Raw genomic sequence first — 288,358 nt, forward strand, 5'->3', positions numbered from 1 at the left:
GCGGAATTTTGAATATTTGTGATCTAACAGCATCTGGCATCTTAAGCAGTTACAGATGTTAGTGGACTGCAAGACAGATTAAACTGTATGGAGATGGGGGCCACGATTACACAGTTGCAACCTGTGGATCTTTAGCTCCGATATTAACTTGCAGTGATGAGCAGCAACTGAAAATTTTTGAACTCTTAGCACTGCAAGAGGTTCACAGGACAGTTCGAGTTAACGGTATCAAAAAATTTAGAGAAATTACGGAGTTCGACAGCCAGATATGAGACGATTAATAAAAAAGTAGGAAAATATCCGTGTGTGGAAGCTTTCTTAGAATCAAAGAAAACGTTTACAAATGGTGACTGACTCAGAGGAGGAGAGGAAGATTGTGAAAGTTGAGGGGTGGAAAGAGATGTAAAACTTTTGGAGTTAGAGGTTATGAAACTAGCTAGCTGCAGTAGTCTGTCTGCAATAATACCACTCCCAGAATTAATACTATTGTTTTTTTTTTTTCCTGCTTTCTTTTGCATACAATACAATGAAGTATCTAAATTCTTATCCAAACTGTAATTTTCAGAATTTTACTATATAATTATCTTATGGAGTAGTCACATAAAGTAAATAAAGTACGAGCCGCTGTGAAGGTGTTAAAATCTTCGCTCGGACGGGGACTTGAACCCTGGACTCTTAGGTTAAAAAGCCTGGTATTCTACTGACTGATCTGTCTGCACTCACACTCAAGGATTATGGTACAGCTGCACGGTGTGCGAGTGGTGATTGTTCAGCAGAAGCAAATGGTAAGAACACTGTGTAAAGTTCTCATCTAACATAAAGAAAGAATTGGAAATCTGTACAAATCCAAAAGAAAACTGGAAAGATATCTCATTGGGCACTCTTTCTACAGATAGCTAGGGACTTGGCTAAGTATGCAACCTTCACGGGAGCAAACTTCCAAAGTTGTCATGTCATTTGTCATCCTAAAAAGTAAGCTGTGGGGCGTAAAATTTGAATCTTGCCAGGGACACTCGCGACTGTAGCTGTGACGCTGCCTGCAAACGAGTGTCTAGATTCCACGATTGGAAAGGTAATTATTTTGGCAATGCACCCTTGCTTAAGCTAAGGCCATCAAGGACAGAGTTACACCTTTGGTGAAACTTTCCGAACGAATGTCTCAACTCTCCAATTATCTTTTGCAGATAAATTAAAGTGTATAAGAATTTTATGGAGTGCCTCCAGGTGCATGTTAGTATTCTGACTTACTGCTGCTCCGTAGCAGTAAACGTACATTTCTGATCTGCAGCATATTTATTTCTGAAATAGTTGCAAAACTCTTGAGACAGTTGGTACTGTGCGCACTATGTTGGAAAACATTGTAATATCAGAGAAGATCTCTCCTTTTTTTTTAAGTGTAAAGATTTCAGAGCTTTGTACTTGCTACAATTAACCATTGTATCTTTAACATTCCTGCATCTCCGTCTCTATGCCTGACTGACATGCCGAGTTCACAGTAATCTGTTATTACACTGGACCACTACTGCACTTCGAGCACCATAAACTGTAATAAATGGGACGATTGTCTGATGTGAAAACCTGCAAACAAACAGAAATACAAATATAGCACTCAATACTTCAACACATACAAGTTTGAAAAATACAACTCAGTTTCTCACCTGTGATTTGATGTTTCTCTCACATTTGTTAACTGCCCGTTTAAAAGCTTCCATTGACATCAAGTTAATGTGTGTGCTTAGGTAAATTGCATGAAACTCATCCACTTTCATTAGTTTTGTCGATTCAAAACTGTATTTACTAGTACTGTAGGTACTATCTATTAAAACTTTATTTGGCACAAAGCTCTTTGCCATTTCTTATTGAAATAGTGTCACGATCACAAGCATAAAACCACTGTTGCTTCAAATTTCACTCTCTTCTCCCTGGGCTTTGTACAAAATTAAAGAAGAGTCTTTACCCAGAAGCTTCCGCTGTGCCAAGTAATCACCCAGCCTGTACTCTTTTCTGATATTAGAAATACCTTATCCGACAGGTGCGCCCTTCTAAAGTATTCCTCACAAACTCTCTCTTGTATTCTCTTCAAAACTTTGACCTCTGTTACTCCTGCTGCTATTTGTCCAACAACTGTTGGACTATCACCACAGTTAACACGAGAGAGCCACAGAGAAGTTGTTACCTGTATGTGCCATGTAGACCTTCACACTCATTTTGCCTGAAGCCATGTATGTCAGTATCAAAGATGTACGACAGGTTTGGTCAACTTCGGTTGATAGGGCTTCCAATGTTTTGCCCAAACTGCTTGTCATGTGGGTTATCGAATGGTACCAAATGTAATATAAATGGGACTGTTAACCATCTTTTCACCACTTCTCTTCGCAAAGAAAACTTTCTCTTCACCTTCAATTTTTGGATTTCTTCTTAAGAAACTTTAAAAATAAAAACAACAAAGTTCAGTAACAAGTTTAAAATGCAGCGAGAATGTATTCTTTTTGAAAGAATATAATGGCATTTAGTTTCCTTAAGTTCCAGTGAATCAAACTCCAATTCTGTTATTTCCATATTCATTCCATGCTCACACTGCAGGTGACCTCTTAGCTCCTCCCCAGTAAGGCAGGTAAAAGTGCTACACTCTATCCAGGGCAGCTTAAAAATAGAGATCAGCTAATTAAATGGAGCCACCAATATAGAACACAAAATATACACACAGGATACTAAAAAGAAATATTATGAAATTAAAGCAAGAAATTTATCTTCAGTGAAAATAAAGTCTTTGCCCAACAATGCAAAGAAAAGTATAAAACTTTGAAAAACAAGTTTATAGAGTGACAGATCAAGTGATGAAAATCTGTCACTTGTAGCAAAGTGTGATAAGTGATTGCGTTATCAGTATGAGATCAATATTTTTCTTTGGTTAAATACAACAAGAAACAGTGATCAAAATTTGGACAATAAACATTTGTACAAACTAGAAAAATAACATTTGTACTTAAATATACAAGCTATCCAAAATTTCTATACACTCTTGATCTAGTAAGTGAATGATATATTTTTGTTTGTGAAATAAAGACTTGCACAAATGTAGGTTTACATTGAAAACTTTCGGGAATCACACTTCAGTCAGCGAGAATACGGTCATTTACAGATGACACATATGTGTTCGCACAAAATGGTTGATTCTGAATTACTTTTACACAGGTGGCAACCACATATTCCACACATTAATTTGGTTTTTTGTGATGTTATCTCTGGTTCTCGGGTTAGTTGTGTTGTTCAAGCATTTGTAGCTTCATCCTCAGGAGTAATTTTGATTATCTCCAGTTTCTTTCCAAGGATGTCTCCAACAGCATAAAAGAGTCCTTTGAATGCTTTCTACATACGGTTTCAAAAGTTCAAAGTCTAATTCGTGCAAACAAAATTTTCTGGGATTCGATTTCTCTCCATTCCACATAGGCACACTCATCTTGAACATTACATACAATTTTACTGCAGCTATATAAAATAGGCTGTAGAACACCGATAGTGGCTGTATCCTCATACATGTTGTGTAGAGTAAGTCCTATCCGTTTGGTCTATGGCATCCACTCCTGCCTCTGTGGAGTTACAATATAAATTTAATTGGTTCTTTTTTTTTTCCTGGTTCATCAACTTCTGGTCCATAATCACGATGCTGTGTAGACAGCATTAACAGATTTTTCTTCAGTTTTTCCTTTGTCATCTAAGGGACAGCTGTTATTGGAGGCTTTGTAGTCATTGGCTCTGTGAATGCAAACTTGGAGGAATACAGCTCTCTCCCTGCTGTTGTCTTTTTAAGTTCGTGTGGTATGTGTTTTCTGTGGTATTTGAGTTTCTCAGCTAAGGTAAGCTTGTAATCGGCATACAGTGTGTCTGCCAATACCACAGAAGTGTAGATAAAGTCAATTATGATGTTGGAGCCTCTATTCTTTATTGGCTCAATCTGTCTCTTTGCAGTCTCAAAGGGTGTTGTTCACAGACAGGTCTGCTGTCTTTTCATTTTTATTATGTATTGTTCAAACGCACAACTGAGAATTCTAACCCATATTCCATATTTCACAGACTTGTATTTGTGGAGAACTTTAAATGAACAACCACCTTTGAAAACATGCAGCATTTCATCGATTGTGTTGTATAGCACACTTCTGAAGTACCAGCACTTTGGGGATGTTCCATTCAGTTCTTCAAATAATTCGTGCAGTGGTGCAAATTTGTCACACATCTTTCTGCCCTGGTGCCGTTATCATCAAAACAAAGAATTTTTAATACAGTAGTTGATAAGCTCTCATCTTATACTAATAAATCTGACCACATATCAGGTAATGAAACATTGGTGTCCTGGTGAACTCCCATTAAAATTAAAGTTCCCATCAATGCTTATACTTCAGAATCACTAGCAACAAATAATTGACTTCATTTGTTTGGTTCACAATTGTCTTAACAATTTCGTGAGTGAAAAATTTCTTGACTGATTCAGATATATTGGTCACTTTACTGGCAGTGTGTGCAGGATGGTGGCAGAAACAGAAGTGTTTTTGTACAATATACAACACTGGTATTGTGAAAATGTGATGAAAAAGACAGCAACAAATAAGAAAACTGACACAAGAGTATACCAAACGTGTTTTCATTGTTTATAAACAAATATGCAGTTGCATTATGTAGTTCCTGATGAATATTGTAGTGTAAATTGCAGTTCAGTTGAAATAATAATGTACTTGCACAAACTAGTGGTGCCATTTTAGTACAATTTAAGCTACAAATATGCTGCTTTCACAACAGCTTCTGCAGTATACATTGTAAGTCAATAGGTGTTAAAAAGACTCGTCACTCTTGAGCAAGTATACCAAAAGCATTTTCCACCACAGGACAGTCCCTATTTATTCAAAGGAGTTTCCAAGGCCACTGACTTGGATGAAAGAGTCATCGGATAGATTCGTAATTTAAACCCTTCATCATCCATCAGCACACGAGCTTGGCATGTTCGTGGCCAACATTAGTTTGTAAGGGAGAATATATTTTCCTCATGTGAATTCACAGAAAAGTGCCGAGTTTTGAGAACTTGTGCTGTCACAGTGTCTGCCACAACTCCCCCTGTCATTAACTTTAGAGTTGTGATCGTGATCAATAACTGCAAGTGGAACAATTCAAAACAAGATTTTGTAACAAAACTAATTTGAGCCACTGTTTTTAGGACACTTTAGTCTAACATGCTTCCCATCTATGCTGCCAGTGCAGTTAGGAAATTGCCATCATTTCATCAGTCCCATCTCAGTTTTCTTCCAGATTACCTCTGCTGACTGAGGTAAATACAGTGGTTGTTGACACATGCATTTGTCTAAGCTAGAGACTGTTGTCCTTCCCTTTCAGAATTAAAAAGCAATAGTGTGGTGTGATCCTCCAGTGGCCAAATATCTGGAACAAAACATGATAGTAATAAATGCATCACGTGATATAAAATAATTTGTACGCGACTTGACCGACAGGTGAGGCTGTTCGAACAAAATGAAAGAATCTACGAGAGTCCTACAGCAAATACATAAAATTCATCAAGGGAAGCAAAGGTTGAGCCAAGAAGTATCAAAATAATCCTCGGGCAGGTCATTCGGAGTTTTTTCTTGACGCACTGTCGCCGTGTCGTACTTCATCAGATGCCGAAGAGTCAGACGATGTAGATTGAGAGCAATAAGCATAATTGAGTCCGTAATGTCGGTTCATCTGGTGGAAAAGCTAAAATGAAAAGAAATAAAAGCTGCAGTCACAAATTGTCAACATGCCAGAGACAATAAGAGGAGAGAGAACTTATTTTTGAGTTAAGCACATTCGTTCATAACATTCCCAGCTCGAATAAAAACTTAGTAAGAAATGCAGCCCGCACAGTATTTGGAGAGATAGCATTTGCAATATTAAACCGTGAAACACAGCCACATCTATTCTCTGCAGTCCTTGCATCACCGAGCTCAGTGGTGTCACAGTGCAGTCCTGATACCGTATCATGAAATGAAGTTGTCGTCGCAATTTTGTAACGAGGGGGCTCTTCCAGTGACTCTTCTAGTGCCAGATACGTACGAGAAGGCTATTAACGTCTGACCTGTAGGTCTCACTTGTTTGTGTACAGTGTTAATAGTATTTTTCAGTTTATATTTTATTTATATAGTTACATATTTTACGATTATTACTAATTTTGAAAATATAGGGTAAACGTTAAAAAAACTGACAAACTTCAGGGACGGTTTCCTGACTGGAAATGGAAGAAAAAAGATCCTACGAACATGTGTCCAGAAATGCATCGTTGCCACGGTAGATGCTGCTGACGAATGTTCCTCTGACCGTGTGCCCTGTGTTTCTAGTCTGTTGCAGGCTGTGTGATTAATTCAGGTACTGTAAGCAGCAGAATGGTCTGGTATTCTTGTCAGGAACACGTCGAGATGTTGTTTGTGTACGACTGAGCAGATGGAAATGATCGAGAGGCAGTACGGCTATACCAAAACAATTACCGACACAGACACTAACCGTATCACCCGACATTTAAGCCCTTTTTGGGAGTTTGTGTGATTGTGGTTCCTTTCAGACAGACAAACGTAAAGGGAGGTGGTGGATTGTGTGTACACCAGATTTGGAGGACCAGGTTCTACACGATATTGAGAGGTCCCTAGTACAAGCTCCAGGAAAGTGGCCTGCTAATATAGTGTAACAAAAAAGTACAGTTACATGTATCCTGCACCACAACCACTACCGTACATATCACCTGCAATACGAAGGTGGTCACTTTGACCATCTGTTGAGATGTGGATGTGATGCCGCTCCGTACTGTGTATCTAGACATTTTGTCGTCATTGCTCACCTGTTCGTAGACCTTTTTTCCTCCATTTCCAGTCAGGAAGCCATCCCTGCAGTTTGTTGCTTTTATTACAGATCACTTAGTATATAGTTACTGTAAACTAGTGTTTTTGAACCTGTGGGTTGAACCTCTCAGGAGGGCTGCTAAATCTTGCTCGGGGCGTTGCAGTCACAGGAGGAAGCTGTTGCAGCATGGCCAATAACAATGTTTCGTGATGATCTGCTATGGTAGAAATGTCACAGGGAAGTGACAAGGTTTGCTGAAAGCACCTTGCAGATTTGCTCATGTTCAGATCCGGTACTTATTTATAATAATGAATACGAATTTAATTTAAACCTGTTGAAGAGTTCAGATATGCAAAGACATGGAGAAATCAGAAGTGACACGATGTCTATTGTATTATCCCGACATCTGTGGGACTTAACTGTGGCAGCGAGTCTTAAATCCCTGCAGTCGCACTATCCTCTGTATCCTTGATGGCTCAGATGGATAGAGCATCTGCCATGTAAGCAGGAGGACCCGGGTTTGAGTCCCGGTCGGGGCACACATTTTCAACTGTCCCTGTTGGCTTATATCAACGCCTGTATGCAGCAAGAGGTATTCATTTCGTTGTAATTTCATTATAATGATCTGCACGGTCACCAATGGATACCATCTTCATACATATAGTGCTGGTACCGTGACAGCACACAGTGAGTGCCCAAATAGGGTGGGTGGCTGAAGGGTTGTCTGCACAGTTTCATCCCACAGCATAACAAAAGTTGCACATAGCTAGGTCCTTGTGGACAGGGGGAGGTCGGTGTAAGGGTGGGACAGGGGGATGCGGAGGTGTGCGACACGCGTGTGGGGAGATCCTCGGATGCGGCAGTAAGTGAATCCTCGATGAACTTGGCGAGGAGAAGGAGACACTCACCATACAGGAACTCAGTGAGTGAGTCGAGCGAATACCCAGCAGACCCAGGGAACGCCTTCTGACCAGAGGCCTCCATGGCACATTAGGCCGGCCTCGAGTGTGTGTTGCCATTGCTCGACGAGGCCGTTTGACTGGGGGTGGTACGAAACTTGGCGACGCCACAGAGTCGTGCGAAGAGTGCGTACTCAAATTGACGTCCCTAGTCGGTGGTGAGAGATAGCGTCAGCCGAAGCGAGCAACCCGTGTCGAGGCGAAGGAATGGCCGTGATATCAGTAAGGGGGACCACCTCTACCCAGCAGGTCACACTGTTGATGATATATCTGTAGCCCTCAGATGAAGGAAGGAGACCAACGACGTCGATACGGACATACCGGAGATGCCCCTTCGGGTTGTCAAGCTTGCCCAGAGGAGGTCGAGCGTGCCTGCCGACCTTGCTGTGCTGGCACAAGATGCACGCACGGCTCAGAGTGCGACAGTCTGACAGTCGTGCTTCACACCAGGCCAGATGAAGCGCTCTGCAACCAGCCACATCGTGGCTCACATCCCAGGGTGAGCTAAACCGTGCAAGGTGGTTAAGACTCTATGGCGAAGGTTGGCGGGGACTAGGGGGCAAAGTGTGCCTGTAGAGGTGTCACAGAGGACAGGGATCACCGAATCGGGTAGTGTACGGGACTGGACAGAGAGCGATGAGCCGTTATCTAATTTTATTCACTGTATATCATCGTCATCTGCTTGTAGTTGGGCGAGTTCCTCCAGGTTCAGCAGTGCGGTTAGCATGCAGATGTGGGAAAGGTAGTCTGCCACAACGTTCTCCGTGCCGCGGATATAGCACGTGTCGGAACAGTGCTGACAGATGTAGTCCGTATGGCAGAAACGCTTGGGCGGGAGGTCCTTAGCCAGATTACAAATAGTGTCCACGAGTGGCTTGTGATCAGTGTAGATCGTAAAGGGTCGCTCCTCGAGGTCACTACAAAAATGTTTAATCGCCTCGTACACAACGAGTAGCTCACGGTCAAATGCCGACTACTTGCACTGGTTCTTAGTCAGTTTGTTGGAAAAGTGGAGTAGACAGTATGCTAGTGTAAAATGGTGCCCACAGGTGAGCGACTGGCATCAAGTCGTGATCAAGATACGGGTGTCAGGGTCAGGGTGGGCGAGTGTGACGGCTTTGGTGAGAGCAGTTTTAAGGTTACCGAAAGCGTTGAACATCGATTGGGTCCACTCCAACTTCTGTTCACCCGTGGTGTTTTTGCCAGAGAGAGCATCGGTGAGGGCAGTTTGGATGGTGGCAGCTTGAGGAATATGGTGGTGATAAAAGTTTGCCATACACAAGAAACAATGGAGCTGAACATAATCCTCTAGGAGAGGAAGTTTAAGTACGATTTCAACACGAGAACTTGTGGGGCGGAGGCCGTCGGCAGAGACGGAATGGCCGAGGAAGGTAATGGATGTGGAACACAGCTGAGATTTATCACGGTTGATCACCACACCTTTGGCAGCGAGGGCCGAATGCACTGCATCGAGGTGAACTTGATGCTCCTCAGCGGAGGAAGAAAAGATATCACCTAAGTAAGCATAGGCAAAAGGCAGAGGGAGTAAAATGGAATCGGTGAACCGCTGCCATAACTGCGGAGCATTTTTCAATCCATGAGGCATGTAACAGTATTCAAATAGGCCAAAGGGTGTCATGATGGCCGTCTTCAGAATATCCGGTGGACGCATAGGAATCTGGTGATATGCACTGGAACAATCTAATACGAAGAAAAAGGTAAACCCATGAAGTAACTACGTGAAATCTTGGATATGTGGAATGGCATTGTTGCAGGCATTAAGGTACCTGTAGTCCCTGCACATGTGTAAGGTTCTGTCATTTTTCGGAACGAGTTGAATTGATGAAGATCAGTTGCTGTCGTAGGGGCGGAGGACGCCTGAAACCGACAGAGCCTCAAAGATCTGTGTGCAGAACTTTAGAAGTGTTATGACGCCTGGCCTTATAACGAACTGGTGGGCCATCGGTGGTGTGAATCTTATGGGAAGTGCCATTTCTCTCTCTCTCTCTCTCTCTCTCTCTCTCTCTCTCTCTCTCTTTTTTTCTTTCTTTCTTTCTTTCCTTGTCTGTACATCCCGCAGCAGCACAGGGTCAGCAATGTTATCGGCAGGATTGGCTTGAGGGGTGGCTGGATGCCCTTCCTGCCACCACCCACAAATGATCTCGATGATGATGATGATGATGATGATGAAATTATGAGGGCAACACAAACATTCAGTCATCTTGGGTCAGGTGAAAATCCCTGACCTCACCGGGAATCGAACCTGGAACCCCGTGCTCGGGAAGTGAGATCGAGACCACGAGCTTCAAACATGGCAAGTGCCATTACTGATGTCCGATAATTGCATAGGGAAGTCAGCATGAGGGATCAAGAAGATATCCACAGGCAACATCGGTTCACTGACCTCGATGAACCGGAACGACGTAGGTGGGGGCATCGGCTGCAGTTGGCGATGGAAGGCGCGATGCAGGAGTGAAGCGGTGTGAAGAATCAGGGAGGGGCATGCAGGTACGCCTCGGAAATTCGTCCGCGGCGATGCGGAAAAAACTGCATGCGGTGGAGTGCTCAATACTGGAGCAGGTTGGCGAGAAGCCTCTGTAGAGGCGTGTGCTGGGCCGTCTCGCTGCACAGCTGCAGATAGGTGACGTACGGTATGCCGTGCATGTGACTATTCAGCAGAGGCAGAGGTGATGTGGGTGCGTAAGTAGTTATTCTGGGTGCAGAGTTCATCGATCTGGGAGTGCACGTACAACAGATCAGAGAGCCGTGTGGTTATGCGCTCGGCCAGGGAAGCGCACGTGGAAAGCGTAGCCGAGGAGGCGGAGAGCAAAGTGGTACTACTCGGGTGTGCACGGAACTGAAGAGCCAGACGTGTGGCAGAACGTGGCGGTCTGCAGGTCTGGTCAAAGTTCGTAATGGTGCAGAAAATCCAACCCGATCACAGGTTCATCCACGTCGGCAGTGTGGAAGGTCCGAGGGAAGGTGTGAACCGGTGAGAGGTGAAGTGACATCTCGGTGGAGCCACGGACTGCAATGGGAGAACGGTTGATGGCGATCGAGGCAAGGGTAGAGGGGATAGTGCATTGACAGCACGCTTGGCAGGTACGACAGTAACGTCGGTGCCAGTGTCGACGAGAAAGCGGATGCCGGTCGAGATATCTGTAGCACAGAGGCGTCGCGTCGCTGAAGCGAGTGGTGCAGTTTCGGTGAGGGTACGAGGTGGAACATAGTGCCTAAACGTACCTGCCAGTCTCATTTGGGTATGTGCAGGGTGTGCGGTAGTTGTGGGCAGCATCCCCATAAGTGGGTATGCCGGTTGGTAGGCCGGTGCGGTGCAGGTGGGGGTTGCGGCAGGGCCGGTAGCAGATCGGGCTGCTGTTCAGGCAAGGTCAGCAGGTGTCGGGAGCCCGCTGGCAGTAAGGCCGTTAGGTGGCAGCTCCTGATGGGCAGCTGAAGCACCGAGGCGAGCAAGCAGGCCTCTGCCGACAGGGCACGGAACCGGAGTCACAGGTGTGCCAACTGAGGATGGTGGAGATGTCATACGTGACGGGTGGTGTCGGTGACAAATGATGGCATAAGCCTGATCTGCCGTGCGTAATCAAACCTCGAATGGGTCAGCTATGTGAGACACTAGATGAAGCTACAGATCTGAAGGCATTTTGACCATCCACAATGTCCAAAGGGTGGTGTGAGGCAATTTTTGGTCATCAATTAAAGCACATAGATGCTGCCAAAGTTTCGAAGGGGTGTGGTCATCGAGATGCTCCTCAGGATGAAGTGACGGATTGCATCTGCCGGAGGGCAGGAAAGGCGCTCGATAAGAAGTGCTGTGGCTGTCAAACATTTGTGCGAGGTGGGCAGTGAGAGGAGCAAGTCACTGATGAGGTCCGTAAGTGCATATGTGCATGGAGATGGCTCACCAGACAGACAAAATGGGCACCATCATCGGAAATGCCTCGGATGTCCAGATGGTCCACTAAGATGAACCAAGTTTTGGGCTTGTCTTTTTGCAATGCAGGTAGCTTAGGGAACCTGCCTGGTAACACACGTTGAGGCAGCACCGCCAGATGGAGATCGGTGCTGGCAGAGCAGGATGCCTCCGACGCCGAATGTGCGGTAGTGGTGAGCAGTGCGTCGCCCGAGGTCTATGAGGGGTGGTGACCGCAAGCAGCACACAAGACAGGGTGGGCGGACGAGGCAGCATGCATATAAGCCGGCAAAGTGTGTCCAATCAGGAAGCCTGACGAGGAGCGAAACGGCCAGTGCCGTAGCAACAGCGGGCAGATGGTGGTCATGTTGGAGCTGTGGGGTGGCGGACCTGGTAACTGGCATGGGTGGTATGGCCGGCGCCATTACGAAAGTGAGCAGAAGGCAGTCGTGGTGCAACCACAGTGTGACGGTCACGGAAACCGGCGCGGTCAAGGTGACCGGCATCGCAGAAATTGGCAGGCAAGGGGTTTCCGCGACACTATGTAAATAAGAATGTGCTAGCCCATGCATAGAAATGTTCGATTTACAGTCCTGGATATTTGTTGGCACGTCAAGTCATCCTGAAGGTAACGATGTACATGAAGGATAAACCACAATGTTTTTAACCGGAAGGTCCTCCAAGTTATGGTTAGGCGGGGGGCACTGTCCATATTGTGGTTGTTATTGTGCTGCCACGCCAGGCGGCGGCCATGTTGAGCTGGATAAGGTTAGGTGACCGTCGGCACGGGCGAGCATGAAAAACTGTTCACTTTTAACCAAGTTCGAAGGAGGTATACTTGTCCACTCATGGCCGCAAGTGGCATAGTTGAAAGGGGCCGTTACACTTGCACCGAAAGTCACAAGTAGATCCATTGTGGCTCAAGCTATGCAGTTCGGCACAAGATGTGAGCGAATGATGGAAACCAGGACAAATAATGCTGGATGAGACGTCGACGGTGTCGGGGTCTTCACTGTGGTGATTGTGGAAGATTAGTTGAGAGATAACACACTTAATATTGAATACACATTTATTAGTCACTCGAACATATAACAAAGAATGGCTGTTAAACATCTGTGCACCAAAAGATCACACAAGACTTGACTAGTCCAAAGAAGAAAAGTGTCAAAGATAGGGTACTCTGTGCCAGAGACGCCACAGAGCTCCCCACACCCTGTTAGTGTGGAGCACGGCGGAGATAAGGCTCACTGTTACCTAGTTTCAGCGATTTGCTGAATTTCAAATGCCCATTTTGATCTTCTGGCATGCATGGCATTATTCCACAATAAAGCACAGAACATGAGCTAATACGGTAATGGTATCCCAAGAAAATTTGTATCCAGAAAACTACACTGAAAAACTTTAGCAGAGTTTAACATATCTGTCTTCTGTGATACACAATCTTTTTCGATTGCAAGACATGTTTCAATACTCATCTGGTTCCTCTTCTAGACCTGACTTCAGCTCTTACTTTTTGTGGTTTACACCTTAAATTTACAGAATGCCTTTCTTCGGTAGATTATAGACTGTTTTATAGTTGTAATTCCCCATGATGCTTTATATTTACTCCTGGAGTGGAATATAAACTGCCAATTAAAAAGTTACTTGGTTTCATGAGTAACCTTATTAATTTTTGTACAATTTGAAAAATTCATGAAAAGCTTATTGTTGTTCTTAGTTCTCTTATATATAAACAACTGTTTCTTTTTCCTTTTGCAAGAAATTTCTATTCCTTCTTACTAGCTTTGTGCAGTCTCCTGCCCCCTTGCCCTCCCCTACACTGTGTGGATGTACAACTTGATTGCAAATGCAAAACAATAGTATTACAGTGTAAGAGTAAAGTCAACACGTAGCAAAATATTACAACACTTTGAGTTGTTGAGTCTAGTCTTGAAACAAATGTTGTGCCAAGGATGCTTTCTACATTTGCATTTCTTATCTGCCATAAGTAAAAGCCCTATGCAATGGCAGCTTGTGAGTATAGATTCTGGATGTTCACAGATTTTGGGATTCAGATAAATATATAAGTGTGAAGTTAATGGCATCTGTTGTGTATGCTCATCAACATATTTATACAGAGACAGTCGAAAAGTTTCTAACCCAAGATAGTTACCGTAATGTCTCACACAAACACCACCACCTACCTTTTGGTGACCCTTTGTGGATACAAAAGTCAAATTTCACTGCTCCAGCTTCATTAGTTTTGCTGCTAGGATGGGTTGTATACCGTAGTGTAAGCACCAATGGTGAATATCGAGAGAATTGAGAACCATGCTGTGATTGAAGATCTTCATTTGAAGGGAATGACGTCCAAGGAAATTGCAGAGGACATGCGAAATACACTTAAGGATAGTGCTCCGTGTTATCCAACAGTGAAAAACTGGGTGTCTGACTCAAAATGTGGAAGAATGAGTGTACGAGGTGTGCCAAGAAGCGGAAGGCCTGTCACCATTGCCACTGATGAAATGGCGACTGCAACTCGTGATACGATTTTGCAAGATTGTCAAACAACATTACAGCACATTGAAACCACATTTAGAATCTCCTATGGCGACGCTCACGACATTGTTCTGAATATTTTGGGAATGCGGAAAGTTTCACCTCGGTGGAGCCCGAAAGACTTGAATGCAGATCAGAGATGGGAGTGTGTGCAGTGTTGTGAAGTAATCATCCACCAGTTTGAAGCAGATGAAGACAAATTTCTTTCAAGGTATGTGACAATGGACAAAACATGGGTTCACCACATTGATGCTGACACAAAACAACAGTCACAGCAATGAAGACATCCTTCATTCCCCACACCAAAAAAATTCCGGGTGCAAAAATCAGCTGGTAAGGTGATGGCATCGGTCTTCTGGTATGCAGAGTGGGTAATTATGGTGGATTACTTGCAAAAGCACGTAACTATCAATGCATCATACTATTGCACCCTCCTGCACCATTTTGAGAGAAGAGCTAAAGAAAAAAACGTGTGGTTAATTGGCACACTGAGTTCTTTTGCATCAGGACAACGCACCGACGCACAAAGCTCTCGCGACACTGGAAACTCTGTGTGGCTGCAGGTTGACATTGTTACGCCATCCGCCATATTCTCCAGATTTCGCTCCATCACATGTTTTTCTTTCCCAAACCTAAACAAAAGACTTCAAAGGACGACAATTTGACAATGATGATGCAGTGATTGATGCTGTGAACGCCTGGTTGGACACTAAATTAAAGACCTTTTATTTGAATGGTTTGTTGACATTATCTGAGTGTGCCCGCAAGTGTATTAGTGTACATGGGTATTATATTGAAAATTAAATTGGTATTATGAAATTTCTGTCATTCTTTATTTGTTAGGCAAGAAATGTTTTGACCCTTCCTCATACAATCACAGCCACTAACAACAACAACAACAACAACAATAATAATAATTATGCATAACTTGTCTGAAAAAAATTGTATTTGTGAAATTTTGTTGTTTTGTGCATAATTAAATACAGTTTAGGGCAAGAATGAAATAATATTTAAGCCTTCTCTATTGTCTGTTCCGCATTTTTTGTAAGTGGAAGTTTTCGAGTTTTTTTTTTTTTTTCCAGACAAATGTGCAAGATCCCTAACACATGTATTAGTTAATGGAGTAACTTCCAGGCTGAAAATCAGACATTCTTACATTGCACCCAAACAACAACTTACATTTATTATACACTTGTTTGTCAAATGTTCACTTACAGATGTCCTTATTTGATTTTGTCAGTCACAAGATCTGGTCTGACGGCTCTAGTTCCTTTGCAGCTAACTTTTCATGGGTATTTTATTTTCTGCTAGCACTTAAAACAGATTCAAGAGTTCATGTTGCCCCTGCACATGAAAGGTGATTCCTGCACAGTAAGCAACCAACTGCAAATACAAACTGCTATTGGTGAAAATGATTAAAACCAAGCAGTACTGTCTACCAACATATGCACCTGATTAGAATGCAGATGAGGCACTGAGAACCATAAGGATCCAAAGCACACAGTCATTTACGAGAATATCAAAGAAACCAATGAGACAGCTTTTTGTGAATGTTCATATTTACATTGTGGGCCTACAGTACACATAAACCAGACCCACCACAAGATCAACAGATGTCAGAATCGTGAAAAAATACTACAGTCTCAGAATCGACGACGATGTGCTTTATGGTTCTCAGCGCCGATTCCGAATCCCACAAAATCCATCAATATAACTAGAACATACACTGACATCCTACCTAATTTTACTATCAAGTAAGTGAATTGGCGTTTCTAAGTAGTGTGCTACTCTCTAACTGGATTTATGCCAAGTGAAGGGGAATAAAAGTGTGCTGCAGTACGCTGCCATACGGTGGCATTGCTGTAAACTTTTAGGGCAAGAGCTAGCTGTGCACATTGCTAACAATGCAAGTTGTTTATCCAAACTGTATGTATTTGGCCCGTAAAGCAATTACGTCACGCCAGTTGCGCGTCCGCAAAAGCTCCTTATAATGTGCACAACTGAAGGTTTGCTCTCAACTCTGATGCCAAGTTGCACGTAGTTAAGAGGAGTAGCAATGTAGGACAGCGGAGTACATTTAGTGCCGTGTATTTCAGATTACCGCATCTACATTACATTTAACAGCATTCAAAGAAAAATAACCAATGAATCTGTAAGGTGTCAAAAGTTGGGGTGTTCACAAGCTCTTACACAACAGCCGCCAGTGGCCCTAAGTACAATAACTCTGTATGCTCCCTCCACGTGGGCACGCACACAATATTCCAAACAGAAATGCGATGAAATGTGTATGAACAGCGATACAGTTGCCTTGTATCAGCAAGGCAAACACCAAGTGCGAGCTTGGTACGTCATCATAGCTGCGCCTCGCAGTAACGCCTATCTTCTGGTGTGCTCTAGCGATTGCTCAGACAAACCTATTTCTAACAGGTCGTGGTAAAATACTGCGAATGGTGGTTTGAGGAGCTTTGCATTCGATGTAGATTTCCTTTTACGCAAGACGAATTACGTTAACTGTGAGGATGTGCAACGAATTTCTTAAATCGCAGAGTGTTTGACTCTCATTTGGAATGCTTTGAGGACCAGCCACTCAGAAAAATTTCGGGTCCAGTAGACCAGACGTTTATGTCATCATTTAAAGTTTTACTTGCACATTTATGTTTAATGTATCTTAAAGGGTAACACATGCAAAAAAGACTAATATTGTCTGTGAAAGGTTAGCTTTTCTTGTAGCTGTACTGTATTCATATTAATATAAATCATGAACTCCTATTTGTGTGTTCATGATATTTAATAGTAATGTTGCTATTGGCTGACTACATCAAGTGTGGTATCATCTGCTGTGATTTTATTGCGAGATAACGTGATGTGAGTAATGCTTAGCTGACAAAATCACATCGCAGTCTTCAAAGCATTAATTCCTATTGGAACATCCACCAACAAAAAATGGATTACAAAAGGAATAAGAAAATGTACTCAAACTTGCAAATTCCTAAACTCCATTAAAAAGGACAATAGTGATCCAGTGTTTTTGCACTACTACAAAAGGATCTACAGGAAGGTACTCAACACTGCAAAAAATTCAGCCAACAATAGGTTCATAAATTTAACCAATAATAAAAATAAAGCTACATGGGCTGTAGAAAAACAGGAACTGTGAAGCAGAGAGGTACAAACACACAAATCAAGAACAAGGAAAACTTAGAAAATAGCCCGAAAGAATTAGCAAATTATGTGATCACCTACTTTAGCAGCATTGCAACGAAGTTACAGAGAATGTTTCCAAAAAGTGCAAATCAACCAATACAGAAGCATATAGCAAACTCAATGGTATTGCTTCAAACTACTGAGCAGGAAGTATGTAATGTTGTAAGGCAATTAAAGAACAAAACTGTGGCAGGTTTAGATGAAATCTCAATGGGTGTACTGAAAAAAATGCATAAATAGTATCATAGCTCCATTAGCAGAAATCATAAATGAATCCTTCAAAACTGGTTGCTTCTCTATCTGAAGCATGTCGCAAGTTTTACCAGTTCACAAGAAAAGTAACATAGAAAACATTGAGAACTATAGACTAATAGCCCTACTGTCATGCTTTTCCAAAGTGATAGAAACAATAATGAAAAACAGGCTTATGAGCTACCTAAGTAAATTCAACCTCCTCTGCAATGACCAGCATGGTTTCAGGCCTGGTAGAGGTACAGAATCTGCAATATCACTATTTACAAAAACAGTTTTAGAAGCACTAGATGAGAACAGCTATGTAACTGGCCTTTTCCTAGACCTGCCTAAGGCATTTGATACAGTTGACCACCAGAAGCTGTTGCATAACTTAGAGGCACTAGGAGTAATGGGAGTGGTTCTCAAACGGTTTTGTTCATATCTAGAAAACAGAGTACAGTCAGTAGAGATCACACGTGTCTCTAGTGGATCATAGTACATTGAGAAACATGTATCTGATCCACAGTATATCAATATTGGGGTCCATCAAGGAAGTGTACTGGGTCCAATATTGTTTCTGGTGTATATAAATGGTTTGCCACGACGTATCAGCCATCGAGAGAAGATATTGTTTCCTGATGACAGCAACATAGTAATCACCAGTAAGACACCAGCACAAATGCTGGAAAATTCTACTGAAGTGCTGAGGGATGTTCACAAATGGTCTCAGGAAAACAAAGTAACTCGCAACCTAAAGAAAATAAATACAATATGCCTTAGAATGAACAGAAAACAGAGTCCCTTAAATTTAAAGCTAGATAACATCTCCATAGATGATGTACCTACAACAAAATTCTTAAATGAAGTGGAATGAACATGCTATGAAACTCTCGAAAAAGATATCCACAACATGTAATGCACTTAGAGTCCTTGTATGTGCATGCAGTAATGAATGTTTGAGAAGTGTATACTTTAGTTATGTTCATTCAGTAATCAGTTATGGTATTATTTTCTGGGGAACCAGTGCTCAGAATTTACAAAAAGTATTTAAAATGCAAAAGAGAGCAGTAAGAATTATAATGAAAAGCAGTAAGTGGGCCCACTGCAGAGAACTTTACAAAATATTAGAAATTCTAACAGTTCCTTGTGAATTTATGTTCCAAACCATAGTGTACATCAAGAAAAATATAGAAAATTATAGCACAAATAGCAGTTTTCATAACTATAGTACAAGAACAAGTCACTGTCTTCACCTAGACAGGAAGAATAAACATAAGACTCAAAATAGCTTCTTGTATGAAGGTGTAAAACTGTATAATAAACTGCCACAGAAAATAAATGAAACAGACAACATGTACCGCTTCAGGATGAATCTTAAATTATTTTTGCAGGAACATTGCTTTTAAACTATAAGTGAATTCCTTAGTACAAAATGTTTGTAAATAACTGTTTTTCACAATATTTAACCATATGTAACGTTTTGATAAGGAGCAAAAATGACTGTAAATAACATATATGTCACAATGGTTAACTACATGTAACAACAAGCTGTATCAATGTATGAATGTACACAAACTGACAACATCCATACATTTTAAAATGTCCACAGATGGCTAAATAAATAAATAAAATAAAGATTTCAGTGCTTTGGAAACTAAGTGCTGTGTTTGTGGAAAATGCTTATATACACTCCTGGAAATGGAAAAAAGAACACATTGACACCAGTGTGTCAGACCCACCATACTTGCTCCGGACACTGCGAGAGGGCTGTACAAGCAATGATCACACGCACGGCACAGCGGACACACCAGAAACAGCGGTGTTGGCCGTCGAATGGCGCTAGCTGCGCAGCATTTGTGCACCGCCGCTGTCAGTGTCAGCCAGTTTGCTGTGGCATACAGAGCTCCATCGCAGTCTTTAACACTGGTAGCATGCCGCGACAGCGTGGACGTGAACCGTATGTGCAGTTGACGGACTTTGAGCGAGGGCGTATAGTGGGCATGCGGGAGGCCGGGTGGACGTACCGCCGAATTGCTCAACACGTGGGGCGTTAGGTCTCCACAGTACATCGATGTTGTCGCCAGTGGTCGGCGGAAGGTGCACGTGCCCGTCGACCTGGGACCGGACCGCAGCGACGCACGGATGCACGCCAAGACCGTAGGATCCTACGCAGTGCCGTAGGGGACCGCACCGCCACTTCCCAGCAAATTAGGGACACTGTTGCTCCTGGGGTATCGGCGAGGACCATTCGCAACAGTCTCCATGAAGCTGGGCTACGGTCCCACACACCGTTAGGCCGTCTTCCGCTCATGCCCCAACATCGTGCAGCCCGCCTCCAGTGGTGTCGCGACAGGCGTGAATGGAGGGACGAATGGAGACGTGTCGTCTTCAGCGATGAGAGTCGCTTCTGCCTTGGTGCCAATGATGGTCGTATGCGTGTTTGGCGCCGTGCAGGTGAGCGCCACAATCAGGACTGCATACGACCGAGGCACACAGGGCCAACACCCGGCATCATGGTGTGGGGAGCGATCTCCTACACTGGCCGTACACCACTGGTGATCGTCGAGGGGACACTGAATAGTGCACGGTACATCCAAACCGTCATCGAACCCATCGTTCTACCATTCCTAGACCGGCAAGGGACCTTGCTGTTCCAACAGGACAATGCACGTCCGCATGTATCCCGTGCCACCCAACGTGCTCTAGAAGGTGTAAGTCAACTACCCTGGCCAGCAAGATCTCCGGATCTGTCCCCCATTGAGCATGTTTGGGACTGGATGAAGCGTCGTCTCACGCGGTCTGCACGTCCAGCACGAACGCTAGTCCAACTGAGGCACCAGGTGGAAATGGCATGGCAAGCCGTTCCACAGGACTACATTCAGCATCTCTACGATCGTCTCCATGGGAGAATAGCAGCCTGCATTGCTGCGAAAGGTGGATATACACTGTACTAGTGCCGACATTGTGCATGCTCTGTTACCTGTGTCTATGTGCCTGTGGTTCTGTCAGTGTGATCATGTGATGTATCTGACCCCAGGAATGTGTCAATAAAGTTTCCCCTTCCTGGGACAATGAATTCACGGTGTTCTTATTTCAATTTCCAGCAGTGTATATACTTTTGTAATATGGAAGTATGCTGCGTACACGTTGTGCATCGAAGATCTTTCCAGAACGCATTATTTTTTTTCTGAGGAAAGAATCACCAAAAAGTTGGTGGTGGTGTTTGTGCGAGACATTACGGTAACTATTTAGGGCTAGAAACTTTTTGACCACCCCTGGTATATAGCTCCCTCAATGCTACTTAACTTTCTAAAGAGATCTTGAACTTCACATCTAACTCTTCCACTCTCATTTTCTGAAATTGTCCTTAATGCAGAAAACTTGGCTTTCCAACCTGTAGCCTAAGTCTTACAAGCATCCTCACATGCACACCACTGTACTGTAGACTGTCACTTCAGTGTCATACTCACACAATCAAAAAATGTTTCCAGGACGATCCACCCACCCGTAGAATCAGCAGAGAAGTTGACTAAACCCTGAATTAACTCAAAAAACCGTATTATAACTGTGCACTATTGTGCAGCATGTAAGCCAGCTAGATTCAGCGAGTGAGCTGAACATCGAATGAAGAAAATTAGAGAGCTTGCGTCCTTGAGTCTTGCTTCCAAGTCTGAATATGCACCAGACACGTTGGCTGCCCTCTACAGATGTCAAATTTCAGTCCCTGTAATTCCAAAAATTTCAAAACTGCTTCAGAAAGCTTCTGTCCAGTGTGACCTGTATTTTTTTCGTAAAATACATGAATCTATCAACTTAGAGACCATCTTCATTTACATATATAATTATTATACTTAACTGGTCATTATGCGGGCATTATGAGGTGCTGGTGTTGACTCTACTATGACTAAAAAATATTTAGAAGAAATAACTTTCAAAATGAGATTTTCACTCTGCAGCGGAGTGTGCGCTGATATGAAACTTCCTGGCAGATTAAAACTGTGTGCCCGACCGAGACTCGAACTCGGGACCTTTGCCTTTCGCGGGCAAGTGCTCTACCAACTGAGCTACCGAAGCACGACTAACGCCCGGTACTCACAGCTTTACTTCTGCCAGTACCTCGTCTCCTACCTTCCAAACTTTACTGAAGCTCTCCGGCGAACCTTGCAGAACTAGCACTCCTGAAAGAAAGGATATTGCGGAGACATGGCTTAGCCACAGCCTGGGGGATGTTTCCAGAATGAGATTTTCACTCTGCAGCGGAGTGTGCGCTGATATGAAACTGAGTTCGAGTCTCGGTCGGGCACACAGTTTTAATCTGCCAGGAAGTTTTCAGAAATAACTTTATTATACTTTTTTTCGGTCACTGACCTCTTCACAAGACATATTAAATCTTCGTAAGTTGCTGGCGACGAGTTTGAAGTAACTCACTCACTGAATCTAGCTGGCTCACGAGCTGCACAAAAGTGCACAGCTGCAATACTGTTTTTTGAGTTAATTCAGGCTTTATACAAATTCTTTGCAGATTCTGTGGGCAGGAAGCATTTTTTTGATTGTGCAAATATGACACTGAAGTCACTGTCTACAAGACAATGGTATGCATGTGAGGATGCTTGTATGAGTTAGGCTGCACGTTGGAAAGCCAAATTTTCTGCATTAAGAACAATTTCAGAAAATGAGAGTGGTAGAGTTAGACGAGAAGCTGAAGATCTTCGTAGAAAGTTAAGTAGTATTGAGGGAGCTTTCGTGCAATCAGTGTTGGGGCAGTATTCTGCAACAGTTTGGCAAAGCAATGAAAAAAATGCGAGCTGAGGATGTAGACATTTCTGCTTCTGTTCAAGTGTATGGCACTCTCGGAATGTTTTTAGATGAGCTCAAGACGCCATTTTTAATTCACAAATCTTCAGCTATAAAGAAACTTGTGGAGATCAGGAATTTGGAATCAGTTCTACCTCCTTTAGCTGCTGAGAATCAAGAAAAGGAAATGGCAAAATAAACACAAGAAAAATTCTTTGATGAACATCTGACTCAGACTACAGACACAAATGTCCTGAAGAGGAAACAGAATCAGATTGTGCTGAGATCTGGGGAAGAATGAAAATACCATATAAACTCTTCAGTACGAGTTACAGAAGAGAGTCATTGTCTACATTGACTCTAACTTAAGATTTTCATTTCTATCGAATATCGTTGAAGTAGAAGCTCTTCAAATGTACAATGCGGCAGAGAAATCTAGACCCATCTGTAATTCTGACGTAGAGAACAACTTTGGTGAAGAGCGTGTAGGTTTTAAAACATATCTGTTGTCTGTGAAGAAAGAAGATAGTAACAAGTTCTCCTCTCTTCCATTTGTCTGTAGAGTGTTGGTTAAAAAAGAAAAAGTGCTGTCCATCCAGATGTGTACACATAACATTTACAACTGTGCTCCAGCAACAAACTGTTCCAGCTGAAATGCCTTTCCCTGTTTTAAAACAAATTAGGAACTACCTGCAGACTTCAGAATATAAAGAATTACTGATCAGTCTCGGAATACTAGTCATAGAATCAGACATGACTGTCAGACCGGTTTTTCAGAAACTGGTAAATGAATTCACAGATACAAAAGTGAGAAGGCAGTCATTTCTGTTAAGTTCGCTATATTTTAGAAAGGGTCATTTAAATGGTATTGTATCAGTAATTTGAGACAGTCTAAAGTTCACATTTAAGTGAAGTAATTTTTTATAGAGTATTAAACTGTAATGATTTTCTTTGTATTTTCACCATATATGTGTCCATGTCTAGTGTTTCTGTGGTAAATTTGCAGTAAAAGGGGCTATCGAACCGCAGTAATTATTTTATTCTTTTTGAATACTTAAATTGTGTATGTGTTTTGTGTTATATATAATTTAAATACTTCAGTAAAGTTTAGAATTGTAATTTGTAATTACAGAGCTTTACTGCTGGTAGTCCGTAAATGAATAGAAATGCTGAAGTTTAGGAAAGGGTGCATCACGTAAATACAGCCCTGATTATACCTCCGTGATAGTATGTCCTCAACTTTTGAAAGTTGGCACGCGTATGTAGAGGCACACGATTTGTCTGTTGTGTACATAAATATTGACATGGGCAAACGAGATAACCGTGAATTCAATAAATGTGATTCAGACATGAACAGTGTGAGTTGTGGAACATTCTATGTACTGTTATGGTATACAATGTTCTATATAATCATACAAAGACTACAATCTGGATGATATTGTCGCTGCTACTATCACAGTAGAAGAAGGTCTGCAGCAGTGTCCCATAGTTGTATTCTAAAAGGCTCTGAAGATTTCCAAACCTGATTTTTAAGCTTCATCACATGCTTTTTTTCCCTTTTTTAATGAATTACTATTGTCTTAATATACATTATTTTCACACTCCATAGCACTGGTGCTAGATATATTGCATTTATAAAACACGTAGCTCTCTCACAATTCTGCCATGATGAATTTCTTGAGTCAGCCTGGCAAAATGCTGCAATGCCTGCTACCAAGAGGCATGACCAATGTGAAGTGAGCTTTTAGGAGATAGATCGCACTTTTGTGTGAACTACCGAGGGCAAAAACCGGAGAATCGTTGCCATTTTGGTTGTAAATGGCATACAGTCTTCCATATAAGTACTGGCTACTAATTTTTGGGCAAATTGCTTTTAAACAAAATATTCAACACATTGTTTCAGCCTTCTGTACAAAGTGTGTATCAAGCATCAATTAACAGGTCAAAGTTTCGGACGCAATTCACTTACTTAAAAAAGAAAGTGTAGCATACACAAAGGCCAATTAGTCTTTTTCTTATTAAGATTTTTTTCCATTCACACCAGCACAAATTTTCAGTCTACGTGACTTGCGAATCATCCATCTACTGTCGAATGAACAAAATAAGTAGTTATTTTTGGAGATGACAGAAGTATTCCAGTGAATCCAAGCATATATACATCAGAATAAAAGGCATAAACAGGCCTTAAAAGGTACACTATGTCATCAAAAGTATCTGGACACCCCCAAAAACATACGTTTTCCATATTATGTGCATTGTGCTGCCACCTCCTGCCATGTACTTCATATCAGCGACCTCATCAGTCCGAAATCATGACAGAGCAGAATGGGGCACTCTGCGGAACTCACCGACATCGAACGTGGTCAGGTGATTGGGTGCCACCTGTGTCATATGTCTGTATCCAAGATTTCCGCACTCCTAAACATCCCTAGTTCCACTGTTCCCAATGTGATAGTGAAGTGGAAACTAAAAGGGACACGTACAGCACAAAAGCGTACAGGCCAACCTCGTCTGTTGACTGACAGAGACTGCTGACAGTTGAAGAGGGTCGTAATGTGTAATACGCAGACATCTATCCAGACCATCACACGGGAATTCCAAACTCCATCAGGATCCACTCCAAGTACTATGACAGTTAGGCGGGAGTTGAGAAAACTTGGATTTCATGGTCGAGCAGCTGCTCATAAGCCACACATCAAGCCGGTAAATCCCAAACGACACCTCACTTGGTGTAAGGAGCGTAAACATTGGACAATTGAACAGTGGAAAAACGTTGTGTGGAGTGACGAATCACGGTACACAATGTGGCGATCCGATGGCAGGGTGTGGGTATCGTGAATGCCCAGTGAATGTCATCTGCCAGGGTGTGTAGTGTCAACAGTAAAATTCGCAGGCTGTGGTGTTATGGTGTGGTCATGTTTCTCATGGAGGGGGCTTGCACACCTTGTTGTTTTGCATGGCACTATCACAACACAGCCCCACATTGATGTTTTAAGCACCTTCTGGCTTCCCACTATTGAAGAGCAATTCGGGGATGGCGATCGCATCTTTCAGCACCTGTTCATAATGCACGGCCTGTGGAGGAGTGGTTACATGACAGTAACATCCCTGTAATGGACTGGCCTGCACGGAGTCCTGACCCGAGTCCTAGAGAACACCTTTGGGATGTTTTGGAATGCCGACTTCATGCCAGGCCTCACCGACTGACATTGATTACTCTCCTCAGTGCATCACTCCATGAAGAGTGGGCTGCCACTCTCCAAGAAACCTCTTAGCTCCTCATTGAACGTTTGCCTATTAGAGTGGAAGCTGACATCAAGGCTAAGGGTGGGCCAACACCGTACTGAATTCCAGCATTACCGATGGAGGGCGCCACAAACTTGTAAGTCATTTTCAGCCAGGTGTCCGGATACTTTTGATCACACAGTGTATCATTGCCTGGTTTTCTTCAAATAGTCTTGCCCTCAATCTTAAAAAGAGAAAACGTATTCAGTTCTGCATATGTGTGGGTACAATGCCAGTAATAACTGCAACATATGGTGAGGAAATAAGAAATAGGGTGGAACTTCAAATTCTTAGATTGCCATAGCTATGTGAATTCAAATGGGTGAAGCCCATTTTGTAATTCCTAGAACAACTTAATTGAGCTGTATATGCACTTAGAGCTATTGCAGACCTTGGGGACAGGCAAATCAGAAAGTTCCAATATCTTCATTCATGTGGAATAATATTCTGGTAACTCACCATTAAGAAAGTCTTCATTGCTCCAAAAAATGTTGTAAGATTAATATGTGCTGCTCATCCATGATCATCATGTAGACATCTGATTAAGGAGCAGGGCATTTGGCAACTGCTTCACAGAACATTCATTCCCTCATGAAGTTTGTTGTAAATAATCCATCTTACTTCAAAAGGAAAAATGATGTACATAATTACAATGTTGTTGTGGTCTTAAGTCCAGAGACTGGTTTGATGCAGTGCTCCACTCACTCTATCCTGTGCAAGCTTCTTCATCTCGGAGTAATTACTGCAACCCACGTCCTTCTGAATCTGTTTAGTGAATCCACCTCTTGGTCTCCCTCTACGATTTTTACCCCTCACAATTCCCTCCAATACTAAATTGGTGATCCCTTGATGCCTCAGAATGTGTCCTACCAACCAATCCTTCCTCTGTTCAAGTTGTGCCACAGATTCCTCTTCTCCCCAATTCGGTTCATTACCTTCTCATGAGTTACATGATCTACGAACCTAATCTTCAGTATTCATCTGTAGCACCACATTTTGAAAGCTACTATTCTCTTCTTGTCTAAACTATTTATCATCCATGTTTCACTTCCATACATGGCTACACTCCATACAAATATTTTCAGAAAAGACTTTGTGACAATTAAATCTATACTCGATGTTAATGAGTTTCTCTTCTTCAGAAACGCTTGCCCTGCCTCGCCAGTCTACATTTTATATCATCTCTACTTCGACCATCATCAGTTATTTTGCTCCCCACATAGCAGATCTCATCTATTACTTTACATGTCTCATTTCCTGATCTAATACCTTCAGCCTCACCTGATTTAATTCGACTACATTCCATTACCCTCATTTTCCTTTTGTTGATGTTCATCTTATATCCTCCTTTCAAAAAATGGTTCAAATGGCTCTGAGAACTATGGGACGTAACATCTGCAGGCATCGGTCCCCTAGACTTAGAACTACTTAAACCTAACTAAGTGAAAGACATCACACACATCCATGCCCAAGGCAGGATTCGAACCTGCGACCGTAGCAGTCGCATGGTTCCAGACTGAAGTGCCTAGAAACACTCGGTCACAACAGCCAGCTTCCTCCTTTCAAGACATTGTCAGTTCTGAGCAACTGCTCTTCCAGGTCCTCTGCTGTCGCTGACAGAATTACAGAGTCATTGGCAAACCTCAAAGTTTTTATTTCGTCTCCCGGAATTTTAATTCCTACTCCAAATTTTTCTTTTGTTTCCTGATGCTCTTTACACTGATTGAATAACACTGGGGTTAGACTGCAACCCTGTCTCACTCCCTTCTCAACCACTGCTTCCCATTCATGTCCCTCGGCCCTTATAACTGCCATCTGGTTTCTGTACAAATTGTAAATAGCCTTTCGCTCCCAGTATTTAACCCCTGCCACCTTCATAGTTTGAAAGAGAGTATTCCAGTCAACATTCTCAAACGCTTTCTCTAAGTCTACAAATGCTAGAAGCCCCCGAGGTCCGCTTCTACCAGTTTTTCCATTCGTCTGTACAGAATTAGCGTTAGTATTTTGGAGCTGTGACTTATTAAACTGATAGTTTGGTAATTTTCACGTGTGTCAACACCTGCTTTCTTTGGGATTGGAATTATTATATTCTACTTGAAGACTGAGGGTATTTTGCCTATCTCATACATCTTGCTCACCAGTTGGTAGAGTTTTGTCTGGGCTGGCTCTCCCAAGGCTGTCTGTAGTTATAATGGAATTTTGTCTACTCCAGGGGCCTTGTTTCGACTTAGGTCTTTCAGTGCTCTGTCAAACCATTTCATCTTCATCTACATTCTCTTCCATTTCTATAATATTGTCCTCAAGAACATCGCCCTCGTATAGACCCTCTATATACGCCTTCCACCTTTCTGCTTTTCCTTCTTTGCTTAGAACAGGGTTTCCATCTGAGCTCTTGATAGTCATGCAAGTGGTTCACTTTCCTCCAAAGGTCTCTTTAATTTTCCTATAGACAGTGTCTATCTTACCCCTAGTGATATGCGCCTCTGCATCCTTACACCTGTTCTCTAGTCATCCCTGCTTAGCCATTTTGCACTTCCTGTCGATCTCATTTTTGAGACATTTGTATTCCTTTTTGCTTGCTTCATTTACTGCACTTTTATATTTTCTCCTTCCATCAATTAAATTCAATATTTCTTCTGTTACCCAAGGATTTCTATTAGCTCCTGTCTCTTTACCTACTTGATCCTCTGCTACCTTCACTATTTCAATTCTCAGAGCTACCCATTCTTTTTCTACTTTATTTCTTTCCCCATTCTTGTCAATCGTTCCCTAAAGCACTCCCTGAAGCTCTCTACAACCTCTGGTTCTTTCAGTTTATCCAGGTCCCATCTTCTTAAATTCCCACTTATAGTTCACAACCAATAAATTGTGGTCAGAGTCCACATCTGCCCTTGGAAATGTCTTACAATTTAAAACCTGGTTCCTAAATCTCTGTCTTACCATTATATAATCTATCTGAAACCTTCCAGTGTCTCCAGGCCTCTTCCAGGTATACAGACTTATTTCATGATTCTTGAACCAAGTGTTAGCTATGATTAAGTTATGCTCTGTGCAAAATTCCACCAGGCGGCTTCCTCTTTCATTTCTTACCCCCATTCCATATTCACCTACTACTTTTCCTTTTCCTACTATCGAATTCCAGTCCCTCATGACTATTAAATTTTCATCTCCCTTCACTATCTGAATAATTTCTTTTATTACATCATACATTACTTCAATGTCTTCATCATCTGTGGAGCTAGTTGGCATAAAACTTGTACTACTGTGGTAGATGTGAGGTTCATGTCTATCTTGGCTACAACAACGCATTCTCTATGCTGTTCGTAGTAGCTTACCTGTGCTTCTATATTTTTGTTCATTATTAAACCTACTCCTGCATTACCATTATTTGATTTTGTATTTATAACCCTGTACTCACCTGCCAAGAGTCTTGTTCCTCCTGCCACCGAACTTCACTAATTCCCACTATATCTAACTTTAACCTATAAATTTCCCTTTTTAAATTTTCTAACCTACCTGCCAGCTTAAGAGATCTGACATTCCATGTTCCGATCTGCAGAACGCCAGTTTTCTTTCTCCTGATAACGACGTGCTCCTGAGTAGTCCCCACCCGGAGATCTGAATGGGGGACTATTTTACCCAAGAGGACGCCATCATCATTTAACCATACAGTAAAGCTACATTCCCTCGGGAAAAATTACAGCCGTAGTTTCCCCTTGCTTTCAGCCGTTCGCAGTACCAGCACAGCAAGGTCGTTTTGGTTATTGTTACAAGGCCAGATCAGTCAATCATCTAGACTGTTGCCGCTGCAACTGCTGAAAAGGCTGTTGCCCCTCCTCGAGAACCATAGGTTTGTCTGGCCTGTCAACAGATACCCCTCCGTTGTGGTTGCACCTGCGGTACGACTATCTGTATCGCTGAGGCGCGCAAGCCTCCCCACCAACGGCAAGGCCCATGCTTCATGGAAGGGGATAATTACAACAGAAGGAATAATGACATTCATTAATTCACATTAAGATTGTCTTTAGCACAAAAAGGGGGCGCAAAATGCTGAAACTAAAAATTTTGATCACTTACCCAGTAATATAAAATGTCTGACACCAGAATAAAACTGGAGAAAAACTGCAGAAATTTATCTTTGACGACTCATATTCCGTATAAGAATGTAAAAAGCGGTGGGCAGTAATTACTCACATATGCGTACTTAATAATTATAAAAAGACGAAATCTTGTATTAAATGATCGATTGATTGATTGATTGATTGTTTATTGTTGTAGAGACCTCATAGATCATCTGAGGCATTACAAAAGTCAATATTACATAGTATAAATGTTACACAAATAATTACAAAAACAAGAAAAATATTACACAATATAAATATTACACAAATACTTCACACAAAAACAAAACAGAGAAACATGTAGGCATATTTACGAAATAATTTGCGATATGAATGTGAGAATACTCAATCCAAGTCATAGTTAAAGGCGCGCGTCACTTGATTAGCGTTCCAGTCCTCCAAAATCTGATTGAAAAGAAATTTGCGCCGTGTTGGATATTATATAACATACTGCACGGAAATCGAATATGAAAAGTACTCGGCGACTCGCCATAAATAGTTACATGCCAGAGTGTGATTTTTCGGTGTCATTAACAAATCAGAAATACGTATTATAAAACGATGATTTTATTTCACCTAGTATTCCGCAAAACTTCAAAATGCGAAATAAAAACAACTACCGCTTAATGCTGCTAAAGATCATAAAGATGGCTCCGTCCTCCGTGTGTACCCGACAGCTGGCCTGCCATCTGTTGGCTGCGACAAGCAACAGGGCCACAGCTGTATATCATGTGCTTCAATACTGTAAAGCGACTGTTGATTTCATTTCCTATCTTGGAGTTATATGGTACAGTTCTTGAAGAACAATCACGTTCTACTTCTGTTTATTGCTGCTTCGTTAATAATGTTGCCTTAGTGAGCATCGGTTTTTAACTGTTTATGAATAAACTGTTTCATACTCGTTTTCTGAGTTCATATTGAATGGTATATGTAGAGCCACACAGGGAATGCTTGGCCTTAGATTTGTCAGTAGTTTACGTAAATTATCTGCGCTAACCCAGTTTTGTCCCCCTGTCCTTGTCATCTTATATGTAACATAAACATTTTGTTGTTGAAACTGGTTTGATGCAGCTCTCCACACTTCTATATCCTGTGCAAGCTTCTTCATCTCCCAGTACGTATTGCAGCCTACATCCCTCAGAATCTGTTTAGTGTATTTATCTCTTGGTCTCCCTCTGCGATTTTTACCCTCCACGCTGCCCTCCAATACTAAATTGGTGATCCCTTGATGCCTCAGAACGTCCTACCAACCGATCCCTTCTTCTAGTCAAGTTGTGCCACAAACTCCTCTTCTCCCCGATCCTATTCAGTACCTCCTCATTAGTTATGTGATCTACCCACCTAATCTTCAGCATTCTTCTGTAGCACCACATTTTGAAACCTTCTATTCTCTTCTTGTCCAAACTATTTATCGTCTATGTTTCACTTCCATACATGGCTACACTCCATACAAATACTTTCAGAAACAACTTCCTGACACTTAAATCTATACTCGATGTTAACAAATTTCTCTTCATCAGAAACACTTTCCTTGCCATTGCCAGTCTACATTTGGTATCCTCTCTACTTTGACCATCATCAGTTATTTTGCTCCCCAAATAGCAAAACTCCTTTACTACTTTAAGTGTCTCATTTCCAATTTAATTCCCTCAGCATCACCCGACTTAATTCGACTACATTCCATTATCCTCATTTTGCTTTTGTTGATGTTCATCTCATATCCTCCCTTCAAGACACTGTCCATTCCATCCAGCTGCTCTTTCAGGTCCTTTGCTGTCTCTGACAGAATTACAATGTCATCGGTGAACCTCAATGTTTTTATTTCTTCTCCATGGATTTTAATACCTACTCTGAATTTTTCTTTTGTTTCCTTTACTGCTTGCTCAATATACAGATTGAACAACATCGGGAAGAGGCTACAACCCTGTCTCACTCCCTTCCCAACCACTGCTTCCCTTTCATGTCCCTCGACTCTTATAATTGTCATCTGCTTTCTGTACAAATTGTAAATAGCCTGTCGCTCCCTGTATTTTATCCCTGCCATCTACAGAATTTGAAAGAGAGTATTCCAGTCAACATTGTGAAAAGCTTTCTCTAAGTCTGCAAATGCTAGAAACGTAGGTTTGCCTTTTCTTAATCTAGCTTCTAAAATAAGTCGTAGGGTCAGTATTGCCTCACGAGTTCCCATATTCCTACAGAATCCAAACTGATCTTCCCCAAGGTCGGCTTCTACCAGTTTTTCCATTTGTCTGTAAAGAATTCGCGTTAGTATTTTGCAGCCGTGACTTATTAAACTGATAGTTCGGTAATTTTCACATCTGTCAACGCCTGCTTTCTTTGGGATTGGAATTATTATATTCTTCTTGAAGTCTAAGGGTGTTTCGCCTGTCTCATACATTTTGCTCACCAGATGGTATAGTTTTGTCAGGACTAGCTCTCCTGAGGCTATCAGTAGTTCTGATGGAATGTTGTCTACTCCTGGTGCCTTGTTTCGACTTATGTCTTTCAGTGCTCTATCAAACTCTTCACGCAGTATCATATCGCCCATTTCATCTTCATCTACATCCTCTTCCATTTCCATAATATTGTCCTCCAGTACATCGCCCTTGTATAGACCCTCTATATACTCCTTCCACCTTTCAGCTTTCCCTTCTTTGCTTAGAACTGGGTTCCCATCTGAGCTCTTGATATTCATAGAAGTCGTCTCTTTTCTCCAAAGGTCTCTTTAATTTTCCTGTAGGCAGTATCTGTCGTACCCCTAGTGAGATAAGCCTCTACATCCTTACATTTGTCCTCTAGCCATGCCTGCTTAGCCATTTTGCACTTCCTGTCGATCTCATTTTTGAGACGTTTGTATAAACATTATAAACAAATGTTTGTATAAACATTTTATTCTCGTTTTATTTGTGATGTCACTCGGCTGACGAGCGGCGGATTGTGTCGCTGACAGCCCTTCCCTGCTCATATGGGGCAGGGGAATGAAATCACAATAAAGAAAAACAAGAAAGAAAATTTAGCGTTTGATCTGTCAGTGTTTTACCTCAATTATCTGCTCTAACTGTGTTATGTCCCCCTTTTCTTATATCCTTATATGTAACATAAACATTGTATTCTCGTTTTATTTGTGATGTCACTCGGCTGAAGAGCGGCGGATTGTGTCGCTGACAGCCCTCCCCTGCCCGTATGGGGCAGGGGAACAAAATCACAATAAAGAAAAAAATAAATAAATAAAAAAAGCAGTAACAATCGATATGTGACCGGGACACACTCAATTACAACAACACATCCGCCAGCTGCTTACTGCGAAGAAATGCCGCCCATGTCGCTAGACATGTACACAACTCAACACCACGCTCCCCATAAACTCTTCCAACTATTGGTCTGCTTTCCACCGCCTTACTGGGAACCGCCCCACCTCCCAGTACCCTCCCCTCCTTGATGACCGTCCCTTTCCTGACAACCTCAGTATGGCCAACCACTTTGCCTCTCACTTAGCTGATGTTTTTTCCATCCAAGATGATCCCCAATTTGATTATTCCCTCTTCCCTGATGTCATCGTTTGTACGAACACCTCTGTTTCTCCCCTTGCTCCTAGCTTCCAGTACTTAACACTCCTATCACTACACAGGACATCAGCCTCACACTCTGCACTAAACGCAACACTGCTCCCAGCCACGACCGCGTTACCTACCGCCACCTCAAACACTGCCCTCCCTCCTTCCTTGCAGTCCTTGCCACCCTCTCTAACGTCATCCTTGCCACCAGCTTCTACCCCGACCTGTGGAAAACCTCCTGTATCCTGATGTTCTCCAAACCCAACAAACCTCCATCTGATGCCTCTTCCTATTGCCCTATATGTCTCACCTCGGTTTTCAGCAAGCTCTTGGAATCCATCCTTACCCGGTGCATCCATCACCACCTCCACCAAAACCACCTCCTCCCCAACACCCAGTGTGGCTTTCGACCTTCCTTTTCCACTGATGACCAACTTCTACGCCTCACTCATTTCCTCTCCTCCAGCTTAACTCCCATCGCTCCGCCCTTTTTGTCTCCCTCAACCTCGAAAAAGCCTAAGCCTACGACCATGTCTGGCATCCCGGACTCCTGTTTAAACTCCAGACCTAAGCCCTTCCTGTAAACTATGTCCATCTGATTGCCTCCTTCCTCTCCGGCCGCCCCTCCTACGTTACCTTCCATAACGCCGATTCTCGCCCCATCTACCCATCTGCACGTGTGTCCCAGGGCTCTGTCCTCTACCCTCTCCTCTATCTCCTGTGCACAGCAGATATGCCCCAACCTCCCCTCCAGTACACCTCCTGCAGTATGCCGATGACACCGCATTCCTTGCCCTCGCTCCTACCATCCAACAGTCCCAATGCCTTCTCCAGAATCACATTGACCTTTTTGAAGCATGGTGTGATTAGTGGCTCCTGAAAATCAATCCATCCTTCCCAGACCAATCATCGTAGGTCGTTCCACTCGCTCCTTCTGGCTCCTGGATTTCTCCCTTACCATCTGCGACCATCCTGTTCGCCTCTCTCCCACCCTGACCTACCTCGGCCTCACCATTGACCGTCACCTCACCTGGATCCCTCATCTCTGTTCCACCCAATCCAAAGCCCGCACCCGCCTCTGACTCCTCAAACTCCTCTCTGGCTGGACATCAGGGTTCAACCTCTCTACCATCCTCCTCACCTACAAATCCTTAACCCACCCCATCCTCTGTTATGCCAGTCACATCTGGATATCCACTGCCCCCAAATTCTATAAGTCCCTCCAGATCCTCGAGCGCCATGCACTCCGCCTCACCTTCCTTATATGCCTCCCGCCCCCCACGTGGATCCCCTATGACCTGATTCCTTTCTCCCATCTGCTCCTATTCCTCGAACATATCTGCGTACTCTACACCTCCCACCGCCTTGACCCCTCTCATCCCCTGGTTGATCCTCTACTCTCCAACCCCTGCCCTCTACCGCACCTTCACTGTTGTGTCCCCCCTACCCTGCATCTCTACACCCTTCATCTCCTTCCCCAAGGTGGTTTCCATCAACTCCCTCTTTCCCTCCATTTATCCCTCCTATCAACTCTGATCCTCATCTCCCCCTCCTTTCATCTGTTCTTTCCCCCAGATCCCTCTTCTCCCTATTCCATCCTGTTTTTTCCCCATCTACCCTCTCTCTGCCTCCCTTCTCCCCCCCCCCCCTCCTGAGCCCTTTTCCATTCCCTCCTCTGCCTTTCCCGACTCCCTCTCGTGTCTGCCCAGCCACCTCCTCTTATGGGTCCTCGTCCTCTGTCGGCTCCTTCCCCATCCCCCCCCCCCACTTTGTTTTTCCTCTCCTTCCCCCCTTTTCTTTCCCATTATTTTTCCAGGTTCCCCCCATCTGCCCTCGGCTGTGGTGTGCCATATTTGTGCCAACTTTTTAGTGCAGTGTTCAAGTGAGTGTTCAGTGTTTGGCGTCTTTCCGAAGTGTTGCGAACAGAAATCATGCTGTCGCTGGGTGTGATTTTTATATATCTTGCGAACAGAAACCATACTGTCGCTGTGTTTTTTAATTGTCTGTCTATTAAATTACCTGTTTGCTCCCAGTGTATTTTATCAGCATCACCAACCCTTTGGTTTAGCTCTTACGTTCCACAATTTTCCGCCATTTTACCATTTAAGTCACCAATTTAATCTCCTGCTTTTATTATTTATTATCTTCATTGTCTTAAAACAAATTCTGTAGGCTGACAAGCGGTGTACTAAGCTGCTACCAGCCTGCCCCCCTTTGGGGGGAATCGAAATTCAATAAAGGAAAAGAAAACAATCTATATAAATGTAGAGGGTTCGATTCCCCTCTTTGAAGGCACAAGATTCCAGAGCCTGGGCTACCCTCAGGGTACGATCTACGTCTTCAAAGCGCTAGTTGCTATTGCTGTTGCGTTTGCTGTCTGTATGTCTGTCTGTCTGACACTGCCGTCGCCTGTTGCTGTCTGTCCATCTGCCTGCCTGCCTGCCTGCCCACCTGCCCGCCTGCTCGCCACCATTCGGGACTCGCCGCCACCTGCTAGCCGTCCGTCGCAATCCATCGTCATCACCGCTGCCTGCTGTCTGTCCGTCCGTCGCCATCTGTCCACCACCGTCGCCATCCGTCAGCCATTGTCCATCGCCGCTGCCGCCTGCTGTCCGTTAGTTGCCGTTCGTCCACCATGAGCACTCCCGCCTCCACTGTCATCTGCACCTCCCCCTCCCCCTCTTCCACAGTCACTTCCTGGAGTGCAGCCCCTGTCCTCCCTCCTTACAACTCACCGCCCCTTCCCCACTTACTCATTCCCCTATCAACTCCCCTGCTGTGTACCCCCACCTCTACACCCTTCTTCCAGCCTCCACACCCTCAACAGCTCCAACTATTGTCCCCACCATCACATACGCCTCTGTTGCCGCCTCTGCTACCATCCCTCAGGTGGTCGGCTTCCCCTCTCTCACCCCCCCCCCCCCCCTATCACTTCATCATCTGCATCCCCCGAACACATCACATCATGCTCAGCCACCATCACTACCACTGAACCAGCTGCTTCTCCCAGCACCTCCACTACACCACCGGGATCTGCCACCCGCCACCTCCCTCTCCTCCCGTCCCTCTCCCCTCCTCCCAGACTCCAGTCTCCAAAAAAACCCAAAAGCGCGTCATTACTGACTCTGCTCCCACCACTTACCACAAAATGTCAACACCTCCTCCCCCTCCTCCCATCGTCTGCATGGACACCACCCCTTCTCCAGCCAGCCATACCCTAGCCCCCACCCTCCACACCTTTGTCCTCTTACATCCGGATCCTAAGTTCCTCGATGCCCGTACCCTCACTGTGGAGATATGAAAGTATTTACCTGGTGCTCCCATCTCCCAACTCATTCCCCGCAGGGACTCAGCCCTTATCAAGTCCCCCTCCCCATCCTTTCACATGGACCTCCTCCGCAAACTCCCACGTGTTATGTTTGGCCCCCATGCATCTCTGACACCCTTCCTCTCCTCTTTCTCTCCTCATCATCAGCCACAGCCCCCCCCCTCCCCCCAACTACACCACTGTGATCACCAAGCTCAGACCAGTGATCACGGAGGATGAGGTGTTGGTGGAACTAAACTCCCATCTGGACCTGGAAATCCGCTCTGCCCACCGTATCCACAATGCCTCTGATCCCACCTACCTCATGCGGGTCTTCTCGGAGTCCGCCCCCATCGACCATTTCCTCACCCAAGGTGCCCTGATTTACCACTGTCGGCACCCTGTTGAAACCTCCAAATCCCCTCCCCCCTCCCCAATCCTACCACTGCCAGTGATGCCTCATGTACAACAGTCACCTGACCCCCAACTGCACCCCCCCCCCCAACTGTCCTCATTGCAGGGCCTCCCACTTTCTTAAAAACTGCCCCAACCTCGCTGCTCCTCCTTCCTGTAACACCTGCAATGGCCCCCATCCCACCTACTCCCACAAGTGTAAAGCCAAACACCCTCCAGCCACCCCTGAGCTTACAGTCACTGTCCGTCCCGTTGACACCCCTCTCCACCCTAACAATTCCCTCTCTCCACCCCCACGGCTGAGGACATCATCTGGTTCCTTACCATTGTCCTCCAAAACATTCACCTTTTTCAGCACCCCCACACCTTCTAACAAATCTCCCTTGCCGCCCGCTCCGTTTCCCATCTGAACATCTTTGCCACTTACTCCCACAACCAAGTGCACTTCACCTTCACCTGCCCCAACACCCTAGTTTAAGCCTCTTCCCCTCCCACTCTTCCCCTTCCCCCCTCTCTTCCTTTCATGGTGCAGCATGAGTGTCGCATCCTCTTCCAGAACATTCCCTTCTTCTGCAAATACCTACTCATGTACACTCTATCCCACCACCAGGTCGACACCTTCCTCTTGAACGAAACCTTTCTCCAGCCCCACCATTCTATCTGCACCTCTCCCTATATCGTCCACTGCACTGATGCTCCTGGTCCTCGTGCTCATGGTGGAGTCACGATTGGCCACCTTAAGCATATCTCCGTCCGGCCACAACCTCTCCTCAATGACCCCACAGAACACCTTATCCTCAGCGTCTTCTTCCCCTCCCTCACCATTACCTGTGCCACCATCTATGTCCGCTCCACTGCTCCTCTTCCTTATGACTTCATCAACCACATTGACTGCACCTTCTCCACCTATGTGATTGCTGCTGACCTCAACATCCATAGCCACTCCCCTGGCACCCACCGGTGGTGGCATCAGTTCCTCTCCACAATCCAAGGTGACCTTGTTCCCCTTCCCCAACACACATGTCCTTAAAGAGACACCACCCTCAATGTTGTCATTGCTTCCGCCAACCTCCTTGGGCGTATTGCCGTCGCCATCCTTGACCCGACTGGTAGCGATCACCTCCCCGTCCTTCTCACCATAACATCTGCTCACCACCCCCCTCCTGCTCCTCACCCTGCACCCCTCCCAAGGTCGTGCATGGCTACCACCGTGCCAACTGGGATGCCTACCGGAAATCCATCACCATCCAGGTTGAAAGCTACCCTCTTACCTACCACCATCCTAACTACATCATCCATGCCTCGTCCTTCCTTCAGAAGGTAATTACTGATGCCATGGAGGCCCATGTTCGTACTAAACCCATCCACCCTCTCCGTCCCACTCTCGCTCCACGGGCTATCCTCCTCCGCGAATCCCACTGCCTCTATTGTTCCTTCCTGAGCACTCGTGACAGGGATACGCTCCAATGCCACCGGCAAATACAGCGACACATTCAGAACCTTATTACCGCAAAGAAACGCCGGGACTGGCACCAGACCTGCACATGACTCAACGCCACCCTCCATATCAACTCCTCCAAGTACTGGTCTGCCTTCCATCGCCGTACTGGTTCCCATTCCGCTCTCCACTACCCCCTTCTCCATAACAACTGCCCCCTTCCTGACAACCTCACTAAGGCCAACGACTTTGCTTCCCACCTTTCAGAGGTCTTCTCCGTCCCAAATGATACCCACTTTGATTATTCTCTTTACCCCACCTTCATGGAACGTGCCGATACCTCGGACACTCCACTTTCTCCTAGTCTCCAGTACTTGGGGCAGTTGCCCCCCCCCCCCCCCCTCCCTCTGACATCAACATTCCTATCACAGCACAAGACATTAAACTTCATTCTCCAGTCCAAATGCAACGTGGCCCTTGGTCAGGACTGTGTCACCTACCGCCACCTTAGAGAAAGCCCCTTTTCCTTCCTGACTGTCCTTGCCCATCTCTATAATGTCATCCTTTCTACTGGCTTCTACCCTCACCTGTGGAAGACTTCCCATGTCCTCTTATTCCTCAAACCCAACAAGCCCCCTTCCGTCGCCTCTTCCAATCGTCCCATCTGCCTCACCTCCGTCTTCAGTAAGGTCTTCGAATCCATCCTCTCCCACCGTATCCATCAGCACCTTACTCAACACCACCTCCTCCCCCTTACCCAGTGTGGTATCTGACCCTCCTTCTCCGCTGAAGACCAACTCCTTAACCTCGTTCACCTTCTGTCCCTCCAGCTCACCTCCCATCGTTCCGCCATTTTTGTTTCCCTCGATCTCCAAATTGCCTATGACCGTGTATGGCATCCCAGTCCCCTCTTTAAACTCCAAACCTACACCCTGCCTATCAGTTTTGTCCATCTGGTCGCTTCCTTCCTCTCGCGCCGTCCTTCCTATGTCACCCTCCACAACAACAACACACGTATCTGTTATCCCACTTCTGGCGTCCCCCAGGGCTCCATCCTCTGCCCTCTCCTTTATCTCTTGTACACGGCTGATATGCCCAAGGCACACCTACCTGTCCTCCTTGTCCAATATGCTGATGACGCTGCCTTCTCGGCTCTCTATCCTACTCTTCAACAGTCCCAATGCATCCTCCAAACCCACCTTGACCAGTTCACCACTTGATGTAACCAGTGGTTCCTTCGTCTCAACCCATCCAAAACCCAGGCAATCATCATAGGCCGCACCACCCGCTCCTTCTGTCTACATGATTTGTACCTCACCCTTTATAATCATCCCATCCAGCTCACCCCCACCCTGAGAAACCTCAGTCTCACTCTCGACCATCACCTCACCTGGGCCCCTCACCTCCTGACCATCCAGCAGAAAGCCCATTCCATCCTCCGCCTCCTGAAACTCCTGTCTGGCCAGACATGGGGATTGCATCCTTCCACCATCCTCCACACCTACAAATCCCTCATCTGTCCCATCCTGTTATGCCAGCATTGCCTGGATCTCCACACCCACCCACTTTTACAAGACCCTCCAAATCCTCGAATGCCACGTGCTCAGCCTTGCCTTCCGTATCCGCCTTCCTTCCCCCACACGGCTCCTGTATGAACTGATCCGCTTCCTCCACCTCCTCCTGTTCCTCCAACATCTCCGTATCCTTTACATTGTCTGCAGGCTTGATCCCCCCCACCCTCTGGTTTCCTCCTTTCCCTCCCCCCCTGAGTCCCTGCAATCCCTCCTCAACTGTGTTCCTCCCACACCCTCCCCTCCCCAGCCCTCTTTGACACTCCCCCGCCCATCACCCCCCCTCCCTCCCTCGCTTCTCCATCATCTCCATGGCACTGGCAGATCCTGGGTCTTTCTCATCGTCATCAGTGTGCTACATCAGTGTTGTGTTTGGTGCCGTTCTCCTGTGTGTCGAGAGGTGTGATTTTAATTGTGTGTTGGACTTGTACATAGTGTTACTGCCAGTGATTGTTATGTCCTATGCCATCTGTTGATACTTTTGTGTTCCAGTCATACTTTGCCTTGTTTTCTTTTAATTGTCCCAGTGTGTGGTTTTTTTGTGTGTGCTACTTTTTTACGGTTTTTATCTCCATTTTACAGTCGCCCCTTTTGTTTGACTATTGCCTTCCATGATGTTCCCCCTTTTTTATATCTATGGTCACCATATTCTCTCCTTTGTCTATTTTTAACTGTCTTCTATTGTATGTTTTATGTCTTTCAATTGAAGACCAACGCATATGCTGCTGCCAGCCCGCCCCAATGGGGAATTGAAATACAATAAAGAAAGCGAAAAAAAAAAAAAAAACAATCAACTGGATGAAATAGATTAAAGTTTTGACAGTGCCACTAATTATTGGAGAAGTGCCCAAGGGTCCAATTTGTAACTATTATATTTCACTAACAAATATTCAGTATTCCGATGGGACAGTTAACTAATAACTTAGCTGAAATCCATCAGTTTATTTATCAATCCAACTACAAATAGAGTGAAACAGCAGGAATATCGTATGAATTGTGACATAACCACAGCTAATTATCTGTGGGTTCATTTCAGTTGATGTTTGAACGATTATTAGTGTTTCATATTATATGTATGTAGGTTATCGGTCGCTATTAGAAATCTTATCCTCACAGCTGCAACAGAAAGTATGTGGAACTTCACAACAGCACTGTTTAAGTAAAATATTAGCACTATGCATTTTTAAGTATGAAGTAATATCTAAGCTGAATACTGTAGGTTAAATTCGAAGCTTAATTTCTTGTGCTGTGCACTTAATGGAATAAGTGTGTGGCCTTGTAATACAACAAAAATATACGTAATGTGATAGATTCGTTTACCCCTGTACAAGATAGTGGGAAAAGTGTGAGTACGTTAATCCAAGTTTTATTTGAGATTTGGAAAACTACTTGATTTCTGCAACTACAGTATGTGTATAACATATGAAGACATGCAGATCAAAAAGGTTGACAGTGTTAAATTTCTGGGATTACAACTTGATAATGAATTCAGTTGGGAAGGGCATACCACAGAATTGCTGAAGCATCTAAACAAATCTGTTTTTGCAGTGAGAATGATGTCAGATGTAGGAGACATAAATATAAAAAGGCTTACATACTTTCATTCTAGTATGTTATATAGGATCATATTTTGGGGTAACTCATCAAACCAAGCAAAAGTTTTTAGCATGTAAAAGTGTGTAATAAAAATCATTTGTGGTACAAATTCAAGAACATCATGCAGAAACCTGTTCAAGGAACATCATATTCTAACCACTGCTTCCTAGTATATTTATTACTTAATGAAATTTTTTGCAAGTATTTCCAACCAATAGCTCAATATGTTGTTGTTGTGGTCTTCAGTCCAGAGGCTGGTTTGATGCAGCTCCCCATGCTACTCTATCCTGTAAAGGCTTCTTCATCTCCCAGTACCTACTGCAGCCTACATCCTTCTGAATCTGTTTAGTGTATTCATCTCTTGGTCTCCCTCTGCAATTTTCACCCTCCATGCTGCCCTCCGATACTAAATTGGTGATCCCTTGATGATTCAGAATATTCCCTACCAACCGATCCATTCTTCTAGTCAAGTTGTGCCAAAAATTTCTCTTCTCCCCAATTCTATTCAATACCTCCTCATTAGTTATGTGATCTACCCAACTAATATTCAGCATTCTTCTGTACCACCACATTTTGAAAGCTTCTATTCTCTTCTTGTCTAAACTATTTATTGTCCACGTTTCACTTCCATATGTGGCTACACTCCATACAAAAACTTTCAGAAATGACTTCCTGACATTTAAATCTATACTCGATGTTAACAAATTTTTCTTCTTCAGAAACGCTTTTCTTGCCATTGCCAGTCTACATTTTATATCATCTCTACTTCGACCACCATCAGTTATTTTGCTCCCCAAATAACAAAACTCCTTTACTACTATAAGAGTGTCATTTCCTAATCTAATTCCCTCAGCATCACCCGATTTAATTCGACTACATTTCATTATCCTCACTTTGCTTTTGTTGATGTTCATCTTATATCCTCCTTTGAAGACACTTTCAATTCCATTCAACTGCTCTTCCAGGTTCTCTACTGTCTCTGGCAGAATTACAATGTCACTGGCAAACCTCAAAGTTTTTATTTCTTCTCCATGGATTTTAATTCCTACTTCAAATTTTTCTTTTGTTTCCTTTACTGCCTGCTCATTATACAGATTGAATATCAGGGATAGGCTACAACCCTGTCTCACTCCCTTCCCAAGCATGCTTCCCTTTCATGCCCCTTGACTCTTATAACTGCCATCTGGTTTCTGTACAAATTGCAAATAGCCTTTCGCCTTTATATCCTCTCTACTTCAACCATCATCAGTTATTTTGCTTCCCAAATAGCAAAACTCATCTACTACTTTAAATGTCTCATTTCCTAATCTAATTCCCTCAGCAACACCCGATTTAATTGACTCGTGCTACCTTGAAAATTTGAAAGAGCGTATTGAAGTGAACATTGTCAAAAGATTTCTCTAAGTGTAGAAATGCTAGAACCGTAGGTTTGCCTTTCCTCAATCTATCTTCTAAGATAAGTCATCGGGTCAGTATTGCCTCATGTGTTTCAACATTTCTATGGAATCCAAACTGATCTTCCCCGAGGTCGGCTTCTACCATTTTTTCCATTCATCTGTAAAGAATTCGTGTTAGTATTTTGCAGCCGTGACTTATTAAACTGATAGTTTGGTAATTTCCACATCTGTCAACTCCTGCTTTCTTTGTCACTGGAATTATTACACTCTTCTTAAAGTCTGAGGGTATTTCGCCTATCTCATACATCTTGCTCATCAGTTGGTAGAGTTTTGTCTGGGCTGGCTCTCCCAAGGCTGTCTGTAATTATAATGGAATTTTGTCTACTCCCAGGGCCTTGTTTCGACTTAGGTCTTTCAGTGCTCTGTCAAACCATTTCATCTTCATCTACATCCTCTTCCATTTCTATAATATTGTCCTCAAGAACATCACCCGTGTATAGACCCTCTATATACGCCTTCCACCTTTCTGTTTTCCCTTCTTTGCTTAGAACCGGGTTTCCATCTGAGCTCTTTATATTCATGCAAGTGGTTCTCTTTTCTCCAAAGGTCTCTTTAATTTTCCTGTAGGCAGTATCTATCTTAAGAAACAGTACTGTAGTTTTATCAGAAAAACTAAAGCATCGTTCATCAGGATGTCTATAGATAAGGGAAAGAACCACTCAATAGGCTTATGGTCGTTCATTAATGAAGAGAGAGGGAAAGTAACAAATCGGGCGGAGGACATCTGCCCACTGATGAGTGGGAAAAGCAACGCAAACCCTCTAGAAGTAGCCAATACTTTTAACAGATATTATATTACTGTAGCAGACGAATTAATAAGTCAAAATAAAACAAATGCAGTAAGTAAATTGTTAAACCCCCCACATACAAATCACACTATGGTTTTCATACCTACAACGGATGCAGAAGTGTCAAACCTAATAAAACAACTTAAAATTAAACATTCATCTGGCTTGGATGGTGTCACATCACATCTCGTAAAGGAATGCAGAGAATGTATTTTAAAACCATTGACACACATGCTGAATGCTGCAATAGAAGAAGGTATATTTCCAGATTCATTGAAAGTAAGTAAAGTGAAGCCAATATTTAAGAAAGGGAACAGGGATGAACTAGGAAATTACAGGCCAATATCATTGATCTCAACATTTGCTAAAATCTATGAAATGATAATAAAGAATAGAATTGTAAGTTTTATAACAAAGTACAGTATACTGCATTCATCACAACATGGTTTCAGAGAAGGGAAGTCAACAAAAACAGCATCAACAGATATAATTGAGCACATTCTTAATTTACTTGACAGGCAACAAAAGACTTGTGGGATTTTTATGGACCTATCTAAGGCATTTGATTGTGTGAACCACTCAAAATTAATGATGAAATTATATCAGTATGGAATTAGAGGAAAATGCTATGACATACTTAAATCATACATTACAAATAGGAAACAATGCACAGAAATCAGACATACTAGGGGGGGAAATATAACAAACTACAGATCAGAATTACAAACAGTTAAACACGGTGTGCCTCAAGGGTCTGTGCTTGGGCCAATACTATTTATACTCTATGTAAATGACTTCCCTAGCTATATAAATCAGAAACTTATAATGTATGCTGATGACACAACAATCATTTGCACAGCTGACACAAAGGAGGAGCTTGAGAAGGAAGTTCTCCTGACTATCGAATATGCAAATAAATATTTAACACAAAACAACCTGTTTATGAATCAGTCTAAAACAATGAATGTAGTATTTCAGACCAAGCATAGTGAAAATTATAATATAAATGTTAATGTAAATGGAAAGACTATTAAAGAAGTAACCAGCACAAATTTTTTAGGAACTATAATAGACAAACATTTGGGATGGGGGGAGCACATAGATGCACTGTGTAAAAGGATAAACAAACAGATCTTCATCATGCATAAAACAGCTAAGACTGTGGATGATAAAATCCTCAGATCAATGTATTATGGACTTGTCTTCCCACATTTGTCTTATTCAGTTCATGTATGGGGAAGTGCACAAGCTGGCTACCTAAAAAGAATATTCACAATTCAGAAAAGGGCAGTGAGATGCATTGCAAAAATACCACCAAGACAGACCTGTAGGCAAGCTTTTGTACACTATAATATTATGACAGTATATTCACTGTACATATACCAAAGCATAATGGCGGTAAGGTCAAGTGATAAACACCTCCTATATAAAGATATACACAAACACGGTACAAGAGGAAATGAAAATTACTACATGATAAACAGAAATCTAAAACTGTCTATGACTGCCCCAGAAGAAGCAGGCAAAAGGTTTTTTAATAAACTCCCCAAAATCATTAAAAAAGAAACAGACCTAAAATGTTTTAAAAATCATTTGAAACTATATCTCACAGAGAAATGTATATACAGTTTGAGTGAATACTAAGATGGTGTTTAATATGATATATCATTACTGAAATGTACGTTTAAAATTATCATGTATGTTGTTTGGATTTGTGTGTACATATAATGTGAAACATGTAATACCTTTGTATGATTATGGACTATTTCTGTTTAATCATTTGTTTCATTTATATATAATGAAATCAAGTATGATGTTAATAGCTTAGTGTATGACACACCCAATACTCTCAGCTGAATTTTCAGCTGGAGTCCATGGGCAAAGAATAAATAAATAAATAAATAAATATGCACCTCTGCATCCTTACACCTGTTCTCTAGCCACCCCTGCTTAGCCATTTTGCACTTCCTGTCGATCTCATTTTTGAGACATTTGTATTCCTTTTTGCTTGTTTCATTTACTGCATTTTTATATTTTCTCCTTTCATCAATTAAGTTCAATATTTCTTCTGTTACCCAGGGATTTCTATTAGCCCTTGTCTTTTTACCTACTTGATCCTCTGCTACCTTCACTATTTCAACTCTCAGAGCTACCCATTCTTTTTCCACTTTATTTCTTTCCCCCATTCTTGTCAATCATTCCCTAATACTCTCCCTGAAGCTCTCTACAACCTCTGGTTCTTTCAGTTTATCCAGGTCCCATCTCCTCAAATTGCCACCTTTTGCAGTTTCTTCGGTTTTAATCTACAGTTCATAACCAATAGATTGTGGTCAGAGTCCACATCTGCCCCTGGAAATGTCTTACAATTTAAAACCTGGTTCCTAAATCTCTGTCTTACCATTATGTAATCTATCTGAGACCTTCCAGTATCTCCAGGCTTCTTCCATGTATACAACCTTCTTTTATGATTATTGAACCAAGTGTTAGCTATGATTAAGTTATGGTCTGTGCAAAATTCTACCAGGTGGCTTCCTCTCTCATTCCTTACTCCCATTCCATATTCCCCTACTATGTTTCCTTCTCTTCCTTTTCCTATTATCGAGTTCCAGTCACCCATGACTATTAAATTTTCGTCTCCCTTCACTATCTGAATAATTTCTTTTATCTCATCAGACATTTCATCAATCTCTTTGTCATCTGTGGAGCTAGTTGGAATATAAACTTGTACTACTGTGGTAGGTGTGGGCTTCATGTCTATCTTGGCCACAATAATGTATTCACTATGCTGTTTGTAGTAGCTTACCCACATTCCTATTTTCCTATTCATTATTAAACCTACTCCTGCATTACCCCTATTTGATTTTGTATTTGACCAGAAGTCTTCTTTCTCCTGCCACCAAACTTCACTAATTCCCACTATATCTAACTTTAACCTATCCATTTCCCTTTTTAAATTTTTTAACCTACCTGGCTGATTAAGGGGTCTGACATTCCACGCTCCTATCCGTAGAATGTCAGTTTTCTTTCTCCTGATAACAATGTCCTCCTGAGTAGTCCCCGCCTGGAGATCCAAATGGAGGACTATTTTACCTCCAGAATATTTTACCCAAGAGGACGCCATCATCATTTAACCATGCCCTCGGGAAAAATTATGGCTGTAGATTCCCCTCGCTTTCCGCCATTCGAAGTACCAGCACAGCAAGGCCGTTTTGGTTAGTGTTACAAGTCCAGATCAGTCAATCATCCAGACCGTTGCCCCTGCAACTACTGAAAAGGCTGCTGCCCCTCTTCAGGAACCACACGTTTGTCTGGCCTGTCGACAGATACCCCCCGTTGTGGTTGCACCTACGGTACGGCTATATGTATCGCTGAGGCGTGCAAGCCTCCCCATCAACATCAACGGCAAGGTCCATGGTTGTTCATGGGGGGGGGGGGGGGGGTATATAATATCAGTACTAGGAATAAGAACAACAATCTACATAAAGACCTAAAATCATTTACCTGGTTCAAAAAGTGGTCTAATATTTCAGAACACACATTTTCAATAATTGTCAGCAACCATTAAAAACTTGGTGTCAGATAAAGCACTGTTTACAGAGAGTTTGAAAGTCTTTTTGATAGACAACTCCTACTCTATAGATGAACATCTTAACTGCAGAGACTCTTAGACCAGCTTAAGCAGAAATTCTGCTATATTTCAGTTTTGACAGCACTTGGTCACAACAGTTAAGATAAGATATTCTGTGTATGATAAATGTATTAAAAGTGCATAACTATGCTTTATTCTGGTAGTGTATTAATTTTGTAAATATTAGCAGCTCCAGTTTACTGTAATATATTCACATATTTTGACAATCTCCTGAAAACTGATGAGGATAATAAGTATTATATTGAAACGTTTTATGTTATACTTTCTGACATGTTATTTATCATCCCCCTCTCCTCCCCCCCCCTTCCTGATGGATAGCGGCTATTTTCGTAGCAGTACAAAAATATTTGTTCACAGTTACTACCCTCTCTGGAAATATCACGGAGTCTGCGATCTTTCACTGGAGTCAGGAACACGGTTACTTAGTTACTAAGTTCCAGGTTACCTATAGTGGTACCCCGTTAACTGTCAGAGAATGAGAACTGTGAGTGAATAATGAAAACTGCCAGAGAAAAATATTTTTTTTTCTTTATTGTAATTTCATTCCCCTGCCCCATATAGGCGGGGAAGGGCTGGCAGTGGCACAGTCCACCGCTCTTCAGCCAAATGGCTTTAACAGAAATACAAGGGTAGCTCTTACATAAAAACCAGGGGTAAAAATGGGGACATAAAAATACAGTAAATGGAGATGATGGGAGTCAAAATATACACTAATACGGGGACACTGGGGGACAATTAAAAAGTCAACATAAAGATAAAAGAACACAGCTGGCAATTGTTGCGTACTGAAAATCACTGGAGTCAAACAAAAGTTAAAAGTTGGCCACAGTATAAAAAATCACACAATGCAAGACACTTAAAAAAACAAAACCACTAGAAACGACGGAACACTCACAAAGAATAAAAACTGCTGGTAGGGACCTGACGAAGGACTGGAGGAAAAAATATGGGAGGAGTGATGGGGGTGGGAGGAAGAAGAAAAGGGGGGACAGGGTGCACCAAGAGGCAGGAGACGGGCAGTGCGGGAGATGAAGAGGGAGGACAAGGCGGGAGGGAGTGCAGAGACACTGAAGGGAAGCACAGGAGAGGGAGGGGGTGTAGGAGGGGGAAGCCGCTCAGGAGAAGGGAGGGGGAGGAGAGGGAGCCCAGAGGAGGGGGCAGGAAGATTGGGTTAGAGTTGGTAGGAAGGGTAGATGTCAGGGTGAAGCTCATCATCCAGGAGGGGTAGACCGTGGAAGTTGCATTGAGAAAGGAGGTGGAGGTGGAGAGAGGGTGGGACACAACAGTAAAGGTGCAGCAATGGGCTGGGGGTGGAGAGGAATGGAGACACCCGGGGGTGAGGGGGATCAATGCAGCAGACAATATATAGTGTGCGGATGTGTTCAAGTAAAAGGAGAAGGTGGGGAAGGGGATGAGGTCATAGAGGATGCACATGGGGTATGGAAGGTGGATGAGGAAGACGAGGTGGAGCGCATGGCGTTCGAGGATTTGGAGGGCTGTATAACACCCGGGAGGGGCAGAAATCCAAGAAACACTGGCATAACAGAGGATGGGGTGGATCAAGGATTTGTAGGTGCGAAGGATGGTGGAAGGATGCAGTCCTCATGTCTGGCCAGACAGGAGTTTCAGGAGGCGGAGTCTGTTGAGTTGGTTTGTAAGGAGATGGAAAGTCCGGGTAAGGTGGCAGTCGAGGGCTAGGCCAAGGTATTTGAGGATAGGACTGAGGTGGGTAGGATGGCCGTAAACAGTGATGTAGAAATCATGGAGACCGAAGGAGCAGGTGGTGCGGCCTATGATGATCACCTGGGCCTTGGAGAGGTTGATATGTAGGAACCACTGGTTGCACCAAGTCGTGAACTGATCATGGTGGGTCTGGAGGCTACGTTGGGACCATTGAAGGGTAGGATAAAGGGTGAGGAAGGCGGTTTCATCATCAAATTGGAGGAGATGAACAGGTGGGGCAGATTTGGGCATATCAGCACTGTACAGGAGATAGAGGAGAGGGGAAAGGACAGAGCCTTGGGGCACGTCGGCAGAGGGATAGAAGGTATGGGAGTTGGAATTGCGGAGAGTGAGGGTGTACAGGAGCAGAAGGAAGCAACAAGATGGACGAAATTGATAGGGAGAGCATAGGTCTGGAGTTTGAAGGGGAGCCCGGGATGCCAGACACTGTCGTAGGCATTCTGGAGGTCAAGGGAAGAAAGACAGTGGAGCGACGGGAGTTAAGTTGGAGGGAAAGAAGATTGGTAAGGTTAAGGAACTGGTCATTGGCTGAGAAGGAAGGCTGCAAGCCACACGGGGTAAGGGGAAGGAGGTGGTGCTGGTTAAGGTGGCACTGAATACGACGGGAGAGGATGGCCTCGAAGACCTCACTGAACAATGAGGTGAGGCAGATGGGACGATAGGAAGAGATATCAGAGGGGGGTTTATTGGGTTTAGGAAACAGCATGACATGGGAAGTCTTCCACAGGTCAGGGTAAAAGCCAGTGGAGATGAGGACATTGTACAGGGTTCCAGGAAGGACAGGGGTTATTCCTTGAGGTGGCAGTAGGTGACGCCATCATGACCAGGAGCAGTGTTGTGTTTGAAGCAGAGGACGAGTGTGATGTTGTGTGCGGTGATGGAAGTGTTGAAGTCTGAGGGGGGTGACTGATCGAAGTACTGGAAGCTTTGGGTGAGCGGTGGGACAGAGGTATCAGTGCAGTCAAGGATGGTGGGGAAGAGGGAGTAATCAAAATGGGGATCGTCAGGAACAGAGAAGACCTCGGATAGGTGGGAAGCAAAATGGTTAGCCTTGGTGAGGTTGTCAGGAAAGGGGCGATCATCGTGGAGGATAGGGTAATGCGGTGTGGGATGGCTACCAGTAAGGCAGTGGAGCAGTTGACAGGGAGGGTGGAGTTGACGTGTGTGCATGTCTGGCGCCAGTTCCGGCGTTTCTCCGCTGTAAGGAAATTCCGGATGTGTCACTGTAATTGCCGGTGGCGGATGAGTGTATCCTGGTCACGGGTGCAGAGGAAGGAGCGGTAGAGCCTGTGGGATTCGTGAAGAAGGAGGACGGCCTTTGGAGGAAGTGTAGGATAGTGAGGGTGGATGAGTTTGGTAGGCACATGGGCCTCCACAGCATCAGTGGTGGTCTTCTGAAGGAAGGAGAGGCACGGGTGATGTCAGCAGGACGGTGAAAGGTGAGTGGGTGGCTTTCGACCTGTGAGGCAATGGATTCCCGGTAGGTATCCCAGTCGGCATGGCGGTAGTCGTGGACAGACTTTGGAGGGGCAGCTCAGCAGGGGGCTGCAGGGAGGCCACTGGCAGAAGAGATGGTGAGAAGGACGGGGATGTGGTCACTACCGACAGGATCGAGGACATCCGTGGTGATGCGACCGAGGAGGTTGGGGGGGGAAGTGAGGATAACATCAGGGGTGGAGTTACTTTTAGGACAGGTATGTTGTGGGGGAGGAACAAGGCCAACACAGAGGGTAGGAAGGAACTGATGCCACTGCCGAAGGATGGCAGAGTCATGGCTGTGGATGTTGAGGTCAGCAGCAATCACGTAGGTGGAGAAGATATGGTCAACATGGGAAATGAAGTCATAGGGGAGAGGAGCTGCGAGACAGATGTAGATAGTGGTACAGGTGATGGTGAGGGACGGAAAAAAGATGCTAACAAGGGAACCTCCCCATCGCACCCCTCTCAGATTTAGTTATAAGTTGGCACAGTGGATAGGCCTTGAAAAACTGAAAACAGATCAATTGAGAAAACAGGAAGAAGTTGTGTGGAACTGTGAAAAAATAAGCAAAATATACAAACTGAGTAGTTCATGGGAAGATAGGCAACGTCATGGACACTAGCAACGCAGGAGCACCGTGGTCTCGTGGTAACGTGAGCAGCTGCGGAACGAAAGGTCCGTGGTTCAAATCTTCCATCGAGTGAAAAGTTTAATTTTTTATTTTCAGTTTATGTGACAAACTCTTATGTTTTCATCACTTTTTTGGGAGTGATTATCACATCCACAAGAAAATCTAAATCGGGCAAGGCAGAAGAATCTTTTTACCCCTTCGCCAAGTGTACAAGTTAGGTGGGTCGACAACATATTCCTGTCATGTGACGCACATGCTGTCACCAGTGTCGTATAGAATATATCAGATGTTTTTTCCTGTGGAGGAATCGGTTGACCTATGACCTTGCGAACAATTGATTTCGGTTCCAATTGGAGAGGCATGTCCTTTCGTCTACTAATCGCACGGTTTTGCGATGCGGTCGCAAAACACAGACACTAAACTTATTACTTTGAACAAAGACGTCAATGAACGAACGGACAGATAATAACTATGCAAAAATAAAGAAAATAAAATTTTCACTCGAGGGAAGCTTTGAACCAAGGACCTCTCGCTCAGCAGCTGCTCACGCTACCACGGGACCACGATGCTCCTGAGCGCACTTTGTCCATGAAGTTGCCTATGCAACCGTGGACTACTCAGTTTGTAAATTTTGCTTATTTTTTCACAGTTCCACACAACTTCTTCCTGTTTTCTCAATTTATCTGTGTTCGGTTTATCAAGGCCTATCCACTGTGCCAACTTATAACTAAATCTGAGGGGGGCGCGATGGGGAGGTTCCCTTGTAAGGAGAAGGTGTTCAGTTGGGTCATTGAGGAGGGGCTGTGGCCGGACAGCGAGATGCTTGAGGTAGCCAGTAGTGACCCCACCTCAGGCAAGGGATTGTTGGTGCAGTGAAGGTGATAAAGAGAGGTGTGGACAACATGGTGATGTTGGAGGACGGTTGCATTAATTATGAAAGAGTCAACCTGGTGCTGCGATGGGGTATGCGTGAAGAGGAATTTGTTGGCAGGGAGGAAGTGAATGTTAAGGTAGAGGTGACAATACTGGTGATGTGCCAGGAGGTGGGAGGGGGGAAGGAAGTGAGGCGAGGAGAGAGGGGCTTAAATGAGGCTGTCAAGGTGGGTGAAGGTAAAGTGGGCCTGGTTGTGGGAGAAGGTGGCATAGGTATTTAAGTGGAAAACGTAGTGGACAGCGAGGGAAATCTGCTGGAGGGTGTGGGGGTGATGGAAGGGGTGGATGTTCTGCAGGTTGATGGTTAGGAACCGGATGATGTCTTCTGCTGTAGGGGGAGGGCGGAGGGAATTGTTGGTGTGGATGGGGCGAATGGGGACAGTGAGCTTAGGGTTGGTGGGAGGGGGTTTTGCTTTGCATTTGGAGGAGTAGGCAGGGTGGGATTCATTGCAGGTGTTGCAGGAAGGGAAGAGACGAGGTTAGGACACTGTTTAAGGAAATGGAAGGCTTTACAATGGGGGCAGTTGGGGGGGTTCTTGCAGTTTTTGGTGAGGTGCTCATTGTACAGGAGACAGCGCTGGCAGTGGTAGGATTGAGGAGGGGAACAGGACGGGTCAACAGGGTGGTGGTGGCTGAAAATCAGGGCTCTCCGTGTGAGGAGCTGATCAATGGATTCTGCAAATATACGCATGAGGAAGGTAGGGCCAGAGGAGTTGTAAATACGACAGGCCGAGCGGACTTCCAAGGTGGGATGGGCGTTCAGTTCTGCCAACACCTCCGCCTCCGTGGCCACAGGGCTGAGTTTTGTGATGAAAGCGGTGAGGGTTGGAGGATGGGTGCACTGGGGATGTATTTGTGAGAGTGTGGGCACCTTGGAATTTTGGATCAGGGTTAGCAAAGACGAAGGTAAACAGGGTGGGGGCTGTGAGGCAGCTGGAGGGGTGGTATCCACGGTGAGATCAAAAATGGTTCAAATGGCTCTGAGCACTATGGGACTCAACTGCTGTGGTCATAAGTCCCCTAGAACTTAGAACTACTTAAACCTAACTAACCTAAGGACAGCACACAACACCCAGCCATCACGAGGCAGAGAAAATCCCTGACCCCGCCGGGAATCGAATCCGGGAACCCGGGCGTGAGAAGCGAGAATGCTACCGCACGACCACGACATGTGGGCACGGTGAGTTCAGAGGGAAGTGAGGGGGGGGGGGCGGTGGTTTCTTTGGAGGAAATGGAGGAGGGTTGGAGGTGAGATCGCCACTTGGCCACTTGGAAGGTTTTTTGGTGGGTGTGTCCAGGGAGGAGGGATGAGGGACTGGATGGATAGCAACGTGGTGGGAGGCAGGCCCCTCTTGTGAGGCAGTGGCAATGGGTATAAGGGTAGGGCACTCTGCGGTAGTGACTGTGGCGCAGCGAGCTGCTGCTCGGGCTGGTGAAGCAGGAGTAGTTGGGTTAGCAGGGAGGGGGGGACAGTCGTCTCAGCGGGCGAGAGCAGTGGAATGGGGGCTGGAGCAGGGGAAGGAGCAACACACAAGTGGGGATACAGGGATGAGGAGGAGACAGAAGGGGAGGAGACCATGAGTAGGGGAGGTGGATGAGACGGGTTAAGCCTAGAGGAAGCACTCCACGAGGTTACAGTGGGGGCAGGTAAAGGGGAGGTGTAGGTGATGGTGGTAGTGGGAGTATCCACGATTGAAGGTGGCATCCACTGGTGACAGGAGTTGCCGAAGTGCAAAAGGAACTTAAACGGCAGGTGGCGTCAACAGAGATCACCAGGCGATGACGGCGGTGAGCGGCGGGTGGCGGCGAACGCTGGGATGCATCAGCGGCGACAGCGACGGCATGCAGACGGACGAAAGGACGACAGTGGCTGGCAGCCGACAGACAGAAATGGCAGGGGGCTCTTCCGAACTGACGAGTAAACCCTGAGTGTAGCCCAGGCAGTGTATGTCCTCCCCCCGCTGGCAGCAGCGTAAAATGCTGCTCTACATCCTACAGAAAAGTTAAAAAAACATGAGAATAGAAACAAACAAAAAAAACAGGCGATAAAACAGTGACATTATAAAAAAAAACGTAAAATGGTGGTAAGTTGTGGAATTTAAAATATAAAAAAACTTGGTGGCATTGCGGATGAAGACACACAAGAAGTAGACAAGCACAATTAATAAACACGGCGACAGTCTGGTTTCTGTTTGCATGAGATAAAAAACACAACTAGCGACAGTATGGCTGCTGTTCGCAACACTGACAGGGGATGCACAACACTAAACACTCACTTATAACATCTACATCTACATCTACATCTATACTCCGCGAGCCACCTTACGGTGTGTGGCGGAGGGTACTTATTGTACCACTATCTGATCCCCCCTTCCCTGTTCCATTCACGAATTGTGCGTGGGAAGAACGACTGCTTGTAAGTCTCCGTATTTGCTCTAATTTCTCGGATCTTTTCGTTGTGATCATTACGCGAGATATATGTGGGCGGTAGTAATATGTTGCCCATCTCTTCCCGGAATGTGCTCTCTCGTAATTTCGATAATAAACCTCTCCGTATTGCGTAACGCCTTTCTTGAAGTGTCCGCCACTGGAGCTTGTTCAGCATCTCCGTAACGCTCTCGCGCTGACTAAATGTCCCCATGACGAATCGCGCTGCTTTTCGCTGGATCATGTCTATCTCTTCTATTAATCCAACCTGGTAAGGGTCCCATACTGATGAGCAATACTCAAGAATCGGACGAACAAGCATTTTGTAAGCTACTTCTTTCGTCGATGAGTCACATTTTCTTAGAATTCTTCCTATGAATCTCAACCTGGCGCCTGCTTTTCCCACTATTTGTTTTATGTGATCATTCCACTTCAGATCGCTCCGGATAGTAACTCCTAAGTATTTTACGGTCGTTACCGCTTCCAATGATTTACCACCTATGGCATAATCGTACTGGAATGGATTTCTGCCCCTATGTATGCGCATTATATTACATTTATCTACGTTTAGGGAAAGCTGCCAGCTGTCGCACCATTCATTAATCCTCTGCAGGTCTTCCTGGAGTACGTACGAGTCTTCTGATGTTGCTACTTTCTTGTAGACAACCGTGTCATCTGCAAATAGCAGTACCTGTACTCAGCACTATACGGGTGACACGGTGGCAGAGAGTGGGGGGGGGGGGGGGGGGGGAGGGACGACCCGGAACAATGAGGGGGAAAAGGGGGGAGCCGATGGAGGGAGGGGACATAGAAAAGGGGGGACTAGGCAGACGCGAGAAGGAGTCGGAAAGGCAGTGGAGGGGAGAGCAGAAAGAACACAGCGGAGGGCGGGAGGCAGAGAGAGGGTAGGTGGGGAAAAAACAGAGAAAAATACTGACCTCTGACAGAATTCGCTCAAATTCCTTATGGTAACTCTCTTTGTACTAACCACCCAAACTAAATTGACAAATAAGGCAGTGGCTCAAGGGAACGACCATACATGTCAATACCTGTACTGCATCTCCTATCAGCCACCACTCTGACCTCAACTTTATTTAACTGTTTGTACTGAAAGTAGCGAAGGCGCACACAATAGTACACAGCTCTATCAACAGATGAAGTGCAACCTCATAGTTATTTCCACGACCTATAGAACGCCCTTCAAATGGTCTATCCCTCTTTTTCGTAGCCATATCTCTGATGAGTTGAAGCGAAAGCATAGTACGATCTTCGGTCAACATATGGCACGAGGCACTGTTGGCAGTTATTGATATAACAGTCAGCATCAGATGAGCGGTTATCACAGTAACCATTACTTTTCAGTAACCAGTTATTTCTATCAGTTACATTATTTTTTGCCACCTCTACCAATGATTAGCAAGAAAGTGTGTATGTATCAATAGCACGGTACACTTGCACGCAAGTCTCCATCCTTTGTACATGCACGCCATCGCTCGAAGTGCACACGTGTCGTTGAAGATGGTCATCTTCGGCAGATCTCGTTTCGAGTGCCGCCCTTCGAGGATTGCATTCACAATTGTCGAAGCATTAGGTGTTTGAGCAGCAGCAGCAGCAGCAGCAGCAGCCACAGTACCGGCGACTGCAGCAGTGTCGGCAGCTTCCAGCAGCGCCAGCTGGTCCCTAATGACATCAGCCGGTCACAGCACCACCCACCAGACAGCCCAGCAGCTAATCGGCCCCGCGACAGCAGCAGACACGGTCAGCCCATCGCTGCCCCCGGCAGCAGCTCTTCCACCCCCCTGCGGTCGCTCTCCCATCGGAGGCAGTGGAGTGGGGCTTCGGCCCCAGTGGGAGTCTCCGTCTTCATCTCCATCTTTTGTCTATGTCTTCATCTTCGTGTGTGCTCCATCACTGTCTTCATCCCTTGTTTGTCCCATGTCTCCTGTCCTGTTTTTCCCTTCTCGCCCTCATCACCCTTACCATGACTACCCCCACCACCATTCCAACCACCACGGCCATCATCTATACCTCTCCCTCCGCCGCTACCACCACGATTATGAGGTGCACCCAGTCGCCCCCCCCCCCCCCCAATCCATCCCCCCGCTTCTAACCCTTCCCACTCCTGCGCCCATAGTTGCCCCATCCCCTGTTCCTTGCTCCTTCCCCCCAAGCTCCTTCCTCCGATCCCTTTCCTCCACTGCCCCATGCTGTTTCGACCGCCCCTGCCGCCCCCACCAGGGCAGTGGCCTGGAGGGCAACAGCCCACACACCATCACCATCACCATCACCAACACCAACACCAGCACCAATGTCCCATCCTCCACACCTCTTCCCACCCTTTTGCTGCTGTTAAGTGCCCCAGTGGCACCCCCACCTCCTCAGCTCCCAAGAAGTCCCAGCCTTTTCCTCCTCCCCCCCAAGATGCCACGGATGTCTCCCCGCCTGCGCCTCACCTCGACCTTCCCCCAAAATATGTTCAGGGCTACTCCCGTGCCAACTGGAATGCCTACCGGGATACCCTCACTGCCCGGATTGATAGCCACCTCCTCACGTACCACCACCCTGATGATGTTACCCATGCCGCCTGCTTTCTCCAACAGACCTTGTCTGAGGCCGTGGAGCCCCACATCCCTACTGTCACCATACACCCTCACCGCCCCACTTTACCCCCATAGGTCGTCCTCCTCCTTCATGAATCCCACCTTCTATTCTGTGCCTTCCTTCACACACGGGACCGGGACAAACTACGCCGCCACTGGCAACTCCGACGACACGTGCGAAACTTGCTCGCGGCCAAGAAACGGCGGGACTGGTGACAGACATGCACCCGTCTTAATGCTACCCTGTCTATTAACTCGTGTAAGTACTTGTCAGCCTTCCGCCACCTTACTGGATCTAACCCCCCCCCCCCCCCCCCCTACTACCCTCTCCATCATGATGACCACCAATTTCCTGATAACCATTTTGATTCTTACCGCTCCAATATCTTTACCGTCCCTGATAGAACTCAACACCCCAATCACCACTTAAGATATCATTGCTACACTCTGCACTAAACGCAACAACCACTCCCGGTCACAAATGTGTTACTGTCACCTCTGTGAAGCTCCTGCCTCCTTCCTCTCCACCCTGGGCCAGGCTATATAATGTGGTCTTGTCCACTGGCTTCTACCCTGACCTGTGGAAAACCTCCTCAATCCTGATGTTCGTCAAACCCAACAAACTGCCTTCCGCTGTCTTACCATCCCATCAGCCTTACCTCGGTCTTCAGCAAGGTCCTGGCATCCGTCCTCACCCGATGCATCCACCAGCATCTCCACCAGAACCGCCTCCTTCCCTCTACCCAATGTGGCTTTCGGCCGTCCTTCTCTGCCGATGACCTTCTCCATCACCTCACTCACCTCCTCCCTGAACAACTCAACTCCCATCGCTCCATAATCTTCCTCTCCCTCAAATGTGCCTATGTCCGTGTATGGCATTCCGGTCTCCTCTTCAGGCTCCAAATCTTCACCCTTCCTATTAACTACGAACTACGTCTGTCTGATTGCCTCTTTCCTTTCCCACCGTCCTTCCTATGTCACCATGCACAACACAGATTCCTACACCTTCAACTCCTCCGCCGGTGTGCCCCAAGGTTCCGTCCTCTCCCCTCTTCCTTATCTTCTTCACACGGCAGACGTGCCCCCTCGTTCAGCCTCCTTACACCTTCCCCAGTACGCCAATGACACCGCCTTCCTTGCCCTCGCCCCCACCCTGCAATGCTCCCAGCACCTTCTCCAATCCCATTCTGATCGTTTCACCACTTGGTGTAACCAGTGGCTGCTCGAGGTCAATCCTTCCAAGACACAGGCGATCACTGTAGACAACACCACCCCTTCCTTTCGTCTCCTAGATTTCTATCTTACTGTCTACGGCCATCCTATCACCCTTACCCCCACCATCAAGTACCTCGGCGCCACCCTTGACCGTCGCCTCTCCTGGACCCCCCATCTCTGGACAATCCGAGCCGAGGCACACTCCCGACTCCGCCTCCTCGAGCTCCATTCTGGCAGCACGTGGGGTCTGGACCCCTCCACTATTCTCCACACCTACAAATCCCTCATCTGCCCTATCCTCTGTTATGACTATTCCGCCCGAATCTCCGCCCCTCCTACCTTCTACAAATCCCTCCAAATCCTGGAACATCATGCACTCTGCCTCGCCTAACGCATCTGCCTTCCTTCCCCCACGCGGATCCTCTATGACTTAATTCCTTTCCCACACCTCCTCCTTTTCCTCGAACTGATACGGATCCTTTACACCTCCCGCAAACTTGATCCCTCTCACCCGTTTCTCTCTCCCATCCTTTCCCACCCCCGTCTGCTGCCGTGCCTGCCTGTACTCCTGCATCCTACCTGCTCTCCATCTTGCCACACTCCATACCCTTGCCCATGGTGGCTTCCGCCAACTCCCCCTGCCTGATGATGCCCTCGTCCCCACCAACTTTGAACCTCCTTCCTCCTCCTGTGTTTTCCTCCAGGGCACCCTCTTTCGCTTCTCTCCCTCCCTCCCTCCCCTCCCCCTTCTCACTGGGCTTCCACACACCCCCTACCCTCTCCCCTCCTCCACTGGCATCAACCCCCTCCCCCTCCTACCCTCACCTCTTCCCTCTGGCAGGCTCCTGGCTTTTTTTGTGTGAACAGTGCATCTTCGTGCGCCAGAGATTGTCGCCGTAGTGCTCGTGTTTGTCGTCCTGTCAGTGCATCGGTGTCTCTCCGTCCGAGCTCCTCCATTCACGTGTGACGTTCTGTATTCTCCGTTGTGAGCAGTGTTGAACGTTTTTTTATCTGCGCAGGGCGTCAGTGAATGACTTCGTTTATTTTACTATGTTTGTCTCCCGTTTTTATCCTCGGTGTATGTTTGTTTTTCTGTATTCCTGTTGTACTGTACGTCTTTTCTATGGCCGAAGAGTGGCATAAATAGGCCGCTGCCGGCCTACCTTGTTTGTAAGGCATAAAAATGACAGCAAAGAAAAAAAATTGAAGATGGTGACAAATGAAATTAATCATATGGGATTTAGCTGCTTGACACCAAAGAGCTTATAATGATGTTTACGAAATGTTAGGTCTGGAAGCATCTCGTAGTACTCGTTTGGAACCTCCAGTACGCTATTGATCTGCTAAGGATGATGTTTAGTTCGCAAATCATTTCCAAATGATTGACATCAATTTTGAAATCTTTTTGAGCCATATCTCTGGCTCTGCATTGAAGTCGAATACACGTATGTGTAATGCCGTGCAAACTTTTATTAAATTACAAATAGTATTGAAACATGGTATCTGGCAGCTGGAGTCACTGCAATATTTGCATCGCATTCGGAAGAGCGTTGTTTGTACATTTTTATGGTATCTACTATGCACTGATGGTACTCGCTCACTGGAAATTTACATTTTTGTTTCAACAGTTCAGCTTAGTTTTTATTTTCAGAGTTAGTCAGGTTCTGACAGGTCACTGGTGCTGTAAATATACATTCTTTTCACCGGTACCATACTTAATTTTGTAACAGACATTGTACTACTGTGCAGAATAGTCGTTAGTCAATGATAGCACTAACATGAATTTGAACAGCATTTTAATGAGGGACAAAAGTAATTTTAAATCTCTAAAGCCTGACTGTTCTGCAGTAATATGAAACTCAGCAAGTTCATACTCTGTTACAATACTTTTTAATCCATTTCGTCACTTCAAACTATGTTATATGACTCTGTTACGAATAAGTGATCATATTATCATAATGTTATGGCAATAACTTACAGGAAAGCTGGTACGATAATGTGTTAGTTGGATGTTTCCACGTGTAAGTCATCGTAGGCTGCGGTCGTAGCGGCTTCGATATCAGGGGATTCTGCCGACAAACGACATCGGCCTGAGACGGCCGATTTTTTCAGATCAGTACACCATTATGTGCGCAGTCAAGCTATAGCAGACCTTATATCCCAATCTTCCAGACTTCGGATGACAATTGGTGAAATTCTATTCAGTTTGTTGCCTTCGGTCAAATTGACCGACGTTATCGCACACGAAATATGGAGTGTGAGAAACTGATAGGTCTAGTCCGAGAAACATGGGTCTAAGCACTATGGGACTAAGGTCATCAGTCCCGTAGACTTAGAACTACTTAAACCTGACTAACCTAAGGACATGAAACACATCCATGCCCGAGGCAGGGTTCGAACCTGTGACCGCAGCAGCAGCGCGGTTCCGGACTGAAGCACCTAGAACCGATCGGTCACAGCGGCCGGATCCAAGAAATAGTGAGTTTGTGGGATGCTGAAGATAATCAACTACAGTTCAGAATCTTGTGCTCCGTCTTTAATGACCTCGTTGTCGATGGGATGTTAAACCCAAATCTCCTCCTCCTCTGCCGTGCTTCACTGTCAGTATTACACACCCTTCAAATCCAGACCGTTCCGTCAGTTTGCCGTAGGATATAGTGAGACTCACCACACCAAATTACTTATTTGCAGCCCTCCACTGTCCAGTGCCATTGTCGTTTACACCACCTTGGGTGTCGCTTACCACCGACTACAGAAATCTGCTGCTTACGAGGAGCTGCTCGACCCTTGCAGCCCATTCTTTTTAACTCCACTGCATGGCCATTGCACTAGCTGGACTGCCGGAGAGCACTTTAGAACACACGACTGATTCCTTCTGCTAATTTTGTGTGACTTTTTGCAACTACCCTCCACAATTTTCGACGGTTCCCATCCGTCAACACTCGAGGTCTGCCTACTCTAGCCTTAGCTGTGGTCGTTCCTTTGCTTTTCCGTTCTCAGTTGTGTCTCTGATATAAACTATCCTGTGAAAATCTGTTAACAAAGTTCCAAGAACCAACTTTAAATGGTTACTCTAGGACTATACTACAACCCCCTACGTATCGCTCACAGAGGGATCGTGAGGATAAGATTAGAATAATTACTGCACACACAGAGGCATTCAAATGGTCATTCTTCCTGCACTCCTTATGTGAATGGAAGAGGAAGAAATCCTAATAACTGGTACAATGGGACATACCCTCTGCTATGCAGCTCATGGTTGTTTGCAGAGTATAAGTGTTGGTGTTCATGCAGATGTAGGCTGTGGATCTAACTGTCATCAAACTTCGAAACCATTAAGTGACAGCATACTTCAAAGACAAGAATATCTATGGCAGTAAATACAGGCACAGGGTACTACGGCATATTCCTTCCCCACTTCTACCTCTATATCTATGCTCTGCAAACCTCTTCGAAATGCACATCAGAGGGTATATCCCATTGTACCAGTTCTATTCATGTACTGAGCACGGGAAGAACAGTTGTTCAAATGCCTCTGTGCACACTGCCTGCCTACAGGATCGATAAATAGGGGGTTTTAGCATGTTCGGAGAATCATCATTTACAGCCAGTTCGTGAAACTTTGTATACAGACTTTCTTGGGATAGTTTACGTCTGTCTGCAAGGGTCTTCCAGTTGATTTCCTTCAGTATCTCCCTCTCCGGTGTGTCAAACAAACCTGTGACTATTTGATCTGTTTTTCTCTGTATACATTCAATATTTCACGATAGTACTATTTGGTATGAGTCTGACACAACTGGGTAGTATTCCAGAATGGGTCACACGAGTGATTTGTAAGCAATCTCCTTTGCAGAATGACGTCATTTTCCCAGTGTTCTGCCAATAATCTGAAGACGGGTATCCACGACTGAGCCTGTGTGATCATTCCATTTCATACCCCTACAGTGTGTTACGCCCAGGTATTTGTAGGAGCTGGTCAATTCCAAGTGTACCTCACAGATATTATAAACATAGGATGCTACATTTTTCACTATAGATAACTGCAACGCCACTAAAAAGTCTGAAGTTACTATTAATATTGTCCACTAGGTCATTAATATACAATATGAACAGCAAGGGACCCAACAGTCTTCCCTGGAGCACAACCGAACTGTCATCTGCATTTAACAAAGTCTCTGCATCTAAGATAACATTCTGTGTCCTCTCTACCGAAAGGCCCTCAATCCTGTCACAAATTTCTCTTGATACTCCCTGTATGATCATATTTTTGACAATATGAAACAATGCAAACTCCAGGTAGGAATATTAATAATGTAGGAAAAGATTGCTACTTACTGTAAAGATATCGTGGTAACTTGTGAATGGGCACAATTAAAAGGCACTTGTGCATAAGCTCGGGCCACAGCTGCTAGAGGCGGCAGTCGCATGAGTGTCAGGGGTGCTTGCTTGTGTGAATAAATGATGTTTCTCTTTTTCAGACAAACGCTCTGGCCGAAAGCTTATGTATAAGTGTCTTTTAATTGTGCCCCTCTGCGACTTGGAATGTTATTTTTATGGTAAGTAGAGAGCTATTTTTTCCTCCACTGTTGTTATTTTTGACAATAAGCACGGATGTTGAGCTGAGTCAAACACTTCATGAAAATCAAGAAATACCGTATCTACTTAACTGGCTCAGCCGAAATATTTCATTACATTACGTGAGAAAAGTGCGAGTTGGGTTTCACACAAACTTGTTTTCAGAATCAGTGCCGATTGGCACAGAGGAAATCATTCTGTTCGAGATACCTCATTATGTTTGAGCTCAGAATATGTTCTAAGATTCTACAAGAAGTCAATGTGTAGGTTATTGGACAGTAGTTTTTTGGGTCACTTCTACTACCCTTTTTGTAAGGGGGTGGGTACCTGTGCTTGCTTCCAACTACTGGACACATATTTTTGTTTGAGGCATCTACAATATCACATTGAGGGGAAAAGCAGCACCAGGGTTGCCACAAGTTTCCCCGAGAGAAATCCCTTATTTCCACACAAGTTGTAGCATTTTTCCCTGACAAATTGTGACATCTCCAGGGTCAGTTAAGGCGTAACTCGACAAGCTGTCTTTGCAGCTATGGTACAACAAACAGTAGTGCAAATGAGGAAATATCTGACAAAAACTTGCAAGCAGATGATGTTTCCTGATATGAGCAAAAATATTAAGTACTAACATCAACGTCTTTTGCGATGAACTGTTTTTAGATGGACAAAGCAAGCCAGATGGTATATGTTTTTCATTTGGACCACTGATGTTATTTTATTTAAATAAAAGGAAACCCATTTCACAACAAGAATCCAGAGTTCCTTGGAGTCACTAGACAGATTTAAAATACCTTCACTGATTTCAGACATAGCCTCAGAAAAAAAGTAGGCCTCTTGAAAGAGGGGCATATGGTGGGAAAGTACTGTGTAAACCAACACTGTAAGTGACCACAATAAAATGTCAGTACTACCATGTTCATTATTGTCAGCTATTACCCACTGTGCTACATCTATTATTTTACAGTATTTTGTGATTTTTCTTTCAAGACATCTATGAGTACATAACATACAAACCGTCGGCGACTGACACAATTTTCTTCTTCTCATCATCCATACTTTCCAACATATAAACCACTTTTGATGTGCCAAAATGTACTAGAACAAATAAAATGTCTATAAAATGCCAGACTGTACAATGCATTGTGGTGAGACAGTCGCAATTCCTGAAATCCACCTGTGGCTTCTGGCCTGATGATGAGCACTGCAGTCCTATGTAACGGGACTTTGAATTTCGCTGCGCTACACTCGTTCCCTCAGATATAAATTAGGCCATCGCAGCTGTACGAGCGCTCGACAGCAGAGAAAATATTTATAAGAAAATGAAGGTACAAAAATTGTAACTCTTCTTGTTTTCTACCCGCTATTGTCTCTTGAGAGCAAAAGCGTAACTTGACTTATTCGCTAGTCTCGGTACGATTCAGATGTAAAAACATATTCGTTAGTCTTGGTCTGATTAAGACGTAAAAACTTATTGGTGTGCAAACATATTGTATTGTGGAAGCTCGTATGAAATTTGGAGGATGGAAGAAGCCGTAAAATACATTGCATTCAATATCAAAATGGTTTTAATTTGTAGACATTAGTAATTCCTGGATGATGAAATTTACTGCAAGATTTGGAGCAGCTACAACTTTTTGAAGCAGAAATGAAGCAGGAGATTGTTGGAGAACAAGACCTGGATGCCGCACGAGAGAAGACATATTACCTCGGTAATGAATGAACTCTTATCTACGCCATTTCCCCCTGTTAATCACATTTTGTTATTCTCTGTTCTCTTTCAAATAATTTTTGTACTGGAAATTGGTTTGACTTTTGCTCAGAAACACCACAAGGACCACCCCAACAATAGCTTTTCCGAATCACGAAGACCGATAGCTTTTCTGTAATACGAAGTCCGATTTGCATTTCATTCATTCCCTTTTTCACAGTCATTAACGATTTTAAAACCCCTTTTCATTCACCATTTCTTCCCACATGTTCAACCTTTTCTTTTCTTCTCTTTTTCATTAACCACTACACCTGGTCCACGGATAAACCGTGTGAATCTGCTGCTTATGCCACACACAAACAGACCTGGCCTGCCGGGAGATCAGTGAGACTGGATTCGATGGGCAGAGTCTGCACATTAGTGGGAGCCAAATGGCTTCAGATCAGCAGGCACGATCTATTACAGATACCTGCAGAAACGGACTGCAGTTTTGGCCAATTGTGGAAATCCACTCAGTTATTCAACAGCTACACAGACGTGTCGATGAAATGAGACCGCGGTGATCAGTCCGTGCAACAGATAACTCGTTCAAATATTCTGAGAATCAATAATAATGAGTATAGGTAGCAACTCACCATAAAGATGATTGCTGAGCCAAAAACAGGCATCTAGAAAACATAATTACATTCTCACAACTAAATTTTCAGCCATAACTTTTGTCAGAAAATGAGAGCACGTGCACATTCACACAATCACTCCGACACAACTCGTGCACACGTGGCTGCCGTCACCGGGCACTGATGTCTACAGTCTCTCAGAATCATCCAAACGAACCACTCCTCGTGCCTCCCTGCCTCTTGTCGGCAGCTGCTAGGCTAGTGTCAAGAAGTGGTGGCAGCACTGGCTGCAAGCTGAGGGGAGGTGTAGGTTGGGAAGGGGAGAGAAGCAGTAGTAATGAGGGAGCAGGGGACCGGGGCACCTACTCAGCTGCATCCAGCCAACGAAGATGCGTGACACTTCAGTAAACAAACAGTTTCATCTACTGAGACAAAAATGAGATTTTTCCAGTTTTTCTTTTTTTTTCCCCTGATATGTTTGAAATTCCCTAGTTTCCAGAACCTGTGGCAACTCTGAGCACATATGCGTACTCGTAGGGTCTACACAGGTTAGTGTAGCTTCAGAAAAAGGCTGTCAGACAAGTGCAAATTTGACCGCAAACAGTCCTGCAGAAATAAATTCAGATAACTTAATATTTAACGTCTTGCTCAGCTAAATAGAGACCTACATGATTACCATATCAGAAGATGCAGTGATTATTATATACAGAGTGGCTTAAATTAACCAAAATGGATTAAAGATTGGCTGAGTGCATTTTATAAAATAACTTCCCACTCAGAAAAAATGCACTGAAAAGACATACGTATTCAAAAATACATTAAGAAATTACTTCCTCTGTCATCTTCTCTGTATAGTCTAAGAGAACACATGGAAGTCAGACAGTAGAAAGGATCTCCATCAAACAAGAAATTATTACTATATCTGTGTATCCATAAACTGGGAGATATATAATATATAGGCTGGGTGCTTTTTTACTAAATAAAAGCTGCCACCAAGTGTGAAATAGTGAGTCAGTGAGTTTATTGGTGTAGATTATACAAACACAGCAGCTAAAGTGTATAATTATGATCAGTGTACTATAGTATAGTATAAACTTGTGTGGACATCAAAGTGTAATTAATCTTGCTTGTATCTTGTTTAACTTGTGTAGATAAAATCTTGCAACGGTGAACAGATTTAAGTGTGATTAATGAAGCATTACCTTACTATGACATGTTTGTGTAATGTTCTGTGTATAAATATAATGTAAATCATGTATCTTTAGACTACATCTACACTATGGCTAAATGAACAAATCGAAAAAACATCGGTAAACCCTAAACCTTTTATTTCTGTTCGCTAAATTTGAATTCCTGTACTGCTTGCTCTATGTACATGTTTAATAAAGTGTGGGATGGGATACAGCTTTGTCTCAATACCTTCTCAAGTACTGTCATACCCTTCAACCCTTACCTTTGCAGTCTGATTTCTGTAAAAACAGCAAAAACAACGGTAACCGTTCGTTTACAAATGAGAGAATATATTCTATTTTCAATACAGTTTGAGTGAAGTAGTAGTTACGATTCATGCGTAATGTGGATTACATGAACAAATTCTACAAGCAGCTATTAACGTAGGTACACCCCCAATGCACAGGGCAGCATTGAATTTCGGTAGTACATTTATAAGATAACAGAGGTAAATACAACAGTTGTTTTCAAACATCTAAAATCCATATTTATCCTAACAATGTTAATTAGTGGGGTTTCGTGCACTTATAATTAGTGACCTTTATATGTTCATTACTGTCATCGGGCTCGAAGACTACTTGTGAATCTACCAAATGAACATGAAACCATTTGTTTTCAAAACTCTTCATTTTTATTACATTCGTTTATTGTTTTATGTAACCAAACTATTTACTAGAACAGCTGAATTAATTTCTACATAATTCCAACGTGGAACATATCACTACATACGTAGACAATGACAACGTACTTGAGATAGCTACCAATTTTTGCGCATTACTAATCAAAACAAGCAATTCGTTTGGTGACCCACTTGGCCGCTAGAGGCGCGACAGTCATTCGCACTGACAAAGGAAAAATGCCAGTGGTGCAGTGTGAAGATTTAAGGTATTCGCTTAGTTTTCGTAATACGGATTTATATGCGAAGAAGACACAAAGAAATTCGATTAACATGTGGCGATAGTACGCCCAGTCTGTAGGCTTAGTGTGAGCTTGGGATCACTCCCCGAGGTGAGTACTGTGTGTTTCGATTTGTTTACTGAGATCAGCTGTCAAGTAGTGTTTTTTGTTGTGTAATGAGTTATATTTAAAGGTCACTGCTGTGCGGAACTGTGAGATGTTCGCATGCGTTTCGTCGTCTGCGCTTTGAGACGTAGAATGGTGAGGTTACATTAGTCACTTAAATAGCTTTTCTTTTTAACTTCCTGAGGTCTTAATACATATGATTGCAAAGTTACGTTGTTTACATCAAGTTTTTTGAAACAGTGTCGAAATTTTCATCTGCACTCTTCGTGAGTGTAATTACGCTTACTGAATATGTGCTGCGATATGTTAATATCTGTGTTCGCTTGTAACTTCATAGTTGTAAACAATGTGAGTTATAAAGATCGACGACGAGAATAGGAGGCGTTTGGCGGGTAGTATGAAGTACGCTGTATTGTGTCTTTCAACCAAAATTACAGGAATTCCGCCCTTTTAGTTTTTAATTCATCACCACATTATAAGAAAAGTTACTAGAACTTTGATGTTGCGAGCTGTGTTTCATAGTTTTGAGTTGAAAACCCTACTCGCACAGAGATTGTTCTATATTCTCAAAATGCAATAAAGTCTCTTGCTTAAATTTTCTTTCAACGATCTTTAAGAATGCCCTGTAATAAGAAAATGAAATTACCAAGTTGTTGTTATGTAGCTGGACATGTAAGCTAGAGCAGCATCAAATGTTAGACTTCTGAAGTTTATATGGATTCCATATTTCAGCATACAGCTTATATACATAATTCACTGTCGGAGTAGCAGAATGTTCTAAAGTCATATTACTGATGGATCGTCAATTAGCAGTTAACGAGGGAAGTTTTCTGGTGACACCACTGTTTCCTGGTGAGCATTTTATTCACGTTTTAATTTTGAAGAGCCAGTCAAAGCTAGTACATTCTTCGGCATTATTGCAGTTTGTAGTCAGAGATGTTATAGGCCTGCTATGTAAAACATTTTCGAAGCTTTTATTTACAGGTGCTATACACGTTAGTGTGTAACGTGTAAATAGATATGCAGGATGTGAATGACCTAAGATTCCTGTTAGGTGTTTTTAAGTAACTGTTATCTGTTTCTGAAGATAAGCACCCTGTGATTTATGGATTCTGCTGTGTTCGTTTCAGTATTCTGTTGATGTGTGTTGTTAATGCGTTCTCCGTGCCCTTACATTTTAGAAGCATGGTGTCTCTGTTCCCTAGAGCTATTTTAACAACTTCTCAAGTTTTACAGTGTGACTTGAACCAAACTTGTACTTCTAATTTTAGTGGTAATCCTCAAAAGCATTTAGGAAAATAAGCCTACTTTTACACAGAAATCAATGGATTGAAAAGTGGAAACAATGGTTTCATGTTTAGCAGCACAGTTTTCCATTTCATTTCATGATGACAAGATAAAGTACCCTTTTGGTCTTATTTGTACAATTGCTGTTATACAATGCTGTTTGGAAGAGACAGAATTACCACCAAATGTTAGCATGTGAGGGATGCAATTCGGAAATGTTTTATATTTATTAATTATCTTGCACAACTAGGATTTTCGTTAGTAACTGACAATTCAATATGTGCAGTACTTGAGCAGTACAAGAATATTTTGAGGATTGTACATGCTATTGATGTTGTCATAGTTTGTCCAGAGTAAGAGAGCCCATAATTATGTAAACACGTGTATCATTATTACCTACATATTAATGAAAGTCAATTGCATGCAATTAACAATTCACACTTAAAAAATCTAATTATACAGTACAATACTCGGACAAGCGCTGTCATGGCCGGGGACGACGCTTGAACCCTATGCCCGTCCACAATGGTAACGACACTGCTAGCCACATGGAAAATGATTTCAATCCAAATAGAGGTGTTTTGCAGGATATGCTTCCTGCGACCACTCTAGAAGGAAAACAAAGACAGAGGATGAGATGGTCAGATGACGTTAACCGACACCTCGTGTTCTGTTATTACCGAGCAACAAACTTAGGAACCAACACAACTGGATACAGAACACAAGTATACACAATATTTATTACCAGATTCCCAGAATTAAAAATTTTAACAGAACAACGACTAGCTGATCAGATCTGTGTAATAATCAAAAATAACAGGATACCTCTGTCAGAATTAGAAAACATCAAACAACAAGTACAACAAATACTGGAACAAAATAATGTGCAATCAGAAGAAGAAGAAGAAGAAGAAGAAGAAGAAGAAGAAGAAGAAGAAGAAGAAGAAGAAGAAAATACAGCAATGGACTCAAACATCCCAGAGCAAACAAACAAAGAACAACACGCATCAATTAAACAATCAGAGGAAAACGAAATCTTAAGACAGCCACCAAAACAAGCACAAATAGAGCACGAAGTGACACACATGTTAGATATAGAAGAAAAATTTCAGCTGACATGTATAGAATACAAAGACACAAATACAGACATTAGACCATTCTTGCATAGACCACCAAATAACCCACAAGTCGAAACAACAATAACAACTATCAGCACAATCATACACAACAAAATAAATGAAAATACAACTATGGAAGAGTTAAAACTACTGGTTTATATAGGAGCACTCACTACACTAAATATACACACTAGGCAGAGATCAGAATAGAAAAACTGAGAAAAGACATCGGACAGCTAACACAATTTATAAGAAATGAAATATCAGACAAAAACGAAAACGGTTAGCAATAGAGCAATTAGATGAAAAGAAGCAGAAATTACAAGCATTGGTCAAACGACTTAGAAGATACAAAAAAAGTGAAAATAGAAGGAAACAAAACCAAACATTCAACACAAACCAAAAGAAATTTTATCAGACAATAGATAACACACACATTAAAATAAACAATCCACCAAACATAACAGACATGGAACACCTTTGGAGCAACATATGGTCAAACCCGGTACAACATAACAGGCATGCACGGTGGATACAAGCAGAAACAGACACATACAAGATGATACCACAAATGCCTGAAGTGAAATTTTGCAACATGAAGTCACCCAAGCAATTAATTCTACTCACAATTGGAAAGCCTCTGGAAAAGATAAAATAGCAAATTTCTGGCTAAAGAAGTTCACCTCAACACATTCACGTCTAACTAAATTATTTAACAGTTACACTGCAGACCCATACACATCCCCTGATACACTTACGCATGGAATAGCTTATCTGAAACCTAAAGATCAAGCAGACACAGCAAACCCAGCTAAATATCACCTCATAACATGCCTACCAACAATATACAAAATATTAACTTCAGTCATTACACAGAAATTAATGACACATACAACACAGAACAAAATTATAAATGAAGAACAAAAAGGCTGCTGCAAAGGAGCACGAGGATGTAAAGAGCAACCGATAATAGATGCAGAGGTGACATATCAAGCTAAAACTAAACAAAGGTCGCTACACTACGCATACATTGATTACGAAAAAGCTTTTGATAGTGTACCCCACTCATGGTTACTACAAATATTGGAAATATACAAAGCAGATCCTAAATTGATACAGTTCCTAAACATAGTAATGGAAAATTGGAAAACTACACTTAATATCCAAACAAATTCAAATAATATCACATCACAGCCAATACAGATTAAGTGTGGAATATACCAAGGAGACTCATTAAGTCCTTTCTGGTTCTGCCTTGCTCTGAACCCACTATCCAACATGCTAAATAATACAAATTATGGATACGAAATTACTGGACCATACCAAAACAAAATCACACACTTGCTATACATGGATGATCTAAAACTACTGGCAGCAACAAATCAACAACTCAACCAATTACTAAAGATAACAGAAGTATATATATATATGGCTTTTGGAACAGACAAATGTAAGAAAAATAGCATAATCAAGGGAAAACACACTAAACAAGAAGATTACATATTGGATAATCACAGTGACTGCATAGAAGTGATGGGAAAAACAGATGCATATAAATATCTAGGATACAGACAAAAAATAGGAAAAGATTATACAAATATTAAAGAAGAACTAAAAGAAAAATATAGACAAAGACTAACAAAAATACTGAAAACAGACAAAAGCTATAAATACTTATGCTACACCAATATTGACCTACTCATTTGGAGTAGTGAAATGGAGTAACACAGACCTAGAAGTACTCAACACACTTACACGATCACAATGCCACAAATATAGAATAGATCACATACATTCAGCAACAGAAAGATTCACATTGAGCAGAAAGGAAGGAGGAAGGGGATTTATCGACATAAAAAACCTACATTATGGACATGTAGACAATTTAAGAAAATTCTTTATAGAACGAGCAGAAACTAGCAAAATACACAAAGCAATCACTCACATAAATACATCGGCTACACCACTGCAATTTCATAACCACTTCTACAACCCATTAGATCACGTAACATCAACAGATGTGAAGAAAGTAAATTGGAAAAAGAAAACACTTCATGGCAAGCACCCGTATCATCTAACACAGCCACACATCAATCAAGACGCATCCAACACATGGCTAAGAAAAGGCAATATATACAGTGAGACGGAAGGATTCATGATTGCGATACAGGATCAAACAATAAACACCAGATATTACAGCAAGCATATTATTAAAGATCCCAATACCACAACAGATAAATGCGGACTTGTGCAAACAACAAATAGAAACAGTAGATCACACCACAAGAGGATGTACAATACTAGCAAATACAGAATACCCCAGAAGACATGACAATTTAGCAAAAATAATACATCAACAACTTGCCATACAACATAAACTAATAAAACAACACATTCCCACATACAAGTATGCACCACAAAATGTACTGGAGAATGATGAATACAAATTATACTAGAACACAACCATTATAACAGATAAAACAACACCACGTAACAAACCTGACATCATACTCGCCAATAAAAAGAAGAAATTAACACAACTAATCGAAATATCCATACCCAATACAACAAATATACAGAAGAAAACGGGAGAAAAAATTGAAAAATACATCCAACTGGCTGAGGAAGTCAAGTACATGTGGCATCAGGATAAAGTTGACATTATACCAATTATACTATCAACTACAGGAGTCATACCACACAATATCCACCAATACGTCAATGCAATACAGCTACATCCAAACGTATATATACAACTACAGAAATCTGTAATTATTGATACATGTTCAATTACCCGAAAGTTCCTAAATGCAGTGTAACATATTCCGTACAGTTAAAAGAAAGTCACGCTTGATCAAGGTCCGCGTCACTTTCCATTTTTAACTAGACATAACATCTGAGAAAGGAAAGACATAATAATAATAATAATAATAATAATAATAATAATAATAATGGTAATCTACACATATATTTTTTTGTGTGGCTCAGTTGCCTAGTTCAAGTCTGTCAATTGGGCCTACTTCAGTAACTTGTTTGTCTCTGAGTATAGAGCATTGCTCAATACGAGTTGTCTGCTTTGACCAGTTGTATAGGAAATATGTGACAAACACCGTATACGATGTGACGACGATAATGTGACAATATTGGTGGTTATTTTCAAATGTGTGAAGCTACAGATCAGTCTGTCAACACAGCCACGTTTTGTTTAGTGTCACATTCATTGGCTTCACCAACTCTCATCCAAATTGTTACTGTCAAACCTGACCCATATGTTGGGCTAAGCTACAGATGAATTTGCCACTATAATCAGTTCTTTTTCTTTCACATTTGTTGGCTTTGCCAACTAACAACAAAACTGTGAATGTAAGCACCAAAAGGTGATGTGACACCAGCCATTAACATTGTGTCACTGGCCAATGCTCATGACTCGTATCGGGAACATTCCTCTTGTTCCGTCTAACCTACACCAGTTATCCAAGCACAGACAGGAGACCTACAGTTTAATGTCGGATCTGAAATGTGTCGTTCCTGGTGAATTGTCACATCATTGAGAAGTGAAAGCTCGGGTACAGGCAGACTGAAAAAATTCTGTGGGTTTCGATACTGTTACCTTTTGGTTTCCATACATGCACTTTACCACCAGATCACCAGGCCTGACTAAAATGCTTTTTGCTTAATCTTTCTTTAGCCAGTGTTCCAGAAGACTTTGTGACACACAGCATGCTTGAATTTGTTGCATATTAAGTAATTGTGTCCATACATACATATTACTGTATTATGTTTTTTTAAGTTTTGTAACTGGGGTGTCAGTAATCAGCCTGTGATCCGAATCATAGTTGTGTATAGACTGTTGCTGTGTGTGCTTCTACAGCTTTACTTGGGCTACTCACTTTGGTGTTCTGAAAGTTGTTGTTGCAGTGTCGGTGGTTGTCATCAGTGCTAGGACTGATTTGATGCAGCTCTCGTGAAACTCTATCCTGTGCAAGCCACTTCATCCCCGAATAACTACTGCAATTTAAATCAGTATAAATCTGCATACTGGATTTTTACTGCCCACATTTCCTTCCAATAATAAATTGGTGTTCCCTTGATGTCTCTGAAGGTAACAGGAATGAAATACAGGGGCAAACAGTTATCCACGACTTGTACAGAACCCTGACTGCAGTTGAAAGATTCCCAGGACAAGAAATAGAAGCAGTGGTTCACAAGGGAGAAAGACAGGTTTGATGCTTATCCTCCATGTTATTCAACCTGTAGATTGAGCAAGTAATAGAGGAAACCAAGGAAAAATTTCAAGAGAGATAAGCATTAGGAAGTCTCTCCTGAGAGTACGAGGTGCATTCAAGTTCTAAGGCCTCCGATTTTTTTTCTAATTAACTACTCACCCGAAATCGATGAAACTGGTGTTACTTCTCGACGTAATCGCCCTGCAGACGTACACATTTTTCACAATGCTGACGCCACGATTCCATGGCAGCGGCAATGGCTTCTTTAGGTGTCTGTTTTGACCAATGGAAAATCGCTGAGGCAATAGCAGCACGGCTGGTGAATGTGCGGCCACGGAGAGTGTCTTTCGTTGTTGGAAAAAGCCAAAAGTCACTAGGAGCCAGGTCAGGTGAGTAGGGAGCGTGAGGAATCACTTCAAAGTTGTTATCACGAAGAAACTGTTGCGTAACGTTAGCTCGATGTGCGGGTGCGTGGTCTCGGTGAAACAGCACAAGCGCGGCGCTTCCCGGACGTTTTTGTTGCAGTGCAGGAAGGAATTGGTTCTTCAAAACATTTTCGTAGGATGCACCTGTTACCGTAGTGCCCTTTGGAACGCAGTGGGTAAGGATTACGCCCTCACTGTCCCAGAACATGGACACCGTCATTTTTTCAGCACTGGCGGTTACCCAAAATTTTTTTGGTGGCGGTGAATCTGTGTGCTTCCATTGAGCTGACTGGCGCTTTGTTTCTGGATTGAAAAATGGCATCCACGTCTCATCCATTGTCACAACCGACGAAAAGAAAGTCCCATTCGTGCTGTCGTTGCGCGCCAACATTGCTTGGCAACGTGCCACACGGGCAGCCGTGTGGTCGTCCGTCAGCATTCGTAGCACCCACCTGGATGACACTTTTCGCATTTTCAGGTCGTCATGCAGGATTGTGTGCACAGAACCCACAGAAATGCCAACTCTGGAGGCGATCTGTTCAACAGTCATTCGGCGATCCCCCAAAACAATTCTCTCCACTTTCTCGATCGTGTCGTCAGACCGGCTTGTGCGAGCCCGAGGTTGTTTCGGTTTGTTGTCACACGATGTTCTGCCTTCATTAAACTGTCGCACCCACGAACGCACTTTCGACACATCCATAACTCCATCACCACATGTCTCCTTCAACTGTCGATGAATTTCAATTGGTTTCACACCACGCAAATTCAGAAAACGAATGATTGCACGCTGTTCAAGTAAGAAAACATCGCCATTTTAAGTATTTAAGACAGTTCTCATTCTCGCCGCTGGTGGTAAAATTCCATCTGCCGTACGGTGCTGCCATCTCTGGGACGTATTGACAATGAACGCGGCCTCATTTTAAAACAATGCGCATGTTTCTATCTCTTTCCAGTCTGGAGAAAAAAAATCGGAGGCCTTAGAACTGGAATGCACCTCGTATTTATCTGCCGTGTAGCCCTGTTTGAAAGTGAACTGTGAAGGACAAATAGTACACAGAAGAAGGGAATAGGAGCTTTTGAAATGTGGTGCTACAGAAGAATGCTGAATATTAGATGGGTAGATCACGTAATTAATTAGGTATGAATAGAATTGGCGACAAAAGAAATTTGCAGCACAACTTGACTAGAAGAAGGGATTGGATGATAGGACTCACTGTGGGACATCAAGGCATCACCAGTTTAGTGTTGGAGGGAAGTGTGCAGGGATAAAAATTGTAGAGGGAGGCCAGGAGATGAATACAATAAGCAGGTTCAAAAAACCGTATGTTGCAGTAGGTATTCAGAGATGGAAAGGCTTACACATAATAGACTTGTGTGGATATCTGCATCGGACCACTCTTTGAACTAAGACCACAATGGCAACAAGATGTCAGTTTTGAATCAACTTGAATGCCAAAAAGTTTAGTTGAGCTATCGCCACAGTCATTTTTGCATCGACAAGGGAGAGTATTTACAGTGATGAATTTGCAATTCAGTTACTCCAGTCAATATATCAGATACTTTGGGGAGTTCTAGACCTCTCTGGTTTAACACCTCTGTCTCTTTCAGTAGTAATAAAGAGTATGGGCTTACAGGGCACAGTATTGGGCAGGTCAATAGAAATGAAGGAAAGCAAAGGGGTGTAGGATACAAAATCAGTATTCTGAGTAAATGAGCTTCAAAGTTTGTATCAAATTTAAAATTCTCTGTTCATTTGTGACATAGCCTACAATAAGCGTCATGTTGTGTTGTGGTCGTCAGCCCAGAGACTGGTTTGATGCAGCTCTCCATGCTACTCTATCCTGAGCAAGCTTCTTCATCTCCCAGTACCTACTGCAACCTACATCCTTCTGAATCTGTTTAGTGTATTCATCTCTTGGTCCCCCTCTATGATTTTTACCCTCCACGCTGCCCTCCAATACTAAATTGTTGACCCCTTGATGCCTCGGAACATGTCCTACCGACTGACCTCTTCTTCTAGTCAAGTTGTGCCACAAATTTCTCTTCTCCCCAATTGAGGGTCTGCAGCTAGTCTGTCTGCATGCTAGACACATTGGACCTACACTTGGAGTTACAGTCTAGGGTGTGATTTCATACGACGGCAGGAGCAGTTTTCGTGATTTCACACCCTGACTGTAAATTTGTTCTTCAATGTGGTGATTCAACCTGTTTTGCTGCCATTTGTGAACAGCATTTGGGAGGGGGTGGGGGTATTTTCCAATGGGATAATGCTTACCTGCGTACCGCTGTTGTAACTCGACATGCTCTGCAGTGTGTTGGCACGTTGCCTCGGCCTGCTCGATCGCCAGACGTGTCTCCAATCGAGCACATACTGGATATCGTCGGAAGACGACTCCGGCGTCATCCACAGACCGAATTAACCGTCCCTATGTTGACTGACCGAGTGTAACATGCACGGTATTCTATCCCACTAATTAATACGCAGCATTTGTTTGACACGTTTGCATGCTTGCATTCAACATTCTTCAGTTACATCGGTTATTCACGTACAAACATTTTGCGTTTGCAGTGACATACTTCGCGTTACCGCTAATCTGTGATCTTGCAATGTTGATCATTTAAATATGTTATGTAGACAGATGTACTGAAATTTCCTTGCTCTACATTAATTTTTTTGGTGTTGCAATTTCTTTTCTGTCAGTGTATAATATAGCCTATTTTGTTTCTGCTTCAATTGTGTGCACATCTTGTTCAAAATTGTATCTACATCCGTGCTTTGCAAACCACTGTGAAATGCACAGCAGAGGTTACTTCTCTCTGTACCGTTATTAGAGCTCCTTCCCATTCCAGTCACGTACGGAGTGCAGGAAGAAAGATTGATTAAGCACTTCTGTGCATGCTGCAATCGGCCAGGTCTCGTCTTCGTGACCCCTACAGGATTGAAATGTAGACAGTGGTGGATCACAGAAATTACTGCGAATGGTGGATTATAAAGTGAAAAACAGTGTGCTTGTGGGAGGCAGTTTGCTCCGTGTGCATAAACATTCCAAATTCTTCAGTAATGTTAGACAGTGGGCTAATTTCCCCCAAATTGAGCTCGCAAAAGTAAATAATAAATAGCGATGTAAGTGGCAGGTACTCTGTCCGATCCTGCGTGACGAGTACTTGTTCAAAAAACAGTAACACGTAACGGACAATCGGCCACTAGATGTCACGAGGTGCAGTTGGAACAGTGGCGGGGAGTACCACGCGCTCTGTACGGTGACAGAAGCGGTGGAACGGGTCAGTCGGGAGAGCTCGGTGCCTTCAGTTGTGGTCCGGTCGGCAGATGCCACACGAGTAACAGATCCGTCAGAGATATTTCGACATCTCTGAAGCTGCCACAGTCGACTGTCGGTGATGCGATCGTGAAGTCGAAATTTGAAGAAATGGCTGCCGCGAATCGGAGACGGGCCAGACCTCGCGTATCGACCGGTGGGGACCGTAGAGTGATGCCGAAGGCGGTCGTAAAACATCGCACGAAATCTGTAGGAGAAATCACTCGAAGTGCTAGCGGCAGTTCAGCTCACACGATGGCTGTGTCTAGAGAGTTAAGGAGAGTGGGCTGCACAGGTCGAGCAGCTGCTCGTAAGCCGCGCATTTCTGTAATGGGCACTAAGCGGCATTCGAAACAGTGTAAAGAGTGATGCCACTGGACAAGGGGTGGCTGGAAATGAATGATACAGAGTGACGAACGGTCCTATACCCTGTGACAGTCCGACGGAGGGTTCAGGTTTCACAAACACTTGGAGGACTTATTTGCCATCACGTGTAATGCCGACAGTGAAGTGCGGAGCGGGTAGTGTTACGGTACGGAAATGTTTTTCGTGGTTAGAGTGTGGTCCTCTTATTACACTTAACAAAACGTTAAATACAGAAGAATTTGAACCATTTTACACCGCCGTGTAATTTGGACAGTAGGGGAACAGTTCGGAGAAAACGATCGGCACGGCAGTGCATCCTGTCGTATAGCGGCATCTGTGAGGGTGCGGTTTGTGGGTGGCGGCATTCCCGAAATTGACTGGCCCACCCCGAGTGCCAACTGCACCCCGTGTGGCACCTCTGGGACGAATTGGAACATCGACTTCGGTTTGTATCCTGGCGTTCGACTTCACTACCTTTTCTAGTCTCGGCTCTCGGAGAATGGGCTGCCGTTCCTTCGCAGGCACTGGGGTACCGCACTGAAAGTGTCCCCGGCAGAGTTAAACTTGTCACGAAGACAGGAGGTGACACGCCCTGTATTAAAGTCAACTAGTAAGTGTCCAGATACTTTTGACCGAGTGGTCTAAGTACATTTTTTCGCACAAAAATATCTGTCGGGTCATCACCGTCAGTGACTCGACAGCCTCCTCTGAGCCTTGGCTTTCCACGAATATCTCATTCTTTCATGTTTTAGTCCTCAACTCCTGTTGTTGTTGTTGTTGTGGTCTTCAGTCCTGAGACTGGTTTGATGCAGCTCTCCATGCTACTCTATCCTGTGCAAGCTTCTTCATCTCCCAGTACCTACTGCAACCTACATCCTTCTGAATCTGCTTAGCGTATTCATCTCTTGGTCTCCCTCTACGATTTTTACCCTCCATGCTGTCCTCCAATGCTAAATTTGTGATCCCTTGATGCCTCAAAACATGTCCTACCAACCGTTCCCTTCTTCTAGTCAAGTTGTGCCACAAACTTCTCTTCTCCCCAATCCTATTCAATACCTCCTCATTAGTTATGTGATCTACCCACCTTACCTTCAGCATTCTTCTGTAGCACAACATTTCCAAAGCTTCTATTCTCTTCTTGTCCAAACTAGTTATCGTCCATGTTTCACTTCCATACGTGGCTACACTCCATACAAATACTTTCAGAAACGACTTCCTGACACTTAAATCTATACTCGACGTTAACAAATTTCTCTTCTTCAGAAACGATTTCCTTGCCATTGCCAGTCTACATTTTATATCCTCTCTACTTCGAGCATCATCAGTTATTTTACTCCCTAAATAGCAAAACTCCTTTACTACTTTAAGTGTCTCATTTCCTAATTTAATTCCCTCAGCATCACCCGATTTAATTTGACTACATTCCATTATCCTCGTTTTGCTTTTGTTGATGTTCATCTTATATCCTCATTTCAAGACACTGTCCATTCCGTTCAACTGCTCTTCCAAGTCCTTTGCTGTCTCTGACAGAATTACAATGTCATCGGCGAACCCCAAAGTTTCCTCAACTCCTCTGTTTCCGAATTCCAGTTTTCCTTATGTCCTTTCTGACACCTTCCTCACAAGTTAACTTTTGTTTTCCACCTCACATTTGTAATCAGTGAGAAGTTCCATTTGGAAAAGCTGGTGCACAGTAGGTGCCCAAGCATCTTTTAGAGAAACAGAAGAATGAGTGTTTGCCCCATCGGTCTATCGGGATATGCAGAGTGAGGAACAGATTTTGTCACTCGTATTGTGACACGTGATGAAACTTGGTGCCACCACTTTGATGCCGCTTTCAAAGGACGAACACAGATTGATGGCATCCCTCATCCCCCAAGGCCGGAAAAGTGACGTTCAATTTCTTTTTCGACAGAGTAGGAGAACTACTTGTCGACCGGCTACCACAGGTTGCGACAGTTAATGCCGAGCAGTATTGCGATACGTCGCCGAGGCACGAGCGGGACATCGAGAAAGAGTGCAGCAGCCAGCTCTCGTAATGCGTAGTGCTTCTCCAGGACAGCATTTGACCACACGGCGTCAAAAAGACGCTCGAGCTCTTTCAAAAGTATTGACGAGCAGTCCTCGAATGTCCTCTTTACGGCCTCGGCATCTCCCCGTGTGACTCGCAGATTTTTGGTCCCTTAAAATGATCTCTGAAAGGTTAGAGGTTAACTTGTGACAAGGAAGTGCACAACACTGCAGGAATGTGGATCTGTCCGCAGCCCAGGAGTTTCTTCACTGAAGCTATCCGCTCTGTCCTGTGTGCTGGGAACGATGTCGATGTCTGTGGCAATTATGTAAACCTGTACAGTTCCACATGAACAATAGTTGTAATAGTGTTACATATAACTGTAGCCTCGTTTTCATTTGGACATACCTTATAATTCTAGCTATGTATTAATCTAAATCATCAAATTTTAGAGTGTCTGTGAAGATATTTTTCAGTTGAGTAGGAGTTTCCCCTTTGGAAGTTCTTTACTTCAGATTTAAACTACACCTCATTATCTAAAAGACACTAAATGGGGTTTGGTAAGTTGTTGAATACATAGGTATGCACGTGTCTGAATCCTTTGTGTATTAATGTTTACACTTCGAGGTCTCGCTAAGGTCGACTTAGGTCTTAGTGTTATTGTCGTGCTATTAGCCATTTTTTGTGAAAGGAGGAATATTGGTAACGACATAAGTACATCAGTGAGTTTGTACAATTACACCATTATCGTCTGCATATGCCAGCACCAGAACGGCTTTGTATAGTATTCTTACTCAATTTCTCATCCACGTATCACGCAAACAACTGTTTTGTTGTGTAATCCCAAACCCGTTTCACCACCTGTGCTGTCATCAGAGGTATTCTTTATTGAGTTCTGTAAAATGTTAACATGTTTCAACTAATAATTATTCTAACAAAATTAAGCTTAAACATGTTTCTGCCTATTGTTGTCATTACGTTAATTTTCTCTAGACTATTGGTTTATGCAGAACCCTGTGTGCATTACTGTATACTGGTAACTTGTCATCTGCAATTAAATGGTGTTGCTGTGAGTTTTGCTGATTAACAAATGACTTTATATGAAAATGTAGTTTTGTTGCACAAAACTGTTTTGCTACTGTGTTTTGTTATTGCTTACAGCTAGTTTCGAAATACCTGTTTTTGTCTGTTGTTGAAATTCACGCAGCCCAGATAGCTACCCTTGTTATAGTTGTGCTTGTGGGACGGGGAAATGCACTGGCCCCGGATCGAATGAGATCAGCTTGGCAGATTAACGAGGAGGGTCAGTGTGCCGGCATGCTTGGAAGTGGTTTTTAGGCGGTTTTCCACATTCCATTAGGTGAGTGCTGGGCTGGTGCCCGAGTCGCGCCTCAGTTAAAGGATTTGCAGACATTAAGAAAACTTTCGCTTTTGTTCACCTGTTGATTAATACTACACACAGGCAGTTGCGGTACACATCCCTTAAATTAACCATGCCAAATTCATTAATAACAATGCTGAACCTTGTTGCAATGTGGGACAACGATACAAGAAAAAGAAGAGAGATCTACTGTTGAAATGTATACAAAAAAGTGACAGATGTTTTGCGGAATCCCACTTGTGAGCACTCAGGCGTGTCCATGTCCTCCCCACACCCCACCCCCTACCCCCCACTCCCCTTTCCCTAGTTCCCGAGGAAAGGAAGAATCATAGTGTAGTCAGGTGCTTTTCTTTCGAGAAAATGATTTAAAAATTGGTGTTATGTAGGTTATTAACAGGGCGGAACTGCAACTATTTTATTGCAACTCACACGTTGCCATTCGTCCTCCTAGATATTAAAAATACTCCGTGTCCCCCCTGTCGACCTTGACCAGTCCTCCTACAAACAGGTGACCTTGCTCTTGAGTAACAGTCTTTCACAATTTTTGTGTCTGTGGATTTCAACAACAGATCAGAACAGATATTTCGAAACTAACTGCAGTGAATCACAAGGTATGGCCTCTTTGTGCAGTAAAATTACGTTTATAGATAAAGTGAGCTGATAACTTTCCATTCAAACTCGGAGCTATATCATTTTACTGCAGATGACAAGTTATGAATATACAGTAATGTGTGAAGTGTCCTGCATAACCTAATAATGTAGTGAAAATTAAGGTAATAACAACAACAGACAAAATCTGTGTTCAAGCCTAATTTTGTTAGAATAGTGACACTATGTGATCAAAAGTATCCGGACACCTGGCTGAAAATGGTTTACAAGTTCGTGGCGCCCACCATCGGTAATTCTGGAATTCGGTATGGTGTTGGCCCACCCTTAGCCTTGATGACAGCTTCCACTGTTGCAGACATACCTTCAATCAGGTGCTGGAAGTTTTCTTGCGGAATGGCAGCCCATTCTTCATTGAGTGCTGCACTGAGGAGAGGTATCGATATTGGTTGGCGAGGCCTGGCACGAAGTCGGTGTTCCGAAACATACCAAAGGTGTAATACAGGATTTAGGTCAGGATTCTGTGCAGGCCAGTCCATTACAGGGATGTTATTGTCGTGTAACCCCTCCGGCACACGCCGTGCATTATAAAAGCTGCTCGATCGTGTTGAAAGATGCAATCACCATCCCCGAATTGCTCTTCAACCGTGGCAAACAAGAAGGTGCTTAAAACATCAATGTAGGTCTGTGCTGTGAGAGTGCCACACGGAACAAGGGGTACAAGCCCCCTCCTTGAAAAACATGACCACACCATAACACCACCACCTCAGACTTTTGCTGTTGGCACTACACACGCTGGCAGATGACGTTCACCGGGCATTCACCAGACCCACACCCTGCCATCGGATCGCCACATTGTGTACCCTGATTTGTCATTCCACACAGTGTTTTACCACTGTTCAATCATCCAATGTTTCTGCTCCTTACATCAAGTGACGTGTTGTTTGGCATTTACCGGCATGATGTGTGGCTTTTGAGCAGCCGCTCGACAATGAAATCCAAGTTTTCTCACCTCCCACCTAACTATCATAGTAATTGCAGTGGATCCAGATGCAGTTTGGAATACCTGTGTGATGTTCTGGATGAATGTCTGCCCATTACACATTACGACATTCAACTGTCGGCGAGCTGTGACAGCCAACAGATGAGGTTGGCCTATGCGCTTTTGTGCTGTATGCATCCCTTCACATTTACACTTCGCTATCACTTCGGAAACAGTGGACCTAGGGTTGTTTAGGAGTGTGGAAATATGGCGTACAGACGTATGACACAAGTGACACCCAATCACCTGACCACGTTCGAAGTCCACGAGTTCTGTGGAGCCCTCCATTCTGCTCTCTCACGATGTCTAATGACTACTGAGGTCACCGATATGGAGTACCTGGCAGTAGGTGGCAGCACAATGCACCTAATATGAAAAATGTATTTTTTTGGTGGTGTCTGGATACTTTTGATCACATAGTGTATTATTTATAGCATGCTCACATTTTTGCAGAACTGAATAAAGAATAACCAATGATGACAGCACACAGGTGCTGATACTTGTTTGAGTTTATATAAAAAAAATTGTTTGCATAATGGCAGACCTGAAAGCCAGTGATTTTTGTCTGCAAACACAGCTACTATAAAAAATTCTAAACTGAATGACGAATGATTTGTAAAAGTTAGTCCCCCTCATAATGATAATTTCATCTATTGTTTACATCATTGCCATAAACATAAGGTAGTGTAGTGAATCATCCAGTCTTACTTCATTTTTTGAGAGTCACAACTCTTGATAACATTTTCTGTGTCCAGATTGTAGTGTTAGCAAAAAAAATAAAAATTTGCACAGATAACGGTCATTTCTGTTTCCAGGGGAGGCCTCGCAGTCCGTGAAGTGGAGACCGGCCGACCGTCAGGATGACGGCCACTCTGGAGGCGAGCTACCAGCCGCTGCAGCCCTTCGGGGCTGACCCGGCGGACACCGGTGACGAGACGCCCCAGGAGAGCGGAGTCATGATCCACGTTGTGCCCGAGAGTGGCCGCGGTGAGTGTGTGCGCGCAGCGAGTCGGGTCGAGTCTGTACCGTTGTGGGGTTGGAGAGGAAGGTACAGGGGTGAAGGAAAAGGACTGTGATGTCTGGGTAATGGGAAGAGTTTTGAAAAGTCACCGAAAACCATGGATCAGGGGTGACTTAGCAGATCCAGTCCGGTAAGCCTCCTGCGTCCCAGGGTTTTGGGCAACTTTTCAAAACTCTTCTAATTTCCTAGACCTCAGCAGTCCTTTACCTTTGCCCCTTGTCCTTTCCCTTCAGTCCTTCTGGCAGGAGGAGGAGCCTCTGGCTCCAAAAGCTTGCAGATTTAAATGCCCTTATATGTATGTTCTCTTGCTGCCACTTGGCGAGTAGAATTTTTTATCTATCCAGTTACACTGGAATATTTAAAAAAAACCAGACTGTACTTCTAAATCAACTTCCTTTTTAATTCAACTGTAAAAGCAATCAGGAGTTTCAAATTTGTAAATTATTTATTTCTCATTTCACCCAGGTAGGGCTTCATCAGATAATCTGAAAGTACATGGAGAGGACAAAGTTACGCATAACTGGTACGGTCATATTCCATATTACTGAGATGATTGAATAGCATAAATTTGGAAAAGAGATAATGTATAAAATGTTAAAAACATGCACTAAAATTAGTGCCGGGGGTATATTTCACATCAAAAATGAACACCGGCATAAAAAATACTAGAAATGAAGAATAAACAAATGTCATCTGGCTGATGGAAAAGCAGAGTGACATGTATGCACGAATTAAGATAAAAATAGAATTAACTTAGGTAAAGCAAGAAGGCAGTCATAGCAATAGAGAATGACTGTGTGCACATAAATACACACATGAAAACAAGTTTTGCATCACCTCAGTTCCGAGAGTTCCGGAACCTGTGCAGAAAGTTGGGATAGAGATCAACATAAACATCATTTCTGCTCATTTTATTGCTCATGAAAACCACACATTGCATGTTATACCACCATACAGTTAGACCTTCAGAGGTGGTGGTTCAGATTGCTGTACACCTCAGTACCTCTAATACCCAGTAGCACGTCCTCTTGCATCGATGCATGCCTGTATTTGTCGCGGTATACCATCCACAAGTTTATCGTGGCACTTTTGGTCCAGATTGTCCCACTCCACAATGGTGATTCAGCGTAGATATCTCACAGTGGTTGATGGACCACGTCAACAATAAACAGCCCTTTTCAATCTATCCCGGGCAGGTTTGATAGGGCTCAGGTCTGGAAAACATGCTGGGCACTCTAGTCAAGTGACGTCCTTACCCTGAAGGAAATCATTCGCAAGATGTGCACAGTGGGGGTGCGAATTGTCATCAATGAAGACAAATGCCTCGTCAATATGCTGCCGATATTGTTGCACTGTCGGTCGGATGATGGCATTCACATATCGTACAGCCATTACGGCACCTTCCGTGACAAACAGTGGTGTACGTTGGCCACACATAGTGCCACCCCAAAACAGCGGGGAACCTCCACCTTGCTGCACTCGCCACACAGTGTGTCTGAGGCGTTCACCCTGACCGGGTTGCCTCCAAACACGTCTCCGACGATTGTCTGGTCGAAGGCATATGCGACACTCGTCGGTGAAGAGAACGTGATGCCAATCCCGAGTGGTCCATTTGGCGTGTTGTCGGGCACATCTGTACCGCGCTGCACGGTGTCGTGGTTGCAAAGACGGACCTCGCCAAGGAAGTCGGGAGTGAAGATGCGCATCGTGCAACCTATTGTGCACAGTTTGAGTCGTAACAAAACATCGTGCAGCTGCCCAAAAAGCATTATTCAACGTGGTGGCATTGCTCTCAGGGTTCCTCCGAGCTGCAACCCGTACGTAGCAGTCGTCCACTGCAGCAGTAGCCTTCGGGCGGCCTGAGCGAGGAATGTCATCGACAGTTCCTGTCTCTCTGTATCTCCTCGGCACCCAAACGACATCGCTTTGGTTCACTCGGAGATGCCTGGACACTTCCCTTGTTGAAAGCCCTTCCTGGCACAAAGTAACAATGCGGATGCGATCAATGCGGATCGTGGTATTGACTGTCTAGGCACGGTTGAAGTACAGACAACGCGAGCCGTGTACCTCCTTCCTGGTGGAATGACTGGAACTAATCAGCTGTCGAACCCCTCCGTCTAATAGGCACTGCTCATCATGGTTGTTTACATCTTTGGGCGGGTTCAGTGACATCTTTGAACAGTGAAAAGGACTGTGTCTGTGATAAAATATCCACAGTCAGCGTCTATCTTCAGGAGTTCTGGGAACCGGGGTGATGCAAAACTTTTTTTTATGCATGTCTATACAGTCCCCTGTGGTGCAGATCTATCCACAGTCCACAGCAGCTACACACCTCCCAGTGTACTTTCCAACTATTTGATGAAGGCCTAATTCTAATTGTTTGAACATTATGCATGCATCAATGATGTCTGGGGTAGCTTTGAATCCTATACATAACCAGTTGAAGCATGCATGGCAGTTTTGACTTGTGTTATTTTCACTCATTATGACTTCTTGCAGTACAACCGAATGAGAGGCAAATCATGTTTTTGTTATAACTTGCATCATTTGTTTTTGTTCTTTTAATGTGGTAGTTAATAATGTAATTTGTTTTACTCCCATTGTAGATTATGAAGATGGGTATTGTGTAGCCAAAACTTGTAATTCTATTCAAGAAATTTTGTGTTCGAGAAAGTTAAATAAAAATTATAAATATTTTATAGTCTTGTACAAATAACAATTAAAAATCAAAAAATTCACTACTGTGTGTAAAAGTAGATTATAAAACATACTTTATCATATATCGCGGAGGCAGAAAAATCGACAGTGGTGCAGCCTAAATTCTGTATCACTACAGCTGTCAAAGCTCTTTTTTCCCCCCACCTTCGTGTGGATATACCTGTCACCTCTGTTGCTCCTTTTCCTCTTGAACACCATTTCCTACGGTTTGTTGACATTTAGCAAAATCATCTCCTATGTACAGGAGTCTGACAAAAATACGGAAATTCAGCAAGAAGTGTGTGCTCGAACATCGGTACATATACCGGCTGAGGCTACGGGCTGTGGTGCCGTATTTGACCGCAAATGACACCTCCACAATGTCTGCAATACACTGAAAGTGTCAGTGAGAACAGTATTATGTGTAGCTGCTACTGCATTACATTGGAGTCCAGTTCATTTGGACACGGCATATTGTCGGTGCCATTACCGTGGGTGCCTCTGTAACCGAGATAACTGAAGTGAAACTTCCTGACAGATTAAAACTGTGTGCCCGACCGAGTCTCGAACTCGGGACGTTTGCCTTTCGTGGGCAAGTGCTCTACCAACTGAGCTACCGAAGCACGACTCACGTCCGGTCCTCACAGCTTCACTTCTGCCAGTATCTCGTCTCCTACCTTCCAAACTTAACAGAAGCTCTCCTGCGAACCTTGCAGAACTAGCACCCTGAAAGAAAGGGTATTGCGGAGACATGGCTTGGCCACAGCCTGGGGGATGTTTCCAGAATGAGAAGGCCGCGGAAGGCATAGGTCCCGAGTTCGAGTCTCGGTCGGGCGCACAGTTTCAATGTGCCAGGAAGTTTCATATGAGTGCTCACTCTGCTGCAGAGTGAAAATCTCATTCGAGATAACTGAAGTGTTTGACATTTTGAGAGACACCATATCAAAGACTCGTACTGTATACAGGGAAAGCGAAAAAATATTGTCCACCAAGTCACGACGCGGACAAAAATGTGTGTCGAGCGATCGTGACAGGTGGTCGTCGAAGCACATTCTGATGAAAATTAAGAGGATGAAATCTGCAAAAGTCATTGCAGAACCGAATGTTGCACTCGTGAACCCTATTGGCACCGAAGCGACACGAGCGGAGCTCTGTAAGCAGGCAATAGTAGAGCAGGCTGGAATGGCAAAACTGCACGTCAGTGTGATGTGAATGCCCCGTAGCGAGAAAATGTGGTGCCCAAGTCGTAAAATTGTGGAGCAGTGGAAGAAAGTAATTAGGTCGGATGAATGTGGTTTCACACTGTTCCTATATTCTTGGAGAGTGACGGGGGACCAATGATGATTTGGGTAGCGGTACTGTGGTATTCCACGGCCCCCACGGTTATTTTGCCAGGTCGTATTACTATTGTTGATTATGACAGTTTCGAGTGGTCAGTTCCGTCTCAGCGTACTGTGTTTGTTTCCCAGTGGTGGTGCCATGTTCGGAGATGATAGAGCCACCGTTTGCACAGCTAGCATCTTCGGAGACCGGTTTTGTGAGCGCGAGGGCGAATTGTCGCGTGTCCCCTGGCCGTTACAGTTGCCAGGTATCAGATATTCTACCGCATCTTCCTCTGTCGTCGGCATTGTCGTTGTTGCCGTGAGGCACCGTTATACCGAGTGGAAAGGCGCGTCGATCTTAAGAGCGTGAGATATGCTAACTTTAAGTCACTGACAACACACAACGGTCACGGTAGCACCTGATTCCAGAGTAGCTGCAGTAGTTTAGGATCTACGAACTACCCCCTCTTGACCAGGTCCCCAAAACTTAACTCGTAACGAGATCCCTTCGAAGCAAATTGTCATAAAGATCGTCTATAAAGGCTTCGTACAATGATAAGAAACGTTACAGTTTATGGAATAATAACAGATATGACCACACTGTCTTGTTTCTTCTGTTTTATTTAACGTAACTTTGTTCACAGTTTTATTTTGCATTCACCACTCGTTCACACTCTGATGTGGAGTATATGCGAGTGCCTGAACCCTAACTCCCCAAGTTCCATCGAAACCCTTTGATGAACAGTTTAGGTTGCTCGACACCAACAGTCAATGATAATGATACAGTATTTTGCAATTGACTCTTCTAGTTTAGCCACCGCCTCCACAAATGCCTGTTAGGCGTAAGACAATTGCACACTTTTCTCTCTGGTCCGCTATTATTAAGGGTTCGCGTAAAAGTTAACGTTTTTCTCCTTTTCATAAATTGGAGCCAGCTGTCCGCAATATAATTAAAAAAAAAAACAAAAAAAAAGTCTCAATACTGTTACCCTCGTGAGATGTGTATAGATTTATCCCGGAATTGACCGCTCTGTAGGTGTACTCAATTTAAGGACCACACTTGGCTATCCGCAATTTCGTGTAACTAAATGTACTTTTGTTACACTGATCGCATACCGTAGTTATTTAAAACTCGCCTCTATATTTTTTTCACAACGCACATTTAGCACTTCTTTACCTTTTTTTTTTTTAAATGAAAAAATGACGCCGTACCATCAGCTTCGTTGATATAAAGCAAAACACTTCAATATGCCCAATTTTACCTCTTCTTATATGATTGGCTACCTTACTCATTAATTTACCAATGATGATTTGGGTAGCGGTACTGTGGTATTCCACGGCCCCCACGGTTATTTTGCCAGGTCGTATTACTATTGTTGATTATGACAGTTTCGAGTGGTCAGTTCCGTCTCAGCGTACTGTGTTTGTTTCCCAGTGGTGGTGCCGTGTTCGGAGATGATAGAGCCACCGTTTGCACAGCTAGCATCTTCGGAGACCGGTTTTGTGAGTGCGAGAGCGAATTGTCGCGTGTCCCCTGGCCGTTACAGTTGCCAGGTATCAGATATTCTACCGCATCTTCCTCTGTCGTCGGCATTGTCGTTGTTGCCGTGAGGCACCGTTATACTGAGTTATTTCCAATAACACTAAACAGGTATCACTGTTATATTTTAATTGCATTCAAAAGCATGTTATTATTATTATGACCAACCAAATCGTAACAAATTGCGCGGTGTGCGTTTTTAACGATAGCCAGCCTTTATTCGTGCAATATTATATATATATCTAAAAATAAAGATGATGTGACTTACCAAATGAAAGCGCTGGCAGGTCGACAGACACACAAACGAACACAAACATACACACAAAATTCAAGCTTTCGCAACAAACTGTTGCCTCATCAGGAAAGAGGGAAGGAGAGGGAAAGACGAAAGGATGTTGGTTTTAAGGGAGAGGGTAAGGAGTCATTCCAATCCCGGGAGCGGAAAGACTTACCTTAGGGCGAAAAAAGGACAGGTATACACTCGCGCTCACACACACATATCCATCCACACATATACAGACACAAGCAGACATATTTAAAGTTTGGGCAGAGATGTCAGTCGAGGCGGAAATATGTCTGCTTGTGTCTGTATATGTGTGGATGGATATGTGTGTGTGTGCAAGTGTATACCTGTCCTTTTTTCGCCCTAAGGTAAGTCTTTCCGCTCCCGGGATTGGAATGACTCCTTACCCTCTCCCTTAAAACCCACATCCTTTCGTCTTTCCCTCTCCTTCCCTCTTTCCTGATGAGGCAACAGTTTGTTGCGAAAGCTTGAATTTTGTGTGTATGTTTGTGTTCGTTTGTGTGTCTGTCGACCTGCCAGCGCTTTCATTTGGTAAGTCACATCATCTTTGTTTTTAGATATATTTTTCCTACGTGGAATGTTTCCCTCTATTATAACAATATTATATATAAATATAATAGAGGGAAACATTCCACGAGGGAAAAATATATCTAAAAACATTATATATATATTATATAAAAATATATAAAAAAACATTATATATAAATATACAGACAGGACCGAAACATCGATCTCTCTACCGTAACCAATAGAGGCAAATACGCTATTCAAGTTCCGTTACATCTATCTTGTCTCATATTATTACAATATTACTGAGCCTCTACAGTCTCCTGCACAGAGTAAGGTCCACCTCGATCATCGTTATCTGAGCTTGCCACTATTTTGCAGGAATGGTTGTATAAGATTTCCTCAGAAACTGTGCGGGAGGTGTATTTACCCATTTGGAGATGACTGGAAGCTGTTGTGAAAGCCGGAGGTTTTCCTACACCATATTAGGCACGGTAATGTGTTTTGTTTTTTGTGTTTGCATATTTTTGTCTGATCCCCTGTACCCGTGTAGCCATCAACCTGACTTACTGACGAGGTACCGGTGTTTCGATCGAATAATTGTCTGTGCGGTGTCCCGTTACAGTGCGGATTGCATTCTGTTCCGTTCTGTCGCAGCACGCTGGAACCACGTGGAGGACCTGGACGCGTTCTTCACGCGCATGTACCACTACCACCAGAAGCACGGCTTCGCCTGCATGATGCTGCAGGAGCTGCTCGAGCTGGGCCAGTTCGTCTTCGTCGCCGGCTTCGCCACCTTCCTGCTGCACTGCGTAGACTACCCCGTGCTCTTCAGGTACGCGGCACCTTCACTATATTGGACTGCGCGTAAGGCGACAGGCGGTGGGTTCGGTACACGGTGGCGAGGGCAACTTTACGCTCCACCTGGTAGCGACTGACTGCAGCGTGAACTTTGGGATTTATTGTCGATTTTTGTGTCGGCCGAGCTGCAGTGATGATATTCGACATTATTGGTGTCGTTAAGCAGAGGGTGTATACGAGGGAGATGTACTCGAAAGCAACACTGTAGGATACATATTGCAAGACTAATTTGACAGTGCACTGAAAGACCCAAGTCAAAATGATGTCCCAGTAGTATACAACATTCCGTGAGAGCTTTTGATAGCCTTGAAAGACCCAGCTGTGACAGAACTTTTCCTTCTGGTGTGCAAGGTGTACGAGACAGGTGAAATACCCTCAGACTTTGAGAAGAATATTATAATTCCAATTGCAAAGGAAGCAGTTGCTAGCAGGTGTAAAAAGTATCAAATTATCAGTTTATTGAGTCAGGGTTGCAAAATACAAGGGTCATTCAGTAATTAAAGAGACAAATTGGTCTGGAGAAAAAAAGAATTTATTTTTACAAAGCAATATGTTTTCTACTTTTCAACATAATCTCCTTGAACATTTATATACTTGTTTCAACGGGCTACGAGCATTTTTATTCCGGCTGCAAAGAACTCTTTATCCTGATGTTTGAACCAATTTCCCACAAACATTTTCATGTCCTCGTTGTCCTGGAACCTCTTCTCATGTAGTGCCTCCTTCCGTGCACCAAACAAGTGTAAACAACTGGGTGCTAACTCAGGACTGTAATAGGGACGAGGCAGTACTTCCCACCCCATTTTGTTGGTGGTTTCACGGATTAGTTGAGCAATATGGGTACGTGCGTTGTCTTGCTGGAGAATTGTGCCTCTACTCTGAGATCCACGACATCTCTCTGGCTGGCTTCACCTTGTTTAAAAGGAAATCCGAGCAGTATTGGCTGTTCATTGTGCACTGTTTGTCCAGATAATCACAAAAAACTGGACCTTCAGCATCCCAAAACACCGTCAGTATGACATTTCCTTCTGATGCTTGGGTTTTGAATTTCTTCTTCACAGGTGAGTTTGTGTGCTTCCACTCGTGGTTTGTCTTTTTGATGCTGGTTCATAACAGTGAACCCAAGTTTCATCACAACTTAAAATTTTGTTTAGGAAGTGCTCACCTTTTCTTTCATAACGTTCCTTTAGCTCTGTGCACACTCTCAACCTTGTTTCCTTGTGTTGCTGCGTCAACTCCTTTGGGATCCATCTTGCACGTGTTTTGCAGTACTTCGGCTTGTTATAGATAATGTTATGAACTGTACCAGTACTAACTTGAACTTTTTCAACTATCATTTCCACAGTCACACTGCGGTCGGCACGAATAAGGTCATAAACTCAACTTTCAAGTGAGGGATTTGAAACTGCAACTGGTCGGCCAGAACGGTGTTCGTCAATCACTGAGTCACGACCAGTTTTGAATTCCTCCACCCACTTGTAAAAATTTGCACAATTCGTATAACCTTCACCATAAACTTTAGACATTGTACAGTATATATTCACTAGTTTCTCGCCTTCGTCAAGTAAAAAATGAATAACAGAACATTGTCCAACTAATGCGGACATTTCAAGCAGACTTGCCATATCGAAATGTATTTTTTATGTTATAAATAAATGAATGTTGATACAGAGGCTGATCAGGGCTTAACCCAGTGATGCCAACTTAAAGCCATAAAAGTACCAAACTTGCCCTAGTAACGGTTTTTGCCCAGACCAATTTGTCTCTTTACAGAAGCAGGAAAAAACTGCTACAACGTGACCTCTGGGAAGATCAGATTGGATTCTAGATAAATGTAGGAACACACGAGGCAGTACTGGCCCTGTGACTTACCTTAGAAAATAGCTTAGAAAGACAAACCTAGATTTTTTGCAGGCTTAGAGAAAGCATTCGACAGTGTTGACTGTAATACTCTTCCTCAAATTCTAATGGTGGCAGGGGTAAAATACAGGAAGCGAAAGGCTATATACAAATTGCTCAGAAACCAGACAGCAGTTATGGGACGAGGGACACGAAAAGGGAGCAGTGGTTGACAAGGGTACGAGATAGGATTGTAGCCTATGGGCAATGTTATTCCATCTGTACACTGAGCAAATAGTAAAGGAAACCAAAGGAAAATTTGGAGTTAACGATCAGGGAGAAGAAATAAAATCTTTGAGATTTGCCAGTGGCATTATAATTCTGTTAGAGACAGCAAAGGACTTGGAAGAGCAGCTGAATGAAATGGATAGTGTCTCGATATATTTTTTATTTGTATGAAACTGAAAACTTTCAATGATGATGTTCTTTTTCTCTCAGAAACTTCTCTGTATAGAATGTGTTGTGCACCCACCTTCTTGCTTGCGCACTACTCCAGTGACACACAATTTTGACGTCTATAAATTTTTTTTTTTCTACAAACTCAAGTTATTCAGTTTTAAACATATTCTCTGTTTCAGAAGGCTTGTCATGTTCCAGTTTTGTCGAACACGATTTAATTGGTGAAGATTTAATGCTTTTGTCTGTTACCTCTTATTGCTCCGCTGTGGCCTTGTGTATGGCTGAAACAGACTTCCTTCCCTCAATTTTAGTTATTGCTGTAAGGAAATTACACTGGGGCTTCAAATTTTCTTAAATAATGTACAAACACCTTTCATATAAAAAGCCACTTATTGTCCATCGACATCAACTGAATAGCACCAAATTTCTGTCAATATGTAACATTCGACATGAAGGCTATGGAAATAATGAATCAGAATGACCATTCATTAAAATTTCATTTGTCTGCGTGGATGTCATAACTCTTGTCAGAAATATATGTATATTCCCTGAGGACTCGGTGTTCCTCCAGATTAGGATGACAATGCTAGGAGCTTCTGGATTTACATTCGTGCCACTGCTTCCTCTCACAAAACTACTGCATTCGCCTTCCGTCTCGAAAACATGCGTCGTCCTTCAGCCTACTCCTCCGTGTGTAAATAAAATAAGAAATGGGCACAATATTTGTGCTCTCCTCGATGATTACTTGTTTTACGGTTTTCACGTGCAATTATTGTTTGTCAGTAAGGGTACGTAGGGCTACGTCTCTCTCCTCTGGTGTGGTGTGTAACACCACAGGGCGGTCCAGGTTACCCAATTAATCTTCTGCTGTGCTCAGAAACCTGTTTCCATATTTTAAGCTATAGTAACTTTTAGAAAGTTTATACTATGTTACTAATTTTGCATTAAACAAATACAGGGTGTACATAAAGTCTGGGAACACTTTCAATTATTTCTTGATCTAAACATTGTACAGATGGCATACATATTGCATTTTGAAGAGAAACTCTGAAAGCTTTTTTGACAAACATGGGATGCACGACACACTGATATCTTTGGACTCACTATGACTGTCTCTCGTACGTGCTCCACATTCACTTCACTCGCACTGGGATGTCCTCTTCTCTTTGCCAGGCACAAGTGACCCGTCGTAATGAATTTGTTGTGCCAGTGGTAAATGACCTTCCTTGTCGGTGGCTTCTTACAGTACTTGCCTTGTGACTAGTGCTGACTATCAGCGGTATATATATGTGTGTGTGTGTGGGGGGGGGGGGGGGGTAAAAAAAACACTTTCAGTGTTTCTCTTCTAAATGACATATGTATGATATCTGTACAATGTTTTGTTCTTGTGCAATAAATAATTGAAAGTGCTCCTGGACTTTATGTACACTCTGTATTTAACCATTTGTATTGGAACAATATAATGTCCTGATCTCTTCCCTTTTTTCACAATCCAACTGTCTTCATTCCACCCCAGGAATGTCATTAATTTCGTTATTAACTATTTGTCTCTCTCATTAATATCTTGAACTACATATTTAAGAAAATCTTTGACTATTGTGCAATACCCTTTCTGCTGTTAGTTTGCATTTAGGCATGTTAACTGATTAAACATCGTGCTCAGTGTTCTCTGTGTGTGGTGAGTAGCAATCTCTCCTGTTTAGTTGTTGTTATTCCATCCCAGATTTTTCTTTATTCAGGTACACTGCATAACAACATAATATTTTAACTTCAGTGGCACTCGGTCCGATGCCACATCGCCAGATGTGTCGTGCCATCCTGAAATAGGCAAACATGACTGTGGGAGTGCTTAAAATTTGACTTACATGGTAATTTGAAGTTAAGGTACACTATGAGATGAGAATCAGAACGTAAATTTTTGTGGTGGCATTCTTTGATAAATGTTTTTCTTGCCGTGTCAAATCAGTACGCTATATCGAGTTTTTGATGACTTCCTCTCTCATCATCATCAGTAGTTACCTGTAGGTCACGTGGTACGTTACTAAGTTTGTGAAATTATGTCGTAAAGATGATGGAGGAACATTGGTAGCTATGTTGATTTTGTTAGATGCTGGGTAACTCGAGCTAGTAATAGCAGATAAATGCCAGTGTATGTAAGAGGCAGTCACATGAAACTGAGACAGGTGAAAAAAGTAAGTAAATTGTTTATTTTTTTCAACAATAGCCCCCGTAAGTGTTCGTACGTTCGGCCACTGTGACACGAGACAGTCGGTGTCTTCACAGAAAAATGTTTGCGGTTGTAGCCAGGCGTGCACCTCTTCGTCCGAAGCAAAGATGTCCGGGAATGTCTTTCTTCAGGGCTCCAGAAATGTGGTAATAGCACGGGGAGAGATTGGGACCGAACAGTGGATGTGTAAGGGATTCCTGACGAAATTTCCACAGTGTATAGTCAAAATGATGCAAAGTCACGATGACACTTTTCTCCGACTGCAACGGCCCGCCGCTCGTTGGCTTTCTGGAACACACTGCCACAATGAAGAGGCACCGGTGTGTGGATATTTCGCAAAAATTGAAATGTGCCATTGAGTCGAAACGCCCAGGAACATTGACGGATGGCACGATTGTGTTTCCCCTCCACCGCACAGCCCCCACCCTCCCCCATCCTCTCCTCTTAGAGAGCTCACCATTCTTTGGCAGGTTAGTGCTTGGCTACCACGGGGCCCCAGCCTTTGCAGCAGCCGTTTCCTTTCCGTGCTGCATGTCCATCCTCGTGCTAGCCTTTCCCCTCTATTGGGGAATATATCTGTGATATTTTTCAGAATGTGTTCTGAAGTTTTAATAGCCTGACATTGCACCCTTCCTCCGTTTCGACATTTGAGGGTTCTCTCCGTTTCTTCTTCCTCTTCGTGCACTGCTGAAGGGGTTATGCGTTTGACGTATAACAGGTGACTGGGTAAAGCATAATTCCCAGTCCTGGGTCGACAGGTAGAGTTTGTACGTATCCCCTGGGGCAGACCAGGCCAGGGAGGGACGATTGCCTGAGCTGCTAACTTCCCAAAGTGCCGATTGGTCCCTCTTTCAGGTGTTCAGGAGGTGTTATGCGAAGTGTGAACAATCACCCGATTCAGGTGATAATGAATGGCACAGTGCTGCCTTTACTATGAGGTAGCCGCATCCTACTCTCACTTCGTCCCTGATCTTCCGCCCCAGGGGCAGACAGTGTTAACATTCAGATGTTGCAGCACTTTCTCCTTCATACATACAATCGCATCTGGACAGATGCCGCATTTTTCAGACACTGGCATGCACTGATAGCAACAGCTAAACCCGGTAAGGATAACATCTTCATTCTAGCTACTAACCCATTTCTCATACCAGTTGGGTTTGCACGGTGGTGGAACATACGAGGGTCACTCCAAAAGAAATGCACACAATTTTTGTAAAAATTCAGTTTTCATTCTGCATGTGTGGAAGTTTCACATTGTGCAGATACATCCTTCCTGCTTGTTTTCAAACTTAGTTCAACCTGTTCCCGTAAGTGGTGCTGTCACATCATGTCTTCAAGATGGCTGCTACACTTGACGTACGTCAGAAGCAACGTGCTGTCATACATTTCTTATGCTGTCAAAATGAGATGGTGGGAAATACCCACAAGAGGTTGAAAAAGGTATACGGAGATGCTGCTGTCGATCGCAGTACAGTTAGTCGGTGGGCAAGCAGGTTACGTGATGAAGGCGGGCACGGCAATATTGAGGATTGTCCTCGCAGCGGCAGGCCTCGTACTGCACACGCTCCAGACAATGTGCAGAGAGTTAACGAATTGGTGACTGCTGACGGACGCATCACAGTGAATGAATTGTCACGCTACGTTGGGATAGGGAAAGGAAGTGTTTGCAGAATACTGAAAGTGTTGGTGTTAAAAAAGGTTTGTGCCAGGTGGGTTCCCAGGATATTGACAGTAGTTCACAAAGAAACAAGAAAAACAGTATGGTGGAGATGAATTTCTTGGAAGAATTGTGACACGTGATGAAACATTGCTCCATCATTTTTTACCAGAGACGAAGAGACAATCAATTGAGTGGCATCATGCAAATTCACCCAAGGAAAAAAAAAAATTTCAAAATCACACCTTCCGTTGGAAAAAATATGGCTACAGTGTTATTTGATTCTGAAGGACTGTTGCTTGTGGACATCGTGCCAAGTGGAACCACCATAAATTCTGATGCATATGTGACAACACTGAAGAAACTTCGAGCTCAACTGAGTCGTGTTCGACCAGATCGGCAAAAGCAGGATGTTTTGCTGTTGCACGACAATGCACGGCCACATGTCAGTCAAAAAATTATGGAAGCAATCGCAACACTGGACAACACTGAAACACCCGCCTTACAGTCCTGACCTGCCTCCATGTCACTATCATCTCTTTGGGAAACTCAAAGACTCTCTTCGTAGTACAAGGTTTGAAGATGATGACTCCCTTGTGCACGCTGCCAAACAGTGGCTGCAACAGGTCGGTCCAGAATTTTACCGTGCGGGTATACAGGCTCTGGTTCTAGGATGGCATAAGGCAGTTGAGAGGGATGGAAATTATGTGGAGAAATGAAAATGCTGTTCCTAAAGGATGTTTCTACACGCTGTAAAACTTTCAAACATGTAGAATAAAAGATGGATTTAAAAAAAAAAATAATGTGGATTTCTTTTGGAGTGACCCTCGTATTATTTCTGCCTGGCTAGTGTGATGGCTGGAGTCTCGCAATCTACTTACCACTGGACGGTGTGGATTTCAAGCCCACCGTTCTGCAGTTGATGATCTTGTCATATTGTCAACCCGTGTCATGAATGGTTTTCTGTGGAAATACTGGGCTGTGGTCATATTCGTTTCTTTGGAGAAAGCCGAAGATACCTGCTGCAGGACTGGTATCCTCCGTACTCTCTATACGTGGGGCTTCCCAGGCCGCTTGCTCCATTTCGTGCAGGAATTTTTAAAAGACAGTTTTCAAGGTACGTGTGGGTTCTGCCGTGTCGAACACCTTTATCCAGGAAAATGGCGTGCCTCTGGGGTCCATCCCGAGTATTGTCCTCTTCGTTATAGTCATTGACCTCAATATGGCCTATGTTCCGCCAGGCATCTCCGAATCCCTGTTTGTTTACAATTTTGCAATCTAATGCAGTTCTCTACAGACTTTTCTTACGGAGTGGCATCTTCAGCAATGTGCCGATCATCAGTTGTGAGTCTCTGTGCAGAAGCTGCTGAACTACCACTGTCATCCTCAGTGGATATGCGAGCCGTTTGTCTGCCACGCCCGGCTACCCATCCTATGCCTCCTCCTTTGATGGCTCCTTTGACTGCGAGTATGGGGTGCGTTCCCCTTACCTGTTACGTCCTGGAGTTTGCTTTCGGCCAGTAGTCTGGCAGCTTAACTTCACACTACCTGCCACTTTCCCAACGGTTGTCAACCCTTCACCACCTTGGCTTCGTGCAGCGGATCGAGTTCATCTCGGATTTCATTTGCTTCCTAAGGAAACTACTCTAGATTCAATCTGTCACTGTAAGTTTCTTGATCTTTTCGTGGGACTTAGCAATAGTACCTTTGTGTACACTGATTGCTCTCAGACTGACCGTGGTATTGGGTGTGCCTTCGTCATTGGCACTGACCATTTGCAATATCGGCTTCCAGAACAGTGCTCAATATTTACTTCAGAGCTCCTTGGCCTCTATCAGGACTCCCTGTGGCGACACTGGGGAAGCTGGTAAAAACCCGGAATTTTTTTCATCTGGGAGAAAACTGGGAAATTTGGAATTCAGGGAATTTTTCATTGTTCTACTTTTCAGTTAAATTTTTGTAGTTTTTAGTGGTAAAAACTGATACTCTGACAAAGAATTTTACTTCAGCCTGCTACTGCAGAATAATACTGCCCCAGTGAAACATAAACGAGAGAAAAAAACCAAAATTAAAACTTCCATTGCAAATGAAACACCCTATTTACGACAACAAAGTACAGTGCTCACAGAAGTGCCTGCCGACAGCAAAATGTGTCACAGGCTTTAGGATGAAGACTACACAATACTTCATAACAACAAACAGCTTCCAATTTGCGTGATGTCACAATGGTTTGTGTTAGGTTTGTTTGAGCAGCTGCCACCAGGTCACACACATATGCAGTTGAGTCATGTATGAATGATAGTGTCTCTCGCTTTGGGCTACACTTATCAGCAGTAGCGACAAGCAGCCAGAGGCTACCTGGAAAAATTTTTCTGTCGCACCCGAGCTGCCAGATTTGCGCATGCGCAGAGCAGTCAGGGTTGTAGTGGGGAGGGGGTATCGTATTTACTCGAATCTAAGCCGCACTTTTTTTCCAGTTTTTGTAATCCAAAAAACCGCCTGCGGCTTAGAATCGAGTGCAAAGTAAGCGGGAGTTCTGAAAAATGTTGGTAGGTGCCGCCACAACTAACTTCTGCCGTCGAATATATGTAGCGCTACACAGGCATGCTTTGCAGGCACAAAGATAAATACTGGCGCCAAAACCTCTGCGTCAGTAAATAAATTAAAAAAAAAAAAGGTGGAAGATGAGCTTTTTTCTCCGCCCCGAGTTTCGACCACTGCATGTTCCTACATTATCCAACGAAGTAAATACAAATTCCGTATTGTTCATCTTCAAATGTAGCAGCATTTCAATGTACTACGAAAATCCAACTGGCAAGACTATTTGGGATGTTTGTCAATATGGCCAGCTCTACGTTCTGAATTTGTTCCTACCTGTGAGAAGAGATAGTTGCTAATAGGAACTTTTATGAATTGTGAATCACGTGCAGTATTCTCTTCACCATAAGAATAATACGAATATAAACATTTTGCCATGTATTCTTTCGTGTTTGCTGCTATCTCATTTAAGTCCTGTCTGCCTAATAACCTACAAAACTAGTGTGAGACAACAGCAAGTGCGGAAGAATATACGTAACGTGTCATGTTTATATTCGTATTTTTCTTATGCGTAATAGTGATACAAGCAGAAATGAAGCACGGCAATTGGCTAGATTTTTAAATCTAAGATGACTCTAATTTCTGTGCAGAATGTAATGTAAAAAAGAGGTGTCCGCAAAGATTTTCAAACGGAGAAAAATTTTAGCTGAACTCTCGTTCAGAACATCTATCATACGCACTCTATTGCTTGGTTCTTCTTGATCATTATCAAAGAAAGCAGCAGTGTAAGTAACAACAAATAGCAGTCTCTTGCCAGTGTTTTGCTAATGAGACAATTCCTCTTTTTTTTTTTTCTTTTTTTTTTAAATTGTAAGCAGCGGTGGCGTGCACAAAAGCAAGCCATGCCGCGAGCGGTGACAGGTCGTAAACACTCATTATCAGAATGCGACAAACGATGCATGACACATAACAATAATGCGGCTTCAGCTTAGGGTGACGTAAACGCCTATAACAAAGATAACAGCCCTTATCAGATCCAAGAAAAATAAGCAACCGGTTCGAACCATACGAAGCATGCGAAAAAGGAAGGGTATCCATATAAATACAGACGGAGCACCCGACGCATAGCAATGGCTACCTGGTAAAGCTTAACTGCTAAGCTTAAGACTTGAACCAAACTACTGTAGCTGTATCGTCATTCATTCGACCTAAATTGTGTCTCATATTACAATAGACCAACTTTGTTTCGATTTGGAGGTGCGGCCTAAAACTTTTCTCTCCCCTTGAATTTAGAATCTCTAATTTCAGGTGCGGCTTAGATTCGGGAAAATTTTTTTTTTCCTTGATTTCGAGTCTCATTTTTCAGGTGCGCCTTAGATTTGAGTGCGGCTTAGATTCGAGTAAATACAGTAGTCTCCACATAACCTGTGTTGACATTTAGTGACTTCGCTGTTTCCTCTTTTTTTACTCATACAGCAAATGAAAGAAAAATGCATTTTTATGGCCAGGAGCTATCAAGTGAATTAAAATACATTCACGTAGTTATGAAAGGCTAAAATATATTATTAGTTTGTTTTCTGATTTTATTTTGTTTCCAGGTTCTTGGCAGTCAGGCATTAATTGTCTTGTAGAACAATGAAGTTATTTTTGTGAATTTGCTAAAGAAGTTTGGCTTTTATTAATATTTTCTCCAGAGACAGTTAATTTATTTGAAACACTAATGGTTAGTGTGGATTTTTTTCTGAATTCCGAGTGCACATTTTTATCTTCTGGCACACATGACATTATGCCACAAAAAAGAACCAAACGTGAGATAATTTCGATGCTTCAGAAACTAACGAACCGTTGAAAGGATCGATAAGTTTTACAGACCTGAGGGGAAAATATTCTGACACTTGACATGGAAGAAGTGTATTTTTAACCAGGAAAAATCCGGGAATTGTGGGTTTTTTTTTTTTTTTTTTTTTTTTTTTTTTTTTTTTCCCCCTCTACGTATGCACTGTGTAATTGTGTCATATGCTCCAATTTCTCAGTGCCCTTCAGAGCCTCTGTGTGATGTAAACAGTCCACAGTGCAACGGGTCCAAGAAACCTTCCACTTGATAACTGCCGATGTTTACGTGGTGTCCTGGTGACGTCGGTCTGATGGGGAACGAGGCTGCCGAAGCTGCACTCGTCCTGCCTCAGCCCACTAGCTCTTCGCTGCCTTCCGATGATCTCCATCTGTCTGTCAGCAGGTGGTGTCACTTTGGCGTCTCCACTGGTCTTCTCTTCACGGGAACGCGTTGCGGGTTATTAAGCCTCTCCCATCGCATCGGTCGACCTCCACTCGGTCCTCTCATTGTCAAATCATTTTAGCCGGGTTGCTCGTTGAGCACTATCATTTTAGCTGTAGCCATTTGTTAAGTGGTGATCCCCCATCACTTTGTGTTCACTGTCAACAACCTTTGCCTGTTCACCATTGCCTGACCAAATGCCCTTTTTTAACCACTTAACATTGTAATGTACTTTTGCCGTGTGAGTTATTGGCCATTTTAGCGAAAAACACACGGTGTGTTGACCGTGTTTTACTTTTTATACATTGTGGAAATATGCGAAGGCTTGCCCGTGCTTTGCCCATATGTTGGCCATGTGGTGCCAAAATCTTTTTCAGTATCTTGAAGGATATTCACTGGGAAACTCTTACAGATCCTCTATACAGTCCCGATCTCTTCCTGTGCGATCTTTGGTTCGGGACCTCCATTGTCTCTACGGTGTATTTTGTGGACCGTTCTCCAAGAGGAAGTCCTTGTCATTAGCTCTCTTTCTCATATTAGTGTTCTAAGGTTCTGACATAGGTGTGCATGATCATAGTTTTTTTTACATCCTAAAACACAACAAAGAATGATTCTGTTGTAGGATAATGCTTGCCCATATGTTGGCCACATGGTGCCAAAATCTTTTTCAGTATGTTGAAGGATATTCACTGGGAAACTCTTACAGATCCTCTATACAGTCCCGATCTCTCCCTGTGTGATTTCCGTGTTTTTCCAGTTGTGAGGAAAGGCATTTGTGGCCATTGATTTGCTTCAGATGAAAAGTTGTACAGTTGTGGTTCTGTAGACAACCACAAACATTTCCATGGATGCACTGACTCTTGCTTCACTGCAGGATAAATGTATTAACAGTATGGGGATTACTTTTGAAACAACAGACAATTTACTTACTTTTTCTCCATCTAGTTTCATTTTTGTTTCGTTGGCTTTTTCATTTGTTAAAATGCCAAATGCATATTTGCAAAGTGCCTTGCTCTTCATAATCTGTAGTCAAAAGACCTTTCCCCCCCTGCTCTTTCTTATCCACATATGCATTGTGTAATTGTGTCATATGCTCCAATTTCTCAGTGTCCTTTAGAGCCTCTGTGTGTTGTACAAGTGTGGTTTCGGAACAGAATAGAAAAAAAGTAATTACATCACTGAAACTTTTTTATTTTTCCATGTAATGTCCTTGTAGATTAATGCACTTGGTCCAACGATGTTCCAGTGCCTTGATCCCACCTCAAAAATGAGTTTCCTCCATGCCTGCTAAATAGTTGTCAACTCCGGCTATCAATTGTTTTGTTTGAAGTGAATCTTCGTCCGCCAAGGAAAATTTTTAGTTTTGCGAAGAGATGGAAGTCTGATGGAGCCATATCTGATGTATAAGGTGGGTGTGGCAACAATTCATACTTTAGTTCGTGTAATTTTGTCATGGTGACGGCATGTGTGTGTAGGCGCGTATTGTTTTGATGGAAGATGACTTTCTTCCATGCTTTTTCACGTATTTTTGTTCCAATTTGTCCAGGAGGTTAGCACAGTATTCTCTAGTAATTGTTTTCCTAGGGGGAAATAATCTACAAACAGAATCCCTCTTCGCATCCCAGAACACTGATGCCATGATCTTTCCTGCTGAAGGAATTGTCTTTGGTTTCTTTGGTGGCAGAGAAACAGCACGTTTCCACTGCTTTGACTGTTGTTTCATCTCTTGGGTATAGTAGTGCATCCAAGTTTAATCTGTGGTCTCAAACTGACGCAAAAAACCTTGTTCGTTTCTCCTACAAGAAGCCAGACATTGTTCCAATATATCGATTCTCGTGCATTTTTGATCCAGTGTCAAGAGTCGTGGCACCCATCTTGAAGATAATTTTTTCATTTCCAATTCTTCAGTTAAAATCAGTTATACCCGTTTGGATGACATTTGACAAGTGTGAGCAATTTCACGCACTTTCAATTGGCGATCCTCTGTGACCATTTTATGTAATTTTGCAATGATTTCTGGAGTAGTGATACATCTCGGCCGACCACTGCGTGGATCGTCATATAAGCTCTCTTGACTAAATTTGAATTCATTTGTCCACTTGGAAACAGTTGAATATGAAGGAGCAGTGTCCCCCTGTGTATGCGGGAAATTGGCACGAATGTCCTATGCTTTCATACCTTTATTCACGAAGTACTTAATCACTGCGGGAATCTCAACTTTTTCCATCTTTGCAAATCACTACTCGGAAACAACAACAGAGCCACGTCACTGCCCCACAATTCTCTTCTGAGAGCACTGACGTGGCACGTGTTTACAGGCAACAGTTCAATGAATATCACGGGAACAACTGTTTGGCGAGCACTGACCTCCCGTGGTGATTCCGAGAACTTTTCAAACCACCCTCATATTTGCGGCTCAGAACATTGAGACAGAAGTGCTGAGGAGTCTCGTAGAGGTGCTTTTGTGAATAGTGCTGTAATGTCAAAAGTCACGAGCACATCGTCTCTCTTTTTAATTGCGTCTCCTGGAGTATATCTACATAATTGGCTGAGTTCTTAACGTGATGACAGCAGTGCCTCACAAGGGGTTCTAAAAGTGTAGCAAAATATTTGGCCAGTCTGTAATTGTGTGAACTGGAGGTGCGTGGTATCGGCTGCAGAGGCAGCCCCCCGTTGTCGATTTTCCGCAGTCGGTACAGGCTCGGGGATGCCGGTGCCCCGGGGTACGCCCAGTTCTTCACTGCCTCCAGTAGTTATGAGACTCGTACCTGCACACGACGAGTTTCCACCGTCCAGTGCAACGGCGAACAGTGCCGACAACCGAGGCACGTAGGGCCCACGTCTTCTCCGATATGCCTCCGGACAGAACTGTGACATCTGCAGGAAATGTTCTGCAGGAAAGCACATTTTAGTAGGAGATTAGAGAAGCGACAAAATGGTGGAAACTGAGAAAAGGAAGAGGAAGAAGAGACATTTATTTTCCTGCAGTACTTAGGATTGCTGTCAGCCAAAATTGTGACGCTACTCAAAAGATGGCACAAAAACTGCCTTGTGACCACCACTGAAGACGGAAGAGTGGCTCTGCTTAAGAACCACCGAGAATGAACATACCAGGAGTCTGTGCCATTGCTCGTGAGTGTGGCCGGCAGTACATTGGGCAAACGTGGCACTGTATTTCAAAACGCTGCCAGGAGTGCTTTGTGGCACGTGCAACTGGGACAGACAGAAAAACCGGCAACAGCAGAACGTAGGTTTGACAAACACCACACCTTCGACTTTCGGAACACCGAGGTGCTTTGCCGAGCGACTAACTATCGGGACAGTGTCACGGAGGAATTGTCGAGCGTCGTCAAAATACGGATTTGTGACAGTCGTGTAAACAGAGATGGAGGATACTGACTGAGTGTGGCACGGAACCTGGCACCGTCAGACTCGCCAGACGCAGCCGGAACGCACACGCGGAGCTCCCGCTAACCCCACCACTGCGGCCTCGCCCCTCCCCGTCAGCCCACCGGCCGGGCTGTACACGGTCGAGTGAAGTGAAATAAATATCACAGCATCGGCATATAGTGACACGACGCCGTCAGAAGGTGACGAGTGTCACGCTTGTCGAGGTCTCGCGGTATTTTGGTGCTGCCGTCTGGCTGCAGACCTGAGAGTTTTTCACTGACTTGCATTCACATTCACATATAATTGTTGTGTATGACAAGAATGAAACAATATGAGGACAGTATTGTTCAATACTCGGGTCGTAACATTCCAGCACCTTACTTTATCTACATCTACATCTACATCTACATATGTACTCTGCAACCAGCTGTATGGTGTAAGGCACAGAGTAGTGTGTACCACTACCAGTAACTTGCTCTGTTAGTCACTTTCAAATGCAGCAAGGAGAGACTACTGTTAAATGCCGCTGAAAGAGCTCTCGTTTCTCATGTCTTGCCTCAGAGGCCCGTACGAAAGTCTGTGTTGGTGTCGGTAGAATTGTTCTGCAGTTATCTGGAAATTCCTGTTCTCCAAACATTCTCAAAAGTGTTTGACAATCAACACGTTCCCTCCACACGTTCCTATTTCAGTTCACAAAACCTCTACCTAACACTCGCTCCTCGACTGAACCTCCAGATAACTGAGCTAGCAGCACGCTTTCGAATTTCCTTACTGCCGTACTTTAAACTGAATACGTAGTGGATTTAAGACTACTGGAGAATATTTTTGAGCGTACGAGAGTACTTTTTAATCTGGCATACTAATGTTTTTACAGTTTATTGAATGTTAATTTTTTCTTTGTTCTCGAGTGGTCTGGGAAGATTGCAGGAAACAAATAAAAATGAAAACCGTGTGAAGTGCGTGGGCAGTTAGTAATAAAATAAAATTTGCCAAATCCTGAAAAAGCAGACCCCGTATTAGATGGGATAAACACTCAGAAAAGAAATAGTTATTTCTAGTATATGTTGCTACTTGAATAAATGTACATCAGTGGTATAAAACAGGATGTATTTCTGAAGCTGGACCGAAGCATTTGTTTTAATTACTATATTTCTTTATATTATGTCCAAATACATGTTGGTATCCTGAAATCTAGTAATGTAAAAGTGTTAAATGAAAATTTTTTATACATTGTAATTTGTGTGATACGGTTATATGTAGAGACCATGTGCTTATAGCAGGAGTCAGGAACAGCCTGGCTGGTTACGTAGAGTATAACATTAAATGTCACGTGGACGAAATATGAGCAGCAGTAACCAGGTTTGTGTGGGGTCTGTGGAGGATTTGCTGTGCCACGACTAGTCCGGATTAACACATCTGACAGCCTGGTGAAAAGAGAGCTGAGCAGATTATTTTTGACTGAAATAGTCTTGTATCTGCGCCGACCTGTTGCTGCGATTTGGAGATGGGGGCTCACAAATCGTGATTGCAGATCATCTCGCAGAAAGAGTAAGCGCACGAGGCAAAAATTCGTGTGATTACTGGAGTCGGAGCAGTGCATTTTTTAGGCTAAAGTCACGTTATAGACATTGTCGTATAATGGCCTCCAATTTGGTATCAGAATGTACAATACGTAGCTTTCAGTTTTCTATTCTACACACTGCATCGAGTATTGTAATATATGGTGACCGCATTTCACATTTATTATTCATTATTTAATGTTGCGTGGGAGAATTGTGGATTGTATGCCAACTGACAATAAACACAAAACATCATTGACAAAATCACAATTTTAATAATACGTAATAAAATATTTATGAGTTTGTAATTAGGTAAAATAAAGTTGTCGAATTTAAAAGAATATTGTACTGCCCGGTCTTCATACAAATGACCGTGACTCTGACTAGGAGGGCAGTTCAGCGGTTTTTAATGTTAGTCAACAGAAGCAATGTGTAAAAGGTATTTAGTTGGCTCAAATAAACGAATAAGTCATCAGTTATGATGTGTCCAATTTCATAATTTCAAGAAGTTACTCTTCATAAATTGATAAACAGAACTCTGCATTTTTTTCAAAAGTGAAGACAACAGCATTTCTGCAGTGAACAGACATGGACAACAGTATATTTCAACAACGAATATTACAGTCTAAGTATGGACTTTGAAAATAGCATTTCCTATTCTGAATATAAGTAACTGAGTAGATTAAAAAGCAACTCACCAAGCGGTGGCAGGAGAACACACGTGTGAGATATATTACAGTTTGCTTGCTTTTGGAGGCAGAGGCTCCTCCTCCTGGCAGAAGGGTTGAAGGTGAAGGAAGAGGAGTGGCGAGGGTTAGGAAAAGGGGCAGAGTTCAAGCAAGTCACCCGGGACCTTCGGGCAGGAGAGACTTACCTGGTGGGACGAGACGTCGTTCTAAGATTTATACGATTTACAATTCCCCTCGATCAATAGCCGAGGCACAGGCTATTTAAAATTGAAATTTCAATTGCTTTATTTGTTTAGCACGAGAACAGGAATATTACAACAGACGGTCTCAGAAGAAATTGAGATAGAAAAGGATTGTAACGAATACAATATATCGTCATTGACGTAATTGGTATACTGACTGAAGTAGTTTGAGACGAATGTCATTAAAAGCTAGACATGGAGGCAGAAGATGAAAATGACAACCCTGGTCGTACTTTTCCAGGGGCAAGAGCAACGCGACCAAGGTGTCGCTGCCGGACGCGGTCGTGGTGGGCGGGGAGTGCGTGGCGCAAGTCGCGCCCGTCACGTGGCTCTGCCTGTTCGTCGCGGGCGTCTTCTGGCTGCTGCGTGCCGTCAAGGTGGCCTACCACCTGGTCCAGTTCTGGGACATCAAGGCCTTCTTCAACAGCGCCCTGCGCATCCCCGATGTGAGTTCCAGGGGGACAGGGGGCTCCCTCCTCTCTGTTTGTTTACTTTTTAACACTGTCAGAATTATTGCTAGAGTTGTGAGGCCATGCATTTGCTAACTTAGTTGTTGTTGTTGTGGTTCGGAAGACTTGTTTGATACAGCTCTCCGTTCCAGTCTATATTGTGCTCACCTTTTCATTTCTCCATAGCTATTACACCATGCATTCATTTGAATCTTCTTGCTTTATCCATCTCTTTGTCTCCCTCTACACTCTTGACGCCAAAACTGATTAAATGTTGGTGCCTCAGAATATGTTCTGTCAATCAATCTGTTATTTTAATCAAGTTGTGCCAAAAGTTTATTTTTGTCTGGTTCAATTTCGTAGTTGTTCCTCTGTTATTTGATATGCCCATCTAATCTTCAACATCCTTGTAGCACCACAAACACTTCCTGACACATAAATTTGTATTCTCTTTCTAAGAAATACTTTTCCTGCTATCACTAATCTGCGGGACACTTCGGCTGTTTCCGTATATTTTCCCATCTTCCTCTCCCTGCCCCTTTCCCCCTGCCACCCTCATCTGATTCCCTAAGCATTGCCTGATTAGTTCTTAATTGTACTACATTTCATTACCTTTGTCTTCTTTCTATTAGTGTTCAACCTATTTTCAAGAGACTGTCCATACCATCGTTCGGCGTCCACACAAATATATCCAAGAGACAGGAGACTTCTAGAATTGTTATTTTTGATGTAACTTATTTGGTGAGTTTGAATGTGTTGTGTCCGACAGATTATTGTCCGCTCAATAAATATGTTTCAATGCAGATACCTTTTGTACCTAAAAGGTAAACATATTTTATCAGTATATGGAAAGTATATGTATTAACATTACCGTTGCAGTTAGTGATGCCATGTTTTTCATTTAAAAATCTGCAGTTACGTTCACGAATGATTAAATCCAGTGTATCCAGCCATATAGGAAATACAGTTGTAAAATTCTCTCAGTGGGTATTTTTATTCACGCACCAATAATGTTGAGATGACACTGAAAATTAAAAAAAAAATCTTAATTAGGTAAAAAGGGAAAAAATCAAATTGACCAAGGAAATCCTGTTTTTTTATAAAGAAAAATTACAAACAAAAACTGTCACTGATTGGTATTTCTGAAAGTATAAAAACAGGAAATAAACTTTTAAAAATGTTGATTCAGTTTGATGACATCAGTCAATAAGACATCCGCCCCCCTTCCCCCACTGCTTTACAACCCTTTGTGCCTGAAATGTTAATTGGTTTATTGCCATTGTTTGCAGACTTGCTAAGTTCATGGTATCCCTGTTGCTCCCCTGTAGGATACGTTGTAAGAACAGAAATAATTGATAAAAAAAGAGTTATGAATAAAGTACTACTCACCTTGGTGTGACACTCGATCTTGCTACTTGTTACACAACTTGTCAAATCTTGGCACCAAATTAGATAAAACTACCCTCATTTCTTGAATTGCACTAGGTTTTATCGACAGTCACTGCCAAACACCCACCTTCGCAAAGATATGAGGTTGCAAATAACTTCAGTGCTTTCGTGGTTGAGCTTGGAAACTCTGTCCTTATGGAATACAAAAATGTCTGCAATGCCATTGATGAAAACTTCACTTGTAGTGAACTTCACTTGTAGTGAACTTCACTGGTAGTTCTATGAGAGTAATCCCAAAAGAAAGGTCTCCTATTTTTGTACAAGTACATAGGACCAATTTATTTCTACAATGGTTTACATCAATTTACAGCTTGAACGTTTAGCTGTTTTTCGACATAATCACCATTACTGTCGATGCATTTATGTAGACGCTGTGGCAGTTTTTGTATGCCCATGTCATACCAGCTCGCCGCCATGCTGTTCAGAAAGTTATGAACCTCTTCTTTCACCTCGTCGTCTGAGCTGAATCGCTTTCTGGCCAAATGTTCTTTTAACCTAGGGAAAAGGTGATAGTCACTGGGCGCCAAGTCAGGACTATAGGGTGGGTGGGTGATTATGTTCCGCTGAAACTGTCACAGGAGAGCAACGGTTTGCCGACTGATGTGATGGCGAGTGTTGTCATGGAGAATGTGTACGCCCTTGCTCAACATTCCTCTTCTCTGGTTCTGAATTGCCCGTTTGAGTTTTTTCTGGGTCTCACAGTACCTGTCAGCGTTAATTTTGGTCCCAGCGATTCTGCTCCGACTAAGAGGTGAAAGATGTTCACGACTTTCTCAACAGCGTGGCGGCGAGCAGTTTTCGCCATCACGCACTGACTGTTCGTAATGCCCAAATAGCATTATATATTGATTCTACATATCTTGAAATGTGCATATAATACAAAAGTCGGAGGCAGCCTTAGGATTTTGAATCTTTGCCCGATGTCTACATTTATTTGTGGAAATAATAGCAGTAAAAAAATCAAAAATTGGTTATTCAGAAACTACTCTTTTCTTTTTTTTTTTTTCTTTTTTTTCCTCGTTTTAATAGTGTGGTGAAACTGGAGATGGAAAAAACTAGTATGACTGAATAACAGTCACTACAGCAATAATGGCCATCCCTAATGTCGTGTCTCTAGTTTTATTACTGGTGGTAGAGTTGTGGTGGGCACAAGCACTGACAGGCTGAATATGTTGTGGTACAGCCAACAGCCAAATTATAGGAGTCCGATCCCAGTCGGCAGGAGGGAACCGGACGGGATACTGCGGTGAGGATCTAGAGTGCTCGAGAGTGCTGAGAAAATGTCTTTAACAGTAACACATTTATTGTCCAGTAATACGAGAGTGTCTTCCACAACACTGTGGGCCGGCGGAGCGGCACCTCGTCGGCAGCGGGAGGCCGGTGTGCACCCGTCTGGCAGTACTGACGGTGCAGTGACGCGTCAGGTGGCGGTCGTTACACACGGGGAGGCTGTCGCCCCGTGTACTCTGGCGGCCGCAGTTCTACGTATCGGCCTCCGCGGTGCACTCGTCGATGTCGAAGCTTCGCGTTCGGGAGCCGTGCCCCGGGTCCACCCGGAGTATTCGCCGGCTCGCAGGGGTCGGCTCTCGGCGCCCCTCTGGGAAACGGGAACCGGTGGCACCGGTGTGACCACGGAAAACGGGATGTGCGACTCCGGTGCAGTCCGTCTCCGAAGCAGATGACAGTCAGTGTCCAGGTCTAGCCTCCGGTAAGCCTAAAGGGTGACGGCAGCTTCCGTGCCCCGTCGTCGTGGCTTCGGAAGTCGGCAGTATCCTTTTGGCCGGAATCGTGGCTCTGTAGACGATCGGACACGGCTGGGTGCACCGAGGGTCGACCTCTGTAGCCTCCCCTCTGACTGGGTACCTGCAACTGACACGAGGGCCGAGACTACGCACTGGGGAGTCACCGATTTGCATTCGGACGTTTGTTAAGGAGGGAGGGGTATTTATGTTGGCGCTTCCCGTGTGCTCTGGGATAGTGGGGACGGATGTGAGATCGTGTGTGTCAGTTTTCTCTTGCTGTCAACTCTCCTAGTGGCTTCAGACTTCTGCAACTTCACCTTTCGGAAACTCTTTTCTGCCGTTTCACCACCTTAGTACTTATTGTCACATTGTACCTAGCCTTTCTTATGACACACTGCTCTGCCATTATAATCTGTTCATCATAAGAATAAACCTGATGTAATCAAACACAAATGCTCTTAGAAGTAGGTCAGATATCTTATTACTAAGTTATGTTAAATGAAACTTTAAGATATTCAAATGTATTAACAGCCATCAACATTTTTCTTAATCACGCTTTAGCTACATAGATCAAAAATTGTGTACAGTCACAGCCTCTGCAGTGTTGTTCTCTGATTGTCGCACTGTTAATGCACAGTGTGTAAACTGCTCAGGCTGCTATCTTTTCCGTAGTGAAACATGCACGTCAAACACGGTTAAAAAGTGCCGAGAAATAGGCTGTTCTTAATGTTTTTCTTAAATTTATGGAGATAATTGCCTTTGGAGTTTTCCCGTATACACTGCAGTTGATAAAAAAAAAACCTCATCGAACGTGTAGCACAGTCGGTAGCGTAATACAGTGTGAACGAATTGCGGTTATTCGTGTGTTGGTTCAAATCTCCCTAGTATCATTTTGTTTTCTCATTCAATTTGAAATACCTACATCTCGTGATTGTAAAACTCATCATTTTTTACGAATAATGCATGTCGTCTTGTTTCTAATTACATATTGGATGCGAAATTCCTGTTTCCATTTCAAATAAAAATTCTTAATTATAAATGTTTTATGAAATACTGTTCATAAAAGTTGTTTAAATTAAGAAAACATAAAAATTTAATTTTTTAGGTCAACAATGAAAAGCCAAATCCTCTTCATTTGGGCCACGTCCATCATTTTATACCACAGAGGTAGACGAGTATCATAGAACTGTGAAAAACAGTCCTTTTCACAGCATCGTGCACATCGTGCAAATGCTGATATGAACCCAAGAGAACTGATCTGCAGCCAAGCTGAGGGATTTGGTCCGAGAAGTAACGAGACTGTTAAGCTTCTAGGCATGCTGGAACTAACACACGCAGCTTTTTCACACGTCACTGCCGAACGCTGGTGGGACGTAGAACGGCTCTTAATAAAAGAAGAAGAGAAAATGCTGTGCCAGGTTGGCTTTGTGTATTCTGTTGCTGATAGGCCCATTATCAATTTAGCAGGTGACACTTCCAGAACTGAAACGTATCTCTCGAATTCAGATAAGAAAGGAGGTGAGAGATTACAACACCAATGATAGTAGGTAATACCTTCAGTGGCTTCAATATTTAACTGTACGGTGATATCCTTCAGTACTCTCTTAGGTTACACACAGCTTATGCAGAAAAATTACCCTGTAATTAACTCAGGAATTTTCATCATTCTTGTTATTAATTACAATAGTACATTAGCTAAAAAAGATAACGTTGTGCGGTTTTCGTCCAGTCGTCTAAGGAGCATATTGTGAGAGATTTCCAGTGTATTATTTCAGTCTGCTTAAAATTTAAATGACATTCGAAGCTGTATTGCTCCTCTGCTCGTCTCGTTTTACGTGTGAACTGCAGCTGTACCAGGTGACCGGCCAGTGCTGTCCAAGTTAAATGCACCAGTAAAGCTGTTGTCCTGTAATACCGCCCAGTCGATGTGCCCGTAATGCACAGCACCACATGTACCCTTATTATCGTAGTTGACAGTACTAGAGACAGCTTGGCTGCAGCCCCCATGTGAAATAGAAATCCAATGAGGTTCCAGCAAATGCGGAAGAATACATAGTGCAATGTTTACATCAGGTTTATTCTTATGATGACTGGACTATAGTATAGCAGAAGCCGAGAGATATGTTGCACCATTATTCTTCACTCGCTGACTCGGGCGCTCGGTTTGTTCTCCTGTGCCACAACAACTTCCACTTTTGCCACAACTCTCTCTGCATTTCTCCGTAGCTGGCAGTCTTCCGGTCATTGACCCCAGCAGTTTGGTTTCTGGGAGCTGCCAAGGTAGAACTGGGATGAATTTTTAGTGTCTACTAGAGTTACTACCCTGGCATGTAAAAGGATTTGTCCATAGATGCTGCACCAGGATGTCACATACGGGATAGACCAGCACGGAGAGCTGCATCAGACCAGTCTTTGAAATGAAGATCGCAGCAGCAGCAGCAGAGTGTCTTTTCAGAGTTTAATGGCAAAATATCAAATAACAGAAGTGTTACTAACTGACATTGCAGTCGGAGCTGGACAACTTGACGTGGCACGAGGTCCAGCGGCGCGTGCGTGAGGTGCAGCGCGAGCAGCAGATGTGCATCCACAAACAGGACCTCAGCGAGCTCGACATCTACCACCGCATTCTCAGGTCAGTCGCAGCCGCCAGGAAGTCTGTCCGTCCCACCCTGTCCCAGTGAAGTGTCTACCACTGCGCCAAACGGGTCATTGTATGTATGGTGTGGCTATCTCTGATCCCACAACATTTCTGTTCGAGCTAGAGAGAGTTCTCAGTTTACTTTATACAATGTACCAAAAATTAGTTGTATGTGGTAACTTTAATATTAGTGCTATCAGCTATAGTGCGAGGAAAAGAATGTTGGGAGATTTCCGTAATTTGTATTGCCTCAACTAAAGTGCAGGGGAACAGTTACACAAGCAGTAAAAGGGTAAATGCCTTTGCCACGAACCACAAATTTTAACACTAAAACGAATTCTTCTACATCGTAAACAATAATTCACATTTATACTGTGCAGAACAATGGATTAATATTATAATTGCGAGAGCAGATAATTTTCTCTCAGTGTCACCCAAGTACAAGTTTGACGTCACTGTACACAAAAGAAGCTGACTGCATTGTGATTGGTTTTACACACATTTTGTAGGGTAGGTTCAGACGTGAGACTAGGGGTTTAGAATCTTGAATCTTGGCAGTTCGAGCACGCGCGCGCGCGCGCATACATACACACACATTAAATATAATTTAAAATCATTTAGAAATGTTTATCCACTAACAACAGAGTTTTTTAAAACTCATTAAAGAACAGCAGTGGCAGGATGTTTATAGTGCCAATAACATAAATAATATATATAATGCTTTTGGTAATGTGTTTCTGGTTCTGTTAGCTTGCTTTCCGCTAGAACTTTTAAAACAGGGTACTGTAACTAACAGCTGACACGGGTTGCTGGCTGATAGGATCATATTGTGTAGAAAAGTGGGTGTTATGTCAGGACATTAAAAATTGTCACAATTGAGCTGCAGTAAGTTATTACAAGCAGTACTGTAAATTTCTTAGAATGCTATTAGGAAGGCAAAAAGCTTGTGGTATGCAAATAGAATAGCTAATTCTCAAGGTACAAGTAAAACCCTATAGTCAGTTGTGAAGTGTCTGGTAACAGCATAAGGTCAATACATATTCAAAATATTTTTGTTACTGGTAAGTCAGATTTAACAATCATTTTCTGAATGTAGCAGCTGAATTAAATAAAAGCTTAGACTGTACTGGAAATGGTATAACTCTCTTTGAAAGTAGCTTTCTAAGACTTGATATCTGAATTACACCCCTGTGACACTCACAAGAGCGTGGTTGAGTCAATAATTAAATCACCGAAGACTAAGGACTCTGATGGGTATAACGGGGTATGTAGCAGGATACGGACTGGAGCACTGTAGTGTGTATGTCAGCCCACTAATTAGCCATATTTGGAGTTCTTCTTTAAGGAACAGCCAGTTTTCCGAATAAGGAAAGCAGTGAATAGCGAAATTGCTTCATAAAAAAATGTGGAAGGGATGTTTTGGACTATTTCAGACCTATTTTTATGCCATCAGTGTTTGCAGAGGTATTGAAAAGGCTGTTTATATAAGGGTAATTAATCATTTCGATACCTGCAATTTGGTATCAAATGTGAAGTTGAGGTTTAGAAGTGCTTTAAGAACTGAAAATGCTGCAGTCTCTCTTCTCCCTGTGGCAGTGGACAGGTCGAACAAAAAGTTGCAAAACACTAGCAATCTTCTTAGATTTAATGTGGGAATTTGATAGTGTCGATTACAAAACGATACTCCAGAGTAGTGGCACAAAACTGGTATGTGTCATACTCTTTAAGAACAAACAGTGAAGGGTCATTTTCCACTGTATGTGGTGTGTGTGTGTGTGTGTGTGTGTTTGGGCGCAGGGGGGGGGGGGGGGGGGGCTGAATGTGAATGTGCAAGGAGGACCTCAGTGAGCTCACAACACGTGTTGTCATATCCTCAGAAACAAGGTTCCCAGTAGGAATGGTTTGTATTTAGGGATACGACATGAATGCCCATTGAAACAAAAAACTTTATATAGACATATGCCCTGTTGTAAATGATTCTGAGGTAGAACACATTTAATGTACATTTGTTTTTCCATTAAAATTTCAAATTGATGTGTGACAATATTTTTCTTCTCACAACTACTTCATTTTAGAGATGACCAGTAACTCTGCACCGAGATTCTGTACAGAATCAAACTCGAACATTTAAGAGAACTCTTAATGTCTGATGAATGGGGACATTATGTAAAACGGGGAATCGGTTGCCTTTAGAAGTGTCGCGGGATAGTATTGGAGAGGAGACGAGGATCTGGGCCCGTGTGGCCACATGTTGGGGTTCTACTGCAAAACACCACCCCTCACCCGACATATTCCTTTCACTGTTGGAGCTGTTAGCTGTTAGCTGCTACCTGCCTCTTGTGAGTCATTATTGCTTGTTGACATCAAATACGCTCACATTAATGTTACTGGACCGAGTATATTTCTTATAATTTAGCTGCAGCTGCATTTGTCACAATGTCTGTTTTCAGCAGTATATTGTACATTGTCTGCCCGGAAGCCAAACAGGTTTAATCTGACGATATTAAATTTTCCCACAAAATTCTCGTACGCGAGTCGCGATGCGGCAGTCATTTTCTGCACACCCGTGCCCTGAGAGTGACCCGTCGGCTCGGCCCGCAGGTTCAAGAACTACATGGTGGCGATGGTGAACAAGTCGGTGCTGCCGCTGCGGTGGCGCGTGCCCTTCCTGGGGGAGATCGTCTTCCTGACGCGCGGACTGAAGTACAACATCGAGCTTCTGCTCTTCTGTGAGTACCGCGCCTGCACTGTGCGGCAAGTAGACCGGTGGCAGTAGTGCACGCTATTTGTTGTTCTTACTGCTGAGAGGTAAGTTGTTTGTATTCAGAAATCCTGCTGTCAAGTTAGTTGTCGTTTCCACTCTCAGACGCTAGGCAAGTATGTGTCGAGGATTACACTGCTATAAGTAAATAATTGGAAGGAAAATCGGCATTGGCCGTATTTTGTTGTTTTATTGTCAGCAAAATCGATTTTTGGTCACTTTGTGACCATCCTCAGTGCTGTAATATAAAATTAAAATTGGTAGGCACTGGTATAAAGCTATAACCACAAGCTTAGAGCAGTTTATGTGATCGCTCAAAGATTATGGTTATAGCTTGATACCAGTGCCTACCAATTTTACTTTTATATTACAGCACTGAGGATTGTCACAAAGTGACCAAAAATCGATTTTGCTGACAATAAAACAACAAAATACGGCCAATGCCGATTTTCCTTCCATTTCTATCCACTATTTGGTCGTGGTGCACACAACACGCCACGGAGTCGCCAATCGAGTAAATGATTGTTTCTTTAAGTGTACCGGGTGTCCCTCCTAAGAGTCATCAGGTGCATTTCCTCTTGTGTTTCTGCAGATGTGTGTCATTTTGTTATAGCAGTCTATAGCTGGAGTAGTCCCAAATAAATACCGCTTATCGAGTCTTTCATGCAACTCACACCGTTGATGCAGAGTGTCTGCCTGTTTTCCTTCATGAAAGAAATTGCTTTTAGAACGGAATTTTACACGCCCATTCGATAAAGCATTCCCACATTAGTCTATTGCGGTATTTGTTTTATCGACACGTATAGTAAACCGGGAGGAATAACCGGTATTCCGCAGCGACAGCACCACCCTGGCCCGTGCTGCTCGCTGCTACCGTCGTGCGACAGTGCTGCTCTGTCACTGCTGGAGTACCCGTTATTCTTCCCAGTTTATTGTCCCTGTCTATACGTGTCGATAAGATGAATATTGCACTAGACTAATGTGGGAATGCTTTATCGAATGGGCGTGTAAAATCCTGCTGTAAAAAAAATTTTGTTCCTAATGGGAAATGAACTGAAGCGTTGCCTCGGCACGGTGTGTTGCGTGAAGGCTGTGATGAGCTGTGTTTGTTTGGGCTGATCCAGCTACACACTGCAAAAACAAAATTGCAGATATTTGTCGGAACAGCAGAGAAAATATGCCTGACAGCTCTTAAGAGGAACACGCTGTGTACGCGAGATGTGATCAGAGAAAACCCGGTGAATAATTCTATTAGAAATAAAGTAATAACCGTACATGGAATTTGATTTAATCTCCCTCAAAGTACTGTCCTTAGTGAGCAGTGTAATCATCCCAACATTGAATCTGATACTGGAAGGGCACTCAGCTGGTCTGTCGTAGCCCACTCGATGTCAGGAATGCTCTGAAAACTTTTTGTTTTGAGACAGTTTTAATTTTTGGGAAAAGCCAGAAGTCGCACACTATTAAATCTGGTAATGCAGATGTGGACAGACAGGAACGTGATTTCTGGTCAAAAATTTGTGAATCGGAAGAGCTTTGTGGCGTGGCACATTTGTTGTAGGAGGAAGCTGTCTGTCCATTTTTGTGGTCTTTCTTCATACATAATCTCACATTATGCCCTTGTAAAATTCAGCATGTACTGTTGTTCCCCACGGAATGAACTCCGATCACACTACACCATAAATATAAAAAAAAGCATCATCATTTGATTTTGACTGACCTACCTCGTTAAGAGTGATAGTATTCCCTCACTCTCACCCCCTCTTATTTATTTATTTATTTATTTAAAGTTGTGAACTCATAAATTTTGTCTCGGGTTCATATGTGTAGACTCAAGTTACATCTCCAGTTACAGTTTTCGACACAAAGTCCAGATCTGAGCGAAGACAATCTTTCAGCTCTGTACAAACTGACACACAATTTTCTTTCTGTTTATCACTCAAAAGTCTGGGAACAAATTCTGCACTCGCTCACCTCATTTGCAGATTACCAGTTAAAATGATGTGCATAGACCTTTTCAAGATGCTGAATTGTTCAATAAGATGTCAGGTAGTTATTCACCTGTTTGAGGTAGCAATTTTTGCCACTTTTCACGTTTTCTTCTGTTTTTGAGATTAATGGACGTCCCAAATGTTGCTCATCTTCTACCAACTCATTTCCACTTTCACATCACTCGTGCCACTGGTAAACAATCTTCAGATTTACAGCATTATCACCAAAACCCAGTTTAAACATTTTCAGTTTCTTCGACATTTTTTTTGCAACTCTAAACCAAATTTAACATTCACATGTTGTTCAAAATCCACAATGCAGGACAAACGTGACAAACGCAGCCTCACTCTAGTGTCCCTGGACACTGACTGTCAAGTGAGAACGTGTTTCAACTTGATGCTGCCTATCTCAGTGGATCAGATTATGAGACAAATTACATTGAATGGTTGTAGTGTCAGTATTTGCTGCTAAAAGGATTTGTTTGACCTACTTTTTGATCACACATTGTGGATGTATCATTCACACACACAGAGTAACTGTTTACAACATACCACAGTGTTGCAGGGGAAGTCAAGGCGAACAAATTACTGTTGGAAACTTGCCGTCTGTCGAGTCAGGAAATGGCCTCAAATTGGCCTGCAAAAAAATTTGAGAGCTACAGTGCATGCGCAATGTAAGAGATTTTCAATATCCTGTCACACTAGTACGCCACCGACTTAGTCAGCTATTTCATTAACAGTATCAATTTAAACTTTCCTGTGGGGTAATGAAAGAAAAATCCCTTTGTAAATATTATGCAAAAACTGATTACATTTACAATTTGAACTAAACTTAGCCCTTATAAGCACGTAATTTCGTAGTTATAAGGCCAACAAACAAAATTTCATTGTTAATTTTGTGCCATTAAAATTCACAATTTGAAAGTGCACAATTAAGTGGGTATAGCAATAACCCAGTCGATGAAGACCAAGAAAAGATCAAATATGGGGAATAGTTCGTGTAATAGCAAATTTTTGTACATTGATAGGAGGCAGTGCCATAAATGACGTAATAAAAGTGCTGGTTGGTGAGAGATGAGTGTGTGGTAGGAATGCATTTGAAGGTCACTGTCATATTTTTTTTTCTCGAATAACTCAAAAACCATGGCCTCTAGTGAAAGTGTATCCCAGTACAAAATTAAACCACATTAAATTTGCTACAGAGAAGGCCCAATTCAGTTTTTCTCTAGAACTGATAGTACACTCGAGGAGAGTGAGAGGATACTGAAAAACTCACGCGACCCGCATACACTGCTGCTTAAGTGGTTTTGTAGGCCAATTTGAGGTAGTTTCCCTACATGATAGACCAGAAGTGTCGTACATCAAATTGTGTTGACACCCTCCACACCAATGTGGTACATTGTGAACAGCTATTGTTTACACTGTGTATTTTTTTCGCTTAGCAGTAAGACATTTTGTGTTTCATGTAATTAGTAATTAGATCCTACACACATACCCATGCAAAATGTACTAACTGTTTTATAAATTATGTAAAGAAAGAATTAAGAACATAATTAATAGGACAGATAGCTTTCTTGCAGTTGGGGTGGTGTGTCAATATCACTCCACCTGTCAGACGGTGACAATGTAGAACAACAGTGACTGTCATGACAGTTTTATACTTTTTCGTATTGGGTGCCACGACCACAAATTTATTAAAGTACGATTCCATTATTGTCCATATGACCACAGCCATATATTTTTATGCCATCAGCTGATTTTGGTGATGTTCTATTTTCAAATGTTTGCTCTGAAAGCAATGTATAATACATACCGCATATGTCATATAATGTCATATTCATAAATCACTGGGGCAATCTGTATTACATACGTGTACATACCGTGTGATTTGCGTCGAGTGTGACCGTATCCCGGTATCCAAAGTACAGTAAGAAGGCGTATACAGTGTGTGTCCGTCACGCTCCACAAATGTCAACCCTTCAAATAACAGTATTATCACAGTGGCATACATAAGTAAACATAAAACTCGTACTTGAGCACGCATCACTGCTCTCATCGTGCTGATTTTACAAAGTTTTGTCTGCAACAAACAGGAGTTCAGAGGTGTAGCACCAATGGCCACCATTGCCCTGCCGATCGAACCTATCGATTTGTGCTGAAGACGTGGTGTCTAATTGTTACATATCATTTGTCAATGTAAGCTTAACCTTATTGTCACATCGTTATACAATAAAGTAAAGTGCTTTCCACCTTCAAATTGAGTAGAGGGCATACAAACGTTTTAAAAATTTGGTTTTATTTTGAAATGCTGTCGTGACCTACTTCTTAACAGGCAGAGTGTTCATAGGCAGGGTGGTCTAACGGTAAAGCACTAGACTAGAAGCAGAGTGGTTGCTGGGTCAAATGCCAGTCGGACCTCAGATATAACGCTCAGTGCTTTAATCTAGCCTTCACCACGTATTCCACATTAAACTGTAGCTCCCTATTCCCAAGTCAGATAACTGGGGTAGGTTAAGATCATGCTAGTCACTCAAGTGGTGTCAGACAATAAAACTTGCACCGGGCCAGTGAGGCACACAAAATTGTTATTATGACAGATGTAATCTCATATTAAGAATTAACACAATAAGACAAGTATTACATCTAGAAACTGTGTTTATCGTGATGCAGCGTATCCAGTGGTGTGCAGATACCTGGACCTTCTATGTCCATTACATGAGATGAGAGCACCAGATCTTTACACATAGTTTCAAACCTTTACGTACCTTTTCCTCACTGGCAACTCCTGTCCCTGCCTCCCCAGAAATGATGGAAGTAAAAAGTTTATCACTAGCATAAATTTTCACAATTCATGCAATAAAACTTCAGCATCACACGTGGTGTTTTAGTTAATTACTTCTTTGCTACTAACTGTATTCACAACAGAGGTTGCAGGTAGTGTCCACGTATACCACTGAATGTACCCACTGTTGTTGTGGTCTTCAGTCCTGAGACTGGTTTGATGCAGCTCTTCATGCTACTCTATCCTGTGCAAGCTTCATCATCTCCCAGTACCTACTGCAACCTACATCCTTCTGAATCTGCTTAGTGTATTCATCTCTTGGTCTCCCTCTACGATTTTTACCCTCCACGCTGCCCTCCAGTGCTAACTTTGTGATCCCTTGTTGCCTCAGAACATGTCCTACCAACCGATCCCTTCTTCTTGTCAAGTTGTGCCACAAACTCCTCTTCTCCCCAATTCTGTTCAATACCTCCTCATTAGTTATGTGATCTACCCATTTAATCTTCAGCGTTCTTCTGTAGCACAACATTTCGAAAGCTTCTATTCTCTTCTTGTCTAAACTGTTTATCGTCCATGTTTCGCTTCCATACATGGCTACACTCCATACAAATACTTTCAGAAATGACTTCCTGACACTTAAATCTATACTCGATGTTAACAAATTTTTCTTCTTCAGAAACGCTTTCCTTGCCATTGCCAGTCTACATTTTATATCCTCTCTACTTCGACCATCATCAGTTATTTTGCTCCCCAAATAGCAAAACTCCTTTACTACTTTAAGCGTCTCATTTCCTAATCTAATTCCCTCAGCATCACCCGATTTAATTCGACTACATTCCATTATCCTCGTTTTGCTTTTGTTGATGTTCATCTTATATCCTCCTTTCAAGACACTGTCCATTCCATTCAACTGCTCTTCCAAGTCCTTTGCTGTCTCTGACAGAATTACAATGTCATCGGTGAACCTCAAAGTTTTTATTTCTTCTCCATGGATCTTAATACCTACTCCGAATTTTTCTTTTGTTTCCTTTACTGCTTGCTCAATATACTGATTGAATAACATCAGGGAAGAGGCTACAACCCTGTCTCACTCCTTTCCCAACGACTGCTTCCCTTTCGTGCCCCTCAACTCTTATAACTGCCATCTGGTTTCTGTACAGTTTGTAAATAGCCCTTCGCTTCCTGTATTTAACCCCTGCCACCTGCAGAATTTGAAAGAGAGTATTCCAGTCAACATTGTCAAAAGCTTTCTCTAAGTCTACAAATGCTAGAAACCCACAGACTTGTATTATTGTAAGCAAACATTGAGATGCGTGAAGAACTTGCTTTTGCTTAAAATGGAGTGCACATTACCCAGGTTATATTCATCCAATGTTTGGTAATAAGAGCACTTAGCAACTTCGAACAGACTTCAACCATATTTTGAACCTTTTCTAATCCAGTCATTTCACCAGGAAGGAGGTAGATAGTCAATACCGCAGTTCGATTGCGTACGCATTGTTACTTTGTGCCACAAAGGGCTCTCAACAAGGGAAGTGTCCAAGCGTCATGGAATTAACCAAAGCAGTGTTGTTCGGACATGGAAGAGTTAGATAGATAGATAGATAGAGAGAGAGAGAGAGAGAGAGAGAGAGAGAGAGAGAGAGAGAGACGGGAACTGTCGAGGCATGTCTTGCTCAGGCCACCCATGGGCTACCACTGCAGTGGATGACCGCTACCTACGGATTATGGCTCGGAGGAACCCTGACAGCACCGCCACCTTGTTGAATAATGCTATTCGTGCAGCCACAGGACGTTGTGTTAAGACTCCAACTGTGCGCAGTAGGCTGCATGATGTGCAACTTCACTCCCGATGTCCACGACCAGGTCCATCTTTGCAACCACAACACCATCCAGTGCGGTACAGATGGGCCCAACAACATGCCGAATGGACCGCTGAGGATTGGCATCGCGTTCTCTTCACCGATGAGTGTCACATATGCCTTCAACCGGACACATGTCGGAGACATGTGGAGACAACGTGGTCAGGCTGAACCCCTTAGACACACTGTTCAATGAATGCAGCAAGGTGTAGGTTCCGTGCTGTTTTGGGATGGCATTATGTGGGGCTGACGTATGCCGCCGGTGGTCACGGAAGACGGCGTAATGGCTGTAAGATACCAGAGTGCCATCCTCCGATTGGTAGTGCAACCGTATTGGCAGCATATTGGCGAGGCATTCATCTTCGTGGATTCACGCCACCATCGTGCACATCTCGTGAATGACTTCCTTCAGGATAACATTGCTCGACTAATGGCCAGCATGTTCTCCAACATGAACCCTATTGAACATGCCTGGAATAGATTGAAAAGGGGTTTTTATGGACGACCTGACCCACCAATCACTCTGAGGGATCTACGCTGATTCTTTGTTGAGGAGTGGGACAATGTGGACCGACTGTACCTTGATGAACTTGTGGATGGTATGCCACGACGAATACAGGCTTGCTTCAGTGCAAGAGAACGTGCTACTGGGTATTAAAGGTACCAGTGTGTACAGCAATCTGGACCACCACCTCTGAAGGGCTTGCTGTATGGTGGTACAACATGCAATGTGTGGTTTCTGTGAGCAATAAAAAGGTGGAAATGATGTTCAAGTTGATCTCTTTTTTTTCCAATTTTCTGTACAGTTTTCGGAACTCTCGGGACTGAGGTGATGCAAAACTTTTTTTGGTGTGTGTACATGGTGATCCAGTTAAGTTCCACACTTCGCATATTTCCTGAAACCTTTAAGATATCGTAATTCTGTTTTCACCAAAATTCCGTCACTAAATGACATACAGCCTCTTTTCTCAGCTGTTGTAGAGATATCAACATTTCTTCTTCAAATGAAACTATACTTATTTCTGCTGGACGTATCGTAGTCCAAAATAGGCTAAGTCAGCAGCTTTTTACTTTTCAAAATTGGATTAGTTGTTTCAAAGGAATTGCAATATTTTGAACAGTGCAGCAGAATCACCCTATATCTTTTAAATTGTGACCAACCGACAAAAGATTTCTAATACTTGGGCACCACATCTCCGGAACAGATCAATAGGTTCAATCATTTGGGCAGTGGTGGCCATTGTCAGTGGATTTTTGGACGGCTGTTTGTTGTAGAGTGGACAGTGTCAAACCAACATGAGGAGCGCAGTGTGCTGTGCAATTTATCACAATTTCTGTCTTTCTATTTTCCTTCCCTTAATGATAAAACTGCCACCATTTTATTATTTCCACAATTTTTGGCTTTCCAGTCAGTATCGACTGCAGTTCAGAAAATGGAAGCAATAAAATGTGTAAATGATAAAATAGATGGCATATTGTGATTACACGTGAAAAGCCTGACGGCACGGAGCATTTCTTATGATATTTGGTACATGTCACATGTCTGCATAATGTATTGTCTCAAAATATTACAATTCATTTCTCTATATATATGTATGGAAGTGAAACATGGATGATAACCAGTTTGGACAAGAAGAGAATAGAAACTTTCGAAATGTGGTGCTACAGAAGAATGCTGAAGATAAGGTGGGTAGATCACGTAACTAATGAGGAGGTATTGAATAGGATTGGGGAGAAGAGAAGTTTGTGGCACAACTTGACAAGAAGAAGGGATCGGTTGGTAGGACATGTTTTGAGGCATCAAGGGATCACAAATTTAGCATTGGAGGGCAGCGTGGAGGGTAAAAATCGTAGAGGGAGACCAAGAGATGAATACACTAAGCAGATTCAGAAGGATGTAGGTTGCAGTAGGTACTGGGAGATGAAGAAGCTTGCACAGGATAGAGTAGCATGGAGAGCTGCATCAAACCAGTCTCAGGACTGAAGACCGCAACAACAACAACATATATAAACCAGATGTCTCGTCATAAAATATGTGAACAGTTTGTACACAAAGGGTACATTTTATCAACATTGTATGTGGCAGTTACAGTTTCGCATCCTGTGCAATTCTAATACTAGCAAATGTGGAGCTGTTGTGTGCACAGAATGTGTCTAAACGAGAGTTGGCAGTGTTACTCTCCTGTGAAAGTTCAAAGATCATTATTCGAGTAAGAGTGATACAAACCACTGTACGATTGTGTTACGCAGGTAGTACGGTGGTCCTACATTAAGGTGGGAAATAGTGTATTCGGCCCGGTGTTCGATAGGAGCCCACACTTCACATAAGTTGCTCCCAATAATGGTTAGAGAGCCAGAATTGCAATAGAAGAAAAATAAAAGGAAACAAAGGAAAGCTGTGCCATTCTGGCCACTGAATGGCCAATTGGGTTAACAGAGTGCCCCTTCACACGTCAGCCGAAGGCGTCACTCGGATGCGGCGAGTCGGGCTCGGGCCAGCAGACCGGTCTGCCGGCCACTGTCGGGTTAGGAGGCCTCGGAGCTGCCGCTACACGCCGCAGTAACTCCTCGGTCGATATCTCGGGGCCGAGTACGACCGGCACCCGTCCTTGCATGCAGGAAAAATTCCCGACGGTACCCAGATCTACGACGAGACAGGTGTCTGTGCCGACAATTTGGCTGCGGAGGCGGACGAAGAAATAAAAGGTGTACATCTACATCTACGTCTACATGACTACTCTCCAATTCACATTTAAGTGCTTGGCAGGGGGTTCATCGAACCACACTCATACTATCTCTCTACCATTCCACTCCCGAACAGCGCGCGGGAAAAACGCACACCTAAACCTTTCTGTTAGAGCTCTGATTTCTCTTATTTTATTTTGATGATCATTCCTACCCATGTAGGTTGTGCTCAACAAAATATTTTCGCATTTGGAAGAGAAATTTGGTGACTGAAATTTCGTAAATAGATCTCGCCGCGCAGAAAAACGTCTTTGCTTTAATGACTTCCGTCCCAACTCGCGTATCATATCTACCACACTCTCTCCCCTATTAGGCGATAATAAAAAAACCAGCTGCCCTTTTTTGCACCCTTTCGATGTCCTCCGTCAATCGCACCTGGTAAGGATCCCACACTGCGCAGCAATATTCTAACAGAGGACGAACAAGTGTAGTGTAAGCTGTCTCTTTAGTGGACTTGTTGCATCTTCCAAGTGTCCTGCCAATGAAACGCAACCTTTGGCCCGCCTTCCCCACAATATTATCTATGTGGTCTTTCCAACTGAAGTTGTTCGTAATTTTAACACCCAGGTACTTAGTTGAATTGCCAGCCTTGAGAATTGTACTATTTATCGAGTAATTGAATTCCAACGGATTTCTTTTGGAACTCGTGTGGATCAACTCACACTTTTTGTTATTTAGCGTCAACTGCCGCCTGCCACACCATACAGCAATCTTTTCTAAATCGCTTTGCAACTGATACTGGTCTTCGGATGACCTTACTAGACGGTAAATTACAGCATCATCTGCGAACAACCTAAGAGAACTGCTCAGATTGTCACCCAGGTCATTTATATAGATCAAGAACAGCAGAGGTCCCAGGACGCTTCCCTGGGGAACACCTGATATCACTTCAGTTTTACTCGACGATTTGCCGTCTATTACTACGAACTGCAACCTTCCTGACAGGAAATCACGAATCCATTCGCACAACTGAGACGATATCCCGTAGGCCCGCAGCTTGATTAGAAGGCACTTCTGAGGAACGGTGTCAAAAGCTTTCCGGAAATCTAGAAATACGGAATCAACTTGAGATCCCCTGTCGATAGCGGCCATTACTTCGTGCGAATAAAGAGCTAGCTGTGTTGCACAAGAACGATGTTTTCTGAAACCGTGCTGATTACGTATCAATAGATCGTTCCCTTCGAGGTGATTCATAATGTTTGAATACAATGTATGCTCCAAAACCCTACTGCAAACAGACGTCAATGATATAGGTCTGTAGTTCGATGGATTACTCCTACTACCCTTCTTAAACACTGGTGCGACCTGCGCAATTTTCCAATCTGTAGGTACAGATCTATCGGTGAGCGAGCAGTTGTATACGATTGCTAAGTAGGGAGCTATTGTATCAGTGTAATCTGAAAGGAACCTAATCGGTATACAATCTGGACCTGAAGACTTGCCCGTATCAAGCGATTTGAGTTGCTTCGCAACCCCTAAGGTATCTACTTCTAAGAAACTCATGCTAGCAGCTGTTCGTGTTTCAAATTCAGGAATATTCCATTCGTCTTCCCTGGTGAAGGAATTTCAGAAAACTCCTCTTTAGTGGCACAGTAGTCGGTAACAGTACCATCGGCACTGCGCAGTGAAGGTATTGATTGCGTCTTGCCGCTTGTGTACTTTACATACGACCAGAATTTCTTCGGATATTCTACCAAATTTCGAGACAATGTTTCATTGTGGAACCTATTAAAGGCATCTCGCATTGAAGTCCATTCCACTTACGTGGCAGCGGTGTTATCCCCTAAAAACCTTTATAGACTGTGATCCCCAATGAAGGAAAGATCATTAATGTAAGATGAGTTTTATACTTACTAGTGTATGCCGTTAGGCTGTGCACTGTACAATAAATGGCGAAAGAGTGGTACCGCGTAGTAGTGTGGTGACTGTGCTGCAGCGGGGCCGTCTGCCGACAGGGGGCCCGTGGGCGCCGTTCGAGAACAGCTGGCACCTGCGCGAGGACTACAAGAAGGCGGCGCGGCGGCAGGAGCTGGCGCGACAGCTCGCCACCCACATGCTGTGGGTCGGCGTCGCCAACTTCGCCCTCATGCCCGTCATCACGCTCTGGCAGATCCTCTACTCCATCTTCAACTACACGGAGGTCAGTTGCGCACCCGCTTCGGAAGTTTGCCACTCTTACACATTCGCGAGTACGTCGAGCCGATCCTTTGTGTGTCCTTCGGGTCACGTATACTTTAGTACTACATTACACAGTGTCCTTATTACAGCACGTGGCGCAGTCCGAAGCAAACCGAACGGGATCGGGCCCGAGGCGAGTCTTAACGTCAATAACGTGCTGGAGGTTTGTGCCTATGCATTATGTCTCTGGCGTGTCTATAATGTGAAGATTATAGGTCTGATCCTGTTTGGTTTACGTTGCCACATGCCATAATAAAGACACTGTCCAGCGTTTGTAAAGGTTTGACAAGCAACAATTAACTGCTGGGATATTTTTATGTACAGTATCTCGTGTACCCTTTGCTACCAAATATCGGCCGATCCAAAGATGTCAAAATCGAGGTGAAATGCATCTTCGGGAAGTAATAGAAAATGATAAGACTGCAACCATAACTGTTTTTTGTTCATATTGTACATACTGCTCGCTGTAGCCGCCCCATAATGAAATGTCAAAAGTTTTAACTACCCTTTCTATTGTTGCATGAGCAGTGCCTATTAGACAGAGGGGGTCTGACAGCTGATCAGTTCCAGTCATTCCAGCAGGAAGCAGGTACACGGCCCATGTTGTCTGTAGTTCAACCGTGCCTAGACGGTCAATACCACAGTTCGATCGCATCTGCAGTGTTGCTTTGTGCCAGGAATGGCTCTCGACAAGGAAAGTGTCCGGGCGTCTCGAAGGGAACTGAAGCGATGTTGTTTGGACACGGAGGAGATAAGAGAGAGGAACTGTCGACGACATGCCTCGCTCAGGTCTCCCGAGGGTTATTACTGCAGTGGATGACCGCTGTTTTATGCAGCTCTCCACTCTACTCCATTCTGTACGAACCTCTTCCTCTCCGAATCTCTGCACCCCACATTCATTTGAAGCTGCTCAGTGTACACCTCCTAATATTGTGAAGGACCTCATTTTGCCCAGTGTAACGCATCAACTCGACATGGCGTGGACTCGAAAAGTCATTGCAGTAATATTGAGCTGTGCTGCATCTCTATCAGGTGCTGGGTGGCCAAATTGTTCACTCGAATTGTCCAGAATGTTCTTCAAACCGGTCACGGAGAATTGTGGCACGGTAACGTGACACTGTTGTTTGGGAACACGAAGTGCACAAATGCTGCAAATGGTCTCCAAGTAGCTGACAACCATTTCCATTCAGTGATCGGTTCAGTTGGACCAGAGAACCCAGTCCATTCCACGTAAACACAGTCCACACCATTATGGAACAACGAACAGCTTACTCGGTGCTTTGTTGACAACTTGCTTAGTGGAGTCTGCACCACTCTCGAACCCCACCATGAGCTCTTAGCAACTGGAATCTGGACTCGTCTGACCGGGTCACGGTTTTCCAGTCGCCAAGAACCCAACTGGTACAATTGTGAATTCGAGAGAGGCGCTGTGTCCGATGTTGTGCTGTTAGCAGAGGCACTTGCTTCAGCCGTCTACTGCCGTACCCCATTTACATCAACTTTTGCCTCACTATCCCAGTGGATATGTTCGTCATACATCCCACATTGATTTCTGTGGAAGAGTTGCTTGTGTGTCAACACTGACAACTCTGCGCAGTCACCACTGCTCTCGTTCATTAAGTGGAGGCCGTCAATCACTGTGTTGTCCGTGGTGAGGGATAATGAATGAAATAGTGTTCTTGGCACACTCTTGACACTTTTTATCACATAATTCCTTAACGATTTCCAAAATGGAATGCCCCATGCGTCTAGCTCCAACTACCATTCCGCATTCAAATTATCTTAATTGCCACAGTGTGGCGACAATGACATTGGAAACATTTTCACATAATTCACCTGAGACAAATGACAGCTCCGCCAATGCACTGTCGTTCTATACCTCGTGTACACGATACTACCACCGTCTGTATATCTGCGTATTGCTAGACCGTGACTTTTGTCACGTCAGTGTAGTCTAGTCTTGGTTTCTTTCTACAGTACTGACCAATCTCACCCCCACCCCCCCACCCCCATTTCCATACCGATAATTCCTTGATGTTGTAGCATGTTTCCTGTCAACCATTCCCTGCTTTTATTTAACCCTCCAGGACCCACAACAAGTAATATCAATTGTTCGAGATCTGTCTAAAAAGTACCGAACCTTTGATTTTCCCACACAAAATAGAGACGATAGCACAGCGCCACTGTACACACTAAAGGAAGAGACCTTTTATGCGCATACATGAATTTTGTCCCTGCCTTCCAGCACGTCAGTCGCTGCCTGTCGGTCACTGAGTGAGGTGCTACACGACGTGTTCGTCCGATTACCGATTCTCTCGAAGTGACTGAACGTGTTGAGCAAAGATACTGCATCAAATTTTGTCAATATTCGTGACTCTCAAAGCGAAACAATTTGTAAGATTCAGCAGGTGTATATAGAAGATGGGACGAGTGTAACACAAATTAAGGAGTGCTTCGACCGATTCAAAAATGGCCGCACATCAGCGGAGAGTGACCGACGCTCTGGTAGACCCCAAACTGCTCGGAGTTGGTGCAGGGGTGCAAAATTTGGTGACGGAAGGTCGTCATTTGACCGTGCAGGAGATTGCCCGAGAGGTTGGAGTGAGTAAAGATTCTGCACATGCAATGTTGCGTGTTGATTTGAATTTGCACCGAGTAGCTGCGAAATTCGTGCCCAAGTTGTTGTCACTGGAACAAAAAGACCTCCGTGTTGGTGTTGCACAGGACCTTCAACACTTATCCTGGGTTTCTGAACACCGTTATAACTGGAGATGAGTCACGGGTGTACGGGTACTACCCAGAAACCAAAAGACAGTCGTCGCAAAGGAAGCATCCCGAGTCTCCGAGGCCGAGGAAAGTGCGGCAGGTGTGAAGCAAAATCGAGGTGATGCTGACTGTCTTCTTTGATGTCCGTGGAATTGTGCATCGTGAATATGCACTGGAAGGACAAACAGTGACAAAGGAGTACTATTGACATGTTCTCTGGCGACTCCGTGATGCAGTTCAGTGCAAAAGACCAGATGTGTGACCAGCAAAAAACTGGCAACTGCATCACCACAGTGCTGCACACATTCGTCCCACTTGATCAAAAATCTCTTGGCCAAACATGGAATTGCAGCTGTTTGCCAACCTCCCTACTCTACAGACATGGCTCCATGCGAATTCGGTTGTTTCCAAAATTGAAGACGCCACTGAAAGGATCCCGTTTTGAGAGTAGAGAAGAGATAATACGGAACATGATGACGGAGCAGAACACCATTCCAAAAGAAGACTTCTAGAGGTGCTTCCAGCAGTGGAAGGGTTGGCGGGCTAAGTGTGTGCAAGCACAAGGGGCCTAGTTTGAAGGGGATTAGGGTCCCAACCCCATCAGGTATTTGAAATATTTTTTCTGGCCAAAGGTCGGATACTTTTTAGGCAGGCCTCGTAGGTTGTTCTTAGCAGACTATTATTTACAGTTACCAATATGTTGAAGGGCAAATGTGCAACTTTTAGCTTTTTTTTTCATTTTTGAGTCCTTTTTAACAATGTGTTACACACATGTAATAATGAATTTTCCTTGTCCAGCAGATATCAATGCACTTGTAAGATTAGCTTGAAACTGTCAGAGAGAAACATGTTTTTCAGACAGGACCTTGCAGTCTTCTCTATATTTCAACCAGCTACTGACAACAGCTATCGTTATTGTGTTCCAGAAGATAGAGAAATACCGTCTTCTGCATTTTATTGGAGATTTGTGTAGCAATATCAACATATCGTGAAGATCTACTCCTCCCATATTACAATTTTACATTTGAAGAATGGAAGGCCTTGGAACAAGAATATGTTCTTTCTTAGTCCTATCCCACCTTTCTGCCGTGTCCTTTGACTCTACACCTGTTAGCAAAGATAAAAATGTAACACATTTGTTACCATACCATTTCACAATGATGAACTTGCCCGTTGTGTCAGCTTGTGAAGCTACAGTACCGTGTCCTTGCGCTATCATTTTCTTTTCATTGGGAAGAGTACATTGCTTGAATCTTCCAGCTCTTATTGTGCCTGTAGAATAAATACCCCTCTTCAGTAGGCTCTCAGCAACATGATATGATGTGAAGAAATTATCTGTATAAACTTTAAAAAAGTGATTGTCTTCCAATCACAGCATTGTAACCAAGACCTTTTCCAGGTACCTTGCTACCTTAAAAACTGCACCTTGGTAAGTGTCTAAATCACACAAATATCCTGAGGGACCAGCTCTAGCCCACATTTTGAATCCCCCATCTTGCTGGCTTGTTTTATGTATATTATCAAAGACTACTGTGTCCTTTGAAGGGGATCATTATGTCGTAAACACACAGATTCTGCTCAGGCAGTTTTCTCGGGGATGCTTGTGAGAACGAAGTAAGCCGAGGTCGAATTTTCCATAGCTTATCTTCTTTCTGTGGTATTCAGTAACAATAAGATTGCACTGAAAATGCAATAGATACACTAGTTTCTGAAAGCGTCTTCGAACCATTATATCGGAAAGCAGATTATGCCATATGTTTTTTCCCAATAACATCACACGCTAGGCATTTGAGCCAAGCCCACTCACAAGTAAATACCTAAAAGCTGCTCCAGCTCAGCTAGGGTAATGTCAATAGCTGTACCCGATTTCTGAATACTATGGATATTAATTTGTTGAACACAGAGTGTCACAAAAGATCTGAAGTACTGCAGAGGGGTGAGCACTTCTTCTGGAAGCTGCACAAATGGATGAATTTCTGGAGAAAAGTCACCATCACTCGATGACAACTCTGTACCTTCTGGAACATCTGCAGGATTTACTGAATCAAAAACAGCCGACTCTTGCAACTCCTCCGGAGTAGAAGTTCCTCCACCGTCATAGTACGTGCTACCGTTAGTCAGAATTTCATCACCGTCCTCATCGTCAAGTTCATAAAAATCAGTTTTATCGGGATTATTTAGAACCTCAAGAATCGTTAACTGGAAGTAAAGGAAAATGCCTAAACATCACAATATGGACATTCATAAACGTAACCCTAAATGCCCACTGTTACACATACACAATGTGTTCGTTTCAACACTCCTAGGGTATTTCAACATGCAAAACCAAAAGAATACAAATAATTGGTCCACTAGTACTTATTTAGAGAGAGAATATTTACTATTTATGTGATTAAAAGTGTATCATCCACATAGAGGAGCCCACATACTTCGTGTGACATGATGGTGACCAACTCCTGCCCTGGAGCACCTAAGAAGTTACAAATATGGTAAAGATAATATTTCTACAGTAGTTCCAATTATTCGTCACAGAATGTGCTGCATGGCTTGTATAAATGTGTAACAGTGGGCATTGGTAAATTAGCATTGGCTAAAGACCAGTAAAACCCGTACAAAACTTAAATTACATGTATGTAACCAGGATAGTAGAGGGTTAACTTTTGCCTTTGAGTTATTTTCTCCCCAATCCAGCTCTGTACATCTACATTTACATCTACTAGATACTCCACAAGCCACCGTACGGTTGTTGGCGGAGGGTACCGTGTACCACTACGTGTCATTTCCCCTCCTGTTGCACTTGCAAATAGAGTGAGGGGATAAAGACTGTCTGTATGCCTCCGTATGACCCTAATTTCTCATTTCTTATCTTCACAGTCCTTGCACGTGATACATGTTGGCGGCAGAAGAATTGTTTGGCAGTCAGCTTCAAGTGCCGGTTCTCTAAATTTTCTCAGTAGCTTTTCTCGAAAAGAATTCAGCCTTCACTGCAGGAATCCCCATTTGAGTTCCCGGAGCATCTGCGTAACACTTATGTGTCGTTAGAACCTGCCGGTAACAAATCTAGTAGCGTGCCTCTGAACTGCTTCAATGTCTTCCTTCAATCCGACCCGGTACAGATCCCAAACTCTTGAGCAATACTCGAGAAAAGGTTGCACCAGTGTCCTATATTTGGTCTCCTTTACAGGCAAACCACTCTCTCCTAAAAGTCTCCCATTAAACCGAAGTTGACCATTCTCCTTCCCCACCGCAGTTTTCACACACTCGTTCCACCTCGTATCGCTTTGCAACGTTACGCCCGCATATTTAAACGACTTGACTGTGTCAACCGGGATGCTAGTATTACTGTATTCGAACATTACAGGTTTGTTCTTCCTCCTCATCAGCATTAACTTACATTTCTCCACATTTAGGGCTAGCTGCCATTCATCACACCAACTGGAAATTTTGTCCAAGTCTTCTCATATCTTCCTAAAGTCACTAAACTGACACCTTACCGTACACCACGGAATCGTCAGCGAACAACTGCAGCCTGCTGCCCACCCCGACCACCAAATCATTTACGTATACAGAGAACGACGACGGTCCTATCGCACTTCCCTGATCGTCTCGTCTGCCAGTGGGTTAAATGTCTTAACGTGTGTTAATCGATCTACCCTTCTGATCTTCACCACTCTTGCATAGCACCACATTTCAAAAGCTTCTGTTCGTTTTTGGTTTGAACTGTTCGTGGTACACGTTTCACTTCTGTATGAGGTTTCATTGCAGGCAAATATCTCGAAGAGACTTCCTCATACCTAAATTTATTCATTGTTACCAAATCTCTTTTTTTACAGAAATGCCTACCTCACTATAGCCAGTCAGCATTTTATGCCCTCTCCACTTCATCAGTAGTTAGTTATTTAGCTTCCCAAGTAATGTAACTCATTTACCGCTTTAAGTGTCTCATTTCCTAATCTAATTCCCCCAGCATTGACTGATTTAATTTGAGTGCGAGGGGTAGACAAAACACCACTCTCCATAATGGGACCTCGGAATGGTTCCATTCAAAAAACACTCACTACACAGTTGAAGTCGTTTATCTCACTGGTAGATAAGATAATGAATTTGTGTTTTATAGAACATTGTCAGCTGCTGATGGATCCTCAACCACATCTACTCTTACACTTATTTGTCTGACTGAAACTGGTATCAATGCATATCTTTCTTCTGGTCACCTAAGATGTGAAATTCGTACAGTGAAAGAGCTGGGCTGTACGAAGGATGTTGCAGTGTTTCCCATTCAAATCACTGAAGCATAGCCTTCATTGGAATCGTAGTGTGGGGCCGGGCATTATCGTGCAATAGGATGTTTCCATCCGGCAGCCCGAGTGCAGACGCCAAAGCCGACAGCAGAGACAGCCCACATTTCTTCTGCCAAAAAAATCCAAAGCTGTTCAGACACTCCTCCCTCGACTCCAGGGTCTTCCTGCTCGTCGAGTTGTTAGTGTGTGGAACCGCAATCGGTGCACAGTGTTACGAAGAGACTTTGTAGAAAGTGCGACACACGGTGAAGTCAAAATGCCTGGGAATTCTGTCGGGTAGAATCGTACCGTTGCACGATATTGCCTAGTCCCACACTTCCGATCCGACGAAGGCCACATTTCACCTATTTCAGTGGAGAACACTGTGGCATCCTCTGTGCGGTGCAGATATTTTGTTGTGTAATTTTTTGTGTCTTTGGCGACCTGCAGAAAGACGTGCATGGGTGTCTGTTTCAGTCGGACAAGGAAGTGCGAGAGAGGTGTGGTTGTGGATCCGTCAGTGGCTGACTGCATTCTGTGAAACGGGAACTGATCGTCTTGTATCCCAGTGGAAAACTGTGGTGATTCTTTTTGAATTGAACCATTTGGTGGTTCTGTTGTGGCAAGTTCTTCGTTTTCATTTGACTCCCCTTATACAGTCAGTTAACCTTCATTTACTTTTGTTGGTACTCATTTTATATTCTCTTTTTCTGGATACTATCCATTCTGTTCAAATTCTCTCCAGGATCCTTTGCAGAATTAAAATGTCATTTGCTAACCTCAACATTTTTATTTCTTCTCCCTGAACTTTAATAACCTTTCCAAAGCTCTCCATAGTTTCCTTTACTGCTAGCTCAGTGTACAGTGTCGTGGACGGGTTATGACCATGAGTCCTTTCTCGATCACTGCTTCCTTTTCGTGTCCTCTTACAGCTGCCGTTTGATTTCTGTATAAGTTGTGGATAACCTTATGCTCCCTGTATTTTGTCCCTGCTATCTTCAAAACTTGAAAGAATGTATTCCAGTCAGAATTGCCAAAAGCTTTCTCCAAGTCTACAACGTAAGTTGACATTTCTTTGGCTTATCATCTTGGAGAAATTGTGGACTGTGTTTCTCTAAAACATAATCTTCACCAATGTTTCCATTCTTCTGTAAATAAATTGTGTTCATATTTTGCAGACACAATTAATTGAACTAGTTTGATAATACAAATGTCAGCAACTGTCTTCTTTGGAATTGTGATTATTACGTTCTTCTCGAAGTCTGAGACCATTTCGTGAGCCTCATATATCGTGCACCTCAGGGGGAATAGTTTTGCCGTGGCTGGCTCTCTCGAGTATCTCAATTGTGTTGGAATGTTGTCTGCTCCAAGGAACTTGTTTCGACGTAGGTCTTTCCGAGCTCTGTCGAATTCTTGCCTGTATTGATTAAATGTAAATAGAGATTTGTCCATTTCTGTGAACCAGTTTTCAAGGGATTTCAAGCTTGTCTTCAGATGGGTCTTGCAGAAGATATTTATCTTTGTAGTGTGGTGGGTACTGGCAGTGTGACAAAATGATACCGCCATGCTCTGTCCTCGATGACCTAAATCTCTGGATGTGACACCCAGAGATTTCTTGGGATTATGTGAAAGACCTCGCTTATGTGGGTCTGTTGCCAGAAACAAGTCCACAACTCAAAATATGCATTTCTGATGTGCACATGTTGGTGACTCTGCACGCGCTCCGAATGTACGGTGAGAATTAGATTATCGCCTAGATGTCTGTCAGACCGAGGGGAGTTGTGTAGAACATCTATGAAGTACGTTAAACAAAATTAAGTTTCTTTTACGTTTGCCATCATTCTTATTTGTGTATCATTATACATAAAATATTCATAGCCACTATTAACTGGTATTTTCCTTTTCAATTTCCATGTATTTATATTTTGTACTAATATTTAACTAATGATGCTTTTCAGACACAGTTCTGGTATCATTTCTGTGATCTCTTGTTACCAACTGCTGTCCATATTTGAAATATTTCTGACAATCTTTATGATTTGTATTAGTAGGTATACTTCTGGTATGTAAGTATGCTGGTAATACATACCCACAACTTTTAATTGGATTTTGGTACTTCTGTCTTCCAATACTTTGTGGGGTGACAGTTGTTACATTACATATGTAACAATGATGACACCTTTAGCTGTATTTTTGTGTTATTTTAATTGCAATTGATTTTGGTGTTACCTTACACAGTCTTCAGGCCCCTGAATATAGTAAATGTTGTTTTTATTATGACTGTATGAAATACAGTGTCAAGTAATTCACGGTTACTTTTAAAATTGAATGTACATGAATTCCGTTAAACTAAAACAATTCCAATTTTCATATGTACTTGTGAGCAGCAAAGTATTAAAACTTCAACAAATGGCGAGAGCTATGTATAGTGTCTAAGCTACATCGTATTTATTGTGTTTCACTAAACTCAGACCACCGTTGACGTAGATGGATTAATAAGTAAGAGCAATTAGGCACTCTGTCACGAGTGCTGTTCTCTAATGTTCCTGAATATTGTTTTCCGAAAAGAATATTTTTTCCGTTCAGAAATTCCCTCCGAACTCAGAAATAATTTCGTAATACTCTCGTGTTGCGAGGATCGCTTTTTCTACTCGTCTCCGTTAACTTCGGTCGGTCGTTAGCGCTCTACGAACTTCTGTCGGGGCAGGAGGAGGTGCTCCGTAGTAATCTGTGCCGCTCGCGTGCCGACAGATGATAAAGCGCGAGCCGGGCAGCCTGGGGACGCGGCGCTGGTCGCTGTTCGGCCGGCTCTACCTGCGCCACCTCAACGAGCTGGAGCACGAGCTCAACGCGCGGCTCAACCGCGCCTACCGGCCCGCCTCGCGCTACATGGGCAGCTTCACCTCGCCACTGCTCACCGTTGTCGCCAAGTGAGTCACCCTACTCTCTGCTCAACTCTGCTTTAGTTTAGCTTACTTTAGTTGTCTGCAGGTTTTGTGGATAACGATAGCAACCTCTTGCTGTGATAGGCAATGAATCAGTTTTACACGTATAATACACTTTTTCACAGGAAAATATGGCAGAACTCCTTCTCTCTCTCTCCCTCCCTCTCTCTCTCTCTCTCTCTCTCTCTCTCTCTCTCTCTCTCTCTCCTCTCTCTGACACACACACACACACACACGGATTTTTCTTCTTGAGCATCAGCTAGGAGCAGACCCGTATTGTTCGATGGGGCCATTAGGAGTGAGGACAGCCGACTGTTTCATACTTCTGTCGGCATCATCAGTAACGCTCACGATGTTGGAGCAACAGGTGCGTTTTTCTGCTGCACAGTGCATAATTATAAATTTTTTCCTCTTGTGAAGGAGTGCAAGCGACAGAAATTTTCCAGCTATTGACTGCACCATTTGGTGATCGAACGTCATCGTGGTTGTGTGTATTTGCCTGGCGTAAAGAGTTTGAGGAAGAACGAGGATGTGTGGAAAATTGGCAACACAATTACCTTCCTCGGACCAGCATTATGTGTAGAGATGTTTGTGTGGTTTGAGATATTCTCTAAAGTGATCGACAGGTGACAATACCGGAACATTATCAGAAAACATAAGTAGACTCCATGGAAGACAGTGGGGGTAAATTAAACTCTTGATGTAAAAGTGCATTGACATTTAACAAAATTAACTAAGATTTTGTAATACACCTGCAGAGCAAACACACATTGCGCATTTGACCGAAGTTCCATGGCGTCTGAAGCTTTCAGCTGTCTACTTCACTCTCGTAAACCCTGCAACAATAGCCAAGCGGTCGCAAATCTTTCCATCTTGCTGCCCTACCCCAGATATCATCTCTTAGCAGTGAGCATAAAGAAGTGTGTGTGTGTGTGTGTGTGTGTGTGTGTGTGTGTGTGTGTGTTGCTGATGTAGGCAGTGAATAAAAGCTTTGTGTGAGTGTCTTTTAATTGTGCTTGTCTGCAACTTGACGTGTCTTCTTTACGGTAAGTAGTAATCTGTCTTTTCCGACACAATTAATTTATTCACTGCGTTTGATATTTTGCGTAAATGTGTTGTTGCTATGTATTTTTCCTCATTTAATTTCTGTTTTCCCTTTTCATTTATTATGTCTTCATGTATGAGTATTGTTTTAGATTTTGTGTCTGGTTCTTATAATTTGAGCACTATTTCTAAGTTGAAATTATCCTTTTGTGCTACGTACTCTGGTGTTGTAAGTTCATTTTGTATTTTCTATTAACCATTGATTTGAAAAGTGCATAATTGTATGAGTTTGGATGACATGAATTTTTGTGTATGGTGTTATCTATAATGGTTGGTCTCCTGTAGACCTCAAATATGTCACGGTTATTGCTATTACTTATTTGTGAGTCCACAAAATGTATAGATTTTGTTCCCTGTTTCTATTGTAAATTTTATTTTTGGACTAAGGTGTTTAAATGTGGTGAACTGTTTTTATGTCATTATCGTCTCCAGCTGTTATTAGTAATATGTCAGCAAAATTATATATCACTACTGTAATTTAGATAAGTGTGGCCAATTAGAAATTTTTTTTCTAGGGTGTTAATGAGCATATCTGCAATTGTACCTACAATACATTTTACCATTGCTACTTAGTTGGCATATGTTTTATGAATGTCACTCCACACAGATGTAATTAAAGTAGTAAAACAACTTTGTATGAAACACACACAGGCTCTATTATAATACTTATTAATTGTTATTAATACTGTATCAACTGTAACATCAACAGGTACATTCGACAATGGCATACTAGCAAAAACCTGCTTGTTGTGAAGAAATATGACCAGCACGAGTCAGTAAAAATTTCGCAGCTAGCTGGCAATCAATTTATATAAAAATGCTATATTTTGACATCATGTATGCTGTGGACCAGCTGAGAGCAAAAAGTGAAACAATTGAAACCAGTCAGTGCAGAGGGAATTAGCTTAGGAAGTGAGACACCAAAAGAACACACCTGAAAAAGAGAGATTTGTTAATATTCAGTATACATTAGTGTGTTAGGTAGTCTTTTTCTAGAGATATGTGTGGAGTGTAGCATCTTACAGAAGTAAAACATAGTGTTCAGTCAAGAAGAGAATAGAAGGTTTTGAGATGTGGAGTTACAGAAAAACATTGAGAACTAGATGGGTAGATCGGATAACTAATCAAGTGCTACTCAGCTGAATGGGAGAAAGAAAGGATTGGTAGATAGGACATTTGCTGAGGCATCAGGGAAATTTCATCTCAAATAATGTAGGCCAAGAGCAAGTGTGTTACATTGTTATTTCCAAGTTCCCTGAAAAAAATTGTGTATTGAAGTTCCATGAGACACCTTTCAAAAACTGAAATATTTTAATTTTTTGCTGCAGCAATGTTATGAAAAGGAAAGTTGCTACTTACCATATAACGGAGATGGTGAGATGCAGATAGGCACAGCAAAAAGACTGTCACAAATAAAGCTTTCGGCCAGTAAAGCCTTCGTCAACAGTACACGCAAGTGAGCGAGTGTGCGCCCACACACACACACACACACACACACACACACACACACACACACACACACAGTGCGGTATCAGTTGCCTGAGACTGCAGACATGTATGTGAGTTGGGTTTGTGTGTGTGTGTGTGTGTGTGTGTGTGTGTGTGTGTGTGTGTGTGTGTCTCGTCTATTGTTGACGAAGGCATTACTGGCTGAAAGCTTTATTTGTGACAGGCTTTTTGTTGTTCCTATGTGCAACTCACCATCTCCACTATATGGTGAGTAGCAACTTTCCTTTTCAGAATATAGTTACATTCCATCCTGGATTTATCATTGTTTAATTTTCTGATGATTTGTTAAAATGTTATAACCTCTCTAAATGAGAGTATTTGTGAAAATGTCATGATGATATGGGGAAAAATGTAATGAAAAAACTATGAGCGATAGAAATGTGAAATTATTTTTAATAAAAACCTTCATCATTTGTAACTTTTAACAAACTTCCATGTTTTGAAAAATATGTATAATCATAGGATGTTAACTGCCTTGAGAAATGATAAAATGGAAAGACTACTAACTACCATCTATGGCATCAACACCTGAAATTCTTAAACTATCAAAATGTTTCTATGTGAAGATAAGAGTATGTGAATTTTTTTTTTTATTTTGTATGAATTATTTTTCTCTAGAACCCTCATGCTGAATATTCTAAAAATTGGGTTGTGCATTAGTTGGACACTGTACTTATGGAAGGTAGAAGTGGAGTGGGCAATATTTTGCAGTGTAAAATTTCAGAAATTTTTATGTTAGACCTAGCTACTCTTAAGGTCAAAAAATCCAGGACACTTAAAAATTTAAATTGATTGCAGATGTTGAGTAAATGTGACGCAAATCATTATATCATAGTGAAAATAATTACTTTACATATAAGTGAATGGGAAACAACTGATTATTTTGTTCAAGCACTTCATAAAAAAATTAGGTATAGAAATCGCTTTGTATATACATTTTTCTGTTTCTGATATTATTCACAAATTTTTATTGTCTTGTGTCATGATTTTACTTCCTTATCATATTCCATGAATTAAAATTGGTTACACTCCTAACAGTCAACACTGCGTTGATGATGGTGTCATAAAGGAGACGGCTACATCTTGCACCACATGAGAGGGTCTAATTATCTACCTATCCGCCACAGAAGGAAGTTACTCACAACAATGTTTGCTAACTCATACTGAGGTATCTACCTTTCACACGCAGTAACAGGCCGCACTTTGTGGAAAACTGTTGTTGCAATGTATGTGCCACTCTGGGATAGAACCCAGCACTGACTTGACTGAATTCCAAACACTGGCTTCATAGCAGACTACTGTTGTCCCTTTTTTAAATGGAATTCCCCTAATGTACGAGGGCTGTCCAGAAAGTAAGTTACAATCGGCCGCAAAATGGAAACGACTATGAAAATCCGATAAAGCTTTGCAAAGATGTGTTGGGCAGTGTCTCTAGTATGACTCTAGGTAGGATTATGTCACTCTTTTCATTCCTGAGCTCTTAGTGAGCGCGTAAAGATGTTATAGAAAATATTGCCTCCCGCCAAGTACGAGGGCCTGGTGAGAATTTTCCCCTGAAGCTATGCAACCAACATTACATAACTGTCGTGCGGTTTCTTCTTAAAGACAATTCTCAGCCTCATTCTGCAGGGGCAATGAAGATGTTCCTGCATCGTTTCAATTGGAAATGTTTGGTTACCCACAATACAGCCCGTAATTGTCTCCCACTGAGTTTCATCTCTGCTCAAACGAACCGCTGGCTATGAAGACAACATTTTGGCACGGACAACGAGCTTTAGGCCAGTGTAGAGAATTGGTGGAAAGCACTGGTGTATGCCTTCTAAGATGAGGTTATTGGAAAGTTGGTACAACGCTACGAGCTACGACGAATGTCTGAGTCAGAACGGCGACTACGTAGAGAAGTAGCTGAAAGGTGTAGCTAACTGTTACAAATGAAACATTTCTGATTTTCACTGTGATTTTCATTTCGCGATCAATCGTAACTTACTTTCTGGACAGCTCTCGTATTTTCATTTGGAAGTAAGATTTTCGTGTTTTGTAGTAATTTTGATATGGTTTGTGCAAATCCAATAGCACCTCTTAAAGTATCAACAGCTTCATGCTGGAGATTAAATCTTGTTGCAAGTTGTTTACAAAGACCTCCTATCCGATCACATGCACTTTTTCCATGCCCTGTTGCTGAAAACATCAGTTTTTTGTCTTAATTTCTGTACAGTGTGTTCCAAGCTCATAAAGTTGAAAGCGGTATTTAAAATGAGATGCTGCACCATCAGTCACTTACACATTTAGGAAAAGAAAGGCCTCTAGATGCCACGTCATCAGTTATCGTGCTGACAGTGTAGCGAGCATATCGTAGAATGCACGCAGGCCTGCACGTTATAGGTGGCTGTCGAGATAGCAGTTTTTAGGTTTTGCAACCACACCGCATTGGATGCACGTGTCACTATCTTAAAGTTCTGCGGCAAGTGTACCAACATTATACATTTTACAAAGTTTTGAAGACGTTGCTTATGTAAAACTTGTTGGACACGCTGTTTTCTTCTTGTGACTTATCTCTCTTGGTCATTTAAATATTTGGGGCTACAACAGAAATGTCGACATTCAACGCAGCCGGCCGCGGTGGCCGAGCGGTTCTAGGCACTTCAGTTTGGAACCGTGCTGCTGCTACAGTCGCAGGTTCGAATCGTGCCTCGGGCACGGATGTGTGTGATGTCGATAGGTTTAAATAGTTCTAAGTTTAGGGGACTGATGACCTCAGCTATCCGCTGAAATTTCTGTACCCACAAATTAATGGGGTTAGCAGTCAAACAGTTAAAATGATTTTCTGTCCCTGTGCAAAATTTGGCATTTTGCAAACTGTATCCGCACGGTACTTTTTGCTGTCGAGTTCCGCCTTTGGGCCTTAACCGTCAGGTGCCAAGTAATTTAAATCGAACTTTATAGTCTCCTCGCCTTTGGCCCTCCTGACACGGAGCCCCGTTAAATTTACTGTCATTGTCGGTGTTTTTGCCCTCAGGAACGTCTCCTTCATGACGGGCGCCTTCCTGGCCGTGCTGCTGATCCTCACAATCTACGACGAGGACGTGCTGACTGTGGAGCACGTCCTCACCGCCATCACCGTGTTCGGCGGCATCATCGCCTGCTGCCGGTGAGTCTCACTGTTTCCGTTGCTGCTCCTGGAGCAGTACTCGCGTGAAACGTAGTAAGAGTCTGTGAAGGATACAGTGGGCGATGTGCGGTGAAAGTGTTTCGTTGCGAGTGGTGGGCGAGTTCATTTGTTTGTTTGGAAGGTGCGGCCATCAGTGTTTGCCACCTTTCGACCAGTCGGCGATGACAGAATTGAGACGCGTGCTCTGCAATCTTTCTCAAATGTTTTTACAAAAACTATTTGGTAAAAAAATTTCATTTTTGCATTACTTATTGCTTTGTACAGGATGTTTCAGAAGTGGTTGTCAGTATTCAGGGATATAACAGGAATGATCATTCGAAACAAAAAAGTCAAGTAAACATGGGGGCTAAAATGCATACCTTAAGAGCTATGAGGTATTCTTGGTTTTCAGTATTGTGAAATAAATCTCTTCTACTGCAAGCTCTTTGCTTCCCATACTTTGGGAAGTGGTAGTATGGACCAAAGCAATAAAAACATGTTCAGTAAACATGTGATCAAAAATGCATACCTTAAAAGTTGTGAGCACTTGTTCATTAGAAGGGTTATGTTTCAAAATAGCGAAGATAAAAAGTGCTCATAGCTCTTAAGTTATGCATTTTAGGGCACATGTTTACTGGACTTTTTTTTCTTGTTTTAGCCCATACTACCACTTCCCAAAATATGGAAAGCTAAGAGCTTGCAGTAGAAGAGATTTGTTTCACAGTATCGAAGATCAAGAATTCCTCATAGCTCTTAAGGTATGCATTTTAGCCCCCTTGTTTACTTGACTTTTTTGTTTCGAATGATTATTCCCGTCATATTCTTGAATACTGACCATTGCTTCTGAAACTCTGTATATCAGTTTCATGCTGATGTGCCCTTAGTTTCGTTAATGGTTATAGTTATTGTGATATTTAAGTGGAAGTAAGATACTGCGCAAAATTTTAAAAAGTTTACAATGAAAAATAGGTGTCGTTATGATTTTGCATTTAGTGCATATTACATAATGTGTTGCTGCATATGAAATTTAGATAACATATTGAATTTTTCTTTAGACTTGGGTGGAGGTATCTGTCTGTCACGAACCTCGAGATGTAGTGTAGCACACTCATTTGTGATCACACAGCAGCAGAGTGAAATGTCCGCAACATTCCTCATATTTTCATAAACTGTTCGAGATATTGAAATGAGATTTTGGCAAATAGTAGCACGCAAAGAGGAGAGTATTTTGTGATATGCTTAATATGCAAAACTTCATTATCTACCGTGTTATTCAACAACTACAGACTTCTTGGCTGAAAGAATGCAATTTTTAAGGGCCATCAAAAGCTTCTGAAATGAGAAATGCTATGGGTTTGGAACAACACGAGTGAAGACATTACACATCTACTTTGTACTGAAGATGTGCCTTTTCATAGGCTACTGACCTTCCTTTTCCTCATTTCGTCACTTAATGAACTCAATAAACCACTGGTCCAGAATTCTCTCACAGTTGCGCCTGCGCAACATGTTACGTAGATGACATTGTGTGTGTTTTGGCAAAAGAAGCAAGTTAGAACACGGCAATCAGAGAATTGTGTAGGTTTTACTTAAAATTTGCCTCATGATGCTCGTCTGAAAGTTACAAATGGGTAACCAGCCAGGCAAAAATAAATTGCTGCATTCTCAGCAGAATTCTTTTTAGATACTAACCAAAGGAGAGGTTGACAGAGGTTTTTGAATGGTCACCATGCAAGTGTGGGTGTGGAGGGGCTTCACTTAATATTTAGAAAAAGTGTGAGTGCAGATTTTAGTTTAGAATGGCGCTCCCCCTCCAGCGCTCAGCATTTTCCCTTCCCCACTTGCGGTTAACTCTCCTATTGCCGCTCTCCCCACTCGTGCCCTGCCCACTGCGCATCTACTGACCGCGCTATTCTGTGCACACTGTATCTGATGGGGGTGCAGAGATCTTGCGTGTATTTATTATTTCGGAAAAAATAGGCAGCCCCCCAGTTAGTAGTCTCTCAAATCTCCAACTTCCTTAGGTACACTTACATTTTGGTCTTGTATTTGCCCACAGTTCTAGGTCTGTGGAGTCCGATAATTAAGTCCTCATTGTTGGGGTTCATAATTGTGTAAAAATTTTTAAAGGATTTCGTGGTCAGCTTTAACTGTAAAACTATTTATTTACAATATCCACCATCATGTTATTGTCCGTGTCACCATTATCCTTCTCCCTAGTAATACTGAAGCACTTTCTATAATGCACATTACCAGGGGTTACTTTATGTCCACCCGAGAAGAAGGGGGGGGGGGGGGGGAATCATAAATTTCTTAGCAATACCAACACACTTTAATAATGTGTACTACCAACTTCATGACCACCACAAAAAAAAATTAAAAAATGCATATTTCATTCATTGTTGCTGACTTTTACTCTCAACATGCATTACAAAAAGATATTGATGTGTAAGTAAGGTCCTGAATCGCAAAATATTGAATATAACATTGGGCAAAGTGACATCTGCTACCGAGATTTAAATTTGTGGGTTAAGTTTAACACAAAATTTTAAAGCATATGTGGAATCTGGTAGAATAATTCATTAAGTAAGCATAAAGTACACTCACTCCCTCCCACCCCAACCCCCACCTCCCCCACCTTGTATTGCGAGGGTTAAAGTTTGTTGGTAGTTGCTAAATGCTGTCATTATGAAGCGCTGAATGAATATAATTCGAGTAATTTGCAATCCATTTGAAGTAAAAGCTAGTTTTCATCACTTCAGTGTTTATAAAGTCATAGTTTCTGAACTACATGTTGTGGCATGATAAAGGTAGAGACTGTTTGCAAACTGTGTTGTGATTAGAATAAGTAATACAGAAGTAATAAATTAAAACATCTTGCCCGATGTTCCTCTTTTTACTTCTCAGGTAGCAAGAATGTGGTAAGCAATAACTTTCTTCCTTTCATCATTTTGTTTGGAGTGTCAGTGACTCGGATCAGCATAACTTCTGGCACACGAGTACCCAGATTTTATTCATGGAGTATTTAAGGATGGTAGTATGTAATAACTTCTAACATACCTTAAATATAATTTCAAAGCTTTTTGAAACTTTTTGTCACTGACACCCCAGACAAAAATGACAAAAGTTCATCACTTACTAAATTTTTGCTGTTTTTGCAGTAAAATGGCAACATCGGTTGTGACATTTTAATTTATTACTTCTTTACTAGTAACTTTATTCAAAACACAGTTTGCAAACAGTATCCACATATACCACAGAATGTACCTGCACGTTTGGCACACAGTTCATGAGAAATGATTTCATAAACATTGAAATATTAAGCCAAGCAAATTAGAGTTCAGCTTTCAAAAAATTAGTGGAATTCTGAAAAAGATTTTAATCACTCACGTATGCCTCTACATCTATATCTACATCTACAGTTATACTCCGCATGCCACCCAGCAGTGTGTGGCGGAGGGCACTTTACGTGCCACTGTCATTACCTCCCTTTTCTGTTCCAGTCGCGTATGGTTCGCGGGAAGAACGACTGCCGGAAAGCCTCCGTGCGCGCTCGAATATCTCTAATTTTACATTCGTGATCTCCTCGGGAGGTATAAGTAGGGGGAAGCAATATATTCGATACCTCATCCAGAAACGCACCCTCTCGAAACCTGGACAGCAAGCTACACCACGATGCAGACCGCCTCTCTTGCAGAGTCTGCCACTCGAGTTTGCTAAACATCTCGGTAACGCTGTCACACTTACCAAATAACCCCGTGACGAAACGCGCCGCTCCTCTTTGGATCTTCTCTATCTCCTCTGTCAACCCGACCTGGTACGGATCCCACACTGATGAGCAATACTCAAGTATAGGTCAAATGTGAATGATCTGAGTTTTCCCCGATTTGTGGGTGGAGCATCAGCTGTGATTAAAAATAAATAAATAAAACACATCAAAATATTGTGCTTTTTCTGGTTCTGCCACGAAAACCAAGCATTTAATTGAAAATTCTGAAGTTACAAAAAGTGTAGAGTATTAAATTCTACAGCAATGGAGCACAAAACTTTGCTATTTGATTAAATTTTCCTATAGAAAAATTACATCAGAAAACAGCAGACCTTTACACTTTTCGAAAACCATGTGGTGTTGCTATAAAATTCATTCTATCGTAAGAATTGACTAATTTGATGCAAAAATTTGATAGAAGAATGACTGTAGAACGTCAAATTGTGTTTTCAGAAAGTCAAAGTAAGTGGCCAAAAATCCTAGCAGGTCGTAAATATCACCATTATACAATTACAAGTGAATCACATGGTTAGCAACCAGCATCAATTTTCTACTTTTCATTCTATGAAAATTCACAGCATTCATTCTTTTATTGCTCTTACTGATACTTAATACCTAACCCACATGTTATTGAAATAATAGTTTTGAAACTATGGAAACAGCATAATAATAATAATAATAATATTAATAATAATAATAATAGTAATATATTGTATTATACAGGGTGTTTCATAATTCATGTTGTACACTTCTAGAGGTTGTAAAGCGGGCTTAGTAGTTAAAGTTGTACCTAGGAACCAATGCCCAGAAACGTCATCCGATGATGCTGTAGACCGTCAAAATTATAGTTGCTGGTGCCTGTATGTATATAGAGGATGATTCTGAGATGATGATGCAAACTGTCTAGGATGATGGAGAAGGATAAATGCATCAATTTGTGGTAAAGATGGTTTTGAAACGGAATGAGTTAAAAGTACAAACGATAATCATTCTTATAGCCCTGACAGTTGAATACATGTACCGGCACTGTTGTTGTTCTTGTGGTTGTTGTTGTATTTATTGGTCCTGTTGTCTACAAGGTAGCTTATGCATAAGACATTGGACAATTCAGGTTATAAATATACAGCTGAAAGTCATTTCTAGGCATGCTTATTTAAGGTTACAATAACACACTTTATGCATAAGTATTTATATAGCACACTTCATAAATTTAAATATTCTTCAATGGAGTAAAAACAGTGGTGCTGTAAATATGACTAGAGATTTTGCAAAGGTATTGATCTCAGTAATAGCTTTTACATTTTCAGGAAGTTTGTTATAAAGCTTAATTCCCCTGTGAAAAGTACCTTTTCGGCACAGAGCTGTGCTGACTTGAGTTATATGTAAGTTTCTGTTTTGTCTGGTAAGTGATCACGTGTATCACAGTTTTTTTGCAGACTGCAGTCCTTACCTATTACATTTATTTCAAAGAATAAAAGGGATTACATAATGTGTACACATGGAAACAGAGGAATACCACATTTCTTAAACAGAGGTTTAAAAGATTCTCTAGGCTTATACTGAAACAAGGTTGTAATAGCTCTTCTTGCAGTTTAAATGTGCTATTAGATATTTCAGTGTTTCCCCAGAAGGTGACCCCACATCTAAGATGAGAACGAAAGTAGGTATGATACGCATTCATTACTGTTTTCTCACTACAGCATGATTTTAATGAGCAAAGAAGGTAACATGTTTTGCTCAGTTCTGAATTGAGATATTCAATATGCTTATTCCATCTGACGTTGCTCTGCAGCCAAAGTGTTGAGAATTTGGTTTCAGTACTGTTACTAACTGGTTCGTCATTGATAGAGACGAATGGGATAAACATATCGTCGACAAGAACATTGTGGAATTGTAGTGCAATGGCATTTTTGCTGTTTATTACAAGCTGATTATTCTGTGCCCAGCTGCTAAGTTGTTTCATGACTGCATTTACTGACTGCTGTAGCTGTTCATTGCTGTCTCCTTTTAGTAGAATTGCGGTGTCATCTGCAAATATGATTGTTTTATGTGCTTCAACATTTTAGTTTAGATCATTTATGTACAGAAGGAACAGAAAGGGCCCCATTGCTGTTCCTTGGGGTACACCACATTTAATTTGTTTATAGTTAGATACAGTTTTTAGTCCAATATTTGTGTGCTTGATGCACACTGTCTGCTTACGATTATTAAGGAAGGAACTTATCCATTTGTCGGACAGACCTAGAATACTGTATCTTTCAAGCTTTGATAGCAAAATTTTATGAGCCACCATGTCAAAAGATTTTGACAAGTCAGTAAATACTCCTATTGATTCCTGTTTTTTGTCCATCAGGTTTAGGACGGAATTGATGCACTCGTAAATTGCAGTTGTCGTTGACTTCTTATTACTGAATCTGTGTTGTTGATTACATAGGATACTGTTCTTATTTATAAGTTTCATAAGTTTGTCATACATAACTCCTTTAATACTTTAGAGATGCAGGAGGAAATTGTGGTAGGTCTGTAGTTATTTACATTATCTTTATCGTCTTTTTCATATACAGGAATAATTTTTGATGTTTTCGATAAATCAGGGGAAGTGCCTGCCTGAAGTAAGCAGTCACAGAAATGTGTGAGTATTTCAATTAGGTTTGATGCACTCTTCTTTAATATTGTTGCAGGTATACAGTCAGTGCCTGCAGAGTTGGAATTTTTTAGTCCTTTTATTGCTTTAGCTGCTTCATCTTGTGAACCAAAACTGATGTACAGTGATCCTCTACATGCACTTATATACAGCAGTTTTGTTGCTGAGAATGTAGGGTATGCAATTTTCAGAGGTGGTAGTATGGACCAAAACAAGGTTAAAAATGTCCAATAAACGTGGCCTCTAAAAAGGATATCTTAAGAGCTGTGGGAACTTGTTCATTTTCATTACTGTCAAAGACATCTCCTGTATTGAACAAGTGCTCATGGCTCTTAAGGTATGCATTTTAGAGCCCATGTTTACTGGACTTTCTTAACCTTGTTTTGGTCCGTACTATCACCTCTGAAAGTTCCTACCTACAATCTTAGCAACAACAGTAGTAGTACATGTATTCTCCACTGTCAGAGGTGTCATAACGGTTTTCAGTTACAACTTTCAACTCATTTGTTTCTAGCACAGGGACCCTTACCTCAAATTGATACATTTATCCTTCTCCATCATCCTTGAAAGTCTGTAACATCATTGCAGAACCACCCTGTGTACACACAAATTTACAGGCACATGCACCTATTATTTTGACGCTCTGTAGTGTCGTCGGATGAACTTTCCAGAAGTGGATTCCTATGTAGGACTCGGTAGATGAAGTCCTCGATAAAGTCCTCTTTACAGCCTCTAGGGGCTTGTGGAAAGGATTTTGAAACAACCTGAATATAGGACCAAAAATTTGTTTACATGGGTGTAAATGACAAGAAATAAATTACGTTTATTCTTGTTAGATTATGAATAAAGAAACTTCGTTCAGTTAACAATAAACTGAGTCTCATAGGATTATGTAAAATTGCATTAAAATAGCACAAACTTAGTGTAAAATGTTAACATTTAGCTAAATACAACTGTTCCTTTTTTTAAACTGTTACTTCTCTATGACACTTGGAGGGAGAGGGACCAAATAACATTAATCCGAATTCTACAGTTTCTTCTGTATTAATATCCTCAGTGGGATCTCTTCTCCCTTCCTCCAAAATTCATTACCCGTGTCACAGTCATTAACGCCAATAATAAGGATATCAGTTGCAACATCAGAGTACGGGTGGTCTTTGCAGAGTTTATAAAGGGTGAAACACTTATTGCTGTTTTTCCCACAGGAACAATCTCCACGGCACACCGAGCCACGTGTGCAGTAAATTGTCTTGCAGGTGCTGCTTCTTTAGTTGGTGGGACTAGGCAAGAGGCCAAACGTTGAAGCCTTCCGATCCCATTGCGGTAAATCTAGTGCGTTGGTTTTTCGAAACTTCCACCTGCAAACACATTCTCAGGGAGTGCTGTCGAGCAGTTGCTCGTGTAGGAGGCGAAGAGGTGAGGTCGAATGTTGTCTTCAACAGTTATTTATTAGAAGATTTGATAACGAAGTACGTTAGTCAGTGACTTTGTTTCATTTTCAAAGTACAGTGCATTGCTATGAACTTCTTCCCCATATCGTAAGTCTCGTCGTCAGTAGCACGGGAATCGCTGAGTATCTCTGCTGCTTTCTGTAGGTTGTTTTTTGTCTCCAGTGCCTCGAGGAGTATGTTTTCCTTTGCCAAACAATGACGAAGCCGGAACGCAGCCTTTAAATGTGTGTAAGAACAGACTGCCATCTTCCTATACTCGAGACAACTTGAAATTTATGGGGCAGTAGATTATGTCGCCTTGTCTGTCTTTGTATGACAGCAGTAGAAAAATGTTGGGGACTATTTGGATGAAGAGGTCAGAATTGCAAAAAGGTCGGTGTCTTTCAAACAGTGCCGAGCAATGTCGAGTTCAGAAGCTGCTCGCTTCATATTGAAGTGCGTACCCGTAAGTTGTGCAGTCAGCAAAGAAATCGGGTGTTTTTTTTTTTTTTTTTTTTTTTTGACAGAAACAAATCTTTTGCCACAGTTACTAATGGTGTTTCGTTAAACACGAAAGTTGGTGCAGTTCTTTTGGTGTCTTTGCGCAGCCACTCAGCTGATTTCGCGCTGTTGTCAGTTGTGACATCAGGGTATCCACTGAACACAGTTGTGACCTTTCTGCCGTACCAAAGTATGTAAGCTAAGTATTTTGTAACTGTTGAAGGAAATAGTTATTTTGCCTCCTTTGCTACTCTATGCAACAGAAACTATGCCATTTTGAAGTCAGTTGGATCTTTAAAGGCATCAAACAACTTACATAATACAGCTTTCAGTGTTTTCCACGTGCCTATGTAACCAGAGAACGAGTGTGTTGAAAAGTAGGCCTACCTGCAGACAAACAATTAAATTACTGTACTTGGCATATTGTCTCCCACATGGCTTCTGTTAACAGTTCGTGAAACTGTCTTATTGAGCTTTTCTTACCAAGAGTAAAAAATATCCTCTACCATACCTTTATAGCAGTAACTGTAGCATAAATAGCTAATTTTTACATCTCGCAACCTGTTGGTACGTAATTTTTCCAGCTGACCTTCACAACTTTCATTTCGATGATCAGAATTACTGCACCACCACAGAGAAATGGTTCCATCTCTTCCATGCTTAGCTTCTATGTCATCAGCACAAGCAGATGAATTACGTAGGCCTACTTTTTATCTAAAATTTGTCACAACTGTAGGACTACTTCAAGAAACTTGCATTATTAACCTAGGACTTCCTTTAAAATGTTCCTACATCCTGAAAGTAGTATAAATGCTTCAACACAAAATCAGACACAACATCAAAATTAAGAGAAAAGTGTCACATATAGGACATGGGGGTAAAAGCAATTAACTGAAAACAAAAATGAACTGCCAGTTTTTTTTAGCACACAGTAAAATTTATCACAGCTTTAAACTTTTTTTTTTTTCTTACAGATGGTGTGTTTTCAATCTCTGACATACTTGTAAATCAAAAATGGTACACATTTTCATAACATATATTTCTCAGGAAAGTAGGCTTTACAAAATGTTGTCCCTTCTAGAATGGAATTTATCTTCCAATTTTTCCTGTTGCCCATATTTATGTAAAAATGCATACAATTGTCTGTGAATGTTCGTTAAAAATGCTTTAGGCTGTCACTTGCATACAGTAATTGTTTGTTTAAGGTACCAAATTTCCTGAAACTTGCAAATGTATGATACTCTGTGAGTGTTGGCGAAAGCAGAGTCGTCTCACAGTCATCAGAGTCGGTTTCAGGTTTTTAACTCGTGTTTTGCAGTATGTAACCGGCTACATATGCAAGTGCTTCTCTGGCATTCCTTACATCAGCCTCTTCACCACCGCCACCATCAGCAAGGACACTATACAAAACATTTTTGTCAGCTATGCAATAGTCTTTAGTGGAGTCAAGAAAGCTCTCATTACGTGATCCCAGAAATTGCCTTAAATTGCTTAATGGCATACATCCTTACAGTCACCTAATGAATTTGTAGGTAGGGGCATGTTATTGATTTTAACTGTTTTCAGCGTTGCTTTGAACTGAAAGCTGGGTGGGTAGGTGTTTGAGACACCATGTTGCCTCGCACAACAAAAAACATTTTCCAGTGGATCTCAATTGAAGGCTGTCATGCTTAAAAAATTGAAGCCAATTTTTTAAAAGCTGTTTCAAATGAATATCAGTAATCTTGTTTTAATTTTCCATCCACTTACAAAACTGAACATTTTTGTCTTGTCTCTCCTTGTTCCTAGCTTCAGCGCTTTTCAACTTTTCAGTTCCAGGGCACACTTGGAGGACTTGCCATCTTGTGGATAACAATGGAAGCTGTTTAGTGAATTGCATAGGCAGTCTATCTTTTCAACAAATTCTGCGGTATATATTGCCTCTGCAGGTAAAATATTAAATGCTGCATAGGTCTCAATAACGGCAGCAACTGTGTGACTAAGCTGGGCTGCAACCACTTAACGTTGTAAAAAAAAAAAAAAAAAAAAAAAAAAAAAAAAAAAAAAAAAAAAAAAAACTTAAAGTCAAAATGACTCCTCTGCAATTTTTGGCAAAGTCTTCAACATCATCTGCTGATCCAGGAGAAACGTCCTCTGAATAAATTCATAAATGGCCTCTTTTTTTAAAACCCCAAATTGTATTTTATTTCGTAGTAGACCATTCCTCTTTAGTAAGTGTGAATGACATAAATCACAGCGGTAGCTTCATCACTAACTAATTTCGCTCTGTAGAGTTCCTTATGTGCTCTCTGGTCAGTTGTAGCCTGGTCGCAGACTGTACGAACTATCTTTAGCCATATTTCTTGCAGTTGCCTTATAAAATAGGTAATGAGAACTGTAGTAGTCCTTGAAACTGAGTTCTGAGTGATGTAATATGCTATAACCTGCTTCCAACTTTCATGTATGCTCCTGACTAGGAGTAACAATGCATGTCTCTCCAAAGACATTTTAACAAACAGCAAAGCACAACATTTGACACTGTTGCAAATTGCATTTATTACATTCATCACTGCAGGATTCAGTCCTGGGCTCAAAAGGTACAATAGACGACAGATGCCTCACAGACGGTAGGCAACGATGAACTGACAGGCGAGGGCTTCTCTTGTATCAGGACAGAGCAGATACTTCATCCACATTGCTGGTCAATGGGTGGTCCTTAACTGGCTGTTTGCAAAAACTCTGGCAACATAATTTAATTTTTTTTTATGAAAGAGAAAATATTGCTACCATGCAAATTATTGAGTGTTTTAGTTCATTTTTTCCAAGATGTAGCTTTGTTTTAAGTTTTTCTAGCCCTGTTAAAATATTTCTATGAATCGTGTACATTTTTGATTTTCTGGGACATAAGTCTGCTTTTGAAACTTCCATTACTCAAAACTCCACTTTTCTCATTAAAAGATGTTTCAGCTAAGCATGCATACTGACCATCTGTAGGTTCATTTTGAGAGGGAACAAAAAATTTACATAGTGTATCATCAGAGAGTTACACGGTTCAGCACAACTAGTGCTCGGTAATTCACTAACACTGGTTTCATCCGATCCACTTCTGGTATCAGCAGCTTCATAATGAACACTCGTCAAATGTTTTGGAAACTAGCACCTGTTTAGCGCATGCTTAATTTTTATTCGTAAAGTCTTCTTCAAAGAAATGGTCCTCACAAACAAACGCGGTATGACAGTCCACATCAAGTGACAGCTTGCAAACACTTTCCTGCAGCAGAAGCGACTCTTGAGATTTTGTGGGGAAACCTGTAGGAATGCTTGTTGTTAATATCCAGATGAAAAGCATGGGAATACATAGGAGCATTTCAGTTCATGAAATATTCTGAAAAATAGTTTTTCAGTATATTCACTGTAACAACTGTTAATCACACATCAATCTTATTTAAATAAACAAAAACAAAACCACACAGCTTAATTCATGATAAAAAAAACAATACATTTCATTTATAAATAAATAAAGTACTGTAAATCAGATATCTTAAATCAGTATTAATTGTAGACTCTTTTTGAGCGGTAAATCTTACAGAATTTTAAGTGTACAGTCCTATTATAACCAGGATGTAACAAAATATAATTTGCATATGCAGATATGAAATGAGAAAGACTATAAAAAGAAACCAAACTGCAGATTGCAGTACAGAATGACACAGTTGGATCCCATCGGACAGCTTGTCGGATAGTCGTGTGGGCTCCAATTGGACAGTTAGATAGCTTCACGACTCTTATAGTGGCTCTAGTGATCTGGAGATGAACGTCTCGGCACGTTGCCAGTTTTTCTGTATAGCCTTCACTCCTGTGGCGGCTCTGGACTAAGAGTGTCCTCTAGTGCCACAAAGGAGTCGGCAGTGGCGGCGATTCTGCCCTGTCGCGCTCGGAGCCACTTCACTACGGGACTCTGTGCGGACGCCGCTTAGTCGCAGTTCCGACATTGTCGTCATTGCTATTGTACGAGCTGGACTCTGTTTCTTGCTACATCATTTGTAATGAGTCTCTGTACGCTAGGAGAAATAAGTTTAAAGTAAATTTGTTACGTTAATTGTTCGTTAATCGTTTCTTCTCCTGTCCAGTTTTCCTACGATGACTGTTGCCACACCACTATGTAGCCCACCTCTCTTTACCGTCGTATACGAAGATGTACCTGACACGGACCGTATTTCCAGTTTTGCTGGGCAGAATACACATCCACAATGACCAGTCCACGTAAAAGGATTACCTGTTTTACACAGCCAATGCAGTGGGTGTGTGGTGTCTGCTGGAGCTCCCTGGAACTTTCGGTAGTACGATACTGTCCCTGAGGAGGACTGTAACTGCTTCATTTTTGTCGGCCCGGTCAGCACGGCTGTCGATTATATCTGTTTGTCGGTCGGTCAAATTCGTGCGGCAGAGTTAATGTGGCCCGAGTATTCGATCTGTGGTTTGAAAAAACTGCACTTCTCTAAGTTGCTCTTGAACCCACTTTCCTGCAGGACCTGAAACACAGTCTCACATTCGTTACATGTCCTTCCGGCATGTGTCCGGTTGTAACAATGTCGCACTTGCACATCCTGAACTGGCTGCTCCAAAAAATGCGGGAAGATCACAGGTGCGCTGGTGGTGCCAAACACCAGTCTGAAATTTAGAGAGGCCTCAGGGAATATTTACCACTAGAACTTTCTGACAGGGCTGGTGTGAGAGAAGCCAGATTGTTTTGTCCTCAATTGTAAGGTCCATAGAAAGCTTAGCCTTTCTTCAATCTTGTTAACATCCGTGGGTCTGCTTTGCTGGGAAGAGGGGCTTTGCTCTGCAGGCAGAAGCTGTACACCCCTCTCAGTCGCAAACGTGTTAAAAGTTCTATCGAGCTGAGCAGTCGTCCTGACAGCGTTTCTTAAAACAGTCGTAGCACAACAGTAGTGGTCCCCAATTTTTCGACTTCAATTGGAAAGTTTGCCTCCTGTGCAGTGTTTTTGCAACCTGCCGTTGCTGGCGAGATCAAATTACGACCAGTTCATCATCTCTGAGCCACATGTCATTGGTGACTGCTGCTGCGTCTGCCTGTGTTTCTAACTGCTCGGATCTTGCGCCTCTCTCAGCTTCCTTTGTTGTGCCATCATCTGCGCAATGCTGACTCGAACAGTATTGTCGTACGACTGAGTTGAATCCATTATTAAACAGTGCCACGTTCTGTGTTAGGACTGAAAGAACACAGAATCAATTACTGACATTATTTATTATTCACACCACAAATATATAAGTCAAATTCGCATGCTTAAGTCCATTCTGATAAACAGTGTCCAGATAGTCTGACGAAGTGTAGACAGTGAATGACGGAATATGCCAGAGCGCTAGTCTATAATCCGCAGTGCGGTCCTAGCTGTCGATTGTCAATGTCGGTAGCAACATAGCACAGCACAGCGAAGCGAGATGAACTGACTGTAGGGCGGGCGCATTCATTTAAGTAATGCCACTCTCAGTAACTGCGCCTTCGTGATCGTGGCGGTGGCCAAATGCGAGAATCGCTTACGGATCTCTACGGTTCACCCTCTATCGGCCGTATTAGAGTCGGTCTGCGTGGCCAGCAGCGATTCCCGGTATGCTGTGCCTAGTGATGTCGTCGTCGATCTCTGTGGCGGATTGCCCGAAGTAGTTGTAGCCGGGCACGGTGCTATCACTGCTCCGACTGTCTCCCTTCTTTGTATCTGGCCGCGATGTGAAGTGGCAGTCACTACAGAGAGTTGCTTTGAGAGATTGATGTTTGAGGTGTATACTTCTCATAACATAGATATAGAAAATTGCAAAATTTTGAGTGCCACGTGGTCTCCTCGTGACAATAAAACACGGCAGGCCCCAGAGTCGGCAAGTTAACTGGTTAATTATTAAAATAAAGGACAGTAATTCGAATCTCGGATAGAGACGGAATGGCAGGTTTCCCTGAGAGTGAGAGTGCAGATGTGAAGTGAGTGGTTTCCGCAATTTATCGAGCTGAAATTCCTAGTCTCTGTCGAGCGAGTCATCTGCCGATCGTATTTCCACGGGTTCCTCGAGCACCGAATCCCAATAGGGTGCAGCTGTGACCGGTATCTCGACTTTCCCGTAATCTTTGGAAGTACAGTGTTGAGCCACAGCAGACTTGTCAGGCTGTGGAAGGTGAGTGTGTCCCAGCTGTTTGACGCACTCGTTTCACCTCAGCCCTCTCGGAGGAATTACTGTTCCACGCCTTTGCTGCCTGGCATTCCGACACTCGCCTTCTGTGGATTTGCTGACTCGGCAGTTGCTACATTTTATCCTTAGACGCATAAAATTATATGGATATCGGACACTCTTGTGCCAGTTGCCTTATCTCTGTCGTACACACGTCTACAACAAACTGTATCGCTGTGACGGGGGATTTTAATTCGGTCACTGACTTGTCTGAAGACAGTTGTACGATTATCCTCCCAAGTATTGAAACAAGATTTATTACTGTCCCAGTTGCACGCGTGAAATATGATGAAGTATGTATCTGCCGGAAGAACTTAAAGAACCACACGAAAATGTGTGCTTTATTGAATTAAGATAATTCATTACCTTCAATAAATTTGAGTTTACTTTATTATCCATTTGTTGTCTACATCAACTACCAGTCATTGGTAGCAAATCATAAGAAATGCTCAACACTTGTAGTGTGGGAGCTGTGAATCACTGCGTGCATGGGCGTATGCACTCCTCCCCCCCCCCATCCCCCGCCCACAAGCGCGCGCGCGCGCGCACACACACACACACACACACACACACACACACACACACACACACACACACAGACACACACAAAAATTCCTAATACAACAACATAACATTTCAAACAGCTGTACCCCACATTGTGGCAGTACTTTCTCAGTTTGTGGCCCTAACGGCAGCTCAATTTTTTATTTTTATTTTTTATGTGGAAGTGTCCCCCTAACTTAGCTGTCTGCTCGAACGGTGTTCCGGCAGATCGTTCATCCCGGACGAGAACTTGGTGTTCTGCCCCGAGAAGCTGATGACGGCGGTGCTGGCCCACGCGCACTACCTGCCCGACAGCTGGCGCGGCCAGGCGCACACGGCGCGCGTCCGCGACGAGTTTGCTCAGCTCTTCCAGTACAAGGCGGTGAGTAGTGGAATAGCACTAGAACAGTACTAGTAGTAGTAGTAGTAGTAGTAGAGTAGTAGTATTTTTTTTCACCTGTAGCACGCTTCAACAAAATATTGGGTGTGTTGTGCTATTACAGTTTAAGAATCTTCAAACAATGTAATTGTGGACCGATGTATCAGGTTTTGTTTATCTGCCAGTCATTCACCTTATTACATCACCTGTCCACCAGAATTAGTTTTTACTGAACCACAGGCTTTAGGTGTGTGCTTACTTAAGTTTAGCCGGATTCTTTGGAAAATTACTTACTGTGTGCAAAAATGGAACTACGATTACGATGTTCATACAGTGGATTTTGAATGGCACTGTGATGGAGAAACAGATTTCTACCATCAAGGATTTGAGCATACGTTGTTTATGAAGATGTGCTATGTTAAAAATAGTGTCACATGGGAAGTTCAATAGTTATGAATTACCATTTACTTTTGAACTTATATCTACAAGTGAGTTCATTATTAGCTTTTGAGCATGTTTTATGATAAACTTCAACTGTTTGGCAATCAGTATTGACATTTCTCTGAATAAAATTTTTAAAAAAATCTTAAGATTCCCCCCCTTGCAGAAGGGGGGGGGGGGGATGGTTTATGTGGGAAATGTGGAATTCGGTGTTAAAAATGCAGATAATTGTGTAACTGTGGGGAAAACATATTTAATGTAGACAAAATACAATTCAGTGATTGCTCGTAATTTAACCACTTAAAAGACTTACTTACAAGTAACAAAAAAGAATTTGATTTGGTAACACGTCTAAGTTTACAACTTGGAACGACGTTCTTTATGTAGTCAAGGTGATTCATTTTACATTCATCTATTTGTTGAAGTCGCAAATGTAATAATCTTTCCCAGCTCCTGCACACTCGAGGTGAACCCGTGTCTTACCAAATATTCCATATTGCCCGATGTGCCATTTAGACTTCACAGCATAATAGCAAAAGTTACTTGGTCTGCCATAACAACATGTCACTTACTTTTTGCAGTCCCTTTAAATAAATACAAATGAACGTACATAAAGACAATGTGGAGTGTTGTCGTAGGTGCCTAGTGTGTTGTCAGTGTCACACCACTATTTAGAGTAAGATTCCCTGTGCCTGTTACTATTCTGTGAAACATACATTATGTCAGCGTTTATCCAGCTCAGGTGGAGGAAGTGGCTCGTGAAGTTCTGGGTTTGAATCCAGATACGGCACGCAGTTTCATCCACTGGGAAGTTCTGTAATGGTGCAGACTCTATCACAGAAAGAAAAGGCAGAGAGATCAATTATGAAAAAATAATTCCAACATTATATTACCAAAGGATCAGTAACATTTTCAGTCTTATTTTATCCTCGTGTTCCTGTCTCAGTTGCGTCGACAGTTTGGATTAACGGTGACTGGTTTCGAATGTGTTTCATTATTGAACCGATACCCGAGTCGGCCTGAAATGATTAATGAAATAACAAATGTACATTTTGGACTATTTACAAAATTCAAATTTGAACATTCTTGTGTCCTTAATTTAAGTACCTACTGTACTGTACTGTTCCTAACTGTAGACATTTCACTTACATTTGGGTTTGAAGTTGAACAGTTGTGAAGAGCTTGAAACATACAAATGTTACTTCATTAATAATTTCACATCCACTCAGGTAATGGTTTGATAATGAGTGGACATGTGAGAAACTGGTTACCATTATTCCAAATTGTTGGTCGAACTGAGAAAAAAAAATTAAGGAAACTAAAAATTAATGAGAAAAAAGGGGAAAAAATGGAAAAGTTGAAGTATCGGTCTGCCTCACGCCCTAGGTATACGTACTGGAGGAACTGGCTTCGCCGCTGGTGACGCCGTTCGTCATCATCTTCCTGCTGCGGAGGCACGCACTCGACATCGTCGACTTCCTGCGCAACTTCACCGTCGAGGTGGTCGGCGTCGGCGACGTCTGCTCGTTCGCCCAGATGGACGTCCGCCGACACGGCAGTCCCGCCTGGCAGGCCGGCGCCCCCGACCCGGACGTCGGCGCGACCCCGGCTCGTGACCCCTACGCCCAGGTCGGTGCCACACGTGCGCAGTTCGGTCCCGGAGTGTAAGGATCTCGTGCTCGTGCACGCGTGACAGATTGCCGGCAGCGATCTGTCGCCCACATTCGGTCTCTCACTTACGGTCCACTTGACACGATTTGAGGTCGATTCCTTCTCAGTGAAAAGGAATGTCAAAACGTTGCAATGTGTGTCTCGCCGATGAAACGGTGAGGGCTGATAAATTACCACATGCTGTGAGAATGTGCAGAAGTCTTGTGGGAATTTAGGTAACAGAATGTCCCCCCTCTGTACCTCGTAAGTGCCGGTGGGTGAGAGGCACGGCAGTTCAGATATACTTAATTTACTCTACACATATTATCGTAAAACTTAATTTGTGTATTGTCGTAAAACTAATGTTGTTAGATAAAGCTAATTTAGGCGTATGCCATTTATAAGGCTGTTGATGAGTGTTGCTACTGAAGTGTTATGGCAAGTGCCACAGTCCGATATCTGAGAAACTTCACTCGGTGGCAGAGGAGTCAAAATAAGCACACACCTTTCAGCTTATTTGTATATACTTGTTGAGAAAATGACCATGAAGATTTTGCGACAGAAATTAGATGCCTTTTAGCACATGACATTATGGGTCCAACTGGTAGCCTAGTGGCTAGTGACTCAGCCTCTCACTTTCGCAACCCGCATTTGAAATCTGATTATTTATTTATTTGTTTGTTTATTTATTTATTTTATTTTTTTCATATATCTAACTGTGTCATATATCTACCTATGTCTACATGTATGTTTCTTATAAAGTTTGGGGAACCAGGTGTGATATAGTAATTGTAAAATTACGATTAGGTTTCACAATATGTGTGTGTGTGTGTGTGTGTGTGTGTGTGTGTGTGTGTGTGTGTGTGGTATTTTCAAGGGGGGGTGGGTATGTCTTTCTTAATTCACATATTCGTATATGAATTCTTAATTCTAAATATTTTATTTTTATGTTTATTCTTCAAGAAGTTTGTACGCATCCCCGTGGATGATACTGACCGCAGAAACATGGGAAACAGAAATTCTGAGCATCAAAGTATCATGCAATGGCAGGTTTACCACAGCAACATTTCTCGTATGAGCCTTACTCAGAAAAGAAAATTTGATAAAATTGCCAAAGGTTCCACTTGTCAGCAATAATTTTGCGGCATTCCGTGCATAACAGTTCACTTTTCTGAAAACTGGTGCTTGCAGTTGAGTATGAATTGAGATACGCTACAGGAATTTCACCAAAAACAATTTCAAATAATTTTTCCACTCTGTTATTTTAATGTGTTCACCACCCATACAATTAAGTCTAATAAGGAAAACATTATTCCGAAAACATTTGTGTACTAAAATGATTGTGAGTGCACTTGTGGAATATAAGGCTGTGTAGTGGAAACAGCAAAGCTATAGATGGGTGAAGGACCGCGTCTAACAGAAATTGAAGCCAGGATGGTTACGGGAACGTAGTATATATTGGAGGGAGAGCTCCCACCTCCAAAGCTCAGAAAAGCTGCTGTTGTAGGAAGTATGCAGGTTGCACAGGCTGCGAAGCAGTCATTGAAGTGAAGAAAGTTTTGTTTGGCAGCACGCTCAGAAACTGGACGGTCCAGCCGTTTCTCGGGCACAGCCTCTCTCAGTGGCCATTAGTGTGGACAGACAGCTCGTCGGTTGTCGGGCCCACGTAGAATGCGGCACTGTGGTCGCACCTTAGCTCGTAGATCAAATTATTGCTTTCACAGGCAGCCTTGCCTTTGACGAGACAGGTGATGCCTGTGACCGGAGTAGAGTAGGTGGTGGCGGGAGGATGTAGGGGACAGGTCTTGCATCTGGGTCTACTACAGGGATACGAGCCGTGAGGCACGGGGTTGAGAGCAGGCGTCGTGTAGGGAGGGAAGAAGATATTGCGTACATTCGACGGGTAGCAGAATACCACTGTGGGAGGGTTAGGGAGGATACTGAGTAATAAATTCCTCCTTTCAGGGCACTGTCAGAGAATGTGATTTAGTTGCTCTGGTCTTGGGTGGTACTGAGTGATGAGGGGAATGCTCCTCTGTGGCCAGACAGTGTGACTTCGGGAGGTGGTTGACGACTGTAGAGATAAGGCACAGGAGGTGTTTCTGTACAAGCTTTGGAAGGTAATTACTGTGTGTGGAGGCCTCAGTCAGACCCTCGGTATATTTTGAGACGGGCTGCTTGTCAGTACAGATGGGACAGACACAGGTGGCTGGGCTGTACGGAAGGGACTCCTCAGTGCGGAATAAGTGGCGGCAGTTGAAGTGGAGGTTTTACTGGTGGTGGTAGGTTTGATACGGATGGAGGTACTGATGTAGGCATCTTGGAGGTCAGATGTCGAGGTTCTGGAGGGATGTGGATTGCGTGTCCTCGGCCTCGATCCAGATTATGAAGGTGTCATCAGTGAACCAGATGAGGGGTTTGAGAGTCTGTGTGATTAGGAAGGATTCCCCTAGATGGCCCAAGAATAGGTTGATGTTGGATGGTGGCATACGGGTGCCCATTACCGTACACCAGATTTGTTTCTAGACGATGCCTTCAAAGGATAAGTAATTGTGGGTGAGAACATAGTTGGTCGTGGCGACTAGGAAGGATGTTGTCGATCTGGAATCCGTTGGGGAAGGTAGTGTTAAATAGTGGCAAGGCCACGGGCATTAGGCATGTTAGTGTAAAGGGAGGGGGCACCAATAATAGTGAGCAGGGCACTGTGCGGTAAAGGAACAGGAATTGTCGAGGGTCACTGCAGGAAATCGTAATCTTTTATATAGGAGAGTAGGTTGTGGGTGATAGTCCGAAGGTGTCGGCCTACGAGAGCAGAGATTCTCTCAGTGGGGGTGCACTTATCAGTCACAATGGGGCATCCTGTGTGGTCGGATGTACGGACCTCAGAAAGCGTGTGGGGAGTGGTAGAGGTGAGGGGGCAGACTGACTCTGGGGCGAGGTTTTGTACGGGCCTAAGGATTTGGGGAGGGACAGAGATCTTGCTGGATTTCTAGGCGGATGAATCTGACACTGTGTGGAGTCCTGCCAGATACTGCCAGGTAATCGTTGCAGGTCAAAATAAAAGTGGTGGACTCTTTGTCAGCAGGTAGGATATAAGGTCTGCATCCATTTTGAGGTGGTGGATTGTGGTTGTTTCTTCAAATGTAAGGTTAGCCTGCATGTTGAGGAATTTGGGGAAGGACTGTGAGAAAGGTTCAAAATTAAGAAATTCTGAACAGTTAAAGCATGGTGATTTGGGGGCACTGGGGTGGATCGAGGTTGGATGGAGGAGTGAACTGAGTCAGGCAGGGTTCAGCATCGGTCTTCGGTTGTACCCGATCGGTAGGGTTGGTGGCGAAAATATGTTCCCACCGGGAGAAGGAGAGGAGGTCTTTAACAAATCCTGCATAATTGAATTTAGGTGCGGGGCAAAAGTTGAGGCCTGTGGAAAGAACTGCTGATACTTCTGTGGGACTAAGGCTTTTGTAGGAAAGATTCGTGACTGTACTTAGTCTGTTTAGGTTCTGGGTTTTGTGTAGTGGTGGGTGTGAGTTTTTGAGCTGGGGTAATTGTGTTCGTCTGCAAGGCAGAGTTTGTCTGCTACGAGTGGATGTGGAGGAGATTTGGAGGTTGTTACAGAAGTGGTGGAGAACGGTAGACCGAGACGGGAGTCACAAGTGAGCAGGGCGGAGAGTGTTTTGATATGGTGCTGTGTGTGTTGCTCTAGTTCCTGGAGGGCAAGGGTTTGTGTGCAAGATGGGATCAGGTAATTTAGGATTGCACAGTTGAAGAATTTTACAAATGGAGAGGAGAAGATACTGTAAGGAAGTCTGGGCCTGATTTACATTGTTTTGTAGGGCTGTGTTGGTGAGAGTTAAGAACTGGCGGAAACTGAACAGGTGGACAGAGGGGCAGGACGGCTCGCACCCAGCGATCAGTAATTTGACGGTAAGGCCATTTGGGAGGATTCCACGAGCTAAACAACCGCGCAGGAACAGTATGTGGGACTGGGTTCTGACTAGGGATAGGAATCTTTTCTGTATTGGTGCAGATGGGACGAGGAAGGATCTGTGTTGTAGTATAAAAAATTCTTAAAAATATGTGAATAACGTAGAAATAAAAGTGAAAATATTTGCAAAGATACAAGCAGTACCCTCACTTTGACAGTGGCACTACCGTTCCACCCTTCACAATTTAATTCTACTGGATACAGTGTTACAGGAGTCTTTCTTATGTCGAAAACATTTGGTTTGTGTATTTAGTGACCTCAAAAAAGCGTACAGAACTTCTCGGGGGTACAACGTTCTTCGCCAAGTTCACAAGTGGGGACTACGTGGACGTCTACCACTTCTTAGCCAGTTCTTCCTCTCGGACCGACTCTTTTGATATTGTGTTTGTGATGCCTTGTCTGACTGCTGTGTTTGAGAGAATGGGGTCCCGCAAGTACTCGCTGTCACATTGTTTGCCGTTGCTATCGGTGATTTCCTCCACAGTGACGAGCTGTGTCAAATTCTCCTCGTTTGCGTATGATTTCGCAATCGTCTTCTCTTTCTCCAATTTTACCGTGACAATGAGGTAGCTACAGCTGACCGTCAGGAGGCTGGAAACCTGGGCCAAGAAAACTGGTTTTCAGTTCTCACTAGAGGGACTACCTGTGTCAATTTTAACTGTACTTGTCAAAGTTTTAACCGACCAGACCTCACAGTATTTTATGTTTTCAGGAGACTCTGTGCTTTTTTTGTTTATTATTTGACTCAATATAAACTTGGCTCCCACACCTGAAAGACTTATGAACAAAGGGCTTCCAGTCATAGAACATTTTGAAATGCTTCCTGCAGTTTCGTAGGGCATTTGTTCAATCGCATTGAGATTGTGGCAGCACGGTCTACAGAGCAGCTCGTACTTCCTCCTCGAGATGTTAGACGCTGTCCAGTATTAGGGCATTCAGATGCAGACGGAGCCTGTCGGACCGTCCCAGTTCAGAGCCTGTGTGGAGAGGCTGGTGAAACAACACTCTGGATTTGGCGACATATCAGTTTGGCCCAATAGGCACTGAAAATCTCAGCATAACCTCAGTCGTGGGCATTTAGTTCAGTGGTCCGACTCAACTATGAACGGATTTCAGGAATCCATCCCTTGCGACCGAGCCATTTGGGATATGTGCTACTGGCTGTCTCGAGGATCAATCGGACCTACAGAATACACAATCATTGCCATCTTATGAATGGTGGCCTGTATGTGGTTCCCGAGTCGTGCAGTGACCGTAAACCATAAAATTACAAAATTTGCAGCAACCAGTCACAAAATCGTGTTTTATTTATTCACTTTTGCAAATTGATTTAAACTGATTAACAGCCATCATAGGTGCTTTCAACCAATATGTTCCCTGAGTAGTAATACTGTCTTAAGCAGAGGTCAAAGATGCTGTTGGATTACATTGGAATGTAATGGTGCACATTTCGCAGAACAAGTAATGAACAAGTGATTCCCCAGGTGTATTTTTCATGTACTGTAGGTATACGTCCTGAAACTTCTGGAGGGCATAGCAGTAAACAGAAGTTGTCTTCACTGTGGGAACCGTACTGTTTGTCCATTTAAAGTGCCCATCCAAAGTTGTACCACAGTTGTTCCTCTTCTTCTGATGCAGTGACAATGTGATATTGTTGAGGAGAATAGGAGGCAGAAATAACTCCTGACGGGATATTAAAATTACTTGGAATGTCTTCGTATTTAATTTAAGTTGTAAGTTTTGTGCCCACCTCAACACTAAAGACAAATTGTGATTTGTCTGTATGACGACAGTGCCGATATCTTCAAGCTCGGCACGTAATGAAGCTCACGGTCATTGGCACGGAAATGATATTTGCAAGACGGAACTGACGAGGTGTCACTGCCAAATGAGGAGAACAATAGTAAGTCCGGCAGCCACCCGTGTGGCATCCCAGAGACGACATGTTGCTAGGGCAACTTCTTGTTCTTACAGGTAACTGTTGCCCGAGTAACTTTGAAACTGTGTCAATACACTATATGAACATTTCAGGTGTGTAATTTCTCTAAGCAGAATGTCAAAGCTGACTATCTTGGATGCTTTGTAGAAATGTAGTAACGTCAGTATTGTGATACCGCAGTTGTCTGTGGCAAGTGTTGGGTCGTCAGTTACCTTAACTAGTGCAGTGCTTTTGGCACTGTGGTACTTAGAAAACTGTGCTTGCATTTGTCATACAACACGATTCAGTCAGTCATTTGTGAACAGTGTATTCCAGGGCTTTTGATACAGGGGTAACATACTAATTGGCTAGTATTCACAAGGCGATTGGTCATTTTCTTCTCAGGGATAGGTCAAACAGTGCTTCTTTGCCACCAGTGGCGAAATATTCCATTCCTGAGAGGTTGTTAATGACCTAGCAAGGCGGGAGGCAAGCTGCATAACACCTCAAGGTGACCAATCATGGTGCGTTTCAAGGTATTAAGAAATTAAATGTGTTGTCAGTATGCAGGAGGTCATTGTGATGGTGTGATGAGAGGGGGGGTTGGGGGGGGGGGGAGAGAGAGAGAGCTTGTGTGCATGTCAGAATCCTGACCACAGCTCCCACTGCACCGGCAGGCTGAGGATGGGAAGACGGAGCTGTCGCTGGTGCACTTCACGCTGACAAACCCCGAGTGGCGGCCGCCGACGGCGGGGGCCCGCGGCTTCGTGGCGGCGCTGCGCGAGCGCGTTCTGCGCGATGTGGGGGCGGCCGGAGGAGTCGCGAGACCGGGCGGCGCCGTCCCCGCGACTGTCGCCCCCGACGCCGAAGGCCGAGTGTCTCCCGACACCGCGACGGCGGCCGCTTTGGGTCTCGGGCCGCACCGCCTGCCGGACCCCGCCTACGACTACTCGGAGTCGCTCGGCTCCATCTCCGGGCTCGGACTGGGGGTGAGCTCGCCTTCCTTCTGTCTCCGAGTGTAGCATTTTTTCCCGCAAACTGGGTATCGGCCTGTCTGATTGAAAGGATGCAGAAACTCACTTTAAGAAACCTCGGGTGTGTTCACGACAAAATTGCAACTTCGGTACAGGTGTACTGTGGGTATCAATACTGGGTCTTGTCTTGCTTTATTTTTTATGTAAAAAATTGCTAGATACCATTTCATTAATTTTGTCATACCCATACCTGTTTCAGCACTTTCTGTGCTAAATTCAGTATGTTTTATTGATTTCCTTCCCGAAAATTATCGTTACTTGATAACATCTTGTAGAGGTTATATGGATTGCGGCTTGAAGCTATTTATATGTACAAATGAGTGATAATTGGGTGTGCGGGCGCGGGTGCGGTTGTGGGTCTGTTGGCAGCCGACCACGTTCGACAAAACGGGAATTAATTGTCTCGTCTAACAGTAGGATAAATGATTTAACACTTGCGCTGATTACTTTTGAATTGAACCATTCCATGGCCGTGTGACAGGTTTTTAATTTTCATTTGACTGTCCCTCATAATTTCCTTTGTTGAATCCTGCCTATTCATCGAATATGGGGTGTCTGGGAAACCTTTCTCAGATCACTAGACAAAAATTCGAGCAAATCGTATTAATGAGTTTTATTGCGAAAAGTAAATGACAATACTTAACTTTGAGAATTGCATAGGAGTGACACAAGCAAAGGGCGACAATCCGAAATAAACAAGCTTCTTCGGTATAAGAATTCTAATACAAGTGAAGTAACGAGCTTTGACACTTCTATTCAGGTTGTTAATCTTGAAGCTCCTCTTCAACAGGGCCGCTACCAGTCGAGCACGGTGCTTCTGTGCTCTTCACATAGGGGCCGCTGCTTTCGCATTGTCGTCCTGGACAGGGGTCGATCAGCGTACGATTGGCTGACGTCTTGTCACAGCCATCTCTGCTCTATCGTTCCCAAGTGGTGTATCGACCCTTAACTGTACATTGTAACATCCTTATCACATCATTTTCTCATGACACCACCAGGCGGAATCCCATCTTGCAACGAGCAGTTACCATAATTTTTTTGTCTCATCGGCAGGTATGAAATGTAGATCGTAAACTTACATTGCGTATTAAACAATCGTAGTTGGAACCATTTCAATCGTACGTGTCTACAGTGCTACATGTAGGAATGTAAAATGTGTGGTTCTAGGTTGTGCACATCCACGTGCAATCAGTTACACTCATATTTTTTGTACACTCCAAGTGTAAGTAAACTACATATGCTATGGCACTGTTTTATATCATGATGTTACAGCCAGTTTAGTTGTACAGATTTTATTTACTGTGTCCTATTTGCTTCTGTCCTTATGTTTCAAGTGCACTTTGCAGTGATGCAATGTAGAGTAAAATAGAGAGAGTTATTCTGAGTCACCTTTGCAGAAAATGCGTCTTTTTTTTTAATAATAATTATTTTATAGTTTTTTTGTCTCTTATATTATGTTTTTTATTTGCTAATGATAAATTTTGTGATACGAAGTTTTTTTGTATTTCATCAAACAGATTAAGTAGCATCCTTGTATGTTACATAAGATCTCAAATATCCCAATGCTGTGGATGTGCAGATTCAGTATTAGATACCCTTACCTAATGTCGCCTGTAATTTTAGCTCGATGTTACTGTGTAATTTAAATGTTTTGGATTGGGCTATTTCCTAATATCTTCTTCACAGCCTTTACTTCCTTTCATCTGTTTTCTTAATGTTAGGTTGCTCATAAAATTAGTCCTTTCATGTTGTGTATCCTAAATTCATTTAACTTCTTGTGCCCAGACACCTGAAGTTTTGTTTTTTCAGACAGTTGTCTTGGAGTTTTGTTTTTTCAGTCCGTTGTTTTACATTCTGTGTTCTGTCCTCCCTGTCTTGTGCCATTTACAGCCAGTCCTAGTCTGGGACCGGTACAGTACTTTGTCAGTTTCACGGAGAAAAAAGGTGTATGTGAATATGGGCTATTATTGTGGTGGTGTGGTTGCCACTCCCAGAGGCATTTTAAAGCTATTGCCAGCGGGAATCGGTTACCCCTTCTGTCTGTGTACATAGCACAATCGAATGCGAGAACATTTTTCAAAGTGTTTGCACATTGTCTTTGAGGTTGGAGCGTGGGAACCGGCCTGGTTTTTATATCGGTGGATGTGCAAAACGACATCCAGGCTGGTCGGTATTGACCTTTGTCATTAATTTGTGAGATGGATTCGATCTGGGGCCAGCACACCTCTCAGTGCCCCAGAGGTGAGCCCTGTAAGTGCTCACTGCTCACCAATCCAGACGGATCTCCCCTTCCATATAAGTGTCTGGAAAACGTCGGTCTTCTACTCCATATTGTTCTTATTATAGTTTCTAAATTTTGATACATTTCCTCATTGCTTCATAATTTCTAGGCTTTCTTTTTCTTTTTTCTTTGTTTTTTGTTATTATTGGAGTTAAAACTTTTCTCACAATTCTTGTGTGTAATATTTCTAGTTTGTGTGAAGGCACTCTGGTGTAACTGCCATGTTGGCGTGCATTATTTTTGCAGTTTCTGATATTCACTTTTTGGCCCATTTCCCTGAATCAACTTTACTACATATTTTAAATTTGTGAATTTTTCTATTCTGTAAAATTTTTGATGCACGTTTTGTGTTACTAGTAAATTTGTTTTTTTTTTCCACAGATATCCTTAAACATGTTCTACAGGCTATATCTATTCTTTGCATTTCTGCACCTGCTACATTTTCAGATAGCATAGCAAAATTATGTGCAAATGCCAGGAAGCTTAGTTTAATACTCTGTTTCTTCCTTCGTAATTCTATTGGTAGTACTTCATATTCATTTGATTTTACATTCCTAATTCTGTTTTTTTTTTTTCCTAATTGTTGTTGTTGTTGTTGCTTCCAGTCTGAAGGCTGGTTTGATGCAGCTCCCCACACTAATCTGGCAGACCTCTTCAGCTGAGCATAACTGCCGCAGCTAACATCCAATTGAACCTACTTGCTGTATTTGTGCCTAGGTCTGCTTGTGCAAGTACACACACACACACACACACACACACACACACCCCTCACTTCCCTCCATTACCAAATTAATCCCTTGGTATCTCACAATGTGTTCTAGCAACAGATCTCAAGTTAAGTTGTGCCATCAATAGATTTTTTATTTTATTTATTTATTTATATTTTTTTCCCCCGCCGATTTGATTGAACATCACTTCATTACTTATTTGGCTGACCCACCTAATCTTCAGCATTCTTCTATAGTAACAGATTTCGGAAAATCTCATATAGTTAAATATTCTTCACACGTAGGAGTCTCAACTTTATATCTGATAATGAAATGATAGAAGATGAAGAAATGAACTAAAATTCGTGCCACGGCCGGGATTTGAACACGAGTCTCCTTGCTGACTACACAGATGTTAGCCGTTACACCACCACAGCTTGTATCATTGGTGTACATGAAGTTGAGACTCTTATATCTCGAGGAAAAGTTAACTGTATAAGATCTACAGATCAGCTGAGGGCATGAATTGAAATTTGTGTTAAGGGGAGGGTATTGGCTGTGTTATGTGTACTGCTGCGGACATGTCATGGCTAGCACACCTGCCTAGTAACCGAGCAAACCCACGTCAGAGTGCCGGCCGTGGCACAAATTTTAATTCATTCCCAACTTCTATCATTATCGTAAGATTCCAAAGGTCCTGTCTTCTTCTTGTCTGAACTTGTTATTGTCCACATATTGTTTCTGTATGAGGCTAGGCTTGAGACAAATACCGTTAGAGAAAGACTTTAGACACTTAAATTTATATTCCGTATTAATAAATTTCCCTTTTTCAGAAATGTGTCCCTTGTCGTAGACAGTGTACATTTTCCCCCCTCTGTATTTCAGCCATCATCAGCTTCAGAGTCGATCATTGCACCAGGAGAGAGGACATCAAATAGAATAACCTCTCCAGAGTCTCAGAAGAGACACGCTAAAGGTGTTTCTTCAATTTCCTGAGGGTAGCGGAATACACTTCAGAGTTCATATAGAAGACTATTGCCGCAACTTTACCCACTGCGGGTGTGGCTTCGAACCTTTTCTTCAGAGGAGAGCCGATGCGGCACCATTCTGTGGTTTGTCGTTTTGTTTCCGGTTTGGAGTGACGAACCCACGTTCTGTCACCTGCGATGACGTCCGATAAAAAACTGCCACAGCCGGCCTCGCAATGTGTGAGCTATTCTGCACAGATGGTCCTCTGTCGCTCTTTGTGACCTTCTGTAGGTGGCGAGGAGCCCAGTGGAGTTTCCAAAGAAAGTGAGGTTGTGGGGAAGACAAAAGATGTTTCACCTCAGAAAGTTTTGGTTGTAGTAGCACTTCTTGCTGAAAGTCATTATACGCAGCAAGAAATTGCTGACAGAATGAGAACATCATGGAAAACTGTCAGCAGAATCAAACTGTCGGTACAGAGAGGTGGTGAATACAGGCCAAACAGGAAAGGAAAATGTGGGCGTAAAAGAAAAATCAGTCCTAGAACAATGACAGGACTTACAAACATGGCAATAATGAAGTGTAAACTTACTTCTATAGACATGAGCCATCAGCTGAAAGTTTTTGGTGGTGAAGTTTCACCCGTGACAATGAGGGTGAGGCTGTTTGAATGTGGTTTAAAGGCATGGCGACCGAGGAAAAGACAGAAAATCACACCTGCCATGAAAACCAAAAGCTTGCAATGGGCTAAACTACTTGAGGAGTGGACAAGTGCAGACTGGGCTAAGGTATGCGCAATGATACGGTAAATTAAGTGGGTCTGATCTTCAGATTTAGAAGTTTTGACTTCAAATTGTGATGTTTTATTGATACTGAAGAAATGCACATTTGAATTTTGCAACTGTTGAGGTCTCCTGTGTTACTATTTCCAACTTTTCGAACTTGCAATTTTGTGCACATGCTTCCGGTATGCTTCAGTGATGAATATGTATTCACTGTGATGGAAGAAAGCAGCCAGTATGTTCATTGCAGACCTGGAGAACAGTTAGAGGCTGTGTGTGTGCAGCAATGTGTAAAGCATCCAACTTCCGTTATATTCTGGAGTGTGATATCCGTGAAAGGTCCTCGTAGATTCAACTTTGTTGAAGGGACAATGAGGCAAAAACAATATAAAGAAATCCTTGAAAAGGAACTTTTCCCCCAAATAAATGAGTGGTTTCGTAATAAAGATGCTATTTTTATGCATGATGGGGCACTTTGCCACAAAGCCAAGTGCTTCCAAGTCCATGGAAGAAAAGCCATGATATGAACCCAATTGAAAATTAATGGGCTATTGTCAATCAGAGGGTAAAGAAATTTAGAATAACCACCAAACAAGATCTCACAGAGAAGCTAGAATGTCATGTGAAAAGTGAATAAAAACTATGCTAAACATGACAAAAATGTTGATTAAGAGCAAAGGCATGCATACAAAGTATTGAATGTACAAATATAATCTGTATTTGGATGTAAATGTGTAATAAATGTAAAGTTTTGGAAAAAATGTCTTCAGTCTAATAATTTGATCTCGTCTGTATCTATTTGTATTTCTATGTATTGCGGTGCTCTCTCTTTCTTTGTATTTGTCATGGTGTTCCTCCCCTCCCCAGCTGAAATTCTGGTATTCTTTCCAGCATTTTTTATTAGCTACATATTTTTCTCACTTACCAATTTGGGCTTGCTGAGTTTTGTGCTTGTGTGCATTATATTGTCACCTAATTGCTTTTTTTATGTGGCCCTTCCCGTACAGCTGAACAGTGTAGTGGCGAGTGCGCTTCGCCACACCCTCGCCAAACCTGACCCTCTGCCGAGTCTGGTGCCCACGTTCGGAACACTGCCTTCGCAGCACCAGCTACAGCGGCAGCAGCAGCTGTCGACGTCCTCGCAGCAGACTTCGGCAATGGCGTCATCGCAGCCGCCGGCAATGCGGGGCGGCCTCAACCGTGCCGAGGGTCCGCTGCTGCACCCGGACCGCGGCCTCTTGTACAGGTCTCGTCCTCTGCTACGTGTCATCTCTCCACATTATCCCAGTGGCACACTTGTAACAGTACCAGATATAACACCAGAGAAAATAACGAAGTTAATAATGTCTGAAGTTACAATTGAAAGAAATTCAGCACTCGGTCACTATTTTTAACAAATTAACCTGGTTTCGACACTGCTAGGAGAGGCTTCCTCAGAATTTAAAACAAAGAATGGTCTATATTCTATAACGTGGTCACAGAATTATGACTAAAAACGTATGATAGAGTATAAGTATGGAATCGTCGTGAAAGACTGGCAGTACTTATATGTCATTTATAAAATAATAAATATGCCAAAAGGGCATTAGTCACAAAGATAAAGAAAATTGTGATGGCGAACCACTAAGGGCTGCTTGTTACTTGCATGGTGCAGGTTGCAAAGCGGACTAGTCGGAGTAGTCGGAGTATAAGTATATAAGTACTGCCAGTCTTTCACGACGATTCCATACTTATACTCTATCATACGTTTTTAGTCATAATTCTGTGACCACGTTATAGAATATAGACCATTCTTTGTTTTAAATTCTGAGGAAGACACTCCTAGCAGTGTCGAAACCAGGTTAATTTGTTAAAAATAGTGACCGAGGGCTGAATTTCTTTCAATTGTAACTATTCACGGTCTCTGAACATGCAGCCATGTAAAAGATTTTGGAATGTCTGAAGTCATATTAGGGGCATCAGGGATCTATATTTATTATAAGGAAAATGATGAGTTGTGATCGTAAGTGGTGCTTTATTTTATTACTGGTGATCAGTTTAAGTCTCAGCAGAGCATCTTTAGACCTGTGGGTGACCCTGAAATTTTATAAAATTTGTATGGAGGAGGTCAGTAATTACACAATCATTCACCTTTTATAGTAATCAATTTGCAATAAAACTGATGAAGAATAGGCTCAGAAGTTCGGCATTAGTCAGGAAGAATCAATACACAAAGAAGTGGGATACAGAAGTACTAAGGAATGAGGAGATACGCTTGAAGTTCTCTAAGGCTATAGATACAGCAATAAGGAATAGTTCAGTAGGCAGTATAGTTGAAGAGGAATGGACATCTCTAAAAAGGGCAATCACCGAAGTTGGAAAGGAAAACATAGGTACAGAGAAGATAACTGCGAACAAACCGTGGGTAACAGAAGAAATACTCCAATTGAACGATGAAAGGAGGAAGTACAAAAATCTTCCAGGAAACTCAGGAATACAGAAATACTAGTCACTGAGGAATAATATAAATAGGAAGTGCAGGGAAGCTAAGACGAAATGGCTACATGAAAAATGTGAAGTAATGGAAAAGGAAATGATTGTCGGAAGGACAGCCTCGGCATATAGGAAAGTCAAAACAACCTTCGTTGACATTAAAAGCAAGAGTTGTAAAATTAAGCATGCAACGGGAATCCCACTGTTAAATGCAGAGGACAGAGAGGATAGGTGGAAAGAATATATTGAAAGCATTGATGAGAGGGAAGATTTGTCTGATGTCATAGGAGAAGAGACAGGAGCCGATTTAGAAGCGGTAGGGGATCCAGTATTAGAATCAGAAATTAAAAAAGCTGTGGAGGACTTAAGACCAAATAAGACAGAAGGGGTTAAATAACAGTCCATCAGAATCTCTAAAGTCATTGGGGGAAGTGGCAACAAAATGACTATTCACATTGGTGTGTAGAATGTATGAATCTAGTGACATACAATATGGCTTTCGAAAAAATGTCATCCCCACAATTCCGAAAACTGCAAAAGCTGACAAATGTGAGAATTACCACACAATCAGCCTAACTGCTCATGCATCCAAGTTGCTGACAAGAATAATATACAAAAGAATGGAAAAGAAATGATAGATGACAATCTGTTTGGCTTTAGGGAAGGTAAAGGCACCAGAGAGGCAAATCTGACGTTGTGGTTGATAATGGAAATAAGACTAAAGAAAAATAAAGGCACGTTCATAGGATTTGTCAAAGCGTTTGACAATGTAAAATGGTGCAAGATATTAGAAATTCTGAGAAGAATAGGGGTAAGCTGCGGGGAGAGATGGGTAATATACAAAATGTACAAGGCCCAAGAGGGAATAATAAGAATGGATGACCAAGAACAAAGTGCTCGGATTAAAAAGGATGTAAGACAGGGATGTAGTTTTTCACCCCTACTGTTCAATCTGTACATTGAGGAAGAAATAAAAGAAAGGTTCAGGAGTGGAATTAAAATTAAAGGCGAAAGGGATATCAATGGCATGATTTGCTGATGGCATTGCTATCCTGAGTGAAGGTAAAGAAGAATTACATGATCTGCTGAATGGAATGAACAGTCTAATGAGCACAGAATATGGATTGAGAGTAAATCGAAGAAAGATGAAAGTAATGAGGAGTATCAGAAATGAGAACAGCAAGAAACTTTTAACATCAGAATTTCTGGTCATGAAGTAGACGAAGTAAAGAAATTCTGCTACCTAGGCAGCAAAATAACCAATGACGGACATCAGAAGCAGACTAGAAATGGCAAAAAGGGGATGCCTGGCCAAGAGAAGTCCAAGAGTATCAAACATCGGCCTTAATTTGAGGAAGAAATTTCTGAGAATGTACGCCTGGAGTACAGCATTGTATGGTAGTGAAACATGGACTGGGGGAAAACTGGAACAGAAGAGAATCAAAGCATTTGAGATTTAGTGCTGCATATGAATGTTGAAAATTAGGTGGACTGATAAGGTAAGGAATGAGGTGGTTCTGCACAGAATCAGAGAGGGTAAAGGAAGACAGAGATTGGAATACATCCAGCAAATAATTGAGGGTTTAGGTTGCAGGTGCTACTCTGAGATGAAGAGGTTGGCACAGAATTTGTGATGGTTCAAACCAGTCAGAAGGGGGAGGGGGAAAAAAAAAGAAAGAAAAAAAAGAAAAAAAAAAGAAAGAAAAAGAAAGAAATACAAAATGTATAACCATTGGTGCCACACGTTGACAAGAGCAGAGCTGTTGTATTTGCTGGGAGGCACCAGTCGTCAACTGCTGAGCAAGCTGTGCATGTTGTTCTGCGCATGATCAGTGAAGGACCAGTGAAAAATAAAACATGACAAATAGTGTGTTTGAAATATAAAAGACTGCATAATATAGTCATAATTGACAAATACACATAAATAATTAAAAAAGGGCATAAGAAAATAGGAAAGGTTTAAGGAACAGCTAGGATAAGAACGCCCCTCTATAGGTACTTAAATATTAGACCATGCATGTCTTGTCAGAGATTGTAGTACAGAAAATATTCGAGGCAGAGATGTGTCGAGCAGGACTCCGTGGTGACCGTGAGACATATGGCTCGATGTCAGTGATGTTATGTGCTTATGGCAACATAGATGTCAATCCAGTGATGTACAGAGCAGGAACACTGCTGGTTACAGTGGCAACAAACTCTATCCAGGCCCGTCATCACGATGCAAACATATGTTACTTTCCCAACCACTAAAATGAAATACGCATCACCTTATACCTGTCACATGTTATAAAACACTTACATACCTGAGGACAATGTACATCTGATCTACATACATATTCCCCATACATAAGCGACTGCTTGTTGCGTAGCGGAGGGTTCCCTGTACCACTACTGGCCATTTCCTTTCCTGTTCCTCTTGCAAACAGAACGAGGGAAAAACAACTGACTATTATGCCTCGGTATGAACTCAAATTTCACGTGTCTTATCTTCGTGGACCTTAAACAAAATGTATGTTGATGGCAGTTTAATCCTACTGCAGTTAGCTTCAAATGTCGGTTGTCTGAATTTTCTCAATAGCATTCCTCCAAAAGAATGTCACCTTCTCTCTCCGGGGATTCGCATTTGAGGTCCCGAAACATCTCTGTAACACAGAATGAGATTTTCACTCTGCAGCGGATTGTGCGCCGATATTAAACTTCCTGGCAGATTAAAACTGTGTGCCGGACCGAGACTCTTAACTCGCCCGCGAAAGGCAAAGGTCCCGAGTTCGAGTCTCGGTCCGGCACACAGTTTTACTCTGCCAGGAAGTTTCATCTCTGTAACACTTGCACATTATTTCAACTTACCAGTAACAAATCTAGCAGCCCACCTCTGAATTTCTTCAACGTCTTCCTTTAATCTGACACGGTACTGATCCCAAACACGTGAGCAGTACTCGAGAATAGGACGCACTACTGTCCTATATGCGGCCTCCCTTACTGGTGAATGACACTTTTGCAAAATTCCCCCAAGAAACCAAAGTCAGCCATTTGCCTTCCCTACCTCAGTCCTCACTGCTTCGTTCCATTTCATATCACTCTGCACCGCTGTGCCCAGGCTTTTAAATGATGCGACTGTGTCAGTCGGACACTGCTAATACTGTGTCTGAATATTACAGGCTTGTTTCTCCCACTCGTCTACAGTCATTTTTCTACACTTAGAACTAGCTGCCATTGTTCACATCAACTAGAAATTTTATCTACGCGTTTGTATCCTCCAACAGTCACTTAACTTTGACACCACAGCATCGTCTGCAGAGAATTGCAGATTGCTGCCTATCTGTACAACGCGTCATTGTTGTATATCAAAGAAAATAACGGTCCTGTGACACTTCCCTAGGACACTCCTGACAATAATAAATTCAAATGCACGATTTCGTAGAGAGATCTACTGATAAAATCCTTTAGAGCTTCCAGCCACATCAAGTGAGTTAACCTCAGCACCTCAAAACCCTCAATAAAGATGGCAGCATGTGGTTAAGCACTGCTTGCAACCTGGCCATCAGAAAGTTGAAGAAGGCACACACAAAAAATACCGCCTTATATGGTGGTGGAGTGGTCACGGCTAATGTCACAGAATGCAGTGCTCTTACATAAAGGTGGTAGCAGCAACCACTTGACAACGGCCGAGGAGTACTCGGCCGAAAGCTCGCGGATTTTAAACCCCTGGACGTGGCTGGAAATTTGAGAGAATTGTATTGGACAGTAAATTCACGTACAATAGAATATATCTAAATTTAGAAACTTATTGAAGGATAGGTCTGATGTCTATTTCAGTTGACAAAAAAATTTAAGAATAAGGGAACTGCTGACTCTTAGCTGACGGAGAACTGTAGAACTAGAATAAAATTTTCGCTCTGCTGCGGAGTGTGTGCCGATACGAAACTTCCTGGCAGATTTAAACTGGAATGTAGGAGACAAGGTACTGGTGGAAGTAAAGCTGGGAGGACAGGTCGAGAGTCTCGTTCTGGTACCTCGGTCCGTAGAGCACTTGCTCGCGAAAGTCGAAGGTACCTAGTTCGAGTCCCGGTCAGGCACACAGTTTCAATCTGCCAGTAAGTTTCACTCAAAAGACTGCTTGTATATTTCAGAATGCTCATCTGAGTCGCTTCCACTTTATGCACAATATTTCAGAGACTGATGTAGCCATCTTCTTCTGGTGCTGCAATTTATAAGTTACGTGTACTCCTTGCCTGGGCTCCAACCAGACTCTGAACTATTGTTCATCGTGCACCGTTGTTTACAGCAGCTCATTTTCTTCTGTGTGGATCCTACAGCCTCGACAAACTTGAATAACGACATTTTTCCGCTAGACTGTTTGTACATTTTATTATTTTTCACATTAGCAGTTTCAGACATTGCCCTTTCTCAAGTTTGTCACGTTATTTCAATGCCACATCCTGCCAAAAGCACTAAGAAAATGAACCTCGCAATATTTCATGTGAAACACATTGTATACATTCATTCGACGCAGTGTGTACAGTATATTTTGTAGCATATTTCAAGATTTGTTTTCTTAGTGCTTTTGGTGGGATGTGACATTTAAATAACGTGACACACTTGACAATGGCCACTGGCTGAAAGTGGTAGTGTGAAAAATAAAAGAAATTGACACATTCTGGTCGAAAAATGTCGTTCAGTTTATAGCAAACTTCCATTCCCGACACCCACTACGCCTTTCGATGCTCTTTTATTTTTCATAGGTTGTGCTATATTCCGTGAGATACACATCACATTCTTTCAGCCCACCAGGGCCTGATGGATGTGACGGCTTGCAAGATCTTAATAAATAAGTTCTGGACCTCGAGCCCGGTTTAAGTTGAAACCTCTTTCCCTGTTCACCAGATTTTCTGACACCTTTATTTTGATGGACTCCTTAATTACACTGGCCCAGAAATTGGGGTTTCCACTAAGATACTGTTCTTATCCTGTTGCACTCCGCAAGAAAAGTGACACGAAGTGAAAAAGGCATCTTTTGTTTGTCACTGAAAAATACGTGTGAAGAGCCCATCACGCACAAAAAATGTAATAGAACTAGCGATCCGAGCAATATTTAACATTTGCTAAATATATATGGGACTTGGATGTACATCCTACTCTCCTCCTCCTCACTCTGTCCGTCCCCTGCTCGCCCCCTCTCTATATTCATTTCCTCCTCTCTCTGTCCACCACCTCTCCCCCTCTCTCACACATTGAGCCTCGTTTATCAATGTTGCAAGGGAAACCTCGATTGGAGATTGAAGTTGCTTAAAATGAATGGGTAAATCAGTTGGGATCATTGGTACATGGTTATGAGAGTGACCTCTCCAGTTGCTGGATTTATGAGAATAGTAGCTTCAGTGACAGTGTTTCACACAGTTTGAATCTGTGAATGGGTAGGATCACAAATTTTCAGACTATTCAGATATGGCAGTAGTATTTTAATCGAAAGCAGATAAGCCATCTTTCCTGTTTTATGTTGACCACAAGGAATAAAATGAAGCAGTACATTGTTGTGTATCCAAATTTTAATAAAATTGTATATAAAGAGAGAGAATATGTATAGGATAAACAATTTGTGTAATATTCAAAGTGTCCTGATATTTTTTCCTTGCAGTCAGTTTTAATAGAAAAGCTGTATAGTGTCGTTTTAAAGAAATGTGTAGCTTATGTCCCTGTGAATATCTGTCAGGGTATTCTGCAAAAAGGTGAAGTAAATCGATCAAGAACTTACTGAGATTTTTGCTAAAAACCTGTACCAAAAAGAACCACGTTCTGCGCAAATGTGGCATGTCGTACACGGTTAGAGTAGTCGAGGAGAGATGTGAGGAACACGAGTGACCCAGCGGACTAGAAGAAATGAGTGAATCGACTGTGTTTGCGCATTGCCTCGTATATGATCGTGAAACGAAGTACAGTGACACCATTATTGTGGTACGAGCCCCCAGTTTTTAATGAATCTTAATTAAGGAGTCTGTCAAAATAAACAGGCAGAGAGGTTCCAATTTAATCAGAGCTTGAGGTTGGGCACACAATTTGTTAAGAGCTTGCCGTCCGACGTACGTGGCTGAAACCAGAAACATCTACACAATCTGTCTATTTTGTGAAATAGCTATATGGGCTCAAAAGTGAAACAATGTGTAAGGCTACAGTGGGCATCAGGTATTAAACTTGGCTGTAATTGCTGCGTGCGACTAACAGTACTCCAGTCTGGTTGGAGTCCACTGGTGAATGTACAAGTCTGAAGCCACATTATTTTATTGGAAAACACTTTCTAACATTATAATTATGGTATAGTTGTCATGTACACAGTTACTTCAGTGTTTGAATTACAAAGAATGTACGAGTGATTGCAACGCACTACAGGTTTCGAATGGCAGATATTGAGATAACTGATTGTGTAATAGGAAAAAAAAAACTATTATCGCTTGGCAGTGGAAAGGTGTTAAGACCAGATGAGATACCTGTAAGATTCTACAAAAGTTATGTGAAAGAACTTGCTCCCCTTCTAACAGTAATTTATCGTAGATTTATTGAGCAACAAAGGGTATCTAGCAACTCCAAGAAGGCACAGGTCATTCCCATTTTTAAGAAAGGCCAAACAACAGATGCACACAGTTGTTTATGTCAGTCTGTTGTAGAATTATGGAGTACGTTTTGTGCTCAAGAATAATGATGTTTTTAGAGAAGGAAAATCTCTCTAAATTCAACATGCTTTCTGCAAACAAAGAACCTGTAAAACTCGGCTAGGTCTGTTCCTTCATGAGATCCACAGCACTGTGGGCAACAGTGCTTAGGTTGATGTCGTGTTCCTCGACTTCAGGAAGTCGTTTGACACCGTCCCGCACTGCCATTTAGTGAAAAAATAAGAGCTTATCAAGTATTGGAGCAGCTTTGCAGCTGGATTCAAAACTTCCTTGCAGCTAGAACTGATAAATGGTGCGGGCTCTGACAGTTGAGCCTGAATGTAAATAAAAGTAACCTGCTGCGCGTGTGTAGAAAAGGAATCCCATTCTCTAAAAGTACAATATGCATGACAATTTGCTGGAAACAGTGTGTACTGTAAAACATCTAGGTGTAACTATCCAGAGCGATATTGAGTGGAATGAGCATGTAAAGCAAATACTACGAAAAGCAGTTGCCACGTCCACAGGAACAACCTTAAACTGATCCATGAAAGAGGTGATATACAAGGCACTTGTTTGATCGATTCTTGGGTACTGTTCGTCTATCTGGGATCTCTACCAGGTAGGACTGGTGAAAGAGAGAGAGAGAGAGAGAGAGAGAGAGAGAGAGAGAGAGAAGAGCCAACGAAGAACGGCGCGTTTTGTCACAGGATTGTTTAGCTGGCACGAGAGGCTTACGGAGATGCTCAACGAACTTGATTGGCAGACATTACAAGAGATGAGTTGTGCATGAAGGACAAATTTACTATTGAAATTTGAAGAGAGCACTTTTCAGGAAGCATCGGACAATATATTACTTCCCCCCACATATGTCTCGTGTAGTGACCACCAGGAGAAAATTCGAGAAATTAAGAAATTGCAGCAAATACAGAGGGTTACCGACAATCAATTTTCCCGAGCGCTATTTGTGAGTGGAACGGGGTTTGAGGGCTCAGTTAGTGATATGAAAAATACCCTCCACCACACACCGTAAGGTGGCTTGCAGAGTGTGATGTAGATGTAGATGGATAGACTGGCAGATCAGCCGTTGTGGAATGTACTTTGCAGCCAGGAAAGCATCAGAATCATTTTGATAGGACTCAAGTACTGGCAGCCACAAGTCAAGGCTGTACAGAGAGGCCATAGATATTGTTAAACACCCCAGGAATTTCAGTATGAAGGAGGTGGATGTGAAATTGAGTGACATCTAGATCCCAGTGTTGAAGAAGGTGCTTAAAAGTCTTAGACCGTGGGGTGATGGTAACGGGAGAAGACAGCAATTGACGAGGGCCAGTTGTCCCTCGAAAAAGTCCTCTGCAGAAGGAGAGGAAACATTGGGTTTTCATGTCGTGGATATCACAACATAATAGTCAGAAATATTTTATTAATTGTGAAATTTCTGGTTGTAAAAATTTACTTTTTACAATTACTTGTCTTTGTTAATGTTATTTTGTTCATAGTAGTCTCCCATTGGACATTATAAATTGTGCCAGTGCTTCTTCCAATACCAGAAAACACTTCTGAGACTGACTTACCTTCACGCATTATTTCTGACGGTGTGCTCAGTCTCTGTGCACTACGGAAGCTCAGTGACAGCCCGCTCGGAGGACGTCACTTATTAATTTTCGACAAAATATTATTCACATTATCGATTCCAGAGTTACTCTATTATGCCGAACTGTAATACTCGTATCGTAGACAGTGTGTAGGTCGACTGCATTCACTCTCGGGAGAACCCGCAGTGACTCGGTCGTTTCCCTTTCGCAGCCTGAACCAGCAGGGGCTGTCGATGGGTGCGTCCGTGTTCGGCCCCGCGGGTGAGGCGGCGGCAGTGGCGGCCGCAGCTGCGGCCGTCGGTGGCGGCGGGGCCGGAGCGGCGGGCCCCGAAGACCTGCTTCTGCTGGCGCCGGGGGCGGAGGGCACGGCAGCCGACATGAGCCTCAGCGCGCTCTACCTGCACGAGGTCCACCACCGCCTGGTACGTACGGCTGCTCACTGCTCACTGCTCGCAATACGGGGCCTATAGAAACGTGTCAGAAATTTTACAGATTTGTTCTTGATATCAAAATATTACAAAAATTCATATGAAGATGGGTCTGCAAATCCGTTGTTAGGGAGGTATGAAAGGATGGAATTTTTCATTATTTTAATTTTCAATTAAACTTTTGTAATTTTGACTGGTATGAGAACTGATACTGTAACAAAGAACATTGCTTTAGCTCTCTACTGCAGAAATTTTTTTTATGACCAATATTATATATGAAAACTTAGCTTTTCTATGTATTTATATTAATATAAACCATTCACTTTTCGTATTTGTGTGTTCGCACTACTTAACAATGATGTTGCTATTGGCTGACTAAATCACATGTCCTATGCTCTGAATATTCTGCTGTCATTAGCTGGTGAAATCACGTGGCGATCTGTTAATGGCTGTCAAAAGTGCATCACACGACGCAGTCTCAATTTCAGTGCTTTGGAATCTACTGTGCTGTATTTGGTGGAATTCATATTTATATGTGTTGCCACATATAAAAGATCTTTCCAAAACATATTGGTTCTCCTGAGTTTAATTTCCTATAGTACTAGGAAGTTCTATGCCAGTGTATGAAATCTTTACCCATTCAAAGAATTGATAAGTGTTACAGCTCCGATGCAAAGTGTATTGTCACTTAATGCGGAAAAAATGTACTTTCACCTGGGAAAAGTATATTTTTAACTGGGAAAAGCATGGTAATATTTTTTTGTCAGTGTGTACACTCTTTTCTTCTCAATTCTCTCTGGTAAGTCTCCCCTGACCCGAGGTTCTGGGCGACTTTCGTGAACTGTACCTCTTTCCCTAAACCTCTCCAGTTCTTTTCCTTCACCCCTCTTCTTTCCCCTTCAATTCTTCTGCCAGAAGAAAGAGCCACTGGCTCTGAAGGCTTCTAAACATTAAATCCTTTTGTGTGTGTGTGTTCCCCTGCCATCGCACGGTGAGTAGATTTTTTATCTATCTATTTACATTATATTATCAATACTTGATTATTCTTGTTGTTAATTTAATACATGCAGAACACAACAGTTACTATAAGCTCCAGCATTCCTCAACTAAACTGAAACCACAAAAGTTTTGCACTAACATGACCCAATGCTAAATTGAACAAAGACAAAGACAAAATTAGCAGTGCATGCAGCCGGTAACCAGCCTGAGCGAAAATTAAAGTAAGACTGACTGAAATGGTATGAGCTTTGACCTTACAAAGACTCCCTCTAGGGTATTGTTCAACTTCTTTAATGTATAATAGTTTCCAAATTCTATAGGCCAGAAAGTCCATCTTTGATTTTGTCATCACATTTTGCTTGCGTATAATTTGTCACGAGCAGCATCTATTAAAATATGCTGTACTAATTTATACTTATACAGTTAGAAATCCAGTGTTTATGACCATGGGATCCATCTTGTATATTAAAATGTAGTAATTTTTAATTAGGGATTCTTACTCGGCAATATAGTGTTGTCATTAAGAAAAATCCGGCAGTCAAAAGCATTTCAACAAAACGTGGAAACCTGCAGTAGTTTGACTGTAATTGGCGCTGGAAGTTTGAACCAAGTGAAATCTTCAATTAGCCTATCCATATATTTTAAGTTAATTAAGTTTACTGAAAATTGGAAAAATAGCTCTTTAATTTGCAAATGATCTTTCATTTCAAATTTATCCATTACCTCATAAGACTCTCCCAGTGGCTGGGTGTATGAGACTTCATAATTACAATAACTATTGATTGCCATAATTTATGAAGAAATTAATTATGTTGGTGCAACCAGGACAGTAAACTGAAGGATCTGAATAATAAAGTTGTGTGTGTGTGTGTGTGTGTGTGTGTGTGTGTGTGTGTGTGTGTTTGGGGGGGGGGGGGGGAGATTTGTTTCGACGAGTCTGATAATTTGCATAACGTGTGCTTAATGTAGGAAATTTAACATGGGAATTTTGAAAAGAAAGTTAGCAAAAAAATTATATACACCTTAATAAGTGAAGTAGGAGTGCATACAAAGTAATGTGGTGGTAGCCAACCTGCTTTGTCACACATGGATCCCTTGTGGCAAAATACGGATTGCTAGCTCATGTTGTGGAAAGCTCCCGGTGTTTTGTATGTCAAATCCATTTTGGATATGCTCCCTCCTGTCGGTACAGAAGTTGAATAAGCAGAGTGTTTTAAATATCCCAAAAGAAAAAACATCTATCGGATTCAGATCTGGCAATCGGTTGGGCCACACAACGAATCTCCATTGACTGATCCACCTGTTCAGAAACTGGTTATCAAGATGCTGATAAACTGTCAGTGTAAAGTGAGGTGGAATGCCACAGTGCATAAGCGAAGTTCCTCGGACGGTATCTAGAGGTACATCATTGAGTAATTGAAGGAACTGATGTATGAGAAATTATGGATAAGTTAGTTCAGCGAGACATTGTGGAAAGAAGTACAGGCATACGAAATGATCACGAACGAGTCCACCACACACGTAGAGGCTGACCTTTTGTCGATGTCTGCCTCGTCACACGTTGTGAGGGTTTTTGTACGCTCACGAGTGATTTTTATGATAATTGGAGATCCCGTGCCATACACGTCTGAAATGAGCCCGTCTCTCGCAAGCATCGATGGAGTCGTACAAACACTCTTGCACGAGCTAACTGCCTACCAGGGTTCTGTTGGGCCTAAAGCTGACGTGCTGCATCCATATCCCTATCTGCTAGGTCAAATGTGTAGTGTATACCAGTCATTTCAGACACCGAATACACCATTGTGTTGTGATTTTAGTTACCATACAACAGAACAAATGAAAGTAGAACAATGCAAAAGAATTGCCATGACTGACCACAAACAGAAAGGTGAATAAAAAATGTGCATGTGAGGTAAATTAGACAACCAGAAGTCATTATAGGGATTTACTCTCATAGCTCCCAAATGAAGGTTTTTTCAGACCCAAGCCCGTATGAAATTTTTGCAATATTTTGAGTCAAGTATAAATCTGTAAATTTGTGACACGTTTTTGTACACACTGTATACCAGAGACTATTGTCCCAAAGCACAGTGTCTTCTGTTCTGCTCATACTTAACTCTACATTTGATGCTGTTTCTTTTGAGTGACACTGATTTCCAGTAGTCATTGCATGACAGCCATTCATCATCCCCTCGTCATCTCTGCCCATCCTTTTTAACCTTTATCCCTTCCTTTCCTCCCAGAGGGAATCCACTGTCCTATTCACCTCTGCATCAGTCTTACTGCCGAACCTGTACTTTAATTGTCGTACATGCACGTTCTGGACAGTAGCCCACTCGTTCTAGCTCTGTGCCGAGCACAGTCTTCCAAATTCTACACCGCTAACGATGGCAGATGATGTACGGACAGTTCACCGGGTTCTTAAATTGCTCCAGCAAACTTGTGTTTGCTCTCAGATATACTGTTTTAAACTGCTGTTTGGGACAAGGGGCGGGGTAATTGGGGTCAGTGTGCCTCCCACCGACTACTGGACCCGGGGCACTCGACTCTACTTCCCCCGTCAAAGCCCTGTTTTTTGAATTACTCTTATGAAGGCAGGTCCCAGTGATGAAGACAACATCTCAGGTATCACATCTCACTGTCATTCACCTTAGTTGGCCCTCTATTCTGAGTAACTGATGACACACAATTTTGGTAAATCTTGTGTGACTAGAGACTCAAAAGTGTCAAAATTGTCAACAATTTCATTTTATATTTTCATCCGTGTTGCTGCAATCATTATTTCTATCACTTATTCTGCTTGAATTTCATTTTATTTATAAACCTCACTGCATATAAAATCTTTATCTGCATTATTTTGTCAATAGGGCATAATAAATTAATGTTTTAAACATTTGTATGATGGTCGCTATTCAAAAAAATGTACATCTTGTAATAAAAAAATCTGTTTTGACACCATTGCACAGATAATATAAATAGAGTAATTGGTCTTTTGTTTTTATCCAGTAGATCTGTATTCACAAACATTTAAATCTCAAAAAACTGAAAGGAACTAGGCAGTCAGTTGCAGAAGGTGGAAATAAGTGATACGTTGCCCCTTATCGGATTTAAGCTCACAACCTTCAGCATACCAGCCTAATGTCAACTGTCATACTACAGTGCTACTTTTCAAGACTTTCGTCAGTCACAAGAAATTGCAAAATTTTTGTTTCTCGATTACCTGCAAACTAGAGCTCACTGAGGTGAACGGCTGTGGAATGTGACACAGGGGACCCTGACCTACATCACCGTACTGGTGGTTTCAAAAAGTCCCCCTGGAGACATCTGTCAGATGTGAGTATCCTCATTTTCTGCCCCACCCTATTTTACTTTCTTAGAAGTGACCCCTCACGTAGCACTCTGACGAAGACAGAACCGTAACAATTCCTTATTCTCGATACTAGCTACTGATGAAAGAACAGGTTTTAGTCTTCCTTATGACAGAGTGGGTTCTATTTACATTGTTAACTCTTTGACTGTAACAGTTTGGGAGCATGACAGTTGGCCGGAATGCTTCCCGCCACGTGCTGACTCCTGAGAGCGCTCGACTGTACTCACCCACTCGCCTGATTATTTCTCTCGCACCTTATTTTGCGCTGCGCAGGGTAGCCTCGTGGTCTGAGGCGTCTTGCCACAGTTCACGCAGGTCCCCCCCCCCCCATCGGAGGTTTGAGTCCTCCCGTGGGCATGGGTGTGTGTGTTGTCCTTAGCGTAAGTTAGTTTAAGTTACATTAAGCCTAGAGACCAATGATCTTAGCAGTTTGATCACATAGGAACTTACCACAAATTTCAAAAAAATTTACTTATTTTGCTGTTGTCAATGCAACTGATGTTTGTTACATTTCTAGCCTCCTAACTACTTCACTATTACTGTTACGAATCTCCCAGCTGGCAGGTATTATTTATTTTGTTACTGTCTTAGCATCACATCCATCCATATAGCCACATGAATTAGCACACTACATCTGGGGTCTGGGAAGGTGCACTGGCTCCCGGCCGATTCCACCCGACAGATTGACGATGACATCCAGTTTGCCAGCTGGTGGTTTCCCCACATCTGACTCGGTGAATATTGGATCGGTACCCGTGTTCCGTCTAAGTTACACGATTCGCAAATAATTAGAAAAACTTTCAGACCGGATAACCCTAGTTGGGGTACACCAATCCTGTTCCGGGGAGAAAGGGTTGGCAAGAGGAAGGGAATCCGGCCACCCTCTACAGATAACATTGCCCAATCCGGTAATTAAAATGTGAGGCCAGGACGAAGAGTGTCTCAGTCTGCATAGGGTCGGTGGGAGGTTGAGATGTGGGAGACCCTTCGTCTGCAGTCTGACGTGTATACCTGCCCGACTTGTATACTTTGAATTATTTCTCATCTCTGACAAAAAAATATCACCTTCAGCGCCTCGATTTCACCATTGCTGCATACTATCACAATTTGATCTAATTTCTGGCTGACTTCTTTAAGGCAATATTGCAGTTTCTGTGTCGTTAAGAGGTACAATGTAATGTTCCTGTGAACACGTGAGTATAGAATGTTGTTCGTAACAACACAGCCAGTGCAATATTGTATTTATCCACCAATATCGGGCAGCAACATTTCAATTGTAACGTCCTCCCCTGTATGGGCATTGCATAATGTGTACGAGTTGTAACGCAGGAACGACAACATTCGGAAGTTCGGGTCTGGACTCTGAGTCGCATACAGATAGCTGAAGTGGTTAAGGCGACTGCTCGCATAAAGGGCGAAATGAGAGATCGAGTCACAGTCTGGCCCAGATTTTCATTATTGTCTTTCCCTTATATAGCTGACGGTTGTTCAGATTCACAAATGCGAATACATTTCGTGTATGACTTCTTTAACTTGTGATGGACTCTCCCTGACATAAGGAACTATTAGTTCTAAAAGCTAGGATGTGTGTGTTTTCACCAACAGTTCTATTTCATAATTTTATTGTTTCCTTAAGAGAAAATTACTTTCGATAATAAATAACTTATTCGTGTTAATTGTGCAATTTTTCACCAAATTACACAGGGTGACCTGTTTATCTTCACCATCCTGCACAACTACTTGTACAGTGTGTGGAACATCTTGGTGGCAAGTCTGCAACTGTTGTAATGGTTTGAAGGATATATCAATGCCTGTTGCACTTCTTTTTATTTAACAGGCACATTTTTTCGATTCATTAACTGAACTGTAGTCCAGTTACACGAATGTGGGAAGTCTCCCAAAACAGTCCTCAACTTGGCCCATAGAATCAACTTTTAGCACCCAGGAGTGCATTGAGGTAATGCTTGTCCCTCAAATTTGTCACATTATTGTGCAACTTGCCAGTACCCGAGCTATCGGGCACGGTTACTTCTGCGACAGCTTACACGGGCCTTCGACCATACGAGTGTCACATCTTTTCCCTGTGTCTTCAAGTGCAGAAAATAGTATATCCTATTTTTGGCTGACACGTTTAAAATTAAGACTAGATGTACAGACCTTCAATACGCACAGCTGTGTTCTTTCAAATGTACAGCAGCAACTGTGTCGTGTAAAACTGAATCGGCAAGCCGTCACAGTGTACTTTCTCCCCAGACAAATGGTGAACTGCTGTTGCGATTCCATTATGCACAAAAGGGACGAGGCGTCCTTACAGTAATTGGGGAGGTACCGGTGCCAAATTTGTGCTCTGGGAATCGTTGTGCCGAGTGTTAAAACGACAAAATAAGGCGTGAGAGAAATAATCGGGTCAGTGGGGGAGTGGGCTGGTGAGTGCTGTCGAGTGCTCCTGGGAGTGGGCACATGCTACCGATCCGTCACAGTCAAAGTATTATAGATGCAAATGGAACCCACTCTCTCGCAGGAAGAATAAAACCTGTTATTTCATTGTTGGGTAGTATAGAGAATAAGGAATTGTTGCGGTTTCATCTTCATCACTCGTAAGAAAAGGGAAATAGGTTGGGTGGAAAATGAGGATAGCCACATGTGACAGGGAGAAGTCCCCAGGGGGACTTTCTGAAACCAGTGGTATCGTGACGTAGGTCGGGGCCCCTGGTGTCACACTCCGCTGCCATTCGCCTTTGTGGGCCCTAGTTTGCAAGTAATTGACAAGCAAAGTTTCAGAATTTCTGGCAACTGACTAGCTTTAGCATTGCGGTTAAGTTTTTAGGCTGGTATGCTGAAGGTTGTGAGTTCAAATCCCCCCCCCCCCCCAGGGGCAACATACCACTTATTTCCGTCTTTATTGAAAAGACTTCAATCATTATTTTAAATCAGTTAATTAGGTTAAATATAATTTGCCTCGTTTGTAATCCTTTCCCCACACCATTCTATTCACTGTATTAACCTTTTCATTTCCTCTCATTTTTTACTTACTTTTACTCATTTTTGATTTTCCACCTTTGACAATGTAGTTAGAATATTTTTATTTATCTATCATAATATTCAATTCCACCAGTGCATGTTCTGCACAGCGACTGTTATACATTTCGAAAGGAACTTGGCAGTCGGTCGCAAATACACTCTGGATTTTATTGCAGACACAGATTTCAGCTAGTGATCAGCTATCCTCAGTGCGTGACTTGGTTTAAATGTTATTTAATGCCTGAAATCTAGATCTGCAACAAGATACAGTATGATTTTGCAGCTTATTGCTGAGTTCTTAACCCTTTTATTTTAGATTTAAATGTTGGCAAATACAGATCTATGTATATTGGTTGTGCTCAAATTGATATTTATTTATTTATTTTGTTAATGGCAGTCACCATACAAACATTTAAAATACAAATTCTTTTTGCACCATTGACAAAATAATACAGATAAAGATTTAAATGAAGTGAGACTTATAAATAAAATGAATATCGAGCAAAGTAAGTAACAGAGATAACAATTGCAGCAGCATGGATAAATATATAATAAAATGAAAACCAAAAGTTGGACTGAAGTAAATACACACAAATATTAAAATCCCATGGGCAAGGTGGTCACATAGAAGATAAATAAGGCAGTAAAAAATAAGAGTAAATAAGAAAATTAATACAGTCATTAAAATAACATAGCAAAGGATTAGTAATCAAACCAACTATATTCAAACCAATTAACTAATTTAAAATAACAATCAGTCATTTCCATAAAAAAGAAAAAAAGCTAGACTGGACCTGATAGGATTTGAAAACACAACCTTCACCATACCAGCTAAGAAACTTAACTTCTGGGCCTTTGCACCACTCTGAAATTATTGAAAATTCAAGGCTCTAGTCAATCACAAGAATTACCAAAATTATTTTGTCAGTTACTTGCAAAAGAGGGGCCCACTGAGGTGAATCACTGTGGGATGTGATACCTGGCATGTTATCTTCATCACCATAAAGGTGATTTCGAAAGTGAAGTGAACTGCTCTCATACTAGTAATTGGGAGGGGGGGGGGGGGGGGGGGGAAGAAAAGAAAGACAGGCAGGATGTTGACGGAGGGAGTAGGGTCGAGAGTCCCTGGGCCCAGTACTTGGTGGGAGGCACACTGATCCCAACCACCTGCCATTTTCCCAACAGCAGTTCAAAGAATTATATCTGACAGTAAAAACTAGTCTACTGGAGGAAATTAACAACCCGAGGATGTGAACAACCCGGTCAACTGTCCGTACATTGTCCTCCACCATTAGCCGTGAAGAGTTTGGAAGACCGTGCTCGACAAACAGCCACGATGACCGAGTATTCCATCGGGATGTGAGCTACTGTCCGTAACACTCTAGATCTCGAATGTGCGGGTGCTCCAATTAAAGTATGGGTTCATCTGCTGAGACAGATGCAGAGGGGAATATTGTTTGTCTAGGAATCCTGCATACGCTGTTTGCTAGACTATCAGTCGAACAACTGATATTAGTGAGTTTTCTCACAAGAAGTCAGTACAAATACTTAACTTTGGTAGATGTATCTCGAGCAAAGTGCGGCATACGAAGTAATCGGTCTTCTTCAGATTAGACAAACACGAGTCTGTGCTAGGTAAAAATAGCTAATGGTGGAGGCTAAGATGCATCGGCTAACAAAGTAGCTAACGTTGAAACTGCTATCGAACTGGGCAACCGACAGTCGGTCACATCGCTTATGTTCTCTTCACCTAGGAGCCGCTGCTGCCGCGTTGTCGTCCTGGAAGGAGGTCGGTCGGTCGGTCGGTCGTGCGTTTGGCTGACCTCTTCTCACGACCGTCTCTCCTCTGTCATTCCGGACTGATGTGCCGGCGCTGAGTTTACACTGTAACAAATAGGATGGTGGATTGCCTCTGGGAATGGCAAAGTACGGAATGCAGGTTCAGGGGATAAGTGTGTGACAAACCAGTTTTTCTCCCACCATCTACCTTGTATGCTGCCCCATTTCATATATTAAGGTCTATATGAAATATTTTTACTGACTTCTACATTTACATCTACACTCTGCAAACCGCAGTGAAGTTATTGGCAGAGAGTACATACCATTGTACCAGTTATTAGAGTTTCTTCCCATTCCAATCACATATGGAGTGTGGGTAGAATGATTGATTGAATGTCTCTGTGCATGCAGTAATTATTCTGTTCTTGTCCTCGTGATCACTATGTACGTGATAAGTAGGGCATTGTAGTATAATCATAGAGTAATCATTTAAAGCCGGTTCTTGAAACTTTGTTAATAGACTTTCTCAGGATAGTTTATGCCTATCTCAAAGCTCCTTCAGTATTTCTTTGACACTCTCCCACGAATTAAACAAACCTATGGCCATTCGTGCTGCCCTTCTCAAATACGTTCAATATCCCCTGTCAGTCTTATCGGGTAACTGAAGTCTACCACCCGCTTCTGTGATAATTCCGCTTCATATCCCTACAAAGTGTTACACCCAGGTATTTGTATCAGTTTTCCAATTCCAACAGGGACTCATTGATACTGTAGTCATAGGATAATACTTTTTTTTCCAGTGCACAATTTTACATTTCTGAACATTTAAAACAAGTTGTCAATCTTTGCATCACTTTGAAATCTTATCAAGATTTGACTGAACATTTATGTAGCTTCTTTCCAATAGCACTTCATTATGGATAATTGCTTCACCTGCAAAAAGTCTGACGCTATTATTAATTTTGACTGCAAGGTCATTAACATACAACATGAACAGCAACACTTCCGTGGGGCGCACCTGAAGTACCTCTACATTTGACAATGGCTCTGCATCTATGATAACATGCTGTTTCCTTCCTACCGAAACATCCTGAATTCAGTCACAAAATTTCACTTGAGACCCCGTAGGATAATACTTTTGACAATAAGCATAGGTGTGGTACTGAGTCAAATGCCACATTAATATCTTTGGAAGTGAAGAACCAGGGAATAAACTTTTAAAATATTTTTTGAAAGCTAAATATTTTTTAATTTTATTTTTTTGGTTTATTAACTAAAGAATAGCCCAGGAAAATGTACAATTAGATGAACATGGGAAATGTCCCAAAACAATCCTGAATTTGGCCAATAGGAACAACTTTCAGCAGCCTCCACTGAGATAATTCTCAGGTCTCCAATTGGTCATGTTATTGTGCAACATATTAACGCCTATGCTACTGGGCACAGTTACTTCTGTGATAGCTTACAGGCCATCGGCCATAGAAATGTCACCGCTTTTCCCCTTCTCTTCTAGCACAAAAAATAGTATTTTCTTTTTTTGACTGACATGTTTAGGGTTAAGAATAGATGTGCAGACATACAATGCAGCACGACTGCATTCTTTCATACGTACAACAGCAGCTCTGCTTTGTAAAACGTAATCGGCGAGCCACCATTGGTATACTTTCTGCACACACAAACGGTGAACTGTTGTTGCGATTTCATTACATTGCGGGAATTGGGGAGGGCATCTGGCACATGTACCGGTGGCAAATCTACATGCTGGGAATCGGCAACGGAATCTGTGTGACACTGTATTACACTTGCTTCTTTCTGGTGTTTCATAAGAGCTGAGTGGGGAAGCAATAGAAAAAGACTAAAGATACAGTTTTGGCACGGTTCTGCAAAAGTTCGTATCCATCTCTACTGCAGATCGGCACCAAAACTGCAGTCGCACCGAGGAATCGTCACAATTTTCTGAGAACACAGCGACAACAGAGAGAACCTGAGATACTTCCAGGTTGCTAAAGCTGCAATATTTCTCATCACATCTGGTGATGAGTTAGTTTGCAGTTTACCAGAGTCGCAGACAATCGCTGCTAGAAATTCGTTATAATTCTGTAACGAATAAGAAGGCTGCACCCAAATTCTAGCAGGTGGGAAGTACCCCCTGCCTCACTAGCTCACTTTGCAGAAAGCTATGCGCACTATGTCTGTTTCAAATAGCATTCGACAGTTTTCATTTGGTAATCCATTTTCTCTCAAAACTATTTAGAAACCTATCACAGTGTACCATTCATGTTGTTGTTGTTGTTGTGGTCTTCAGTCCTGAGACTGGTTTGATGCAGCTCTCCATGCTACTCTATCCTGTGCAAGCTTCTTCATCTCCCAGTACCTAATGCAACCTACATCCTTCTGAATCTGCTTAGTGTATTCATCTCTTGGTCTCCCTCTACAATTTTTACCCTCCACGCTGCCCTCCAATGCTAAATTTGTGATCCCTTGATGCCTCAAAACATGTCCTACCAACCGATCCCTTCTTCTAGTCAAGTTGTGCCACAAACTTCTCTTCTCCCCAATCCTATTCAATACCTCCTCATTAGTTACGTGATCTACCCACCTTATCTTCAGCATTCTTCTGTAGCACCACATTTCGAAAGCTTCTATTCTCTTCTTGTCCAAACATGAAATTATCAAAAATGTAACACAAAACTGACTTTGACTCTCCTCTACTAACGCACAGCACAGGTAAAGGCAAAATAACTCGTCCACTCCGTGGAGTTGACAGGAAAAAATGTAAACGTGAGGAAAATGCACTCGTCATTACTATTTTGTTAATTTGTAGTCTCGACAAACGAGTACGATCTTCATCGGTGCATAATGTTCTGACACAAACCTTCGGCTGAAGATGATAGACCGAATGACCGACATGGATGTTCTTCATGTTTCCATTCATTTTACGGTCAATTCTAGCTACGTGCACTGTGCACTAATACAGGACAGGCAAAGCGAATTTTGAGTTCCATTTTTAATGACGTCACGTTTATGCGAATGATGCACCCGTTAGGTACCGCAGTTTCCTGTAACTCTGCTACAAGTGTCACGTTTCTTAAATGGCTGAGAAATTCTGGAAGCTCAAGAGGAAGAATTTGACGATTCTGGATAGGATGGAGAAATATCCAACTGGAAATAGTCTGAAGAAGATTAATGTTCAGGTACTCTGCAGTCAGCTCCAATTTTTCGTCACTAATATTGCTGCTACAGACACCGCTGCTGTAATTACAAACTGCTTCTGTTTTATTTGTCTTAATCTCATCTTTTGTGTAGAAGACTCTAACAATAAAGCAGCATGCAACATGGGTTTTGAAGATTTTTTGGAGAAGATGAGACAATTTACCAGCATAACAGGCAGGAAAACAACAAACTAGTATTTCCCCAGTTGCAGCATACCTCTTGCATGCCAGCATACTTCAGACTTTTTAATACAAAAGTTAATTTCATGTTAAACTGCTCGAGAACTCACCTCCGGGATTTTTTTTTTTAATTCTCTCTCTCTCTCTTTTTTTTTTTTTTTTTTTAAGGAAAATTAAGCTTCCTTTCGACATAATATTAAAGTGTGAGATCTGTCAAAGAACCGAAGTAAAGCTTTTTATGTGCAAAAGGCTTCAAAGTGGCTGGACTTCAAAAATAGAACCCTTTTCTGTGCTAGAAGACACAGGGAAAAAGATGTGACATTTGTACGGTTGAACGCCTGTGTAAGCTGTCACAGAAGTAACTGCATCTGATATTTTAGGCATTGGCATGTTGCGCAATAGTGTGTCAATTTGGAGAGATGAGCATTACCGCGGTGTACTTCTGGGTGCGTAAAGTTGATTCCGTCGGCGAAGTTGAGGATTGTTTTGGGAAGTTTCCCACGTTCATCTAATCATACATTGGCCCTGAACTACGCTTTACTTAATGAGCCCATAAAAATGTAGAACAGATTTTGTTCAACTTCAGTTAAGGCAAATCTCAATAAAAATATGAGTCATGAAAGTAATACAACAAATCTATTACAGTGAAAATATAAAAAATTTTATAAGCTGAGTGTTACTGATTACATCAGAGTTGAATAAGCTTTTTTTAAAAGTTTATTCCCCTGTTCTCCCTTTGAGAATCATGAATGTGTGGATTTTTCTTGATCTCCAGCAGGATTCCCTCTACCTTCCCCCCCTTTTGGCTTGCCAAACTTAGAAAATAAGGACAGGATGAATGTTACATCTTGAGTATGGGAGAATTTTTATTTCAGGTTACCTCTTTGTATTGTGAGTTTCCACAATTCTGCAAACTAAGATCAAAGGATTAAATGTATAAAAGTCAAATATTACAAAGAAAAAATATGAAATATTCTACACATTATGTTCAAGCGAGATAGGAACAAAATAATATTTTCTTTTAATACCTCATTTGTTGCGTCATATGTTTCCATAATGATGTCACTTGTATTTGAGATCTGCTCCAGTAGACATAAATCTCAAAGTTGTAATTGTTGAGAAAACTATAATAAATTTTTGCATAACTGTGTCTTCTTTCTCAATGTGAGGATAAAGTAATACTAACAAGTTCATCTATATCTACATGGCTTCTCTGCAATTAACGTTTAAGTTCATCGGACCACTTTCAATCTATTTTTCTGCCATTCCATTCTCAGTCAGCACGGGGAAAAAGGAAACACTTAAATCTTTCCGTGTGAGCTCTGATTTCTCTTCTTTCATTACAATGATGATTTGTTCCTATGTAGGTGGACTTCAGCAAAATAATTTCACATTCATAGGAGAAAGTTAGTGATCGAAATTTCACGAAAATATCGTGCCGCACTGAAATATGGCTCTGATTTGATGATAGCCACCCTAGCCCCTGTAACTCTCTCTCCTCTATTTCATGATAATACAAAATAAGCTGCCCTTCTATGAACTTTCTTTGATCTCTTCTATCAATCCTATCTGGTAAGGATCCCATACTGCATGGGAATATTATAGAAGAAGACGGACAAGTGTAGAGTAGGCAGTCCTTTTAGTAGCCCAGTTGTATGATCTAAGTGTTCTGCCAATAAAACAGTCATTTATTTGCCTCCCCTACAACACTTTCTTTGTGACAATTCCAATTTAAGTTGTCGTAATTGTAATCTCTACGTATTTAGTCGAACTGACAGCCTTCAGATTTGTGAGATTCATTATGTAACAGTAGAAGTTATTAAAAGTTGGACTCTTCATTAAAAAGAAGTTTATGCAATCAGGTGTGAATGTAATATTTCCTTTAGCAGAGTTGAGTGGTTATATTTACCTTTCAATTTTAGCCGTCCCCCCCCCCCAATCCCTCCCCCCCCCCCACACACACACACACAGTGCTAAGCTCAGGGTGAGAAATGCTCTGTCTGCACCAGTGGCCATTCCAATTAGTGTCGGAATACTTTCAGACACGACACGTGATGAGAGAGCTGCTTCGAAATTGAGGTTCAATTTGATAAACTTGATGTGCGCTCTTATTTGACAAAACCCTTGGAAAACAAACAGTAATTGTAATAAACAAATTGCCATCAAGCGTTCTAAATGAGTCTCGAAGAGCACTTCTTACAAACAGACCAGTGTAGTGTTCATTCGTATGCCCACAGGTGCACCAGGGAGGTCGACTGGAGGCGGCGGTCGGTGTCGGCGGTGGAGGTGGGGGAGCGGCCTCCGGCACGGTGGGGGTGGGGGCCGGAGAAGGTTACCAGCAGAGCAGCGCACCCGACCTCTGGACGACGCACTCCCCGCGCAGCGTCGAGACCACCCCGCTGCTGGACCCGGGCAGTCGTGGGCACCCCCACGGACACGGACCTCCTTCGTAGTACCGGGTATGGCGAACACGCGGGACACCGGATCCTTCCCGTCACCAGTTTCCCGATTTGGTACAACCCGCCAACGGCTTCCTCTTCCGTGCCGAGGTCCTCGTCTTGGAATAGCACTCACACCGCACGTCTGCAATTGTTTTCTGAATGTGTTCCGGTCTCTGTCTTCCCCTATAGTTTTTTTTATCTTCTACAACTCCCTCTAACACCATTGAAATTATTTCTTGATGTCTTAAGACAGATCCTATCATCATTTTGTTTCTTCTTTTCTGTATTTTCATGTGGTCTTTGCTTCACTAATTATACAGTGTGTCATCTCCTTACTTACCATATCAGTGCACCCAATTTTCAAAATCCTTCTCTAGCATCACACCTTGTCTTCAGTTCACTTTCCTGGCTTTCACACAGTCAGTAATTCACTTCCACGCATACATTATCAGAAATTTCTTCCTCAAATTAAGCCCTCTTTTTTTATGCTGGTAGGCCTCTTTTTGCCAGGAATGTCCTCTTTGCCTGTGCTAGTCTGCTTTTTATTTTCTCCTTCACTCGTAGTCCTGTATTGTTATTTATTTCTGATGTAGCAGAATTCTATAACTTTGTAGTCCCCAATTTTGATGTTAAATTTATCACTAATCCACTTCTGTTCTCCTCATTACTTCGGTCTGCTTTCAGTTTACTCTCAGTCCGTATTCTGTTCTCGTCTGAAAGTTTATCGCGTTCAAAAGTTCCCGTAATTCTTCTTCACTTTTACTGAGGACAACAATGACATCAGTGAATCTTATCTGAGATAACCTTTCACCATGAATTTTAATCTCGCTCTCGAACCTGCCTTTTAGTTCCACAGTTGCTTCTTTGACATGTAGATTGAACAGTAGGAGCAAAATGCATTCGTGTCTTCTACCCTCTTTTATCTGAGCACTTCATTCTCGGTCTTCCATTCTTATTGTTCTCTCTCAGTTGTTTCAATAATTGTAGAAGGTGCATCCGAACTATAACACCTCCAATTTCTCTTCCTAAATACTGGAAACAGCTATAAATATGCAATTTGTTTTAAAATACGTGTGCACTTGTAGTGAGTTTGTGATGAGGCAGAGGCACTGTATGGCGCGCTGAACTCTAGTGGTAAAACGAGGTCTGTTTTTGATACTTAAAATGACGAAAAATGTCCTCCAGCTGGGTACTTTAGACGACAAGGCTGCGCACGTGACATTTTGTCGTGCAATGTTGACGCATGACGACGGCAGGAATGGAATCCCTATTTGTCAAGGGTGACGGTGGATGTGACGTGGATACAATTTTTCTGTGTGGCTACAGAATTACGGCATCGTCATCATCAAAAATGTGTAAGACTGCAGAGAGATTGCCTCTAAAAGAGACACATTTCTTGGTTTTTTTATGATTAGCTTGTGAGGAAAAAATCACATGTTATGACTTGAACATACGACTTATATTAACCATCTTTCCCTATAGCTTGCTTGCATTTTTCTGAGAATTTTGAACAGTTGCACCAGTTTACATTGTCAAATGTATTTTTCGAGGTTGCGACACGTCCTGTGAATGTGTCGTGATTTTTCATTAGCCTTGCTTGTGTTATTGTTGCCAACATGAGAACTACCTCCCTGATGCTTTTACCTTTCCTAGAACTAAACTGATCTTCATTTACCAATACTTAGTTATCTTTACCATTTATCTGTGTATTGTTCATTCTTGTCATATGCAAAAGTCGTTAACCTGATCCAACAACAGCTCTCGTGGTTGTCTGGCCTGTTTCTCCAGAATTGTGAAGACGATATTTTCCCAGAAGTCGATTGACAAACTCCCCAACAAAATACAGACCAACATCAATAATAGAAGCACTGCAAAAAAGATGATGTTGACTCATAAATCTTCACGAGCAATTCCTACTTTGGAATCGAATTACAAAAAATTCAAAAAATTTCTAACTTATTTAGAAATACCAATATAAAAATATTTTTCTCCAGAAACAACAAACTTCGACACCACTTGTCTCGCACAGTAAACCCCAATAACAGCACAGACAGGGTGTATACCCCCGGGAAATCTGGGAAGGAACCGGGAATTTTTTTCATCTGATATAAAACTGGGAATTTTTCATTGTTCTATACTTTCTAGTTTTTGTAGTTTTGACTGGTAAGAACTGATACTCTGGAAGATACTTTAGCCCAATACTGCAGAATAATACTGCATCAATAAAACATAAACGAGGGGAAAAAACCAAAATAAAACTTGAGTAACAAAGGAAATGGCTATTTACAACACAGTGCATGGACAAGCACCTGCCAACAGCAAAATGTGTCAAAAGTTATAGGAAGAAAACTATGCACTACTTCTTAACAATAAACAGTTTCCAATGAGCGTGATGTCACAACGGTTTAGATTACGTTCGTTCGAGCAGTTGCCAGCGGGTCACACACGTGCGCGGTTGAGTCACGTGTGAGCAGTACCTTCTCTCGCCTCTGGCTGCGTGAAGTGTGGCTGTTAGCCGTTATCAGCAGTAGCAACAAGCAGCCAGATGCTACCCGGGAAAATTTTTCTGTCACGCCAAAGCTGCCAGATTTGCGCGTGCGCAGAGCAGTCTGAGTTGTAGTGGGTAGGGGGTAGTCTCCGCATAACCCGTGTTTACATTTAGTGATTTTGCTATTTCCTCTATGTTTACAGCTCTCACATCAAATGAAAACAAAATGGATTTCTGTGGCCGGGAGCTAGCAAGTGAATTAAAATAGATTCACATAGTCATGGAAGGCTAAAATATGATATAGTTTCAGTTTTCTTATTTTATGTTATCTCCAGGTTTTTGGCAGTGGGGCATTAATTACCTTGTAGAACAATGAAGTTGTTTTTGTGAATTTCTTAAAGAAATTTGGCTTGTATTAATCTTTTGTCCAGAGTCAGTCAGTTTGTTTGAAATACTAATGGTTAGTGTGGACTGTTTGCTGAATTCCGAGTGCACATTTTTATCTTCTGGCACACATGACATTATGCCATAAAAAGAACCAAACTGTGCTGGCACTCCAAGAAAACTTGCATCCTGAAAACCACACTGAAAATCTTAATATCATGTTTGGGCCCAAATCTGGACATACGAATGTGCCCTTTAAGTCAAATTATGCATTTTAGTTTGGTTTACAAAATTTTTATGCTCTTGGTGTATCCTCTGATGTCCTTTTTCATTTATGATGTAATTTAGAGCTCTTAATGCTATATACGTTCAAACATACACGTCATACATGTCATCGTAGCTGCGCATGCACAGCAACACCGTTTTCTGGTGCTCTCTGACAATTGCTGAAAAGAATTCTAACCGGTCACAGAAAAATGTTGTGAATGGTGTTTTGGAAAACATTACTGTCAAAGTAGATTTCATTTCACGCAAGATGTGTTACGTTATGTGCGCGAATGTGCTCTGAATTTCTGAAACCGTAGAGCATTTGATTCCAATTTAAAGCTTAACAAGTTGAGGGCAAGCCACGTAGAAGAATTTTGAGGCCAGAAGAGCAGACATTTATGTCATTATTTAAAATTTTGCTGGCACATTTGACTGACGTATCTTAAAGTGGAACACATGCGGAAAAGGCCAATATTATGTATGAAAGCTTAGCTTTTCTTGTAGCTGTACTATGTATATTAATGTAAACCATTAATTTTTCGTATTTGTGTGTTTGTGCTGCTTAACAGTGTTGTTGCTATCGGCTGACTACGTCACGTGTCCTGTCCATGCTCTGAATATGTGCTGTCATCAACTGGTGAGATCATGTGACATGAGGTGTGTGTGGTTGGCTTACAAAAGTGCATCGCAATCTCAGTTTCAATACTTTCGGGTGGAATTCGAATATGTACTTTCATAATATGAAAATATGCAGCGTACATGTTGCAGTATGTCAAAGATCTTTCCAAAACGTGGTTTTTTGTCCTTCCCCCTCCCCCCCGTCAGCATATACGTGCTGACAGAGAAATATGTAAATTACAGTGAAATAGCCGCCCTGTGTCCTATGTAGTCAAAATCGCAGGAAAACTCTGTACACGACGCAAAGAGTAGGCTCAAGCACTTTGATAAATCCTCAGTAGCTAACCATGTATGTCTAAGTAGACACTGTAATGGAATATTTGATATGTAGAGGAAACAGAATTTTACTGAACTACTCAATACACTGCCCAAACACTACTGTCCGCTATTTCATTCCCCTTCAAAACTCAAAATGGGGTCATCACACTTGTTAGCATAAACACACATAACAAATAATCACAAAAATAAACTTCTCACACTTAAGCAGGCAATGTATCATAGTAAAATCATACCAAATGTAGACTCAAAATTCCTCAGTACTGGAAGCAGTGATTTTGCTACTTCCAGTAAATCTTGAATGTTGTTGTCATTCATTACTTTATTGTGGACTATTCCACATCTACTCATCTAGAAATACCATATGTGACTTTGCTGGGTGATTTAAGATAGTTACCTGGTGTATCCACATTAATATAAGAAAACTTTTTATGTTCAGATCAGTTGCACTATGTTCATAAATTTTGTAACTAGACGCCAGAACCTGGGATATCTGCTTCACATAGCAGTTAAACTAACCTTTGTCATTACTTAAAATCCAAAATGTACCTGTGTCAAGAACCTTCACACAGTTGGCAAGATGATCATCTCGTGGAAAAATGTACAGAGACATAAAATCTTGCAGAACATAAATCCCTTACATTACATATAAAACTTGAAAATGGCAGCTTCCTAGGTGTGTGAAGGAGAAATTCCACAAGGAAAAAAATTACATTTATCTTTGCATAAAGACTCTTTAAATTTGTAGCTTCTCAAATACTTCTTACTGTAATGTGAGGAGCATTCAATAAGTAATGCCACACCTTCACCCCCCCCACCCCCCCTCCCCCACCCCCGCTCGGCCAGTTTCAGTTGAAAAAATTCAGAATTTGTTGTGGGACATCTTGGACTATTCCTACTTCGCCCTTAGTTTCACATAGTTCCAAGAGCTAGTGGCACTATACATTGCCTCCAAAGTGACATCTGTAACGGAGATACTTTCCGAGCAGAGAGCTGTCATCAATCTTCTTTTTGCAGAAAACCAGAGCATCGCTGACATTTGTAGGCACTTGCAGAATGTCTGCGGAGAGCTGACAGTGAACGAGAGCACGGTGAGTCGTCGGGTGAGGCACCTGTCACTGTCACAGCGAGGTCACGCTAATCTGTCACATCTGCTGCTCTCTCGCCTGCCACACGCTGCTTTGACTCCTGCAATGCATTCGTCACCTTAAAAATGCAGACAAACTTCTCCTTCTCCGTAACGACGCGAGCCCTCGCACACGTTCGTGCAACTGAGAGCAGCTCACAGTAATTAATTGTACTGTCCCTCCCGGCCACCCTACGGCCCAAATCTCTCATCTTCTGACCTCCGTCTGTTTGGGTCAGTGAAGGATGCACTCTGTGGGAAGCGGAGGAGGTTATTAGTGCAGGGAGATATTGGCTCAGACGTCGACCAGTAGAGTAGTACTGTGCAGGCGTAAAGGCTCTCCCGGTAAGGTGGTGTAAGGCCATTGCTTCGAATGGAGATTGTGTTGCAAGATAGGTTCTCATAGTCGAAAGACTGGGGAATAATATGGTGTATTGGAACCCTGAATAAAACTAACCTGCTTTCACAAAAATCTTGCATTAGTTTTTGAACATCCTTCATACGTATACTTCTTTATACATCTTCACATTATTTTAAAAGCATGAAAAATAGATTTTATAAATAGTATGCAAAATAAAAATAATTCCAGTAATATGCAAATTCATACAGTTATATACACTCAAGCTCATACATTAAGGATAATGGCAGAATGTGGTGCCACACAACGTGGCACTAGACAAAACTGGCACTAACAGCACAGCCGCATAGGGAACACGCACGACACTGATCTGTACGTCCACTGTATTGGTGATAAGTTGAGAAAACCGTCCCGAAACATGTAATACAAAACGCGGCTGTTGTTTTTCCTGCGCATGTACTCCGACATCAATATGGGGTATGATCACCGTGTGCACTTACACAGGCTGCACAACAGGTTGTCATACTCTGGATCAGGTGGTCGAGCAGCTGCTGGGGTATAGCCTCCCATTCTTGCTCCAGTGCCTGTCGGAGCTCCTGAAATGTCCTAGGGGTTTGAAGACGTGCAGCGATACGACAGACAGCATGCCAGACGTGCTCGATGGGGTTTAGGTCTGGAGAACTGGCTGACCACCCCACTCGCCCGATATCTTCTGTTTCGAGTTACTCCTCCACGATGGCAGCTCGGTGGTGCCGTGCATCATCATCCGTCAGGAGGAAGGTGGAACCCACTGGACCCCTAAAAAGGCAGACATACTGGTGCAAAATGACGTCCCGATACACCTGACGTGTTACATTTCCTCTGTCAAAGACATGCAGGGGTGTACGTGCACCAATCGTAATCCCACCCCACACACCACAACCTCCGTACAGGTCCCTTTCGAGGACATTAAGGGGCCAGTATCTGGTTCCTGGTTCACGCCAGATGAAAAAACGGCGAGAATCACTGTTAAGACTATATCTGGACTTGTTCGTGAACGTAACCTGGGACCACTGTTCCAATGACAGTGTACTTTGTTCTTGAGACCAGGCTTTACGGGCTCTCCTGTGACCAGGGGTCAGTGGAATGCACCTTGCAGGTCTCCTGGCAAATAAACCGTGCCTGTTCAGTCATCTGTAAACTGTGTGTCTGGAGACAACTGTTCCAGTGGCTGCGGTAAGGTCCCGAGCGAGGCTATCTGCAGTACTCCGTGGCCGTCTGCGGGCACTCGTGGTGAGATATCGGTCTTCTTGTGGTGGTTTACACTGTGGACATCCCATACTGTGGCGCCTGGACACGTTTCCAGTCTGCTGGAATTGTTGCCATAATCTTGAGATCACACTTTGTGGCACACAGAGGGCCCGCGCTACGACCTGCTGTGTCTGACCAGCCTCCAGTCCCCAAAGTATTCTGCCCCTCATAACATCATCAATATGTGTTCTTTGAGCCATTTTAAACACACAGTCACCATTAGCACGTCTGAAAATGTCTGCACACTTACTCACTGCTCTGTACTCTGACATGCGCGAACACACCTCTGCGTTCGTGGACTGCCGCCAGCACCACCGTGCGACGACCGGAGGTCAAATGCACCGCACGGTCGTACCCCGAGGTGATTTAATCCCACAAACTGCCCACCAGAGTGTTGTCTCATCATGTATCATCATTATCCTTAATTTATGAGCATGAGAGTAATTACTTCATCTCAAAGGCACTTCTTATAATCGTGTGACATACAGTCAGATCACAAACTTATCTCAAGCATTGCTGTAAATACATATCACTTGACATAATGAATGTGAACTACCACTATTCAGAGTCAAGAATACTAACACTGGTATCATCATCATCATCATCATCATCATCATCAGACTCCCATTATAAAAATCATTCTGAACGCAAGGTATTCATATTCGTTTCATAAGGCCAAAAGCTTACTTTCTGACAGTCTTTCTATTGTGCCTATCAGCGGCTCAGCATCTCCGCTATATGGTGAGTAGCAACTATCCTTTTCATACCATTGTCATAACTGTGTAGTACGTATTCAAAACTTTCACCTTCTTATTGTAAGCATTTTCAACATTATTCCAGTTTACTCAAACACTTCTCATATAAAACATAGCTCTCAAAATTTCATTACTTGCCCGGTCTTGTACACAACCTCCCTTCTCGAATCAACTTTCATTTCAGTGTGTAATCGAAATAACAAAGTCGTCAAAATACTTGAAATTCCAGTTGCAAGTTCTCTACTCGCAACATTATTAGTAATGCTTCAGTTTCCCCATTAATAATCGTATTACATTTGGTGGCTACAGCCCTACAATATGACAATAAATGAACAAACTTCACTTGCTGCCTCCAATTCCTTAACTATGAACATATCCACATTCTTTTAAACAAATCATAGTATTTCCCATATATACCTTAATGTCATTGATAAAGCATAATAATTTCCTAAATTCGGTCGCTATTCAAACATATAAACTCCTTTGGCCCCTGACAGAACAGAAATACAAAATATACTGTCATTACTTTGAGAAGTACTCTCAAATTAGAAACAATTAATTACAGCTTCCATTTCATAAAAACAAGAAGAATTTTTGCTTTTCAGCAATAATTGTAAATAAATTCTCCATGTTATTGTGAGGTTATTTTCAATAAATTTTAGCACATCCACACTTACTACTTATCAGAGAGAGGACAGAGTGGCAGAAAAAGGCACACAGAAGAGAAGGAGAACGATGAAGCACAGAAGAACAAAGAACAGGGAAACAGTACCACATACTACACAGCTCGTGGCACCGATTTGCCTTACCGTTGCCTTCTGCGCAATCTGTCGTTACCGAGGACATAATTTGATTGTGTGTGATACCTTTGCATTTCACTGCAAAACAATTTCACAAAATGGAGCAGTGACACACTGACATTTCCTTTTAACACATTTCTTTGTAACCTTATAATGTAAACATACTACCTACAGCTTTGGCCATACATACACTCATTTCCTCACATTGACATTCCCAGATTTTCTCGTATACTTACACAAATAGTAATGATTTCCAGTACCGGTAACATTAAATAGAAATTTGTCATTACAAGATAGACTCAACATCGTGAAACTCTCCTTTTTTCTCCAAACAGATACTTTTGACGTACATATCTTCCCTTTCGTTTTTGTTCTTCTTTGGTACTGTTTTGTATAGTGTGGCATTTGTTTTTTAATGCATGTTATGTTATGTTATTGTTACTTTAAACAACATGTAAGTCTACATTTGGTACAGTTTATTTAAAAACAGAAATATTTGTCTTTAATTTAGCATTATTACTTGAAACTTTGTTTCGAATATTGTCACTGCCTCGGATTCACATCACTATCGTCTGTTAAATCTAAAGCTTCTAATTTATCGAGTCGCATATTTTCTTCGTCCCATATATCGGATGTATTCTTACTCATTTTATTCGTACTAATTATCCTGTTTATTTTCTTTTAGTTCATACTTCTGCAGTAATGTTTTGTTCCATACATTTATTAATCGTGTTATCTTCATGCTTTATCATTTTATGTGACTTTTCATAACCCCCCCCCCCCCTTTCCCCCACTGCATTGCCCATATACGTGGTGGGGCAAATGAAAGTGACCCTGAGAACAGAGTTCCGGATACAAAGAAACACGACAGAAGAAAAGATATACAGTACTACCGTGACTATAGCGGATGCTGAAAGTTGGCACTTTTGGGCTCCAGTCAGCAAGTTGCCGAAGCTAGATCGTATCTGAACTGCTGGTATTGCTAAAGTCTCATCTGAAATGTTCTGCTGCAGTTGTGGGAAGGCTACGAGTGTCATTGCGATACACCTCGGACTCGGAGAGGGCCACTACCGGACCGACCCCTGCTAACGACTCTGTCAGGAGTCGTACGGGCAGTCGTTCCACGGTGTCGGGAGTATCTGTAGGTTTTTTCCTCTTCCGTTAATGCTGCCAGTCGTATCCACTCATCTGGGCTACTTTTATTTGCCCCATCTTGTATGTACTGACGTTCTCATTTGCTACCGAAAGCTGCTCGGATCATTTGCCTGCTATTTCCCCAGCAAACAGCTTTCCACTTCTACATTTACCATTACGGTCCGTATTAAATTACTTTGAGAAACATTCTGTGTACATTTGTGTGATGGGCTTACGCTCCTCTCCCCTGGACATGAAATTATTCTACATTTCAGGCACTGCAGGACGTGTAGACGGTCTTCCTCCGAGGCCTCGGAAGTCACGGATTGCGGAGGTCCCGCCCTACGTGTTTGCGGGGCGTGCTCCACACCTCCGCCTCCCGCTTTGGTGCCGTCGGACGCACTGCCGCCGCGGTCTGCAGGTCGACGGCACCTCTCTGTCTGCTGCCCGACGGGTCGAACCGGTGGCAGCTGGTGTGTGGGAGCCGATTACAGAGTTGTGGTAGAAGTGGGGACGACCCGTGTTTGGAAACTTAAAAAACTGTAAAGCTTCGAGTGACAATTTTTATCCCGACTGCCAGCTTATTTGCCCATCCGTGTCTCGAGAAAAACTTTTCCTGTCTCACAGGTGACATAAATAATTGTTATTTTCTTTTCTGTAGGTACACCCACATAAACTGTGTACAGGTGTCGTTTCAAAGTTTTCCACTCCAGCAACTGCGTGTAAAATTGTCTCGGTGTTCTGTCCGTATCGCACATTCGAGGTAGAGCTGGAGCTTCTGGATGCACTCGCTGTCTGCAGAGACACCGAATGGCGTAAATCTTTCTCCCCTCTGCCCTCGAGTCAGGATTACAGAACGAAAGCAATACACGCCGATCACACCCGGTACTACCTCCTTCCTGTCAAACTGAGTTCTTACTTCTGACGTTCTGCGTACGGTCCGTGTCTAGTGCCACTGTAGCTGCTTTCCCTGTTAAAATTATTACTTCACATCTGAAGTTGTATCAGTCTTTTATTGCAGACTTCCAGTGAGATGAAGCAAGAGAAGAGATGTTTTGTTCCATTGAGGATATGAAGATCTTATCTTGTGCTTCATCATACTCTATAACAAAAAAGGTTATAGGAATTTGGATGTGACCCAGTAAATTTAACAGAGACCTCAGTGAAATGTGGGATCAGGCACTAGAAACAGAGCATCATCTTCAGGTTTTCCTCCTATTAACAGGTTCCAGAGTAAGTGGTTTTGTAGTCTGAGACTTCCTCTTCCACTTAATCAGGCATTTTTAGCCTTCTCCTTTCTATCTTCTCGTGTCCTGCTGCACTTCTGATAACTATCGAGAGAATGCCCTTTTCCTTGCAGTTTTGCCCCACAAGGTCTGCATTACTTTTCTCAATTGGGTTTGGTAGAGTTCTTTGTTCTTTTAGCCTTTCCATTACTTTACTGTTCTTCACTTCACACATCCATTTTATTTTCACTATTCTCATCCAAATTCATATCATGAATGTTTCAGTTTTGTCTCTTTCTTTCTTCTTCAGTGTCCAGCTTTCCTGTAACACAAAAGAAACGCTCCAAACAAAACATTTAACTGGCTTTTTGTGCTTAATATTTTGCCTCATAATGTCAGATATATTATCAGAGGGTTGAGGCAGAGAGAGTGGTTACAAATTAAGTGAACTCTGCAAGTTGAACTGTTTATAAGTACCAGTGCAATGGTCAGGCCGTGGACACTCGGCCGCTTCCCCGAGGTCACGGCATCTCACGGTCTGTGTATTTAGGAGCTTCGGTTGGCGAAGAACTAGCACTGTTTGTTTTATTTACCACTCAGACCCACAATGTGGCTAACATCAATGCTTCTCCTTTTCTGTTAAAACTGTCTTTTTGGTTTTGAATTTTAATGGCCCCTCTGCTCATCGTAGCACAATAAAGTTTGGCTTCAGATAAAACCACAGTATTGGAGAAACAAATTTGGTGGTTCTCTAGCCCTAGGGCACCATCATTGCTACTGTCAATTTATCCGTGTCCCCCAGATGACAATTACTCTCATGCTCCTTAAACGAGGTGTTACAAAATTCACCGAGCACTGAAATACTGGCCGTAAAAGGCTAAGGAATTGTGTTAAGTGGTGGTGGTGGTGGTGGTGGTGGTGGTTGTGTTTGTGTGTGTGTGTGTGTGTGTGTGTGTGTGTGTGTGTGTGTGTGTGTGTGTGTTCCATAGTACTGATCCAGGCCATAGGGGAGAGAGGTTGCTGCCGACATTGCTGCCCTGATAGGAAGCTGGTACTGTATAAGATACACTCATCAGTCCCGGCAGTTGACCACCTTCTGATGAAGGAAATGGCGTGCATCTTTGAAAGCTGGAGTTTGAGCTCGGATGTTACACGACACGGACACCGAGAAAGTTTTACACCTCTGTACAAATGTGACTACTGCAATATTTTTGCCTAATGCTATAGGTGCCTAGTGCGTACATACACTGCGAAGCTCTGTCTAATTTGTGCGGCACTTCGAAGTTTGGAGAAACTATTCACTGCAGATTACTGAATAGCACTTGGTTCCACACTTCCCACTGTGGTGATGTAATGGTGACAGAGTTGTGTTTGGAATACCTTGTATCGGATAAGATTTTTAACGGAAGATGTTCGTTGAGAGGTTACAAAGTGATTCTCCTGTGATGCGCTATTTGTATGTTTGACTTCCTGTACACAGCTGCAATATTTTTATGCACAAATGAATATTTCGGCTGGCACAATCGCGGCTACTTCATTTCGTGTCGTTTGTACACATACCTGTTAATCTTATGTTTCTGGTCGGCATTTGTGGTAAATCGGTGAAAGGAGCGTATTGGAAGCTTGCTGTGATTAATTTTTCTCGTGCACTGTTTCTAATGTAAGAATTTTTAAAGGGGTTTTCATATGACTGTTTTTATGGACATGACTCATTATTATTATTATTATTATTATTGTATTGTATTGTGTTTCGTTTTGTTCCACTTTAAGTTTTGAACTGTCTTCAGTGTATATACTTACAATGTAGTATTACCAACTTGCCTCAACTTAATTTTTTTCTGTGGATGGCACTGTAAGATTTAATTAATAACTGGAATGTATGTGTTTCACATTTACAGATGGCAACAGAGAAATGTTTTGTAATAACGGATGTTAATACTTTGTCGTTGAGAGTTGTGTGGTACATATTCTCTTGTGTTCCTATCCCCTTAGTCTTTCTGTATGCTTAATAATGAGTGTGGAAGAAATGAGGCAACTTTAATAATTAATCGGCTAGCTGTAGTGCAGTAGTTGTAGGCTGAAATGCTGTGATTTTTTTAAAAAAAGAAAAAGTACTGTGCAAAATTTCACATTCACTACACTCGATTATGTTGTGGCAGGTGCAGCTGCGCGACACTTTGCTTCCACCTCACATGTCGTGTCGTGTCATGTTATTTGCCAGTGCAGAGGATCTTCAACCCCCCCCCCCCCCCCCCCATGGCCCACAGACATACAAACCACTCGACCGACAGCATATTTTTCAGCACATTGTGCTCGTTTCTGCATTAAATGCACCTTCGGCTTTGTCCTGTAGTTTCGAAATAGATCTCTAGTGTCAGATGGCTCGCAAAAACAGGTAGTTGCGAGGTTTTTCAGTTAGTGATAGAGAAAGGGTCACACATGAATTAGTGCTCTTCATCTGTGATATGTCAGTTAATGAAATTTAATGTGTGTATAGAAGCAAGTGGGGCAGGGCGGCAGTTAAACCAATCAGCCGAAAGAAACAAACAGTGGAGTAATGTTTATTTTGTAGATGTGCAACTCTTACTCACTTTTCAAAAATGAGTTTCATTTTTGTTTCATCTTTCACATAAGTCTTAATGCTGTGTTTGACTAGTCTGATAAACCATAGCAATGACATCACTTAATACTGTAAGCCCCTGTTTGATTTATTTTTTAATCTGCAATTGGTTTCAGTCAAAAGTCATATCCACCACCTGCCATACATGACATGGATAATGGAAAATTTCAGATGAAAAGGATATTTGAAAATTTTAGTAAAAATACAAACAATACTGTGAGTTATTTGTTAACAGCAGAATTTGTATATAAAACAATGTCAAAAATATAATATTTGTAAAGAAATAATGTTTAGATGTACAGGACTTGATTCATGGATTGCCAAATACAGACATCTGTCCAAGGAACACTGAAAATAGAATGACAAAGAATCACAAACGAACCTTAGTGAAAAATTTGTACTGGATATAACTAATGATACTTTGATATTTTACATAAGTCATGGAAGAGCTAGAAGCTGCTAAAGAACCAGATTCTGTATTGAACAAACAAGTCGAACTGAAAAACATAAAAATATTGAAATTTTTTGCTGTATCTTGTTTGGAGAGTAGCACTTGTGGACTGTGGCCTTTTTACATTAAGTGTTTCAACCAATTGCAACTCTTTGTCATTTTACTTTGTGTTTTCCTTGGGTGGTTGTCAGTCATTGGCACTCTGTGCATCTGTCTCTGCTCGGCTAAACATTATTTGTAAATATTATATTTTTGATTGTATGTATAACTCTTACTGTTACCAGAAAGCTGTAAATATTGCCTGTAATTTTGCTGCAATTATGAAACATTCCTTTTCATCCAAAATTTTCCCGTATCCACAGCATACGTAGAACAAGCACTGGACTAAGATGTTTGAACAAATGTAGTCACAAATTTAAAAAATAATCAAACAGCACCTTAGAGACTTACATAATGTCACTCCTATAACAGTCTTAGGTTTCTTCAGTGGTCTGTGAAGGAAACAAAAGAAATACTTGCATGTTTAACTTTAAATATTTTATTCTAAGATACCTAGTGTTTCTTAAGAGCAGTTTAAAGTCAACTTGATGTTCGCAATATTTACGAATAAAGGTCAAAAGGTCGATCAGTTACTTTACATCTCTGTCTTCTGTGTTTGCCCGACGGCAAACGGGTATACTTTAAATGTGTTGTCGATAGTAATACAGTTTGTATTGGTTATAATTGATGTCGCGAATGTAGTAGGCCACAAATTCACAACTGGAAGATCCTCGAAAGCCACTGCTGCCTGTGCGAAGCACCCGGGTAAAGAAATTTTTGTTCGTGTAGTGTCCGAATGAAATTCTGCACAGTATCTGCGAGGCACTGACTAATCTACTTTTATGTACACAAACAGATTTTTCAATATTTTTAGCGTGCGTGTGCGCTTACTTACGCTGTGTATTTTTAAACTCAACGTAAGACTGTCGTCTAGTAAGTGAGAGGCTTCGGCCGGCAAGTACAAACGTGCAGGCGTTTTATATGTACATATATTTAAGATGGCAAGTGTTCATTAAAATGTGTGGTTTTTCTTTTCCCGTGTGACTTTCTTAACGATTGCTTTCCACACCGTCCCACTTTCCCAGACCACGACTGTTTAACCCGTCCGATACAAACAAAGTCTCCGGGGGGCTGCGGTAATCGTCCCGCGCGTCGGCAGTGGGTAATGCTCTCGCTTTTATTGTTCTCGACTACAGGATGTACACGTATTTTAACTGTAATTACAGTTTTCTCCAGAATAAAAAAGTTTGTTGCAGTGCACAATTATTCAAGAACGGGAAGCAAAACATAAATTTTACTTTTTTGTGGGCGGTTTATGCTCTCGACAATTTTCAGTCGTAGACATTCTCGTAGGTGCCTAGGTCCTTTGTATTTTGCACACGACATGAGAAACTGGCAGTTTTCATTTAATTTTGACATCTGATTTTTAATAATACACTCTAGCCTAAACAAAGAGACATACAGAAAGTATCCGAATGGGGCAGAAACTGGTAGATGAGATGTACTTGTAGAGACAAACAAATGGTTCCAATTTCAGAAAACACAGATGATGTATTGATGAGAAAGTGGTTCACAAATTGAGCAAGTCTTCACGGGTCATCAGGATTTGATTCAAAGCAGGACACATTACTAAAGACAGTTCTACTCCACGCAATGAGATACGTGTCTGGAGATGCCCACCGCGCGGCCCGACAACTGGGAGTGATGGTCCGGGGTGCCACTTCATTCCGTAGCAGGACTCATTCCGTGGCTGCGGTATGTGAATGATATTCTACTCCCCATTTTGGTTGCCCTTCGTGGCAAGCCATTCTGGGTTTAAGTTTCAGGAAGACAATTCCTACCTTGACCAGTGAGGTTGTCAGATCTCTCTCCAGCTGAGAAGGTTTGGAGCATTGTGGGCTGAGCCTTCCGACCACGTCAGGATTTTGACAGTCAGATGCGCCAATTGGACAGAATTTGAGGCGATACGTCTCGGGAGGACATCAGGCAACTCTGTCGATCATTGCCGAGCCTGACGGCTGCTCACGTAGGCGCCGGAGGTGGCCCGACAAGTTATTGACTTGTTCAGTTTGTGAATATACTGGGTGATCAAAAAGTCAGCATAAATTTGAAAACTGAATAAATCACAGAATAATGTAGATAGAGAGGTACAAATTGACACACGTGCTTGGAATGACCTGGGGTTTTATTAGAACCAAAAAAATACAAAAGTTCAAAAAATGTCCGACAGATGGCGCTTCATCTGATCAGAATAGCAGTAATTAGCATAAAAAAGTTAGACATAGCACAGATGATGTTCTTTACAGGAAATGCTCAATATGTCCACCATCATTCCTCGACAATAGCTGTAGTCGAGGAATAATGTTGTGAACAGCACTGTAAAGCATGTCCGGAGTTATGGTGAGGCATTGGCGTCGGATGTTGTCTTTCAGCATCCCTACAGATGTCGGTCGATCACGATACACTTGCGACTTCAGGTAACCCCAAAGCCAATAATCGCACGGACTGAGGTCTGGGGACCTGGGAGGCCAAGCGAGATGAATTGTTCATGCATCTAGCAATATGGGGTGGAGTGCCATCCTGCATAAACATCATACGTTCCAGCAAGTGTTCATCAGCCAGGCTGGGGATGATGCTATTCCGTAACATATCGGCATACCTCTCACCTGTCATGGTAGCAGTTACAAAACCAGAATCACGCATTTCCTTGAAGAAAAAAGGCCCGATAATGGTAGATGTGGTAAATCCAACACATACCGTGACTTTCTCGTCGTGCAATGGAGTTTCCACCACAGTTCTAGGATTTTCGGTAGCCCAAATTCTGCAGTTGTGGGCGTTGACAAACCCTCGGAGCGTGAGATGAGCTTCGGCTGTCCACAACACGTTACTCAATCAGTCGTCATCTTCCACCATCTTTTGAAATGCCCACACCGCAAATGCCCTCCACTTCAGTAAATTGCCAGGTAACAGTTCATGATGACGATGGATTTTGTACGGATAGCATTGGAGGGTACGCCTCAGTGACAACGAAACAGTGGTGTATGGAATGCCGGTGCAACGTGCGACTGCACGAGCGCTGACTTCCCCATTCGTAGACGAACCCGCTACAGTCTCCATTTTTTCCTGAACTGCCTCAGCAGCATTACGCCTTGTGCTCGGTCTGCCACTACGGGGTCTATCGTCTAAACAACCCATGGCTTCGAACTTCGAAATCATTCTCGCCACAGCTGCATTTGTCAACGGACCTTTACCCGTTCGAATCCCCTTCCTATGGCGATAGGATCGTAACGCTGAACTATCACAGTCCCCATTCTGATAATACAGCTTCATTAAAAGCGTCTTTTCAGGTAGCGTCAACATACTGCGACTGCTGGCGCATCTGATTCTCTCTCCCTCACTACAGCTCCTTTTATACACTATTGTCATGCGCAGTCACTGACGTTTTGCTGTGGAGCGCTCACTGACGTTTCGCTGTGGAGTGCCATCTGTCGGACATTTTGTGAACTATTTTTTTATTCCCCCCCCCCCCCCCGTCCCTGTTAAAACCCCATGTCATTCCAAGCATGTGTGTCAATTTTTACCCCTCTATCTACATTATTCCATGGTTTATTAAGTTTTCAAATTTATACTGACTTTTTGATCACCCGATATATACAGCAAAACCCCATTTTTATGTTCGTGCATTTTACATTTTCCCACTTTTTACATTCATTTTTGTCAACCTCGAGAGAAGTCCTAGTCTCTATACAATGCTTTCCCATTATTAATGATTCTGTGTTAAAACGTTTCCTTATTTTAAGTTTTGTTTGACATTATCCTGACCTTTAACACTGATTTTAATACAGATTGCTGCAAAAATTGCTTCGTATTCTTTTCAAAGTCAGTCTCGGAGGAAAGCAGAAAACACAGGCTACAAGCAAAGTTATCGATCTCGTAATGTGCCGTTAGTGCAGTAAGCGAGATAGTCACTGTAGGCACACTGGTCACGGCCACCTGTACTGTAGGTTCGCAGTGTATGGAAGGATTGAAAAGTATGCCGAGTCACTGCCTTAATGGTAATTGTGATCTGATAATAGTGACTCTAGTAGCATCCTGCCTTCCACTCATTGTGTTATATTAGAACAACTTTCTTTAATTTCACAGTCATTTAAACAAATAAACACAACTTTTGAAGGCTACCACCTCTGTAATGGGCTTTCACGAGTCGTCGTTATGTCCACGTTGAAATACGTTAATCTATACTAGGCGCACAGTCTTGGGTTGGTATGACCCGACATCAGATGTAAACATTCCTCCTCAGGCTACTCTGTAAAATGACAATAATTTCCGTCCTCTTTTTCACCCGGGACTCCCTGAGCCCAGTGACCACCTTGACAGCAACAACCTGTAGATTTTGTGCCTATTGTTCTCTGTTTACAGAGACTGACAATGTTAGTATTTTAAGCAATATTTTGTTAGTTTTTGTTTACCATAATTTTGTAATGATTGTCAGTAAGTCACGAATGACATTTGCTTCTGTGTTTCGTTTACTTCATTGGACATCATCATTTGATGCAGCAAGACAATGACCCAGTTGTGCCAAACAGTGGAGAAACTATGGAAGTTATTAATATTTTGAGGCAGTACATTGGTAGTGCATGAGGTGGTGATAATGCGTTTGATGATTTTTTTACTGTGGAGTGAGATGTAGAGCTACTGTCACAAAGAAACAGAAGCAATCAATAATTTTAGATTTTTTTAAGTAGTCAGAATTTAAATTGTTTTAATTTCATAATTCATAACAATCTTATATAAGTGCTTGATTTGTAAAACAAAAAGGAGGGGGGCAGAAGGGGTGTATTTTTTAAATGTAAACATCTTAAAATGTGCTTTTAATGCTTCGTTTCCTTCAAAGGTGGTGGTACAGTGTACCTTGGCACATACCGTCTCAAATCCAGCAGAGACTGACAGAGTGTTTATTTTTGTACATCCATCCATTCTTAACATCTTTGTCAAATAACATCAGGAATTATATAACTGCATTGTAGCATGCCCTTCCACTCTATTTGCTTAGCCACATTACTGCCTCCTATGATGCATCTCATCCTGCCAAAACCTTGATACAAAGCAGATTGGAGATATAACTTGCAGAGACAGTGGAATACTGTTTTTGTGAGATGACAAATAATAGTATTTTTCATGTTAGTTCATGTTTTAATATACATGTTACAATGACATGGCTTTTGTTGTTGTTGTAGTCTTCAGTCCAGAGACTGGTTTGACGCAGCTCTCCATGCTACTCTATCCCGTGCAAGCTTCTTCATCTCCAAGTAACTACTGCAACTTACATCCTTCTGAATCTGCTTAGTGTATTCATCTCTTGGTGTCCCTCTACTATTTTTACCCTCCACACTGTCCTCCAGTACTAAATTGGATATCCCTTGATACCTCAGAACATGTCCTACCAACCAATCCCTTCTTCTAGTCAAGTTGTACCAGAAATTCCTCTTCTCCCCAATTCTGTTCAGTACCTCCTCACGAGTGATGTGATCTACCCATCTAATCGTAAACAGTCTTCTGTAGCACCACATTTCGAAAGCTTCTATTCTCTTCTTGTCTAAACTATTTATTGTCCATGTTTCACAACCATACATGGCTACACTCCATAAAAATACTTTTAGGAAAGAGTTCCTGACACTTAAATCTAGCCGGCCAGGGTGGCCGAGCGGTTCTAGGCGCTACAGTCTGGAACCCCACAACCGCTACAGTCGCAGGTTCGAATCCTGCCTCGGGCATGGGTGTGTGTGATGTCCTTAGGTTAGTTAGGTTTAAGTAGTTCTAAGTTCTAGGGGACTGATGACCTCAGAAGTTAAGTCCCATAGTGCTGAGAGCCATTTGAACCATTTTGAACTTAAATCTATACTCAATGTTAACAGATGTCTTTTTTCAGAAATGCTTTCCTTGCCATTGCCAGTCTACATTCTAAATCTACAAATGCTAGAAACGTAAGTTTACCTTTCCTTAATCTACCCTCTAAGATAAGTCATAGGGTCAGTATTGTCTCACGTGTTCCTACATTTCTATGGAATCCAAACTGATATTCCCCAAGGTTGGCTTCTACCAGTCTTCCCATTTGTCTGTAAAGAATTTGTGTTTGTATTTTGAAGCCATGACTTGTTAAACTGATAGTTCGGTAATTTTCGCACCTGTCACCACCTACTTTCTTTGGGATTGGAATTAATGTAATCTGCTTCAGGTCGTTTTTTTCCCCAACATTTGAGACTTTACTGAAAGAAATTGTTTACACATGTATCATTCACAGTGTTTTCCATTGCTGGCTACTACTTTCTCTCATCTTTCGGGCAGTGTACGAATCTCATGTCGAAAACATAGTTCATCTTTTGAAGTGATCCATGAATCGATCCAATTTGTGACTTCTTCATGAGATTGGAAGTGTTGGTCAGCCAGGCCATGTGCCATCGATCTAAACAGGTGATAGAGGGAGCAATGTCTGGAGAATACGTTGGATGATGTAGGACTTCCCATTTTAAAGTTTCCAAGTATGTTTTGACCTCTTATGCAAAGTGGGCTCGAGCATTGTCTTGCTGCAAAGTCACCTTATCCTGCCTCTCGCTGTATTGCGGCCATTTGTCTTTTAATGCTCTGCTCAAATGCATTAATTGTGTTTGATAACGAACACCTGTGATTGTTTCACTTGGTTTCAACACTTCATATTACACGACGACGAGGTGGTCCCACAAATGCAGAGCATAATGTTGGAGCCATGAATATTTGGTTTGGCCGTCCATGTGGAAGCTCGGCCAGGATATCCACATGATTTTTTGCATTTAGGGTTATAGTAATGAACCCATTTTTCGTCACCAGTCACAATGCGATGCAAAAATCTCTTCTGTTTTTGCCTCTGAGGCAACTGTTCACAAACACAGTTCAACATCTCTTGGTTTCAGCTCACACAGGACCTAAGTTCCTTCTTTCTGAATCATGCCCATAGCCTTGAGATGTTTTGAAATGGCTTGCTGTGTCACTCCCACTAATTGTGCCAATTCTTCTTGAGTTTGACGCAAGTCTTCACTCAGCAATGTCTCCAATTCTGCATCTTCGAAAACATTCTCTCTCTCCCACCACTATGCCAGTCTAAGACGTTAAAATCACCGTTCTTGAAGCATTGAAACCCTTCACACCACATTCTTTCACTGATAGCGTCTTTACCATATGTACTTGAGAGCATTCGATGAGACTCGGCTCCTGTTTTCTTCATATTCAAACAAAACAGTAACAGCTCTCACAAATGACGAGAATTAGGCTTGTAAACTGACATTTTCAATCAAGAACAACATTATGATGCACACACAAATCGACTAATGTTTGAATGAAGTCCTGTTGACTGAGGTCCAAGCTAACTGCCTGACGTCTTCGATATGTTTCTTTCGACCGCTACTTACCGTTGTCGCTACCTATCGGCAAATGGCAGAAGCAAAGTTCTACACTTTGTACTTATAAAGAAAATACTGAATATGCAAGAATTAAGACGTGAGGTGTTTACAAAGCCATGTATTACATTTTTCAGTCACACAGAAACTATTACATAAAACTAAACCAGAAGTTATTGATGTGGTGCTATATTTAATAACAGATAAAAATTTACAGTTGTAATATTTGTATAACTGCAACTATTTAAGAGAGGGGGAGAATGGAAACTGCATTTGGTCATTTATTACTAAGCTGGCAGTCTGCTCATATGGGTATCCTTAGTCGTTTTTCTTAACGGAATGTAAAACTTCACTTTATTTGTCAGAGAGGTGGTTTTATGAAGAGACGTGTTTGGTAAACGTTGAAACTGTCTTTCTTAACTTCCAGCTTAGCTCATGTCCAGATAACCTAATCACCACATTACCGTAGTGCTTGCATGTGATTTTGTACACACCACTCCATGCCAAATGTTGCAGTTTGTCTTTACTTTGAACAAAAATTTTGATATGTTGTTGATATTATAAAATGAAGGCCTGGAGTTGCAAGACTTTAATTTTTGAATGGTGTTATCTGAATTTGGCCAATGTATGGGATGGTGTACTGAGTTTTGTAATTATTAACTGGTTCCTTTTGGCTAGAGTACAGAAGTGGTGTAACTGCACTCCAGATTTATATAAATCAACTAATATGTGCCGATGCCTATTGAATGGGAAGCTGCATGTTTGTGGGTGCTGGGAACTTGCTGGGAATACTCCATTTGCTGTGATCAACAAGTGTGATGAAATGCGAAATAAAAGGGGTCCAACCATATCAAGAAAGAAAGCCAGACAAGGAAGTGAACTGACTGATTGTTGTGTCAGTTTGGCAGCGGCGCGTGCGAAATTGCATGAAGTGTCAACTTGGTTTGCACATGCAGTACTGATACGTGGTTCCACACTGTTAATACCTGAAGATTCACACATACAAAAAGAGAGATGTCATCTTTTGTGGATGAAAAAGTACTAAAGAACAAATGGTGGTGATAACTTGCTACGTGAAATGACTATGGAAGACAGATTAGATTTCCACAGCCTCACCTGAATGTCCTCCATCAATTTTGAAATTCTGGCAAGTATAATAGCACAGTTTGTTTTTAAAGAAATACATAATTTTGAGGAAAACACTTTCAGTCAACCACAAATGTACAGACTTGCGCTCTCTCTCTCTCTCTCTCTCTCTCTCTCTCTCTCTCTCTCTCTCTCCTTTTTCTTCAACAGGACAATCGTCTCAGAGCCTTCAGTATTTAATGATCATCAAACAGTCATCACGTAGACAGCGTTCAGGAAAGGTTCGTTGGGGTATGTGACATCCTGGGTATGAAGACCAACTAAGCATAACTCCAGGACGGCACATCTGGACAAATAATATTACAAGCCATATGTAGAAACAAATAGTAATTTAATCTCCATAACTTGTGCCACAAAAAGTTTCTCACCCAACAATAATAGAATAGCAAAAATTTGTAATTATTATGTACAAGGGTGTGTCAAATGAAAATCTTAAATATTTTTTAAAATATTATTTATTGTGCAGAAGTGGTACAAAGCTGTATCACTTTTCAACATAATCTCCCCCACGCTAAATGCAATTCCTCCAGTGCTTTCAAAGTGCATAAATTCCTTAAAAAAAAAAAAGCTCTTTCGGTAGTCCGCGCAACCACTCACGTGCCGCTTGGTGTACCTCTTCATCAGAACGGAACTTCTTTCCTCCCATTGCGTCACTGAGTGAGTGGTCCAGACATACAGTAATCACTTGGGGGCAAGGTCTGGCGAGTATGGCGTATGAGGAAGACGCTCAAAATGAAGGTCCGTGATTGTAGCAACGGTTGTACGGGCAGTGTGGGGCCTTGCACTGTCGTGCAAAAGGACACTTGCTGACAGCAATTCACGTCGCTTTGGTTTGATTGCAGGCTGCAGATGACTTTTTTTAGGAGATCTGTGTGTGATGCACGGGTGACAGTGGTCCCTCTAGGCATGTAATGCTCCAAAATGACGCCTTTTTCGTCCCAAAAGAGAGTCGGCATAACTTTCCCTGCTGATGGTTCTGTTCGAAACTTCTTTGGTTTTGGTAATGAGGAATGGCACCATTACTCACTCACTCTCTTCGGTTCCGGTTGGTGGAAGTGAACCCAGGTTTCGTCCCCAGTAACTTTTCATGCAAGGAAGCCATCACCTTCTCGTTCAAAGAGCTGAAGAAGTTCTTCACAAGCATCGACACGTCGTTCTCTCATTTCAGGAGTCAGCTGCCGTGGCACCCATCTTGCAGACACTTTGTGAAACTGGACCACATCATACACAATGTGGTGTACTGAACCATCTAATCTGTAAACATGCTGCAATGTCATTTAGTGTCACTCGGCGATTTCCTTCACTATGGCTTCAACTGCTGCAATGTTCTGTGGAGTCACAACTCGTTGTGCCTGACCTGGACGAGGAGCATCCTCCACTGAAGTCACAGCATTTGCAAACTTCCTACTCCATTCGTAGACTTTCTGCTGTGACATACATGCACCACCATACTGAACCTTCATTAGTCGATGAATTTCAATAGGTTTCACACCTTCACTATGCAAAAACCGAATAACAGAACACTGTTCTTCCCTGGTGCAAGTCGCAAGTGGGGCGGCCATCTTTTTACTGATACTGCGACGGTATGTGTGCATCTGAACTATGCTACCCCCGTACAGGCCATTCTGGACGCTGCTTGTAGCACGCTTACCAACTTACAGGATAACAGCGCGAAATTTCGATTTGTTATTACAAATTTAAGGTTTTTATTTGACTCACCCTCGTAACAGTTATTATGTACAAAAACGTGCGTATATGACATGTCACTGAAGACGCTTCACAGATAAAAAGAAGCAAAATGCTCATGGCACAATGCAAACACCCTTTCATGTATTTGCATTACACAAGTGTCTTTCTGTGCAAGCTGTGATTTCCATTTTATTGTGATGATCATTTCTTCCTATGTAGGTCAGCATCAACAAAATAATTTCACATTTGGAGAAGAAAGACTGTTGCTAATAATGTTCATAAAATTATTCCTATCGAATTAATCAATATAAACTATTATCTATCTGACGGAATGTTTGTGAGTCAGACTGATAACTTTTATCAGGAAAATAATATTACTGGTTCATTCAAGTCTAATGCTGAGTTTGGTGGACCACTAATTCATGATCCACATTACCCTGTACGTTCTTATTCCAGTTCACGATAATTAAGGACATGGAAATAACTGTAACTGTTGACAATGATACATGACGACTTCAATGGTCTACTGTAACAGCCATTTTAGAAATTAATTAATAAAATTTTATCCTTCATAAATGAATAGGATTTAGAGCTATCAGTTTTACTCATTCCCTGTGAATGAGAAGACTAAAAATAACCTAAATCTTCCCAACAAGAACGTGCAGATCAGTGTAAACATTAGGGATAATTGGGTTCAACCTAATCATGCCCAACTGTTATTGAGCTTCAGTCCTGTTGGAGCTGATGGCACAGATTATATAACATACGATGGAAGATCCAACAAAAATTATTTGATAACTTATGTGGCAAAGCCGCTTGAGGTTATCACAATAAAGAAAGGAAGCAATATTTCATCTAGAATGGATCATCCGTTTATTTCTTCATTTGTTCTTACGCGATTGACTTCATTCCTGGCCAATAAGTTAACAGTGGAAGGCCATATCCTCAATAATGGAAAGTTAAAAAGTATGAAAAATAAAGTACGTTTTCACTAGACTTGCTTGGTGGGTTATTTAAAGAGCATAAAGAAGTGACAAATGTGTGGTTCCTGAAAAGGGGCAGAAGCCTTTTCAGTAGTTGCTGGGGCAACAGTCCAGATGGTTTGACTGATGTGGCCTTGTTACATTAACCAAAACAGCGTTGCTGTGCTGGTACTGCAAATGGCTGAAAGCAAGGGGAAACTAAAGTCATAATTTTTCCTGAGGGCATGAGTAAATCCTTATCAGAAGAAAAAAAACTGGCATTCTACAGATCAGAGCATGGAATGTCGGATCCCTTAATTGGGCACGAAAGTTATAAAAATTAAAAAGGAAATGGATAGGTTAAAGTAGATATAGTGGAAATTAGTGAAGTTAGTGGCAGGAGGAACAAGACTTTTGGTCAGTTGAATGCAGGGTTAGAAGTACAAAATCAAATAGGATAACACAGGAGTAGGTTTAATAATGAATTAAAGAAAGTAGGAGCACAGGTAAGTTACTACAAACAACATTGTGAACACATTATTGTAGCCAAGATAGACACAAAGCCCACACCTAACACAGTACTACAAGTTTATATAGCAACTAGCTCCACAGCTGACAAATCAAAGAAATGTATCATGTGATAAAAGAAACTATTTGGACAGTGAAGGGAGACGAAAATTTAACACTCATGGGGGACTGGGATTCAATAGTAAGAAGAGAAGGAAAAGTAGTAGGTGAATATGGAATGGAGGTGCGGAATGAAAGAGGAAGCTGTTAGGTAGAATTTTGTATAGAGCATAACTTAACACTTTCGCTGCGGCATCGGTGCAGGCGCGCAACTCTCCAGTGCAGCCCGGCAATGTGCGAGTGCGGGCCGGTAATGCTCTGAAACGGCAGGTACTGTCATGAAACAGATTCGAGAGCTGTTCTTCCACACTATCATCACACTGCAGTTCTTCTGCAGCATCTAAATGATAATCTCCGTGGTATGCCTCGTCCTCACTACACAGAAAATCACCGTCGTCTAGTACACTAACTGTTCCTCTGTCAATTTAACACATTTCCTGCTTCCTTTTCACATTGGAAGGTCCAGGTGTCTGTTCATTAGTCCCCATTACGAACAATATGTGTTCGATAACTGACCACACAGGTGTACACGCTTTGATGCCAGCTTATACGTTGCAACTAGACTGAGTAATCTGACAGCGAGCACGGATGCTTATAAGCGTCAGCTGCACTGGCTCGTGGCGTGTTGTGACGTTTATAAGCGTCAGCCACAGCGAAAGTGTTAATCATAGCTAACACTAGCTTTAAGAATCATGAAAGAAGATTGCATACGTTTTTTGTTTTGTTTTGTTTTGCTTTGCTTTATGGCACAGAAACAACTGCTGTTACGTGCCCAAGTCAAAACTATAGAACACGAACACAGAGAAGAGTTAAATGACTATATGTCACTCCCTATGGACAGAACAGGAGACAGCTAAAAACAGGCACATGGAAAATTGCCTTAAAAAAAAAAACAAAAAAAAACAGCATACACAAATGGAGGTCCAAAACCATAATTTAAATGGTCTTCATATTGATTCGGCGGATAAAAAGTAAAATGTGGTCAACAACCCACGGATCATTCACTCAAACAGTTAAAATTTTGGCACAATGTGTACAAATTGGTGGGTTAGCACCACTTAGCAAATGACGGTGGCTACATAGGCAGTGCCCAATATACAGCAGAGTTAAAATAATCTCCTCCTGGCGGGAGGGCCGAGTGGAGGCCGTCCGAGGCGCTGGGAGGTGCTTAATAAGCCGAAGTTTATTCCCGTGAAGGGAGGACCATTGGTGACGCCAAAGGGACACCACCTCCTGACAGACGGCAATGCGGAGATTATCAGAGGGAATAAAGGTACTCGCAGGCTGAGGTTTGAGGACTGCAGCGTCAGCAGCCTCGTTTCCTGGCAGACCGACATGACCAGGGAAACACAAAAACGTGACACTAGCTCCACGAAGAGTGAGCGAGTGACAGCTTTCCTGGACCTGCACTAAGGAATGAGCAGTGTACAGTGCACACGGACTTCGGAGGGCACTGAGTGAGTTTAAGCAGAGGACACAATTGGAAAGGGTGTGTTGTCGGATGTACTCTGTGGCCTGTTACAGGGCCAAGAGGTCGCCTGTAAATACTGAGCAGTGTGCCGGAAGCAGAGATCGAAAGACACAGGTGCCAATGACAAAGGCACACCTGACACCACGATCGGCCTGAGAGCCATCAGTGTAGACAAAGGTAACAGATCAAAACGAAAATTTCTGTTCCGACACTGACAATGTTGAGTGTTTATGGAAAAAGTTCAAGGCATTCGTAAAATGCGTTTTAGACAGGTACGTGCCGAGTAAAACTGTGAGGGACGGGAAAAACCCACCGTGGTACAACAACAAAGTTAGGAAACTACTGCGAAAGCAAAGAGAGCTTCACTCCAAGTGTAAATGGAGCCAAAACCTCTCAGGCAAACAGAAGCTAAACAATGTCAAAGTTAGCGCAAGGAGGGCTATGCGTGAAGCGTTCAGTGAATTCGAAAGTAAAATTCTATGTACCGACTTGACAGAAAATCCTAGGAAGTTCTGGTCTTACGTTAAATCAGTAAGTGGCTCGAAACAGCATATCCAGACACTCCGGGATGATGATGGCATTGAAACAGAGGATGACACGTGTAAAGCTGAAATACTAAACACCTTTTTCCAAAGCTGTTTCAGAGAGGAAGACCGCACTGCAGTTCCTTCTCCAAATCCTCGCACAAACGAAAAAATTGCTGACATCGAAATAAGTGTCCAAGGAATAGAAAAGCAACTGGAATCACTCAACAGAGGAAAGTCCACTGCACCTGACGGGATACCAACTCGATTCTACACAGAGTACGCGAAAGAACTTGCCCCCCTTCTAACAGCCGTGTACCGCAAGTCTCTAGAGGGACGGAGGGTCCCAAATGATTCGAAAAGAGCACAGGTAGTCCCAGTCTTCAAGAAGGGTCGTCGAGCAGATGCGCAAAACTATAGACCTATATCTCTGACGTCGATCTGTTGTAGAATTTTAGAACATGTTTTTTGCTCGAGTATCATGTCGTTTTTGGAAACCCAGAATCTACTATGTAGCAATCAACACGGATTCCGGAAACAGCGATCGTGTGAGACCCAACTCGCTTTATTTGTTCATGAGACCCAGAAAATATTAGATACAGGCTCCCAGGTAGATGCTATTTTTCTTGACTTCCGGAAGGCGTTCGATACAGTTCCGCACTGTTGCCTGATAAACAAAGTAAGAGCCTACAGAATATCAGACCAGCTGTGTGGCTGGATTGAAGAGTTTTTAGCAAACAGAACACAGCATGTTGTTATCAATGGAGAGACGTCTACAGACGTTAAAGTAACCTCTGGCGTGCCACAGGGGAGTGTTATGGGACCATTGCTTTTCACAATATATATAAATGACATAGTAGATAGTGTCGGAAGTTCCATGCGGCTTTTCGCGGATGATGCTGTAGTGTACAGAGAAGTTGCAGCAGTAGAAAATTGTAGCAAAATGCAGGAAGATCTGCAGCGGATAGCCACTTGGTGCAGGGAGTGGCAACTGTCCCTTAACATAGACAAATGTAATGTACTGCGAATACACAGAAAGAAGGATCCTTTATTGTATGATTATATGATAGCGGAAGAAACACTGGTAGCAGTTACTTCTGTAAAATATCTGGGAGTATGCGTGCGGAACGATTTGAAGTGGAATGATCATATAAAATTAATTGTTGGTAAGGCGGGTGCCAGGTTGAGATTCATTGGGAGAGTGCTTAGAAAATGTAGTCCATCAACAACGGAGGTGGCTTACAAAACACTCGTTCGACCTATACTTGAGTATTGCTCATCAGTGCGGGATCCGTACCAGATCGGGTTGACGGAGGAGGTAGAGAAGATCCAAAGAAGAGCGGCGCGTTTCGTCGCAGGGTTATTTGGTAACCGTGATAGCGTTACGGAGATGTTTAATAAACTCAAGTGGCAGACTCTGCAAGAGAGGCGGTCTGCATCGCGGTGTAGCTTGCTCGCCAGGTTTCGAGAGGGTGCGTTTCTGGATGAGGTATCGAATATTTTGCTTCCCCCTACTTATACATCCCGTGGAGATCACGAATGTAAAATTAGAGAGATTTGAGCGCGCACGGAGGCTTTCAGACAGTCGTTCTTCCCGCGATCCGTACGCGACTGGAACAGGAAAGGGAGGTAATGACAGTGGCACGTAAAGTGCCTTCCGCCACACACCGTTGGGTGGCTTGCGGAGTATAGATGTAGATGTAGACGTACTATTGCCAAATTCCATGTGAAGTTCGTGAAACTGGAGGCAATAGACCGAGACTGAATTAGTGTCCTTAGGAAGCGAATGAAGGCCACTGTTAACATGGGCCGCTTCACGAAACCAAGGTGGTAAAGGGTTCACACCCACTGGAAAAGTTGCAGGTAGTGTGAAGTTAAGCCACCATAGCAAGTGGCGAAAGCGGACTCCAGGAGGTAACAGAGAAGAGGGACGAGCCCCATACTGACGGTGAAAGGAATCGTCAAAATGGGAAGCATAAGAGGGGTGGCGAGGCATAGCAGACAAATGGCATGCATACCTGCTGAGGAGAAAGTCATGGCGGTAGAACTGTCGTAGTTCAGCATACAGACTCTCAACCGGGCTGGTGTAAAAGGCACCCGTGGCCTAATGGATGCCACGATGGTGGATAGTGTTGAGATGGCGTAAGAGGGTTGGGCAGGCATATGCATAAACAAAGCACCCATAGTTGAGTTTCGAACGGACAAAGGATCAGTATAAACGGAGGAGGGTGGTTCGATCAGCACCCCAGGAAGTAACATTGAGGACACTGACGGACCGCGTACATTGGGCTGCCAGGTAAGACACATGGCAGGACCAAGAGTGTTTCCTATCCAGCATGAGCCCCAGGAATTTAGTAGTTACAACGAACGGAAGGGCAACAAGCCCAAGATGTAGAGATGGTGGGATAAGCCATTTGCACCACCAGAAGTTCATATAGACGGTTTTGTCAGGGGAAAAGCGAATCCCATTGTCAATGCTCCAGGAGTAAAGACGATCAAGACAGTGCTGAAGACGCCACTCAGTTAGACACATCCGTGGAGAGCTGAACAGATGGCAAAATCGTCAACAAAAAGGGAGCCGGAGTTGCCTGGTGGGAGACAGGCCATGATAGAGTTAATGGCGATAGCAAAAAATACAACACTCCAGACAGAACCATGAAGCACACCATTTTCCTAGATAAAGGTGTCCGACAAGGCAGAACCCACACGCACCTTCAAAACTTGATCTTGTAAAAATGCCTGAAGGATACAGGGCAGGCAGCCACGGAAGCCCCACGTGTAAAGAGTACTCCAGCAGGTGTCGTAGGCCTTCTTCAAATCGGAAAACACAGCCACAATCTGGGACTTCTGCAGAAAACCATTCATGACATGCATGGACAAAGTAAGGAGATGGTCAACTGCAGAATGCCGTGCTCTAACTCCACACTGTGCATTCGTCAGTAAAGTGTGAGGCTCTAGCCATCATACCAGCCGGGCATGACTCATATGTTCCATCACCTTGCAAACGCAGCTGGTAAGAGAGATGGTGTGGTACCTAGAAGGAAGGTTTTTTGTACTTGCCAGGCTTAGGTGTGGGTACGATGGTGGCTTCGTGCCGGCGTCCAGGAAAAAATATGCCCTCTGCCCAGATGCGGTTGTACATGTTAAGCAGAAAGTGCTTGCCTGCAAGAGAAAGGTGCTGCAACATCCCAATGTGGATGGTGTCTGGCTCTGGGGTGGAGCATCGGGATGAAATGAGAGCGTGATGGAGCTCCCTCATAGTAAATGCGGCATTGTAGCACTCACGATTCGGAGAAGAGAAGTGTATAACGCCAGCCACCTGGAGGAAGAGAGGGTGATAGTGTGAAGAACTCAAAACTTCCGTAAAATGGTGGCCCAGGGTGTTGGAGACAGCAACAGGGTCCATGATAACATTGTCTGCAACTGTCAGGCTGGAAATTGGGGAATGGATCTTGGTCCCAGAGAGCCATGGGAAGTTGGCCCACAGGACAGAGGAAGGGGTGGAGTTGTTAAAAGAATTAGTGAATGAAAGCCAGCTAGCTCGTTTGCTATCCCAAAGGAGGTGACGACACATTGTGCGCATCTGTTTATAATGAATGCCGTCTGCCAGTGTAGGGTGGCAGTTAAAAACCGGGAGAGCATGTCTCCGTGTGCGGATTGCATTGCAGCGTGCCTCAGTCCACCAAGGGACTGGAACACGACGTGGTAAAGAGGAAGTGAGAGGAACGGAACGTTCTGCAGCAGTAAGGATAACGGTGGTGAGATAGTCCATCTGGTCATCACTACTGTGGAAATCTTGTTCTGCAAAGGTCACCAGAGAGGAGTAAAGCTGCCAGTCAGCCTTAGTAAGCTGCCATTTGGGCGTGCATGCGGATGGGGTAGGAGTCAGCAAATGGAGAGCACACGGGAAATGGTCGCTCGAGTAGGTGACAGAAAGAACGGACCACTGAGGATGATGGGCAAGCTGGGCAGTGCAAATGGATAGGTCCAAATGGGAATAGGTGTGCGAAGAGTTGGAAAGGAAAGTGGGTGCTCCAGTGTTAAGGCAGAAGACGTTAAGTTGGTTTAGATGGTCAGCCAATAGGGTACCTCTCTTACAGGTCCTGGGAGAGCCCCAGAGTGGATGATCTACATCTGCATCTACATGGATATTCTGCAAATCACTTTTGAGTGCCTGGCAGAAGATTCATCGAACCACGTTCACAGTTCTCTATTATTGCAATCTCATATAGCACGAGGAAAGAACGAACACCTACGTCTTTCCGTACGAGCTCTGATTTTCCTTATTTTATCGTGGTGATCGTTTCTCCCCCTGTAGGTCGGTGCCAACAAAATATTTTCACATTCGATTGAGAAAGTTGGTGATTGGAATTTCGTGATAAGATTCCATCGGACGAAAAACGCCTTTTTTTAAAATTATGTCCAGCCCAAATACTGTATCATTTCTGTGACACACACTCCCATACAAAACTTGCTGCCCTCCTTTGAACTTTATCGAGGTACTCCGTCAGTCCTATCTGGTAAGCACCCCACACTGCGCAGCGTTATTCTAAAACAGGACGGACAAGTGTAGTATAGGCAGTCTCCTTAGTAGATCTGTTACATTTTCCAAGTGTCCTGCCAATAAAACACAGTCTTTGGTTATCCTTCCCCACTACATTTTCTATGTGTTCCTTCCAATTTAAGTTGTTCATAATTGTAATACTTAGGTATTTAGTAGAATTTACGGTTTTTAGATTAGACTGATTCATCGTATAACCGAAGTTCAAGGAATACATTTTAGTAGGTGGATGAACTCACACTTTTCGTTATTTAGGGTCAATTGCTAATTTTCGCACCATTCAGATATCTTTTCTAAATCGTTTTGCAATTTGTTTTGATCTTCTGATGACAGCGACATCTGCAAACAACCTGAGATGACTGTTCAGATTGTCTTCTATTACGTTTATATAGATAAGGAACAGAAATGGGCCTATAACACTAGCTTGGGGAACGCAAGAAATCACTTCTGTTTTACTCGATGATCTTCCATCAATTACTACGATCTGTAACCTCTCTGACAGGAAACCACAAATCCAGTCACTTAACTGAGACGATATTCCATAAGCACGAAATTTCACTACGAGCTTCTTGTGTGGAACAGTGTGAAAAGCCTTCCGGAAATCCAGAAATAAGGAATCGACCTGAAATCCCTTGTCAATAGCACTTAACACTTAATGTGAATAGAGTTACTTGTATTACACAGTAACGATGTTTTCTAAACAAATGTTGACTGGTTGTCAATAGATAGTTTTCTTCGAGGTAATTCATAATGTCTGAACACAATATATGTTCCAAAATCCTGCAGTATATCGAAGTTAAAGATATGGACCTGCAATTTAGTGGTTTACTCCTATCTTTCTTGAATATTGGTGTGACATCTACGACTTTCCAGTCTTTGGGTACAGGTATTCCGTCGAGCGAGTGGTTGTATATGATTGTTAAGTATGGAGGTAATACATCAGCGTATTCCGAAAGGAACCTAATTGGTATACAGTATGGACCAGAAGACTTGCTTTTGTTAAGTGATTTAAGTTGCTTCACTACTAGAAGGATATTTACTTCTATGTTACTCATGTTGGCAGCTGTTCTCAATACGAATTCCAGAATATTTGTTTCGTCTTCTTTTGTGAAGGCATTTCGGAAGGCTGTGTTTAGTAACTCAGCTCTGGCAGCACTGTGTTCGATAGTATCTCCACTGCTATCGTGCAGACAAGGCATTGATTGTTTCTTACCGCTGACATACTTCACATACGATCAGAATCTCTCTGGATTTTCTGCCAGGTTTCGAGACAAAGTTTCGTTGTGATACTATTATAAGCATCTCGCATTGAAGGCCGCGCTAAATGTCAAGCTTCTGTAAAAGATCGCCAATCTTAGGGATTTTGCATCTGTTTAAATTTGGCATGTTTGTTTCGTTGTTTCTGCAAAAGTGTTGTAACACGTTTTGTGTACCAAGGAGAATCAGTTCCGCCGTCTGTTAATTTATTTGGTATAAATCTCTCAATAGCTGCCGATACTGTTTCCTTGCATTCAGGCCACATCTGGTCTACGCTTGTATTATATATTTGGAATGAGTGGAGATTGTCTCTCAGGAAGGCGTCAAGTGAATTTTTATTTGCTTTTTTGAATAGGTATATCGTTCGCTTATTTTTTGAGGATTTGGGGATTACAATATTCAGTCTTACTACGACAACCCTGTGTTCACTAATCCTTAAATCGGTTTTGATGCTCGTTACTAACTCAGGATTATTTGTTGCTAAGAAGTCAAGTGTGTTTTCACAACCATTTACTATTCGCGTGGGCTCATGAATTAAATGCTGGAAAGAATTTTCAGAGAATGCATATAGCACAATTTCGGATGATATTTTATGCGTACCTCTGGCACTAAACATGTATTTTCGCCAACATATCGAGGGTAAATTAAAGTCACCACAAACTATTATCGTATGAGTCAGGTACGTGCTTGAAATCAAACTCAAGGTGTCTTTGAACCTTCCAGCAACTGTATCATCTGAATTGGGAGATCGGTAAAAGGATCCCGTTATTATTTTATTCCGGTTGGCAACAATGAGCTCTACCCATACTAACTCACAGGAAGTCACAAGTGAAAATGTCTCAGAGTGGTTTATGAGGAATAAATTACTGATAAACCCTCAAAAAACAGTCGTCTTACACTTCCATACACAACAAAATAAAAACCCATTAAAACCAAACATGTCAATGGAAAACCAAAGAATTAACAGTGTCACTTGTGATATTATTGGATTGCAGACATTTTGCATATGAGAAAAGGACAGCCGTCGAGCTGTAGTTTGTAATGATACTAACCATGACAACGCGAGAGTAAAGAAATGGAATTTGTTTATAACGTGCGCCTATACCAAGATGCGCGGCCAGCGCTTAAAAGGTACACTATGACTCGTTGGGCGCAGATATTTAAAATCATTGCCGCAGCGCTGGATAGCAAGAAGCTGCGAAACATAAGAAAGAACAATTTATCATTTGTTAGGAAAATTCTAGAGTCTTTATAGTTAGTTGTACTTCTGGTCGCCGACATGTTAACATGTACTTCATTACCTTTGATGTTTGGTCGCCGACTTGTTAAGACGTGTTGTGTAGCACCGCTACAAGTTATATTTCATTTAGTGTGAAAAACCACGTTATCATCAAGAAAGAAAACGCTTTTGTAAACCTTGTGACGATAAAAAAAATACTTACGCGCACGCCAGGACATTTAATTTTTACAAAATATCACACATACAAAAGCAGCGATTGTTGGACTGCTCCATGTATGAGAAAAACATAAAAATGTAAGTTTTGTATTCATTGTAAATTTGTCAATATTTATAGTTTAACGCCTTTGTTCTTTGATAATATATTGATGTTTGACTGTACAGAAAATCTATGCTTATTCTTTTCTTTAAATTGACCACAAATAATGTTTATGTTTAAATGAACTTTGTTACAGGTTCGCTCTTTGTCGCGATGTCTCGATTGTATTTGGGAGACCATTAATGTGTTCAATTTCCGATCTGACAACTTTTATTACAAAATTTCACTGTTTTGCATTTTTTTATTATTCAAATAGGTCCCTTAGGTAATTTCATTGAAGAGTCTGATTGCGTGAAAGCAATCCGGGTTAAGAGGTCATTTGAGAAACTATTTTCACGCAATCAATCCGTACGTCTCCTAAACACAATCGAGAACCGACGCATCGTCGATCATTCATTAATGTTTCTCTCTTTCCAAGTCGTACCAAAAAACGGCCAAGGAGAACTGCCGTGAGTACGCAATCTAGTGTTAAAGGATGCATTCTTTATCTTGTCGGCAAACATTGCCATGAATTATCATCATCAATGTTATATTTGGTTAAATACGAAAAGCAAAAAAAAAACCTTCTAACGCTAGACACTGAAGCAAAATTTCTTGGCATCTACTTACAAGACAATCTTAAATGGAATTCCCACATCACTTCATTAAATTCTAAACTATCCAAAATGACTTATGCGATGAGGATTATATGGAACAACATAAGTCCTGAAACAGTTAGAGCAGTGTATTACGCTTGCATACACTCCCTATTAAGAAATGGCATCATATTCTGGGGAAATTCTCCTCATTGCTTAACCACATTCCGGAAACAAAAAAAGATTGTGAGGGTAATGAAAAATGCCAACAGCCGAAAATCATGCAAACCGTTCTTTAAAGAACTGGGGATTCTACCCCTACCATGTATCTATATACTAGAAGTTGTAATGTTCCTAAAAAAAAGCATGCTAAAAAATGGAAATGTATTTATTCAAAATAAATCTGTACATGAACACCATACAAGGGCAAATAGTGACATACACAGACATCATTGTTATACCACACTGTGCAAGAAAGGTGTATATCACTCAGGTTCATATTTGTTTAATAAGCTGCCAAGTAACCTAAAGGCCATAAACAAAATCCATAGCTTTAAAAAATCTGTAACATCATATCTCTTGGAAAACTGTTTTTACTCAGTAACACAGTATCTTGAAAAATAAGTTGGTTGTAACAATATAAAAATGTAAATGTAACAATATAGCAATATAAAAATGTAACAATTTATAAATGTAATGTATACACCAATGTAACAGTATATTAATGTAATATCATTTTGTCCAACATCTAAGGTATGGTATATATACCACAAAGATTCAGGACGTAAATAAATAAATAAATAAATAAAGTATTTACTTCAATTTTGCGACTAGTTAAACTACTTCTAACAGCAACAAACACGCCACCACCAACCGTGTTCAGCCTATCCGTTTGGAACACGGTTAGCTGCTTCGCAGAAATTTCGGCTGTGCTTATATCCGGCTTTTGCCAGGTTTCAGTGCCTACAACGATTTGAGCATCAGTGCTTTCTATTAGCGCTTGGAGCTCTGGTACTTTCCCAACAACCTACGACAATTTACAACTGTTATATGGATGGTTCCTGTATCAATGTTCTTCCTGTGTTCGGCCTGCACCCTTTGTGACTGAAGCCCTTCTTGTGTTTTCCTGAAACCCTCTAACCTAAAAAACCGCCCAGTCCACGCCACACGGCCCCTGCTACACTTGTAGCCACCTCCTGCATATAGTGGCACCTGACCTATTCAGTGCAAACTGAAACCCAACCAGCACAAGTTGAGCAATCTGCAGCCTACATGGTCACAGGACCATCTGAGACTCTGATTCAGACCCTCCACTCGGCTCTGTACCGGAGGTCCGCAATCAGTACTGTGGTCTATGCTGCAAATGGTCAGCTCTGCTTTCATCTTGCAAGCAAGACTGGCAGCCTTTACTACTTCTGTTAGCCACTCGAAACCAGAGAGAATCTCTTCTGATCCAAAGTGACACACATCATTTGTACCGACATGAGCAGCCACCTGCAGTCGTCTGCCCCCTGTTTTCTTCATCACATCTGGAAAGACTCTCCACATCTGGAATGACTCCACCCAGTATGCACACGGAGTGCGCATTGGTTTTCTTACCCTTCTTGTCAGCCAAGTCCCAAAATGCGCCTAACATTGAAGCTCCCAACTACCAATAATCACACCCTCTGCGATTGCCTGGATCTTGCAGGCCGACTGGTTTCCTCTTAAACAGGACAGGCGACAGCATCTGAGTCAGAGACAGTGTCAGCCATAGGCAGCACCTGGCACCTGTTTGTCAGACAATCTGGGGAGGCCTCACGCGTGGCCACCTCCTTCCCCCTGGGGTGACTTCCCACTCGACCACAGGTGGCAACCTCAGAGCGAGCAGTAATTGGGTTGGCCACCGGTGACGATGATCGGAGGACTCGGATGTGCTGGACTTCTGTTACATCCCCACAGTTGGACCACAACGACTGTGCCCATCCACTGCAGCCTCAAGCTGTGTAACCGAAGCCATCACAGCCTGAAGCTGAGAGCAAAGTCTCACCAACTCGGCGCTGCACACAACAATCACAGACCTTCTCCATACTAAAGACCGTGGAAAACTAAACTGTGCAGGTAAACGGACTATCGGCACGTGCTGCGCAACTCTACTGTAGACCTTGACGAAATCACAGGAACTGTGTCTAATAATACGCAGATATTCAAAAACCTAACTACCGAAACACTCGGGTGAAACTAAATAACTCGCCCCTGATTAGGAACTTGTAATACGTCACAAAATCGGTTTACTTTCCGACGCAAACGAAAATGCGAGAACTGTGGCTATTAGATATTAAATTTACACGCAGAGACGCAAGAAACTAAACTATTAAAGCACACAGATGATATAATAAAATTCGCTCCTGGTTACAAACTCGTAAGTGTCACAAAAGCAATTACATCCCTGTTGCTGCGCCTGTCTCGGTTGGCTACTACTGCCTGACTGATGCGCTTTAAAGTCGCCAAGTAGCAAAAACGGGGCAGGTAGCTGCCTAATAAGCTGAAGGAAGTCTGCCCTGGTGACACCGAATGACCCACGTCCATAAATGGTACAGAGGGAGAAAGTCGGGTGGGAAGGTTGCAACTCAGGTAATCACGCCTCAGTGGGCCTGGCCTGTACCAGGGGGCACGTGTGGACCCTACCTCTCGCCCCCAGTGCTGGGAATTACGCATTACGCTGTCAGTTGTTACACGTGGGCCGGCGTTCAGGAGTGCACAGGGAGGAAGAAGGAAAAAAAAGAATGATCTTCAAATGTTGAGGCGTTGGAACGAGAGGAGAAGGGAAACAAAGGAAAAGGGAGCCAAAAATAAAGGTGAGACTGTTTGTATGTCAGTGACAGAATGCAGAACATTCCCAATAATTCCCCAGACATGTTCCCCAAAGGGAGAGGAAAAAGAAGAGGATAGACATGCAGCACATAAGGGGAAAATGCTGCAAAGGCTGGGGCACCATGGTAGCCAAGCACGAACCCGCCAAAGAGTGGCGAACCCCGTGGGGGGCGTGAGGGGTTGTGTACGTGGAACGTTTAAGAGGCCTGAAGACACTGGAAGTTTTCAGATAGATAATATAATGGTAAGACGGAGATTTAGGAACCTTGTTTTAAATTGTAAAACATCTCCAGAGGCAGATGTGGACCCCGACCACAATTTATTCTTTGTGAACAGTAGATTAAAACTGAAGAATCTGCAAAAAGGTGGGAATTTAAGGAGATGTGACCTGGATAAACTGAAAGAAGCAGAGGTTGTAGAGAGTTTCAGAGAGAGCATTAGCGACAAGAACAGGGGAAAGAAATACAGTAGAAGAAGAATGGGTAGCTTTGAGACATGAAATCGAGAAGGTTCCGTAAAACGTAGGAACATGCGAGGCAATACTGACCCTACCACTTACCTTAGAAGGTAGATTAAGGAAAGGCAAAACTACATTTCTAGAATTTGTATACCTAGAGAAAGCTCTTGACAATGTTGACATTAATACTCTCTTTCAAATTCTGAAGTGGCTGGGGTCAAATATAGGGAGTGAAAGGCTATTTACAATTTGTACAGAAACCAGACCGCTGTTATGAGTCAATGTGCATTACAGGGAAGCATTGGTTGGAAACTGAGTGAGACAATGTTATTCAATATGTATATTAAGCAAGCAGTAAAGGAAATAAAATAAAATTGAGTAGGAATTAAAATCCACAGAGCAGAAATACAAACTTGGAGGTTTTGCCGATGACATTGTAATTCTGGCAGAGACAGTAAAGGACCTGCAAGTGCAGTTGAATGGAATCGACAGTGTCTTGAAAAGAGCATATAAGATGAACATCAACAAAAGCAAAACGAGGATAATGGAATGTAGTCGAATTAAATCAGGTGATGCTGAGGGAATTAGATTAGGAAATGAGACACTTAAAGTAGTAAAGGAGTTTTGCTATTTGGGGAGCAAAATAACTGATGATGGTCAAAGTAGAGAGGATATAATATGTAGACAGCATTTTTGAATTCATTTTGTTAACAAGCGGTTCAAAACTAAACAAATATCAAGTTTGTTGGTGTAGGCTGGGCAGATGTATATTTACTGAAATACCTCATCACTTCAAAAATTGCAATGAATTTAAGTTAACTTTGTAAAGTGTGTATAGCAATAGGATAGCAGTTACTCTATAGTCAAAGAGAACAATGTCCCTAAGAACTACTGTCCAATATCTCTCCTTTACCATTTGTATAAAATCTTGGAGAGAATGATTCTCAACCACTTGAAAGAAGCAACCGACTTTGCGTTCATACTTTGACAGGCTGCCTTTAAACCAGGTAAAAGCTGCACATCACAGATCCCGTTTCACCCAGTACATCGAAGACTGTTTCGATCCACGTATAGTAACTTGGGTGGACTATGTTGACCTGTCTGCTGCGTACGATACTGTGAACCATAAAATACTCGTGAAACAGTTTTACGACATCACTAATGACTCTACCTTAACCACCCCAATAGCCGACTTCCTTAGGCACAGGAGATTTTTCGTGGAATTTCAAGGATGGCACAGTAGATGGAGACTAGAGAGGAATGGGCTACCCCAGGGCAGTGTTCTGGCCCCTGTACTCTTTAATACATACGTGAATGATCAACCACACCAGCTGTAAAGCAGGACTTTTCTGTAAGTGGACGATCTGGCATTGACCACCAAGGAAAAGGATTTCCGTGACGTCAAAAATAAGCTGTCTGAAGCACTGGAAGAACTAGGACGGTTCTACAAAAATAATAACTTAAGACCGAACCCTACATAAGCGCAAGTCTGTGCTTTCCACCTAAAAAACAGACTGGCCAACCAAGAACTAAATATTTCACGGAATGGCGCTCAACTAGAACATTCATTTTTCCCCAAAGTATCGCGGGGTGACCTTATATCGGGCCCTGATGTTCAAAACGCATAGTCAAAACACCAAATTAAAGTGTTTGCAAGGAATAATATCATACAAAACCATGGGGATCTAACTGGGGTGCACAGCCAGTCACTATTTGGACTTGAGCTTTTGTATTGTGCTACTCTGCAGGCAAATGTGCAGCGCCTGTCTGGCATAACTGCTGCCACGCCCGGCACGTGGACACCACTCTGAATCACCGGTTGCCTGAGACACTAAAGTACCATCCAGCAGGTACAGCTCTGTCCGACATCGGGCGTGAAGCAGCTGCTCGAGCAGGAGGACGTAGAGCCTCGACATCTGACACAACCCATTATTTGGCCATTCGCCAGCACCACCTCGCTTGAAGTCCAGAAAAAGTTTTGTAATGGTCTATATAAGCAACAACGACAACACAAACCAAAGGCTATACATGTGGAGAAAGAGAGTAGAGACTGCCCCTCTAGGCTGGAGACAACCAAAGAAGAAATACCTCACAGTGATAATGAGTGCTGGTGTACCTAGAAGTCCCTCAACAGATTACGAACTGGTGCTGGGCGGTGTAAAGCGACTCTTGAAAAATGGGGATACGCTAGAGGACCCTCAACTTGTGAGTGTGGAGAGGAACATTATTCACTATTCACTGTCTCCCCTGCACTACTGCCATCTCTGCGCGTCATTGTGCACAGAAGAAGAGCTGGTGCTGCCCAGTTAGACGTTGACTTTTCTGGGTGAATACAATTTAATTCAGTGTCTGTTAGTCTATACTTAAGTGTATTTATGAATGTTAATTCATCTACAATTACTTCTAACTGTATACTAACTGTAATGCTTTGAATGTAGCTCACTTTTGGGTAAAAGCAAGTTAATTATAAATTTCTTTGCCCTTTTTCATTTTTACATGTCAATGTCCATCGTCCACTCACAAGTTTTATAACTGTTAATTTCTGTTAGTTCACTTGTAATTCATGACTTTGACACAAATTAAAAAAAAGTAGTTACTCTTCTTCTGTATAATGCATATTGTTTTAGAAAATAGTTACATTCTCATCAAAATATTTACTTCTTTATAGCATTTTATTTATTTATTTTGTAAATCCAGTCTAGATAAGCACTATACTAGTTTGTCATACCCACAAGAAACATAAAACTAAATGCTGTGATGGTTTAGACCTACATGTAATTAAAAAGATTCCCGGGAGTTAAGTCAAAACTATTCATGACATAGAAGGAATAATAGCCATGTACTATAATTTCTACAAATCCAGCAACTTGATAACTATGCACAGGAATATAGGTGTTAAATGTTTGCTGTAGAATAAGAGAGAACACATTAATGCACCTTAACTGCTCATATGAGAAGTGAGTTTATAACTCATGTTTATGTAGTCAAATTTCCCTAATTTGGGAAATTGGGTTCCAATGATCATGATTGGAACAGCAAGAAGAGACTGTGGACTACTCAGAAAAGTTGTGGGAGTATCTGTGAAAGGAACTGGAGTGAGAAAGACATCAGTGATGTGACAGGCTCTGACTGAAACATTTATTTTTCATGTGCATTCCTTACTAAAAGTGCACTGCCCTTCAGTCTAAATTAGAAAAGTCTATGGTTTTAGCAACCAATAGTTTTGCCAAAACAGAGACTGAAATACAATAACTTCTATTTTGGTGCAGATAATTTTCAGCCCTTGTTTCCCAATATATCAGCAGCTGTTGAAAGTGAACTTCAACATATTTCTTACATGTTGGGATCATTTTAAATGGAGTGCAGGTAAAATAAAAACATTTGTCATTATAGTAAAAATTTGAGTGCTGAGGTCATGATGGAGACAGCATATCTGTGGTAGTTTGCCATTACAGTGGATATCAACTACGTGCAAAACACATTTAAATCACAAAATCAGTGAAAATGGCATTTCTTACATAGGTTCAGACCAAATGATGGACATTCTTCTTGATCTGACAATGAAAATATTTGGTCATTAAACACATACTACTGTTGTGTGTTGCAGTATGCAACACATTTGGTAAGTGGTGGCATATCATTTTTACTATTCCCATTTTGGGTCTTACATTACTGAAAATCTGTATAATCTGGGATTTTCAGTGGATCTAGAAAGTTAAGCTCCATATTTCGAAGCACGTGTTGATGAGTAATATTCATTCATCCATATTGCCATTTGGTGGCTGAAAGAAAGTAAACCTGTGAAATGCAGCCTACCTTCGATGTAAAATTCAGTCATTGTCCCATTAAAATTTATTTGTACATTAATTAATCCCAGATTATAATCTTCATCAAATCATAAAAAAACAGTTATATACATGATGAATAGTCATAATCATCACTATGCATTCTCTGTGTAGTTGCATTTGTATGTTCTGATGCGGCCAATATTGAATTCTTTAATATTATCGACATTTGCAAGACATTAATTAACTAAATAATAAAGCAGCAGCCAATCCATTGGAGGGTTACAATTCGGGCTCTCATGCTCTGTCACCGATACTATTGTACTAGACGTACAATATGCTAGCCTACCTATGGAAAATTCTAGCAAAGAGAAAGCTCAGCTATTTTCTCAAATCTGATTTTACTTTTAATCATTTGGAGTTACTATACGGTTAGTGCCCAAGTAAGATATAAGAACATATTGCTATGTAGTTTGTTTCAAGTGAATAGGTAATACAACTACTTTAAACACTTTCTCCCATTCAAACAAAAAAAAAAAAAAGCTGTAGGTATAAAGCCTGGATACAAGAAAACTGGTTTTTCTATTTGCAGTATATTTTCATGACAGTAGCCTGAAGAGTACTTCGTACACATGTAAGTGAGATGCTTGAGGCTTTAGTATTTTTGAATATTCAAAGTTTATCACATTGTAACACGGGCTTCAATGAACACAAGGACTGAAGAAAAGTTGTGCCTAACAAACACAGAAACTATGTGTAAAATCGTAGAAAACTTCGTTTGCATCAAATATAATGATTTATTGATGTAATAGTATTATATCCCTCATCCATAGAACATTGTAAATAAATAAATAAATAGAAAACAGTTCCAATGCTAACTGCTGCATTTACACCAGCAATAACCACTTAGGGTATGTTAACAAAACTTTGAACAAGAGGCAAATGTGTATCAAATAGGAAAGTAGTGTCAATGGTCTCAAAAACAAAGTGAATAAAACAAGAGTGTGAGGGTTGACGGTGATGAGCTTGTTATTTTGAGCATTTGTGTTGGTGGCCTTGTTTTTAGTATACAGAACGTGAGCAAGCAGCAATGTAGCAAAAGTTGTTAGCTAAAGAATGATACCCAGTTATCCCATATGTAGACTCTTCACAAACATTGCTATTCAAGCAACTTGTTTTAGGTTTATCTTATAGAACTGGATCATAAGAAACAGCAGAACGTAATCTTTGTCCAAGAGATATTTCAGGTCTTATCCCCTCTGCTGCTTGAAAACACAAGGCTGTGACGACTTCATCCTGTTTCCTATTAACCCATGGGTACACAGTGGTTACGTGTTTTGAATGTAATAATTAGTCTTGTAGGAAGTTTGGTTTTTAATGTTGTGACTACAGTACAACTGATTACAAATTTTCCCAGTCTATGACACATACTAATTTCTTTTAATTATGATGGCCGAATTTGCAGCAGTGTACTTCAGATCAAAAGATGAGGGCCTTTGTTGATTTACAGTTTTTTCATTTCACAAACTCTACACTAAAGAAAATTTAGACTACATAAATTTAAAATGGCACACAACTGGCTTCCAAGTAATAATAATTTGAGCAAGCATTTTCATACAAACATTTAACCCAAGGGGGCAAAAAAGTTACTTGAATATTGCCGTTAGATATACAGGGTGATTTTTCCGACCGTGTAAAAACTTGGGGATCGATCAATGGGAGGATACAGAATGAAAAAGATCAAACAAACTTAAGTCTGGAAAAATGGTTTCCATACGAAAGACCATATATTCAGTCACACATTGTTATGGATACTGCGGTCCAATACGTGCTGTACATGCAGCCACAGTTAAAGTATGTATTGAAAATGGTTTCCATGTGCCTGAATACATGCTTGTACAGACCGTAGCATGTTCTGTCTGAAACGTTCAGATCGGCCAGGCTGCATCTGAACAGTGTCAAAGGCAGCGTGATTATGCTGCTCCAGTGTCTCCACGTCTGGAATGGACTCTGCACACACAATACTTTTGAGATGGTTCCATAACCAGGCATCACATGTACTGCGATCCAGTAAATAAGCAGGCAATGCAACTGGACCCCCTAGCCCGTTCCATCAGCCAGGGAAGACACAATTCAGATGTGCCTGGAATTTAACAGCAAAGTGGGCTGAAGCACAACCACATAGCAGCCACATAATGTTTCAAATAATCATTGGCACGTCTTCCAGCACGGGTGACAAAGTCACCCACAGCTAACGCCAGCAGTTCTGGTCTGTTAGGCAATGTGGAAGTATGACTGGTCCCAAAATGCGGTTACCAATTATCCTGGCTCACACATTCCAGCTGCAATGCAGATGATACGGTGTCACCATACCGTGGGAAATCTGCATACTATCCTACAGATGACTGTTACAAAAATTGAAGATACCATTCCGCATAAAGTTACAGCCTCATCTGTGAATAAGATGGACAACAAAAACCACGGAACTTTGGTTGCCTGGTAAAGAAACCAGTGACGAAACTGCTCCCAATGGGGAAAGCCTGTTTTTAGTAAGCCCTGCACATGCTGTAAATGCTAAGGGTAGCAACAACTGCCCTGGATAATGTTCCACACTCTTGTCTGGCTAACCCTGTACAGGTGGGCAATCTGCCCGGTACTGACACAGCGGTAAGCTTCCATAGTGTTAATCACATATTCCTCAAAGTCCGGTGACCGAACATTTAGGGCGTGTCCTTCACGATTTCCTGCTTCCTGAAATGATCCCATCTCAAATGGTGAAACACTGTAGCAAGCATCGAGTGCTGTGGTTGTCGTCGGCGGGTTAGGTCTCCTGATACAGTCTTGCTGCCGCCGACCGTCGGCATTTGCCTTTTTGTAAGTAAACACCGTGTCGGAAAGATCTCGATTCGAATACGTGACCACTGTGTACGGAGCTGTATCACATCCACTGTAGTGTGGGTCAGCAACAGAAGTGAATCGGACACAACATTACAGCAGGAGAGGGTACTGGGGCATGACGTATGACGAACAATACCACAGATACTGTAACCGTGGCTGCACGGTACAGCATATTAGACGCAGTCTCTGTAACAAAGTGTGATTGAGTAAATGGTCTCTAGCATGGAAACCGTGCATTTCCGCACACAAGTTCATTACATCTTTTTTGTTCTGTATCCTCTCATCGATTAATCACTAGAGTTTGTACACAGTGGGAAAATTTGCTCTGTATATTAAATAAAACAAAATTCTTGTTAAATTTTAGCATTTTGCCTGAGATACCACACTAGCCACAGAGCTTACTACTTTATAGTAACCTGATAATTTTTTTCATATATCTGAGTTCATAATGTGCCTACAATAATATGATACTTACTTGTATCAGTCTGTGTGCACCAATGTAATCTCTGTGATTTTCAGGTCATGTTCTACATTGGTATCTGCTGTTTGAATATGTGTTACTTGTCTAAGTACATTTACTGGATGTGCTTTCAATTGACAGTATTTTGCCCTGGGTTTCCAGATGCTGTTAGGAAGATTTCATTGAATTTAATAGCCAGAGACTTGAATTTCATGTCATCTGTCCTGTTCCCAGTGTCATCTGGCAGTTTAATACTTATTGAATTGCTGCATTTATTCTTTTTGTACCTGATACAGCTCAAAATTGACAATGCCTTTTGCTTGGAATTTTGAGTTTTTTGTGTGTAGTACAAAGAACAATTGGATTTATAATGGTGTACGTACCCTATGTATTTAAGAAACAATTAAATTTCCAATCTACTGTGTGTCCTTTGAAAACTCCTTTCCAATTTGTCATCCTGCTAATACTCTCTGAGTAATGAGAGTCAGCATTCACAATCCTGTGAAATTTTCCTTTTCCTTTCTTAATTAAACCTGATTGATGGGGCGGTTTTATTACTGACATTTAACTAAAATGGTCAGATAAACTATTTATTAAAGATCTGATGTCCATTTCATTAAAAACAATTACATTTAGAAATATTCTTATCGGGAATCTTACTGTGGGTGACAGACCTAATTCGGATGTCAATACTTCATGAGTATCAGAGACATAATCTATACTGAAATATCCACATACTATGACATCTCAGTTATTTCTACTAATTGCTTAGTGAATTCCAAGACATTTCCTGTTGGGTGCTATTGACTGCCAGAACTGTTATTTTGGATGTTTCCAAGTCTATTCCTGGAGTACAGAACTTAAACAGGTGTTAAATGCAGTATTCAAAGAATCTATGACTGGGGAATTTTTTCCACTTTCTGTGCAATAGCGACCCATCCCCCACTTCTCCCCCCACCCCGGTAATAGTGTGCCCAAAATAACATGATACTTGAAACTTCCTGGCAGATTAAAACTGTGGCCTCGATCGAGACTCGAACTCGGGACATTTGCCTTTCGCGGGCAAGTGCTCTACCATCTGAGCTACTGAAGCACGACTCACGCCCGGTCCTCACAGCTTTACTTCTGCCAGTACCTCGTCTCCGTAGAGCACTTGCCCACAAAAGGCAAAGGTCCCGAGTTCAAGTCTCGGTCGGGCACACAGTTTTAAACTGCCAGGAAGTTTCATATCAGCGCACACTCCGCTGCAGAGTGAAAATCTCATTCTGGGAACATGACACTTACTTGTATCAGTCTGTGTGCATCTATGTAATCTCTGTGACTTTCAGGTCATGTTCTGTTATACACAGCACATCTGTATATATACATCTACATTTTTCAATTTCTTGTACTGAAATGAGTTCGTTTTTCATATATAACAGGATTCTTATATTTTAACGTACACGCCCATATATATTACAATTGCTTTTCCTCTGTAAAGTCACAGCTGGTGTTTTTTATACCTGCATGTATTATTACAACTGTGTCTTTAGTGATTTCGCAGCTGTCTTTCAGAAGCATTTGCCCTAAGAAACACTAGGTGAAAACATCAGAAATCGCACTGATTGGGACAGTGCTGTAATTACACTAGATGCTTCAGGAAATTAATTGTACAAGTAAAGTCTCACAAGAAACAGTCACATATAGACCATGCCTTACTTGATACGAAAATGTGAGCGACAATTCATCGACGACACTCACGTGTGAATGTACCTCTCACATTCCGGACAACACTACATCCAGGGCTTACAATATCACTCAGAGAGTGACGCAATCTTCACATCTCTGTGGAACATTCCCACTGATGTGGGCGACATCATCCTTAGTCACCTACTTAAGCTTACCATCAAAATTGTTTGCAGTACCCAACATTCTGTACTAAAAATTTTTCTCACACAAGCTAAAGCACAGGTGACGTCTCTGAGTCCTACCCTTGGCCTAAAAATACAACAGGAGTTACCCGGCATTGTTGCACAGGGAGTGCTGCAATAGTTCACACATTTCACTCCAGAGCTCCGACTCTAGCAGAAGAGCCTCCTCTGACGTTTCAGCATAACCTCTCACTACTACTAACCCTAGTTTACACTTTCCCACCTCTAGTGGCAGAGTATTCTTCAACTCCTCGGGTTGTCCGCACACTTTTGCTTAGGGCCTCCAAAGCAGGGATGCATCTAGACTGACGCTAGCAGACTTGCAGCATCTCCTGAACATCTCCCCCGGATCTGCAGGTCTGATCACAGTTCAGTCCGCCACTGCTTCCTGACTTCACTGCTGCCACCTACTGCTCGCCGCTGCTCTTCATCCACACACTGCAAACCACTGTGAAGTGTGTGGCTGAAGGTTCTCTCCACGGCACTAGTTATTCGGATTCTTCCTGTTCCATTCACGTATGACACACTGGAACAATAAGTAAGTGCACACCAAATCTCATTTTGAAATTTTACAGATTTCCGCTAGCGTATGTCAAACAGTTATCTAAGTAATAGTTAGGCAATGGTATTTAAAGTAGTTCCTCTAGGACTCTTTGGATGCTAATACCGGTACATCAGAAATCCGTATCAAAATAAATTTTCCTGTTGGGTTGTAGTTCCAAAGCAATATTTCGTTCAGAAAGGAAGAAAAAATGTATGAGTGGAGCAAAAACTGTTTGCTAACACTGCTTTTCAATTTACGCAATAAGAAATTACACGAGCGCATTTGCAGTGTGGCTGATTTGTGTTTCCTCCTGTAGCATCTGCATATTAAAGTTCCAAAACATATCAAACATATACAATTTATATTACTTATATAGATATATGTGATAGTATTAATTTGATTCCATGAGCCGACTGTTTGCATTTAAATCCCTGGTTCTCTCGACAAAAATTAGAAATTAACAATGACGTTTTAGAGGTGCGAATTTTATAATATACCTTCGTTGATGTCTACCCCTCAGGGGATATGTGCAGGTGGCCATAACATAACAACTGATCCTAAAAAGATTAAAAACAGGTATAAAACTGTGTGTGCATTCCATATGGTGGTTAAATAATAACATGAAAGAAACGTTATTTTGTCTTTATAGGTATTTTCTCTGCATCTTTCCGTTACTGTGTTCAACAAAATTAGTGCGTCAGTACCTGTGCTCCTGGCCTATCAATACAGCAGTTTAAATCTCGTAAACTCACTGACTAGAATTAACATAGAGCAGTGACGAATTCCGATATGAAATAATAATTAAATGGACACCCTAGCTGCAAACAGGCACTGATAATCTTCACTTCGGCACGTTGAAAATCGGTGTCCCGACCGGGACTCGAACCCGGGATCTCCTGCTTACATGGCAGATGCTCTATCCATCTGAGCCACCGAGAACACAGAGGATAGCTCGACTGCAGGGATTTATCCCTTGCACGCTCCCCGTGAGACCCACATACTCAACATGTCCACTAAAGTCGTAGTGCGCCTAATAGATGTTTGCCCATCAACTCGAGAAGATGAAAAGAAGACAGAAGAAAAGTGAACATCAAATAAGGTAACTTCCGAGTGTAATTGCTTCAGTCTTATGTGGAATTGTACAAACTGCCTCTTACCTTTGAACGTTAGTCTCTGGACACAAAAAAGGTGTTAATTAATTTGTTGTTTCATGTTACATTACCCAGGCAGCTTATTGACCTATGTGCAGTCCAACCATTTTCACTGTTTGTTTTTCACCATCGTCTGACACCAGTGACTGGTCATTTACAACATTTCCCTTTTATTATCTAGAACAGTTCGTAAATTCTCTCCTAACGTCATTATCACCATATTGTCAACGTATAGTAAATTCTTACACAGGATATAATTTACAACTCATTAATACAGATAATGAGTAGGAATGGTCCACGAACAGTGCCGTGGGTAATTCATCTTTTTATTGAAAGTATTTCTGAGTTCTGCTTATTGACATATGCAAGCTCTAACCTATCACTTGAATAACATTTGAATAAATGGAGTCATTTAACTTCAGTGCCAAACCATCCTAAACTTTTGATCATAATGTCATGTGACACTATATCAAATAATTTGCTTGGTTCAATGTGTTGCAGACAGTAGGCCTAACAGCCTTCTTTCGTACCCTTCATTATTCACTAAAGATTCAACTGGGTGAGACCTAAATGCAAATTATGGTTAGTTAAAAATTTGTTCGTTTTCTGGACTGAATACCAGAACAAAATGAGAACATTTCTGATGCTATTTACTATTTCCCTACTCTGTGAGTGTGTAGAAGAAGTCTGTGTATGGTTTGAGTGGAAAAAGTGTGTCAGAACTGCTGTGCAGTTGTCGTACTTCGTTTACGAAACTAGTATTTTAGATTTATGAGATTTACACTTAATAGTGCTTTATGTGGTACCGTATGGCACACATACTTAAGCTTTCGTATCCTTGTCATAGGTTAGCTAGATTGTGTGGTTTTGAAGCTCGTTATTGGTGTATAGATTAAAAGTCACAGTTATTACCACTACGCTACAAAGATTTGTCATTTTTTTCTGTATGTGTAATACGCTACATTAAAATTGTTATTAAAATCCTTTTTTTTTGTCTAAAGAGCTTATACGCCCGTAGTCACAACAGATGATTTTCTTACTTCCAAAAAGTCTTTAGACAGCATGGTGCGTAGCACCAGATTCCCACTTTTCGACGAGAGCGTTTCGTTTTCACGTCTGATGTCAGTATTTCTTTTCCTGTGCTGTGTCTGTGGACAGTAAACGAAATTGTCAAAATATTAATCGTTTACTTGTCTACTTCTTTTATTGTTTTTCAGGTATTTTTACAGTCGCAGTCACAGAATTGATATATGAGTTAAGCCACTTTTGCGGCTACATGGTAACGTCGCATTTAGACCAGATGCCTTTCACTGAAAATGCTTTAAAAGAAAGTGAGACGCGTCTGAACAAGACATTACTGCAGTCGCAAAAGCCGAAACAACTCACATGCTGGTTGTAGTTACCTTTTAGTTACGTGTATGTGTAACATGCGGTTAGCATATATGTAATTTACGTTCGTCTTGCCATTCTGATTCAGCGAGTGACATCTGTTGGGTCTTTTGATAACCTAGTTCTCGGCTCGGCCGCGCGATGGCGGCAAAGCAATGTAATCGTTGTCGTTACAGATATACAAAATTTTGCGATAAACTAAACAATTGATAACCATTTATACTGGGTTAACACTATTTAGTGTTCTTTTTTGTGTACATGAACGTCACACTTCTTTGAAAAATCATCATGGATCAAGCAAATGTGTTCACACTTATTGCATTTCTTCTTGGAGTATAAAATATTATACCAAGGAAGCACTATCCCACGGAATGAAGAGACCTGCACTGATCACAGAATTTGTAGCGGTAGTTAATTTTTGGAAGCCTTAGATAAAAGTTGACCTAAGGCTGTAAGTATCAGGTAAAGACAGGTTGCAGTGTGAAAATGGTGAGTTGCGTTAAAGAAGTAGATACGCGGGTGTGTCATGAACGAGTGCTAATGCGATGTCTGATCTATTGATTGATATATTTATTCCTCCGTATAACAATGCAAATTCTGTGGATGTCTGCAATTGTGTCTTACAAACTAAAACATACATTGATTCTTACAATGTTCACAATTCAATTCCTACAACTTTTACAGGACAGTTATCACAATATTTATAATTATTCTATATACCGTCGCATTATTTTTTCTTTATTGTTTTGGGCGAGCTGCAGCCTACAGATAAAGTTACAAAACATAATGAGGGGTTATAACAAAAAGAGGTGATAAAACGGTGACTGTGTAAAACTGGTACATCTACATCTACATGGTTACTCTGCAATTCACACGTAAGTGCCTGGCAGAGGCCCCTGATGACGTACGCAGCCCCTGTCTGGGGATACGCTGCGCCCACACGCCTGCGCCGTCTGCACCTCATACAGAACAAAGTACTCAAAACCATAATCAACGCTCCACGCTACACACGCATCGCGGACCTTCACCGGGAATACCGGCTAGGTACCATCTTGCAGGTATTCCAAAAACTCTCCACACGACTGTACAATAACACGAGGCACTCGCGCAACCCATTTATCCTTCCTCTGGGTAACTACGACCACAACCATAGATGGAAGCATAACAGACCAAAGACAATACTGGCTAGGAACTAAACATCTATGGTCCATAGCACGCTAACGCGACAGTACTGGCGAGCCCCTGCAACACAGCTACTACTATTAAACCCAGATGCTTGACCCGCCGAAAAGCAGGCAACCGCAGGGAAACCGTACTGTACACAGCACGCAAACCAGCCACACACACACCCTACACTGTTTGTGAGCCGATCTGTGACCGATCGCCCACTAATGTATAACGACCTCGAACTGTTGCAGGGACACAGCAACTGCAGCAAGCCCCACAACGAGCTTCTGCAACGACAATGGTAACGATGCACGATACCTCGCACTAACATAGCCACACCTTGCATGCACTGTCGCAGATAGCAAGCCGCTACTGCCCTTACTACCCGTCCTACTGTCGCAGAGGTTTTTTTCCCTTGGCGCTTGCCTTGGCACTTTTTTTTCCTCTACCCTTACAACCGCTACCCTTCGATCGCTTTCGTCCACTTTCTATCTCCTGATGGACCATATTAATGAGTTATCTTACCCAGACGCACGGATTACATCACAGCCCGCATACTGTGATTCCTGCTTCGAAAATTAACATATTATACGGAGGTGACAGTAGAACTTTTGGTTTGGTCACCACGTTGATGTGGGCGTGGAGGTGTCCCATCCTTTGTGTGGGTTCATCGAACTATTTTCATACTACTTCTCTACTATTCCACTCTCGAATTGCGTGTGGGAAAAAGGAACACCTAAATCTTTCTGTTCGAGCTCTGATTTCTCTTATTTATTATGATGTTCATTTCTCCCTACGTAGATGATGTCAACAAAATATTTTCGCATTCGGAAGAGAAAGTTGGTGACTGAAATTTCGCAAACAAGTCTCGCCACAAAGAAAACCGCCTTTGTTTCAGTGACTGCAACCCCAACTCGGGTTTCATATCAGTAGCACTCTCACCCCTATTGCGCGATAACACAAAACGGGCTACCCTTCTTTGCACTTTTTCGATGTCCTCCGTAAATCCTACCTGGTAAGGATCCCACACGGCACAGCAATATTCCAGCTGAGGACGGACAAGTGTAATGTAGGCTGTCTCTTTAGTGGGTTTGTCACATCTTCTAAGTGTTCTACAAACAAAGTGCAGTTTTTGTTTCGCCTTCCCCACAATATTATCTATGTGGTCTTTCCAATTTAAGTTGCTTGTGATTGTAATTTCTAGGTACTTAGTCGAATTGACATGCTTAGATTTGTGTGATTTATCGTGTACCCAAAATTTATCGGATTTCTTTTAGTACCCATGCGGATGACCTCGCACTTTTCTTTGTTTAGTGCCAATTGGCACTTTTTGCACCATACAGAAATTCTCTCTAGATCATTTTGTTATTGGAATTGATCATCTGATGATTTCACTAGACGGTAAATTACAGCATCATCTGCAAACAATCTAAGGGGGTTGCTCAGATTATCACCCAGATCATTTATGTAAATCAGGAACAGCAGAGAGCCTATGACACTACCTCGCAGAAGGCCAGATATCACTTATGTTCTACTCGATGATTTACCATCTATCATTACAAACTGTGGCCTGTCTGAGAGCAAATCATGAATCCAGTCACACAACTGAGACAATAGTTCATATGCACACAATTCGATTAATAGTCACTTGTGAGGAACGTATCAAAAGCCTTCTGGAAATCTAGGAACATGGAATCGATCTGAGATCCCTTGTCGACAGCACTCATTACTTCATGGGAATAAAGAGCTAGCTGTGTTGCACAAGAACGATATTTTCTGAATCCGTATTGGTTATGTATCAATAAGTCATTTTCTTCAAGGTGATTCATAATGTTCGAGTACAGTATATGCTGCACAATCCTACTGCAAACTGAGGTCAGTGATATGGATCTGTAATTCAATGGGTTACTCCTATTTCCTTTCTTGAATATTGATGTGACCTGTGCTACTTTCCAGTCTTTAGGAACATTCCTTTCGTCAAGTGAGCGGTTGTATATGATTCCTAAGAAAGGTGCTACTGTGTCTGCATACTCTGAAATGAAGCTGATCGGTATACCATGTGGACTGGAAGACTTGCCTTTCTTAAGTGCTCTGAGTTGTTTCGCAACACCTACGATATCTATTTTTATGTCACTCATGCTAACAGCTGTTCTGGTTTCAAATTCTGGAATATCTACTTCATCTTCTTTTGTGAAGGACTTATGGAAAACTGTATTTAGTAACTTTGCTTTAGTGGCACCATTATCGGTCACATTTTCATTCCTGTCATGCAGTGACGGAGTTGACTGTTTTTTGGTACTGGTGTACATACGACCAAAATCTCTTTGGGTTTTCTAACATATTTTGAGGCAATGTTTCATTGTCAAAACTACTAAAAGCATCTCGCATTGACGTCCGTACTATATTTCGAGTGAAATGAAGGAAAAGGTGTAAAGAAAACAAAAAACAAACGGGCCAGTGATACTGATTAAAAACACTTAGGAAATAGACAGGCACAATGAAAAAACACAGTGTCAGTCTGGTGTCAGTTCACAACACTTTAAAAATGGGACACACAATACTGAACACTCACGGAAACACTGTACTGTGAGAGGGAGATGGAGGTGAGGATCATAGTTGATAGGAGTGATAAATATAGGGAGGGAGGGCATCATCCTGGAGGGGGACTTGGTGGATGCCACCTCGGGAAAGGAGATGAATGGTGTAGAGGTCAATGGTAGGGGAGACGCAATGGTGGGCAGGGGTTGGAGAGGAGAGGAGCAAGCAAGGGATGAAGGGGATCAAGTCGGTGGGAGGTGTAGAGGATGCAGATATGTTCATGGAAAAGGAGCAGATTGGGGAAACGAATCAGGTCATAGAGGATCCGCATGGGGGATGGGAGGCATATATGGAAGGCATGACGATCGAGGATCTGGAAAGACTTATAGAATTTGGGGGGGGGGGGGTGATATAAAGGAGGGCCTGGCATAGCAGAGGATGGGATGGATCAAGGATTTGTAGGTGTGGAGGATGGTAGAGGGGTTCAACTCCCACGTCCGGCCAGAGAGGAGTTTAAGGAGGTGGAGGTGGTTGTCGGCTTTCGATTGGATAGAGCGGAGTTGAGGGATCCAGGTGAGGTGGTGGTCATTGGTAAGTTCAAGGTAGGTTAGGGTGGGGGAGAGGCGGACAGGACGAGCCCAGATGGTAGTAAGGGGAAAATCGAGGAGCAGGAAGGAGCGATTGGTACGATACTGTCCCTTATGTAGCTTTATGTAGTATTTGTGTCTACTAAGTAGCTATCTACAATTATTCTATATACATGTGGCGCCTCTGGTGTAAAGTGCCATATCTTTGGACTCAATCATCTTTGATTTATCTTTGTCTATTCTCTCTCGGCACACTATGTTTGTACAGCCATGTTGTATTAGCTTTCTTCTGTGCTTAAATAGATGTATATTCGACATCTAAAATGTGTTATTACCACTCTACGACAGGTAATAGCCACAGTGATGACCCTGACATCATTGTCGTGTGTTTGCGAATTATTTTGTGCTTCTTTTCATCATTAACGGACTTTGTGTGCCAGCCTACATTATCTTAAGAACAATGAACTTACCAGTGTCTTTCTGTGCTAGTGCCTCACACCCTATTAACTGTGCTTGCATAGTCACAGGTGTACCTAAAGTGCATTTCGTTAAAAGTGAAAAATTAGCCACAGCCAGCCATGCCGGCGGCCACGTGATCTTAACCGGCACAACATGGTCACCGTGAAGTGCCACTACACAGCAATGGCTAATGGCTGCTACATTTGACAGTGCACGCTGCGTAGTGGCATTGTGAATGATAATTGAATGAAGGACGTTGTAGTTCATCCCTCAGCTACACAGTCTTCTTTGGTTTCGTTTGATGTGCTTTGAAGTTCAAGAACTGTAATTCAAACGTCCAAGTGCACAGGGTCACACATTCTTATATGCCTTATGTCACAACACCTCCCCCCCCTCCCCCCCTCCCCCCTGCACGCCATCTCGGCAACGCCAGTCGCCTCGACTACACCAGTTTCTGTGACCGTCGCTCCTTGGTCGCACCACGATTGATATCCGCCCGCCTTTGTAATGGCAGTTGCCATTTCACCCACGCAATTACCAGATCAACCTCCCCATGGCTCCACTGCAACTGCCTTCTTCCCACTGTTCCAAACAGCACCGGCTGTTACATCCGAGCCACGTTCGCCATCGGGCCTGCAGTCGGGACACATCGTGCCGTCGGTCACACCTGCTCACTCCACATCGTGTACTGCTTCCGGCCGCCCCCCCCCCCCACCCCTAGCAGACCTTAGGTGACACACCGTCCACCACTACTGCACTCCCAGTGTTGGGGGCTTCCTGCCCTGCACGCACAGACCTTCATCTACCAGTGCTGCATTGACATGTGTTACCTGGCAGGATTCCCAAGCTGCCTGCTTTGCAAAAGGACAACCCTAAGACTTGGTTCGCATTGGTGGATCCCCTAATGGATATCCACCGGATTCTGGACGACAAAGCACGTTTTGTCTGCCTGGTAAGCCACCTCCGTGCTCATCTGGACCTCATCAGTGTATCTGCTCCTCTCACCGCCCGTCTCACCCAAGTATTTAACAGTGAAAACATTTCTCCTCGAATGCCTTTCCTGCCCACCAGGGGAGGCTATCCAGCACAATATCCGTGACGAGCACCTTGACGACCGCACGCCTTTGCAGCTCTGCCATTGCCTTCATGCATTAATTGATGAATAAACACTACCGGACACCATGCTTTGGATGGTCATACTGCTGTCAGTCCTACAACTTCACCTGCTACCTCACATCGCCGACCCTCTCGAGGTTCGCCTACGCGTGGCCAATCGGACGTATGCAATTGTTCGTCACCGACACTGCCCGTCACAGGCGACATGCCCGTCGCCACCAGTTGGCACGCCTGCACCATCGGTGTGCTCGCCTCAGCACCTCGGCGGCCTGTCAGGTGCTGCCAACTGCGGCCTACAGGAGGTATTGCCTGCGGCCTCCCGACGGCAGGCGACCCCGCCCCAGCAGCATCGAGCGATGACACAGTCACTGTGACCCCCGCCCACTCCACACTGCCTCGCCTCCGAGCTTCCCCGCTATGCTGGTACCGTGCCACTTTCGGAGACAACACTCACAACTGCTACCCGCCTTGCACGTACCCAAACTATTTAGGCGTGCACGTTTATGCGCCACGTCCTGCCACATTCGTCCACAGAGCCTACCGTCCAAAGCCGCTACACTTGCTCCAGTGGCGTGACACCTCTACGTCATGGACTTGTCGTTGGGCACTCGCTTACTCCTCGATATGGCCGCCAACTTCGGCGTTATCTCGGCCAAGCATACGGGCGACGTGCTTTCTTGTGCTAACCTCGCTATGATCACTGCAAATTACTCTCTTATCGTGGTCCTCGGCTCCATCAAGATGTTGCTTCACCTATCACGAGTCGCCACCTTCCCTCGGACTTTCCACATCGCCGACATGGATGAACCTGTGATTGGGTTGTACTTCCTACACCATTACGAAACTTCACCAGACCTGCAGGCCGCCACGCTCCACCACATGTATTGTTCTACCGTTCTATGGTCGAACAACTTCAGCACGACTCCACTCTCCGCCTCCTTGGCTACACTTTCCAAATGTGCATCTCTGATCGAGCATATTACTGCACGACTCTCTGAATTATCACACGCATGGAATAGGATTTGTAGCCTGTCCACAGAGGCGCAGATGAATCTACAGGACGTTCATGTTCTCGCTTCACGGAATACCTCGCATCGCACGGCTGCCGCACTATGTCCTCCATCGTCATCTGCTGCTGACACCCGTGCACGCCTTTCTGGTCCAGTAAGATCGGTGAACCATCGTCGCGCCTGACCCCACTTTCGCCACCCCCACCCCCCCCAACTACCACCCTTTGCGGGAGGGAACTGGCCATAAGCACTTGTCATACAATCCACTCCGCACCATGGAGGGCCTACCTGTATGTTATAAAGCTAGGTGTCTTAAATGCTTCCAAACTTCTGCGTGCGAAAGAAATCGTTGAGGATGTATAGGCTTCCAGTATGCTCCGACCATCGGACACCAATTGGTTTTCACCTATCCACCTTGTTCCTAAGAAGGGTGTCTCCTTACACATGTGCGAGGACTACAGGTCCCTTAATGCTCAGACAATTACTGGCAACTCTCCAATTCCTCACATCCAGGATTTAACGCAATTACCACTTGGCTCTAAGTTCTTCTCTCTCTTAGATTGTTCGAAGTCGTATCACCAAATTACCATGCACCTGCCGCATATTCTGAAGACTGCCATCATCAACCCTTCAGCCTATTTGAATACTGTTATGTACATTACGGCTTGAAAAATGCTGCAGAGAAGAGGCAACGTTTCATTGATTCCATTTTGCTACATCCGCCTTTCGCATTTTCTTATTCGTATGACGTCCTGATTTTTTCCTCGTCTGCTGAGGAGCACCATTTCACCTGGATGCAGTTCGTTCATCTCTCGCAGCCAACAGTGTGGTGATAAACCACGATAATTCTCAACTCTGCTCTACATCAGTTACATTCCTAGGCCATGCTGTCATGGCCGACGGACTTTCACCAATCTCGCACTCCGTCTTCCTAAAGATTATGCCCAACTCTAACGTTTTCTGGGTATGCTAAACTTTTATCGTCGCCTTATCCCTCAGGCTGCCTCCATCCAATCAGCTCTTGACAACGACCTTTCTGGTAAAAATACCGTGGGGAAAGTAAACCCATGCTCGATGCATTTGATAATCTGAAAACTGCCATCGCGAAAGCTGTCACTCGCGCCCACCCTGAAGCTGAGGCCTGCAACAGCACACCACCGACTCCATTCAGCTGCTCCGCTTAAAAAAGCAAAAATCTAACCAGGAGTCAGTGGAAGTGATCGGCTTGCGACCACCATCTTCTTGCAGTTTATAAGGCAATCAAACACTTCCGGAGCGATCTGGAGGGGCACTCTTTCATTATCTATGTTGTAGCTGACTATCTATCTCCTATCTTGGCGATTGCCACACCATTGAAATTAGATGACCGTGCCTGACTGGAGACTGAAGACATCGATACACAGTGATTAGTTTCGGACAACGAGTCTTTGCTCGCTACCCGACCTCTCGTCGTGCACGGGTCGGCGATCCCGGTCCTTTGCAACGTTTCTACAGGCTCCCCTCCCCCCTTGGTGCCATCAACTCTTCAGTATGGTATCTTTGATGCTTTGCACAACTTGACCCACCGTGCAATTTGGGAAACGACAATACTAGTCACCGTATGTATCATCTGGCCTGGTGTGCGACACAATTGCCACACTTGGACGAACGTGTGTGTCCCTTGCCAATGTAGTAAAGTAGGCAGACACGCGCAGCCTCCTTTAGGCCAGTTGGGCATCCCAAGGGGTCCACATTGATGTGGTTCATCCTCTGCCCCCTTCTGAGGGGTACAAATACATATTATCTATGACGGACAGCGTAACCCGTTGGGATGAGGCGGTCCCTCTCATCAACGTAACAGCAGAGACCACGCTTTCTTATCCGTGAGGTTCGGCTGTCCTCTTTCACTTACTACTGATCAAGGACGACAATTCGAGTCCGAGCTTTTTGCTCGACTGTGCGAGCTGTGCGATGTAGCAAAATTCTACATTACGGCCCATCACCTGCAGGTGAACAGCCCGGTCGAGTGCTGGCACGCCGCACTTGTGTGCCACGGTGGGTTGTGGTCAGAGGCCCTCCTTTTTGTCTTACTCGGCACCTGTTGCCCTCACAAGGAGGACCTCAATGCATCACTGGTGGAGATCCTATGCAGAGAGCACCTCCTCCTCTCCTGCCAGCAGAATTCGTGGAGTATGCACCACCGGCTGACGCCATTGACCTCCCAGCCCTTGTGGAACGGGTGTGTGCACAAGCTGCTCACCTACGACCACCCCCACCTCACACTCATACTACACCACTGGTGTTCGTCCATCGTGTAAATTTGTGACGCTGTGCGGCGACTCCGAGTGTCCAGTTTTGCAACTGCCTTACTCGGACCCGCATCGCATCTGATGTCCCACAGTGAATACTTTTGTAATACACCTCAATGGATGACTTAAAACAGTTTCCGTTAAACACTTAAAACCGGCGTGGTCCATCTCAGAACCGCATACGGACACTTCCGATCTGCCTGCTATCGCCGCCACCACTCTTGCTGGTGCTGCCGACGTGGCCTCGAGTGACGTTCCGCCGCCTACGCAGCGGTCCGATGCACGTGACCCTGTTGGCGCGGTTTCTGAGGTGCCCACTTCTCGTGCTACACGCCGCCTTCAACTGCAGTGCTGGCATGAAGATTGTGTGTTCAAGTGTCTTTTATAGAACTGGAAGTGAATACAATTAGTTTCCTTTGCATTTAAAGTTACTTTGTTTTTCAGTAACTACTTGTGAACATCTATGAAGGCTGCATTGCCCTTTTCTGTCAACTGTGTTGGAGTTTTGGCTGTCGTCATTGTGTTGCTGCCATCAGTAAATAGTATTTTTTCCCCACGTCTGATACTCTGCAGAAAATCATTAATGTAAATAAGAAAAAGGATTGGACCTCATACACTTACCTTGTGGGACGCCTATATTGGTTTTCTTGAATCTGACAAGTGTTTTACTACAAATCTTTCTGAAGTATGTGAAATCTCAACACACTGCATACGGTTTTCGAAGTAGGACTGAAACCACTCCTTAATCACACCTCTTATTCCTAGTAACTCTAAATTATGTATTAAAATTATGTGGTCCACTGTATCAAATACCTTTGAGAGATCCAAAAAAATTCCATTCACACGATCACCTTTATCTAATGCATCAAGAATGACCTGTGTAAGCTGTGCAATGGCCGATTCTGTACCTCTTTTGGGCCTGTTTTTCTATGCAAAGAAGGCTAAACTTATTTAGAGACTGTATTAACCTATTTTTCATTACTTTTTCAAATAATTTTGGGAATGGTTGACAGTAGAGAGAGATTGGTCTGTAGTTTTCTACATTTTTCACGTCACCATTTTTAAGTATGGGTATTACTTTCAGTTGTTTTAGGTGCTTGGGGAACAGCCGGATTTGAATGGTTCATTCATCATTTTTGTTAATGGAGCTTTTATGTTTTCCCTTCTGCTACAGCAGATGAATGGAAACAAAAATGAATGGTTACATTGCGTTTTCCACAAGAAGGCTCAACATCGTTTTTTTGGCAATTTTTACTGCTTTAATTGCTTTGAAAGGCAGCAGTAGGTGATGCAGTGTCAAAGTACCAGAGGTAGTACTTGTACGAGAAATGCAACATAAAGGCTATGAGTTGCTTGCAGACTTCTGAAGGAGGTCACAGCAAGATTTTGATGCTGTGTTTGGAAAACTGAGAACTTGTCTCTCTAACCAAGAAACACTATGTTTAATGCAATTTACGCAGCGGCAACGCTTGCAAAATAATATTTCATTAGATGCCCATCCGTGACCTGTATAGCACTATTTTTTTATTTTATTTATTTATTTTGCAATTAAGAGCAGAACATTTTACTGGGTACTCTTGAATCTGGGAAATACGTAATGAACATTGTTAGTCATTAGAGGGTTAAGTGACTTTCAGTGTGTCATTTGTATTCTACTTTCATAAAAAATGTTGTGTTAACAACTTCAATTTAAAAAAATAATGCATAGAACAATTACCTCGTCTCAACAAATTTGGAAACATAATGGAATCCAGAATCTCTTAGAATAGAGGTCATGTTTCCCAAATTTGTATTTTTTCTTTGTTTTCATCCATAGTTTCCCTATTAGATTGTAGCAGCTTGTTGTGGGACACCATATACCCCATCTTTTTCTTTCGTTGAGGTGTCAGATGCGAGATTTGTGCTATTAAGCCACCGTAGCATAAATATTCGCCACAGTTTTCATAAATTTGTAGGCCTCTTTCTCTCTCTTTTCCTCATCAATTACAACTAAAACGCTTGAAGACTTTAAAGTTGCCTGGAAATGGGAAATACTGAACAACTGAATACTTCACAGCACGTGAACATCTTAACTTTCTTTTCCTCTATTGTTATTTCATACCCCTGCCCCATGTGGGCAGGTGTGGGCTGGCAGCAGCACAATTTACCACTCTTCAGTCAAGAGACTACATAAAACAATACAGGAGAATGGTACATACATAAAATACAGGGATAAAAGATGAAGTTTATATACGACAGGGGATACAATGGCAGTTAAATGATACAAAAAAGGAGTAGTTTCACGGGGCACATTTGTATAAAATCCACATATAATTAAAATTCTACTTAATGAAGACACAGCACATAAACACTGGTGGCACGAAGAGCACTATTAAAAATGGTGTTCACAGTAATGAGAGACACATGGGACATCGACACTGAACACACACTGCAATGATGTTACATACACGGTGAGCACCAAAACCTGGCAACTTAACTGGCTTAAAATTGGAAGGACCTGCCAAGGGAGGAGAGAAGAAAGATAGATGGTGGTCAGTGGAGGAGGGGGGCAGGATGGGGCAGAAAAGAGGAAGCCAGTAGCACACCAAGGAGCAGGAGACAGGGAGGGTGGGGAGGGGGCAGCCTAGGAGGGAGTGCAAGGACTGGAAAAGGAGAAGTGGGAAGAACTATGTGGAGGGGGGTAGGAGGGAGGAAACAGCAGGGGGGGAGGGGAGAGAAGGAGAGGGAGCCCAGAGGAGGAGGGAAGGGAAAGAGGAGGGTCAGAGTTGGAAGGAAGGATAAATATCTGGCTGAAGCACATCACCCGGGATGAGGAGATGTTGGAAGTTCCTTTGGGACAGAAAGTGGAGGGTGTAGAGATGGGCAGGTGGGACACATTGGTAAAGGAGCAACAGCAGGCGGAGAGTGGAGAGAAAAGAGACACCAAGGGGTGAGGGAGATTGGGGCTGTGGTTGGTGTAGAGGATACAGATGTGTTCAAGAAAAAGGATGTGGGAAGGGGATGAGGTCATAGAGGATCCTCGTGTGGGATGGGAGATGAGGCAGACTGCGTGGCATTTAAGGACTTAGAGGGCTTTATAGAATTTAGGAGGGGCAGAGACTCAGGCAGCACTGGTGTAACAAAGGATGAGATGGATCAAGGATTTGTGGGTATGAAGGGTGGTCGAAGGATGCAATCCCCGTGTCTGGCCGGACAGGAGTTTCAGGAGGCTTGGCCTACTGTTGCATTTGCTTTGGATGGTAAGGAGATAGGAAGTCCAGGTGAGGCGATGGTCAAGGGTGAGGGCAAGGTATTTCGAGGTGGGTGTAAGTTGACTAGAGCGGTCATAGACGGCGAGGTAGAAATTGTGGAGCCAGAAGGAAGGGTTGGTACATCCTATAATGATTGCCTGGATTTTGAAAGGATTGATTTGAAGGAGTCACTGGTTGCACAAAGTGATAAACTGGTTTAGGTGGGTTTGGAGGGAGCTCTGGGACTGTTGAAGGGTAGGATAGAGGGCAAGGAAGGAGATTGACATGTGGGGGTGTTTGGGCATATCAGCAGTCTACAGGAGGTATAGGAGAGGAGAAAGGACAGACCCCTGGGGCACACCTACTGTACGGTGGAAGATATGGGAATTGGTATTACGAATGGTGACATAGGAAGGACGTTGGGAGAGTAATGAGGCAGAGAGATGGATGGAATTGACAGGAAGGGCATAGGTCTGGACCTGGAAATGTAGTCCGGGATGCCACACATGGTCGTAGGTGTTCTGGAGGTCAAAGGAAACAAAAATAGCAGGGTGACAGAAGTTAAGTTGGAGGGAGAGGAGATGGGTAAGGTTATGGAAGTGGCTGTCAGTAGAGTAGGAGGGCCAGAAGCCACACTGGGTAAGAGGGAGGAAGTGGTGTCGAGTTAGGTGGTGACGGATACAGCAGGAGAGGATGAACTCTAAGACCTTGTTCAACACGGAGGTGAGGCTTATGGGGCAATAGGAGGAGGTGTCAGAAACAGGTTTGTTAGGCTTAAGGATCAACAGGATGTGGGAAGTCTTCCACTAGTCGGAGTAAAAGTCAGTGGAGAGGATGGTGTTGTACGGGGTGGCGAGAGCAGTGAGGAAGCAGAGAGGGCATTCCTTGAGGTGGCGGTAGGTGATGGAATCGTGACCAGGGGCAGTGTTGCATTTTGAGCTGAGGATGAGTTTAATGTCTAGTGCTGTCAATTCTGAGGGCAGTAACTGGTCTAAGTACTGGAAGCTGTGAGCGAGTGGTGGGACAGTGGTATTGATGCAGTCGAGGACATCAGGGAAGAGGGAATAATCTAAGTGAGGGTCATTTGGTGTGGAGAAGACTTCGGAGAATGTGAAGCAAAATGTTTAGATTTACTGAATTTGGAGGAAAGAGGTTTTTGTCATGGAGGATTGGGTAATGTGGGGCAGGGTGGCTACCAGTACTTGGTGGAGTTGATGGAGAGGGGTAGGGGGTGGCACTGAGCCATGTGAAAGTGTGGTGCCAGTCCCAGCATTTCTTTGCCATCAGGAGGTTTTCAACACGTCTTTGTAATTTCTGATAGCAGAGGAGTGTGTCCCGGTCAAGAGTGCGGAGGAAGGAACAGTAGAGGCAGCGTGATTCACGGAGAAAGAGTACAGCCTGTGGAGGAACCGTAGGATGGCGGCGGATAAGTTTGGTGGGAATGTGGGCCAGCATAACGTCAAGGACAGTCTTCCGGAGGAAGAACAAAGCATGAGCAATGTTGTCGGGATGGTGGAAACGAAGATCGTGGATTCTGACTTGGGTGTCAATGGCTCTGGTAGGCATTCCAGCCAGCACAGCGGTAGTCCTGAATGACCTTCAGAAGGGCTACAGGACATCGAGCTGGGGGAGGGTGAGAGGCAAATCGGATAGTGAAAAGGGTTGGGAAGTGGTCAATGCCAATGGGATCGAGGACTACGGTAGCGATAAGTGCAAAGGAGATGGGGAAGCGAGAACGACATCAGGGGGTCGTGTTTCTTTCCAGATGGGTAAGCCAAGGGAGGGGGACAAGATCGCTTCGTGACGTGGAAAGGAACTTATGCCACTGCCAGATGGTGGCAGGGTCGGGGCTATGAATGTTAAGGTCTGCAGCAATCATGTAGGTGGAGAAGGTGTGGTCAGCATGGGAGAGGTAGGGGATGGAAAGAGCAGGACAGACATATATGGTAGCACAGGTGCCGGTGAGGGGGGGGGAGTGGGGGGGGGGGGGGGGAGGTGCTGAGGACCAGGTGTTCAGTAGGGTCATTGAGCAGGGGTTGGATATGGATGAAGATATACTTCAGGTAGCCAATAGTGACCCTACCTTACGCCAAGGGGCGAGGACTATCAGTCTGGTGAAGGACGTAGGGAGAGGTGCAGACAATGTGATAAGGTTGTAGGAAGGTTCCTTAACTTTTGACACCTCGCTGGTTTTTCTTTGAATGCTGTTAAACCTAATGTAGATGCAGAAATCTGTAATCCGTGGCACTAAATCTACTGTGCTATGCTACACTGCTTCTCCAGACTCGGTGAAACTTGGCTTCAGGGTGATGAGCACACCTTCGGTTGTGCACGTTTTAAGGAGCTTTTGCGCATGCACAACTGATGTGACGTAATTGCCGTACAGGCCAAATAGGTACAGATTTGGTAAACGATGTTCACAGTTGACAGTGTACACAGCTAGTCCTTAGTACTGCTAGACGTTATCACCTTGCTCTGATATTCAAATTCACTCACAATATACTAATATTAGATAGGATGTCAGTATATGTCATAGTTATTACTTACTTACTTTACTGGCCACACAAACTGCAACCAGTCAGCCTCCTCCAGCGTCCTCGGTCCGTGTGTTCTTCTTCAGACAGCCCCAGCGTACTCACATCCTCTCTGACCTGATCGATCCAACGGAGTCGTGGTCTCCCCTGTGGTCTTTTGCCTCTAATATCTTCCTAAAGTACCTGCCTGGTGATCTGGCCTTCTCAATGCATTGCGTGTCCATACCATTTCAGTCTTTGATCACTCTCACGATGTCCATCGACTTGTATAGCTCCTGCAATTCACAGTTCTTTCTTTTCCTCCATTCATCTCCATTATTCACTAGCCCAAAAATCTGCCTGAGGATGGCATTCTCAAATGTCAGGGTTTTCTTTCCACCTTTTGGGTGATGGTCCAGGTGTCTGCTCCATATAAGACTACAGGTTGTATTATAGTCTTGTAGATCTTGGTCTTTGAGGATCTCGATAGAAGCCGGGACTTTAACAGCTTTCCCAGAGCAAACCATGATCTGTTACCTGCTTATATTCGAGCGGTAATTTCCTGTTCTATCTCCTTCGTGACAGAAGGTTGTATACAAGGAAGAACCCTGGTGATACTAAAAGGTATCAGATAGATTATATAATGGTAAGACAGAGATTTAGGAGCCAGGTTTTAAATTGTAAGACATTTCCAGGGGCAGATGTGGACTCTGACCACAATCTATTGGTTATGACCTGTAGATTAAAACTGAAGAAACTGCAAAAAGGTGGGAATTTAAGGAGATGGGACCTGGATAAACTGAAAGAACCAAAGATTGTACAGAGTTTCTGGGAGAGCATAAGGGAACAATTGACAGGAATGGGGGAAAGAAATACAGTAGAAGAAGAATGGGTAGCTTTGAGGGATGAAGTAGTGAGGGCAGCAGAGGATCAAGTAGGTAAAAAGACGAGGGCTAGTAGAAATCCTTGGGTAACAGAAGAAATATTGAATTTAATTGATGAAAGGAGAAAATATAAAAATGCAGTAAATGAAGCAGGCAAAAAGGAATACAAACGTCTCAAAAATGAGATCGACAGGAAGTGCAAAATGGCTAAGCAGGGATGGCTAGAGGACAAATGTAAGGATGTAGAGGCTTATCTCACTAGGGGTAAGATAGATACTGCCTACAGGAAAATTAAAGAGACCTTTGGAGAGAAGAGAACCACTTGTATGAATATCAAGAGCTCAGATGGCAACCCAGTTCTAAGGAAAGAAGGGAAGGCAGAAAGGTGGAAGGAGTATATAGAGGGTCTATACAAGGGCGATGTACTTGAGGACAATATTATGGAAATGGAAGAGGATGTAGATGAAGATGAAATGCGAGATACAATACTGCGTGAAGAGTTTGACAGAGCACTGAAAGACCTGAGTCGAAACAAGGCCCCCGGAGTAGACAACATTCCATTGGAACTACTGACGGCCTTGGGAGAGCCAGTCCTGACAAAACTCTACCATCTGGTGAGCAAGATGTATGAAACAGGCGAAATACCCTCAGACTTCAAGAAGAATATAATAATTCCAATCCCAAAGAAAGCAGGTGTTGACAGATGTGAGAATTACCGAACAATCAGTTTAATAAGCCACAGCTGCAAAATACTAACACGAATTCTTTACAGATGAATGGAAAAACTAGTAGAAGCCGACCTCGGGGAAGATCAGTTTGGATTCCGTAGAAATACTGGAACACGTGAGGCAATACTGACCTTACGACTTATCTCAGAAGAAAGATTAAGGAAAGGCAAACCTACATTTCTAGCATTTGTAGACTTAGAGAAAGCTTTTGACAATGTTGACTGGAATACTCTCTTTCAAATTCTAAAGGTGGCAGGGGTAAAATACAGGGAGCGAAAGGCTATTTACAATTTGTACAGAAACCAGATGGCAGTTATAAGAGTCGAGGGACATGAAAGGGAAGCAGTGGTTGGGAAGGGAGTAAGACAGGGTTGTAGCCTCTCCACGATGCTATTCAATCTGTATATTGAGCAAGCAGTAAAGGAAACAAAAGAAAAATTCGGAGTAGGTATTAAAATCCATGGAGAAGAAATAAAAACTTTGAGGTTCGGCGATGACATTGTAATTCTGTCAGAGACAGCAAAGGACTTGGAAGAGCAGTTGAATGGAATGGATGGTGTCTTGAAGGGAGGATATAAGATGAACATCAACAAAAGCAAAACGAGGATAATGGAATGTAGTCGAATTAAGTCGGGTGATGTTGAGGGTATTAGATTAGGAAATGAGACGCTTAAAGTAGTAAAGGAGTTTTGCTATTTGGGGAGCAAATTAACTGATGATGGTCGAAGTAGAGAGGATATAAAATGTAGACTGGCAATGGCAAGGAAAGCGTTTCTGAAGAAGAGAAATTTGTTAACATAGAGTATAGATTTAAGTGTCAGGAAGTCATTTCTGAAAGTATTTGTATGGAGTGTAGCCATGTATGGAAGTGAAACATGGACCGTAAATAGTTTGGACAAGAAGAGAATAGAAGCTTTCAAAATGTGGTGCTACAGAAGAATGCTGAAGATTAGATGGGTAGATCACATAACTAATGAGGAGGTACTGAATAGGATTGGGGAGAAGAGGAGTTTGTGGCACAACTTGACCAGAAGAAGGGATCGGTTGGTAGGACATGTTCTGAGGCATCAAGGGATCACCAATTTAGTATTGGAGGGCAGCGTGGAGAGTAAAAATCGTAGGGGGAGACCAAGAGATGAATACACTAAGCAGATTCAGAAGGATATAGGTTGCAGTAGGTACTGGGAGATGAAGAAGCTTGCACAGGATAGAGTAGCATGGAGAGCTGCATCAAACCAGTCTCAGGACTGAAGACCACAACAACAACATCTCCTTCCCTTCATTGAGTACAGCCACAAGATATTTAAAGTCTTTTACCCTTTCAAAGACTTTGTCCTCCACCTTCAGAGGTCTGTCATCATTTTCTCTGCTAACTACGAGGTATTTTGTCTTATCCATATTCAGCTTCAGGCCTGCTCTCATTGCCTCTTTCATTAATATTCTTGTCGTCAGAACCATGTCTTGCTCTTTCTTTGCTATTAAAACAGCATCATTCACATAGTCCAGGCTGTTGACCCTTCTTCCCAACTGTATTCCTGTCTCCAGGCTTGCTACCTCTCTCAGGGCTCTCTCCAGTACCAGGTTAAACAGAAGAGGGGAGAGACAGTCTCCTTGTCTCACTCCAGTCCTCACCTTGAACTTCTTTGATATTTTTTCATTTACTTTCACCATGTTTGTTGTCTCCTGAGTGCATATCCGTGTCAGTTTTATAAGTTTTCTGGGAACTTGAGCCCTTTCGAGTTCTTGCCATATTGATTGTCTATTCACATTATCGTATGGTTTTTGGAAGTCCGTGAAAAGGCAGTGAACATTTTTGTGGGATTCCCAGCTCTTTGCTAGCACTTTCCATATTGTATGTAAATGGTCTACAGTTAACTTTCTCTTTCTGGAACCTGCTTGTTGGAATCCCAGTACTTTCTCGACATGTGGTGTTAGTCGCTTCAGTAACAACAGGCTCAAGATCTTATAAGCTGTGCATAGTAATGTGATTCCTCTACAGTTTCTGTGTCTCATTGGGTCTCCTCTCTTTAGTATAGGGCAGATGACAGACTCCTCCCATTCTTCTGGGATCCTTTCCTTCTTCCAAATTAAGCAGATTCAGTGGTATATAGAATTATCTGGATTCAACATACTGACCTCAATTTACTCTTAATAACTGTTTCGAGATCACCCTCTAGTAACATTGGCACATTCTTTAAAAACTTTACATCTCTTCTTGAAACAAAGAGAAGCATTCCAAACATCGTAATCTGCGGCGATTTTAATACTGACTCCTCGAATGATGGCAGCACCCAGACAGCCTTCATAAATTTGATGAATTCTTTCAACCTTCAGTTGAAAGTAAAATCTGCAACTAGAATTTCATCCCATAGTAGTAGCTGTGTTGACCAAGTAGCCACTATCATAGAATGTGTTGAAAACTCTGTACACCTAGGGTTATCAGACCACAATGCTATAATTATAAATGCAAAGTTAGCACTTAGGGATGCCTTAGAGAAAGCAGAAACAATATTATAAACTTTCTATCCCACACGAGTAAAGAAAACTGGCAGACAGTCTACCAATCATGAACAGTAGATGATAAGTATGAAGCCTTTTTCTCCAATTACGTCAATTACCACTTTACTTTAAAATTAAAAAAAGTTGTCCCTGGCTATTGCAGAAAGTGGATCACTTTATGCGTTATAACTTCCTCCAAAAGAAAGAGGGAGCTTTTCTACCTGAGCAAAACAAACTTTGGCAGGAGTGTTCAGTTTAAAAAATACTTCACTGATTATAAAAAGATATTCAGAAATGTTGTTAGGGCAGCCCAAAAATTTCATTATGACATACTTCTCAAAATTTCAACCAACAAAAGTAAATGTATGTGGCAGATATTTTTCACTAATACAGGTAGGACTAAAAAACATTACAAATAACAGTAACTGAGAAATAAATGGAAGATTGATTACTAACAAAAAAGAAATGGCTCATGAATTTAACTCCTCCTTTGCAAATTCTGTTCAAAACCTTACTAGTCACTTAAAGAATAGCCCTATGCCAGCCCCTCTTTCGAGCAACCAGACTGCTTATTCTTATCACTAACCTCAGAAGCAGAAATCAAAATAAAATTGGCCAAAAAATAAAAAAGGTTCCTTCTTTGTTTCCTTGTTCACAGATGTTTATGTATAATAAGTAAGCCTCTATCACAAATCATTAATTCTTGATTTACGGAAGGCATATTCCCTAAATTACTTACCATAGCAAACATTATACCGATACACACAAAAAAAGACTCTAAACAAGACCAAAATAATTTTCAGCCAATAGCAGTCCTCTCTGTGTTTAGTAAAAGATTTGAGTAAGTCTCTATCACAAATCATTAATTCTTCATTTTTAGAAGGCATATTCCCTAAATTACTTACCATAGCAAAAATTATACCAATACACAAAAAAAAAAAAAGACTCTAAACAAGCCCCCATAATTTTCAGCCAGTAGCAGTCCTCTCTGTGTTTAGTAAAATATTTGAGTATGTTGTGGCTGACAGACTAAAATCATTTCTGAATAAATATAGTATCATTTCTCCAGCTCAATATGGATTCTAGCAGTTTATAAATTTCTAGATACAGCTCTCACTCTTGTGGATAAGAAACAACCTGCTGTGGGGTTGTCCCTTGATCTTACAAAGGCCTTTTATACTGTAAACCACAGAATATTACACACATCAAAAAAAGTTTAGCATCACCCCAGTTCCCAGAACTTCTGAAGATAGACATTGACTGTGGATATTGTACCACAGACACAGTCCTTTTGATTCTTCAGAGATGTCACCAAACCCACCCAAAGATGTATACAACCATGCATGAGCAGTGCCTATTAGACAGAGGGGGTCCGACAGCCAATCAGTTCCAGTCATTCCACCAGGAAGGAGGTACATGGGTTGTGTTGTCTGTAGTTCAACCATGCCTAGATGTTCAACAGCACGGTTGGATCTCGTTCGCATTTTACTTTGTGCCAGGAACGGCTCTCGAGAAGGGAAGTGTCCAGGCGTCTCAGAGTGAACCAAAGCGATGTTGTTCGGACATGGAGGAGATACAGAGAGAAGGACTGTCGATGACATGCCACGCTCAGGTCCCCCAAGGGCTACTCCTGCAGTGGATGACCGCTACCTATGGATTATGGCTCGGAGGAATCCTGACAGCAATGCCACAATGTTGAGTAATGCTTTTTGTGCACCCACAGGACATCGTGTTATGACTCAAACTGTGCCCAATAGGCTGCATGATGCGCAACTTCACTTCCAACATCCATGGCGAGGTCCATCTTTGCAACCACTACACCAGGCAGCGGGGTACAGGTGGGCCCAACAACATGCCGAATGGACTGCTCACAACTGGCATCACGTTCTCTTCACCGATGAGTGTCGCTTATGCCTTCAACCAGACAATCGTTGGAAATGTGTTTGGAGGCAACCCCTTCAGGCTGAATGCCTTAAACACACTGTCCAGCGAGTGTAGCAAGGTGGAGGTTCCCTGCCGTTTTCGGATGGTATTATGTGGGGCCGATGTACGTCACTGGTGGTCATCAAAAGCACCATAACGGCTGTACGATGTGTGAACGCCATCCTCCAACCGATAGTGCAACCATATCGGCAGCATAATGGCGAGGCATTCATCTTCATGGGCGACAATTCGTGCTCCCATCGCACACATCTTGTGAATGACTTCCTTCAGGATAATGACATCGTTTGACTAGAGTGGCCAGCATGTTCTCCAGAAATGAACCCTATGGAACACGCCAGGGATAGGTTGAAAAGGGCAGTTTATGGACAACGTGACCCACTAACCCCTCTGAGGGTTCTGCGTGCAATCGCCATTGAAAAGTGGGACAATCTGGACTGACAGTGCCTTGATGAACTTGTGGATAGTATGCTACGATGAATACAGGTATGCATCAATACAAGAGGATGTGCTACTCGGTATTAGAGGTACTGGTGTGTACAGAAATCTGGACCACCACCTCTAAAGGTCTCACTGTAGGGTTGTACAATATACAATGTATGGTTTTCATGAGCAATAAACAGGGTGGAAATGATGTTTATGTTGACCTCTATTCCAATTTTCTGTAGAGGTTCTGGAACTCTCGGAACCGAGGTGATGCAAAACTTTTCTTGAAGGGTGTATTACAAAAACTATATAATTATGGCATGCGGGGCAATGCCTATGATTGGTTTGCAAGCCACCTACTAAACAGAAAAGAGTATGTGCAGTTATGGGAGGCCACCCGTTCAGGAAAATCCACAGTTTCATGTTCTGATATGCAAACCGTAAAACGTGGTGTCCTGCTAGGTTCAGTTTTAGGCCTGATCCTTTTTCTCCTGTTCATTAATGATCTTCCTCTTCACCTACTGATTTGCAATACCTTTCTTTTTGCTGACGACACCAATATTCTGATATCTCGACTCAGATGATCACACGAAGCTGCAGTCAACTGGTGTACAGTTGTACTGGGTTCATGGGTCACAGCTAATAGGCTACTTCTTAATGCAATAAAGACTGAAGGCCTAACATCTCAAACAGTCCAGAACAGAAAACCCACTGTCCCAACTCTACAAATAGGTGGAAATAGTGCTGAAATGGAAAATGTAACTAAACTCCTTATCTATCTCTGACAGCTTAGCTACCAAGCTAAGTAAGGTATGTTTTATGCTTCTGTCACTCAAGGAAGAGACGAGTATAAATATCCCAACGTCAGTGTACCGTGCTCTTCTTCACTCAAACCTAACGTATGGCCTCATATTCTGGGGCCACAGTTCTGAGTCCAATAAAATATTTAAGCTCCAAAAGAAAGCTATCAGGATAATGTTATGTAAAAAGCAGAGAGACTCGTGTAACCAACTATTCCAAAAACTAGGTATTCTTCCACTTCCATGACAGTACATGCTGGAAATAACAAGTTTTACCAAGCTAAATATTGGCAGCCTGAAGCAGAATCTGGACTATCACCAGCACAACACTAGAGGGGAATATTTGCAGACACAGTTTCCCCTTCCAACAAATTATATGCTGATAGTGTAAAATACATAGGGATTGAACTTTTTAATCATCTACCACCAAACGTTAAAAACATCAGCAACCCAGTACATGTTAAAATAAGGCTTAAATTGATGTTAATAAAATACTCTTTTTATAACTTCAGTGAATATTTTGAATGCGATTTTTCTATGTAATATATTTGCACACTTACCTTTCTGTATTAAAATTTGTCTCCATAATGGAAATTTCAATAAGGCCTGACAGACAGTTGAAAATTGTATTGTACTTGTATGTACTTGTTACATTTATCTAGTAAATCTTAACTATTGTAAAAATTATGCAATTAATTTTAATTAGGCCTTGTTGACCTCAATTTTGAACAGCCTGTGAGTATACTAATACTCGAGGGCCATTTTTTTTTCAACGTCCGATAGGCTATAAATAACAGACATGTTCGTAGAGAACAATTATTTTATTACCAAAAGTTTTGTACACTTATGGTTACTTTTCAACATAATCACCAAAAATACTGAGACATTTATCATACCTGTGGACAAGCTTTGGAATACCGCCTTCAAAAAATGTTGCCGCCAATGATTTCAAATGAACATTGACTTTGTTTTAAAGATCTTTGTTGGTTTGAAGGTGCTATCCTTCCAACCACGTCTGGAGTTCAGGGGAAAGGTGAAAGTCGCCGGGTGCCAGGTCAGGACTATACGGCAGAAGATCGGAAATGTCCCACTGAAATTGTTCGAGGAGCCGTCGGACTGTGGCAGCAGTGTGTGGACGAGTGTTGTCATGGATGTGTAACAACAGAGTGTACAACAGATCTCGAAACTTCCAGAATTTCCTTAGACAAAGTAAACCTAAAATTTTCTCTAACAATTCTGTCAACTCGTTCGACAAGGTCGGCTGTAACGACAGACTTGCATCCTCGGGCCCCTTCATCGTTCACGTCATTTTGGCCATCTTTAAAGTTTCGGCACCATTCACACACGACACTGTCAGTCACGAAGTTATTACTGTACACTCAGCTCATTCTCTGACAAATTTCTGCTGCATTATTCCCTTCTGCTTACAGAATCTAAACTTCATAATTCACACTTGGCGAGAGAAACAGTGATGGCAGCCGTGTTTACATGCCTGTAGTGCAACGCAGACTGATGCCCTGAGGTCGGCAATGGCGGAGTGTGTAGTGCAAGAGTTGCACAGTAGCCTACGGCCTATGTCCACTTTCTGCCACTCGTGTGGCTTCTATACTAAGCGACTGGAGTTCTTTTTTTTTTATATTAAAAAAAAAAAAAAAAAAAAAACCAGCCCTCGTATATCATGTAATCTATAACTCTATAACTATCATACAATCGTGTAAGTCTAGGTGTATTTAATTTGGTGTTATGTATTACTCTCTGTACACAAAATGATTCAGTGGATCGATAAAGACTGAATGAATTAATTAATATATTATAAAATTCGTAACTTAATACAGGGTGTTACAAAAAGGTACGGCCAAACTTTCAGGAAACATTCCTCACACACAAATAAAGAAAAGATGTTATGTGGACATGTGTCCGGAAACGCTTAATTTCCATGTTAGAGCTCATTTTAGTTTCGTCAGTATGTACTGTACTTCCTCGATTCACCGCCAGTTGGCCCAATTGAAGGAAGGCAATGTTGACTTCGGTCCTTGTGTTGACATGCGACTCATTGCTCTACAGTACTAGCATCAAGCACATCAGTACGTAGCATCAACAGGGTAGTGTTCATCACGAACGTGGTTTTGCAGTCAGTGCAATGTTTACAAATGCCGAGTTGGTAGATGCCCATTTGAAGTATGGATTAGCACGGGGCAATAGCTGTGGTGCAGTACATTTGTATTGAGACAGAACGAAGGTGTCCCGACAGGAAGACGTTCGAAGCAATTGATCGGCATCTTAGGGAGCACGGAACATTCCAGCCTATGACTCGAGCTGGGGAAGACCTAGAACGACGAGGACACCTGCAATGGACGAGGCAATTCTTCGTGCAGTTGACGATAACCCTAATGTCAGCGTCAGAGAAGTTGCTGCTGTACAAGGTAACGTTGACCACGTCACTGTATGGAGAGTGCTACGGGAGAACCAGTTGTTTCCGTACCGTGTACAGCGTGTGCAGGCACTATCAGCAGCTGATTGGCCTCCACGGGTACACTTCTGCAAATGGTTCATCCGACAATGTGTCAATCCTCATTTCAGTGCAAATGTTCTCTTTACGGATGAGGCTTCATTCCGACGTGATCAAATTGTAAATTTTCACAATCAGCATGTGTGGGCTGACGAGAATCCGCACGCAATTGTGCAATCACGTCATCAAGACAGATTTTCTGTGAACGTTTGGGCAGGCATTGTTGGTGATGTCTCGATTGGGCCCCCATGTTCTTTCACCTGCGCTCAATGGAGCACGTTATCATGATTTCATACGGGATACTCTACCTGTGCTGCTAGCCTTTACAAGTGCCTTTACAAGTACGACACAACATGTGGTTCATGCACGATGGAGCTCCTGCACATTTCAGTCGAAGTGTTCGTAGACTTCAACAACAGATTCTGTGACCAATGGATTGGTAGAGGCGGACCAATTCCGTGGCCTCCACGCTCTCCTGACCTCAACCCTCTTGACTTTCATTTATGGGGACATTTGAAAGCTCTTGTCTACACAACCCCGGTACGAAATTTAGAGACTCTTCGTGCTCGTATTGTGGACGGCTGTGATACCATATGCCATTCTCCAGGGCTCCATCAGCACATCAGGGATTCCATGTGACGTATGGGGGATGCATGTATCCTCGCTAACGGAGGACATTTTGAACATTTCCTGTAACAAAGTGTTTGAAGTCACGCTGGTACGTTCTGTTGCTGTGTGTTTCCATTCCATGATTGATGTGATTTGAAGAGAAGTAGTAAAATGAGCTCTAACATGGAAAGTAAGCGTTTCCGGACACATGTCCATGTAACATATTTTCTTTGTTTGTGTGTGAGGAATGTTTCCTGAAAGTTTGGCCGTACCTTTTTGTAACACCGTGTATACTATCCATTCATAAACACACAAAACAGGTTTACTGTAAGTACAACTTTAACATATACTGAAGTCCGATCCAATTTTACTACAGTATATAGAGAGTGAATTAGCATATCTAGGGAGTGTGCTATCATCTAGAGGATTTATGATGAGTGAACGGGGATAAAAGTTTGCTGCAGTGTGTTACCACCTGGTGGCACTGATGTTAACTTCTAGTTGAGTAGTAACAGCTAGCTGTGCACATCAGAAACCGTGCATGTTTTTATCAAATCCATATGTATTTGGCCCGTAAGGCAGTTACATCACGTGAACTGCGCGTGCGCAAAAGCTCCTTAAAACATGCGCAACTGAAGGTGTGCTCACAGCCCTGATGCTAAGTTTCACAGAGTCTAGTGAGGCAGCAGATTTAAGTGCTGTATCTTTCAGACTGCTACGCCTGCATTACATTTAACAGGATAAAAAAAACAGTAAATCCACAAGGTGTTGAAAGTAAGGATGTTCACGTTCTCAGTAAATTAGCTTACTATGCCTACTTTCACTCACTGCTTTCGTATGGCATCATATTCTGGGGTAATTCATTGTTGAGTAGAAAAGCATTCATTGCTCAAAAACGTGTAATCAGAATAATTGCTGGAGCCCACCCACAGTCATCCTGCAGACATCTATTTAAGGATCTAGGGATCCTCACAGTAACCTCACAGTATATATATTCACTTATCAAATTTGTTGTTAATAATCCAACCCAGGTCAAAAATAGCAGTGTGCATAGCTATAACACCAGAAGAAAGTATGATCTTCACCAAGCAGGGTTAAATCTGACTTTGGAACAGAAAGGGGTAAATTATGCTGCCACAAAAGTCTTTGGTCGCCTACCAAACAGCATCAAAAGCCTGACAGATAGCCAACTAACATTTAAAAATAAGTTAAAAGAATTTCTGGATGACAACTCCTACTCATTGGCTGAAGTTTTAGATATAAATTAAGGGGAAAAAAACTTAAACATTAGTGTCATGCAATATTTTGTGTAATGTAATATCCTGTACAGACATCTATTATTAACCTGACACGTTCCACATCATTACGAAGTGTCGTATTTATGATCTATGGAACAAGTATAATCTAATCTAATCTCTTACACAGCGGCTGCTACTGTTTAATAAAATCTTATTTTGATCAGATGTGCTTCAGTGAAGATGGAAACAAGATGGATCTAGCCTAGATAAGACTTGATTACCAACACAAAATGCAGAAAAAGTCCCATGTGGTTTGTAACTGTCATTTAGTTTAGTCATAGCAAATAAGTTTAGAGTACGGGTGCTTGTTTCCTCAACCTAAAATACTTTACATTCCAAAAATATTTGCTCCACGTCACAGTCAGTCAGTGACGATAGAGATTACATCAGCCAACAAAAATGCTCAATTTTCAAATATGACCAGTGTTTTGTACACGTTATACAGGCTCGGTTCACGTGGTTTAGCTACGGGTCAAATGTGTTACGTTCTGGTATGTTACAGTCCGATCCACTAACGACAGTGGTTCGCGCAAGTTGACAGGGACTGCATTGCTGCTGATTACAGGTGGCACTAGGTACTCACATACAAGTGCTTTGCAACTGGTGAAAGCAAATTATGTCTCTCGCTTGCTTGTGCAGTATTTCACTTACCACCAGTCGTGACAACTCGCAACAAATGGAATAAAAATTCACTAAATAACTCGCTACAATCGTGTAGAATGCTCGCACTGCATATAACATTCACAGCAGAGCGCTCAGAATACTGCCGAACACTCATCAGCCACCGGAGAATGCGTGACTTATGCTCGGTTTACACTAGCAAGTTATTGCAGCAATTTACTTGCGCGGAGGAACTTGCCGCGCGATTTGCGAGTGTAAACATATCGCCAAGTCGACTTGCGACTGTAGCAATTTATTGCGGAAGTGACTTGCTGCACGTTTTCCGCTTCCAGTGTGAACACCACGCAAGAAGTATCTGCAAGTAACTTGCAGCTTTTAGGATTTATTTCTATTTCCTGCAAGTAGGAAGTGCAAGTTATAGTAAGTATGTCGTCTGCATAACATTCATATTTAACATTTTACTTAATGTGGTGACTTAATTTTATGCAACCATCTTACGTATTATATGCAAACAAATTTCAGAAATGGAGGAGAAACGGGAAGCAGGATAAAGAACATTTTATTGAAGCCGTGGAGAGCTACCCCGAAATACGGAACGTGCATAACCGAGACTTTAAGGATAGAGTGAAGAAGGTGAGCGCTGTAAATGAAATCTTGTCAATATTCGACACATCTATAAAAGAAGTACATAGAAAGTAGCATAACTTGGAGACACAACTCCTTTCCCACCTGCATCCACTCGCTTGTTGTTTTAGGAGTCTAGAAAAAGACGATGTGTAATTATTACATGTTCTATTTAATTAGCTATCACTTTCTATTTTATGAGCATTAGAAAAAAAAAACATTTTTATAAGCATATCATTCTGTAAAATGCAGTTTATTTTAATAAAAATTTAATTTCATTGTTGTGTTTTCACATACCTTCAAATAATTTTCCCTTTTCAAGATTTTAAAAAAGGCTCTACATACATCGGGTACGATCAGAGAAATCGTGCAGACGGGAATATGAAACAAGCACATTAGGGACTTGTATGAGTCTCCTACAAAGAAAAGATTTCAAAATTCAAACTTTTTTTGGTTGTATGTTTCACATAAATAAATGAAATGCCTATTTTATTCATAGCTCACCGGTAGCTATAAATCATAGAGTGACTAGCAAACGTTCCTTTGCTAAAATAGCAGTACCGAAGTTTGTGTCTCGTTTTGATATGACGGGCGCTATTAACATCAACAAATACTCCAGATCATTTGAGAACATTCTGCAAAAGTATCCATGCTCTCGATACTAAGTTCTTGCAAAAGGTTATTACAGGCACCATTTTGCGATCTTCTCATTATCTACTCTCTAACCAAAATACTTCTCTTTTTATTTTTCACGTTTTGCATTACAATTACAAGAGCTGCAGCATATCTCACCCACCTACTTGTCATTTTACACTTCGGCTGACTCTCGTAGTGGTACTGGAAGCAAATGTAAACAAACAGTATCAGCAAGTTGTTGACGCAAGTTTCTTGCCAAAGAACTTGCGGAAGAATCTTGCTTAATTCTTGCGCTGCTGTGTAAACACAGCTGCAAGCGGCTAGCAATAACTTGCAGCAATAACTTCTGCAAGCGACTTGCTAGTGTAAACCCAGCTTTATGCTCGGTTTACACTAGCTAGTTACTGCAGCAATTTACTTGCGCAGAGGAACTTGCCGCGCGATTTGCAAGTGTAAACATATCGCCAAGTCGACTTGTGACTTTAGCAATTTATTGCGGAAGTGACTTGCCGCACGTTTTCCGCTTCCAGTGTGAACACCACGCGAGAAGTATCTGCAAGTAACTTGCAGCTTTTAGGATTTATTTCTATTTCCTGCAAGTAGGAAGCACAAGTTATAGTAAGTATGTCGTCTGCATAACACTCATATTTAACATTTTACTTAATGTTGTGACTTAATTTATGCAACCATATTACGTATTATATGCAAACAAACTTCAGAAATGGAGGAGAAACTGGAATGGATGAAGCAGGATACAGAACATTTTATTGAAGCCGTGGAGAGCTACCTCAAAATATGGAACGTGCATAACCGAGACTTTAAGGACGGAGTGAAGAAGATGAGCGCATTAAATGAAATTTCGTCGATATTCGACACATCTGTGAAAGAAGTACAGAGAAAGTAGCGTAACGTGAAGACACAACACCTTTGTCACCTGCATCCACTCGCTTGTTGTCTTAGGAGTCTACGTAAAGATGATGTGTAATTATTACATGTTCTATTTAATTAGCTTGTCACTTTCCATTTTATGAGCATTAGAAAAAAAAAAAAAACATTTTTATAAGCACACCATCCTGTAAAATGCAGTTTATTTCAATAAAAATTTAATTTCATTGTTGTGTTTTCACATACCTTCAAATATTCCCTTTTCAAGACATTAAAAATGGTTCTACATACATCGGATACGATCAGAGAAACCGTGCTGACGGGAATATGAAACAAGCACATAGCATGAGTCTCCTACAAAGAAAAGATTTCAAAATTCAAACTTTTTTTGGTTGTATGTTTCACATAAATAAATGAAATGCCTATTTTATTCGTAGCTCACCGGTAGCTATAAATTGTAGAGTGGCTTGCAAACGTTCCTTTGCTGAAATGGCAGTACGGAAGTTTGTGTCTCATTTTGATATGACGGGCGCTATTAACGTCAACAAATACTCCAGATCATTTGAGAACATTCTGCAAAAGTTTTCAGAAGTATCCAAGCTCTTGATACTAAGTTCTTGCAAAAAGCTATCATAGGAACCATTTTGCGATTTCTTATTATCTACTCTCTAACCCAAATTTTTTCTTTTTCACGTTTTTCATTACAATTAGAAGAGATGTAGCATATCTCACTCACCTACTTGTCATTTTACACTTCGGCTGACACTCGTAGTGGTACTGAAAGCATATGTGAACAGTATCAGCAAGTTGTTGACGCAAGTTCCTTGCCAAAGAACTTGCGGAAGAATCTTGCTTAGTTCTTGCGCTGCAGTGTAAACACAGCTGCAAGTGGCTAGCAATAACTTGCAGCAATAACTTGCAGCAATAACTTCTGCAAGCGACTTGCTAGTTAAACCCAGCTTTAGGTGTGTGGAACAAGCCTAAACTCGGCTGCAATCGTTTGTGGCTCCAACTATAGAGGGTGGAGATAAGGTGTGTCACTAAATTTTAACCCTGGATAGCTGATGCCAGTAGGAAACAAAATTACTAATGTTGTTTAGGTCGACAATGCACCATTTTTAAACTACGGAAACTTGACGCCACACGCTGCGATTGACTACGGTATTGTCCTGTTTCCAGATTCTCTGGACAACACGTGACCGCGAATGCTTTGCCTGCTGGAGATCACAATATATCCGAGGCATTTGCACACTCGTCGGTACTGTGGCAGCGTTCCACTCTGGAGGCCCGGGGGAGAATCCGCCGGGGTCGCGACGTATCCGTTACAGTTTCACGATAAGATGTGCCGGGAACAATCCCATCGACAGCTGTTAGTTCGCATACAGCAAGTCTTTTACAGATTGTGTCAGTCCTGAAAATTGCCTTTTTTGCAGCTAGGGCATTGTTTACTTAAAGCAGGTGCTCGAACTGGTGACCCTCTGACGCGACACGAGCTCAGTATCATCGAACGGTGTTTTGGCGAATTCTTTCAAAGATTCTTGGCATTGCCCTGATGTGATTGGGGGCATGTTGAATGTGATCCATTAATTCCTCTTCTATTCTACACGGTCAGCGTCCGTGTGGGTGAACTATAACCTCGAAAAATCCCCACAGGAAAAAGTCTGGTGGCGTCAGGTCTGGTGATCGCCGGGGCCATGTCCTACGAGCACCCGTGCCAACCACCCCACCGCTGAAGAGTTCATTTAAATATACAGTATGACTGTTATGTGTAGGCGCCCCATTGGCTGCAACCACAGATGTAGCCGTATGTCCGGGGGAACAGCTTCCAGCAGGCCGGGTAGAGTTTCTTCCAAAAGGTGAAGGTAATTCGCCCCGATAAGTCGAGGAGGCAGGCGGACTGGCCCAATCAGATTGGTCACTGACAGTGCCTGCTCAAATGTTGAGCAAAAATTGTCCCTGGTGTCTGTGGACATATGTGACACGAGGATTTCCCCTTGCCCAGTAATGAATATTTCGAGTGTTGTAAAGGCCATCCCGATGGAACGTGAACACGTCGGTAAATGACACGATGGCGAGTAAGTTGGGATCTCGTGCAACACGTTGCAGAAACTGCCGGCAAAACCCTAGCCTGTGTTCACAGTTCACCACAGTACTTAGGTCTCAGACAGGGCGGAAATTAAATGGATGCTGGCTGTCATCCCTCAAAACCTCCCAGACTAACCGACGAGTGACCCCACATCGTGTCCAACCACTCGAGTACTTGTCGTAGGTGCTTCCTCGAAGTGCTCGAGAACAGTCTCTTCAAATGCAGTATCCCGTCATGTTCGAGGTCTTCCAGCCTGTTTCACCAAGTCGCTGGTGAACGCTGTAAATGTTTGCAGGTGTGAGTGGAGACTTGCCAGGTACCGTTCCTCATACAACTGTCGAACTTTGTGTGCACTAGTGTCGGCTTGTCCATAAACAAAAACCATATCTCATGATTCTTCAAACAAGTACTGTGCCACCGTGCTTACTGTATGACTAAATCGCAGGTGACGTGTGTGCTCCGAAGCGGAGCTTACGTGTGTATGCCTCTAACGTGAGGTGCAGACAAACAGCAAGACCTACTCGACACGTGTGCGTATCACATTGGGGCAGTGACGGGGTGAGGGATGTTTGTATGTGTGAACTGACGACAGTAGCATTGTCCGTCAACCGACAAATGGTGAGAGTGCAATCCTGTGGCCAATCGGGGTGTGTAGCACCGAGTTCCTGTAGTTTAAAAGTGGTGCATTGTTGACGTACACAACATTAGTAATTTTGGTTCCTACTGGCTAAAAAGTTAAAATTTAGCGACACAATTTTTCTCCACCCTGTAGTGGGAAGAGTTTTGCCCACTGGCATAATATATGGAAACGTATGTGCATTTTCTACGGTAACAGCAAGGCAGAGAAAACTGTCACATTTGTGACAAATTTGTGGATTTTCTCGACATGCACATATGAAAACTCAGTGGTCTAGACAGGTAAGGAATGTATTGAACATAATATGATGTACTGTAATGTTGTGTGACTATGTACAGCAATAATGTATCGGTTTCCTTAATAATATGCCTAGCACGTATACCATTCCTTTGCTAAACTGTCGTGTTTATTGTGCAAAGATTAATACGAACACTGTCGGTTTGCTTTAAGAAAATGCTTACCTCAAATCCGATTTTTTTTAATAAGTACAGAGTGTGAAGCTTACATGTGCTCGAAATGGCAGGAATTATGATCCCATCTGGGAAATGTGTATGGAAAAGAAATAGTTACAAAACCGGAGTTGGAGTCTCCGGCAAGTAACATAACATATTTACAGTATGTTTTGTTGTATTTGTATCGGTTTGTACTTTTGCGGTAGGAAACTTCGAAATTGGATTGTGCTACTTATATGACATTCACAGACTTGTAACCAAATTGCCACCCATCAATCTAACCTTGACCTCAGGAGATGCCACAGATTTGCCTGTCACGTCATCATCGACTCAGCCAATATTCTGTGGAAGTGAGGGCAGAGGGGGAGGGGGGGGGGGGGGGGGGCACCATCACACTCTAGGTCGTATTTTATAGACTAAAAGAAAGCTAAAATAAAGGCAGAACAGTACTTGCACATGCTAGTTGTGAACTGTGTGTCTCCTTGCATATGGCTTCACACACACACACACACACACACACACACACACAAGTAAATCATGATTCAGGAATATTTGTTAGGTTGAAGAATGAAACATCTGTTCTCATTAGTGTGAAAAGTGTTTTTCCAGTTGTGAGGTGCAGTTATGCTGATTTTAATCCGGGATTAAGTGTCTTTTCTTGGTTAAGGCGATTTTACAAAATTGTTAAGTGACTGATAAATTATTATAATTGACACTTGTATGTTTAGAGCTTCAATCAGAACTCTGGACATTAAAAAAGACTGGACATATCTCTCAACAGGATGTACGGTCACAACGGATGGCAACGTATGCTCTGCGATGCGCTTCCAGGCAGGCCACGAGCTCGGTAATGAGTTCTTGTCGTACGGCGTCCCATTCCTCCGTGGGCACAGTCCACAGTGGCCGGATGGTCCTCAGTACATGTGGATGTGTTGCAGTGTATCTCCCTCAGACATGCTAAATGGGAATTAACCCTCAATACTTTACACCCACGTTTTGAAAATATTGTAATCTAGTCAATTACTTTATATTTTAAATTTTTGAAAAAAAAAATTGTTGAATTTGTCTTTCAGATTCTGAGTATGCTTTAAATTTCTCAATTACACTTAACCCAAAAATTTAAATCTCAGTAGTACATGTCACTTTCCTGATGAATATTATATTCAATATTTCTAGGTTCATCAACAATGAACCAATTGTGAATTTTTAAATTATTTTTGGCAGTTTTTCAGTAAATCGGTAGAACACATTATTGAAACTACATTGATATTGCTAAGAGTGTGCTAATAAGTATTTTCTGGTTCTTGAACCAACTTACACACCAGATAAATAGTACAATTCTCAAGGCTGTCAATTCAACTAAGTACCTGGGTGTAAAAATTACGAACAACTTCAGTTGGAAAGACCACATAATATTGTGGGGAAGGCGAGCCAAAGGTTGCGTTTCATTGGCAGGACACTTAGAAGATGCAACAAGTCCACTAAAGAGACAGCTTACACTACACTCATTCGTCCTCTGTTAGAATATTGCTGCACGGTGTGGGATCCTTACCAGGTGGGATTGACGGAGGACATCGAAAGGGTGCAGAAAAGGGCAGCTCGTATTGTATTATCACGTAATAGGGGAGAGAGTGTGGCAGATATGATACGTGAGTTGGGATGGAAGTCATTAAAGCAAAGACGTTTTTCGTCGCAGCGAAATTTCAGTCACCAACTTTCTCTTCCGAATGCGAAATTATTTTGTTGAGTCCAACCTACACAGGTAGGAATGATCATCAAAATAAAATAAGAGAAATCAGAGCTCGAACAGAAAGGTTTAGGTCTTCGTTTTTCCCGCGCACTGTTCGGGAGTGGAATGGTAGGGAGATAGTATGATCGTGGTTCGATGAACCCTCTGCCTAGCACTTAAATGTAAATTGCAGAGTAATCATGTAGATGTAGATGTAGATGTCTTTAAAAAGTATGTAGCTAATACAATTCAACAACAATTAATTAAGTTTTGTATTTGCATTTTTAAGGGTGGGCATAAAGTATCCCCCCTGCCCTCGGTAATGCCCTTTATGGAAAATGCCTCGGTATTACTGGAGTTAGGCAGAGGAATTGGCAGGCCACCCCATTCGCCAAATATATTGTCATACTGAGAGCTCCTTACCGGTGCAGGTGTGTGAAGTTCTGCATTGTCATCCACAGAAATGAAGTCGAGGCCAAATGCACTACTCGAAAAAAAAATATTGGGAAGCAGCCTGCCACGAGGCTGTTGACTGGTGGTGTTCAAAGATTAGGAGTCAGTACGCCCGTGCAGCATTATTTCACCCCACACCGTAACACCTGGCACACCAAAATGATTATGTTCGACAATGTTCCTGGGTGCATTGTGTGTGGCCCCCTATGGCGAGAGGTGAGAACATTTAATGTGCCCGGGAACACTGTCGAACCTGATTGTTTTGGTGCACTAGGTATTACGGCTTGGGGGGAGGAGGGGGAGGGGTGACATAATGTTGCATGGGCTTGTTGTTGTTGTTGTGGTGGTGAAATGGTCCTGCAGCCACCTTTCATTAGTCCGGTAGCCCATTTTCACTAGCATTTCTCCTTGTTTTCCTTCTTTCTCTTTCCTCATAACTCTCATAATGGTGTGATTGAATGAATGTGGTTGTGTGTCACGTTGCTAGACGGTGGCGTAGTCTGCTACAGAAAGTCTGTGATAGTCATACAGATTCAGCAGCAGTTGTACAGAATAGCCAGCTCTCATAGTGGTCAAGTAGGCAAAGAGTTTTGCGCTACTTGTGAGAAATCCACCTACGTTAGGTTGGTGGTGGAAATGGCATCTTTGGGTTTTCTGGGCTGGAGAAGTAAAAGGGAGGCAGTCTGCCACCAGTACGGGAAGCGTCCACAGCTGTGCTGCTGTGCTCCAGTCAAAGAAGGGTGAGCTAGACTGACCGCGTGGCGCGTTGTTACTTGGCGAGGGGAGAGCTGTTAGCTTTTGGTCTCGCTTTTCAACTCTGAAAGATTGCGTTGCCTTGTCGCAGCGAGGAATGCAAAACTTTGGCAGATTTTCCTTTTAGTAAATTTCTGTAGCAGACTTGGATCTGCCAGAAGAGCGCCACGCAAAGGTGTCGATAAGAAGTGAGCACTCACTATTTGCCTTCAGCTGTGACTGTCTAAGCTTTCATTTTTCTAAATATTAATAGCTTTGCCTTCTCGTAAATTTTCCTTGCTTTATGTATCTTTCGTCTGTGGGGAACCGACCACGTGGTTGAACATTAGAGTTTGTTGGGCTACCGTCATCACTAAATGTCTGGTCTCATGTTAGTTTTAAAGAATGTTAACTGTTCATGATTGTGCTCCAACGGTAATGCACCATTTTGGTTGTTGTTGTTGTTGTTGTTGTTGTGGTCTTCAGTCCAGAGACTGGTTTGATGCAGCTCTCAATGCTACTCTATCCTGTACAAGGTTCTTCATCTTCCAGTACCTACTGCAACCTACATCCTTCTAAATCTGCTAGTTAGTTAGTTGGTGGCATGTTCCATTGATCAATCACACAGTACGATAGCTGTTATGATGTGGAATGTGTCAAGTGCACAAGATATGCACATATGAAACAAGATTTTTTTAATATATATGTATTACAATACAGACTTAGAGATTAATATTTCTATTATTTACCCCATTCCTTTAAATGGCACAAAATGCGTATACTATATTTATAGATTTACTTATTCCTATTCAAGATTCACCTATGGTATAGAAGGAGTTGTCAAGGAGATATGATTTCAATTTATTTTTGAAGCTATTACTGCTGTTTGTCAGACATTTTATTTCATCTGGTAATTTGTCGAAAAATTTTATAGCACCATATTTTACCCCTTTCTGTGCCAAAGATAGGTTGAGTAAAGGATAGTGTAAGTCTTTCTTTTTTCTGGTATTATAATAATGAATGTCACTGTTGTTTTTAAAGTGGTCCATGTTGTTGAGAACAAATTTCATTAGTGAGTAAATGTACTGTGAGGCTGTTGTAAGAATTCCCAATCTTTTAAAAAGATGCCTACAAGATGTGCGACTATGAACCCCACACATTATTCTAACCACTTTCTTTTCAGTAGTGAATACTTTTTGTCTAAATGTTGAGTTACCCCAAAATATTATTCCGTGTGAC

At 42.5% G+C, this 288,358-nt stretch overlaps 1 protein-coding gene across 2 annotated transcripts; it reads left to right on the forward strand.

Annotated features, from left to right (window-relative positions):
• The first annotated feature begins 67,711 nt into the window (after positions 1–67,711).
• On the forward strand, positions 67,712–213,558 carry LOC126212913 (autophagy-related protein 9A). 2 transcript variants are annotated; one of them, XM_049940418.1, is made up of 16 exons: positions 67,712–67,862; positions 84,472–84,643; positions 91,705–91,882; positions 109,025–109,229; positions 114,931–115,055; positions 117,663–117,790; positions 129,158–129,342; positions 139,178–139,356; positions 145,001–145,132; positions 160,467–160,620; positions 162,445–162,687; positions 169,292–169,603; positions 175,392–175,630; positions 185,307–185,517; positions 200,322–200,543; positions 210,357–213,558. In XM_049940418.1, exons 2-15 carry the CDS (start codon positions 84,517–84,519, stop codon positions 200,535–200,537), a joined length of 2,634 nt encoding a protein of 877 aa, XP_049796375.1. In that variant the 5' UTR covers positions 67,712–67,862; positions 84,472–84,516; the 3' UTR covers positions 200,538–200,543; positions 210,357–213,558. The 2 variants fall into 2 exon arrangements, with proteins under 2 accessions (XP_049796375.1, XP_049796376.1); XM_049940419.1 differs by lacking the exon at positions 67,712–67,862 and adding an exon at positions 67,943–68,012.
• Positions 213,559–288,358: the final 74,800 nt, after the last annotated feature.

Source organism: Schistocerca nitens, chromosome 11, assembly GCF_023898315.1.
Source record: "Schistocerca nitens isolate TAMUIC-IGC-003100 chromosome 11, iqSchNite1.1, whole genome shotgun sequence".
Taxonomy (NCBI): Eukaryota; Metazoa; Arthropoda; class Insecta; order Orthoptera; family Acrididae; genus Schistocerca; species Schistocerca nitens.

Bases quoted from the DNA above. Each gene is read 5' to 3' on its own strand.
- LOC126212913 (XM_049940418.1), top strand. From the start codon at position 84,517: ATGACGGCCACTCTGGAGGCGAGCTACCAGCCGCTGCAGCCCTTCGGG. The intron at 109,230-114,930 runs GTGAGTTCCAGG...CTGACATTGCAG, and splicing joins GCGCCCTGCGCATCCCCGAT to TCGGAGCTGGACAACTTGAC. The intron at 160,621-162,444 runs GTGAGTAGTGGA...CTCACGCCCTAG, and splicing joins AGCTCTTCCAGTACAAGGCG to GTATACGTACTGGAGGAACT.